The sequence below is a fragment of the Gorilla gorilla genome, chromosome 21 (assembly GCF_029281585.2).
Source record: "Gorilla gorilla gorilla isolate KB3781 chromosome 21, NHGRI_mGorGor1-v2.1_pri, whole genome shotgun sequence".
Taxonomy (NCBI): domain Eukaryota; kingdom Metazoa; phylum Chordata; class Mammalia; order Primates; family Hominidae; genus Gorilla; species Gorilla gorilla.
This window is the reverse complement of record NC_073245.2, coordinates 35229324-35448755: the sequence shown is the minus strand read 5'-3', so window position 1 is coordinate 35448755 and position 219432 is coordinate 35229324. Positions and strand designations below refer to the sequence as shown.

Sequence of the window (219432 nt, the reverse complement as noted above, 5' to 3'; positions counted from 1 at the left end):
ACTAGTTCTACCAGTTATTAATATGTAAGTCCTAATACAGTTTATGTTACATGGGTGTATGCATTTGTCAAAACTCATTGAGGAGTACACTTCTTCATTCACTTTGGGCTTCTGTCTGAGACTGGAGTGACGAGATTGGAGTAACCAGGAGACAGACCTGAACAACATTATCAATCTACTGACATCTAGAACCCACCACACGACACCAGCAGAAGCAAATGCAGCCAAACACTTACCAAGACAGACCATATCCTGGGCCAACAAATCTCAAAAAATTACGAAGATTCAAGCCATACAATGTATGTACTGTGACCACAATGGAATTAAATTAGAAATCTATCCAATACGAAGCTGGAAACCATCATTCTCAGCAAACTGTCACAAGGACAGAAAACGAAACACCGCATGTTCTCACTCATAGGTGGGAATTGAAAAATGAGAACACTTGGACACAGGAAGGGGAACATCACACACCGGGGCCTGTCCTGGGGTAGGGGGAGGGGGGAGGGGGAAGGGATAGCATTAGGAGCTATACCTAATGTAAATGATGAGTTAATGGGTGCAGCACACCAACGTGGCACATGGATACATATGTAACAAAACTGCACATTGTGCACATGTACCCTAGAACTTAAAGTATAATAAAAAAATAAAAATAAAAAATGAGGTAAAGTGAAATAAATAAATAAATAATTACATGTGCCCTGAAAAAAAAATATATATATCCCCCAATATTTGGAAACTGAACAACATACTGCTGAATAACGCATGAGGCAAAGAAGAGATGAGGGGAAATTGGGAAATATCCTGGATTGAATGGAAATGAAAACACAATATATCAAAATTTGTGGGGTAGAGTGAAGCATTACTTAGGGGAAAAGTCTTAGCACCAAACACCCAGGTTAGAAGAAAGGTCTCGTCCCTCTCCCTCTCCCTCTCCCTCTCCCTCTCCCTCTCCCTCTCCCTCTCCCTCTCCGTCTCCCCTCTTTCCACGGTCTCCCTCTGATGCCGAGCCGAAGCTGGACGGTACTGCTGCCATCTCAGCTCACTGCAACCTCCCTGCCTGATTCTCCTGCCTCAGCCTGCCGAGTGCCTGCGATTGCAGGCGCGCACCGCCCCGCCTGACTGGTTTTCGTATTTTTTTGGTGGAGACGGGGTTTCGCTGTGTTGGCTGGGCTGGTCTCCAGCTCCTAACCGCGAGTGATCAGCCAGCCTCGGCCTCCCGAGGTGCCGGGATTGCAGACAGAGTCTGGTTAACTCAGTGCTCAATGGTGCCCAGGCTGGAGTGCAGTGGCGTGATCTTGGCCCACTACAACCACCTCCCAGCCGCCTGCCTTGGCCTCCCAAAGTGCCGAGATTGCAGCCTCTGCCCGGCTGCCGCCCCGTCTGGGAAGTGAGGAGCGTCTCCGCCTGGCCGCCCATCGTCCGGGATGTGAGGAGCCCCTCTGCCTGGCTGCCCAGTCTGGAAAGTGAGGAGCGTCTCTGCCCGGCCGCCATCCCATCTAGGAAACAAGGAGCGCCTCTTCCCAGCCGCCATCACATCTGGGAAGTGAGGAGCCTCTCTGCCCGGCCGCCCATCGTCTGAGATGTGGGGAGCACCTCTGCCCTGCCGCCCAGTCCGGGATGTGAGGAGCGTCTCTGCCCGGCCGCCCCGTCTGAGAAGTGAGGAGACCCGCTGCCTGGCAACCGCCCCGTCTGAGAAGTGAGGAGCCCCTCCGCCCGGCAGCCACCCCGCCCGAGAAGTGAGGAGCCCCTCCGCCCAGCAGCCACCCCGTCTGGGAAGTGAGGAGCGTCTCCGCCCGGCAGCCACCTCGTCCGGGAGGGAGGTGGAGGGATCAGCCCCCCGCCCGGCCAGCCACCCTGTCCGGGAGGTGAGGGGCGCCTCTGCCCGGCCACCCCTACTGGGAAGTGAGGAGCCCCTCTGCCCGGCCAGCCGCTCCGTCCGGGAGGGAGGTGGGGGGGTCAGCCCCCCGCCCGGCCAGCCAACCCGTCCAGGAGGGAGGTGGGGGGGCCAGCCCCCCGCCCGGCGAGCCGCCCCGTCCGGAAGGGAGGTGGGGGGGTTAGCCCACCGCCCAGCCTGCCGCCCTGTCCAGGAGGGAGGTGGGGGTTCGGCCCCCCGCCTGGCCGGCCACCCGGTCCGAGAGGTGAGGGGCGCCTCTGCCCGGCCGCCCCTACTGGGAAGTGAGGAGCCCCTCTGCCCGGCCAGCCGCCCCGTCCGGAAGGGAGGTGGGGGGGTCAGCCCCCCGCCCGGCCAGCCACCCCGTCCGGAAGGGAGGTGGGGGGGTCAACCCCCCGCCTGGCCAGCCGCCCCGTCCGGGAGGTGAGGGGCACCTCTGCCCGGCCGCCCCTACTGGGAAGTGAGGAGCCCCCCCCGCCCGGCCAGCCGCCCCGTCCGGGAGGGAGGTGGGGGGATCAGCCCCCCGCCAAGCAAGCCGCCCCGTCCGGGAGGTGAGGGGCGCCTCTGCCCGGCCGCCCCTACTGGGAAGTGAGGAGCCCCTCAGCCCGGCCAGCCGCCCCGTCCGGGAGGGAGGTGGGGGGGTCAGCCCACCGCCCAGCCTGCCACCCTGTCCGGGAGGGAGGTGGGGGAGTCAGCCCCCCGCCGGGCCAGCCAACCCGTCCAGGAGGGAGGTGGGGGGGGGGTCAGTCCCCCGCCCGGCCAGCCGCCCCGTCCGGGAGGGAGGTGGGGGGGCCAGCCCCCCGCCCGGCGAGCCGCCCCGTCCGGAAGGGAGGTGGGGGGGTTAGCCCACCGCCCAGCCTGCCGCCCTGTCCAGGAGGGAGGTGGGGGTTCGGCCCCCCGCCTGGCTGGCCACCCGGTCCGAGAGGTGAGGGGCGCCTCTGCCCGGCCGCCCCTACTGGGAAGTGAGGAGCCCCTCTGCCCGGCCAGCCGCTCTGTCCGGGAGGGAGGTGGGGGGGTCAGCCCCCCGCCCGGCCAGCCACCCCGTCCGGAAGGGAGGTGGGGGGGTCAACCCCCCGCCTGGCCAGCCGCCCCGTCCGGGAGGTGAGGGGCACCTCTGCCCGGCCGCCCCTACTGGGAAGTGAGGAGCCCCTCAGCCCGGCCAGCCGCCCCGTCCGGGAGGGAGGTGGGGGGGTCAGCCCACCGCCCAGCCTGCCACCCTGTCCGGGAGGGAGGTGGGGGGGTCAGCCCCCCGCCGGGCCAGCCAACCCGTCCAGGAGGGAGGTGGGGGGGGGTCAGTCCCCCGCCCGGCCAGCCGCCCCGTCCGGGAGGGAGGTGGGGGGGCCAGCCCCCCGCCCGGCGAGCCGCCCCGTCCGGAAGGGAGGTGGGGGGGTCAGCCCCCCGCCCGGCCAGCCACCCCGTCCGGAAGGGAGGTGGGGGGGTCAACCCCCCGCCTGGCCAGCCGCCCCGTCCGGGAGGTGAGGGGCGCCTCTGCCCGGCCGCCCCTACTGGGAAGTGAGGAGCCCCTCTGCCCGGCCAGCCGCTCTGTCCGGGAGGGAGGTGGGGGGGTCAGCCCCCCGCCCGGCCAGCCACCCCGTCCGGAAGGGAGGTGGGGGGGTCAACCCCCCGCCTGGCCAGCCGCCCCGTCCGGGAGGTGAGGGGCACCTCTGCCCGGCCGCCCCTACTGGGAAGTGAGGAGCCCCCCCCCGCCCGGCCAGCCGCCCCGTCCGGGAGGGAGGTGGGGGGGTCAGCCCCCCACCAAGCAAGCCGCCCCGTCCGGGAGGTGAGGGGCGCCTCTGCCCGGCCGCCCCTACTGGGAAGTGAGGAGCCCCTCAGCCCGGCCAGCCGCCCCGTCCGGGAGGGAGGTGGGGGGGTCAGCCCACCGCCCAGCCTGCCACCCTGTCCGGGAGGGAGGTGGGGGGTCAGCCCCCCGCCTGGCCAGCCGCCCCGTCCGGGAGGGAGGTGGGGGGGTCAGCCCACTGCCCAGCCTGCCGCCCTGTCTGGGAGGGAGGTGGGGGTTCGGCCCCCCGCCTGGCCAGCCGCCCCATCCGGGAGGTGAGGGGCGCCTCTGCCCGGCCGCCCCTACTGGGAAGTGAGGAGCCCCTCTGCCCGGCCAGCCGCCCCGACCAGGAGGGAGGTGGGGGGGGTCAGCCCCCTGCCCGGCCAGCCACCCCGTCCGGGAGGTGAGGGGCACCTCTGCCCGGCTGCCCCTACTGGGAAGTGAGGAGCCCCTCTGCCCGGCCACCACCCCGGCTTGGAGGTGTACCCAACAGCTCATTGAGAACGGGTCATGATGACAATGGCGGTTTTGTGGAATGGAAAGGGGGGAAAGGTGGGGAAAAGATTGAGAAATCGGATGGTTGCCGTGTCTGTGTAGAAAGAGGTAGACATGGGAGACTTTTCATTTTGTTCTGTACTAAGAAAAAATTCTTCTGCCTTGGGATCCTGTTGATCTGTGACCTTACCCCCAACCCTGTGCTCTCTGAAACATGTGCTGTATCCACTCAGGGTTGAATGGATTAAGGGCGGTGCAAGATGTGCTTTGTTAAACAGATGCTTGAAGGCAGCATGCTCGTTAAGAGCCATCACCACTCCCTAATCTCAAGTACCCAGGGACACAAACACTGCGGAAGGCCGCAGGGTCCTCTGCCTAGGGAAACCAGAGAACTTTGTTCACTTGCTTATCTGCTGATCTTCCCTCCACTATTGTCCTGTAACCCTACCAAATCCCCCTCTGCGAGAAACACCCAAGAATGATCAATAAAAAAAAAAAAAAAAAAAAAAGAAATAAACTACATCTTAGGGAAGGAAAAAAAAAAAAAAAAAGAAGAAAGGTCTCAAATCAACGACTTGAGCTTCTACCTTAAATAATTAGACAAAGAAGAGCAAATTAAACCCAAAGTCAAAAGAAAAGAAAATGATGATCACAGCAGAAACCAAGGAACGGAACAGATTGGCCGTGCCATGCTGCAGGCTAGAGCTGCTGTGTTAAGTTTGGTTGGCACGGCCACACTCAGTTACAGATTCCCTATGTCCACAGATTCCCTACGCCTGCTTCATGCTCCAGCAGCAGCACGGAGCAGCTAACAGGTCATGTGGCCCACAAAGCCTAATACACAGAAAACATTTGTTGACCCTTGAAATAGAAAACAAAGAATAGAGAAAGTAAACCAAAGACATGTTCTTTCAGAAGAAAGATTAGTAAAACTGATAAACTTCTAGTCCAGTCAGAATAAAAGAAAAACTAATATCAAAAATGAGAAGTGATATCACTACAGGTGATACCACTATAGTCTACAGATATACAAGCATCATAAGGCAATATTATGAAGAACATTTTTATTTTTTGAGACAGGGTCTCACTGTTGCCCAGGCTGGAGTGCAGTGGCATGATTATAGCTCACTGCAGCCTCCAACTCCCACCTCAGCCTCCTGAGTAGCTGAGACTACAGGTGCACAGCACCACCGCTGGCAATTTTTTTTTTTTCCTGACGTCTCGCTATGTTGCCCGGGCTAGTCTCAAACTCCTGAGCTCAAGTGATCCTTCTGACTTGGCCTCCCAAAGTGCTGGGACTGCAGGCGTAGCTGAGACTACAGGTGCACAGCACCACAGCTGGCAATTTTTTTTTTTTCCTGACGTCTCGCTATGTTGCCCGGGCTAGTCTCAAACTCCTGAGCTCAAGTGATCCTTCTGACTTGGCCTCCCAAAGTGCTGGGACTGCAGGCGTCAGCCACCGTGCCCAGCCCATGAACAACTTTATATAAATAAATTTGGTAACTTAGATAAAATGGAGAATACATAAATTGCCAAAGCTCATTCGAGAAAAAAAATGGATAACCAAAATAGCCATGTATTTATTAAGCCAAAACTGTGGTTAAGCTTCCCACAAAGAAACTTTGAGCCTAGATGGCTTAAATATGAACTCTATAAACATTTAAGAAATAAATAATACCAAGAATATAAAACGTATGATAGATATATTGATTTCATCCATGGCTCCTTGTCCGTAACTCCCATGGCCTTCGTTGCAGTCTGTTGTAATGCTTGGGCATTTTAGGCCTCAGAAGACAATCGCTTTCTGCCCTTCTGCCCTCGTTTCACCTGCTCCTTTCCCCGCCTTTCTGTCTTGGAGCTGGCCATAAAGAAATTCTCTGTGATCAGAAGGGGCACTGCCCCATACTCTGAAAGAAGAAATGCAGCAGAGGCTAAGAACCTGAGCAGACAGGCCTGGCTGAATGGTGCCAGACTATGAGCATTAGATCATACCCTCTTAGTCCAATCATCTCTCTGCTTGGTTGTCGATCATGCCTATCTAATGAGATTTCTATAAAAGGCCCAAAAGGACAGGGTGTGGAGAGCTTCCGGATTGCTGAACATATGGAGGCTCCTGGAGGGTGGTGAGCATCGAAGCTCCATATCCTTTCCCCATACCTTACCCTATGCATCGCTTCCATTTGGGTCCTTTCATCTGCGTATTTTACCATATCCTTTATAATAAACCAGTAAGCTTAAGTGTTTCTGAGTTCTGTGAGCTGCTCAAGCAAATTAATTGAATCCAAAGAGGGGGGCATGGGAACTCCAACTTGAAGCTAGTTGGTCAGAATCTCAGAGGCCCACACTTGTGGCTGGTGTCTCAAGGGAGGGCAGTCTTGGACTGAGCCCTGACCCTGTGGGATCTGACGCTATACCCAGGTAGTGTCGGAACTGAAGTAGAAGTAGAGGACACATCTGCTGTCCACTGCAGAGCTTGGTATGTGGGGAAAACCCCCATGCATTTGGTCACAGTCTTCTGTGTTGTTGTTGTTGTTAAGTGACAGAAGTTTTTTTTTTCCATTTAGAAAACTCTTCCAAAAAACTGAATAGGAGGGATTATTTTCCCAAGACCACCACAGACCAATATTTCTCATGCACACTGATGCAAAAATTCTACAAAAAAATTTCAAATAAAATCTTACAAAAAGGATAATATATCATGACCAGGTGTGGCTTATGCCAGGAATCCAGGGTAGGTTTAACATTGAAAACTCAATCAATCAATCAGCCACTGTAATTCACCAGACAAAGACAAAACCATCTCAACAGATGCAGAAAAAAGATATGACAAAATCCAGCATCCATTTCTGACTTTTAAAAAAATTCTCAGTAAACTAGGTGTATTAGTCTTCTTATGCTGCTAATAAAGACATACTGGAGAGTGGGTAATTTATAAAGGAAAGAGATTTAATTGACAGTTCCACATGGCTGGGGAGGCCTCACAATCACAGCATAAGGCAAATGGATAGGGACCAAAGTCACGTCTTACATGGTGGCGGGCAAAAGAGCATGTCCAGGGGAACTCCCATTTATAAAACCATCAGATCTCACGAGACTTATTGACTAACACCAGAAAAGTATGGGGAAAACTACCCCCTTGATTCAATTATTTCACCTGGCCCTGCCCTTGACACATGGGAATTATTACAATTCAAGTTGAGATTTGGGTAGGGACACAGCCAAACCATATCACTAGGAATAGGAGGGAACTTCCTACCCCAATAAAGGGCATCTACAAACAACTTAAGAGCTAACATCATAATAGTGAAAGACTGTTTTCCTTCTTAGATCAGGAACAAGATAGGGGTGTCTTCTCTGACCACATATATTTAGTACTCTACTGGAAGTTCTAACCAATGCCATCAGGCAAGAAAAAGAAATAAAAGGCATTCAGATTAGAAAGGAAGGAGTAAAACTCTTTATTCATAGAACACATGACTGTTGATGTAATTTACAAAAACACCATGAGAACTCACAGTTTAGCAAGGCTGAAGGATACAAGTTCAACATCAATTGTATTTCTATTTACTAGCAACAAGCGGTTAGAATTTGAAATTTTAAAATACCATTTAGCATCAAAACTATGAAATGCTGACATGGTAGACCTGTACACTGAAAACTACAAAAGATTATTAAGAGAAATAGAAGACAAAACATTAATACCTAGGAAGACAGACCTTGTTTATAGGCCAGAAGACTCAATATTATTAAGATATCAATTCTCCCAACAGTTTTATATAAATTCAATGCAATCTCAGTCAAGGTGCCCAACAGGGGTTTTTGTTGTTGTTGTTGTAGAAATTGACAAGTTGATCCTAATTTCTTTTTGAGATAGATAGAGTCTCACTTTGTCACCCAGGCTGGAGTACAGTGGTGTGATCTCAGCTCACTGCAGTCTTGACCTCTGGGGCTCAAGTGATCCTCCCACCTCAGCCTGCCATGTAGCTGTGACTACAGGCATGCACCACCACACCTGGCTAATTTTTTGTATTTTTTGTAGAGACGGAGTTTTGCCATAGGCCCGGGCTGGTCTGGAACTCCTGAGCTCAAGTGACCCACCCATCTAGGCCTCCCAAAGTTCTAGGATTACAGGCATAAGCCACCACACCCTGCCTGTTCCCAAATTTCACATCAAAAGCAAAGGACTTAACATAGCCAAAACAAATCTCAAAAAGAAATGTGGTACACTGGGCCAGCACCAAGGCTCACGCCTGTAATCCCAGCACATGGGGAGGACGAGGCGAGTGGATTGCTTTAGCTCAGGAGTTCAACACAGCCTGGCCAACATGGTGAAACCCCATCTCTACAAAAAATACAAACAACAGCAAAAATATGATGCATTAATACTATCTGTTTCAAGAATTATTAGAAAATTACATACACTACATACAAATATGGTATTGGCATTCAGGAGAGAAAAACAGGTCAATGGAACAAAACAGAGTCCTGAAATAAACCCACATATACACTGACAACTACCTTTTAACAAAAATGCAAAGGTGATAGAGCAAAGGGCAGTCCTTTCAAAAAATGGTAGTGAAACAGCTGGATATCTATATTCCCAAGAAAAAGTGAAGGTGGATTGACGCTTTGCACCACATAAAAAATTCATTCAAAATGGATCATAGGCTGGGCGCGGTGGCCCACACTTGTAATCCCAAAACTTTGGGAGGCCAAGGTGGGTCACTTGAGGTCAGGAGTTTGAAACCAGCCTGGCCAACATGGTAAAACCCTGTCTCTACTAAAAATACAAAAATTAGCCAGGCGTGGCAGCCTGTGCCTGTAATCCCAGCTACTTGGGAGGCTGAGACAAGAGAATCACTTGAACCCAGGGGATAGAGATTGCAGTGAGCCAAGGTCACGCCACTGCACCCCAGCCTGGGTGACAGAACAAGACTCCATCTCAAAACAAAGAAACAAACGAAAAAACAAAACAAAACAAAAACAGGTCATAGACCAAAGTATAAAGCTTAAAATTGTAACACTTCTAGAAGTAAAAAGGAAAAAAAATTGTGACCTTGGGATGGGAAAAGATTTCTCGGATGCAACACCCAAAGCATAAAAGAACAAACGAATAAACTGGATTTCATCAAAATTTAAAATGTCAGCTGTTTAAAACATACCATTAAAAGACAATCAACTCTTCATGTGACTTTTCAGTCAATCTGAATCTCAGGGAAAACTGTACAAAGTTCCTTCTCTAGCCCCAATTTCACTGTCCCCTTCCAAAGTGGTGATACTGGTGATCACCCCACAGCCACAAGCCACACCAGCCACCATGGTGGAAATGTGCAAAATCCATGTGTGTCCTTCCTTCCCAAATAGCCAGATGATAAATTAGTATGTCATTAAACATTACATATACTGAAAATTTCTACAGACCATCATCTTCACTTGCATGTGATTTGAAAATGTGTATCTCAGAAATTCAGCTCTCTAGCTTGTACAATACACATGACCAGAAAACAAGACACACAGGATCTACCTTCTTCCTGTCCAGCCAAGTGACTGATTATTTAAAAGATTCAAATGTAACCATGTTTACTTTCATTTAAAAAACACACTGTAACAACTGTAGGAATGCTGTGATTACAGATACAGCTTATTAGAAAAAGGAGTAGGGGCCGGGTGCAGTGGCTCACGCCTGTGATCTCAACACTTTGAGAAGCTAAGGTGGGAGGACTGCTTGAGGCCAGGAGTTTGAGACCAGCTTGGGCAACACAGTGAGACAGTCTCTACAAAACAAAACCAAAACCAAAAAGGAGTAGGAAGAATAGTGTACAACATTAAAAAAAGAAAGTCCTTAATAGTTAGCAAATTACACTTCTTAGCCAAGTATTCTTAGTTATCTTAAACAATGTCTATAGCTTCTAAAATCAAAGAGGGAGGTGAAGGGAGGGTGGAGAGAGTGAGTACAGAGGAGTCCATGAGTTGAGTGAAGCCTGGAAGTGCCTCGGTGCATGGTCATGACAGGATGTGCTCCAGGACTCCTTGTCTGATCAGCTGCTCACATTTCCATCGAGGTAAAAAGTGCTGAGGGGACAAGAAGGGATGGAGAAAGAGTAAAATAAATGATTGGGAAAGAATTTGAAATTATTTCTTGTATCATTAAAAAGTAGCACTGATTAGTTTTCAAACTCCAACAAGTAAGTAGTTGAAAGTTAAACTTAAGGGGCTGGGTACGGTGGCTCATGCCTGTAATCCCAGCACTTTGGGACACCAAGGTAGGAGGATCACCTGAGGTCGGGGGTTCAAGACCAGCCTGACCAACATGGAGAAACCGCGTCTCTACTAAAAAATACAAAGTTGGCCCAGGGGCGGTGGATCACGCCTATAATCCCAGCACTTTGGGAGGCCGAGGCGGGTGGATCACGAGGTCAGGAGATCAAGACCATCCTGGCTAACACGGTGAAACCCCGTCTCTACTAAAAATGCAAAAAAATTAGCCAGGCATGGTGGCAGGCACCTGTAGTCCCAGCTACTCAGGAGGCTGAGGCAGGAGAATGGCGTGAACCCGGGAGGCAGAGCTTGCAGTGAGCCCAGACCGTGACACTGCACTCCAGCTTGGGCAACAGAGCGAGACTCTGTCACAAAAAAAAAAAAAAAAATTAGCCAGGCGTGGTGGCGCATGCCTGTAATCCCAGCTACACAGGAGGCTGAGGCAGGAGAATCACTTGAACCTGGGGGTGAGCCGAGATTGTGCCATTGCACTCCAGCCTGGGCAACAAGAGCAAAACTCCATCTCAAAAAAAAAAGTTAAACTATATTTGCTGTTTTAATCCATTGAAATTGATTCCATTTAGAGCTGTATGGAATTCTGACTTTTACAAATGAATTCAGTTTGCTTAAGTTCAATTCAACTAAGACTTCTGAATTCTAGTAGGTATTGTACTTAGTGTTTATATTTTTTAAATTTATGCACAGAGAAATCCAGATAGGTGCAATTTGGATTATCACTGGCTCAACAGCCTATCAAGAAGACCCATGAAACGCTCATTTCTCCATAAAACCTGTTCTTGGATTTCAGAGTCTGAACATTCTTCTAATAACAAGTGACAACTTTCCTCCTGTATTTCTCAAGGTTGAAAAGTATTCATGACCCACCGCGTGGGTGCTATTCACATGGTACATGGGAAGATGCTGGTACCCAGGTATTGCTTGTCTTGTGTCTTCCTAAGAGGACATCGCTCTTGCTCTGAGGGAACCAGGGGCAGGTGGAAAGATGTCTCCTTCCCTCTCAAATACCAGGACTTACAGAAAACACTGACTGCCTTGGAGGAGGGAGGTTAAGGAAGCAAGGCAGGAAGGCTTTCCAATTCATAGGTGGTCAAAGAAATCTCAAAGGAAGATCTCAAGGAAGCAAAATGTAACCTCAGTAGCCATGTGCACCTGAAGGTCCTGCCTCACAAACTCAAAGGCCTGGCAAGAGACCCATGACCAAATTCTTCTAAACCAATCTTGAAGATACATGAGCCAAGAAAAATGTAAAAAAACACAACAAAAACAAAATAACTGAGTTGTTGATTTAATGTCCATACTAATGCTGGTATTAAACAGATGGAGAGTATTGATTTCTGGATAAAAAGAAACAGTGCTTGCCATAGTGACAAATATAAAAGAACGTATATTAGAAAATGTTTCCCAGCCAGGCGCAGTGGCTCACGCCTGTAATCCCAGCACTTTGGGAGGCCAAGGCAGGTGGATCACGAGGTCAGGAGTTTGAGACCAGCCTGATCAACATGGTGAAACCCCGCCTCTACTAAAAAAAATACGAAAATTAGCCAGGCATGGTGACACGCGCCTGCAATCCCAGCTACTCGGGAGGCTGAGGCAGGAGAATCACTTGAACCCAGGAGGCGGAGGTTGCAGTGAGCCAAGATCACACCACTGCACTCCAGCCTGGGTGACAGAGCGAGAGTCCATCTCGAAAAAAACCATACATATATATATAGATAATGTTTCCCACTAATATTTTAGAGTATGTGAATGATCTACACCACAGATTCTACAGAAAGTTCAGATGTGGTTGAACATTAGAAGCCCCTAATACCAACCATCAACTGTGGCTGATATTGTTTCTTTTTAATGCCTCCATTTTTATAATTGAGGGTAGGGTCACAGCTGAGAAACAGAGTTAAAAAATTCAACCACCAGGCCAGGTGCGGTGGCTCACACCTGTAATCCCAGCACTTTGGGAGGCTGAGGTGTGCGGATCACCTAAGGTCAGGAATTTGAAACCAGCCTGGCCAACATGGTGAAACGCCACCTCTACTAAAAAATATACAAAAATTAGCCAGGCGTGGTGGCAGGCACCTGTAATCCCAGCTATTTGAGAGGCTGAGGCAGGAGAAAAGCTTGAACATGGGAGGCAGAGGTTGCAGTGAGCCAAGATCATGCCACTGTACTCCAGCCTGGGGGACAAGAGCGAGACTCTGTCTCAAAAAAAAAAAAAAAAAAAAAAAGAAATTCAACCACATGACAGCATTTGGGATGGAGGGACATTTCGCATATCTTGCTTTATGAGGATGGCTTTTTTCTTGTTCTTGTGAACCAGAGCTTCCTCCTGGGCCCTCCAGAAATATAGCTGCTTATCAGAGCATTAATTCATTATCTGCTTTAAATTCATTAGTGTCCTAAGAGAATACTTGGGACAGAAATTGTTGCCTTAACAACTGAAGACTTTAGGGAACCCTCAAAATCTTTTTTTAAAATATTCAACCTTTGTTTTAGAAGCTCCAAGGGTATTAGTAAAATAATTTTAGTCAACTATTAGTAAAATAGTTTTAAAGATCCAAGGGTATTAGTAAAATAAGAGATCAACTCACCCTGTTAGGAAAATAAGCTCAAGAACCACATGACCTGAAACATTCTTTTGCTCCCTGGCATGAACAAAGTGAACACCAAATCCTTAGGGTCAAGAGATCCTAAATGGCTGACCCCAAGACAGCAGGCAAGGAAACAAAGAGAACAGCTTTTATTAGGTCATTTTTCCTCCTCACAACTTCAGAAAATTGGGATAGGATAAAAAATTTAGTGGCCGGGCACAGTGGCTTAAGCCTGTAATCCCAGCACTTTGGGAGGCTGAGGTGGGTGGATTGCTTGAGCTCAGGAGTTCAAGACCAGCCTGGCCAACTGGTGAAACTCCATCTCTACAAAAATTACAAAAATTAACTGGGTGTAGTGGCGTGTGCCTGTGGTCCAGCTACTTGGGGAGGCTGAGGTGGGGGATCACTTGAGCCCAGGAGGCAGAGGTTGCAATGAGCGGAGATCCCGCCACTGCACTCCAGCCTGGGGAACAGAGCAAGACTCTGTCTCAAAAAATAATAATAATAATAATAATAGTAATAATATAGTTAACATGAATTCATCTAATGTGAATATGAAGATTTCTAGGGAAATAATTAATATACTGAGATTACTTAAGGCATGGTGGTTCACACCTGTAATCCTCGCACTTTAGGATACTAAGGAAGGTGGATTGCTTGAGTCCAGGAGAGTTCGAGACTAGCATGGTCAACATAGCAAGGCCCCATCTCTATTTTCTTTAAAGATAGATAGATAGATAGATAGATAGATAGATAGATAGATAGATAGATAGATAGATAGACAGACAGACAGACAGACAGACAGATAGACAGACAGACAGACAGATAGATAAAGATTCCTTATAAGGACAAATTTAGCTTAAGTTACAACTTTACAATTTTAATCTTCCTCTATTAAATTGTTATGTTTATATACCAAATACTTGAAAATTCTTTTTTTGAAAATAGAAAAATCTGTATCACTATTTGCTTGCTAAAGAACTAGGATTTATAAGGCAAAGTGTAAGCTAAAAAAACTGCTTAGGAACTTTTAGAATAAATTATATGAACAAAGGAGCTAAATCCAACAGTTCAATAGCCTCCAGATAATAATCTATCACTTACCCAGAATAAGGCTGATTATGGTAATTCCCCTAGAAAACACCTAGTTTTAAATATAAGCAATATCCTACTAAATTAATGAATCTTTTATTATATGCAACATTTGCTTCCAGTCTTAATATTCAGAAAAAGTACAGAACAGGGTATATTATACTAAAGATAATGCCTAATATATAAACGATCATCAAAAGTTGATATTTATTTTGCTATTCCAACTTTTCCACCATTCAACACTCGTAAGATTTAAAGTAAACAATCTGAAGATAAGAAATACCTGGCTATTTTTTTTTAATAGGACTGAAGTGCCATCATCAACTTCAAATTCTCCATAGTCTTTTAGACACCGGACCTGAAAGAAAAAATAAGAGATGTTTTATCTAAATTAGTTTTTAATATGCAGTGACCAAAAAATAAATCAGCATTATACAAATACACAGACAATAAGGACTTTGTTTGTTTCCTCTCCATGTACTTAGGCCTAGTACTACTATTGTGGTATTCTAATAGTTCCAAGTGTCCAGTTTTGACAGGGAGGAAGAAGAAACCGCAAAATCTCTGCTAGTAAATGTCAGCGCTGACAGCAAGGTGATGCAGGGAGACAACGATGTTGTCTCCTTCCCCTCTGAAATCCTGAAAAATTAAGCAGGTGAAATATCTATCCACAAGGAATGTTTTAGATCTGCTCCAACCTGCTTCTTATAGATCCCTCCCATAAAATATCAGTATCTGAGAATACTGAGAATACTTACACAGGTAAGTCTGCAGTATTCGTTTTTGAAAGCAATTCTTCCAATCCCATTCAAAATTCAGATAATTTCCCAGGAATACTTACAAGTACACCATGGAGGAGCAGATGCCACCTCACGTGACAGGATTCAGGAGTGGTAGCATTCTGATATCTACCTCTGCAACTACAAAGGTGTTCCCAGGTACAGGTTATAGACCTGCTACAGCACTAAGTGCTGCCACAGGAAGCAAGGGGGCACTTTTCCTCTTCTAGGAGAATTCAGACTGAAGTTTACTCTCACGAGTACTAGTGATGAACTGCTATTGCTGCCAGGAGAGTCAACGCCAGCAACGACTATGTCTTCCACTTTTCCAGATAATTTTATCATGTCCTACCATCCCTCCGGAACCTTACCAAGACACCCAAAGTATTTTAATTAAATATGAGAAATACCACTCCAGAAAAATCCCCCGAGTCCTTTGCATTTGCTGTTTTTTCTTTCTTTTTTTTTTTTTTTGAGACGGAGTCTTGCTCTGTTGCCCAGGCCAGAGTGCAGTGGTGTGATCTCCACGCACTACAACCTCTGCCTCCCAGGCTCAAGCGGTTCTCCTGCCTCAGCCTCCTGGGTAGCTGGGATTACAGGCGCTCACCATCATACCCAACTAATTTTTGTATTTTTAGTAGAGATGGGGTTTCACCAAGTTGGCCAGGCTGGTTTCGAACTCCTGACCTCAAGTGATCTGCCTGTCCCCGCTTCCCAAAGTGCTGGGATTACAGGCATGAGCCACCACGCCTGGCCGCATTTGCTTCTCTAAATAAACTTTTATTTTGGGAAATCTCAAACACATTCAAAAGTAAAAAGACTACTCCATGTCCCCATCAACTGACATCAACACATGGCCAAGTTTGTTCCCCTCACCCATTTGTGGGTTATTCTGAAGCAAATCTTAGACATCATTTCACCTCATCTGTAAATATTCTATTGTCTACTTCTATAAAACCAGATAATTTTAAAAATCCCAATACTGACTGTACATGGCAGCTCATGCCTATAATCCCAGCATTTTGGGAGGCTGAGGCAGGTGGATCACCTGAAGTCAGGAATTTAAGACCAGCCTGGTCAACATGGTGAAACCCTGCCTCTACCAAAAATACAAAATTTAGCTGGGTGTGGTGGTGCGTGCCTGTAATCCCAGCTACTCAGGAGGCTGAGGTTGCAGTGAGCGAGATCACACCAGTGCACTCCAGACTGGGTGACAGAATGAGACTCCATCTCAAATAAATAAATAAAAATTATTAAGATGAGATAGTATTGGCATTTTTTTTTTTTTTTTTGAGACAGAGTCTCACTCTGTCACCCAGGCTAAAGTGCAGTGGTGTGATCTTGGCTCACTGGAACCTCCGCTTCCCAGGTTCAAGCAATTCTCCTGCCTCAGCCTCCCTAGTAGCTGGGATTACAGGAGGGAGCCACCACGCCCAACTAATTTTTTTGTATTTTTAGTAGAGACGGGGTTTCACCATGTTGGCCAGGCTGCTCTCAAATCCTGACCTCAAATGATCCACCTGCAGCCTCCCAAAGTGCTAGGATTACAGGCATGAGCCACCATGCCCAGCCTTAATTAATAATTTTTAGTATCATGAACTATCTAGTTAGTATCCAAATTTCCCACTTGTCTCATGAATTTTTTTTAAGGTTTCCATGTTGAAATCAGAATCCAACAAAGCCACACATTACTTTTTTTTTAAATGTCTTGTAAGTCTCTTTTAAATCTATAGGTTTCACTTCCTCTTTATTTTTTCCTTCCTCTTGGTATTTTATTTGTTGAAAAAATTGGGTGAGTAGTTTGTCACTGCAGGCTTGAACACCTGGTCTCAAGCAATACTCCTGCCTTGGCCTCCCAAAGTGCTGGGATTACAGACGTGAGTCACTGCACAGGGTCAGTACAACTTTTCACAATCAAGATTTTGTTGTGGATTTCTTTGGGGTCATTTAACATTGTTCCTTTGTCCCTGAGTTTCCTATAAAATGGAAGTTAGGTCTACATCAGATAAGGTGATTTTGTGGCAAATGGTGTTATGTACTTTCTGTTACAAGACCCCATAAAACACAAAGTGCCTGGCTGTCTCTTTTTGGATATTGAGATTAATCAGTGGGCCCAAGTGTCATCCATACTCATGCATTATAAAGATCTCCATTATCTACTGAAAGGTTTTAGTAAATAAAGGGTTACAAGCATTAATCTAATTCTTATATTCCTGCTACATTTGTTAGCTGGAATTCTTCTATAAAAAGAAATTTCCTTTGTAAACTATTGGGCTACCTTAAGATAGAGTTTGTATAGTAAAGACAATGGATGCTTTGATTCCATTCTCTAACTTGCCACCTTTCAAATGAGTTGGATCCCTCACATTCTCCAAGGAAACCTCAAAAATGTTTTATTTTTTTAAATTTTTGTTGGCCAGGCACAGTGGCTCATGCCTGTATTCCCAGCACTTTGGGAGGGAGAGGCAAGAGGATTGCTTGAGCTTAGGAGTTCAAGACGAGCCTGGGCAACATGGTGAAATACCATCGGTACAAAAAATACAAAAATTAGCTGGGTGTGGTTGTGAGCACCTGTAGTCACAGCTACTGTGGAAGCTGAGGTGGGAGGATGGCTTGAGCCTGGGAGGTGGGAGGATGGCTTGAGCCTGGGAGGTGGAGGTTTTAGTAAACCGGGACTCCTTGCACTAAAATAGCTGATTCCAGGTCCTAAATAACAAATGAGCCGAGATTGTACCACTGTACTCCAGCCTGAACAACAGACCCAGATACTGCCTCAAAAAAAAAAAAAGTGTTGTTCTTTGGTGTCATTATGCATTCATGCTTCTAACGTAATTGATGTGATCCAATTCACCGCAGTTATTAGTCATGTTGATGCTAAAATTGTCCATTGTTTGGTTAGCAAGAGCTCCTTCAAATTGGCCCCCACATCCTTCCAGCAGTCCCGCTTAGTCCTTGACACCTTCCTTCCTTTCTGGGAAGACAAGATGTTTCATGCTCAGTTCGTACATTTTTAATTCAGAACCTGGAATCAGCTATTTTTGTGCAAGGAGTCCTGGTTTACTTTAGTGGGAAATGGCATTTAGGTATAGAATCTGGACACTCATGGCTAACTGGCTTGGTCATTGTTTCTAGGCCTTTTCGGTAGGCAGAGCTAATCAATACTTTTTTTTTTTTTTTTTTTTTGAGATGGAGTTCCACTCTTGTTGTCCAGGCTGGAGTGCAATGGCGCGATCTTGGCTCACCGCAACCTCTACCTCCCGGGTTCAAGCAATTCTCCTGCCTCAGCCTCCTGTGTAGCTGGGATTACAGGCATGTGCCACCAAACCTGGCTAATTTTGTATTTTTAGTACAGATGGGGTTTTTCCATGTTGGTCAGGCTGGTCTCGAACTCCCGACCTCAGGTGATCTGCCCACCTCGGCCTCCCAAAGTGCTGGGATTACAGGCGCGAGCCACCACACCTGACCCCTACTTTTTGATTTTTAAAGAAGGGACGATTCATGAGTCCATGCTGATACTTCAAACTCAAATTTAGGAATATAGGCTTTTCCCTTAAGTTTTTCAACTTTGAATCTCTTTTCTCTCTCTCTCTTTTTTTTTTTTTTTTTGAGACGGAGTTTTGCTCTTGTTGCCCAGGCTGGAGTGCAATGCCACAATCTCAGCTCACTGCAACCACCTTCTCCTGGGTTAAAGCGATTCTCCTGCCTCAAATTCCTGAGTAGCTGGGATTACAGGCGCCCGCCACCACGCCTGGCTAAATTTTGTATTTTTAGTAGAGATGGGGTTTCACCATGTTGGCCAGGCTGGTCTCAAACTCCTGACCTCAGGTGATCCACCCGCCTCGGCCTCCCAAAGTGCTGGGATTACAAGCGTAAGCCACTGTGCCCGGCCCCTTTTCTCTTATTCTGAAAACTGTTGGTAATGTCAATTACCCTTTTGCTCTATTCTTCAATATGAAAACTGTTTCAAAATAACAGTAACAAAATTATTACTAATAATATGATTAGTAAAAACAGGTTAAGAACTCTTTGTAATTCTTTTGTCCTCAGAACATATGTACCAGGAATATACAATTTATGTGTTTTAAAGTAATGTAAATAACTCCTGGATTCAGGTAAAATGGTGGAGTAGGAAACATCAGGAATCTGTCTGCCTCCCTCCACAACAACTGCACGGGCAGACTCTGTCTGACGTCAGTATTTTGGAACTCTGGAGTCTACTGAAGGCTTGAGGTTGGAGCTTTGACAAACATTCACTGCAATTTACTGTCCATTTTGCCTCTTAGCATAGCAGCAGCTAACCATCCCCTGTTCCTAGCTTTGTGGCAGGCCACAGTGCATGTGTTCTTGGAGTAGCTTGTACACAGGTTGCTGGTGCAGAGTGTGCAAAAAGCACCCTGCTCCTCACTGCTGATTGCTGTTTCTGATCACAGAGGTGCAAATGATGAGGCTGGCAGACATTTTTGTCACACCTTCTCAAAGGCGGCAAGCCCCTCCCGCATTCCACTGAAGTGAATTACAGGGGATTTAAAGGGCTAGCACCGTTTTCCCACCTCCATTCATTTTTCTTTTTTCCCCCTTTCAGGAGCCAGACATTAAAGACTAGGGCAGTGAAAAGCAACTGTGTATACAGGAAAAATTAGAAAGTGACCAAGGAAAGGCACAGGTTCAATAAAGATTTGAGAAAACCTTAAGGTTATACCTCAGGCTGATTCTAAGCACAGCGACAGCTTACAACAACCAAAAAAACAAAAACAGTAACAAAACCAGCAAACCCTGGGAGAAAGGGGAGAATCTGATTTATAGAGTTATAACATTATTAGACTGAAATGTCTGGTTTTCAGCAAAAACAATCAAATCACAAGGCATACAAAGAAACATAAAAGTATGGTCCATTCAAAGGAAAAAGAAAAATAAGAAATGGTCCCTGAAAAAGACTTGATGGTAGATCTATTACACAAAGACTTTACAACAAGAGTTTTAAAGATGCTCTAAGAACTACAGGAAGATGGGGAGGAGGTTATGGAAACAATGTATGAACAAAATGGAAATAATAGAGAAATAGAAAACCTAAAAAGACCAAAAAGATATTCCGGAGCTGAGAACTATAAAAACCGAAATGAAAAATTCACTTGAGGGATTCAAAGACAGATTGGAGCAGGCAGAAGAACAAGCAAACCTAAAGACAGGATAACAGAAATGACTAAGTCTGAAGAACAAAAATAAAAAAAGACCAAAGAAAAGGACAGAGCCTGAGAGACCTGAAGGGCACCATCAAGCGAACCAAGAAGAGAAAGACAAAGGGGCAGAGAGAATTTTTGAAGAAATAGTTAACTGAAAACTCCTTAAATTTGATAAAAGACATAAATATAAACATCAAAGAAGCTCAACAAACTACAAGATGATCTCAAAGAGACTCGCAATGAGACACATTATAATCAAACTTTCAAAAGACAAAGAATCTTGAAAGCAGCAAGAGAGGGCTGGGCAGGGTGGCTCACACCTATAATCTCAGCATTTTGGGAGGCCAAGGTGGGAGCATCACTTGAAGCCAAGAGGTTGACACCAGTCTAGGCAACATAGGGAGACCCCGTATCTACAAAAAGTTTAATTTGGCCAGGCACAGTGGCTCACGCCTGTAATCCCAGGACTTTGGGAGGCCAAGGTGAGATCACGAGGTCAGGAGATCGAGACCATCCTGGCTAACATGGTGAAACCCCGTCTCTACTAAAAATACACACAAAAAAAAAATTAGCTGGGCATGGTGGCAGGTGCCTGTAATCCCAGCTACTTGAGAGGCTGAGGCAGGAGAATGGCGTGAACCCGGGAGGTGGAGGATGCAGTGAGCTGAGATTGCGCCACTGCACTCCAGCCTGGGTGACAGTGTGAGACTCCGTCTCAAAAAAAAAAAAAAAAAAAAAAAAAAAGTTTAACTCTACAAAAAGGTTTTTTTGTTTTTGTTTTTGTTTTTTTTTGAGACGGAATCTCACTGTGTTGCCCATGCTGGAGTGCAGTGGTGTGATCTCGGCTCACTGCAACCTCTGCCTCCCGGGTTCAAGCAATTCTCCTCCCTCAGCCTTCCGAGTAGCTAGGATTACAGGCGTGCGCCACCACACCCGGCTAATTTTTGTATTTTTAGTAGAGATGGGGTTTCATCGTTTTGCTCAGGCTGGTCTCAAACTCCTGACCTTGTGATCTGCCTGCCTCGGCCTCCAAAAGTGCTGGGATTACAGGCGTGAGCCACCACACCTGGCCCCAAAAACTTTAAAAATTAGCCAAGCTTGGAAGTATGCGCCACTAGTCCTAGCCACTTGGGAGGCTGAGGTGGACTGCTTCAGCCCAGGAGTTTGAGATTACAGTGAGCTATGATTGTGCCACTGCGGTTTATCCTGCTTGACACAGTGAGACCCTGTCTCTAAAAAATTCAAAAAGAAAGCAGCAAAAGATAAGTAAGTCATCACATACCTGGGATCCTCAATAAGATTTTCACCAAATTTCTTATTACAAACTTTGGAGGCTAGAAGGCAGTGGGCCAATATATTCAAAGTACTAAAAGAACAACATCACCAACCAAGAATCCTATATATGGTAACTATCACAAGACAGTAACTTGAACCCATGTGAAGAAATAAAGATCTCAATATAGGTAAATGCTATGTCTGAATGCATCCCCAAAAATCAATGTGGTAGAAATTTAATCCTCAATTCAACAGTGTTGGGAGGTGGGGACTTTGGTGAGGTGGTCAGGGCATAAGGGCTCTGCCTTCATAAATGGATTTATGCCATTATAAAATGACTTGATGGAAGGAGTTTGGTCCTTTTTGTCCTTCCACCTTCTGCCATGCAAGGACACTGCATTTCATCCCTCCAGAGGATGCAGCATTCAAGGCGCCACATTGGAAGCAGAGTGTAGCCCACAGAAGACAAATGAATCTGCTGGCACTTTGATCTTGGACCTCCAGGCCTCCAGAATTAATTGAGACAGGCTGGCTAGGCACAGTGGCTCAAGCCTATAATCCCAACACTGAGAGGCTGAGGCAGGAGCACTGCTTGAGGCTAGGAGTTCAAGACTACCCTTGGCAACATAGCAAGGTCACATCTCTACAAAAAATGTAAACATTAGCCAGGCACGGTAGTGCACGCCTGTAGTCATAGCTACTTAGGAGGCCGAGGCAGGAGGATTGATTGAGCCCAGGCGTTCAAGGCTGTAGTGAACTATGATTGTACCACCACACCCCAGCCTGGATGACAAACAGAGCAAGACCTTGTCTCTTTAAAAAAAAAAGAAAAGAAAAAAATTTACTGTTCATTAGAAATTACCTAGTTTCAGGTATTTTGTTTTAGCTGCTCAAATGGACTAAGACAGTGAATACACGGAAAATTCTAAAACCTAGCAATATTGTAACATTTTATAACTCTATTTTTTGTTGGGTTTTTTTTTTTCTGGGCGGGGGGGAAGTGTGGAGACTCATTCTGTGGCCCAGGCTGGAGTGCAATGGTGCAATCTCAGTTCACTGCAATCCCCACCTCCTGGTTCAAGTGATTCTCCTGCCTCAGCCTCCTGAGTAGCTGAAACTACAAGCTCGTGCCACCATACCGGTTAATTTTTTTTATTTTTAGTAGAGATGGGGTTTTGCCATGTTGCCCAGGCTGGTCTCAAATTTCTGAGCTCAGGCAATCCACCCACCTCGGACTCCCAAAGTGCTAGGATTACAGGCATAAGAGCCACCACCCCCAGCCCCTATTTTTTGTTTTTAACATGATTTCAGTGACTAACACATTTAAAAAAACATTGATTAGTCTAAAAGCTAGTATTATTGTAACTTTGCAACCCTACATTTTGTTTTCTACACAATTTAAGAAACTAATGCATTTAAAAGATTTATTAGTTTGTTTTGGGGCTCACAACATATAAAGATGTAGTTTTGTGACATCAACAATAGAAAGAAATAAGGATGAAGCTTTTGATTTGAAGGATCAGAATTTTGGTATGTTACTGAAGTCAAGCTGCTGTAAGTTGAAATTAAAGTGTTATAATTTTAAGATATTAAATGTACTAGCTATCACTAACCACAAGGAAAACAGCTATAGAATATAGTTGGTCCTCTGTGTCTGTAGGTTCCGTATCTGCAAATCAAAAATTTTTTTAAACAAATGGATGGCTGTGTCTGTACTGAACATGTACAGACTTTTTTTCCTTATTGTTATTCCCTAAAAATGATATGGTATAACAACTATATCTATGGCATTTATATTGTATAAGGTATTGTAAGTAATCTAGAGATGATTTAAAGTATATAACAGCATGTACCTAGGTACTATTCAAATACCATACTACTTTATATAAGGGACTTGAGCATCCATGGATCTTGGTATCTGTGGGGGGTAATGAGGAAATGAGAAAGAAATCTAAATGTTTCAAAAAATCAACCAAATACTGAAGAAGGCAATAATGAAGGAAATGAGAGACAAAAAAGTTATTATTCCCCAGTCCATTGCAAGAAAAAAAAAGTTATAAGGCATATAGAAAAACAGCAAAATGACAGAAGTCCTTCCTTATCAGTAATTATGTTAAAGGGGATGGATTAAACTCTTTAAGCAAAAGACAGAGATTAGCAGAATGGATTAAACAAAAGGATCCAATCACATGTTGTCTACAAGAGACTCACTATAGACCCAAAGACACAAACATTAATAGATTGAAAGTGAAAGGGTAGAAGAAGATATTCTATGCGAATACCTGCCAAAAGAGAACCAGGGTGGCTGTACTAATATTAGCTATAATGGACTTTAAATTTAAAAAGCTTACCAGAGACAAAAAAGAATATTATATATTATAGAATATATATTAATATATGTTATTATATAAGTTAATATATAATGTTATTATATAAGTTAATATATAATGTTATTATATAAGTTAATATATAATAAACATATACTATATAACATAATATATGATAAATATATAATACATACAAGAAGATATAACAAATATAGACACATCTAATAACAATTCATCTGCCAGGTGTGGTGGCTCACGCCTGTAATCCCAGCACTTTGGGAGGCCGAGGTGGGCAGATCACCTGAGATCAGGAATTCCAGACCAGCCTGGCCAACATGGCGAAATCCCATCTCTACTAAAAATACAAAAGTTAGCCAGGCATGGTGGCACGTGCCTGTAATCCCAGCTACTCGGGAGGCTGAGGCAGGAGAATCGCTTGAACTCAGGAGGTGGAGGTTGTAGTGAGCCAAGATCGCGCCACGGCACTCCATCCTGGACAACAGAGCGAGACTCTGTCTAAAAAAAAGAAAAAAATTAGCCGGGCGTGGTGGTGCACTCCTATAATCCCAGCCACTTGGGAGGCTAAGGTAGGAGAATCATTTGAACTCGGGAGGTGGAGGTTGCAGTGAGCCGAGATTGTGCCACTGCCTGGGCAACAGAGTGAGACTCCGTCTCAAAAAAAAAAAAGAAAGAAAGGAAATTTTGAAAATACTTAAAGGTGAAAAAACAAAAACATAACACATCAAAATGTATGGAATGCAGCAAAAGCAGTACTGAGAAATTTATAGTTACAAACATAAACACCTACATTAAAAAATAAGACAGATTTCATGGCCAGGCACGGTGGCTCACGCCTGCAATTCCAGCACTTTGGGAGGCTGAGGCAGCAGATCATTTGAGGTCAGGAGTTCAAGACCAGCCTGGCCAACATGGTGAAACCCCGTCTCTACTAAAAATACAAAAATTAGCTGGGCATGGAGGCACATGCCTGTAGTCCCAGGTACTCTACTTGGGAGGCTGTGGTGGAAGGATCGCTTGAACCCGGGAAATGGAGGTTGCAGTAAGCCGAGATCGCACCACTGCACTCCAGCCTGGAAAATACAGTGAGACTCTGTCTCAAAAACAAAAACAAGGCCAGGCATGGTGGCTCACACCTGTAATCCCAGTACTTTGTGAGGCCAAGGTGGGTGGATCACTTGAGGTAAGGAGTTCAAGACCAGCCTGGACAATACAGTAAAATCCTGTCTCTAGCAAAAAATACAAAAATTAGCCGGGCGTGGTGGCGCACCCCTATAGTCCCAGCTACTCGGGAGGCTGAGGTATGGGAATCGCTTGAACCCTGGAGGCGGAGGATGAAGTGAGCTGAGATTGTGACACTGCACTACAGCCTGGGTAACAGAGTGAGATCCTGTCTCAAAAAAAAAAAAAGAAAAAAGAAAAAGAAAAAAGAAACAAAAACAAAAACGAAAGAAGACAAATTTCAAACCAACCACCTAACTTTACATCTTAAGGAACCAGAAAAAGAAAAGCAAGCTAAACCTAAAGCTAGAAGGAGGAAATAATGATTAGAGCAGACATTAATAAAATGAAGAACAGAAACACAATAGAGAAAACCAATAAAACTAAAATTTGGTTATTTTAAAAGGTCAACAAAATTTACAAACCTTTAGCTAGACAGACTAAGAATAAAAGAAGGCTCAAATTACTGAAATCAAAAATGAAAGTGAGGACATTACTACCAATCCTACAGAAATAAAAAGAGTTCTAAGAGTCCTATGAACAATTGTACACCAACAAATTGGAAAACCTAGATGAAATGGACAAATTCCCAGAAACACAAACCTACAAAGACTGAATGATGAAGAACTAATAAATTGGAATAGACCTATAGCTAGTAAGGGGACTCAATCACTAATCAAAAATCTCTCAATAAAGAAAACCCTAGACCTGATGGCTTCACTGGGTAACTCTATCAAACATTTCAAGAACACCAATCCTTCTCAAACTTTTCTAAAAAATATAAAAGGAGGGAACACCTCCCTAACTCATTTTATGAGGCCAGCATTACCCTAATACCAAAGTCAGAAAAGATACTCCAAGAAAACTATAGACCAATGTCCCTTATGAACACTGATGCAAAAATTCTCAACACAGGCCAGGCATGGTGGCTCACGCCTGTAATCCCAGCACTTTGGGAGGCCAAGGCGGGAGGATCACCTGAGGTCGGGAGTTCGAGACCAGCCTGACCAACATGGAGAAACCCCATCTCTACTAAAAATACAAAATTAGCTGGGTGTGGTGGCGCATGCCTGTAATCCCAGCTACTTGGGAGGCTGAGGCAGGAGAATCGCTTGAACCCAGGAGGCACAGGTTGCGGTGAGTCAAGATCGTGCCATTGCACTCCAGCCTGGGCAACCAGACCGAAACTCCGTCTTGAAAAATAAAAATAAAAAAAATTATCACCACAATAGTATCAAATCAAATTCAGCAGCATAGTAAAAGAGTTCATCATAAATCAATTGAGATTTATTTTTGGAATGCAAGGACAGTTCAAGATATGAAAATCAATCAATATAAGTCATTAACAGAACGAAGGGAAAAAAACATGATCATTTCAATTGATACAGAAAAAGCATTTGACAAAATTCAACTTCCTTTCATAAAAATACTCAACAAACTAGGAACAGAAGATAACTATACATCAACATAATAAAAGCCATATATGGAAACTCCACAGCAAACATCATATTCAATATTCAATGGTGAAAGACTGAAAGCTGGCCAGGCACGGTGGCTCACGCCTATAATCCCAGCACTTTGGGAGGCCAAGGTAGGTGGATGATGAGGTCAGGAGTTCAAAACCAGCCTGGCCTCTATGGTAAAACCCTGTCTCTAATAAAAATACAAAAATTAGCTGGGCGTGATGGCATGTGCCTGTAGTCCTAGCTACTTAGGAGGCTGTGGCAGGAGAATCGCTTGAACCTAGGAGGCGGACGTTGAAGTGAGCTGAGATTGTGCCACTGCACTCCAACTTGGGCAACAGAGCAAGACTCTGTCTCAAAAAGAAAAAGAAAGACTGAAACCTTTTCCTCTAAGTTCACTAAGAAGGCAAAGATTTCTGCTTTTGCCACTTCTATTCAACATAAAACTGGATGTTACAGTCAGAGTAATTAGACAAGAAAAAGAAATAGGATTCTAAATTAAAAAGGAAAAACTAAAATTATCTGTTTGCAGATGATATGATCTTACATGTAGAAAATTTTAATGATTCCACAAAAAACTTTTAGAACTAATAAATGAATTCAGCACAGTAACAGGATGCAAAGTCAACACACAAAAATCAGTTGCATTTCTATACACTAACAATGAACAATCTGAAAATAAAAATTATGAAAATAATTCAGTTTATCAGTGTGAAAAGAATAAAATATATAGAAATTAAATTAACGAAAGAGGTGAAAGATTTGAACAATGAAAACTAAAAAACACTGCTGAAGAAAATTAAAGATGACATCAACAATTGGAAACACATCCCATGTTCATGGATTGGAAGATTTAATATTAAGATGTCAACGCACCCAAAGTGACCTACACAATCCCTACTATAATCCCAAAAGTGTCTTTTGGAAAAACAGAAAAACCCATCCCACAATCCATATAAAATCTCAAATAGTGAAAACAACCTTTAAAAAGAGGAATGGGGCCGGGCGTGGTGGCTCATGCCTGTAATCCAGCACTCTGGGAGGCCGAGGTGGGCGGATCACCTGAGGTCAGGAGTTCGAGACCAGCCTAGCCAACATGGTGAAACCCCGTCTCTACTAAAACTATAAAAAATTAGCCGGGCATGGTGGTAGGCGCCTTTAGTCTCAGCTACTTGGGAGGCTGAGAAAGGAGAATCACTTGAACCCAGGAGGTGGAGGTTGCAGTGAGCCAAGATCACACCACTGTACTCCAGCCTGGGCGACAGAGCAAGACTTCATTTCAAAAAAAAAAAAAGAGAGGAATGAAGGTGGAGGACCCCAAAATCCCTAATTTCAACTTACTGCAAAGCTACAATAATCGAAATACTACAGTTCTGGCATAAAGACAGATGTATATATATATTAAAAAAACTTTTTTTACGACAGATGTACAGAACAATGGAATAGGATAAAGAGATAAAAAATAAACCCTTGCCTACATAGTCAAATGATTTTTGACAAGAGTGTCAAAACCATTCACAATGGGCAAAGGGCAGTCTTATTAAGAAATTATGCTTGGAGGCCGGGTGCGGTGGCTCACACGTGTAATCCCAGCACTTTGGGAGGCCGAGGTGGGCGGATCACAAGGTCAGGAGATCAAGACCATCCTGGCTAACACGGTGAAACCCCGTCTCTACTAAAAAATACAAAAAATTAGCTGGGCGTCGTGGCGGGCGCCTGTGGTCCCAGCTACTCGGGAGGCTGAGGCAAGAGAATGGCATGAACCCGGGAGGCAGAGCTTGCAGTGAGCCGAGATTGTGCCACTGCACTCCAGCCTGGGCGACAGACCGAGACTCCGTCTCAAGAAAAAAAAAAAAAAAAGAAATTATTCTTGGAAAGCTAGATTTCCATATGCAAAAAAATAAAGTTGGACCATCACCTAACACCATACAAAAATTAACTTGAAATGGATCAAAGACCAAAATGCAAATGTAAAACAACATAATACTTAGAAGAAAATACAGGTCAAAAGTTTTACGACATTGTATTTAGCAATGATTTCTGGGATATGACTCCTAAGGCACAACCAACAAAACAAAAAAAAATTGGCTGGGTGCGGTGGATCACGCCTGTAATCCCTGCACTTTGGGAGGCCAAGGTGGGTGGATCACCTGAAGTCAGGATTTCAAGACCAGCCTGGCCAACATGATGAAACCCTATCTCTGCTAACAATACAAAAAATTAGCTGGGTGTGGTGGTGCATGCCTGTAATCCCAGCTACTCAGAAGGCTGAGGCAGGAGAATCACTTGAACCCAGGAAGCAGGGGTTGCAGTGAGCCGAGATCACACCACTGCATTCTAGCCTAGGCAACAAGAGCAAAATTCCTTCTCAAAAAAAAAAAAAATGACGAACTGGGCTGCATGAAAATTTTAAAATATCAACATGATACTGAAGGAAGAAAACAGAAAAAAAAAGAAAAAAAAAGACACTATCAACAGCATAAAAAGGCAACCCAGAGAATGGGAGAAAATATCTGCAAATCATATATCTGATAACAAATTAACATACTGAATACATAAAGGATTTCTAAATCTCCACAACAACAAAATCCTACTTGAAAATGGGCCCCATAAAGGGGGCCAATTATTTGAATAAACATTTCTCCAAAGAAGACACAGGAATAGCTAATAAGCATATGAAAAGATGCTCAACATCACTAATCATTAGGGAAATAAAAGTCAAAACCACGTTTTACATCCTTTAGGATGGCTATGATTAAAAAACAGAACAAGGCCAGGCATGGTGACTCATGCCTTTGGGAGGCTGAGGCGGGAGGATCACCTGAGGTCAGGAGTTCAAGACCAGCCTGGCCAAAATGGTGAAACCCTGTCTCTACTAAAAATACAAAAATTAGCCAGGTGTGGTGGTGGGCACCTGTAATCCCAGCTACTTGGGAGGCTGAGGCAGGAGAATCACTTGAACCTGGGAGGTGGAGGTTGCAGTTGAGGTGAACCTGGGAGGTGGAGGTTGCAGGTTGAGCCGAGATCGCGCCACTGCATCCAGCCTGGGTGACAAGAGCAAAACTCTGCCTCAAAAACAAAACAAAATAACCCCAAAATATTTAGTGTTGGTGAGGATGTGGAGAAAATGGAACCCTTGTGTAATGTTGGAATGTAAAATGGTATGGCTGCTGTGGAAAGCAGTATGACAATTCCTCAAACATAGTATTACCATATGATCTAGTAATTCCACTCTGGATATATGCCCCCCAAAATTAAAAGCAGAGTCTCAAAGAGATTTATATATCCATGTTCATAGCAGCATTCATCATAAAATGATAGCTAAAATCAAGAAGCAACCCAGTGTCCATTGATGGATAAATGAATAAGCAAAATGTGGTATAGCCAGAAAAAGGAATATTACTCATCCTTAAAAAGGAAGGAAATTCTGGGCCAGGCGCAGTGGCTCACACCTGTAATCGCAGCACTTTGGGAGGCTGAGGAGGGAGGATCACCTGAGGTTGGGAGTTCAAGACCAGCCTGACCAACATGGAGAAACCCAGTCTCTACTAAAGATACAAAATTAGCCAGGGGTGGTGGCACATGCCTGTAATCCCAGCTATTTGGGAGGCTGAGGCCGGAGAATCACTTGAACCCGGGAGGCAGAGGTTGCGGTGAGCCGAGATCGCACCACCGCACTCCAGCCTGGGCAACAAGAGTGAAACTCCATCTCAAAAAAAAGAAAAAAAAATTTGTGCAATGGTGCGATCTCAGCTCACCGCAACCTCCTTCTCCCGGGTTCTAGCGATTATCCTGCCTCGGCCTCCCAAGTAGCTGGGATTACAGGCATGTGCCCGGCTAATTTTGTATTTTTAGTAGAGACAGGGTTTCTCTATGTTGGTCAGGCTAGTCTCGAACTCCCGACCTCAGGTGATCCTCCCTCCTCGGCCTCCCAAAGCACTAGGATTACAAGCGTGAGCCACCGTGCCCAGCCGGAAATTCTGACACAAAATCTTACCACAGATACCACAGAAATGAACCCTGAAGATATTACGCTAAGTGAAATAAGCCAGTCACAAAAAGACAAATAACTTGTCATTTGTAGCTTCTCAGAAATTATTCTCTAATGAGAACAAAAGAAAACAAAAAGACAAATACTATATGATTCCAGTCACATGAGGTAGTTACAGTAGTCAAAATCAGAGACAGACAGTAGAATGGTGGTTGCTGGGGGATGGGAGGCAGGGGTATTGAGAAGTTATTGTTTAATGGGTAGAGTTTCAGTTTTATAAGATGAAAAAAATCTGGATATGGAATGGTGGTGACAGCTGCAAAACAATATGAAAGTTGCAAAACAATATGGAATGTTAAACAATATTTAATACCACTTAAATGTACATTTAAAAATAGCTAAGATGGCAGATTTTATGTGTATTTTATTATTTAAAAAATAGAAAAAAATAAACAAAATGAAACAAAAATACCTCTTGTTTTGACTAATCCACCAACTTGAAAGACATTTGCTTTTTTTACTTTCAAAATTTAGGATTGATTTTCCATTTTGATTTAACTTTGTTTTGACATTTGTTTCATTTTACTTTCAAAATTTAGGGACTGATTTTCCATTTTGATTTAACTTTGTTTTGACATTTGTTTCATTTTACTTTCAAAATTTAGGGACTGATTTTCCATTTTGATTTAACTTTGTTTTAGTAATAGCTAAAACATTTATAGGGTTCCATACTCAAAACTATTAAAACAGGTATATTCAGAAAATTATAGCTGTTCCATCGTATTCTGTCATCCCCCTACAGGTAGCTTGTTTGATTTGGTCTATGCTTCTTTTCTATTTTAATAGAAGCTAACACATATTCATATACTCCTCTCTTCTTAAAAGGTAGCACAATTTACACATTAAAGAAAAATGCATTTTAAAAAGACATACATACTTCAATATATAGGCTTTTTGGTGGTTTCATATCCTGTGTAATGTCCAAACCTTCATCTCCTCCCAGTGACCTCATATAAGTAGCAAGAGATCTTTTATAATTATTAAACCACTCCATCTGCAAACATAGAGATGATCATTTGACAAAATTCTAAGAAAACCTGCACACACTGAATATCATCCATTCGAAAACAGTACACATCCCAACACAAATCACTATTGTGACCATTCATTCATTTATGCTAAAATATTAATTGCCTCCTATGATATAGGCATTGGTCTGGGTACTTACGATGAATCATTCAATAAAGTGAACAAAAATCTCTGTTCTCAGAGAGCTTACATTTCAGCATACTTAATAATAAACCTTAGGAATCTTTGACCAGAAACAGAACCATGAAAAAGACGCCATTTCAGAATTATATCTTCAAACTCTGCATTGATGCTATTTCTGAAAACTATAAAACATTGTTAAGAAAACCCAAATGTCCACCAACTGATGAATGGATATGTGCCCATATGATGGAACATTATTTAACCACAAGTAACAATGAAGTTCTGAAACATACTGCCATTACCACATGAAAGACAAAAGGCCACATATTGCATGATTCTACTCATATGAAAAACCTGTAATAGGTAAATCTATAGAGACAGAAAGTAGATTCGGGATTTCCAGGAGCTGGGAGGAGGGAAGAAAATATAGAGTAACTATAAAGGGGACAGGGCTTCTTTGTAGGGTGATGAAAATATTCTCAAATAAGAATGTGGTATTGGATGCACAACAACTCTGAATATACTAAAAACCACTGCATTGTACAATTTAAGATGGTAAACTTCACAGTGTATGAATCATATCTCAGTAAATCTGCTATTTTTAAAAAAATGTTGAAAACAATGAAAGACCTAAATAATACCACATTCACAGATTGGATGATTCAATATTGTAATAACGTCAACAATCTATAGATTCAATTCAATCTCAATCAAAATCTTAACTTTCTTTAAAATGGAACCTGACAAACTGAGTCTAAAATTTACATGGAAGTGCAAAGGGCTAATAGTTGAAATGCTCTCAAAAAAGAACAAGATGGGAACTTGCTCCAACTATACTATATAGTTACAGTAATTACAACAGTGGAATTGGTATAAGAACAGATAGACTAGCATAACAGAAGAAAAAGTCCTCCCATTCAGAATCCACAGGAATACTGACACTCAATGTATGACAAAGGTGGCACCATGCACACAGTGATGGGAGAGGCAGATCTGTTCAATACATGGTGCTGGGTCATCTCAATATCTATATTCAAAATGAAGCATGCCTCCTGTAGTATACACAAAACTTAATCCCAATACTGTAGATCTCTTTGTAAAAGGTAAAATATAGCTCCTAAAAGATTACATAGAAAAAAGGCCAGGCGCGGTGGCTCACGCCTGTAATCCCAGAACTTTGAGAGGCCGAGGCGGGTGGATCATGAGGTCAGGAGATTGAGACCATCCTGGCTAACATGGTGAAACCCCGTCTCTACTAAAAATACAAAAAAATTAGCCAGGCGTGGTGGCGGGCGCCTGTAGTCCCAGCTACTCGGGAGGCTGAGGAAGGAGAATAGCATGAACCCGGGAGGTAGAGCTTGCAGTGAGCTGAGATCATGCCACTGCACTCCAGCCTGGAAGCAACACAGCAAGACTCCGTCTCGAGAAAAAAAAAAAAAAAAGAGAAGAAAAATATCTTGGGAGGCTGAGGCAGGAGAATGGCTTGAACCCGGGAGGTGGAGCTTGCAGTGAGCCAAGATTGCGCCACTGCACTCCAGCCTGGGCGACAGAGTGAGATGCCGTCTCAAAAAAAAAGAGAAAAGAAAAATATCTTAATAACCTCTGGGTAGGCCAGGCACGGTGGCTCACGCCTGTAATCCCAGCTTTGGGAGACCAAGGTGGGCATATCTCTTGAGGCCAGGAGTTCAAGACCAGCCTGGTGAACACGGTGAAACCCCACCTCCACTAATAATACAAAAATTAGCAGGGCATGGTGGCACACACCTGTAGTCCCAGCTACTCCAGAGGCTGAAGCAGGAGGATTGCTTGAACCAGGGAGGCGGAGGTTGCAGTGAGCCGAGCTATGCCACTGCACTCCAGCCTGGGCGACAGAGTCAAACTGTCTCTCAAAAAAAACAAAAAAAAATGGAAATACTATTCAGCATTAAAAAGGAATAAGCTCGGCCAGGCGTGGTGGCTCACACCTGTGATCCCAGCACTTTGGGAGGCCGGGGCAGGTGGACCACCTGAGGTCGGGAGTTCAAGACCAGCCTGACCAACATGGAGAAACCCATCTCTGCTAAAAATACAAAAACTTAGCCAGGCGTGGTGGTGCATGCCTGTAATCCCAGATACCTGGGAGGCTGAGGCAAGAGAATCGCTTGAACCCGGGAGGCGGGGGTTGCGGTCAGCCAAGATCACGCCACTGCACTCCAGCCTGGGCAACAAGAGCAAAAAACTCCGTCTAAAAAAAATAAAAAACAAGGAATGAGCTCTTGCTAATATATCAACAGATTAGAATCTCAAAAATATTACATTTAGTGAAAGTCATCAATCATTAAAGGATACTGCATGAATCGATACAAAGTTCAAAAAATGGGCAACACTAAATTATAGTGTTTAGAAATGCATGCTTAGGTGGTAAATGGCAAGTTTTTTTGTTGCTGTTTTAAGACAGGGTCTCACTCTGTCACCCAGGCTGGAGTGCAGTGGCGCAATCTCAGCTTACTACAACCTCTACCTCCCAAGCTCAAGTGATCCTCCCACCTCAGCCTTCTGAGTAGCTGGGACCACAGGCGCATGCCACCACACTTAGCTAAGTTTTTGTTTTTTCTCTTTTTTTGGTAGAGATAGGGTTTCACCCTGTTGCTCAGGCTGGTCTCAAACTCGTGAGCTCAGGCAATCCATCCACCTCGGCCTCTCAAAGTGCTGGGATTGCGGGTGTGAGCCACTGCATCCAGAGCAATAAGATTTTTAAAAATAAGGAAGTGATTAGTCTGCACAAAAGTCAGGAGGGTAGGATCACTGGGAGGAGGGACACAAAGGTTCCGGAGCAATGTTCTTTCTTGAACAGGGTAATGGATACATGGGAATTCCTCAGTGACACATCATTGGGCTGTACATCTTCGTTTTCTGCACCTTTTCAGATGTGTTTGCATGTGTCTGTTTTTATGTTAGATTTCACAATGCAAATGGTTAAATTAAGTGATTTTAAAAGATTTAAAAGGTATGTATGCCAAGGTGGTAAAAACTGCATTGTTTTTTATAATATAAAGGATAAAAAATGACATTTTGTATTGATAAGTATGAAGAAAAGTTCTCTGAGAGAGATCTTGCCAAATGAGTCAAACATGGGTGTTTCCACTGTGGTCTTTTCTACTTTGTCTCCAATGAGAAGAGTGTAACAGACCCCAAAGAGAAGATGAAGTGGAAGAAAAATCAGAAGCTGTTTTGACAATGAAGGTGTTACCCTCATTCAGTCTCATTCACAGATAAAAGGGCAATGTAGAATAAGCACGTTACTTCCACAAAAGAACATACTGATATAGTCACAAATTTTTTAGTTTTCCTTATGGAAAAATATTAATAGGAAAGAAAAAAATACCTATTTTCACTATCTCTCATGTTAGTGGCTTAAAGATTCTAAACAGAAACTTAGGAAATCAAAAAACAAAAGATGTTACTATTTTAAAAACATAAAAGATGTTACTACTTTGAAAACAAAAGATGTTACTATTTTAAAAACATAAAGGATGTTACTACTTTGAAAACAAAAGATGTTACTACTTTGAAATCAGATAGTAAGATTTTTACTTATCATCAGTGTGCTTTCATATTCTTTCAATGGTGTTTTCTCTAAACATTAACACATGATCATCTGTTTCATGTTAGTAACCTTATTTTAGCTCTGCTTTTACTTTTATTGCTAGCCTGAGTCAACAATATTGAAATCATCACTCCCAGTAATAAAGTGCTTACTATATACCAGGAATTTGCTAAAATTTTAATATGCATTATTTTCTCTTTGTCATTGCCCCATGATGTAACTACTATTATTATTTTCTTTTTATTCATGAAGGACTGAAGCTTTGAGAGATTAGATAATTTACCAAAGGGCTCAGAGTTAACAAGGCAGGGATCTGAATTTAGGTGGCAGACTCAAGCCCATGTGCTTCAGTCACCCATTGAAGCACTATCCTTGATGACACCTATGATGACATTCAGACCTCATAGGCTCCTATAAGCTGTCAGGGATACCTGGAAATATTCTTTGTTACTGGTCCAGAATGGCTGATGCAGTTGCCATGACGCAATTGCTCAAGCAGAGATGTCTGTGGTCTACTACACAGTTTATCTGTATTAATTTCTTCTCATCCTTCAGTGTTTCCAAAACATCACTACTAAAAGAACCAGACCATGTATATTCCTTTTATTCTTTTTCTTTTTTTCTTTTTTTTTTTTTTGAGACAGGGTCTCACTCTCTCTCCCAGACCAGAGTGCAGTGGTGCGATCTCAGCTCATCGCAACCTCCACCTCCCAGGCTCAAGCAATTGTCCTGCCCTCAGCCTCCCTGAGTAGCTGGGATTACAGGTGCACACCACCACACCCAGCTAATTTTTGTATTTTTAGTAGAAACAGGGTTTCACCATGTTGGCCAGGCTGGTATATTCCTTTTTATAGATGAGGTCACTGGGGTAGAAGGAAGTCATTTGCCAGTTTTGCAGTAATTCACAAACTCTTCCAAGAAACTATCTCAGGTTTCACTATTCTCAAACAACTTAATCTCTAGACCCATTAATATTATTTTATATAAGGCCAGGCACCGTGGCTCACACTTGTAATCCCAGCACTTTGGGAGGCTGAGGTGGGCAGATCATGAGGTCAGGAGTTCAGGACCAGCCTGGCCAATACAGTGAAACCCTGTCTCTACTAAAAATACAAAAATTAGCTGGGTGTAGTGGTGGGCACCTGTAATCCCAGTTACTCAGGATGCTGAGGCAGGAGAATCGCTTGAACCCGGGAGGCAGAGGTTTCAGTGAGCCAAGATCGTGCCACTGCACTCCAGCCGGGGCAACAGAGCAAGACTCCATCTCAAAAAAATATATATATTTTTTATTTGCTGTTAACATTGTTATATTTCATTAAAATAGAAACTGACTTTGGGAACTCAGTAATCACAGAAAAGTGCCACCCTTACAGAAACAATGCCCAATATGAAATCTAATTGATGTGCTTGAATAAATGCAGCTTGTAATCATTTACAAAATTGTAAGAAACATATTAATCGCCAGGCGCTGTGGCTCACACCTGTAATCCCAGCACTTTGGGAGGCCAAGAGGGGCAGATCACAAGGTCAGGAGTTCGAGACCAGCCTAGCCAACATAGTGAAACCCCGTCTCTACTAAAATACAAAAATTAGCCAGGCATGGAGGCACGCACCTGTAATCACAGCTACTTGGCAGGATGAGGCAGGAGAATTGCTTGAAGCCAGGAGGCGGAAGTTGCAGTGAGCAGAGAATGCACCACTGTACTCCAGCCTGGGCAACAGAGCGAGATTCCATCTCAAAAAATACACAAAAAAATTAATCTAAAATATTGTATGAGAAAAATCATTAAAGCTACTGTCGTTAGAGAAACATAGTGTTCTGTTCATCTCACCATAATACACAGTAAGTACCCCAAAGTTCAATTAATATAAGTAGATTTGAACACAAAGAGCATAAAGTGAGGTACTAACATGTTAACAATTTCGTAGTTACTGGTAAATCTGAGGTAGAGATTACTCATTTATTTATGCAGAAAATGAACAGAATGAAAATGAAGCTATGACAACAAATAGATCACTTTCAAAAATGTGCAGAATCTAATGACAAACACATTGAATATTTGTTTTTTTTTTTTTACTTTAAGTTCTGGGATACATGTGCTGAACGTGCAGGTTTGTTACATAGGTATACATGTGCCATGGTGGTTTGCTGCACTGAATATTTTCTTTCTTAAGCTCTGTGCTATGCAACTGTAATGTAGTAACTGTTAACATTTATTGAGTGCCATCCTATGCTGTGCTCCACATGGACCACCTGAAGTAACCCTGTGATAGGCCTTGTAATAACACTGTTGTAGAATAAAGAATTTGGTGGGCCTCTCTCCCTCATTCCTGGGAGGTAGCTTCTAAATTCTTGTACTTTCTCAAGTAATAGGAGTGTCTTGTTATTTATGATGTGCCCTGAGAGTATGTGCTACTCAGGTGACTCGTGGTGAACCCCTACATAGTCTATGCTAACAAGATGGCTCAGAGTTGGGACTGGCTACCCCAGAAAGACCAACCATGTGATTAAAGTATTGGGCCTTTGGCCCTCCTGATGTCAGTCTGACCTTCAGGGAGGGGAAGAGGGATGAAGATTGAGCTCAATCACAGGGCCAGCGATTTAATCAGTCATGTCTATGTAATGAAGCCCCAATAAACACTCTGGACATCAAAGCTTGTGTGAGCTTCCTTGGTTGACAATAACTGCAGGTAGTTAGTGTCAGAAGTCATTGCAACCTGTAATAGATAGGTAATATGATCTTCATCCTGTAACAAGGAAATTTAGGCACAGAAACAGGTCAAGTGACTTGCTCAATATTAGACAGCAGAGAGCCAGGATTTGAACCTAAGCCCACCTGACTCCAATCCTATGTCCTTAAATAATGGGCTAGTTCTTTGCCTCAGTGACTAGGCAAATATGAATTTTGATTAGAAAAGTATATATACACATGTAAACATTTTATGGAATATCACCAAATAATAATGCCAGTTTTTTAATCCCACTGATGGATCACTAATAAGTAACATCATGGGACTCTATTTTGTTAAGTAATAATAGAATTTTCCACATATGATTTAGAATTACTCCTCACCACATAGTTCCCCTCACATTATATACTAAATACCAGCCAAAAATTGGGGAAAAACAGACATTAAACACAAAAAGAGGAATACCAATAAACACTATTATAGAACAATGCCAGAACTTTAGCATTTTCAAAATTTATAAACTTGAACAATGCTAACTCACTTCTTCAGCAGCCATGTGAAATCGTAATGCATTTGGCAAGACGCTACCATATTCCCATCTGAGTGCTCTGATCCGAAGCAAGCGGTCATACCTAGGACATCAAGAAGGTATTGGGTGGCATAAGAATAAACGGGGGATCACGTGTGGACTTCATTTGGCCCCTGATGCAAACACACCAGCTCTAAACAGACATCTTAGGGAAAACAAGAGGAACATGAACACAGTCTGAGAGTCGACCTGAAGGCACTGTCCACTCCTCCACGTGTGACAGCAGCACAGTAGTCCTGGGGAAAAGGTCCCTAAAGTCCTTATTTCTTTCTTTCTCCCCCCTTTTCTTTTTTTGAGACAGAGTTTTGCTCGTCACCCAGCCTGGAGTGCAATGGCACGATCTCCGCTCACTACAACCTCTGGCTCCCGGATTCAAGCGATTCTCTGCCTCAGCCTCCCAAGTAGCTGAGATTAGGCACCTGCTACCACTCCCAGCTAATTTTTGTATTTTTATTAGAGACGGGGTTTCGCCATGTTGGCCAGGCTGGTCTCGAACTCCTGATCCCAGGTGATCCACCCGCCTTGGCCTCCAAAATTGCTGGGATTATAGTCATGAGCCACTGTGCCTGGCCAAAGGTCCTTATTTCTAAGACAAAGAAAAAATAGTAAGAACACTACCGTATTCAGTAGTGAAAGACCATGATGCACTTAAATAGTGTGGCACCAACAAGTGAAACACGATGAAGAAAATATGGCAAAATAATAAAAATTGTTAAAACCATATGATAGCTCCACTGGGGTTCATTATAGTATTATTCTCCCTACTTTTAAAAGTGTTGTGATTTTTCATAATGAAAAATTTAAAAAATGAAAACACAGAGGAAAAATTTAGAATGCTTACAAAGGGAGAGAGATCTAAGATTTCATGTTACCCATTTGAGATGGTCAACTGGGAAGCCACACAGAAAATCCTGCCACCCCAAGCAAAAACTGAGAAGCTTACAGGTATGCTACAGTGCAGCGTCGATTTCTTAACAGAGAACAGTGTCGAAATTTGATAGTTGGTATCAAATCACTTCGTCCACCTGACTTTGCTTCATTCCTGATAGGAGCATTTAAAAAGAAAAAAAAATGTACTTTTCAGGATAAGCAAAATTTTCAAAGCCAACTAACAACTGAGTTACATGCTTGTTTTTAATCCATTTGTGATTAGCGGTTAACCTAAGCAAATAATAACTATTTGTACATCAGAGCTTTTATTAATATGTTAAAAAGCCAAAACCTAAACAACTTGCCTAAGATCATGCTACCAGATACATTTTGTTTAGGCATTTGGTACTTTGCATTTTTGCACACTGATTAATCTCTATTCTTTCTAAAAGACACTGTGTTTATTCACTTTTCAGGATTCCATTATCACGCTGAGATAAGAGACAAAGCTAACATGATGGACATGAGGTTATGGTCTTACGTCATGTCGTTATTCTACATAGTACCTCCCTTCCAGTAGAGCTTCCAAATCCTCATTATAATAAAGTGAGGTAAAATGGAGTCAAAATGGTCTTTCACTCATCTTATAAATATCTGTTGATCTCCAAATACGTGTACGTACTATACTTCAGTATTTTTCACACTGAAAATTTTGATTTTACCCTATAAAAAGTACATGTAACTTTTGAATGAATAAGAATCTACTTTGAAGTTTTTAAGCAACCATATGCATATAAAAAGAATTCATTCATGTAGTGCCTGCCTCTATGCCAGGCACTGTGCTAGGCCCTGATAATACAGGCAAAATACATGTCCCATCCTGTCATGTCTTCTAGGGCTGTTCCATATACTTCTGCCACCCTATGAAAGTCTGATGAAACTAGGAAGGTGGAATAAAGAATTTTGGATCATGAATTTGCGAATGGCATAAACACAGAGAATACAAGAAAATCATCCCCTTACTGAACCAAGGCCTATAGGGTCTCCTCCAAAACATCTATAACCTTCTCACTTTCTACCAAGTCTGGGTCACCTCTCTACTAACCTGGTGACCAGCTTCCCCCACCTCTCAGCCCCTCCACACAGCAACCAGCATTATTTTTTAAGACACAAACACACCACCACCTGTCCACACTTACACCTCATCTGGTGTCACCCTTTGCCACTTGCCAAACTCCAGCCACATAGGTCTTCTCTAAGTGTCAGTTTCTTGAGTGCCCCATTCTCTTCCATGATTCAGGGGCTTTTGCATATGCTGTTCCCTCCACCTAGAATGTTCTATGCCCACAGTCACTGCCTCCCTAAGCCTTGCATCTCCTGCAGGCCTCAGCTGAAATGTCTCCTCCTTGGAGAGAAGTTCCCTGATTCCTCAATTTAAGCTAGACCTTCTATTCATTTTTCTTTCTCCTTGCACTCTTCTGATTTCCTTCATAGCATGAATCCCAATTTGGCATATCTATATTTCGTGTCTGTCTTCTGCACTAGACAGTGAGCGCCAGGGACAGGCATCTTTTTTTTTTTTTTTGAGATGGAGTTTCGCTATTGTTGCCCAAGCTGGAGTGCAATGACGCGATCTCGACTCACCACAACCTCCGCCTCCCAGGTTCAAGCGATTCTCCTGCCTCAACCTCCCAAGTAGCTGGGATTACAGGCATGCGCCACCACGCATGGCTAATTTTGTATTTTTCGTAGAGACAGGGTTTCACCATGTTGGTCAGGCTGGTCTCGAGCTCCTGACCTCAGATGATCCACCCGCCTCGGCCTCCCAAAGTGCTGGGACTACAGGCATGAGCCACACTGTGCCCAGCCCGGGAAAGCCATCTTGACTGTTGTTTACCACTGAAATAGCACAGTCACTTATTGATACATATTTGTTTAGTACATATTTGAGTAAATCAATGAATGGCTTAGGGACTTGAGTTCAGGACTTTAAATCTGCCTTATATTTACGGCAGATCTGTTGAGGTTCACTTCCTCAGTCCACCTGTAAAGATTTTTCTGTATCTCTCTTTATACACAGGAGTTGGAAATGCTCCTATCATTTTATGTGCCTCACAAATCTTACCAGCCATAACACTGATTTCTATATTCAAGTAACTGATAAAAACACTGTAGTGAATAAGCCCAAAGAGGAAACCTCATGTCACAGACAGACTTCTAAGTTGAGACCTTGAATACTTCAACTTTGATCGAGTACTTGACTCCCTTTGGTGTCGCACAGGAACATACGAAGTTTGTCATACAGCCCAAATTCTCCACTGTGCCAGCTACCATGCTCAGTTCTAAAGAGTCAATAAATCTAGTCACCTCTCTGGACCTACTACACTGAAGCCTTTTATAGCTAGTTCTCAGAGAACTCCACTCAAACTATCAGAAATCACTGCTGCTCCTATTTATATCCATTTATAAACTGCCTATTCTTCCTTTAACAAACTCACTAAGGCAACTGTTGATAAAAATATAAACAGTGGGAACCATGTATTTCACTTTGTTAGGTTTTTATTTTTATTTATTATTTTTAAAGATGGAGATCTCCTTCTGTCACCCAGGCTAGGGTGCAGTAACGTGATCATAGCTCACTGCATCCTCAAACCCCTGCACTCAAGCAAGCCTCTCACCTTACCCTGCTGAGTAGCTAAGACTCCAGGTGTGTGCCACCACACCCAGCTAATTTTTATTTTTTTTAATAGAGACAGAGTCCTGCTATATGTCCAGGCTCCTGGCCTCAACTGATCCTTTTGCCTTGGCCTCCCAAAGCACAGGGATTTACAGCCATGAGCCACCGTGTCCAGCCTATTTTTACTTTTTATTTTAGGGTATGTCATTTATTTTAGGTCCACTCTAATTCCTTTCAACTCTTATCAGCCAAACAACAGATATTTATTAAGCAGTGATCAGCACAAATTCCTTCAGACTTTTGCTAATTTTTACAGCTACAGCAGATAATTTTACAGACAATTTTTAAAAATCGCATCCCAAAACTAATGCAAGGTTATCTGATTTCAACATCTTTTTTTTTTTTTTTTTTTTTTTGGAGACAGAGTCTTGCCCTATCGCCAGGCTGGAGTGAAGTGGTGCAATCTCAGCTCACTGCAACCTCCACCTCCCAGGTACAAATAGTTCTCCTGCCTCAGCCTCCTGAGTAGCTGGGATTACCGGTGCCCACTACCACACCCGGTTAATTTTTGTATTTTAGTAGAGACAAGGTTTCACCATGTTGGCCAAGCTGATCTCAAACTCCTGACCTCGTAATCCACCCGCCTCAGCCTCCCAAAGTGCTGGGATTACAGGCGTGAGCCACCGCACCCGGCCAATTTCAACATCTTAATTATTGAATTGTTTTAGAATATCATCTTATGAAACTTACACATCAGACTGGTTTTGTTCATACAAAGCTTTCATCTCCTCCAGAACTTGTCTGAGTCCATCCTCCTAGAACATATAAACCGATATTGAAATCCACTGATTTCCCCACCAATTCTGTGGCAATATGCTATCAATACTGAACTGTATCTTTCATTTATATACTTTAGCAAAAAGCAATAGTCCTTTCACACCCCACTAGCATGGTTATAACAAGTGTTGGTGAGATGCGGAGAAACTGGAACCCTCGTACATTGCTGGTGGGAATGTAAAACGGTATAGCCCTGTGGGCAAAAACTTGACAGTTCCTCAAAAGCTACACACAGAATTACCATATGACTCAGTAATTTTACTCCTAGGTGTATATATATACTCAAGGAAACAGAAAACACATGTTTTTTGCAGCATTATTCATAACAATAAAAATGTAGAAACAACCCAAACGTCCATCAAATGATAGATGGATAAACCTTCCACTTATCTGAAAAATCTAATATAATAAAAAGAATGGGCCAGGGGTGGTGGCTCATGCCTGTAATCCCAGCGCTTTGGAAGGCTGAGGCAGGTGGATCACCTGAGGTCAGAAGTTCAAAACCAGCCTGGTCAACATGGTGAAACCCTGTCTCTCCTAAATATACAAAAATTAGCCAGGCGTGGTGGCAGGCTGTAATCCCAGCTATTCGGGAGGCTGAGGCAGGGGAAATCGCTTGAACCTGGGTTGCAATGAGCCAAGATCATGCCACTGCATTCCAGCCTGGGCAACAAGAGCGAAACTTCGTCTCAAAAAAAAAAAAGAATGAACTACTGACAACATACACAACAATGAGGATAATCTGAAATACGTTATACTGAGCAAGAGATGCCTGACACAAGAGTTTACATGAAATGATTCCCTCTGGCCCTTCACAGGAAAAGTTTGCCAAAAAGAATAATATCATCTGTAGTCAGAGAAAGCAAATTCATGGTTGCCTAAGGCTATAGTGGGAGGTAGCTACAAAAGGGGGGCAAAGTTACAGAAATCTTTTTTAATTTTTTTATTTTTGTGGGTACACAGTAGGTATGTATATTTATGGGGTATATGAGATATTTTGATAATTACAGAAATCTTGATCAGGGTGCTGGTTATAAAGATGTACATATTAGTCAAAATTCAAAAATCTATTAAAATACACATGTCGTATGTAAATTATACATCAATAAAACTGACGAACAAAGATATCAATCGTCCTACTGAAGCATGAGGTATAAAGAAAAATATGTAAATAATTCATAATTTACTAAAAAATGGTTTTTTTTAGATGGAGTCTCACACTGTCGCCTGGGCTGGAGTGCAATGGTGCGATCTCGGCTCACTGCAACCTCTGCCTCCTGGGTTCAAGCAATTCTCCTGTCTCAGCCTCCCGAGTAGCTGGGATTACAGGCGCCCACCACCACGCCTGGCTAATTTTTTGTATTTTTAGTAGAGACGGGGTTTCACTATATTGGCCAGGCTGGTCTTGAACTCCTGACCTCAGGTGATCCACCCGCCTCAGCCTCCCAAAGTGCTGGGATTACAGGGATGAGCCACCGGGCCCAGCTTAAAAGTGATCTTAAAAGGTTAATACCAAAAGAAAGAAAAAGGAATAGTGTTTTTGGTTTGCACTGCAAAAACCGGCCATAGGAGTTTTTCTAGTATCCAGTTTGGGGCAAATTTTCCCTTGGAAAAATAAAACATTAGAATTCTGATTTTTTTCGTTGTTGTTGAGAAGAAGTCTCACTCTGTGGCCCAGGCTGGAGTGCAGTAGTGCGATCTCAGCTCACTGCAACCTCTGCCTCCCAGGTTTAAGTGATTCTCCTGCCTCAGCCTCTCAAGTAGCTGGGACTACAGGTGTGCACCACCAATGCCCGGCTAATTTTTTTTTTTTTGAGACGGAGTTTTGTTCTTGTCACCCAGGCTGGAGTACAATGGTGCAATCTTGGCTCACCGCAACCCCTGTCTCCCGGATCCAAGCAATGATTCTCCTGCCTTAGCCTCTCAGGTAGCTGGGATTACAGGTGCCCACCACGTCCAGCTAATTTTTGTATTTTTAGTAGAGACAGGGTTTCACCATGTTCACCAGGCTGGTCTCGAACTCCTGACCTCAGGCAATCCACCCACCTCAGCCTCCCAAAGTGCTAGGATTACAGGTGTAAGCCACCAAGTCTGGCTAATTTTTGTAATCTTTTTTTTTGGTAGAGACAGGGTTTCGCCATGTTGGCCACACTGCTTTCAAACTCCTGACCTCAAGTGATCCGCCTGCCATGGTCTCCCAAAGTGCTGGGAGTACAGGCAGGAGCCACCATGTCCAGCCCGAAATGATTAAATGTTGCCCAATAGGTCTGCCAACAATCGAAAGAGAAGCAATCCCATCTCTTTTTCACAGTCTATTTTTAGGGCCAAAATATATGTGTTGGCAAAAATGCTGTGGCATATACAAATGGCACAATTCCAAAATCAACTACTCAACTCTGCTCAAAAGATGTAATTCCTGATGAAAAATGCAAGCATGACTTCTACCTGAGCCCAAGGTAATTTTCTTACCTTTTCCTTTTTGAGACAGGGATTCAGTCTGTCACCCAGGCTGGAGTGTAATAGCGTGACCACAGTTCACTGCAGTTTCAACTTCCTGGAGCCATGCAATCCTCTCACCTCAGCCTCCTAAGTTGCTGGGACTACAGGTGTGTGCCACCACATCCGGCTAATTCTATTTTTTGTAAAAATGGGGTCTCACTATGTTGCCCAGGCTAGTCTCGAACTCCTGGGCTCAAGCGTTCCTTCCACCTTGACCTCCCAAAGTGGTGGCTGAGATTACAGGCATGAGCCACCATGCTTGGCCTAATTTTCTTAAAAATGTACTTTTTAAAAAAAGTATCAATTCTGCATATAGAAAGGGTGTAATCACTTTTCTGTTTGCTGAACACAGCGCTTAACCATGAGTGATTCCAGAAGAAAAGCCTGTGTGTTGAGCCGGGCACGGTGGCTCACGCCTATAATCCCAGCACTTTGGGAGGCTGAGGTGGGTGGATCACCTGAGGTTAGGAGTTCGAGACCAGCCTGGCCAAAATAGTGAAACCCCATCTCTACTAAAAATACATAAAATTATCTGGGCATGGTGGCAGGCGCCTGTAATCCCAGCTACTAGGGAAGCTGAGGCAGGAGAATTGCTTAACCCAGAAGGCGGAGGTTGCAGTGAGCCGACATCACACCGTTGCACTCCAGCCTGGGCCACAGGAGCGAAACTCCATCTCAAAACAATAACAAAAAAGAAAAGCCTGTGTGGTCCTTGGGCCTCTCAGATCCACTGTCAGCCTTCCTCTGTGCCACTGAGTCAGAGGCTAGCCTCCGCAGGCTGACTGAGTGTTCCAGGCTGCTGGATCACCTTGAGTATCAGGTGGGTTTGTCAGTGGAAGGCACTAGTGAGACAAAAGGTGCTCCACCAAATTAAGACCTACGAGAGAGTGATTCTACAACTTCTTTTTTTTTTTTTGAGGCGGAGTCTCTGTCACCCAGGCTGGAGTGCAGTGACCCGATCTCGGCTCACTGCAACCTCCGCCTCCCAGGTTCAAGCCATTCTCCTGCCTCAGCCTTCCGAGTAGCTGGGACTACAGGCACATCCCACCACGCCCGGCTAATTTTTTGTATTTTTAGTAGATACGGGGTTTCACCATGTTAGCCAGGATGGTCTCAATCTCAGGACCCTGTGATCCGCCCGCCTCGGCCTCCCAAAGTGGGGAGATTACAGGCGTGAGCCATCACGCCTGGCCTGATTCTACAACTTCTAAGACCAGCCCCTAGCCCCACAAAGTGATAACCCAACACTTAACTTAAAATTTGAGTAAAACAGAGAGCTAAACTAAGTGTCAGAGTCAGGTCCAAAATCCAGCTTGGCCGCACCTGTTTGCACAGTCTCTCTGTTCTCTAGGCCTGTGTCCTGATATGTACAATGACCTCTAAAGTTCCTAGTTCTCAGGCCACATTTTAGCATTTACACACTTCTGCATTCCAGCATCTCTACTGAGCTGCAGACTGCTGCCTAACTTTTTAAATGAGTAACTGCTCTGAAGTTGAAAAAACAGTTGACTAGAAACTGGAAAACCTGTGTTCAAGTTGAAGCTCTACCTCCAATATGCTGTAAATTCAGACGAGTTCCTTAACTTGACCCATAATTTGTGTCGGCTCAGTTTCTTCATTTGTAAGACAATCTAATTGTCTGGCTAGGTGCTCTTTAGTGTTCAAAACAAAACTCATTACCTTCCCCAACACACTCTATCTCCTGAACTCTGATGTTGTTTACCCAGTTTCCTAAGGATCCTCCAAGATCCCGATTCCTCCCTCTCATTCATTATGGACCCCATCTCTGCCCCTGCTCTAATAGCTACAAGTCATGTTTGCTTCATGTCTCTAAAACCCAAACACTGATCTCAGTGCCACTGACCTGACACAGTTCAGACCACACACCTCTCACCTACTCTATCAGCCACCCAGTAGCCATCTCCCTGTCCCATTCTTTCCTCTCTTCAATCCATTCCCCATATTGCTGCCGCAGTTATCTTCAAAACACAAAAATTACCCTATCACTTGCTTGTCTAAAATCCTCTACCAGCTCCCAGCATGCCTTATGAGTGAACAACAAATTCATGTAGGCTGTGAGCCACCTTCCTAGCCTCCCCACAGGCCCTATTGGTCACCCTCTCCAGTGTGACCACGTGACTTTGTGCTGCAGCATCCTTTGGCTGGGATGCCTCGCTTCCTTCTCAGATCAGTAACCTCATCCTTGAGGATGGAAAAGCTCATATGTCACCTCCTCTACCCCAGCTCATACTGGTGTTTCTCCTTCGTGTTCCTTGCTATACCTCCTTAAGTATCACTTAGCGTGGTGAATTCTATTAACTGTTTTTGTGCCCCTCTTCCAGCAGAATGTGTCCTGACATCCACATAATGCCTGCTCTATGACATAAGTGAAATATACAATTTAGAGTGCAAGCTCTGGAGCCAGAGTGCCAGGGTTCAAATCCTAGCTTTCTTGCTGTGTCACCTTAGGCAATATACTTAAATCTCCCCAAACCTATGCATATATAGCTGAAAAAAGTAGAAAACAATAGTTTAAACATCAAAAGTTATTTTTGTTTTGTTTGGGACAGGGTCTCCCTCTGTCACTCAGGCTGGAATGCAGTGGCAGGATCAAGCGATCCTCCCGCCTCAGCCTCCCAAAGTGCTGGGATTACAGGCAGGAGCCATGGCACCGGGCCCTCAAAGGGTTATTAGAAAGACAAAAGAGAATGTACATGAAGTGCTTAGCACTCTCCCTGGGGTAGCAGTGATAGAAAAATACAAATAATCATAATATTAATAGTAACAGCAGCAGCAGGAGAAAAGTAATACTAATAGCTAACACTGACTCAGCCCTTACTGTATGTGAGGCATATGCAGAGACCCTTACACGTGCCACTCATTTTGCGTCCACTACATCACGCGTTGGGTACTATTATTGTCACCATCCCCATTTTTGCGTATGAGAAAACTGAGAGCACAGAAAGCTTGAGTAACTGCCCCAAAGTCACACTACAGAACCAGAATCTCAGCCAGGTTCCAGAGGCCTAGCTTTTACTGACCACGATTAGATGCCTGAGTGAGCAAGAAATGCTAAATTATCAGGCAACCTGTAAATGTTTTAAGGGACCGGAACAAATCTGTCCAAGGAAAACTGCTAAAATGTGCTCAGATGAGGAAATTCACCAAATCGCTGGGTAGCGTAAGCATGAATGCTTTCTCTTTCCTCCTAAATTTTGTTTTGCTGCTTCCCAAGTTTTCCGGAGCTCGGAGGAAACAAGGTGCGAAAGTAAACCCTGACGGGGAGCCGCCCCGCCCCAGAGCCCAGGGCCCAACGCCGGCATGCCCCGTCCAAGTCTACCCGTCTCTCACGTTGAAGGCAGGCAGTTGCCCTTCGGGCGCGCGATGCAGCTCGCGGATCAGTTCCATGGCTTTTTCGCAGAACATGGCGGACGCTTCCCACTCCCGCGGCCTTGCCAACCACCAGCTCTCACGCCAAAATGGTATCTGCGCTCTCGGCGCCTCACTCCTTTCGTTCTAGTCCTACAGCGCCAGGCTCTCGCCTCGGCCTCCGCTCCGCGCTTTGGCGCCGAACAAAGCTAGCCAATAGGAACGCGCCTACGGCGCCCGAAAAGGGACATCCACCGCTCAGCCGCATTCCAAGAGGGGCGGAGTGGGAGGGGTCCTTCCAAGGTGAGGTCCCCGCCCCGGAGATGGGTGAACCCCTCGGCTGAGCAGAGACGGCTCTTCGAGTTCTCAGGCAGTGGGCCGGGGGACTCTACGGGCAGCAGAGCTGGAAATAAATGCACGCCCCGCAGCTTCCTTCTCATTTTCCTTTTGATTCATTCATTCTCGTTTAGGTTCAAGAAAGGAGCACTTTGAGGTTAAGAGGAAAGGCCCAAAAACTTGGTGTGCATTGGTAGGACGCAAGAGTTTCAGTTTTGCAGTGCGGGTTTTCTGTTTGATATTAAAGTGAAAGTATCTTTTATTGGGTACCTAGTGCTGGTAGGGACTGCAGTGTGTATTTCATTCCCACAATTATCTCTGAAGTGTTTTAAGACCCAGGATTAATAAGGAAACAGAAGTTACGTAACTTGCCCAAGGTCACACAGCTCCAGAGTGATTAGACGGTTATTTAGGCTTTCCATTTCCAACACCACAGTACCACCCTTTGATTTTAAAGTAGTCTTTTAAAAATATTTGTAACATCTTCCCTAGATTAATACGAATTCACTAGGAATTTTCTTGGCTAGATGGTTATGGAATATTAAGCATACAGAAGATGGGAATCACTGCTAAAGAATTGTTTTATTAGGCAATTTTTCAAAAAGCAATGTTAATTTCTAACAAGCAATCTTGGATTTTTTTTTTTTTTTTGAGACGGAGTCTCGCTCTGTCGCCCAGGCTGGAGTGCAGTGGCGCGAACTCGGCTCACTGCAAGCTCCGCCTCCCGGGTTCACGCCATTCTCCTGCCTCTGCCTCCCGAGTAGCTAGGACTACAGGCGCCCGCCACCACGCCCGGCTAATTTTTTGAATTTTTTAAGTAGAGACGGGGTTTCACCCTGTTAGCCAGGACGGTCTCAATCTCCTGACCTCGTGATCCGCCCGCCTCGGCCTCCCAAAGTGCTGGGATTACAGGCATGAGCCACCGCAACCGGCGCAATCTTGGATTAATTGTAGCTAACCCTAGAAACTATGTTGATCTTTTGCAAATATACAGTAGATATGTCATCTAAGGAATGGGCATGGGAATGGCCTACTCAGGCTTATGTTGAATAATGACATTGCCTTTTTTTTTTTTTTTTTTTTTTTGGAGACAGGCTCTTAACTCCCGTTACCCAGGTGGAGTGCAGTGGCGCCATCTCAGCTCACTGCAGCCTCCACTTCCCAGGCTGAGGTGATTTTCCCCCCTCAGCCCTCTGAGTAGCTGGGACTACAGGCTCAGGCCACCACACCTGGCTATTTTGTATTTTAAGTAGAGACAGGGTTTCACCATGTTGGCCAGTCTGGTCTACAACTCTTGAGCTCAAGGGATCCGTCCGCCTGGGCCTCCCAAAGTGCTGGAATTACAGCGTGAGCCACCGCGCCCAGCAAACATTGCCTTTTTGAAACCGCCTTTGAAAAAATTATAATAGAGAAAATTATTACAGTGAAAGAGATCTGACCTAACTGGCTCCATCTTGCTTCTAACCGCCAAGCCATCCTTGTTCATTCCTGGGCTTAGGGCGAATTAACTTGGGGAGAAACTTAGTTTATAGTTTAATTTTGAAACAAATACTTAGCCCTTTACCAAAGCGAAACCCTTCTTGTCTGGGGACTAGATTGCCTTTGCAGGAGTAACAGAGTAGCCACAAGACTAGAAATTTACGAGTCTCGCAGCGGGAGGCTACAAGATTCTAAAACCTCCCCAAGTGCTCCTAGGGATAGCAGCACTATTATAAAACCTAAGACCAGTGCTTGAGATATTTTGTAGACCCTGCACTTGATGGGATCAGCTGGCACCACCCAGATCGATAAACTGGCTCATCTGGTCTTGTGGTCCCCACCCAAGAACTGACTCAGCCCAAGAGGACAGCTTTGACTCTCCATGATTTTATCTCTCATCCAACCAGTCAGCACCCCTCACTTTGTGACCCCCTACCCACTAAATTATCCTTTAAAATCCCTATCTTGGAGTTTTCTAGGAGACTGATTTGAGTGATAATAAAACTCCAGTCTCCTGTACAGCTGGGTCTGCGTGAATTAAACTCTTTCTCAGCCACGCCCAGTGGCTCACGCCTGTAATCCCAGCACACTGGGAGACTGAGGCGGGTGGATCACCTGAGGTCAGGAGTTCGAGACCAGTCTGGCCAACATGGTGAAACCCCATCTCTACTAAAAATACAAAAATTAGCCTGTCCGGGCATGGTGGCTCACACCTGTAATCCCAGTACTTTGGGAGGCCAAGGTGGATGGATCACCTGAGGTCAGAAGTTCAAAACCAGCCTGGCCAACACAGCAAAACCCCATCTCTACTAAAAATACAAAAAAATTAGCTGAACATGGTGGCACACGCCTGTAATCCCAGCTACTCGGGAGGCTGAGGAAGGAGAATTGCTTGAACCCGGGAGGTGGACGTTGCAGTGGGCCGAGATCTCACCACTGCACTCCAGCCTGGGTGACAGAGTGAGACTCTGTCTCAAAAAAAAAAAAAAAAATTAGCTGGGCCTGGTGGCACATGCCTGTAATCCCAGCTACTTGGGAGGCTGAGGCAGCAGAATCACTTGAACGCTGGAGGCAGAGGTTGCAATGAGCTGAGATTGTGCCATTGAGCTCCAGCCTGAGCGACAGAGCAAGACTCTGTCTCAAAAAAAAAAAAAAAAAAAGAAAACCAAAAAACTCTTTCTCTATTGCAACTCCCCTGTCTTGATAAATCGGCTCTGTCTGGGCAGCGGACAAGGAGAATCCCTTGGGCAATTACATTTTCATCTCTACAGTAAGGAATAGTTTATCTAGGTGTTTTTCCCAAATACACAACTCTAGATTGGACTATGCTGCAGGACTGAATCAAAGACCAGCATGCACTACCCTCCTCAGCCACAGGCCTTTTTAATTTCAGCCCAGAGGCAAAGTTCATTAATGACCCCAAGACTCACTTCCTTAACAGTAGAATGAGAACAGTGGAACCACCTCTAAGGAGTTAAGATGATTCAGTCATACCTTCTGCAAATATTTATGAAATGCCTAGTGTTGAAGTTAAAACCAAACTCTAAAATATTTAAAAAGATTTATTCTGAGCCAGTGAGTGACCATGGCCCAGGAACAGCCTCAAGAGGTCCTGAGATAGTGTGCCTGAGGCATTGCAGTTACAGGTTACGGGTTGGTTTTATGTATTTTAGGGAGACAGGAATTATAGGTAAAATCATAAATCAACACATGGAAGGTGTACTTTTGTTCAGCCTAAAAAGGTGGGATATCTTGACGCAGGGAGCTTACAGATTTTCTGATTAGCAATTGATTGAGTCAAGTTTTGTCTAAAGACTGTCAATAGAAGGAAATTATTGAGTTAAGGGGGAGGTTGTGGAGACCAAGTTTCTTGTTATGCGGATGAAAGCTCATAGGCAGCAGCCTTCTGAAAGAATTGATGGTAAATGTCTCTTTTCGGATCTTAAAAGGTGTGTTAAACTCTCGTTTAACCTCTCCTAGATTCAGGAAAGACCTGGCTGCATTAATGCAGATTCTTTACAGATGCAAATTCCCCACACAAAAGATGGCTTTCCAGGGCCATTTCAAAATATTTCAAAGAAATATATTTTGGGGTAAAACATCTTGATTTCCTTCAGAGTCTGCTATCTGTCATGTGATGCTACATCAGTCAGGTTGGAGTTTGGACCTTATTGCCACAAAGAGTGTGTTTGTGAGTCTTAGGATCTTTATTTTAATGTTAATGCTGGCCAGTTGCACCTATACTCCAAAAGGGAGGGGGTACAACAAGGTGCGTCCCATCTTGCTTCTTGTCATAGCCGATAATTCCATTTTTGTTTTTTTTCAGGTTTCCCTGGGGTCCCCTTGGCCCAGAAGGGGTCCATCCAGTCAGCAGCGGATGGAGGGTTTGGGATTTTATTTTTGGTTTACACTAGTATTAGCCTGGCATTGACCTAGATACTGAAAATAAAGCAGTAAACAAAGTCCTTTCTACAGAGTCTACATTCCAGTGTGGGAAAACGGCAATACACAGATACACTGATAAGAAATATATTGGTGATAAAGCACTAAGAATAACCCAAAGAAGGTGAATAGAGTGAAGGTGAAAGAGTCAGGGTTTTGAGTTCAAGTGTTCAGAGAAGGCACAGACCTGAACGGGGAGAAAATAACCCAAGTGATTATGGGCCTTAGGGAAGGCAGGGAATTCCAGGCAGAGGAATCAAGCTGCAAAGGCCCCAGGAAGGTCGGCTGAGGATGAGCAAAGAGGCAGTGATGCTGGAGCAGGGTGATGACAGGAGAGGCCAGCGGTCAGGTCAGATGTTGGGAGCTGAAAAGGCCAAAGGGATAGTGACCAACTCAGCATTCCACTGGAGGCTATATTATCAAACAGCAAACTGTTTATTAAGAATGCAGGATGTGAGCAAACTCACACTGCGCCTGCCACCAAAAGGTTTGCTGAGGGCCACACTCCCTGGTGCTGGGCTCCTTGAAGTTATCTACGGAGAAATCTAGTGCCTATTGTTCAAAGGATGCAGTCTGGCAAGCCTGCTGTGAACCAAACAGCCGACTGACAATTATCCGACAATCACCCCCCCCATTTATCACTATCTGTTTTGCCTAATAAATATGGAGGGCTGTATAAAGCTCAGGGCCCTTGTCCACTAGAGGCAAGGTGCCCCTTGACCCCTTCTTTCAAATGTACTCTTTTGTCTCTTGTCTTTTATTCTCGCATTCACTGCCCCCCGCTTTGTTCAGTCCCCCTAGGTTCATGCAGGTTACAGGTGGCACCCCCGATCAGCGACAGAATCAGGTACTCTACAAAGTGGCGCCCAAACAGGGACTTCAAGGACATGAAGAAGAAGGTCTGCTGGAGCAGAGGAACTGAAATTGACAAGGTGAACGGGGATCCCAGGATTAGTCTGCCGGTAGCGGATATAAGGTCAGTGCCCTAAAGAGGTACTGGGAGCAGTGCTTTAAAGAAGTACTGGGAATGGGAAGTTTTCTGAATTCAGGGTAACAAGGGGCAGAATTTGTCTGTTAAAGAAAAACATTATTTGCAGTTGCTTAAAGTTCTGTTGAGACAGTCTGGAGCTCAGGTTAATTCACAGGCACTAACTAACCCCCTGCAGAAGCCACAAAAGGTATTACACATAACCCATGGTTTCTACAGGTAGGCACTCTTTTTTTTTTTTTTTTTTTTTTTTTGAGACAGAATCTTGCTTTGTTGCCAGGCTGGAGTGCAGTGGCGTGATCTCGGCTCACTGCAATCTCTGCTGCCTGGGTTCAAGCGATTCCATTGCCTCGGCCTCCCACTAGGTGGGACTACAGGCATTCACCACCACAACTGGCCAATTTTTTGTATTTTAGTAGAGACAGGGTTTCGCCATGTTGGCCAGGATGGTCTCGATCTCCTGACCTCATGATCCGCCTGCCTCGGCCTCCCAAAGTGCTGGGATTACAGGCGTGAGCCACCGCGCCCAGCCACCAGGCAGGCACTCTTGATGTGGAAAATTGGGCTAAAGCAGGAGAAGGATTAAAACAGACTCATCAAAAAGGTCCTAAAGTTGATTCTTCTGTTTTTTCCACTTGGAGTTTAATTTGTACTGTACTTCTGCCATTATATCCTTATTATTCTGTGGGGCAGCAGGCTGAATCTAAAAATCTGAAAGAATCTGTTGTCCCACCCACAGCTCCAATTGAAAATAAAAAATGGAGGAGGATAAAAATTGGCCTATACTGCCTCCTCCAGTTGCAGAAACATCTGTACTGCCTCCTTCAGTAGCAGAAATAGAGACCCCAATACAAAGATTTTTACACTCTGCTGCCATAGCTGCAGAGCCCTTAGAACCCTGTACTTTTCCTATTTTTGTAAGGTCTGATCCAAATAATCCACAGCAGGTTGTTCATGAACACACTCCACTAGAGTTTAAGTTGTTAAAGGAATTAAAAGCAAGTGTGGTAAATAATGGCATACAGAGCCCATTTACCTTAGGATTGCTAGAATCCATGTTTGGTGCTATGAGTCTTTTACCCTTTGATGTAAAACACTTAGTGCGAGCTTGCTTGTCCGCTAGCACATATCTGACATGGAATTTAAATTAGCAAGAAATGTGTGCAGACTAGGCTAGACAGAATCATGTTGCTGGACATGGAGACATTACAGAGGATATGCTATTAAGTAATGGCCCTTATTCAGACCTGGAACATCAAATGGCACTCCCAGACGCTGCTTATCAGCAGTGAACACAGGCTGCTAAAGGCGCCTGGGCCACAATTCCTGAAGACGGAGTCCCAGTACAATCCTTTTTACATATCATGCAAGGGTTGCAAGAGCCCTATGCGCATTTTCTTTTTTCTTTTTTTCTTTTTTTTTTTTTTTTTTTTTGAGACAGAGTCTTGCTCTGTTGCCCAGGCTGGAGTACAGTGGCTCAATATCGGCTCACTGCAAGCTCCACCTCCAGGGTTCACGCCATTCTCCTGCCTCAGCCTCCGGAGTAGCTAGGACTACAGGCACCCGCCACCACACTCGGCTAATTTTTTGTATTTTTAGTAGAGATGGGGTTTCACCGTGTTAGCCAGGATGGTCTCGATCTTCTGACCTTGTGATCTGACCGTCTCGGCCTCCCAAAGTGCTGGGATTACAGGCGTGAGCCACTGCACCTGGCCACCCTATGCACATTTTCTTGCAAGACTGCAAGAAGCAGTGAAGCGTCAAATTCCTCATACCGCAGCTGCAGAAATGCTAATCTTAACTCTAGCTTTTGAGAATGCAAACACGGATTATAAACATGCACTGGCACCGGTGAGGTGTACAAAAAACTTGGGAAATTTTCTGAGAACTTGTCAGGACGTGGGAACTGAGCTTCATCACTCTGAAATGTTAGCGCAAGCAATGGCTAATTTAGCTGTTGACAAATCTAAAAGGAGCCAAGGGTCAAACCGTAAAATGGGAAAATGTTATGATTGTGGAAAAACTGGACATTTTAAAAAGGAATGCCGCCAGATCTCAGGACAGAAAGGACCTTACAGTACAGTGCCCCACCCAGCGGAAAAAACGCCAGGACTTTGTCCTTGCTGTAACAAAGGAAATCACTGGGCTAATCAGTGTCGCTCAAAATTTCATCAGAATGGGACCCCCATGCCAGGAAACGAGACGGGGCCTGGACCCACAAACAATGAGGGCATTCCCAGTCCAGACTTCAACCCCATTTCAGGGATGAGTTCCCAGAGGCACATTGATTCCCTCACCCAAGGAACACCACAAAGTGCAGGATTAGATCTACCCTCCAGAGAAAGAATCACGTTAGTAGGGGGAGACAAACCTATCAAAGTTCCCACTGGTATTTGGGGACCTTTACCAACAGGATACATGGGACTAATTTTAGGCAAAAGCCATCTTAACTTGCAAGGCATCAGTGTAGTCCCAGGAGGGATTGACTCTGATTATGAAGGAGAAATTCAAGTAGTCTTAATGTCACAAGATCTTTGGGTTTTTGAACCGAGAGAATATATTGCTAATTATTGCTTATTCCCTGCAAATTACACCCTTCTCCACGAAAGGAGAAACAAGGAAATAAAGGGTTTGGGAGCACAACTACATGGGAAATCTATGTATCCTAACCCATAGCCTCTAATAGACCTGCCTGTGTAGTACAAATTAAAGGAAAGAAATTTTATGGGCTTATGGATACAGGAGCTGATGTATCACTAATCTCTAAAGACAACTGACCCCCATCCTGGCCCTTGCAATTAACTTCTATGTCCCTAGTGGGAGTAGGCACAGCTCAAAGTGTTCAACAGAGCCCTGAGATTTTGTCTTGTCTTGGTCCAGATGGATAGTCATGTACTTTTCAGCCTTATGTTGCAAATATAGCTATCAATTTATGGGGTCGAGACTTACTTACAGCATGGGATATGAGACTTACAAATGAAAACTTCGATAACCCAGGATTTAAAATGTTGAAGAACACGGGATATCAGAGGGGAAAAGGTTTAGGAAAATTTCAAGGAAATCCTAACCCGATATCAGTAACTGGAAAAACAGAAAAGGGCTAGGACATCAGGATTTCTGATGGGGGTCATTGATATTTCTCCTCCATCCACTGCCTTACCATTAGAATGGCTCAGTGACAAACCCATATGGGTAGATCAATGGTCCCTATCTCAGGAGAAGCTGACACAACTTCAGCAGCTAGTGAAAGAACAATGGGATGCCGGACTCAGAGAGGAGTCAGCCCCTGGAATTCTCCAGTGTTTGTTATTACAAAAAGGTCCAGAAGATGGCGACTGCTACATGATTTAAGAGCTATTAATGCACATATAAAACTGATGGGTGCCTTACAAAAAGGTTTACCATCTCCAGTGGCTATTCCAAGAGACAGCCCTCTTGCAGCAATAGATCTTAAGGATTGTTTCTTTACTATGCCCTTACATGGCAAGGACAAGCCTCGGTTTACCTTCTCTGTGCCTTCTATTAATCAAAGAGAATCTGTTTCTCGTTATCAATGGAGAGTTTTACCCCAAGGCATGCTTAACAGTCCTATGCTATGTCAGCCTTTCGTAGGGCAGGCATTAGAGCCTCGGAATACGTTTCCTACTGCTTACATCATTCATTTTATGGATGATATTCTTTTGGCTGCTCCTACAGATCAAATCCTACATCAGTTATTCAGAGAAACAAAGCAGGCTTTGACTAAATGGAATCTCCAAATAGCTCCAGAAATGGTACAAACAACTTCCCCATTCCAATACTTAGGAACTATTGTTAGAAGTGTACGGCCTCAGAAAGTAGTTCTCCATAAAGACAGGTTACAAACTTTAAACGATGTTCAGCAATTATTAGGAGATATTAATTGGCTATGGCCAATGTTAGGTATTGTTACCTATCAATTTACACATCTTTACCAAACCCTGCAAGGAGATTCTTCTTTAAATTCCCTGCAGCAATTAACTAAAGAAGCAGAAGCTGAATTATGGCTTGTAGAGCAAAGGTTACAGCAGAGACATGCCTCAAGGCTACAACTGCAAAAACCCTTGCTTTTGTTTATTCTTCCTACCCCCCACTCTCCAACAGGACTTTTGGGACAGTTCATAGACAAGTCTGTAACAATACTAGAATGGCTCTTTTTACCTAATCAAACAGTCAAAACCTTGCAAGTTTATTTTTCTTTAATTACACAAATTTGACTATGGGCAGGCATAGGTCAAAAATGCTTACGGGATATGACCCTGACAAAATTATTGTTCCTTTAGACTCCCAGCAACAAGCCGAAGCTTGGGAAATGTTGACTGCCTGGCAAACTGCTTTTGCAGACTTCATGGGTGCTATAGATAACCACTACCTCTCAGACAAAATTTTACAGTTTTATAAAATCCATTCTTTCATTCTTCCTGTGATTACTCATCACAAGCCTATTCCAGGTGGACAGACTTATTTTACTGATGGCTCTTCCAAAGGTTGTGCTGCTATCTATGGACCAAAACATACTCAAACAATAATGACCTCTGGGGTTTCAGCTCAACACTCAGAGCTAATTGCAGTCATTCAGGTTTTACAGCTCACAGCTCAGATCCCATCAACATTGTCTGTGATTCAGCTTATGTTGTAAATGTAGTCAGTTGCATAGGAACTGCTACAATTAAAAGTACACTAGACCCAGAACTGCTTCCCTTCTCTTCCCTTCCCTTCCCCTCCCCCTCCCCTCCTCCTTTCCCTCTCCCTTCCCCTCCCCCTTCCCCCTTCCCCTTTCCCTTCCCTTTTCACTTTTCTTTTCTTTCATTTTTGAGACAGAGTCTCGTTCTGTTGCCCAGGCTGGAGTGCAATGGCATGATCTTGGCTCACTGCAACCTCCGCCTTCTGGGTTCAAGCAATTCTCCTGCCTCAGCCTCCACCACCACGCCCGGCTAATTTTTTTGTATTTTTAGTAGGGACGGGTTTCACCATATTGGCCAGGCTGGTCTCCAACTCCTGACCTTGTGATCCTCCCACCTCGGCCTCCCAAAATGCTGGGATTAGAGGCGTGAGCCACGACGCCCAGCTGGCTTAACTTATTTTTAAGACTTCAACAAGCTATTCGCTCTCCTGAAGCTCCTTTTCATATTTCTCATATTCGCTCTCACACACAACTTCCTGGGCCACTATCTCTAGGTAATGAGAAAGCAGACAAGCTGATTGGTTCTGTGTTTCAGCAAGCTCAAGTGTCTCACATGCTTCTGCACCAAAATACTGCCGCCCTTACTCGCATGTTACCTTTATCTCGCAGCAAAACTAGGGCTATAATACAAGCCCGTCCTACTTGCCAGCATGTCCCTAGAGCCACACCTGTAGAAGGCTGTAACCCACGAGGTTTGGCTCCAAATGATATTTGGCCAATGGATATTACACACATAGCAACCTTTGGTAAGCTTAGCTATGTTCATGTAACTATAGACACTTATTCTCATATGCTGCATGCTACATGCCAAACATGTGAGACAGCTGGTCATGTACAGTGACATTGTCATCATTTGCTCACATGGGGATACCTAAGCAATTAAAAACTGACAATGAACCCACTTATACTAGTCATGCTTTTCAAAATTTCTTACAGCTTTGGGCTATAACCCATAAAACGGGAATTCCCTATAATCCTAGAGGACAAGGCATTGTAGAGCGGGCACATCAAACATTACAATGCATGTTGAAAATACAAAAAGGGGGTATGGGAGGACAACTACCACCTCAATCAAAACTACATTTAGCCTTATTTAAATTTTTTGACTCCTGGTACGGATGGTAAGACTCCAGCAGAAAGACATTGGCAAGTGTTAGAGGAAAAGAGGAAAGTTTATCCGAAAGTGTTATGGAAACCCCTGGAAACCCCTGGAAGAAGGAAAACGGAAAGGTCCGGTGGATTTACTGACATGGAGAAGAGGGTATACTTGTGTGTGTGTTTTTTTCTTATATATTTTATTTTATTTTTATTTTTTTATTTTTTTATTGATCATTCTTGGGTGTTTCTCGCAGAGGGGGATTTGGCAGGGTCACAGGACAATAGTGGAGGGAAGGTCAGCAGATAAACAAGTGAACAAAGGTCTCTGGTTTTCCTAGGCAGAGGACCCTGCGGCCTTCCGCAGTGTTTGTGTCCCTGGGTACTTGAGATTAGGGAGTGGTGATGACTCTTAACGAGCATGCTGCCTTCAAGCATCTGTTTAACAAAGCACATCTTGCACCGCCCTTAATCCATTCAACCCTGAGTGGATACAGCACATGTTTCAGAGAGCACAGGGTTGGGGGTAAGGTCACAGATCAACAGGATCCCAAGGCAGAAGAATTTTTCTTAGTACAGAACAAAATGAAAAGTCTCCCATGTCTACCTCTTTCTACACAGACACGGCAACCATCCGATTTCTCAATCTTTTCCCCACCTTTCCCCCCTTTCTATTCCACAAAACCGCCACTGTCTTCATGGTCCATTCTCAATGAGCTGTTGGGTACACCTCCCAGATGGGGTGGTGGCGGGGCAGAGGGGCTCCTCACTTCCCAGTAGGGGCGGCCGGGCAGAGGCGCCCCTCACCTCCCAGACGGGGCGGCTGGCCAGGCAGGGAATAACCCCACCACCTCCCTCCCAGATGGGGCGGCTGGCCGGGCGGGGGGCTGACCCCCCCACCTCCCTCCCGGATGGGGCGGCTGGCCGGGCGGGGGGCTGACCCCCCCACCTCCCTCCCGGAGGGAGCGGCTGGCCGGGCAGAGGGGCTCCTCACTTCCCAGTAGCGGCGGCCGGGCAGAGGCGCCCCTCACCTCCCGGACAGGGCGGCTGGCCGGGCGGGGGGCTGACCCCCCCACCTCCCTCCCGGACGAGGTGGCTGCCGGGTGGAGACGCTCCTCACTTCCCAGATGGGGTGGCTGCTGGGCAGAGGGGCTCCTCACTTCTCAGATGGGGCGGTTGCCAGGCAGAGGGTCTCCTCACTTCTCAGACGGGGCGGCCGGGCAGAGACGCTCCTCACATCCCGGACGGGGCGGCAGGGCAGAGGTGCTCCCCACATCTCAGACGATGGGCGGCCGGGCAGAGACGCTCCTCACTTCCCAGATGTGATGGCGGCCGGGAAGAGGCCCTCCTCACTTCCTAGATGGGATGGCGGCCGGGCAGAGACGCTCCTCACTTTCCAGACTGGGCAGCCAGGCAGAGGGGCTCCTCACATCCCAGACGATGGGCAGCCAGGCGGAGACACTCCTCACTTCCCAGACGGGGTGGCGGCTGGGCAGAGGCTGCAATCTCGGCACTTTGGGAGGCCAAGGCAGGCAGCTGGGAGGTGGTTGTAGCGAGCCGAGATCACGCCACTGCACTCCAGCCTGGGCGCCATTGAGCACTGAGTTAACGAGACTCCGTCTGCAATCCCGGCACCTCGGGAGGCCGAGGCTGGCAGATCACTCGTGGTTAGGAGCTGGAGACCAGCCCGGCCAACACCGCGAAACCCCGTCTCCACCAAAAAAATACGAAAACCAGTCAGGCGTGGCGGCACGCGCCTGCAATCGCAGGCACTCAGCAGGCTGAGGCAGGAGAATCAGGCAGGGAGGTTGCAGTGAGCCGAGATGGCAGCAGTACAGTACAGCTTCGGCTCAGCATCAGAGGGAGACCGTGGAAAGAGAGGGAGAGGGAGACCGTGGGGAGAGGCAGAGGGTATACTTGTGTTTTTACAGGAGATGGACAAACTGTGTGGGTGCCCTCAAGGTGCATGCGACCATGGAATAGGAGACTGGAGGAACCCAGGGTGGCCAACCATGGGCCTGGCCCCTCCGATACGAGCCATGAGCCAGCTGAGCCTGACTCCAAAGATGGAGAGAAGGCCGAGCAGAGTGATGATGACATCAACCCCCACAATCTGGGGAGAACTCAAGAAAACCACGCGGGAAGCTGAGAAACTACTGGAGCATCAGTGACAGGCAAAAACCCCTGATTCCATGTTCTTGGCCATGTTAGCCATAGTGTCCTGTGTGGTATATTTTCACTGTGCAGAGGCAAAAACATTGCGCATATGTTCTCAATCTCCCATCAGTACGACCTATACTTTGGAGCGACACTCCTCCTGAGATTTATCATGATCAGGGAGAGTGGGCTCCAGGACCCCTAACTCCCCCTGACATAGAACAGTTAGACTTTCAGAATAATGTCATTAATTATACTGCTCCACTGGAAGGACTTCCTTTGTGAATCAACACAAAGATGTTGCTCAGCCATAGCTGTCTTACAATTCAAGCTCAAACATGGTTGAATCATTATGGAAAAATTATGTACTTATTAAGTCTTGGTTCTATTAATGTAACTGGTGTGCTAACCAAACTTTCCCGGCCCAATCGCCCTAATTGTGCTGATTATACAGAATGGATTCCATTCAGTAGTTCCTACCCACCTCCGTGGACCCAGTGTCTTGGTCCACTGGCTAGAAAACAATCTATGTTAACTGGAGACATTGTGGATTGGGAACCTAAAGGTCAATTAGATAGAAAAGATGAAAATCAGAAATCATGGCACAAACTTCACTGGCATTGGTGGCAAGCTTTTAATGCTTCTTCTTTATACAGTACTGGGATCCAATCCCAGTCTGCCGCCCAGATTGCTTGGCATGGAGCAGGCTTTAGCCCACCTCTTCCTCAGTGGCATTATCTAGGGAGGAAAGGACCAATTCAAGAGACTATATGGAAGGCAGCACTCCCATTTATGAATGGCAACATCTGGACTGGAATACTATCCAATAATAGCAATAGTAAGCAACACAATCTTAATGTTACATTTGTAAAGAATATCACCACTCAATTTACAGTTTTTGTTTTTAATTCTTATGTCTTTTTGGCAGCTAAGAAGAACCAGCTCCAGGTAAACAATACCCAATTGACCTGTAAATCTTGCCAGTTTTATCACTGCATTAATCACAGCACATTGCAAACACGTAGTATTTCTACCTTGATGATTCTGGGTCACATCCCTGGGCTATGGATTCCTGTTAATCTGTCCGAACCTTGGGCTGCCACACCTGCTTTGTATTTTGTGAAACTTCTTCTAACTCAGCTTACGCATCGTGTGTGTAGAGACTTAGGCATAATTTTTGCTATTGTTTCCTTAGTCACACTAATAACTTCTGTTGTGATGTCCTCTGTAGCTTTGCATAATTCTATTCAAACAGCTCAGTACCTGGAGAACTGGACGCACACAGCTGACCAACCGTGGCTACTTCAGAATAAAATTAACACTGAGTTACAAACTAAAGTGGCAATGTTAAAATCCACGGTCCTTTGGTTAGGAGAAAAAGTACAGAGTTTGCAGTTGCAGCATCAATTGCACTGTCATTTTAACCACACTCATATTTGTGTAAACAACTTAGAATATAACCAAAGTGACTATCCATGGGACCTTGTGAAAGCCCATTTACAGGGAGCGTTCACATCCAACATCACCTTTGATATTGGTGAATTACAAAATTCTTGATTTAAATAAGCAAACTCAAAAATTTCAGCCTGCTTTAGAAGACTGGACCAAATTCCAGCAACGCCTGGCAAGCCTCAACCCTTGGACCTATCTAAAGCACCACATTAACAATTTATATGTAGTTCTTGGAATAATGCTGTTTTGTCTCTGTCTTCTGCTCATAGTCTGTAAAATTGGACGGACTGCCAATCAGAGAATGAGAGATGCCCAGCCTGGCCTTACATTCTTTCAATTAACACATAAACACAAAGGGAGAGATGTTGGGAGCCAAAAAGGCCAAAGGGATCATGATAAACTCAGCATTCCACTGGAAGCTATATGATCAAATAGTAAACTGTTTATCACTATCATGAATGCAGGATGTGAGCAAACTCACACTGCGCCTGCCACCAAAAGGCTGGCTGAGGGCCTCACTCCCTGGCAAGGGGCTCCTTGAAGTTATCTACTGAGAAATCTAGTGTCTATTGTTCAAAGGATGCAGTCTGGCAAGCCTGCTGTGAACCAAGCAGCCGCCTGACAATTACCCCACAATCACCCCCCATTTATCCCTATCTGTTTTGCCTAATAAATATGGAGGGCTGTGTAAAGCTCGGGGCCCTTGTCCACTAGAGGCAAGGTGCCCCCTGACCCCTTCTTCCAAATATACTCTTTTGTCTCTTGTCTTTTATTCTCACGTTCACCACCCTTTGTTGTTACCCTAAGTCCATGCAGGTTGCAAGTGGCACCCCTGATCAACGACAGAATCGGGTGCTCTACAGTCAGGGAGGGCCATGTTAAACCCTTTTGTAAGCCTTGGGTTTTGAGTGAGATGGGGAGCCACTTAGGTGTTGTGAGCAAATAAATGACAGAATTAGACCTTGTAACAACAAGAAAACCCTATGTGGCAGCTGAATTAAGTGGACAGAAGTGAGGCAAAGTGGAGGCAGGAGACCAGTTAGGCTATTCAAATAATGGAGGTGAGAGATGACAGCAGTTTGGCCCAGGGTGGGGACCATGAAGGCGGTAAAATTTAACGGTTAAATTCTCATAGATTTTGAAAGCACAGCTGACAAGGCTTGGTGATAGACATGCTATAGCACAAGAAAGGAGAAGTCAAGGATGACCCCAGAATTGTGGCCCCAGGAACTGCAATAGAATTACCAGAGAAGGTCATGGATGGAGTTGGGGGTGGGAGAAGAGTTGGGAGTTCAGCATTGAAGTGGTGCTTGTCAGAAATCAGAGCAGAAATGATGAGGAGCCTAAGGGTCAAGGAGAGGTGTGGACCAATGATAAAAATGTGGCCATCACTAGCATGGGCTCAACCACCAAGAGTTGAGCACTGTGTGGGCAGGGCCTCGTGCCTGTAAGAAAGAATCAATACACGGTACAGATTTCTCCTCTCCAGCTCTTCCTTCCTTGTTTTTTTTTTTTTTTTTTTTTGGTTTGTTTGTTTGTTTTTTTTGAGTCGGAGTCTCACTCTGTCGCCCAGGATGGAGTGCAGTGGCACGATCTCCGCTCACTGCAAGCTCCGCCTCCCGGGTTCACGGCATTCTCCTGCTTCAGCCTCCCAAGTAGCTGGGACTACAGGCGCCCGCCACCATGCCCGGCTAATTTTTTATACTGTTATTAGAGAGACTGGGTGTGAAACCGTGTTAGCCAGGATGGTCATGATCTCCTGACCTTCCGCCTCGGCCTCCCAATGTGCTGGGATTACAGGCATGAGCCACCGCGCCTGGCTGTTTTTTTTTTTTTTTTTTTTTTTTTTAATTAAAGTGAGCGATAGTCAAAACCTCTTTTTTTTTTTTTTTTACGTTTTAGTTATTTCCTAGATTTCCAATCTCTCCAGGATGTGTTACTACATCACTATAAAGAATTTATAATTTACATTCCATAGTATGTTTGTTTGTTTATTTTGAGATGGAGTCCTGCTCTGTCACCCAGGCTAGAGTGCAGTGGTGCAATCTAGGCTCACTGCAACCTCCGAATCCCAGCATCCCGGGTTCAAGCAATTCTCCTGCCTCAGCCTCCCAAGTAGATGGGATTACAGGCGTGCGCCACCACACCCAGCTAATTTTTTTGTTTGTTTGTTTTTGAGAGGAGTCTCCCTCTGTCGCCAGGCTGGAGTGCAGTGGCACAATTTCGGCTCACCACAACCTCCGACTCCCTGGTTCAAGCGATTCTCCTGCCTCAGCTTCCCAAGTAGCTGGGAATACAGGCACTCGCCACCATGCCTAGCTAATTTTTTTTTTTTTTTTGAGACAGAAGTTTGCTTTTGTCCCCAAGACTGGGGTGCAATGGTGTGATCTCAGCTCACTGCAACCTCCGCCTCCCAAGTTCAAGCGATTCTCCTGCCTCAGCCTCCCAAGTAGCTGGGATTATAGGGTTGTGCCACCATACCCGGCTAATTTTTGTGTTTTTAGTAGAGACGGGGTTTCACTACATTGGCCAGGATAGCCTCAATCTCCTGACCTCGTGATCCGCCCGCCTCAGCCTCCCAAAATGCTGGGCTCACAGGCGTGAGACACCTCGCCCAGCCTTTAAAAAAAAAATTTTTTTTTAAACAGAGTCTTGCTCTGTCACCCAGGCTTGTGCCACCACACCCGGCTAATTTTTGTATTTTTAGTAGAGACGGAGTTTCACCATGCTGGCCAGGCTGGTCTGGCCTCCATCTCCTGTGCTTAAGTGATCCACCCACCTCCGCCTCCCAAAGTGCTGAGATTACAGGCATGAGCCACTGAGCTCGGCCCATAATGTTTTTAAAAAGTATATCTGGAGATATTGACACAATTATGAATGCAGGCTGTAACACTTAGTAATATGGTCAATAAATTATTTTGCAATTTCAAAGTATCATTATAAAACTAATTTAAAAAGCAGCCGGGCGCGGTGGCTCATGCCTGTAATCCCAGCACTTTGGGAGGCCGAGGCGGGCGGATCACGGGATCGGGAGATCGAGACCATCCTGGCTACACAGTGAAACCCTGCCTCTGCTAAAAATACAAAAAAATTAGCCGGGCATGGTAGCCGGCGCCTGTAGTCCCAGCTACTTGGGAGGCTGAGGCAGGAGACTGGCGTGAACCTGGGAGGAGGAGTTTGCAGTGAGCCGAGATCGCGCCACTGCACTCCAGCCTGGGCGAGAGCGAGACTCCGTCTCAAAAAAAAAAAAAAAAAAAAAAAAAAACTAATATAAAAAGCTGTTGAATTTCTAAACGCATTTCCAATTGACCTTTATCAATTGCCAATAGTTTTCAGAGTGACAAATACTGAAATTTCTAACGTTACTTTGGAATAAGCAAATATCTCTCTTGGTTATAGATCATCTGTAAAACTAATGCCATATTGAAGAAAGCCAAAGTTATAAAACTAAATTTGTGAAACAGCCCTTTATTCTTTCCTTTTCTCTTTCTAGGATGGGTTGAATTAGTACTAAATTTGGGTTTCATAAGGGCGAATTTATCTTTGAAATGGATTTTCCTCCCATCAGGTAGTCTTAATTGCTTTATAAAAATCTAAAATCTAACACAGATTTTTAAAAAGTAAATTTTTCAAGCAGTTCATTTCCAGATGTTCGGCCCAAAAGTAAACACTGAGTATATACATTTACTTCAAATTAAAAACTGACGACCGGAAAGCATACTTTTAAAGGTAATGTCCTTGTGAAAAAGAATTAAGAATCACGAGAACGGAACTGCTATTTGCTACCTCTGGGTTTCCGTTCACAGAAGCGCGAGGGGCCCAGCGCTGCGGCTCTGCCTCGCTGGGCCACCCCTTTCGGGCACGACCGGGAGCGGGTGCTCCTCACACCGAGCGCCCGGGCGAGCACAGCTGCAGCCTGGGGATGGAGCCCAGAGCCCTGCCCTGCAGATGACGCGCCGCTGCAGCTTCGCCCACCCTCCCACAAAATGGCTGCGGGTGGCGCCAGGGATGCTGGGCGCGCGCTCCTTGGAACTGGAGAGGAGGTGGCCGGGGCGGGGCCGGGAGAGCGGGGTAGGGCAGAGCCGGCGGGAGCCCGGCGCTGATTGGCCGGCCTGGCTGGCGGGCCCCCGCCGCTGGTTCGTAGCCGGCGCAGCGGCCTGGGCTGGGATGTGAGGAGCAGCGGGTTCCGGGCTCCGGGCGGCAGCGGCTGTGAGCGGCGGCACTGCGGCGCAGGCGGCGGAGGCCAGCGGGCGCCGTCGGCGGCTGGCCCTGTCGGCCGCGGGATGAGGAAGCGGACCGAGCCCGTCGCCTTGGAGCATGAGCGCTGCGCCGCCGCGGGCTCGTCCTCCTCCGGCTCGGCCGCCGCGGCGCTGGACGCCGACTGCCGCCTGAAGCAGAACCTACGCCTGACGGGCCCGGCGGCGGCCGAGCCGCGCTGCGCAGCCGACGCGGGAATGAAGCGGGCGCTGGGCAGGTAAGGCTTCGCGCGGAGCGGGGCGGGGAGGGGGGTCCCTCACTTTGCGCAGGTGCGTCCCGCAGGGGGCCGCGGTACCTCCCAGCCCCTCCCAGAGTGGCCGTCCGCCCGATCCGCGGCCGCCCCCGTCCGCGCCTGTGTCCCGCATTTGGCCCGCGGCAGCCCCACCCCCGCTCCCTTCCCCAGGCACCGCGGCGGGAGCGCCCTGCCCTGCCGCTGACCCCCTGTGTCCTGCTCCGGCCCTCTCGCCAGGCACTCCCAGCCTAGCATTGCACCTCGACCCTTTCCCGGGGAAGCCGGGGGGACCCTTACGCTGGGGGCTTGGCGCCGCCCGAAGTCATGACTCCGCGTGGGAGAGCAGGGTAGGGGGTGGGGAGTCCTTGGAAGATCCCTGGACGCCAGGCACAGCAGAGGCGGGAGGCAGAGGGGCCGGCGCCAGACCCTGAGAGCGCTGGGGCCCACTCGGACCTCCTCCTCCTGCTCTGCATCAGGCCCCACACCGAGCGCCCGGGCGGGCGCCCCTCGGGCTGGGCTGCGTGCGCGGAGCCTTACTGGCGCCTTGGGCCCTCGGCGGCTCTCCCCGGTAACTAGGGTCGGGGGCCGTGCGTCGCTCAGAACTCGAAGACCTTTGGGGAAGGGCTCAGTGGGCCGCGGGGTGCTAGGGGAAGGAGGGACTCGGAGCATCGCAGCCGTCGGAGGGAAACCTGTCCTTCGCTCTGCTGGTGATGGTTCGTGGTACCTGAAATCTGTCCGCACAAGTTCGCCTCCTTGGGAATCATCTCGCAGTCCTGAGTCGTTTGGTTATTGGCGTTCAATAACCTTTGGGTTATTGGGTAGAAGATGAATGCGTTTATATAAAGCCACTTTCAAAACTGAGATGGGAACGTGTTTCATAGGGACAGATTTCTCCTCCCATCTGCTGGTTTCCTAATTATCTGGCTGTTGTAGAACGTAGCATTCCTGACAGCTTTGAAGCCTTGCTACTTCGTGGTGGTTTGAAGAAGTTACTATGTGATGATCTCAGGCGTTGTAGCAGAGGCACTTCTTTTTTGACCATCTGGAATGCCCTTAGTTGACGCTGGCCACTAGAGTGTAAAATATGCATATCGCTCCTAAGGAAAAGTAGAATTTCAACTTCATTGCTTAAAAAAATCATGAAATTAAACTATAGACACTTCTAAGTCGATGGTTTGACAGAAGGGCGGAGACTGATAGTTTTGTGTCTTTGTGTGTAAAATTATGTAGCATCTGATCAATATCTTTTGTGAAACTAATCTGTTCTCTTTGCTATGGAAAGATTTATCTGCATTAAAAACTCATGATTTAACTTTAATACAATTTTATTAACAGACATGGCATAACGCTTAGATAAATTGGAAAATTCTTCCCTCGAAAAAATCAAATTGCCGGGCGCGGTGGCTCACGCCTGTAATGCCAGCACTCTGGGAGACGGAGGCGGGCAGATTATCTGAGGTCAGCAGTTCGAGACCAGCCTGACCAACATGGAGAAACCCCGTCTCTACTAAAAATACAAAATTAGCCGGGCGTGGTGGCGCATATGCCTGTAATCCCAGCTACTCGGGAGGCTGAGGCGGGAGAATCGCTTGAATCCGGGAGGCGGAGGTTGCGGTGAGCCAAGATCTCGCCGAGCCGAGATCGCACCAGTGCACTCCAGCCTGGACAACAAGAACGAAACTCCGTCTCAAAAAAAAAAAAAAAAGAAAAAGAAAATCAAATTGTTTTACACAACGTTTGGGGAAACAGCGGCGACCTGGCACCTTCTTGAAGAATGTACTGTATTAAAATTACCCGATTAATTTTTATTTTCTTGTCAGGACAAAGAGAGACATTCCAGTGGTGTCCATATCCTTTGGATAAGCAAAAGGCTGTTAGGGGTAAAAAGCAAAACAAAGGGAAGGAAGACCAAATTTGTTAGGTTGTCTTCCTTCCCAGCTGGCTGTCTCAGACATCCTTGAGCTTTCTCCTCTTCCTCGCTCAGGCTCTGCGCCACCATCACCTCCTCACTGAGGCCTTCTTAGACCAACCCACCCCTGTCGACCTTGTTATCATTCGAGATTGTAATTTTTGCTTGTGTGCCTCCCCCGCAACCAGAATGGAAGCGCCATGAGAACAGGAGCTTTGTTTTCTCCACTTAAGTATCTCCACTTAAGTATCACCTGGCACGTAGTAGGTGGCAGAAAATACTTGTTGAATGAGCAAATATCCATAGAACAGATATCCATGGCGCCACAGAGCCGGCTCGTTTGTGTCTTTTATGATCCTTCTTTGGATCCTTCTGCACATTTTTTAAACTCTTTATTGTCGACATACGTGGAAGTAGAGAAGACAATCTAATGAGCCTTCATGTGTCCATCACTTAAAAGTTTTCAGTGTTTAGCCAATTTTGAATCATCCATCCCTCTTCTCCTTTTTTTTGTAGGATGAAGGATTGGATTTTTTTTTTTTTTTTTTTTTTTTTGAGAAGGAGTCTCGCTTTGTCGCCCAGGCTGGAGTGCAGTGGCAATCTCGGCTCACTGCAACCTCCACCTCCCAGGTTCAAGCAATTCTCCTGCCCCAGCCTCCTGAGTAGCTGGGATTACAGGCGCCCGCCACCGTGCCTGGCTGATTTTTGTAGTTTTAGTAGAGACGGAGTTTCACCATGTTGGCCAGGCTGGTCTCGAACTCCTGATCTCGTGATCCACCCACCTCGGCCTCCCAAATTGCTGGGATTACAGGCGTGAGCCACAGCGCCCGGCCTGGAATATTTTTAAACAATTTTTTATTTAAGACAGTTCCGTCACCCAGGCTGGAGCACAGTGGCATGATCATGGCCCACTGCAGCCCAGACCTCCTGGGCTCAGGCGATCCTCCCATATTGATGCTGGGTGTATGCCAGCACTCCTGGTTAATTTTTTTTTTTTTTTTATAGAGATGAAGTCTCACTATGTTGCCCCCAGGCTGGTCTTGAATTTCTGGCTTCAAGCGATCCTTCTTCCTGGCCTCCCAAAGTGTTAGGTGTGAAATACCGTGCCAGGCCTAAATTCTCCTGCCTCAGCCTCCCGAGAAGGTGGGATTACAGGCATGTGCCACCACGCATGGCTAATTTTTGTATTTTTTGTAGAGATGGGGTTTCACCTTGTTGGCCAGACTGGTCTCCAACTCGTGACTTCAAGTGATCTCCCTGTCATGGCCTCCCAAAGTGTTGGGATTACAGGTGTGAGCCACCACGTCTGACCTCTTTTTCTTTTCTGATTGCATTGTATTTCTAGAACAAAGTTAAATAATAGAGATGACACTGAGTAACTTGTTTCATTCCTGACTTTAATGAGAATGCTGTTAGTGTTTTTGCCATTTAAGTGCCATGCTGGGGTGTGTTGCTAATGTTGTGGGGACCTTTTTGTTTTTGTTCCTGCTCCCTCACTGATGTTTTTAAAATAAAAAATGGTGATTGAGTTTTCTCAAATGCCAGTGTACATCTGTGGAATGATCATAGAGATTTTCTTCTTTTATCTGTTAACATAATGAGTTATAGTAATGGATTTATATTATTGAATCATCATTGTATTCCTGGGATAAACTTTCTTATTGTATAGCCAGATTCTATTTATTAATTTATTTTTTATTTTTATTTTTTGAGGTGGGGTTTCACTCTGTTGCCCAGGCTGGAGTGCAGTGGCACGATCTCTGGTCACTGCAACTTCTGCCTCCCAGGTTCAAGCAATTCTCTGGCCTCAGCCTCCCGGGTAGCTGGGATTACAGGCACCTGCCACCATGCCCGGCTAATTTTTGTATTTTTAATGGAGACGGGATTTTGCCATGTTGACCAGGCTGAACTCGACCTACTGACCTCAGATAATCTGCCTGCCTCAGCCTCCCAAAGTGCTGGGATTATAAGGCGTGAGCCACCACACCTGGCCTATTTATTAATATTTTATTTTGAAATTTTACATCATGAGGCCGGGCTCGGTGGCTCATGCCTGTAATCCCAGCACTTTGGGAGGCTGAGGCAGGCTGATCACGAGGTCAGGAGATCAAGGCCATCCTAGCTAACGGGTGAAACCCCGTCTCTACTAAAAAATACAAAAAAAATTAGCCGGGCGTGGTAGCGGGCGCCTGTAGTCCCAGCTACTCAGGAGGCTGAGGTAGGAGAATGGCGTGAATCCGGGAGGTGGAGCTTGCAGCGAGCCCAGATTGCACCACTGCACTCCAGCCTGGGCGACAGAGCAAGACTCCATCTCAAAAAAAAAAAAAAAGAAAAAGAAATTTTACATCATTTGTGAGAATAGTCTGTAATTTTCTCTTATGCAACCTTTATCAAGTTGTTCTAGTGTTTTCTATAGCTTTGTAAAAAGTTTCTTATATAACATTTTATTCTAAGCTTTTATTATTATTATTATTATTATTATTTTTTGAGATGGAGTCTTGCTCTGTCGCCCAGGCTGGAGTGCAGTGGCGCGATCTTGGCTCACTGCAAGCTTCGCCTCCCGGGTTCACGCCATTCTCCTGCCTCAGCCTCCCGCGTAGCTGGGACTACAGGTGCCCGCCAACACACCCGGCTAATTTTTTGTATTTTTTTTAGTAGAGACGGGGTTTCACCGTGTTAGCCAGGATGGTCTCAATCTCTTGACCTCGTGATCTGCCCGCCTCGGACTCCGAAAGTGCTGGGATTACAGGTGTCAGCCACCGCACCAGGCCATTTTATTCTAAACTTTTAGCCATCTTAAGAGTTTTTTAAATTATTTGTTTAAAATTTGGTAGGAATTCTCTTGTAAAACTGTCTAAGCCTGGTGCCTTTCTATTTATTTATTTATTTATTTATTTAAATTTTTTGGTACAGGCAGGTCTTGCCACGTTGCCTAGGCTGGTCTTGAACTTCTCTCTCAAGCAGTCCTTCCACCTGTGTCCCCAAAGTATTGGGATTATAGGCATGAGCCACCACCCTAGCCAGTGCTGTTTCAGTATATAGCACTTCGGTAACTACTACAGTGTCTTCTACGTCTGTTTAGAATTTGCTATGTCCTGGTTTCAGTTTTGGTGGTTTATGTATTCTTATAAAATTACCAATTTAATTCACCTTTTCTCCTCTGTAGCTATGGCCATTTCCCTAGTTTTCTTCCCTGTTTTTTGTAATTAGGGTTTTTCCTCCGTTTTCCTCTTTTTTTTTTTTTTTTTTGAGTCTCACTCTTGTTGCCCAGGTTGGAGTGCAATGGCATGATCTTGGCTCATTGCAACCTCCGCCTCCCAGGTTCAAGCGATTTTCCTGCCTCCGCCTCCCGAGTAGCTGGGATTACAGGTATGTGCCACCACACCCAGCTAATTTTGTATTTTTAGTAGAGACAGGGTTTCTCCATGTTGGTCAGGCTGGTCTCAAACTCCCAACCTCAGATGATCCACCTGCCTTGGCCTCCCAAAGTGTTGGGATTACAGGCGTGAGCCACCGCGCCTGGCCTGCTTTTTCCTCTTGATTTAGGCTAGTCAGTAATATATCTAATATCCATACATACACTGAAGTGGGGAAATATATATACACACACACATACACACACACACGTTTTGTGCTCCATCAAAGAAAATATCTCTTTTTAGTTCTGGGGGATGCTGAGAAGTGGAGAGAACAGGTTCTATCTGAAGGGGACAGCAGCTACCACACCCTGTCCTGTTGCTGCCTGGCAGGAATGTGGTCCCAGAGTGGCCAGATTGTCCAGTCTTTCTGGAAAAGACTAGCTGGTGTTTTTTTAGTTTGTTTTGTTTTGTGTTTGAGATTGGGTTTGGCTCTACACCCGGACTGGAGTGCTGCGGTGCAGTCATGGCTCACTGCAGCCTCTGCCTCTCAGGGTCAAATGGTCTTCGCACCTCAGCCTTACAAGTAGCTGGGACTACAGGCACCCACCACCACACCTAGCTAATTTTTGTATTTTTTGTAGAGACAGAGTTTTGCCATGTTGCCCAGGCTGGACTTGAACTCCTGAGCTCAAGTGATCCACCCGCCTAAGCCTCCCAAAGTGCTGGGATTACAGGCATGAGCCAGTGCACCCGGCCTTTTGTTTGTTTATATAGTTGTTTTTTTGTCTTAGTGTGTGTGCTTGTGTGTGTGTGTGTGTAGTATTGCCAACTTTTTTAACATTGGTAAGTAATTCAGGTGAGAACAATTTTGGAGGTTAAAAAAAAACCCCAAACCAGTTTTTTTGTTTTTAAATTCTGGGCCAAAAGATAATTTTTAAAGGTAAATATTTATCTCATTCATAGGTCAACTCTGTACTCCTTGAGACGAGGAACTAGATCAGTTTTGCTTTGCATGGTATCTGGTGTGAGGAGGTACTGGGCAAATGAGTGATTTTTTTTTTTTCTTTTTTTTTTTTTTTGAGACAGAGTCTCACTCTGTCACCCAGGCTGGAGTGCAGTGGCATGATCTCGGGCTCACTGCAACCTCTGCCTCCCAGATTCAAGTGATTCTCCTGCCTCAGCCTCCCGAGTAGCTGGGACTATGGGCACCCGCCACCATGCCCGGCTAATTTTTTTTCTTTTTTTTCTTTTTCTTTTTTTTTTTTTTGAGACAGATTCTCCCTCTGTTGCCCAGGCTGGAGGGCAGTGGTGTGATCTCGGCTCACTGCAACCTCTGTGTGCCAGTTTCAAGTGATTCTCCCGCCTCAACCTCCCGAGTAGCTGGGATTACAGGTGCACGCCACCATGCCTGGCTAATTTTTTGTATTTTTAGTAGGGTCGAGGTTTCACCATGTTGGTCAGGCTGATCTTGAACTCCTGACCTCATGATCCGCCCGCCTCGGCCTCCCAAGGTACTGGGATTACAGGCGTGAGCCACTGTGCCCGGCCTTAATTTTTGTATTTTTAGTAGAGACGGGGTTTCACCATATTGGCCAGGCTGGTCTTGAACTCCTGACCTTGTGATCCGCCCGCCTCGGCTTCCCAAAGTGCTGGGATTACAGGCGTGAGCCACCACGCCCAGCCCAAATGAGGGATTTTGTGGGCCTTTCATTAGCCCTGGAATTGTTGGGAATGTGCATTGAAGGCATGACTGGTCTAATTTGGACCTTGAGAAGGCAGTCATGAGATGTACACGGTCTGTGTGTTACCTAGTCTTTATCCTCCAACTCCCAACCGACAGGCCAGATCTGCTGGATTGACAGAGATCAGTGGGCTGCATGGGAGGTTTCATAGCCAGATCACCCTCATACGTAAAGGCCAAAGAACACAGTCATCACACCTATTTCTTCCTTTACCCAAAGAAGATACTTTATCCAAGGTTGCTAATGGCTTCCCCCTAACCCAGAAGAGTGGGTGGCTGAGGTTAACATCTGTCTTCTTCAGTGTCAGCCTTCCCGAGGTTCAGTGTCAACCTCACCCTCTAAGTGTCCCTGTATGGTATCTCTTCATCTTTTCTTTACAGATTAGGAAGATGGGAGCGAGTTCTGAGCTAGCTTTTGTGGTTAAAGTCTGCTTCATCCATCTCCATTTTCCTTTTGCTCCACCCTCAGTACAGTCTGTGCCAGGACTGTGACAAGGCACGGGGCTGGCTTTGTTTATGGTGCCACAGCTGGCCCCCCCCCTCAACTGGTACTGGTTTTCCTCTTCCTAACTCAGTGTACCTTATCAATGCTGCACTCCAGCCAGGGACTGGCCACACTGGGACTTGGTGCTTTGCCACTGCCTTCTGCTTTATTAGGACTCTGCATCCTGTATCTCTGCTTGGTTCCTAGTTCCTTTCAGCCACAGTGTCCGTTTCCAAGGGAGTGTCCGCCTTCTATGGTGACTTTGGCAGACAGGCCTGAACTGTGAGGGGTATCTTTGGGCAGGCTGAAAGCACCTGAGGCACTTTCATGGAGGAAGCCTTGGAGAGAGGCATGGAAGATGGGTCATCTTGTCAGGTTTGTGCTAACAGTGATGGAGACAGGACCTCATTTCAGACTCCCGCTGCTGTGACTTCTCCTCCTCTTCATTCCCCTCCTTTCTCTCCTCTTCCATTAGAACACTTGTCCTTACAGAGTGAAATCTGCAGGGTAAATGTTTATTGAAATATAACCTCAAAAGCTGACAGATGAAGTCAATGCTCTTCACCCATAGATGACGCCACAGGACTTTGGTCTCAGTGTGCTTGTGCTTTGGCAGGGGCCCTTTCAGCATGAGAGTGGGTAAGCCATCTATCTCGTGCCACACCGAGAGCCAGCGTCTAGAGTGTCAGTCAGTGAACAGGGGCCAAGAGCCAGGATGCCGGAACCAAACTGTCCCATTACCAGCAAGATTTCTCATTTAGGCCTCAGCCCCTTTGTATTGTGATTTACTGCTTCAGAGGATAGCCTTCATAGAGACCCAGGTCTCAGGTGAGTTTTCAGATTCTCTGGCTTGGGTGAGTTATGTAACACTCTGAGTTTGTTTCTTCATCTGTGATGTAGGGATAAGAGTGTCTTCCCCGTAGGATTGTGGTGAGGCCCAGGTGTGTGGAATGTTCCTGGCACATGGTGAGTGCTTGGTCAGTGACATCTTCTAGATGACTAGCCCCATGATGATTATAATATTAAGAGCTCAGGGTACTGGCCAGTGTGGTGGCTCATGCCTGTAATCCCAGCACTTTGGGAGGCCGAGGCAGGCAGATCACGTGAGGTCAGGAGTTCAGGACCAGCCTGGCCAACGTGGTGAAACACCACCTCTACTAAAAAGACAAAAATTAACCAGTTGAGGTTGTGAGCACCTGTAATCCCAGGTGAGGGATTATCTCCTGTAATCCCGGGAGGCTGAGGCAGGAGAATCGCTTGAACCCAGGAGGTGGAGGCTGCAGTGAGCCGAGATTGCACCACTGCACTCCAGCTTGGGCGACAGAGCGAGACTTTGTCTCAAAAACAAAACAAGCAAAAAAAAAAAAAAAAGAGGGTACTGAGAAAGATCTGTTAGCTCATGTCTAGAAGGATTTTCTTCTACCCTTTTCTGCCCCAAACAATTAAGAGTCTGGCTTCTCAGCCAGTCATGCATATAGGGTCCATCCTGATCAGTTAATGTGTCTGTTGGTATTAGAGCATTTGTAGCAATACTATTTGCTTATTTAACACTTTTTTCCAGCCACTCATTTAACAGTTTGAGTACCTGTTATGCCCAGTAACACTTGTGAATGCTGAGGCCGTTGCAGTTCTCCTGGCCTTTACATTCTGGTAGGGGAGGCAGATAACACATGAAGAAACACATGATGTCATGTGCTCAGGGCACTAAGGAGGAAAATGGTGCCAGTGAGGGAATAGCCGCAGATGAGGCCCTGTGGCTGTGTGTGCACAGTCTGGGTGTACAGGGGATGTTTCTGACAAGGAGACATGTGAATGGATGCCGCTGGCTGCTAGAGAAATGGCATGGTGTGTGTCATCATGTCACTCTGACTGTGTGACAAGCACAGACTGCGGTGGGCAAGCAGGGAGACCAGCTAGGGGCTGCCAGGGTCATCCAGGCAAGAGATGACAGGGGCTCGGGCCGGGACAGCAGCTGTGGAGATAAGAAGAGGCATGTGATTCTGGATTCACAAACTACTTTCTGAGCAACAGGAAGAATGGAGTTGCCAGATACTGAGATGGGGACAGATGTGGAAAGAGCAAGTGCTTTGGGGCAGGAGAAGTAATGTTTGGTTTTTTGGACATATTGAGGTGCCTGTTAAACATCCAGGTGGATAGGGGATAGAGTTCAAGGGGGAGGTTAGGGCCTGTACCTGACCGTGGCTGTGACAGGTGGTACCTAGACCCTTGCAGCAGACTCTCCCAGCAGACAAGTCAGGACAGAGGAGTTAGGACCTGGGCAATGAGTTAGAAGGATTGCTGGGAAAAGGTGTCAAGGCAGCCACCTAAAGAAGGCCTGTTGCAGAAGAAAGCCTGATCTGCAATTGGATTTGGTGACACGAGATCAGTATTGACAGGAGTGGCTTACTGCAGTGGTGGGGGCAAAAGCCTAATGGTGAGGGCTCAAGGAAGAAGTGGAGAGAGGAAATGCAGGTAGCTTTTCCAGGGAGCTGTGCAGTAAAGGGGGAAAGACAGGGAGGGATGGCTGGAGGGGGTGAGTTTTCTTAGCAGTGATATTAGATATCAAAAAATAAATAAATAATAAAAGCACTATGCCATAGGACAACTTCAGGCAGCCCATTATATTGATAATTATGATATTATGATAGTTATGTGATATATTAGCCAAAATCGCGCCATTGCATTCCAGCCTGGGCAACAAGAGCGAAACTCCATCTCAAAAAAACAACAAAAGAAACCACTCAATGGTAATTGTATTCCATATGTTCCAGAAGTTAAGTGGAGTCATGGAAAACCTGAAAATTACCGAAATGGAATTTCTAAAGATGAAAACCACAATGTGTGAGATAAAGGTTACACTGAAGGGAATTACACTGAAGGGCAGATTAAACACTGCTAAAGAAAGGGCTCAACTATTCAACGTGAAACCTGGGGAAAAGAGAACCAAACAAATTTTCAAAAGCATCGTTACAAGGCCAGGTGCGGTGGCACACACCTGTACTCCTGCCATGCCTGTAATCCCAGCATACCTGTAATCCTAGCACTTTGGGAGGATAAAGAAGGAGGATCACTTGAGCCCAGGAATCTGGGACCAGCCTGGGCAATGAAGGGAGACCTCATCTAGACCAAAAAAAAAAAAAAAAAAGAGCCAGGCATGGCGTGCATGATTGCTTGAGCCCGGGAGGTCAAGACTGTGTGAGCCATGATCAAGCTACTGCACTCTGGTCTGGGCAACAGAGTGACACCCTGTCTCAAAAAAATATATAAATAAATAAAAGCATCACTATGCTATAGGATAACTTCAAGCAGCCTATTATATTGATAATTATGATATCATAATTGTGCGATATTAGAGCAGTCTGGAGTGTGCATGGGAATAATCCAGGGGAGAGGAGAAGATGGATGGCATGGGACAGAGTAGGTGCAGTGATGTCTCTGGGCCTGTGGGAAGGGATGGGACCCAGTGTTCTGAGGCTGAGCAGAGGAGTTCCCCTCAGATAGGAAAGAAGGCCAAGGCTGTGGGGAAAGACGTGGGTAAGTTGATCTATTTGTGGGTGAAGGAATCTGCCAGTTCTCTTCTGAGTGCTTGTGCTGTCCTTAGGAAATAAGCAGCAAGGCCATCTGCTAGGAGGGCAGAGGGAAAAGGAGGTACTGGGCCTCTCTCTCTCAGTTCCCCACACGGGCGCAGTCTGAGCTCTCATATCGTCTTTCTGACATGTAATGTTTTTAAAAAGGATGACAAAGACAGTTCCCATGGGAAGTCATTTCAGTCACGACCTGCTGTGTATCTGTGGGGTTGACATGTTCTGCATAGTTGAGTGCTCCCCTGCTCTGGGAAGCCTGCACGGGGTCCCTGCACACATCCCAGCATGGAGGGGCTCAGGGCTGGGTTTGAGACGAAGGTGGGCGAAAGGTCCACATGAACTGAGGTCATGACAGAGTGATCAGGTGGGACCAGGCAGAACTCTCGGCCCCCAGGGCTTGCTGGTACACAGATTGCTAAGTTTCTTCATTGTTAAATAGAATTAATCTTCTTATGGTAGTTGTGGGCTGATTGGCCTCATTCACTTGTGATAAGTTTAGCGGATAAGAAAATGTCCTGAGATAATGAGAGCAGAGGGCAGATGGGTGTCGGTGTGGGAGAGGCTGAGAAAGCCAGGACTTTTGGGTTTGTAAAGGTGAACGTGGACATGGCTGTCAGTGAGGGAATACATGCATACCTCAGGGGTGCTGAAACTTAGGGTTTGTTCTTGAAGCCTGAAAGAAGTTGTCCTGAGCTTCATGGTTAAAAAAAAAAAAAAAATTCAAATTATCTTCAGTTCTTATCAGACTGGTGGAGTCTTCAAACAAAGCTTGGGGTATGTTGACTGAACTGTTCGTAATGGGAAGGTAAGAATGTTCAGGGTCGATGCCGGTCATTTTGATGTGGTAGTTCAGATCACTAGAATAGATATGGCTTTTAACTTTCAACTATTTTTTTCTCCTAATAATGTGTACATCATATATGCCCTACCCCTTCATCCTTGACCTTTGCCACTCCTGGTCCTGGATAACCACATTGCTCCTACCTGAAAGTGGCCTTGTCAATGCCAAGTGCCCATAGGTCATTTTATTCAGTAGCTACTGTATTCCTGCTGTTTGCCAGATGTTGTGCCAGGCCCTGGGGATACAAGGAGATAGTACCTGTCCTCAGGGAGCTAGTTGTCTGTCATGTTTTATGCTTGGCAACCATCAGCTCTTGCATACTCAGGCTTTGATGATGCCTTTGGCAAAGAGAAAATACAGGGATGGCTGGAGAAGGTTAGTCTACCTTCATTCACATTTATCCTTTGTTAAAGACTCCTGTGTTGCTCTGACATTTTTATGTACTGATTTATCTTCAGGGTATCTGCTATGGCTTGATGGTTTAATGGTTTAAATGTGTCCCCGAAAATTTCATGTTTTGGAAAGTATTGGAATCTTGGTCCTCGATGTAGTACTAACTACATATAAGAGGTGGGACCTGGCCGGACGCGGTGGCCCACGCCTGTCATCCCAGCACTTTGGGAGGCTGAGGTGGGCGGATCACGAGATCAAGAGATCAAGACCATCCTGGCCAACATGGTGAAACCCCGTCTATCCTAAAAATACAAAAATTAGCTGGGTGTGGTGGCACACGCCTGTAATCCCAGCTACTTGGGAGGCTGAGGCAGGAAAATCGCTTGAACCTGGAAGGCAGAAGTTGCAGTGAGCCGAGATCACGCCACTGCACTCCAGCCTGGGTGACAGAGCAAGATCCGTCTCAAAACAAACAAACAAAAAAACTAGAGGTGGGACCTTTGGGAGGTGATTGGGTCATGAGGGCTTTGCTGTCATGAATGGATGAATCCATTCATAGATTAATGGTTTATTGAGGGTTTGGGTTAGTTATCATGAGAGTTATCACTGTTGTAAAAGGCAGCGTGGCCATCTCCTCTGATCCCCATTACCATGTGATGCCCTGAGCCACCTTGGGACTCTTCAGAGTCCCCACCAGCAAGAAGGTCCTCACCAGATATGGCCCCTTGACCTTGGACTTCCCAGCCTCCAGAATGCTAAGAAATAAATTTCCTTCTTTATAAATTACTGACCTCACTTATTTAGTTACAGAAACAAAAAACTGACTAAGAATAGGGTCTCTTAGCCTCTTGCTTGACAGGATGTAATGCAAAATGCATTGCTGGCCAATAGAGCCATCTAAAGACATGAGAAAAATTCTCACAGTTTGGGGACACAGGACACCTTGACAAGGCACATCATGGCATAACCTACAAGAAGGCAAGCAAAAAAGACTGCCATTCTAGGACATTCAATATCTGGCTTAGGGTTCCAGAAGGAAGGGACTGTTAGGCCAGTACAGGCCAGCTGGGAGGCTGCCAGTGCAGCCCCAGGGCCTCAGGAAAAAGCTGAAGGAGATTCTGCAGGGCCCAGGGAAGCATCTCCAGGTATGAGGTCGCCTGGGAGATGTCATAGCTGTGGTGAAGGGCGGCCTCTGAGGGGCCCTCTCTCTCTCACTCTGTTCCTCTCTCAAACAGTTTGATTTTTTTTTCTGATTCCAAAGTAATAAAGAGTTCTTAATAAACATTTAAAACAGAGAAAGTGAAACTCCCTCTGGATAATTGCTGTGAACAGTGTGGCCTGTGTTGAGAGTATTGCTCCTGTGTTCTTCCATCCATTTAGCAAGTATGTCTTTTTCGTTGACCTAGCCTTCACTGAAGGCTAGAGTGGATAAAATGCTGCACAAAAGTGGGACAAATCCCAGTCCTTGTGGGACTTCTGTTCTCATGAAGGAGAAACACGGCAAAAAAGATAGCACATAAGTATACAGTAAAATTTCAAAGGGTGATAAAGTGCTATAAAGAAAAATAAAGCAAGGTAAGGTTATGTGGCTGTGTGTAAAGCACCTGAAAACATGCCGTACCACCGTGGTAAAATATTTATGTTTCTGCCAGGAAAATAAGGCCTTCTCACAGTAGGATACCCAGTTGTTCAGTTCTGCCGACTGAATCTTCATGATTTTTTGTTTTCTTCTTTGGGAACAAAGAGACATTTATGGACTGCTCTTGTGTGTTTTATTAAAGCCTTAAAGTTTTCAATTCAGTAGAGTGAAATTGCTCTCAACACTGACTGCTTTTGAATATGATTATGGAGATTGTTAAGATTTCCGCCTAAAAGCTAAGAAGAATTTAATCTGTTAGTCTTGGGGAATGAGATTTGGCGTTACTCTCTTGTTCCCTCTAAGAGAATACCATGGAATTAAATGATAAAACACTTTTCCTCAACAATTTTGATGGTTACATTAATGAAGGAGTTGATGAAAACTAATTGTAGACATTATTATTATTATTATTATTTTTTGAGACAGAGTCTCACTCTGTCGCCCAGGCTGGAGTGCAGTGGTGCGATCTGGGCTCACTACAAGCTCCGCCTCCCAGCTCATGCCATTCTCCTGCCTCAGCCTCCCGAGTGGCTGGGACTACAGGCGCCCACCACCACGCCCGGCTAATATTTTTGTATTTTTAGTAGAGACGGGGTTTCACCGTGTTAGCCAGGATGGTCTCGATCTCCTGACCTCGTGATCCACCTGCCTTGGCCTCCCAAAGTGCTGGGATTACAGGCGTGAGCCACTGCACCCAGCTAATTATAGACATATTTTAAAAGAAACATGGAACTTCCACTACTGACCAAGGTGGCTGAATTTACCCGGAAATAACCCAAATAGCAGCCACAACAAAAACGACAACATACACGAAACAATTTTTAAAACACTGGGCACCAAGCAACAAAGGACAGTAAACTCGGAGAAGTGACAGACAAAGGAAGTGAGCCTTACAGTACCCTAGCTGATCTCCTTGAGAGAGCTTCCACGCCATGGCACAGGGAGGGGAGCCACGTGGACTCCCAGGGCTGTGGGTGTGGAGCTGAGAATCTGGAGAGACCAATGTGGCTAGAGTTTGTAGGACAGAGTACCAGAGAGGAGAGAGCAACACAGAGAGAGATCCTGGGGTCTGCAGAGGGTCCCCTTGATCAGCACACGTGTGTGAGGAAACTCTCTGTGGCTGGGGAAAGAACTGTCTGAAAAGATCAGAAGATATAGTCCCTGCTACTTAGAGCAAGATTATAATTTACTGATAGAACATTCAGGAACAGCATGCTTCAGTAGTGGGAAATTCCAGGTGTATGGGTTTGTGAGGGCTACCATAACAAAGTAACACAGACCAGGTGACTTAAATGGCAGAAGTTTATTTTCTCTCGATTCCAGAGGCCAGAAGTCCAAGATGGAGGTGTCAGCAGGGCTGGTTTCTCATGAGGCCCCTCTGCTTTGCCTGTAGATGACCACCTTCTCCGTGTGTCTTCATATGGTCTAACCTCTGTGTGTGGCTCTTTCTGCATTTCTTCTTACAAAGCTGAGTCATAGTGGATTAGGGTCCACCCTGATGACCTCATTTTAGCATAATTACCTCCTTAAGACCCTCTCTCTAAATACAGTCATATTCTGAAGTGCTAGGGGTTAAGACTTCAACATACGAATTTTGAGGGGACATTATTCAGCCCATAGCACAGGCATGCAGAGTGGGAGGAAAATATGATGTGTATATAATGAAGAGAATAATCAACGAAAACCGACTGAGTACTGACACGCACGTTAGTGTTGAAGAGAAGCACATTAAAATACTGTAGGCTGGGCGTGGTGGCTCACACCTGTAATCCCAGCACTTTGGGAGGCCGACGGGGGAGGATCACCTGAGGTAAGGAGTTTGAGACCAGCCTGACCAACATGGAGAAACCCTGTGTCCTGTCTCTACTAAAATTACAAAATTAGCCGGGTGTGGTGGCACATGCCTGTAATCCCAGCTACTCGGGAGGCTGAGGCAGGAGAATCACTTGAACCTGGGAGACGGAGGTTGCAGTGAGCTGAGATCGTGCCACTGCACTCCAGCCTGGGCAACAAGAGCGAAATTCCATATCAAAAACAAACAAACAAATAAACTTACTGTAATTGTATTCCATATGTCCTAGAAGTTAAGTGGAGAGTCGTGGAAAATCTGAAAATTATCCAAATTGAATTTCTAAAGATGATAACCACAATGTGTGAGGTAAAGTTTACACTGAAGGGAATTACATTGAAGGGCAGATTAAACACTGCTAAAGAAAAAGCTCAACTATTCAACATGAAACCTGGGGAAAAGAGAACCAAACAGATTTTCAAAAGCATCATTACTAGGCCAGGTGTGGTGGCACACACCTGTACTCCGACCATGTGTGTAATCCCAGCACACCTGTAATCCTAGCACTTTGGGAGGATAAAGAAGGAGGATCACTTGAGCCCAGGAATCTGAGACCAGCCTGGGCAACAAAGGGAGACCTCATCAAAAAAGAAAAAAATTAAACAATTAGCCAGGCGTGGTGTGCACACCTTTGATTCCAACTAATTGGGAGGCTAAGGTAGGAGGATTGCTTGAGCCTGGGAGGTCAAGACTGCATGAGCCATGATCAAGCCACTGCACTCTGGTCTGGGCAACAGAGTGAGACCCTGTCAATAAATAAATAAATAAATGCATCACTATGCTATGGGACAACTTCAGGTAGCCTATTATACTGATAATTAAAGTCCTCAAAGAAGAGGAGAAAGGAGAGAAAAAATATTTGAAGAAATAGTGGCCAGAAACTTTACAAGCTTGGTGAAAACTGTAAACCCACTGCTAAGAAGCTTAATTAATCTCCTGCATAAGAAACATGAAGCACTATACCAAGGCACTTCGTAATCAAATTGCTCAAAATCAGTGATAAAGAAAAAAAAACCTTCAAACCAACCGGAGGAAAAAAGACATACTGTGCACACAGGAACAAAGATATGAGCAACAGAAGGTTTCTTAAAAGAAGCAAGTAAGAATTCAGTGAAGCAACATCTTTATTTTTTTAATTTTTTTTTGAGACAGCGTCTCAGTCTGTATCCCAGGCTGGAGCACAGTGGCACAATCTCTGCTCACTGCAACCTGCATCTTCTGGATTCAAGCAATTCTCCTGCCTCAGCCCCCCAAGTAGCCAGGATTACAGGTGCCCGCCACCACACCCGGCTGATTTTTTGTATTTTTAGTAGATACAGAGTTTTACCATGTTTGCCAGGCCGGTCTTGAACTCCTGACCTCAGGTGATCCACCCGCCCCGGCTTCCCAAAATGCTGAGATTACAGGTTTGAGTCACTGCGCCTGGCCTTGAAGCAACATCTTTGACACTGTCATGCCATGTAGTAATGTCACTCAATATAGTAATGTCACTCAATAACAGGTACACCTTCTGAGCAACGCGTTGTTAGGCAAGTGCATTGTCATGCGAAGATCAGAGTGTATTTACACAAACATAGGTGGTACGGCCTATTACACGCCTGGGCTGTGTGGTAAGGCCTATTGCTCCTAGGCTGCAAACCTGCACAGCATGATACTGTACTGAATCCTGTAGGCAGTTGTGACACAATGTTAAGTATTTGTGTATCTACACATAGAAAAGGTACAGTGAAAATACAATATAAAAGATAAAAAACAGTACAGTATAGGGCACTTACCATGATTGGAGCTTGCAGGACTGGAGGTTGCTCTGGGTGAGTCAGTGAGTGAGTGGTGAGTGAATGTGAAGGCTTAGGACATGAATATACATTTTTATACAACTTGCAGTGGTTTGTTTATACCACATCACCACAAATGTGAGTAATGCTTTTCACTGTGACGCTACAGCCATGACATTAGGCAATAGGAATTTTTTAGTTCTATTATAATCATATGGGACAACCATTGTATAAGTGGTCCACTGTTGGCTGAAATGCTATTATGCAGTTTGCATGACTGTACTTTAAGAAAAAGCTATCCGTCTAAAATTCTTTACCAGGTGAAAATACCTTTTTATGTTGTCATTCCTCCCACCCCAAATATCTTCAAAGGCAAAATAGTGAAGTTTTCAGATATAAAAAAGCTGAAAGAGGTCCAGGTGTGGTGGCTCACGCCTATAATCCAAACACTTTGGGAGGCCAAGATGGAAGGATCACTTGAGTCCAGGAGTTCCAGTCCAGCCTGGGAAACATAGCCAAACTGGCTGTTTTATAGACTCCATCTTTACAAAAAGTCAAAGATTAGCTGAGCATGGTGGTGTGCACCTGTGGTCCTAGCTACTTGGGAGGCAGGAGGATCACTTAAGGCCAGGAGGTGGAGACTGCACTTAAGCGCAGGTGACAGAGTAAGATCTTGTTTCTTAAAAAAAAAAAAAGAGGCTGAGATAATTCATCATCAGCAGACCCATGCTTTAAGAAATGTTAACACCCAGGTGTGGTGGCTCATACCTATAATCCCAGCACTTTGGGAGACCAAGATGGTGGGATCGCTTGAACCCAGGAATTTGGGGCTTCAGTGAGCTATGAGCGTGCCACTGCACTCCAGCCTGGGTGACAGAGCATGATCCCCTCTCTAAGAAAACAACAAGTGAAATTACAAAGTAGCTCACATGGAATGAAAAGGAAGACACACGTATGCCCCGAAAGCATGCTTGAGGAAAGTGAAAATATAGCACTGAATGCCTATAGTAAAAAAGAAAGATCTTCAATTGATGACTTTAGCTTTCACATTAAAAATCTAGGGGACCAGGCACTGTGGCTTATGCCTGCAAGCCCAGCAGTTTGGGAGACTGGGGCAGGCAGGTCACTTGAGTCCAAGGAGTTCGAGACCAGCTTGGGGTCCACAGTATTTTGGACTACTTTTTTACTGTGAGGAAGGGAAATGAGAAAATAAATGTAGAGAACTGGCATGAAGCTAACTTTGTATAATGATTGAACCCTGAGACAGTGGCCTTTCTTTTTTTTTTTTTTTTAATTAATTAATTAATTTATTTATTTTTATTGATCATTCTTGGGTGTTTCTCGCAGAGGGGGATTTGGCAGGGTCACAGGACAATAGTGGAGGGAAGGTCAGCAGATAAACAAGTGAACAAAGGTCTCTGGTTTTCCTAGGCAGAGGACCCTGCGGCCTTCCGCAGTGTTTGTGCCCCTGGGTACTTGAGATTAGGGAGTGGTGATGACTCTTAACGAGCATGCTGCCTTCAAGCATCTGTTTAACAAAGCACATCTTGCACCGCCCTTAATCCATTCAACCCTGAGTGGATACAGCACATGTTTCAGAGAGCACAGGGTTGGGGGTAAGGTCACAGATCAACAGGATCCCAAGGCAGAAGAATTTTTCTTAGTACAGAACAAAATGAAAAGTCTCCCACGTCTACCACCCTCCGCACAGACACGGCAACCATCCGACCTCTCAATCCTTTCCCCACATTTCCCCCCTTTCTATTCCACAAAACCGCCACTGTCTTCATGGCCCGTTCTCAATGAGCTGTTGGGCACACCTCCCAGATGGGGTGGTGGCCGGGCAGAGGGGCTCCTCACTTCCCAGTAGGGGCGGCCGGGCAGAGGCGCCCCTCACCTCCCGGACGGGGCGGCTGGCCGGGCGGGGGGCTGACCCCCCCACCTCCCTCCCGGACGGGGCGGCTGGCCGGGCGGGGGGGCTGGCCCCCCCACCTCCCTCCCAGACGGGGCGGCTGGCCGGGCGGGGGGCTGACCCCCCACATCCCTCCCGGACGGGGCGGCTGGCCGGGCAGAGGGGCTCCTCACTTCCCAGTAGGGGCGGCCGGGTAGAGGTGCCCCTCACTTCCCCGACGGGGCGGCTGGCCGGGCGGGGGGCTAACCCCCCCACCTCCCTCCCGGACGGGGCAGCTGGCCGGGCGGGGGGCTGACCCCCCCACCTCCCCCCGGGACGGAGCGGCTGGCCGGGCAGAGGGGCTCCTCACTTCCCAGTAGGGGCGGCCGGGTAGAGGCGCCCCTCACCTCCCGGATGGGGCAGCTGGCCGGGCGGGGGGCTAACCCCCCCACCTCCCTCCCGGACGGAGCGGCTGGCCGGGCAGAGGGACTCCTCACTTCCCAGTAGGGGCGGCCGGGCAGAGGCGCCCCTCACCTCCCGGACGGGGCGGCTGGCCAGGCGGGGGGCTGACCCCCCCACCTCCCTCCCGGACGGGGCGGCTGGCCGGGAGGGGGGCTGACCCCCCCACCTCCCTCCCGGACGAGGTGGCTGCCGGGCGGAGACGCTCCTCACTTCCCAGACGGGGTGGCTGCTGGGCAGAGGGGCTCCTCACTTCTCAGACGGGGCGGTTGCCAGGCAGAGGGTCTCCTCACTTCTCAGACGGGGCGGCCGGGCAGAGACGCTCCTCACATCCCGGATGGGGCGGCAGGGCAGAGGTGCTCCCCACATCTCAGACGATGGGCGGCCGGGCAGAGACGCTCCTCATTTCCCAGATGTGATGGCGGCCGGGAAGACGTGCTCCTCACTTCCTAGATGGGATGGCGGCCGGGCAGAGACGCTCCTCACTTTCCAGACTGGGCAGCCAGGCAGAGGGGCTCCTCACATCCCAGACGATGGGCGGCCAGGCGGAGACGCTCCTCACTTCCCAGACGGGGTGGCGGCCGGGCAGAGGCTGCAATCTCGGCACTTTGGGAGGCCAAGGCAGGCAGCTGGGAGGTGGTTGTAGCGAGCCGAGATCACGCCACTGCACTCCAGCCTGGGCGCCATTGAGCACTGAGTTAACGAGACTCCGTCTGCAATCCCGGCACCTCGGGAGGCCGAGGCTGGCAGATCACTCGTGGTTAGGAGCTGGGGACCAGCCCGGCCAACACCGCGAAACCCCGTCTCCACCAAAAAAATACGAAAACCAGTCAGGCGTGGCGGCGCGCGCCTGCAATCGCAGGCACTCGGCAGGCTGAGGCAGGAGAATCAGGCAGGGAGGTTGCAGTGAGCTGAGATGGCAGCAGTACAGTACAGCTTCGGCTCGGCATCAGAGGGAGACTGTGGAAAGAGAGGGAGAGGGAGACCGTGGGGAGAGGGAGAGGGAGAGGGGGAGGGGACAGTGGCCTTTCTATCAAGTTTCTGAGATCCTTACTTGGCAAAATAAAAACCCGGCAATATTAGGTCAGTTCCCATTTTATAGAACATTTTATTAGTTCATGAAACATAAAAATCTAGGAACCAGTTCTTTGGGGAGTGTCAGGAAGCGGGGAGGGTTATGTAGGTAGGAATCACTTCTGAAGAGAGATGAATAGGGTTGAAGATGAAGCAGTCAAGATGGTTACTAAGCGTTTTATAACCAGGTGTTTTGGTTTTTAAAAAATCAGGCATTTCTGTGCATTAGAGCCTGCTGCTGCCTCCAGGTTGTAAACAGTGTTCTAAGGGCCAGCCACAGTGAAATCCAGTGCAGGGCTACCATCCTGATAGAGCAGCTTGGTACCAGTGTCCCACACCCCAATGTACGCATTGCCCATGGGGACGAGAGGGGACACAGACACTCCTTGGGGGCCTTTTGTGTAGGAACCGTGACCACCAGTCCAGTGTCTCAGTCTGTGGTCTCTCCTTTAAAGTAGGAATCTTCCTAATTAGCTGATCACTCTCGTTCTTCCTGGACTCCCCAGTGTCTTTCAGAAATAGCTTCTGGTAAGTTGGTGCTTGCTCATGATGGGAGGGAAGGAAGAGGAAGTAGAACAGTAAAAGCAGAACAATTAAAAATAAATGGTGAAGGGCCTGGTGTGTGGCTCACACCTGTAATCCCAGTACTTTGGGAGGCTGAGGAAGGAGGATTGCTTGAGCTCAGGAGTTTGAGACCAGCCTAGGAAACATGGTGAAACCTGTCTCTACCAAAAAAAAAAAAAAAAAAAAAGTCAATAAACAAAGGCACAAGAAGAATTAATAAAAATAACATTGATTGAGGACTGTGTACCAGATACCGTTTCCTTAAGTGCTTTACGTGTGTGAATTCATGGAATGCTCACAGCTGCCTCATGAGATTGGTGGGTCGCCCTCTTCACAGATGAGGAAGCCAAGGCATGGATGGTTAAGTAGCTTGCCCAGGGTCGCACAGCCATCCAAGTGGCAGACCTGCCATCTCCACTGCTCATGCTCTAATCGCTGTGCTCTCCTGCCCCTGCTTAGGGCTGTCTCTCTTATACATCCTGACTATTACAAGGGGAAATTATTATGGGTTGAAAATATTGAGCCAGTGTCACTTGAGAGAAATAGTTTATTCATCAGCATATTGCTTTCCTTCTCTGACAGCATTGGTGACTCTGCGGCTGTGCTTGAGGGGTGGGCTTCTGAGGGCACAGAAGTCTTTTCTTGGAGTTGGTGGCCTCTGAGTCTTCCACAGAGCCCTCTCTTGGAGTTGGTGACCTTCTCTGTGGCCCCCTTGTTGTCTTGGCACCTTCAACCTCCAGTGCTTTGGTTGTGACTGGGAAGCTCTGGGTGCCAGCTGAGGGTATAGGGAAGCAAGACCTCCAGGGAGACCTGTGTACCCCAGTAATCACTGGGATGCATGAGAGATCTGATGCATCACTGTGACTCAAGGGGTCCCCCCACAGTCAGCACCCCAAGGCATTGAAAGCTTTGAAGAATGAGTGTGTTCGGGTCCACTGTAATCAATTTAAGTAGGAATTCCTGCAGTGGTTATGTGCATTTCTTTAAGAAAATAACCTGAAAGCCCAGTCTTTCCAGATAGGAAAAAACAAAGGGCAAGGACCCACTTATATCTAAAAATGTCCTTTGTTAACAAAAAATCTACAAAGGGCTTTTTTTTTTTTTTTTTATAACAGAGACAGAGAAACAGGGTCTTGCTGTGCTGCCCACACTGGTCTCATTCTCCTGGCCTTACGCAATCCTCTCGCCTCAGCCCCCACAGAGTGCTGCATTACAGCAGAGTGCTGGCATTACAGGGGTGAGCCACCATGCCTGGCCAGAGCTCCTTTAAAGAGCAAGTTTTTCCAGTGTGAAGTTATAAAATAGCTTACTTAATGTGTTGTGCATGCATGTGTAGCTATTTAAACCTGTGGACACAACATCAGTGCTCACTGGCACTCCTGGTTTGGGATCTTACCCTCTTGAACTGAGACGCGGTCTCACAATCTGAATGGAAGTGACCTGTCACTTCGGTAGGCAGAAGTGGTTAAGAGCAGGTACGTGATCCTTCGTGCCCTCTGCCCCTGCTGCAGCAAACCCTAAAGCCTTGTGTGGAGGTGGCAGTGTTGCGAAGTGATGGAGTTTCTGCAGGACAGGTTCCTGAGTAATGTGTTTAGTAAAACTACAGCTGACCTGTGCTGGACCCATAGCTAGAGGAAGAAATAAGCTGTGGTTCTTTAGGCCTCTTAGATTTGGTAGCTGTTGCTGCATTTTAACTTTATCTAGAATATATAGAGAAATTTTAAAACTCCACAACAAAACACCAATTCAAAAATGGGCCTAGAACTCGAAGAGACATTTCTCTAAAGACGGATAGATGACTTATAAGCACATGAATAGATGCCCAACATTACTAATCCATTAGGGAAATGGAAATCAAAATCACAATGAGATACCACCTCACACCAATTAGGATGGCTAATTTTTTTTTTTTACTTTTGAAACGTGGTCCTTCTCTGTCACCCAGGCTGGACTACAGTGGTGCAATCATGGCTTACTGCAGCCTTGATCTCCCTGGCTCAAGCGGTCTTCCCACTTCAGCCTCCCGAGTAGCTGGGACTATAGGTGCATGCCACTACACCTGGCTAGGTTTTTAATTTTTGATAGAAAGAGGGTCTAAATATGTTGCCCAAGCTGGTCCCAAACTCATGAATTAAGCAATCCTGCCTCAGCCTCCCAAAGCACTGGAATTACAGGCATGAACCACTGCGCCTGTCTGAGGATGGCTAATAATTTTTTCAAAAGAAAGTAGGCTTTGCAGATGCCACTGCCGCTGGGAGCCCTGTACTATCAGCCATGGTCAACCCCACTGTTCTTCAACATTGCTGATGAAGGCAAGCCCTTGGGCCGCGTCTCCTTCAACCTGTTTGCAGACAGGATTCCAAAGACAGCAGAAAACTTTCATGCTCTGAGCACTGGCGAGAAAGGATTTGGTTTTAAGGGTTTCTGCTTTCACAGAATTATTCCAGGGTTTATGTATCAGGGTGGTGACTTCACACGCCATAATGGCACTGGTGGCAAGTCCATTTACGGGGAGAAATTTGGTGATGAAAACTTCATCCTAAAGCATACAGGTCCTGGCATCTTGTCCATGGCAAATGCTGGACCCAACACAAATGGTTCCCAGTTTTTCATCTGCGCTGCCAAGACTGAGTGGTTGGATGGCAAGCATGTGGTCTGTGGCAAGGCAAAAGAAGGCAAGAATATTGTGGAGGCCATGGAGCGCTGTGGTTCCAGGAATGGCAAGACCAGCAAGAAGATCACCATTGCTGACTGTGAACAACTCTAATAAGTTTGACTTGTGTTTTATCTTAACCACCAGACCATTCCTTCTGTAGCTCAGGAGAGCACCCCTCCACCCCATTTGCTCGTAGTATCCTAGAATCTTTGTGCTCTTGCTGCAGTTCCCTTTGGGTTCCATGTTTTCCTTGTTCCCTTCCATGCCTAGCTGGATTGCAGTGTTAAGTTTATGATTATGAATAAAAACTAAATAACAAAAAGAAAATAGTAAATGTTGGCAATGATATGAGAAATTGGAACCCTTGCACACTGTTAGTGGGAATAAAAATGGTACAGAAACTGTGGAAAACAATATGGCTGTCTCTTTAAAAATTGAACATAGAATTACCGTATAATGCAGCAGCTGCACTTCTGGGTATCTACCAAAAATAATTGAAAACAGGGTCTCTAAGAGCCATTTATTTGTACACCCATGTTCATAGCAGCACTATTCACAATAGCTAAAACATGGAAGCAACCCAGATGTCCACCCATGGATGAATGGATAAGCAAAATGTGGTATATCTGTACAATGGAAAGAATTTCTGAAATATGCTACAACATGAATGAACCTTGAAGACATTATGCTAAATGAAGTAAGCCAGTCACAAAAAGACAGGTACTGTATGATTCCACTTACGTGAGGCACTAGAGTCGTCAAGGTACTAGTAGCAGAAAGTGGAAGGGTGGTTGCCATGGGCTGGGGGATGGAGAATGGGAGTTACTGTTTAATGGGTACAGAGCTTCAGCTTTACAGATGGAAAGAGTTACAGAGATGGATGGTAGTGGTGATTACACAACAGTATGAACATATGAACATATTACCACTGAACTGTACACGTGAAAATGGTTATGATGGTAAATTTTGTTATGTGTAAAAAAATTGGAAAAATGTGTAAAATTTTTTAAATTGCTGAAGTATATGTGGCAAATTCTCTGCCCCCCATTTCCCCTTTCTTAATATGAATGGTCCCTCCTCCCACAAAACTGTAAGCCCTTTCTGCCCCCTCCATGTCACCGTGTGAACACTCATTCTTTGTTTTTTAATGACTACATGTCATCTCAGTGTATGGACACACTATCCCCTATTAAAGAGATGTAAAATTAGTGTGCTGTAATCTGTAGCTTTCTTGTATACAAACAACAGTAGTTGGTTGTAAGATATAAAGGAAGAGAAGACAAATTCAAAAAACATTCCTCAGATTATTCATCTAACAGAATCCCAAATTTTAAAATGCCCATCTGTTTCTCTCTTGTTCAATACAAGCTGATTCTGAAGTTCAGATGAAAAAATATACAGAGATCTCGTACCAAGGGTATATTAAAAAAAAGAAAAAAAATGACCTACAGAAGTGCCATGAGCCTCTGGAAAAAGAAGAGAGGTGTGTGGAGTCTGGTCCATGCTACAGTGCTCAGCTCAGGAATAACAGGCCAGTGTGACAGGACAGAGATTCCCAAATAGACCCAAATACACTTGTGAATTTAGTTTGAGGTGAAGTTGGAATAATAGTTGAGTGGAGTCAAGGTTGATTTTGATTGTTAATAAAGGTTTTTGGGACAATTGGGTAGCCATTTGAAATAAAATAAATCTGGATCCATATCTTACTCTGTAAACAAGAAACCAAGAAGTACTAGAAGAAAACAGGAGTGAAATTCTAAAGTCTTGAAATGGAGGAGGGCTAACTATAACTCAAGAGTCCAAATTCTATTAAGATGGCTGAAAAGAAAACCGGATGCGGTGGTTCATGCCTGTAATCCCAGCACTTTGGGAGGCTGAGGCAGGCGGATCAACTGAGGTCGGGAGTTCGAGACCAGCCTGACCAACATGGAGAAATCCCGTCTCTACTAAAAATACAAAACTAGCCAGGCGTGTTGGCACATGCCTGTAATCCTAGCTACTAGGGAGGCTGAGGCAGGAGAATCGCTTGAACCTGGGAGGTGGAGGTTGTGGTGAGCCGAGATCACACCATTGCACTCCAGCCTGGGCAACAAGAGTGAAACTCCTTCTCCAAAAAAAAAAAAAAGAAAAGACTTAGAATAAATTTGACTTTGTAATATGAAAAAAATCTGCATGACGTAAATAATGACAAAATACAAATATTTGCAACTCATAGGTAAAGAGGTGTAATAATAAAGAACTTCTAGGAATTGAAAAGAAAAAAGTTCAAGGCCCAATGAAAAATATGCGAAAGATAGCATAATTCATTGAAAAGGAAATATAACCCTTCAATATGTGAAATAATTAACAATATTTATTTAATTTTTAAGGGTCTTACTATGTCAGCCAGGCTGGAGTGCAGTGGTGCCATCTCAGCTCACTACAGCCTTGACCTCCCAGGCTCAAGCAGTCCTCCCAACTCAGCCTCCTGAGTAGCTGGGAGTATAGGCACACACCACCATGCTTAGCTAATGTTTAAATTTTTTGTAGAAACCTATGTTGTCCAGGCTGGTCTTGAACTCCTGGCCTCAAGCAATCCTCCCACCTCAGCCTCTCAAAGTGCTGGGATTATAGGTGTGAGGCCCTGCACCTGGTGAACACTTTATTAATTAATGAAAGTCAAAACTACACCAAGATGCCATTTCTCACCTATCAGATTGGAGAAAATGCATCTTTGACAACCACTTTGTTAGTGAGGGCTGAGGGAAGCAAGGATTTGGGAGGATAATCTTTTAATAATATAGATGCATTTACTCTTTGATCCAGTAATTTCCATTCTAAGAGTGTCCTATCTGTACATACAAAATTAGGTATGTACAGAGTGATTCATTGTAGCACTGATTGCTGGAAACCACCTGATTGTCCAGCAATGGGAAACTGGCTTAATAACCTATGTTATGCCAACCCAGTTAGGAGCTGTAAAATAGGTAAGCATTGATGTGAAGAAATTTCTTGGATATCTTGTTGATAGAAAAAAAAATCAAGGTGTAAAACAGTTTACAATGCTACCTTTTTATGAGAAAAAGGAATGAGAACATGTACCTGTATTTGTGTAAGGAAACACTGGAAGGATAAATAAGTAGCAAATAAAAATGCTTATCTGTGGGCATGATGGGGACAGGATACATGGTGACAAGTTGGCAGTGAGACTTTGTTTTAGTTTTTGAACCGTGTAAACATATGACCTTTTTCAAAAAAGCTATTGTTAAGCTAGAAACAAAAATGAGCATGTAGAGTATTAATCTTTAAGAATTAGTTAGGATAACACTTGGTGCTATACCAGCAGCCAGCCACATGAGGCCTTACTCACGTTGCATAGGTGAGAACTACTTACCTGGCTACACCTGCCTCCATGTTGAGCTGGGAAATGTAGCCCCCAGCTAGGCAGCCATTCCCATGCCCAACTCTACACTCTGTAGGGAAGGGACAGTACAAGGTTTTGGTGGTCTCCTAGCCATCTCCACCTCAGGACTTGGGCCCCCGATCTGTATGGTCACCTCTTCAGAGGGCCAGAGAGCAGCTCCCATTGGCGGTGTGAGAGTGTTTGCCCAGAGTTACTCTTTTGATATTGTCAGTATTCTTATATTCTTATTCTTTGCCAATAATTTAGGTGAAAATGGAACCTCATGGTTTAATTTGCATTTCTATGTGTCATCTTAATTTAGTGACGTATGTTTTGGGAACAGGAAATATAACAAAATAGCTCTGTAGGCCGTTAGGTATGGTTTAGATATGGTTTGTTTGGCCCTGCCAAGTCTCATGTTGAAATTTGATCCTCATGTTGAAGGTGGGGCCTGGTAGGAGGTGTCTGGGTCACCCTGGGGGAAGATTCCTTATGAATGGCTGGGTCCACTCTTATGGGAATGAGTGAGTTCTGACTCTGAGTTCCTGTAAAAGGAGCCTGGCACCTTCCCTCCCCTCTGCTCTGCGATCTCTGCCCACCACATCCCCTTGCTTTCCACCCTGAGTGGAAGCAACCTGAAGCCATCACCAGATGTGGATGTGGGCACCATGCTTCTTGTCTAGCCTGCAGAACTGTGAGCCAAATAAACCTCTTTTCTTTATAAATTACCTAGCCTCAGGTATTCTAATATAGCAACACAAAAATGGACTAAGGCACCTTTGTCATCTGAAGATAAATTTCTAGAATATTGCCTTATCATGAGTTTTTGTTTTGTTTGAATAAAAAGTGAAGGCGAATGATTTTGAGAGCTAGTTTAGGAGAGTCTTAGTATGGCCTTGACCCGGAAGGCTGAAAGGCAGGGTCCTGGGGCCTGTGACCTGTCCTGATGATCAGGCCTGTGGGATACAGTAGTGGGGAGGAGGTTTTCCTGCTCCATTCTCAGCACAAGGAGCCTTAGGGCTTAGAGATTTTCAACTGGATGAAAATGCAGATGCTTGTGTTTGTTTATTCTAAAGATTTTTTTTGCACCTTCATTTCTAATTCTTCATTGATAAGTTGCCCTCATACTGCATTTAAAATTAATTTCTTTTTTTTTTTTTTTTTGAGACAGAGTTTCTCCCTTATTGCCCAGGCTGGAGTGCAATGGCGCAATCTCAACTCACTGCAACCTCCGCCTCCTGGGTTCAAGCAATTCTGCTGCCTCAGCCTCCCAAGTATCTGAGATTACGGGCATGTGCCACCATGCCCAGCTAATTTTGTATTTTAGTGGAGATGGGGTTTCACCATGTTGGTCAGGCTGGTCTCAAACTCCTGACCTCAGGTAATCCACCTGCCTTGGCCTCCCAAAACGCTGAGATTACAGGAATGAGCCACCATGCCTGCCCCCTTAAAATTAAATTTTGATTAAAGGCATCCATCTCATCAACCAACATTATAATGAAAAGTAAATGTCAGCCAGGCGCGATGACTCACGCCTGCTCTCCCAGCACTTTGGGAGGCCGAGGCGAGTGGATCACGAGGTCAGGAGATGCACACCATCCTGGCCAACATGGTGAAACCCCGTCTCTACTAAAAATACAAAAATTAGCTGGGCGTGGGTGCGTGTACCTGTAGTACCAGCTACTCGGGAGGCTGAGGCAGGAGAATCATTTGAACCTGGGAGGCGGAGGTTGTGGTGAGCCAAGATTGTACCACTGCACTCCAGCCTGGCAACAGAGCGAGACTGTCTCAAAAAAAAAAAAAAGTAAAATGTCAATCATTTTATTTACTGCTGGCACCTGGTGAACACTTGATAAATATTTGTTAAATGAATGGAAATTCAAATAAATAATACTTTTTATTTGTTCTCACCTCTACTATAAAATACTCTGAATGTTCTAGACGTTATTGGAAGATGAGAAATAGATAACCCTTATAAAAAGGAGGAGTCAAAATTGCCATTGATTGCAGTGACTTTCTACTTGAAAAACTCCAAAAAAAAAAAATCAAGTAAAAGGCTGGGCACAGTGGTTCACGCCTGTAATCCCAGCACTTTGGGAGGCCGAGGTGGGCAGATCACCTGAGGTTGGGACTTCGAGAGTAGCCTGACCAACATGGAGAAACCTGTCTCTAGTAAAAATACAAAATTAGCTGGGGGTGGTGGTGCACGCCTGCAATCCCATCTACTCGGGAGGCTGAGGCAGGAGAATTGCTTGAACCCGGGAGTTGGAAGTTGTGGTGAGCCAAGATCGCGCCATTGCACTCTAGCCTGGGCAACAAGAGCGAAACTCCGTCTCAAAAAACAACGACAAAAAAAAAAACAAGTAAAAATTCTCAAAACTCATGGAGTCCCCTCCCCTCCTGTCCCCTGTCCTCCCCTCCCCTCCCCTCCCCTTCTGTCTCTTTTTGAGACAGAGTCTCGCTCTGTGACCTAGGCTGGAGTGCAGTGGCGCGATCTCAGCTCGCCACCACGCCCGGCTATTTTTTTGTATTTTTAGTAGAGACGAGGTTTCACTGTGTTAGCCAGAATGGTCTCAATCTCCTGACCTCGTGATCCACCCGTCTCGGCCTCCCAAAGTGCTAGGATTACAGGCGTGAGCCACCACGCCCGGTCCCAGGTGTAAGATTTTCAAATGCAAAATAAATATACCAGCTGATAGCTTTCTTATATACCAGTAACCAGCTGCCTGGAAAGATGGAACAGGATAAACTTTTATTTCACAGTAGCAATAGCAACAACAAAATACACATCTAAGAATTACATAAGAAATACATAGAATGTTACCTAGGCAAGGTGGCACATGCCTGTAATTCCAATGAGCTGAGATTGCACCACTGCACTCCAGCCTGGGTGAGGGAGTGAGACTGTGTCTTAAAAAAAAAAACAAAAAACACACATAGACTGTTTATCAAGAAAATCATTAAACTTTACTGAGAGACATAATATTTAAGTGGAAAGATACAGTTTGTTTTTAGATGAGAACATACAATACTGAAAAGATATTGTTCCTTTTTCAAATAGATTTCATGCAGTTCTGGCTGGGATTGGTCAGACTCAGCTTCCTATCTAGGGAAGTCAGAGTGCAGGGGCCTGAGTGAGTCTGGCAACATGGGGATTCTGTGGTTGCAGACGGCAAGCTTCAGTGTGGACCAGGGACTGGAGGTTCAGCAGCCGCATAGCGTGGGATTGCAGGGGCGGTGGGCCCTGTATCTTTTGTTGCTAAGCTCACCTTGGCCTGCGTCCAGCTTCCAGCTCTCTGAGAGCTGCGGAAGATGGCTGGGGGTTCTCCACACTGTTTTCTAAACTTTAACATACTTCTGCTTTTAGTGTATCTGGCCTTCGTAGTCCAAACCTTCTATGGTTTACCCTTTGCAGAGAATAAATCTTCAGTCTCTTGATGAACTGGGGCAGTGGCCCCACTCTTCAGTGAGGTAGAAGCCCAGAGGGGTTTTTCCAGTTGTCCCCCTGATCCTGGCCTCCACCTGATCCTCCCGCCACGGGTACCTGGTGCTATTGGTTCATGTGCCTTGTCTTCCCCTGTGCTGGTTTTGGACTTTTCTGGATCTGTCACCTTAATTCCTGTCCTTCTGTTTTTCAGCTTCTAACGTGGTATTGGTGTTTCTCCTCTCATTCTGACCACTATGGTTTTATATCCTTTTAAAATTTTACTGTCATTTTAGTGGCATTTTAAGAGGAAATAGTTAAATCTACCATCTTTAGCCTCAAACATAAAACTGTAACGTGTGGCCGGGGCGTGGTGGCTCACACCTGTAATCCCAGCACTTTAGGAGGCCAAGGCGGGTAGATCACGAGGTCAGGAGTTCAAGACCAGCCTGGCCAATATGGTGAAACCCTGTCTCTACTAAAAATACAAAAATTAGTCAGGCATGGTGGTGCATGCCTGTAATCCCAGCTACTTGGGAGGCTGAGGCAGGAGAATTGCCTGAACCTGGGAGGCGGAAGTTGCAGTGAGCCGAGATCGCGCCACTGCACTCCAGGCTGGGTGACAGAGTTAGACTCCATCTCAAAAAAAAAAAAAAAAAAAAAGTAACGTGTTCAAGGTGGCAATTTAAACACAGTGAAGAATTGCTTGGGTAACTATTTAGAGATACAGAAATTTAGAACCCTACGTCCCACTATATACCAAAATAAATTCCAGAGAGACTGAATGTAAAATGTAAAGCCCTAAAATAAAAAGAATATTTACCCACTCTCAAGGACAGAGGAGAACATCAAGAAACCATAAAGAAAAAGATGAATAGAGTAGAAATACATAAAAATTTAAAATGCTCCTTAATTTAAAAAATCCTAAATAAAAGAGACAAATGATAGGGGGAAATATTTTTAACCTACACTTCTATAGTGTCAGACAAAGATTTAGCATCCTTAATATAAAAAGTTCTTGGCCAGGCACAGTGGCTCACGTCTATAATCCCAGCACTTTTTGGAAGCTGAGGTGGGAGGATCACTTGAGGCCAGGAGTTCAAGACCAGCCTGGCCAACATGGTGAAACCGTGTTTCTACTAAAAATAAAAAAACTCAGCAGGCATGGTGGTACATGCTTGTAGTCCCAGCTACTTGGGAGGCTATGGCATGAGAATTGCTTGAACGTGGGAGATGGAGGTTGCAGTGAGCTGAGATCGCACCACTGCACTCCAGTCTGGGCGACAGCAAAACTCTTTCCCTGCTTACCCCCACCTAGACAGTTATTATACATCAGTAATGAGAAGATAATATGAGATATTTTGTCATTAACCGCAGTGATTAGAGCAGCATGTTATTCTGATTTTTAAAAATGTATAGAAGAAACAGTGAAATAGAAATGTTATATGCAATTTTTTTTTTTTTAACAAAGGACGCATCATTAATGCATGCTAGGGTAATTGTATACTTGTTTGGGAGAAAATAGTTTTGTCATCTCATATATGCTAAAATAATTCCAGATTAATTTAACAGTAACTGTTGTTAACATTTTGGTTATAACTTTTCACACTGTGCATACACCTGTATTTTTGCATTTTTACATATGATTTTATAAGCTGTAAAACCACTATATTCTGGATTTTCATCCAGGTCTTTACATAGAGATGGCATTGCTTTGAATGACTACATAGCACCTGCTTATCCCATGGACGCCAGCCTCCCTTGGCACTGGTGTGGCACAGTGCTGTCTGACCCTGAAAGATGTTCTGGGGGGTGGCCGATATGGACAAGGGGTCCAAGTTCACGTGTGCCCGGAGTGCCACCCTATGCACTCTGCACAGGTCTGCGTAGGTCTCCTGCCACCTCCTAGCCTGAGGCCTGCAGATGTGGAGTTTGTACCTTTGTTGCCTCTTCTGGGTACTTGCTGTGTTTTGACACATACTGAAGAGGGTGTGCAGGTGATGGTGCTAGTTTGCTTGTACAGAGGCAAAGAAAGAGGGATAAAATGCTGACCAGTGAGGAAACAGGCAGTAATGTTAGGAGGCCTTCACAAACTTCACTGTTGCCCATGAGGATAGACCAACAGTTGGTGGAATGGTAGCTGGAAGAAACTCCTGCCTGCAGCATATCATGACTTCAGGGAACTTTTAGAAGAATAGTCACTGACTTTGCCAGTAAAGATCCTATATGATGTGCACCCAGCATCCTTGTGCTAAATGGGCTCATCGTTTATTTAATTAGCTTCCTATTGATGGACAATTGGCTTCTTCCTAGTTCTTCTTGCTATTATTAGCAACTTTCATATGTCTAACTTTTGTTCCTTTGTTAGTGTCCAATTATTTAGTGTAATTTGAGATTTGGTGGGTCAAAGAGTGAATATTTAAAATTTTGAAACTGTTGCCAAGGTGACTTCCAACATGATTAGGAAATTTTGCCTTCCTACCAAGAGAGCCTCAGTGCCCATTTCCCCCACCCCTGCCATCATTAGATGGTATTATTATTATTACTGTTTTTGAGACAGGGTCTCACTCTGTCACCCAGGCTGGACTGCAGTGGCATGGTGTTGGCTCATTGTAGTCTCGACCTCCCAGGCTCAAACAATCCTCCCACCTCAGCTTCCTGAGTAACTGGAACTACAAGCACGTGTCACGACACCCAGCTAATTTTTGTATTTTTTGTAGAGGCAGGGTTTTGCCATGTTGTCCAGGCTGGTCTCGAACTCTTGGGCTCCAGTGATCCTCCTGCCTTGTCCTTCCAAAGTGCTGGGATTACAGGTGTGAGCCACTGCACCTGGCCATTAGGTGATATTATTATGAATGTCTGTCAGTTGATGGGTGAGATTGAAATTTGTGTGATGTTTGCCTTTCATATATATGTTGCATAATATTTATATCACTTGAATCTTAAATTTTTTATAAATTCTTACTTCTTGAACATATTTTGAATGGTCCAAGTTGTGTTTAAGAAACTCATCTTATCCTACAGAACCAATTTTTCTACCTATGAGAAAGTGGTTCACGATAGAAACTTCAGACCTCATTCATTAGCTTCATCCCACCAATACTTCTTGAACATCCAAATTCTGGGCACTGGTGATAGAGTATTGACAACAAGAGCTACGCTACTTATTTGTGGGGAGAGATTCTCTCCATCATGTTAGAGATAAATGTTTTGTTGCAGACAGAAGGGAAAGGAGTGAGTCTGACACAACATGGTGAGAGAGCCTGATTAGGCTGGATGGCCAGGGGACTTTCGAGAATAGCAGTGAAGCATATGTTTGGAGGAGGCAGAAGATTTGGGGCCCCTGCGAGAGACTGAAAGGCGCTGGAGAGTCAGGGGTTGGGTGAGCAAGTGCTAGAGAGGGGACAGCAGCATGGGGCACAGGGTCCTGGACCAGTTTTAGAGGCCCTTGGCAGGATTAAGGGGGCATTGACCCCAGACATAGTCTCTGGGGTCTGGGAAGGAAATATCGGGCCTTCTAGTTATATTTCCCCAACCTCTGAGGAGACCTATTTAGTTCAGTTTACTGTGTCTTTCTTTGTTCATTTGTAGAGAGCAGAGTCTTTTTATATTGCCCAGGCTGGCCTTGAGCTCCTGGCCCAGGTAGTTCTCCTACTTTGGCCTCCCAACGTGCTGGGATTACAGGTGCGTGCACTGTGCGGCCTCATTGTGCTGCTCACTGCCCAGTCCTCATTCGAGATGCCTGCCTCGCTAAGCATTTCCCTTCCTGCCTCATTCATATGCACAGCAGCCCATTAGGGCAGATTCCATCACAGTCAGAGGCTCTGGAGACCCCTCTCCTACCACTCTGCCACCTGCCACTCTGCCACAGTGCTCCTGGTGCTCCGCAGGGCTTTTAAAGTCCTCAGACTGAGGGCCCAGCGCTCTCTTCCTCCCCCGTCAAAGGAACCAGGGCAGGTTGTTCAAACAGTACCCTGGACAGTAGGAGGAAAAGGAAATCACTGTCAAACTGGCAGAGGGAACGCTGGCATCTCTGCCACATTCCCTGCCCACCTGCTGTTCAGCAAGGCCCTGAAGGCCCACACCTCCCAGTCCTGCAATCTAAGGGATGTCCACAGAGGGACCCGCACCCCGCAAGGAAAGTGTGCAAGAGCAGCGCCTGGGAAAGCCATCTGCCACCTCTGAAAGCAGACAGGTGGCCATCCGCCTGGCTGAGCTGATAGAAAAGCCTCTTTCAGGCACTGAGTGTTTATTGATATGTGGCAACCTAAGGAGCCCTGTGCCCCCATGGGAAGCAAAACCTCCGCAGTCTCAGGTGCAAGAGTGGAGACCTAGAGGAGCTACCATAAATGCCTGACCCTGGATGTGTTTTTTCCCTTGCAGTTTTACAGATGCTGTTTGATGGGAAGGCTTTACATAGTACACTCAGGGTATGCCCTTCTTCATCACCACCAAGCGCAGAAACTGCATCAATAGAAACAGGCTTCATCAACACAGATGATCTTGTGGGCTCCCCTGGTTGTTAGAATGGCTTTTGTTCTCTCAGGAAAGGACTCTGTGTCTGTCCATCAGTACCTCCTATTATTGGCCCAGTTTCACAGCTCAAAGCGTGCAAAAGGAAGTCAGCCTCCTGAAATATAAATGACAATTTTTATTTGGTGGCATGCAGTGAAACTTTTTTTTCTTAAAAAATACCCTTTATGGGCTGGGCGCAGTGGCTCACGCCTGTAATCCCAGCACTTTGGGAGGCCGAGGCCGGTGGATCACGAGATCAGGAGATCGAGACCATCCTGGCCAACATGGTGAAACCCCGTCTCTACTAAAAATACAAAAATTACCTGGGCATGGTGGTGGGTGCCTGTAATCCCGGCTACTCGGGAGGCTGAGGCAGGAGAATGGCTTGAACCCGGGAGGCGGAGGTTGCAGTGAGCTGGGATCGTGCCACTGCACTCCAGCCTGGTGACAGAGCAAGACTGTCTCAAAAAAACAAAAAAAAAAACAAAAAAAAAAACCCTTTATACTTTGTCAAATGCAGCATGGGAAATTAAAGTACAAAACAACAAAAAAACCCTTTAAATTTGCCCAAAGAAAATGTTTTACTCTTTTAGCAGGAAATGGTAAAAACAAAAAGGGGGAAGTGGCAACAGAAAGCTTTCTAGATTGAGTTCAGGGACACAACATTTCTTCTTAAGCATGATGAGCTCAGCTTCATTTTTTTTCTATATTGCCCTTAAAACTGGGGACAGGGTCTGTTTTTTAAAATCTTTGTTTTCTGCATATTTCTCTTTGATAGGCAGCAGCAGGGAATGGAAGTGCTCTTCTTGTAGTCTTGAGGGGCTGCATTAAGTGTCGTCCAGCCTGCAGGTCGTCAGGATGGAAAACATCAGTTGTGTACGTGCATGATGTGGCACCAGTGAATCCAGTGGTGCCCAGAACACCCCACTGTAGCTTAGCAGGAATGTGCTGCATTATTTGAGAGTGGGGGCCCTCTGGAGTGATTGTACCTTTACTTTTCCCGTTTCCTGATCCAAATACAAAATCATTGACAGCTCAGACCTCTTAGGAAATAATGTCTTTGTTCTTCAAAGTAGTCTAATTATGCTTGAGTATCTGTTCAGAAAGTACAGAAAGAGAAGAAAGAGATAGGAAAGAGAAAGCAAAGTCAGGTAAAAGAAGGGATAGATGTGATTGGGGTAGGTTTCTAATTCTGAGCTGCTGGAGGGAGGCCAAACACTGTCATTCTAAGAAAATACGACAGTCAAAAGCTGAGGAAACCAGACAAGTTAATTTTTTTTTCTAAAATAGTAATTATTTTTTTCTAATTATAACAATTCTATCTTAGATAGGATTTTATTGCACTTAATAGTTTGGCTTGTCAGATTTCTTTTGGTGTCACTGTCTTTCACCATCCATTTGGGATCCTGTGGTTGTGTAAATGGGGAACCAAAAGGGTCCTCATCATGGCCATCAGGAAAGATGGGCTGTGTCCAGTTCCAATGGACAGTGCATCTTGTACACAAGCCTCAGCTTTTCATCTGTAACACGTGGCTTATGTACAGCCTTTTAGACTATGAGGCATGAATAGCAAACAGTGGCAATCGATGCTGAAAAACCAGAATGTTTACAAACTGGGCCATAAAAATGTAGAACGTATTCTGTCACCAGAGCTGGGGTCAGTGGGGTGACCCCCTCCCTGCCTCCCTGCCCCCCAATTCTCCCCAGACCTTCCTGCCTGCCTGTTTCCTGCCTCCAGGACAGTGTGCACCCTGTGTCCATCTTCTGCCGCTACACCTGTGAACTGGCACCACAGGTGGGAACAGCCCTTCAGGCCAGATTCTGGTTTTTGGTTTTTGCTTTACTGCCAAATATGATCTAGTGCTACATTCAACTTAGTTGATTTATTGAGGCTAGAAATTCCTACCCATTTGTTTATTCACTTAGGAATTTGCTTTAGGTCTTGAAATAAGAACCTCCCCGTCCTTAAAGATTAAAGGCTTTATTTGGCCGCTCCAGGATGGCTTCCTTTGTCTCCAAATTCCCATTCCCCTTGGGTTTATACAAAGACCACTGCGAAGGAGAGTCCAGCATCCTCAGTATCCTGACCAGCCTGTTCCAAATGTCAGCGGCAGGGGAGACCTTGAAACACTGAAGTGCAGGTGGTGGCACGTTAGTGATCACGCAGCAGTCATTCTTTGATGAGCAGAAACCATGGCCTGACATTGAGTTTGGTTCTGCAGAGGACAGAAGGAAAGGCCAGGAAGGTGAAGTGAGCAGTGTGTCCCAAGGTGTGCAGACAGCCGTTGGCCCAGGCAGGCTATGGTCTCTAGGCCCAAGACAAATTTTAATTTCTCTATGCCTCGGGTGCTTGCTTATTTCCTGGACCTTGGAAGGATCACAGCAACTCTCCCGTAAGAGCCAAGGGTCTGCCTGCCGGGGGTAGAAGCTAACATTCTCAGTCCTGCTCTAAAGTGGACCCAGCAGCAGCCCAGCCTGTACAGAATACGGCTGGGTCAGGCTTAGGTTCAGCTGTGTTTTTCCCTTTGGGGCCTTTATCTGTGTGCCCTCCTGAGTGCTGCATAAATAACCATATTCCCAAACACATGTTTTGAGAGCATTGTCTTTTGGAAGAGTTAGAGGGTAATGCTGCATATTCTGCTTAAATATTTACATATTCTGCTTATAAATTTGCTTATTCTTTAAATTTTTTCTTTGAGTTATTTACTTTCATTTACAGATACTTGTTCACACTTTGGGAATTAACTTTAAAGGTATATTAAACATGGCATGTTTGCCAGGAAAAAAAAAAGAAACAAACAAAAAAAAACACCTACGGCTTGCCCTCAGCTCTAGAATTTGGAAAAAGCATTATATGAGATTTCTGATTTATTTTGTCTGTTATTTTGGTATTACTTAGAGATTCAATTTTTAAACTAGCTAATTTTCATTTACAGATTCTTTGTATGTGTCCTCCATAATTAGATGACAGAACTGTAGTGGCGATAGAGCTGCTAATTTAAAATCACCAATTTTGGAGGCTCTGTTTGTGTGTTTATTTATAAAAATAGAGACAGAGTCTCACTCTGTTGCCCAGGCTTGAGTGCAGTGACGTGATCATAGCTCATTACAGACTCAGCCTTTAGAGTAGCTGGGACTATGGGTGCACACCACCACATCCGTTAATTTTTTTTTTTTAAATTAAGAGACCTGGTCTCACTGTGTTGCCCAGGCTGGTCCTGAACTCCTGTCCTCAAGCTGTTCTCTTGCTTTGGCCTCCCAAAGTGCTGGAATTATAGGCATCAGCTACCATGCCTGGCCTGTATGTATTTTAATTAGAATTCATTTTAATTTTGAGAAATCTTTTTGATAGATATGTACAATAAATAGATACGCTTTTCAAGAACACTGTCCTGAGCTTGAGAGATACAGATAGTCACTTAATTAGCAGTCCCTTCATTTAGCCTATCACTTTAATAAACAAATGTGGTTGGGCCAGGCATGGTGACTCATGTCTGTAATCCCAGCACTTTGGGAGGCCGAGGTGGGTAGATCACCTGAGGTCAGGAGTTCGAGACCAGCCTGGCCAACATGGTGAACCCTGTCTCTACTAAAAAATACAAAAATTAGCCAGGTGTGGTGGCACGTGCCTGTAGTCCCAGCTACTTGGGAGGCTGAGGCAGGAGAATCGCTTGAATCCAGGAGGTGGGGGTTGCAGTGAGCTGGGATCCTGCCACTGTACTCCAGCCTGGGCAACAGAGCGAGACTCCGTCTCAAAAATAATATAAAAGGCCAGGTACAGTGGCTCATGCCTGTAATCCTAACACTTTGGGAGGCCAAGGCGAGTGGATCACATGAGGTCAAGAGTTTGAGACCAGCCTGGCCAATGTGGTGAAACCTCATCTCTACTAAAAATACAAAAATTAGCCAGGAATGGTGGTGGGCAGCTGTAATCCCAGCTACTTGGGAGGCTGAGGCTAGAGAATCTCTTGAACCCAGGAGGTGGAGGTTGCGGTGAGCCCAGATCATGCCATTGCACTCCAGCCTGGGCTTCAGAGAGAGACTCTGTCTCAAAAAATAAAAATAAAATAAAAAATAATCAAATGTGGTTGTTTACTGTGCCTAGCACCATGTTAGATACAGTGTGTAGTTTTTTTGTTTTGTTTTGTTTTTTTGTTTTGAGACACAGTTTCTCTCTTGTTGCCCAGGCTGGGATGCAACGATGCAATCTCAGCTCACCTCAACCTCCACCCCCTGAGTTCAAGCAGTTCTCCTGCCTCAGCCTCCCGAGTAGGTGGGATTACAGGCATGTGCCACCACCCCCTGCTAATTTTGTATTTTTAGTAGAGACAGGGTTTCTCCATGTTGGTCAGGTCCCAACCTCAGGTGATCCACCCGCCTCGGCCTCCCAAAGTGCTGGGATTACAGGCGAACCACCGTGCTGTCCAGTTTATTTTAAATGATAATAAAAGTCCTAGTCTAGAGCCTAAGGGCCAGGGTCAACTTGAGGCCAATAAAATTAGACTTTCCAGGGCAAGTCCCAAGCATCAGTATTTTGTAAATGTTACAGGAGGCTGCAGTACACAGCCAAGTGACTGTCAAGCAAAGTGACTTCCAATACAATTATTTCAATGGGAACAAGACACACACTGTGAAACAGAAAAAGGTGTGAAACTCTTAAGTACAGTGGAAGCCCAAAGAAAGTGATGGTGGTTCTGATCCTTTTTTTGCACTAATCATGGGACAGTAATTCTTTGATTATGGGTTCATCAAGCACAAACTATGAGCCTGGCATTGAGTTAAGTGCCTTGGAGACAAAGGTGAAAGACAAAGTCTTTGCTGGCAGGAATCCATCATATTGGAGAAGAAAGACAACCAGATCCAATGATGTCACTGTTGGGAAGAAAAGAACCTTTCTTCCACCAACTTAGATCCAAATTGTTAGGGGGACTGTGAATTAAATGACAATAGACAGATTAACAGAAGAAATGTTTATTATGCCTATGGCAATACTCTAAGAGAGAGTAGCTCTCTGAAGAAGAGGTGAAGGTTTATATACCAGCTTAATAAGGGTGTGTGTGTGTGTGTGTGTGTTTGTGTGTGTGTGTGTGAAGGATTCGTAGGATGGAAGCCTCTGATGAGGCTTTTTTACAGCTTTTTTTTAAATGCTCTGGTACCCAAAGTTAATCATCAGCCTGACTGGAGATCTTCCCAGAGCAGGAGGTTTGTGGCAGCTGACTGTCATAAAGTTCTGCTCTAGTCAGATAAGGGAAGTTCAGATAAGATGTCTTTCTGCATTTGCTGTAATTCTGTTAACAGGTTTCTCTGGGATCCCCAAAGGGGATCCCCAGTCCATTCAGTCTGTTGAGGGGCTTAGGATTTTATGTTTAGTACTCTTGGGGTACTAATTTACTGTATTAGTCTGTTCTCACGCTGCTAATAAACACATACCTGAGACTGGGTAATTTATAAAGGAAAAAGATTTAATGGACTCACAGTTCCACATGGCTGGGGAGCCCTCACTATCATGGTGGAAGGCAAAGGAGAAGCAAAGTCACGTCTTACATGGCGGCACACAGGAGAGCTTGTGCAGTGGAACTCCCATTTATAAAACCACCAGATCTTGTGAGACTTACTACCATGAGAAACAGTATAGGGGAAACTGTCCCCATGATTCAGTTATCTGTACCTGGCCCCACTTTTGACACATGGGGATCATTACAATTCAAGATGAGATTTGGATGGGGACACAGCCAAATCATAACACGACAACTATTTTTTTATCTTCCAGTTTTTATGGTTATACTTTGTATTTTCTCTTGCCTTATTGTTTTAACTTGCACTTCCAGAATAGTGTTAATTACAGTGATGCTAGTGAATATCCTATCTCTGTCTAGTATTTTACTGCTATGTTTTGCTTCGGTTTGATTACTGGTTTGAAACAGGTATAAACTTGATCATCCTAAGGGAATGTCCTGTATTCCTATTTCACTAGGGGTTTTATTATTGGGACTACATGTTGAATTTTACTAACTTTGTAAGCGCCTCTTTTATCCTCACTATTGATGCAGCTGATATGTTTGCTCCTGAAATAAAACCTATTTGGTGATATTATGTTAGCCTTTCATTATGTTCCCTAGATTTCATTTTTTATTGGGATGAAATATATATAACATAAAATTTACCATTTTAACCATTTTGAGGTGTATAATTTAGTGACATTAAATACTTTCACATTGTTGTGCAAACATCACCACCACTCATTTCCAGAACTTTTCACCATCCCAAATAGAAATTCTGAAACCATTGAGCAATACTCCCCATTTCCCCCTTCCCACAACTCCTGGTAAGCACTGTTAGACTTTCTGTCTGTATGAATTTGCCTATTCTAGGTACATCACATAAATGGAATCATATAATATTTATCCTTTGTGTCTGGCTTCTTTCACTTAGCATAATGTTTTAAAAGTTCATCCATGTTGTAGCATGCATCCAAATTTCATTCTTTTTATGGCTACATAATACTCCATTGCATGTGTATCCATTCATCTGTTCATTTGTCGATTTATTCATCTGCTGATGGACACTTGGGTTACTTCCACCTTTTGACTATTATGAATAATGCCACTATGAACATTGGTCTACAAGTATCTATTTCAGTCCTTGATATCAGTTCTTTGGAGTATATATCGAGGAGTGGAATTGCTAGATTATACAGTAATTCTAGGCTTAACTTTTTGAGGAATGGCCAAACTGTTTTCCATAGCAGCTGGACTATTTTATATTCCTACCTGATTTGTTTTTATACTCCCAGCATGTTTGTATCTCTTCATATTTGAAACTCTTGGTAGTTTGCTTTGTGGTGCTATATTGATTCCATTTTCACATTATACTAAAGCCAGCTTTGATTTTTAATATGCTCTCTTATTTTCCCCGTTTTGCCAGATTGTATGATACAATATCTGTTTCTTTTTTTCTTTTTTTTTGAAACGGAGTCTTGCTCTGTTGCCCAGGCTGGAGTGCAGTGGCGCGATCTCGGCTCACTGCAAGCTCCGCCTCCCAGGATCACACCATTCTCCTGCCTCAGCCTCCTGAGTGGCTGGGACTACAGGCGCCTGCCACCATGCCCGGCTAATTTTTTTTTGTATTTTTAGTAGAGACGGGGTTTCACCGTGTTAGCCAGGGTGGTCTCAATCTCCTGACCTCGTGATCCGCCCATCTCGGCCTCCCAAAGTGCTGGGATTACAGACGTGAGCCACTGCAACCGCCAATATCTATTTCTTAAAATTTAGGGGGAAATGCTTGTCAGTCCTTCTGGGATTAGTGGCTTTCAGGGATGTAATTCTTTGATAGCTTTGTCTAATACCTCCTTTGGAGAAAGGTTTAATTAGTTTTTTTCCGCACAATTTGAGTGAGTTGTTGCTACTTGCTTATTTATTGAGATGGAGCCTTGCTTTGTTGCCCAGACTGGAGTGTCATGGCTAGTCACAGGCTCGGTCACAGCTCATTGCAGCCTCAACCTCCCAGGCTCAAGTAATCCTCCCATCTCAGCCTCCTGGGTAGCTGGGACCACAGGCTCAAGTCAGCACACCCAGCGCATTTGTTTTTTTTTTTTTTTTTTTTTTTTTTTACCACCAAATGGTTTGTGTCATTGAATTATCAAAATTGTATTGGCTTAGCAAAGTACATAGTATTCTTTATTAAAAATAAAAATCTCTTCTATGGCCATCTGACCTTTTTGATCCCTGATTTTGTATATTCATATTCTCTTTCTAGCCCAAAACTTATTAGTCTATTTCTTGCTTTTTCTCGAAGAACTAGCTCTTGTATTTGTTGTTTTTATCTGTGAACTTTTTTCCTTTTTTTTTTGAGACAGAGTCTCGCTCTGTTGCTCATGCTGGAGTGCAGTGGCGCCATCTCGGCTTACTGCAACCTCTGCCTCCCAGATTCAAGTGATTCTCCTGCCTCAGCCTCCCGAGTAGCTAGGACTACAGGCGTGTGCCACCACGCCCAGCTAATTTTTGTATTTTTGATAGAGATGGGTTTTCACCACGTTGGCCAGGATGATCTTCATCTCCTGACCTCGTGATCTGCCCACCTAGGCCTCCCAAAGTGCTGGGATTCCAGGCGTGAGCCCCTGCGCCCAGCCTTTTTTCCTCTTTTTTTTTTTTTTCTCTAAACCCACAGCCAACATCATATGTGAACTTTTTTTAAAAACATGAAAACATTTTTATTTTTCTGATATGCCTTTCAAGTATAATGTATGTAGACTTATAGAATTTGCCTTTCCAAGAGATTTTCAGACTTGCTGAAGAGATTTATCTTTCCTTCTGGGCTCAAGTGATCCTCCAATCTTAGCCTCCTAAGTAACTGGGACCACAGGCATGCACACTGTGCCCAGCTAGTTTTTAATTTTTTTTTTAATAGAGACAGAGTCTCCCTGTTTTGCCCAGGCCAGTTTCAAACTCAAGGTGCTCAAGGCGTCCTGCTGCCTTGGCCACTCAAAGTGCTGGGATTACAGGTGTGAACCACCACACCTGGCCAAGATTTATCCTTGACCATAACACTGACTAAAATGGAATCTAGAAAAAATAGATTTTATTATGGGAACTATACTCTTAGGTATTAAAATAATGTAGTTAGTAGTTCATAATTAAATGAAGAAAAAACTCACAGGATGAGAGAGAAAGAAAGAGGCATACCCCAATCACACATCCTGGTACAGTTTTAAAGACAGATAATGGTTGCAGTCCAGGAGAGAGAAGGGTGCTGGGGAGTACCCTGCTGAAAACACCATGCTGGCAGTATTTCCAGATGACAAACTCTTGTCCCTTATGAGACTCTTGCAAAACTTAATTATTTACAGGATTATATGTCTGTCTGGTAAAAATAATGATATAAAACTTCTAATATGTAAGCTGTGAAGGTTTCAAAATTAGGTAGTTTTCTCTTTCTGGTTCTGTGGATTTCTTCGTGTAATATTTACTTTTTTTTCCATCTCAAGTCTCTGAACACTAACTGCCATTCTTGTACCACCCTCATCTCTCATCCTGTGCTTCAGGTTTTCTGTGGAGTCCAAAGACACTTGACAGCTATGAGTAACATTTTATTGTTGTTGACTTTTTAAAAAATTAATAAACTTGGCCGGGTGCAGTGGCTTACGCCTGTAATCCCAGCACTTTGGGAGGCCGAGGCGGGTGGATCACAAGGTCAGGAGATCGAGACCATCCTGGCTAACATAGTGAAACTTGTCTCTACTAAAAATACAAAAAATTAGCCGGGCTTGGTGGCAGGTGCCTGTAGTCCCAGCTGCTCGGGAGGCTGAGACAGGAGAATGGTGTGAACCCAGGAGGCAGAGCTTACAGTGAGCCGAGATCATGCCACTGCACTCTAGCCTGGGCGACAGAGCAAGGCTCCGTCTCAAAATAAATAAACTTTATTTTTTAGAGCAGTTTTAGGTCTGCAGCAGAATCGAGTGGAAAGTACAGAATTTCCCATACACTCCTGCCCCGCCCCTGCCACACATGGTATGCCACACTATCCACATCCTGCACTGCAATGGCATGTTTGCTAGAATCAGTGAACCTGCGTTAACACATCATCACCCCAAATCCATAGTTTGCATTAAGTAGGGTTCACTCTTGATGTTGTGCATTTTATGAGATTTTGACAAATGTATAATACTTATTTACCATTGTAATATCATACACATTAGTTTCACTGCCCTAGAAATCTGTGTTCTTCCTGGTCATCCCTCCCTACCCCATCCCTGGATGACCACTAATCTTTTTGCCATCTCCATAGTTTGACCTTTTACAGAATGTCATATAGTTGGAGTCATATAGTATGTAGCCTTTTGAGATGAGCTTCTTTCACTTAGTAATAAGCTTCACTAAGTAATATTAAGTTTCTGCCATGTTCTTTTCATGGCTTGATTGCTGATTTCTGTTTAGCACTGAATAATATTCCATTGTCCGGATGTACCAGTTTATTTATTCACTCACCTATCAAAGGACATCTTACCTTGGTTATCTTATCTTTATTAATAACTGCCAGACTCTTGGCAGTTATTAATAAAGCTGCTGTAAATGTCTGTATACAAGTTTTTGTGTGGACATATATTTTTCATTTATTTGAGTAAGTACCAAGGAGCCTGACTGCTGGATCATATAGTAAGAATATGTGTAGTTTTGTGAGGAGTTGCCAAACTGTCTTCCCAAGTGTCTGTGTACCATGTTTGCATTCCCACTGGGAATGAATGAGAATTCCTGTTGCTCCACATTCTCCTAACATTTAGTGTTATCAGTGTTTTGCATTTTGGCCATTCTAATAGTGTGTAGTGGTATCTCGTTTTAATTTGCCTTTCTCTGATTACATATGTGAACACCTTTTCATATGCTTACTTGCCATCTGTGTATCTTCTTTGGAGAGGTGTCTATTCAGGTCCTTTGCCCCTTTCAAAATCCAGTTATTTATTTTCTTATTATCAAGTTTTAAGAGTTCTTTGTATACTTTGTATAACTGTCTTTCATCAGATATACTTTTGTTAATATGTTTTTCCCAGTCTGTGGCTTATCTTCTCATTCTTTTGACATTGTCTTTTACAGAGCAGAAGATTTCAATTTTAATGAAACCTAGCTTGTTAATATTTCTTTCATGGATCATACCTTGGTGGTTTTGTATCTAAAAAGTCTTCATCGGCCGGGCGCGGTGGCTCACGCCTGTAATCCCAGCACTTTGGGAGGCTGAGGTGGGCGGATCATGAGATCAGGAGATCAAGACCATCCTAGCTAACACGGTGAAACCCCATCTCTACTAAAAATACAAAAAATCAGCTGGATGTGGTGGCGCTCACCTGTAGTTTCAGCTGCTCAGGAGGCTGAGGCAGGAGAATAGCTTGAACCTGGGAGGCAGAGGTTGCAGTGAGCTGAGATGGCGCCACTGCACTTCAGCCTGGGTGACAGAGCGAGACTCCATCTCCAGAAAAAAAAAAAAAAGTCTTCGTCATACCCAAGTTCACCTAAATTTTTTTCTCTGTTATCTCCTAGGAGTTTTATAGTTTTCTGTTTTTACATTTAGGTCTATGACTCATTTTGAGTTTTATTTTTGTGAAGGGTATCAGGTCTACTTTCATTTTTTTCCATATGAATGTACAGTTATTACAGCACCATTTGTGAAAAAGATCATCTTTGCTCCGTTGTATTGCCCTTGCTCCTTTGTCACAGATGAGTTGACTATAGTTATGTGGGTCTATTTCTAGGCTCTTTGGTCTGTTGGTATTTTTGACAGTACACCACTGTCTTGATTACTGTGGCTTTATTGTAAGTATTCAAACCAGCTTGTGTCAGTCCTCCAAGTTTGTTCTTCTCCTTTAATGCTGTCTATCCTGAGTCTTTTGCCTTTCCATGTAAACTTTAGGATCAGTTTGTCAATATCCGGGAAATAACTTGCTGGGATCTGATTGGGATTATATTGAATCTATAAAGTTGGGAAGAACTGACATATTGACAATATTGGGCCTTCCTGTCCATGAAGATGGAATATCTCTTTATTTAGTTCTTCCTTTATACGTTTCATCAGAGTTTATCGTTTTCCTCATTAGATCTTGTACATATTTTGTTAGATTTGTATCTAAGTAGTTCATTTTGGGGGTTGCTAATGTAAATGGCAATATGTTTTGGATTTCACATTGCTGGTATATATGAAAACTATTGGCTTATGTATATTAACCTCGTATCCTGGAACCTTGCTATAGTCACTAATTAGTTCCAAGTTTTAGATCTTCTGCATACATAGACAGTCATGTGATCTGCAAAGTTTTATTTTTCCTTCCTGGGTCTCTATACCTGTTATCTCCTTTTCTTATCTTATTGTGTAATCTTGCTTTGTTCCTAATCTTAGCAGGAAAGCTTCAAGCTTTTCATCATTTAGTAAGATGTTAACTGTTTTTTGTAGATATTATCAAGTTGAGGAAGTTTCCCTTTATTCCTAGTGTGCTGAGGCTTTTTAATCATGAATGGTTGTTGATTTTGTCACATGCTTTTTGTGCATCTATTTATATGATCATGTGATTTTTCTTTTTTAGCCTGTTGATGTGATGTATTACATTAATTGATTTTCATATGTTGAACTAGCCTTGCATACCTGGGACAAATCCCACTTGACCATAGTGTATAATTCTTTTTATACATTGTTGGATTTGCTTTGCTAATATTTTTTAGAGGATTTTTGCATTTATGTTCATGAGAATATGGGTCTTTAGTTTCCTTTATTTTTTAATTAATTTTATTTTTTGACACAGAGTCTTCCTTTGTCGCTCAGGCTGGAGTGCAGTGGTGCGATCTCAGCTCACTGCAACCTCCGCCTCCCAGGTTCTCCTGCTTCAGCTTCCCAAGTAGCTGGGATTACAGATGGCTGCCACCACACCCAGCTAATTGTCGTATTTTTAGTAGAGACAGGATTTCCCCATGTTGGCCAGGTGGTCTTGAACTCCTGACCTTAGGTCATCCACCCGTCTTGGCCTCCCAAAGTGCTGGAATTACAGGCGTGAGCCACCGCGCCTGGCCTCTTTCTTTTTTTTGAAGATGTTGCCCAGGCTGGCCTTGAACTCCTGGGCTGGAGCCATCCTGCTGGCTCAGCCTCCCAAGTAGCTGTGATCACAGGCACATACCACTAGGCTCAGCTTAGTCTTCTTTTTTGTAATGTCTTTGTCTGATTTAGGGTAATGCTGAGCTTATAGGATAAGTTAAAAAGAGATTGTTTCTATCTTTTGGAAGAGATTGTGGATAATTGGTGTAACGTCTTCCTTAAATGTTTGGTAGAATTCCCCAGTGAACCCATCTGGGCCCAGTGATTTCTGTTTTGAAAGGTTGTTAATTATTGATTGAATGTATTTAATAGAAACAGGCATGTTCAGATTGTCTATTTCTTATGTGAGTTTTGGCAGGTTTTGTCTAAGAAAACAGTGTACATACCTTAATTTAAAAATACTTTAGGCCAGGTGTGGTGGCTCATGCCTGTAATCCCAGCACTTTGGGAGGCCAAGGTGGGTGGATTGCCCTAGCCCAGGAGTTTGAGACCAGCCTGGGCAACATAGGGAGACACTGTCCCTATGAAAAATTTAAAAATTAGCTGGGCATAGTGGCACATGCCTATAACAGCCCCAGCTACTCAGGGGACTCAGGTGGGAGGATCACTTGAGTCTGGGAGGTTGTGGCTCACACCTATAACCCCAACCCTTTGGAAGGCCAAGATGGTAGGATCACTTGAGCCCAGGAGTAGTTCAAGACCAGCCTGGGCAACATAGGGAGACCTCGTCTCTACAAAATAAAAAATAAACCTGGCTGGGTGTGGTGGTCTGAGCTACTTGGGAGGCCAAGGTGGGAGGATGGCTTGGACCTGGGAGGTTGAGGCTGCAGTGAGCTATAATTGTGCCACTGCACTCCAGCTTGGGTGACAGAACGAGACCTCATCTCAAAGCAAACAACAACAAAACTTTACCAGTAAAAAATACCCAAAGATACAAAGTGAGCACATGCTGTTGGAATGTTGGAAAAATGGCACTGACAGACTTGCTCAGTGCAGAGTTGCCACAAACCTTGAATTTGTGTAAAAAAAAAAAAAAATGTGGTATCTGCAAAGTGCAGTAAAGTGAAGTGCAATAAAATGTGGTGTGTCTGTACTGGTTTTGCTAATGAATAGAGATACCTTTTGGGTGAAATCATGTATCAGTGAAAATCTGCCAGTGACCTGGCCATCTTTCAGGTGGTTTCTATTGCTTAGTGAATTATTTTGAGATTCATCTACGTGGTTGCATGTATCAATAGTTTATTCCATTTTATTGCTGCATTGTATTCCATTCTAAGGGCATACCATGGTTTGTTTATCCATTCACTCATTGATGGCCATTTGGGTTGTTTCTGTTTTTGGCTACTGTGAGTAAAGCTGTGAACTTTTTTTTTTTTTTTTTTTTTTTTTTTGAGACAGAGTTTCACTGTTGTTGCCCAGTCTGAAGCTGTGGACATTTTTGAACAAGTCTTTGTGTGGACATAGGCTTTCCTTTCTCTTGAGGCACAAAATTGCAAACCACTTGATGCCTTACAGTAAGGCAGAGATCTGTGCAGGTGCTGAAGGATGAGTAAGTAGATTGTGGGAGGGACACAGAAGTAACTGCAGGTGCCAGAGCAGATGATCCAAGCATAGGCGCCAGGCATTGAAGTGGTGGCACACTTGATTGCACGCTTTTTTCTTTTTAATGGGCTTTTCATTTTCTCTCAGGATAACGTCCTGAGTCTTTCTGGTCCTCTTCCCGCCTCTCACACTATACCCAGTTTCTCCCTGCCAGAGCCATTAGCTGTGTCAGACCCTGCTCTTTTCTCTAACAAGAATAAAGAGTTGGTGATGGAAGCTAAGATGTGTTGCAGGTTTGGTGCAAGGACTCACGTGTGCAGTCTACATGTGTTACTGTGTGTAATCCTTCCAGGAACCTACACAAAGGAGGTACCATTATCATCCCCACCAAGCATTAAGGAAAACAAGGCTAAGAGAGGTTAAATAACTCGTTCAAGATTGCACAGCTCGTAAGTGATGGGTTAGATGTTGAACCAGACTTCAGAGCTGGCACTTTGAACCTCAATATTGTGATTAATGTACCCTCATTGAAAAGCTAGATCATGTATGGCGTTTAAGATGCCATTTTAAACTGTTTTCCCCATCATCTAGTTACCTCTTGTATTCCTGACTTACTGTGTCAGTCCAATGGCCTTGTCCCTGGTAGCCCGGCTAGCTCAGATCACCCTGGGCAGTAACCCCAGCAGCAGTATCCCCAGCAGCAGGTACCTCTCACCCAGCCTGCCATGTCCCTTGTGCTTGATTAACGCCCACGGGGCTGTGAGCACAGCACAAGTGCGGGCGCTATCCTTTGCTGCCCTCACTGTCCACCACTTCAGAGTGCCAGGCGCTTGATGATGATCTCTGAATGAACCAGGAAAATGAGTGAATGAGTTACATTATCGGATGTGCATATTTGTCATCAGCTTTATTGAGGTGTTTGTCAGCTTTATTAACTGATTTACATCAGTTTTATTGAGATTATTTACATATAGCAAAGTTCATGGATTCTAAGTATACAATTCAGTGAGTCTTGATAAATGTGTGCCATCGTGTGACCACAGCCACATCAAGGTAAAGTATGTTCCATCACTCCAAGACCCTCTCCTGGCCCTTGCAGTCAATCTCCTGCTCCACCCCCAGCCCCAGCAACCTCTCTCTCTTCTGTTTTTCTGTCCTTAGAGTTCTGCCTTTTCTAGAATTTTAGACGTGGAATTATATAGTATACAGTCTTTTGTGGATGTCTTATTTAACATAACAGTCCTTTTGAGATTCATCTGTATTGTTGCTTGTATCAGCAGTTCAATATGTGGTTTTAAGACTGTTTGGAAATTGTCCAGAGATAGCTTGTCCCACTAGGTTTAGAGTCATATGGCAAGTTAGAGCAGTGGTCCTGCAGGTGTGCCCCTGGCACTCTTTCTGTTCCCAGATCCTTGCAGAGGGTCAGTAAGGTCAGACTGATTTCCATAATAATGCCAAGGTGTGATTTGCCTTTTTTCACCCTCCTCTCATGGGTGTGCAGTGAGGTTTTCCAGATGATACGTGATATGTGGATTCACAGCAGATTGCATGCAGAAGCAGATAGGAGAGTCCATCTTTCTGTTAAGCTCTCTGGCTTAGAGAAATTTATAAAAATGTTAATGTCACTCTTCTCACTAAAATTTTTTGTTTTTCTTCTCACTAAAATTTTTTGTATTGGAAAATTATTTTTCATAACAAATACTGTTTATAGCAACATGTAATGGATTGTTATTACTAGATGAATTAATAGACATTTTTAAATGTCTTATCTTTGATTTCTCATATGACAGATCATCATAAATATAAACTGTTTATGACTGTCTGTCAAATAAGAAGTAAAGAAGCTCTTTGAGCAGAAGCTCTGTAGAGTCCTCAATTTTGTACTGTAGAGAAGTCCTGAGACCAAGGAATTTGAGAATCACCGGGTTAGAGATAGTTTTGAAAGGGGGTTTGGGAACAAGATAAGAACTCTGGAGCTGGAGAGGAATTAGAAGAGGGTCATGAGACCCTAGGCTGGCGACCTGGCTTGACGGGCCTGGAAAAGGGTCCTCTGTTGGGTGGGTACAGAGGGGCTCGCCCATGTGTAAATGCAAGGACACACCATGCCAGTTCTTAGCCTCCTGCTCTCTGAGGACCTGGTCAGGCAGGTTCTGTTGATGTCCTTGGTCTACGTGCTTCCTACCAGGAGCTAAGAAGTAACCTACGCCTGCCTGCAGTTGTCTCACAGAAGACTGATCAGGAGGCCTGAGGAGGCCGCTCTTTCCTGATATGAGGTTACAGCTGGGGTCTGATGTCAGGTGGGGGGTATGGTGGGGTCTGCTTTCTCTGCTGGATTCTTCTGCAAGGGCGAATGTAAGAAATCATTAGGTATTTCTTTGTCTTTCAAGAAAAAAAGTTCCTCTTACCCCCAGTAGAGTTCTAAGCTCAAATTAAAAGACTATGTAAAATAATTACTTGAGTGAAGGCAGGTGGGAGGCTACTTTTATTATTGGCAGTGTCCTTGTGGAAAAAAAAAATATGTGTGGCTCTTGTTTAGGGACTTTGATAACACTATTAACAAACTACAGCAAAATGGCACCTACTGCCTTCTGACCTATTCATTGCTTTTCTCTTGCAGGCGAAAGGGCGTGTGGTTGCGCCTGAGGAAGATACTTTTCTGTGTTTTGGGGTTGTACATTGCCATTCCATTTCTCATCAAACTATGTCCTGGAATACAGGCCAAACTGATTTTCTTGAATTTCGGTAAGTGGTATGTGTCCATTTTTCCTTTAATTTTAGTAAGGGTTCATTTTCATGGTGATGTCTGATTTTAGGGGGAGTCTTTTTACTTTAATGGAGATTTAGTTTACATACAGTGAAGGGTACATATCTTAAGTGTACAGTTTATATATCTATATCTTTAGAGATAGATAGGTAGAGCTACCACCCAGATTGAGAACTAGAATGCTTTTATTACCCAGAAAGGTCCCTGTGCCCCTTCCCAGCTGGAGGACTTTCTGTGCTAGTGTTGCTCCCCAGCACTGGATTTCTGTCCACAGAAGACCACACTGTCCTGGGGGACCAGCGTGTCTGTCTTCAGCTGAGGTGAGTAAAAATGTTGACAACATGAGAAGTCAGCTGAAGCCATCATGTTGGAGATGCCTTGTCAGTTGTGCATTCCAGGAGCCTAGCTGCCCTTGGAAAAGATGACCACTGAAAAATATAGTACCTTTAAAAAAAAATGAGGCCTTTTTTCTTTTTTAAAACAAATTAGTTTTTTATACCCTTAAAAAAATCCAGATATACAGTACTTTGGTTTCTGTGGAATTTTGTGCTGGCCTTGTAGGTATTGTAGTCTCCTTGAGTGAACTTGGACCTTGTGTGTTTTTTCACACTGTGTATTTACTTTTGGAGATGTGGGAGGAGAAAGGTGCAGAAGTATCAAGCCCATGAGGTCAAAGGCAGAGGCTCTGGGCACGTGGCCCTGGGAACAGTCCTACAAGCGAGGCTCCAAGGAAAGGGCCGCATCTGTGGGTTCGAGGTTTGAGAACAACGGGGCTCGCACACAGTGGGTGTTCTGTGAAGGACAGCCTGAGAGGCAGGTGCTGACAGCATTAGAACAGGATGAGGCAGGGGCTCTGGGGTCACTCTGTGGCTAGATTGGTTTGCACATAGTGAGTCTGGCCTTATGTGTTTGGGAGTTTGAGGCTTGGAAAGCTGGGCCTGATATTGCTGAGGCAGCAGGTGAACTGGTGGAGTGGGAGGAGGAGGAAAGGAGGAGGCCGCAGAGGAACACAGGAGGTACTGAGAGGTGCGGGACTCCCTCTGCAGGCATCTGGGCTTATGAGTTTGGGTGTTCAGTCTATAATAGACTTAATCACAGAAACAGGAGATGACTGGCTAAAAAAGGAATTTCTGTTTCTTTTTGTTTTTTTTTAATGCTGGTAAGAAGGACAGAAATTATAAGGCTATTTAATACTTTGTAAATCTGAGTTTTTATTTGGGTGTCTTAAAATAACTGTAAAACACATGTAGTATACTTAGAGGCATTTGATTTTTCTAATGGAAAAGTAGAACTTCTAGGAATTTTTCATCTCTAAGTTTTGTCACTTGTGAGAAGCACAAACTCAAAAAGAAACTAACAGTATACCAAAATGATGGGAGTTTTGTTTTTCTGACTTTTAATGTTCCTTAAATGTACACAGTACAGCCCAGAAAGCATTTGGGGCTTAGGAATCAACACGAAGCTACAAGGGCTGAAGATTCACCATCAGCAGACCTCAGACTTGACCCTCATGGCTTTTCTACCTTTGCCGGCCCCCTTGGGCAGGTGCCTTTGCTGCCAGGCACGTGAGCTGGTTCTTGAAGGGAGGGTGTGTGGGGTGCATTGCCCTGCGTGGCCTGGTACATTGTGGGCTCCCAGCAAATGTTTGGATTGAATAGATTTTCTTTAGCTTGATTGTTTGGGCTACTGTAGACACACAGCCTACAGATGTTGTTCTGTGGGTTTCCCAAGGAGGTGGTAGACTGCTCTGAGGGAGGAGAACTTTGGGTTCTCCTGGTCCAGCCCCATGGCATGGGAGAGGAGGGCTGGGCTTGGGCAGGGGAGGCTGAGCCTCCCAAGGTGTTGCCCATCCTTAACGATTTCCTTCCACCTGTTTGCCACACTGGAGTTAGGTGAGCCTACAGTGGCACTTTGTTTTGTTGTTTTCTTCTGAGACAGGGCGTGGCTCTGTTGCCCCAGCTGGACTGCAGGGGTATGATCACGGCTCACTGCAGCTTCAACCTCCCAGGTTCAGGTGATCCTCCCACCTTAGCCTCCTGAGTTGCTGGGACTCCAGGCACCCACCACCACAACGTCTGGCTAATTTTTTATATTTTTAGTAGAGATGGGGTTTTGCCATGTTGCCCAGGCTGGCCTCAAACTCCTGGGCTCAAACGATCCTCCTGCCTTGGCTCCCAAAGTGCTGGGATTACAGGCGTGAGCCACTGCACCCAGCCCTGTGGTGTTTCTGAAAGAGATTTTTAGTTGCCAAAGGTCTAGCACCAAGAAACAGTGTCCCTGGGAGCAGCGATTGGACATTCCTTTCGCCTCACCCCCCTGGGCATCTGCTTGGCCCCCACACCCCACTCCTCCTGCCTCTCCATGATGAGCGACCCTCATCTCCAGGCCCCGCTGTCCTCCCCAGGAAGCCACAGTGTTTTATCAGCACATGAGACCCTTCCAAGTGTGGTTCTCTGTCTCCCCCTTTGGGAGGAAGGGCAGTCTTCAGAGGAGCAGCATGGAGCTTGTTGGTTTTCCAGTTGTAATGTGCGTCCAAGGTTTACAGGTCTGTGCCTGTCTGCATCGCCGAGGAGGTGGAGTCTGTGGCGTGGCCCTGCAGTGATTTGGAATTTTGTTGGGGAGGTGCCTCTGCTCTTGTCTCCAGACAAGAAGCCTGACCTGGGCATCCATTCAACATTACAGGAAAAGTAGCAATCTCTTGGGCCCCAGAATGTGGTTAAAATATTCTTCACAGCAAATCTATCTGAAACCAAATTTATAAATTAGATAAATAAGCTTTTAAAGAAACATAGCACCTACAATGTAAGGCATTATTCTACTTTAAATACATTTTCATAAGCAAAACATCATGATTATTCTAAAAACAAAGAATTAGCTAAAAAAAAAGAACCCTGAATAGTATAAATAAGAAAATGAACATTACTCTGAGAAAATGCTTGTTAACACTGTAGTTTATTTCCTACTGACCTTTTTTATATGTGTCTGTTTACATGCACATAAATATATGTGCTTTTCAATACTTGTATTCACAATCTGATTCCATCCAAAAGATGTTTGGATGAGACTCAGCATTTATGAAGCCTAGAATATCTTCCCATCCATTATTTGCCTTCAGATCAAGAAGGCATCTCTTAGTGAAAGTCATGTCTTGGTTCAGAGGCTAGGGAGGGCTTTTTTGGAAATAGGTCAGATCTATCATCATGCATTTGTTTTTTGTTTTTTGTTTTTATTATTTATTATTATTATACTTTAAATTTTAGGGTACATGTGCACAATGTGCAGGTTAGTTACATATGTATACATGTGCCATGCTGGTGCGCTGCACCCACTAACTCGTCATCTAGCATTAGGTATATCTCCCAGTGCTATCCCTCCCCCCTCCCCCCACCCCACAAAAGTCCCCAGAGTGTGATGTTCCCCTTCCTGTGTCCATGTGTTCTCATTGTTCAATTCCCACCTATGAGTGAGAATATGCGGTGTTTGGTTTTTTGTTCTTGCAATAGTTTACTGAGAATGATGATTTCCAGTTTCATCCATGTCCCTACAAAGGACATGAACTTATCATTTTTTATGGCTGCATAGTATTCCATGGTGTATATGTGCCACATTTTCTTAATCCAGTCTATCATTGTTGGACATTTGGGTTGGTTCCAAGTCTTTGCTATTATGAATAATGCCGCAATAAACATACGTGTGCATGTGTCTTTATAGCAGCATGATTTATAGTCCTTTGGGTATATACCCAGTAATGGGATGGCTGGGTCAAATGGTATTTCTAGTTCTAGATCCCTGAGGAATCCCCACACTGACTTCCACAATGGTTGAACTAGTTTACAGTCCCACCAACAGTGTAAAAGTGTTCCTATTTCTCCACATCCTCTCCAGCACCTGTTGTTTCCTGACTTTTTAATGATTGCCATTCTAACTGGTGTGAGATGTTATCTCATTGTGGTTTTGATTTGCATTTCTCCAGTGGCCAGTGATGGTGAGCATTTTTTCATGTGTTTTTTGGCTGCATAACTGTCTTCTTTTGAGAAGCGTCTGTTCATGTCCTTCGCCCACTTTTTGATGGGGTTGTTTGTTTTTTTCTTGTAAATTTGTTTGAGCTCATTGCAGATTCTGGATATCAGCCCTTTGTCAGATGAGTAGGTTGTGAAAATTTTCTCCCATTTTGTAGGTTGCCTGTTCACTCTGATGGTAGTTTCTTTTGCTGTGCAGAAGCCCTTTAGTTTAATTAGATCCCATTTGTCAATTTTGGCTTTTGTTGCCATTGCTTTTGGTGTTTTGGACATGAAGTCCTTGCCCATGCCTATGTCCTGAATGGTAATGCCTAGGTTTTCTTCTAGGGTTTTTATGGTTTTAGGTCTAACATTTAAGTCTTTAATTCATCTTGAATTAATTTTTGTATAAGGTGTAAGGAAGGGATCCAGTTTCAGCTTTCTACATATGGCTAGCCAGTTTTCCCAGCACCATTTATTAAATAGGGAATCCTTTCCCCATTGCTTGTTTTTCTCAGGTTTGTCAAAGATCAGATAGTTGTAGATATGCGGTGTTATTTCTGAGGGCTCTGTTCTGTTCCATTGATCTATATCTCTGTTTTGGTACCAGTACATGCTGTTTTGGTTACTGTAGCCTTGTAGTATAGTTTGAAGTCAGGTAGTGTGATTCCTCCAGCTTTGTTCTTTTGGCTTAGGATTGACTTGGCGATGTGGGCTCTTTTTTGGTTCCATATGAACTTTAAAGTAGTTTTTTCCAATTCTGTGAAGAAAGTCATTGGTAGCTTGATGGGGATGGCATTGAATCTGTAAATGACCTTGGGCAGTATGGCCATTTTCACGATATTGATTCTTCCTACCCATGAGCATGGAATGTTCTTCCATTTGTTTGTATCCTCTTTTATTTCCTTGAGCAGTGGTTTGTAGTTCTCCTTGAAGAGGTCCTTCACATCCCTTGTAAGCTGGATTCCTAGGTATTTTATTCTCTTTGAAGCAATTGTGAATGGGAGTTCACTCCTGATTTGGCTCTCTGTTTGTCTGTTGTTGGTGTATAAGAATGCTTGTGATTTTTGTACATTGATTTTGTATCCTGAGACTTTGCTGAAGTTGCTTATCAGCTTAAGGAGATTTTGGGCTGAGACAATGGGGTTTTCTAGATATACAATCATGTCATCTGCAAACAGGGACAATTTGACTTCCTCTTTTCCTAATTGAATACCCTTTATTTCCTTCTCCTGCCTAATTGCCCTGGCCAGCACTTCCGACACTATGTTGAATAGGAGTGGTGAGAGAGGGCATCCCTGTCTTGTGCCAGTTTTCAAAGGGAATGCTTCCAGTTTTTGCCCATTGGGTATGATATTGGCTGTGGGTTTGTCATAGATAGCTCTTATTATTTTGAGATATGTCCCATCAATACCGAATTTATTGAGAGTTTTTAGCATGAAGGGTTGTTGAATTTTGTCAGAGGCCTTTTCTGCATCTATTGAGATAATCATGTGGTTTTTGTCTTTGGCTCTGTTTATTTGCTGGATTACATTTATTGATTTGCGTATATTGAACCAACCTTGCATCCCAGGGATGAAGCCCACTTGATCATGGTGGATAAGCTTTTTGATGTGCTGCTGGATTTGGTTTGCCAGTATTTTATTGAGGATTTTTGTATCAATGTTCATCAAGGATATTGGTCTAAAATTCTCTTTTTTGGTTGTGTCTCTGCCCGGCTTTGGTATCAGGATGATGCTGGCCTCATAAAATGAGTTAGGGAGGATTCCCTCTTTTTCTATTGATTGGAATAGTTTCAGAAGGAATGGTACCAGTTCCTCCTTGTACCTCTGGTAGAATTCGGCTGTGAATCCATCTGGTCCTGGACTCTTTTTGGTTGGTAAGCTATTGATTATTGCCACAATTTCAGCTCCTGTTATTGGTCTATTCAGAGATTCAACTTCTTCCTGGTTTAGTCTTGGGAGAGTGTATGTGTCAAGGAATTTATCCATTTCTTCTAGATTTTCTAGTTTATTTGCATAGAGGTGTTTGTAGTATTCTCTGATGGTAGTTTGTATTTCTGTGGGATCGGTGGTGATATCCCCTTTATCATTTTTTATTGCGTCTATTTGATTCTTCTCTCTTTTTTTCTTTATTAGTCTTGCTAGCGGTCTATCAATTTTGTTGATCCTTTCGAAAACCAGCTCCTGGATTCGTTAATTTTTTGAAGGGTTTTTTGTGTCTCTATTTCCTTCAGTTCTGCTCTGATTTTAGTTATTTCTTGCCTTCTGCTAGCTTTTGAATGTGTTTGCTCTTGCTTTTCTAGTTCTTTTAATTGTGATGTTAGGGTGTCAGTTTTAGATCTTTCCTGCTTTCTCTTGTGGGCATTTAGTGCTATAAATTTCCCTCTACACACTGCTTTGAATGTGTCCCAGAGATTCTGATATGTTGTGTCTTTGTTCTCGTTGGTTTCAAAGAACATCTTTATTTCTGCCTTCATTTCGTTATGTACCCAGTAGTCATTTCGGAGCAGGTTGTTCAGTTTCCATGTAGTTGAGCTGTTTTGAGTGAGTTTCTTAATCCTGAGTTCTAGTTTGATTGCACTGTGGTCTGAGAGATAGTTTGTTATAATTTCTGTTCTTTTACATTTGCTGAGGAGAGCTTTACTTCCAAGTATGTGGTCAATTTTGGAATAGGTGTGGTGTGGTGCTGAAAAAAATGTATATTCTGTTGATTTGGGGTGGAGATTTCTGTAGATGTCTATTAGGTCCGCTTGGTGCAGAGCTGAGATCAGTTCCTGGGTATCCTTGTTGACTTTCTGTCTCGTTGATCTGTCTAATGTTGACAGTGGGGTGTTAAAGTCTCCCATTATTAATGTGTGGGAGTCTAAGTCTCTTTGTAGGTCACTCAGGACTTGCTTTATGAATCTGCGTGCTCCTGTATTGAGTGCATATATATTTAGGATAGTTAGCTCTTCTTGTTGAATTGATCCCTTTACCATTAAGTAATGGCCTTCTTTGTCTCTTTTGATCTTTGTTGGTTTAAAGTCTGTTTTATCAGAGACTAGGATTGCAACCCCTGCCTTTTTTTGTTTTCCATTTGCTTGGTAGATCTTCCTCCATCCTTTTATTTTGAGCCTATGTGTGTCTCTGCACGTGAGATGGGTTTCCTGAATACAGCACACTGATGGGTCTTGACTCTTTATCCAATTTGCCAGTCTGTGTCTTTTAATTGTAGCATTTAGTGCATTTACATTCAAAGTTAATATTGTTATATGTGAATTTGATCCTGTCATTATGATGTTAGCTGGTTATTTTGCTCGTTAGTTGATGCAGTTTCTTCCTAGTCTCGATGGTCTTTACATTTTGGCATGATTTTGCAGTGGCTGGTACCGGTTTTTCCTTTCCATGTTTAGCGCATCCTTCAGGTCTTTTAGGGCAGGCCTGGTGGTGACACAGTCTCTCAGCATTTGCTTGTCTGTAAAGTATTTTATTTTTCCTTCACTTATGAAGCTTAGTTTGGCTGGATATGAAATTCTGGGTTGAAAATTCTTTTCTTTAAGAATGTTGAATATTGGCCCCCACTCTCTTCTGGCTTGTAGAGTTTCTGCCGAGAGATCTGCTTTTAGTCTGATGGGCTTCCCTTTGAGGGTAACCTGACCTTTCTCTCTTGCTGCCCTTAACATTTTTTCCTTCACTTCAACTTTGGTGAATCTGACAATTGTGTGTCTTGGTGTTGCTCTTCTCGCGGAGTATCTTTGTGGCGTTCTCTGTATTTCCTGAATCTGAATGTTGGCCTGCCTTGCTAGATTGGGGAAGTTCTCCTGGATAATATCCTGCAGAGTGTTTTCCAACTTGGTTCCATTCTCCCCGTCACTTTCAGGTATACCAATCAGACGTAGATTTGGTCTTTTCACATAGTCCCATATTTCTTGGAGGCTTTACTCGTTTCTTTTTATTCTTTTTTCTCTAAACTTCCCTTCTTGCTTCATTTCATCTTCCATCACTGAAACCTTTCTTCCAGTTGATCGCATTGGCTCCTGAGGTTTCTGCATTCTTCACGTAGTTCTCGAGCCTTGGTTTTCAGCTCCATCAGCTCCTTTAAGCACTTCTCTGTATTGGTTATTCTAGTTATACATTCTTCTAAATTTTTTTCAAAGTTTTCAACTTCTTTGCCTTTGGTTTGAATGTCCTCCCGTAGCTTGGAGTAATTTGATCGTCTGAAGCCTTCTTCTCTCAGCTAGTCAAAGTCATTCTCCATCCAGCTTTGTTCCGTTGCTGGTGAGGAACTGCGTTCCTTTGGAGGAGGAGAGGCGCTCTGGTTTATAGAGTTTCCAGTTTTTCTGCTCAGTTTTTTCCCCATCTTTGTGGTTTTATCTACTTTTGATCTTTGATGATGGTGATGTACAGATGGGTTTTTGGTGTGGATGTCCTTTCTGTTTGTTAGTTTTCCTTCTAACAGACAGGACCCTTAGCTGCAGGTCTGTTGGAGTACCCGGCCATGTGACGTGTCAGTCTGCCCTTGCTGGGGGGTGCCTCCCAGTTAGGCTGCTCAGGGGTCAGGGGTCAGGGACCCGCTTGAGGAGGCATTCTGCCCGTTCTCAGATCTCCAGGTGCGTGCTGGGAGAACCACTGCTCTCTTCAAAGCTGTCAGACAGGGACATTTAAGTCTGCAGAGGTTACTGCTGTCTTTTTGTTTGTCTGTGCCCTGCCCCCAGAGGTGGAGCCTACAGAGGCAGGCAGGCCTCCTTGAGCTGTGGTGGGCTCCACCCAGTTTGAGCTTCCTGGCTGCTTTGTTTACCTAAGCAAGCCTGGGCAATGGCGGGCGCCCCTCCCCCAGCCTCACTGCTGCCTTGCAGTTTGATCTCAGACTGCTCTGCTAGCAATCAGGGAGACTCTGTGGGCACAGGACCCTCTGAGCCATGTGCGGGATATAATCTCCTGTTGTGCCGTTTTTTAAGCCCGTCGGAAAAGCACAGTATTTGGGTGGGAGTGACCCGATTTTCCAGGTGCCGTCTGTCACCACTTTCTTTGACTAGGAAAGGGAACTCCCTGACCCCTTGCGCTTCCCGAGTGAGGCAATGCCTCGCCCTGCTTCGGCTTGCTCATGGTGCGCGTACCCACTGACCTGCGCCCACTGTCTGGCACTCCCTAGTGAGATGAACCCGGTACCTCAGATGGAAATGCAGAAATCACCCGTCTTCTGCGTCGCTCACGCTGGGAGCTGTAGACCGGAGCTGTTCCTATTTGGCCATCTTGGCTCCTCCCTCAACACAATTCCATGCATTTGTTTTTAAAGCAAAGGGCCAGCTTCCTCTTTTTCCTTCCCCTGAGCAGTCCCTGTTAACTCCTGTTACCTTTCTTTTCTTATCCCCTTTTTTCATATGGAAGGTCCTGTAAGCCTGCATCAGGTAATTGGAATTTGATAAAACCCAAATAACCAACCCAGGCTTTCCCTTGACACCACACCTCTTATGGCTGCCGGTATCAAGGCTGCTCTGTTACTCACAGTGATTGGAATGAGACTTAGCCCCGTGTTCAGACCCTCAGCACTCAAAGACCATGACAGCTCAGTAGTTTCAGTCTTTCCCGCAACAAATATTTTGCAGGTGAGCTAAAAGAAGTATGACAGAGCAGGTCGCTTTCCATTCACTCACATTCTCACTCCTTCACCCTCCACAGCACCCATGTGTGCAAGATCCATTCTCCATCCTGCCCGTTGATGTTTGTGGTTGTTGGTACATGATGACGTGACTGGAGGGTGGACAGTGAAAACTGGGGGAAGCAGGAGCAGCCAGAGGCCTCAGTCCCAGCAGCCCTGTGGGCCTTGTTTGCCCATGGTGCGGGGGCCTGTATGAGGAGCTCCCAGTTCAGAAGAGCCTGCGAGAGGGAGCCATGAGAGAGCTGGACCTCAATGGTGGAGCATGAAGGGGCGCACCGCCCAGGCCACTCCTGTGGGGCTGCCACAGGGCTTAGCACTCTGTCCCCACCCCAGGCCTGTGGATGAGGCAGGGGCCTGGGCAGGGTGGACTCCAGCCAGCATGCTGGAGTCACGGGGGCCACAAAGAGTCAGTGGCCAAGGGTGATCTGACCACTTGGGAGGCCAGAGGGTCCTGGCACTCGCCTGGCACTGGCCCGCAGGAGTGAGCCGGCAGTGCTTCTGGCCCTGGGTGGATCCTGTGACCCTGCGCACGCCAACCCGTCTCACCACCCATCTCACTTTGAGGCATTTCTGCTCATTTAGAGTAATACTGGCCACGGGGTTCCTACAGCCACTCGCTCTGGGGCTGTGTGATCCCTGGGAGCAACCAAGCTCCATGCCTCCCATGCCACTTGACGCTGGTTGGAGGTGCTGCTGCGGAAGAGAAGGTGCCAGGCAGCATCTGGGGGATGCTTTTCATGGAGAGTAGTCACTGTGCCTCCTTTTCATGGTTGTTTCTAAAATGAGTAAAAGTGAACTGGAAGACCAGCTTCCTGGAATGAGGCCATCCTGGAGTAGAATTTGGGTTCCTAGTTCTTAGATTTCTTGGGCTTGGAAGTTTTCTGGATTAGCTGCTAATCCTTGTAAAATACTTTTCAGTGGCCAGGGAATGCTCTCAGAACTCTTGGACAGTTTGTGTCCCAGGAGCTTGGCATTCTTCTGCAGACACAGAACTGAGTGAGGCCTGAAGCGGAGCCAGTGGAAGCCCAGTGTCCTCGGCCCTCAATGGTGCCCACTCCCCATCTGGCAGAGTCAGAGCTGGTTCCAGCGTCAGAGGCAGGATTTGGCTGAGTGGGTCTAGATGTGGGATGGGCAGCGGGCCCCAGGTGTGGATATTCAGAGTTGTATTGAGGAGGCCACCCCCGCTTCCGGCTGTCAGATTAAGACTTGCACCCTGGGCTGCAGCTCTCAGGCTCCCAAAGTGTGTGGTGAATTCCCAGGATGAGGTGGCAGGAGTGGGCCCTAGAGTCTGAAGTGGACTCACTTTCCCACTCCAGATCCTGAAGTGGACCCAGTTTCCAGGCCTTCCTCTGGTCGGGAGCCTTCTCCGGATCCCATTGCCAGGATAAAATCTAAACTCTTGTATGGCTGTGTTCTTTTTTTTTTTTTTCCAGGAGATTGGCGTTTTGTTATTACTCAAATCACTCTCCCGTAGCATTCAGGGATCAGAGTTTTTAAGAACAACTTGGTGGGTGTGGGGAAGCCAATGAGCTGGAAGTGCTGATGGTCAGGTCAGAGATGAAATCATAGGGAGTCAAAGCTGTCTTCTTGCGCTGAGTCGGTTCTTGGGTGGGGGCCTCAAGATCAGATGAGCTAGTTTATCAATCTGGATGGTGCCAGCTGATCCATCAAGTTCAGGGTCTGCAAAATATCTCAAGCACTGGTCTTAGGTTTTACAATAGTGATTTTATCACCAGGAGCAATTTGGGGAGGGTCAGAGTCTTGTAGCCTCCAGCTTCATGACTCCTAAACCACAACAATTTCCAATCTTGTGGCCAAAACGTTAGTCCTATAAAGGCAGTCTAGTCCCCAGGCAAGGAGGTTTGTTTCCAGAAAAGGGTATCATCTTCTCTTTAAACTATAAACTAAGTTCCTCCCAAAATTAGTTTAGCCTATGCCCAGGAGTGAACAAGGACAGCATGGAGGTTAGAAGCTAGATGGAGTCAGTTAGGTCAGATCTCTTTCACTGTCTCAGTTATAGTTTTGCAATGGTAGTTTCAATCCCTCCCTTTTTTTTTTTTTTGAGACGGAGTCTTGTTCTGTCGCCCGGACTGAAGTGCAATGGCGTGATCTCAGCTCACTGCAATCTTGTTGACTCCCGGGTTCAAGCAATTCTCTTGCCTCAGGCTCCCGAGTAGCTGGGACTGCAGGCACTCACCACCATGCCCGGCTAATTTTTGTATTTTTAGTAGAGACAGGGTTTCACTATGTTGGCCAGGCTGGTCTCGAACTCCTGACCTCGTGATCTGCCCACCTCGGCCTCCCAAACTGCTGGGATTATAGGCATGCGCCACCGCGCCTGGCACCCCTTTGGGTTTCATAACATCCTAATCTTAAGGCATTAGCTAATGAAGATGGAGAAAGGGCAAAGACAGCTCTAACTTCTTCCTGCTGGCCAGGGGTGTAGTGGGGGTAGGTGTTTACCCCAAGGTGAAAGGAATGGAACCACTTTGCAACATTCTGGGCATACTCACACAGGCATGGCTGGGGATCCACGGCTTGCATGGCAAAGGCAATACTATTGTCATCTATAGTTTTAGCACTGCATTTAAGGGAACAGTGTACTATAAGGTTAATAATGGGGACTAAGGTAAGGAGTGCAATTCCCAAATTTAAATTCCAATTCCCATTAAAGATTGGAATGCATTAGTTTGGTGACTTGTAGCCCACAAATAATTTAAGATTTAGTCCTTCCAAACTGCAGGAAAAATACAAGAACAGCTAACAACAGGTATACCATAGTTGTTGTTTTTTTTTTTTTTTGAAGCATAATTTTTCTCTCTCCAGTCCCCATGTTTATTAAAAAACAAATCATTATAGGACTGATTTGTTTGCAAAATAAACTTTAGTCTTATTATATACTTGGCCTGATTATTTGCATAAAGTGCAACACAAGTAATTATTTTTTACATAGGCTTCTAGAATTGGCTTTGATAGAACTCTGTTCCATAAGGAATCTCAGATAAGACTTTTTAAAAGCTGAGTCCAGCCATGGGTTTCTATCCTCAAATACCTATGAGTTTGGTAAATTCCTCTCCTCTTGAGGTCCTAAAATAACTTGGGCCTCCTGGGCCTATTTGAAAGTGACATTCTTTACCACAGGTCAGGAGCCCTGTATGGGGACTGTATAGACAAGGTATGAGTCCAGTTTTACCCACGGGGCTTTTATTGGCTCTATAAGTCCTTTGAATCCTTAAAGGAAAGCAGGCCATTCCAGTCAAAGCCTTGGTAAAATAACCAGTTTCTTCAATTGTTTCCTGTTGCAGAAGAGCCTCCCTTGCTTTCCTTTCTTTCTTTCCTTTCTTTCCCCTCCCTCCCTCCCTCCCTCTCTCCCTCCCTCCCTCCCTCCCTTCCTCCCTTCCTTCCTTCCTCTCTGTTCTCTTTCTTCCCTTCCCTTCCCTCCCCTCCCCTCCCCTCCCCTTCCCTTCACTTCTTTCCTTTCTTTTTTCTTTCTTTTTTTTTTTTTTTGGACAGAGTCTCACTCTTTCATCAAGGCTGGAGTGAAGTGGCATGATCTCAGCTCACTGCAACCTCTGCTTCCCGGGTTCAAGCCATTCTCCTGCCTCAGGCTCCCAAGTAGCTGGGATTATAGGTGCACGCTACCACACCTGGCTAATTTTTATATTTTTAGTAGAGACGGGGTTTTGCCATGTTGGCCAGGCTGGTCTCGAACTCCTGACCTCAGGTGATCCACCTGCCTCGGCCTCCCAAAGTGCTAAGTTTACAGGCATGAGTCACCATGCCTGGCTGGCTGCATTTATTTCTTAGGGCCGCTCTAACAAACCTGCAAACTGAGTGGCTTAAAATAAATGTATCCTCTCATGGTTGTGGAGGCCGGGAGGCCGAGGTCGAGGTGTGGGTGGGCCCAGCTCCTCCTGAGATGCTGAGGTGGACCCTTCTTGCCTGTCTGTCTGGCAGCATTCCCGGCTTGGAGAAGCTTCCCTCAAATCTCTGCCTCCATCTTCTCCATCTTCTTGGTCATCTTCTCATGGTCTTCCCTCTGTCTCTGTGTCTAAATGTCCCCATTTTATAAGGATACCAGTCATGTTGGGTTAGTATCCACCCAATGACCTCATTTGAGCTTGATTACCTCCATAAAGACACTGTTTCCAAGTAAGGTCACACTCTTAGGTACTGGGGGTGAGGCCTTGAACATAGTCTTTCTTGGGGAGCACAACTCAGCCCATAACAGGGCAGGCGGGCCTCCCAGGCGTCTCAGGGGCCAGGCTCATTACTTGCCTGACTTCCTGTCCAGCCAGCCAGGAGGCAGGGCTGTGCAGCCGGGCTGCCGGGTTCAAAGCCAGTTCTTTTTTTTTTTTTGAAACAGGGTCTCTCTGTCACTCAGGCTGGAGTGCAGTGGTACAACCTTGGCTTACTGCAACCTTGACCTCCTGGGCTCAAGTGATTCTCCCTCCTCAGCCTCACAAGTGGCTGGGATCACAGGTGCATGTCACCTTACCTGGGTAATTTTTATATTTTTTGTAGAGGTGGAGTTTTGTCATGTTGCCCAGGCTGGTATCAAAAAATCAGCTCTGTCATGTGAGCTGGCAATCTAATAGGAGCCATCAGATGGTGATGGTGGTGGCTTGCCTCAGAGACTGTGCGGCCTGGCTCAGCTGGAGCTAATGGGGATGTGGACCATCTCCTTTGCCATTTTTTATATTGAGAGAAACTTCTTACTAAAATTTTGAAGATGTATCTGCTTCCTGGGGAAGAGATGGAGTAAGAAGGTGGGGTATGAACAGCAGCCCTGGTGGTAGGAACTGTCTCCCCACGTGGTCTGGGACAGACGTCTGCTCAGGGAGTTTCTGGGAAGGAGTGTGTATGTCCCCATGTCCTTGTGAGTCCAGCCTGGTGACATTTGAGGAAGTGAGGCTAGATGTGCAATGTGCCACACGGACGTGGGAGTCATGCAACCCCTGTCTTCACCAGAGACAGCTGTCAGCAGCAGAGCTTCCCCGGGGACAGGACCCGCCAGAGGGAAGCCAGGCCCACACTGCTCTCTGTCATTGCCTCTTTTGGGAGTTGCTATTTTATAAAGCAGGCAAATCCCACCTCAGGGTTCATGCGTTTATTTTAAATTTTTTATTTTTCAGTTAAACTTATTTTAAAGTTGTGTTCACCAAAAGCAGTAAGACTACAATGGTATATAAGGAAAAAATTGCCCCCATTCTCCCCACACATACACTTTGAAGCTGTGTGAGCAGCCTGGCTTCTGTCTTTCTGTATATCCTCCCAGCCACATGTGGAGGTCGTGTTTCATTTGCATGTTTTTACAATAACAAAGGGGCTACTGCACCCGCACCCACAGTCACCTTGCTCCTCTCATCTGCCCACAGGTCCTGGAGGTTCCTCCAGGTCTAAGGGCCCCATGGTCTTCCACAGTGTGAGGTGCTGGTTAATTCACTCGCTGTCCTGCTGGCAGATGACCTAGTAGATGCAGGACTTCTGCTGGGCCATTGCACTGACTTCATTCTGCTCTGCATGGGTCCTATGGATTCATCCCTCTCGCTGCCCCACACTTCACCTTCTGCTGTCTTTTCTGTGTTAGGCAGCAGTCCTGGAAACTTTGGAATCCCCTTTACCTTGTTTGCCACCCAACGTTCCGTTGGTCATCAGGTCCTGCAGCGCCATCCCCTTTCCTGCTGTCCTTCCCACTCTACCAGGCACCTGAGTTATTCGCAGGCTCAGCCTCCCCAGCCTCCCTCCTGGCTGGCCCATCCTTCAGACCTGTTGAGGATCTTTCCTTCCCTCATTTGCATCTTCTCACACCTTGAATGACCTTAGACCCTAGCGTTCCAGTCTCTACACAGACCTTGCCCTCACTGCAGTATCTGTCCCTGCCCATGCTGGCTGGCCTCAGCCCATACCCTGCCTGAGGCTGGGCCTGCAGGTCTGGCACCATTGTAAGATTGCACAGGAAAAGGACTTGGTGCTTTCTGAGAGCTTCTGCAGTGTGTGCATGTGGGTGTGCATGTGTGTGTGTGTGCACGTGTGGATGCATATTTGTGCGCGTGTGTGAGTATGCATGTTTGTGTGTACATGTGTGTATTCATCCACCAGTAATCCTAATTTCCATCTCTTTATTTCCTACAGTAAGAGTTCCCTATTTCATTGATTTGAAAAAACCACAGGATCAAGGTTTGAATCACACGTGTAACTACTACCTGCAGCCAGAGGAAGACGTGACCATTGGAGTCTGGTGAGTGCCAGTGAGCTCTGCAGCCCCTCCAGCAGCAGGAAAGGACCCTATACATGACTGAGCTGGTGCTGTCTTTGACATTGGCCTCTGAAATGTTGTTCATTTTTATCTTCACCTCTTCCTTTCCTAAAGGAAAGATCTCAGTACATTTGATCCATCCTAATGTTGAGGGATTCAATGGCTTTAAACTCTATTCCCAGCCTTTCAAAACAGCAAAGGCTTTGTGAACAGATTATTATTTTTAGAGAGACTTGTTTCTAGGAAAAACGAAAAGCAAACAAAGAAGCTAGAAACAGGATATAAGTGGCCGGCACAGTGGCTCACACCTGTAATCCCAGCACTTTGGGAGGCTGAGGCGAGTGGATCACTTGAGTCCAGGAGTTTGAGACCAGCCTTGGCGACAAGGTGAAACCCTGTCTCTACTAAAAATACAAAAATTAGTCAGGCATGGTGGTGCACACCTGTAATCCCAGCTACTTGGGAGGCTGAGGCAGGAGGATCACTTGAGTCCAAGAGGCAGAAGTTGCAGTGAGCTGAGTTCACGCCACTGCACTCCAGCCTGGATGACAGAGCAAGACTCTGTCTCCAAAAAAAAGAGAATATAAGGGAAGAATCACAAACACTGGTTTGAATATATCTTCCATCCAGGCGCGGTGGCTCACGCCTGTAATCCCAGCACTTTGGGAGGCCGAGACGGGTGGATCACTTGAGATCAGGAGTTCGAGACCACCCTAAACAACATGGTGAAACCCCGTCTCTACTGAAAAAAAATACAAAAATTAGCTGGGCGTGGTGGCACGCGCCTGTAGTCCCAGCTACCCGGGAGTTTGAGGCAAGAGAATTGCTTGAACGCAGGAGGCAGAGGCTGCAGTGAGCTGAGATTATGCCACTGCACTCCAGCCTGGGCAACAGAGCGAGACTCTTGTCTCAAAAAAAAAAAAAAAAAAAAAAAAAAAAATATATATATATATATATATATATATATATATCTCTCTTTTCCAAGGGGTGAACATCTAGATACTGAAAACAGCTTGATTTCTTTTCACATATAGCTTCGCACCAGCTGATGATGATGGTGTTGGCTGTCTTCTGAGTATTTACTTTTTTAAGCCATAAGTTTACATTGGACATAAGCCTTGTGACTTCTCTGTGTCTCCTTGGAATACATTTTAATGTTTTCTTCTGTGCACAAGTGGTGCTTCTGAACAGCTGAATTAAAATTGACCAACCTCACTGTGGCATTTCCCTTTTTCTCTGAGAAGTGAGCCTGAATCACAGCCCTTTTATCTAGCTGAATTTATTTTTCAGTAGCCATAACGTCCCTTTCCGCTGTCTCAGAAAACCACTGTGTATGTGAGAAGCTTCTAAATGAAATGCTGTGAGTAGCTTCCCAGTGTGGATGAGAGAACATTCAGACATTTCTAACAGTGGTCCTTGGTAAAGAACATAAAACAAGAAGGGAGATTTTTGTTCTTAGTAGTTGGTGCTGGGATTAAAGTCTTTTGTCACTTCCTGATTTGATTTAATCTAGCATTTACTGACCAATGTGTGACTGTGGGACTCTTCAGGTTTCTGTCTGAAGCATGACTTCTTTTGCACAGAGCTGCTGAGTGGGGCTTGGTCAGCCCTCTTCTTGGTTAACACGAGTCTGTCCTATTGCAGGAGGGTGTTTATGGTGGTGAGACTTAGGCTGGAAGTACTAACAACTCCTGCATACATTATCAGCTACCAGAAAAGGTTTTGTTTAGTGATGCCAGTGGCAAGTGTCAAGGCAGTGACAGCCACGCTGTGTGTTGCTGTGTGTTGGTGGGTGCGTGTTGGTGAGTGCGGCTGCTGCCCACTCTCATGCCCTAGGCAGTCACAATGACATTGGGCCCTCAGGCAGCAGCAGGCCCAGCTCACCAACTGCCCCCACCATCGCTTCATCAGACCCTCCCACCAGCTTCCTGAAAGGAGGGCCTCAAGGCCTAGAGTGGAGCCTGGGGGCCATTCCTGGCCATGCCTGGCCATCGTCTGTCTGCTGAGAGGAGAGGCCCAGGAATGGGTTTCTCTGCTGGCTAGGAGTTCCCTGGCTCTTTGTCAGGAGCCCAGGTTTGGGGCGGCTGGTTACTGGAAGCACATCTGCTCCCAGCACCTTCAAAATGTGCCGTCCTATCCCTCAAATTTATAACTGTATGGGAGTGATGATCATAGTGACTAGAACCACCCCAAAATGTGATCCTTTTGAACGGATCAGAGAGAGACGTTAGAAATGAGATGCTGAAGCTTAAGATCTAGAAAATAAGAAGTTGGCCATTAAATTTTTTTAAAGATTCTTGTCACTGGTATCCAGAATGAATTTGAATAAGCTTTACAGAAAAGTGATTAATTTGGACCCTCCCCAGTGATTAACAGTATTCGATGTGGCCTGAGTTAAAATTAACCTCAGTATCTCTCTGAAGGAGGGTTTGGCTAGATAGACCAGCAGCTTCAGAGTGCCCAGCCAGGTGTGGACCATGAGCAGACTGGGAAGGTGGTGCATACTTGACATTAGAAATGACATCAGCGATGGCCCGGTTTCTAGTCTGGCTCACAAACATTGGTGTTGCTGAATTAGCAAATGTGACAGCATGTACTGTTTAAAATCCATTGTGAGTTAAACTGTGGACAATTTAAGCATGGGGTTAACTGGGATGTGGGGCACGTATGAGGAAAATGCTGTTACTCAAGATGGACTAAGTGCTGCTTCTCTGCCAGGCCCCAGTGGTGACTGGCACATTGCAAGCCTTTGTGGCCCAGAGGAGGCTGGCCTGCCAGTCAGGGAACGCTCCTGCTGAAGCTGTCAGTGCCATCCACACAGCCTGCAGTTCCGTGGTTATTGATTCTAGTGATGGGGATAGTTTTCTACCACCCACCCCCATCTGTTCCCCTGTAGTTAGATGGGGTCTGCAGCTCCCTGCTGTCTGGACTTGAGCTGATTAAGTAACACCAAGTGCAGTCGCCAGGATGAGGACAGAAGGGACATCTGATCCTGCGCTCCCCTCTGCTTCTGTCTGCAGGCACACCGTCCCTGCAGTCTGGTGGAAGAACGCCCAAGGCAAAGACCAGATGTGGTATGAGGATGCCTTGGCTTCCAGCCACCCTATCATTCTGTACCTGCATGGGAACGCAGGTACCAGGTGAGGGAGAGGAGCCCATCATCTTTGCTGTGGAGCATGGCTCCTTTTTGGGGTGGGAATGTCCTGGCCCGGTCTGCCGGAAACCAGCAGGAGCAACCTGCGGTCCCACAAAATTGGGTGTACTGACCCACTGCAATGAGGGAGAGCCTCCCAAGAACGAAGGGAAAGGCAGAGTTTTGAAGGGGTTGAGGGAAGGCGGAGTTTAGGTGACCTTTACATGAAGCAGGGTTCCCACAGGCTGAGGCCAGCACGGCTGTGTTCCGTGGGGACCAAGTGTGGGAAGCTGTGTGCAGACCGTCTCCTATCTGGAGCTGCAGCCTGGATTGGGATGAAGGAGGCTGAGTCTCAGTCAGGAGCTGAGCTCCCCGGCCAGAGGGGCATGTTTTTTTCTCCTTGTTGTAATCTCAAAGGTCACAGCATCTGCTGGTATGTGATTTGGGGAGCAGGGTTTCTTGGAGAGTGAGGGCTTTGGGGTCCCTCCGAGGAGGGGTCATAGTGGCACTTGGCTGTGGGTGCCTCGTGCTCTTGGGAATGGGCGGCTCCAACTCACTGGCAGCTGGTTTTCTCCATTTCTGTCATGCTGCCTGAAGTGGCAGGCAGATCTTTGTTACCTGTAAGATAGCTCCAGGTGGCAGACAGGTGAAGCTGGAGCCAGGGCAGCCCTGGAGGAGATGGCACACTTCCTGGAAAAAAGTGGCAGGTGCTGAGAAGGGGCAGGAGGGAGAGGCTGAAGGCACCAGGTGCTGGGGTCTTTGCAGGCCGCCCTACAGTGTGAGCTCTCTGCTCACCCTGACGGGCTGTTGGTGAAGTTCATGCACTCTTTGGTTAATCAGCCCTGCCCAGTTTTATCTCAGATGCTTTTCCTGAGCGGGTCTAATGGCTTGTCCTTTCCACTGGCTGCCCTGGAGTTGGCCTCCCTGCCTTAAAAGGGTGCTCCCTCCATACCATGTGATTGCTGTTCAGAAGAGCCTCTGTGGGAGAGCCCAGGGTGGGTGCAGAAGGGGATACGTTTTCTGAACAAAGCATTGTTTGAAAACCACCAAGGTCTTCGTGTGTGAGAGAGGCAACCAGGAGCCAGCGCAGAGGCAGACCCAGCACGGAGACAGGGCTGCTGCGGGGCCAGGGCCGAGGTCCTGTGTGGCACCAGGGTATGTCAGGGCTGGGGGCAAACATTTTATAGGCAGAGCCAGCAAGGAGAGCTGTGCTGGGCCCTTCTGGAGGGGAAAGCAGGCCTAGGTGGGGTCTGCATGGTGGAACCCTGCAGAGAGCATTGCTGAAAGAGCCCGGCGGCATGGCCCGTGAGGCGGTTTCTGTGTCAGGGATGGCGTGTCTAGCTACTGAATCATGCATGTGCTGCACAGTTTCCTTCTTTGTCTGGGACAAGCTACAGCGGGTTTCTCTTCTGCTTTTCAAAGAGCAAGTGGCTACAAACAGCTCTTGCAGCATCTTTTTATAAATGACAGAACTGTGGTTGGCTGTGAATAAGGTTCAGTTCTGCAGTGCCCATCACATGGTTAAAAAAAAAAAAAAAGATCCTGCCTATAACTTTAGGTTAGAAAGGGATGCCGTGACTTTCAGTGTTTGCTGCCCCCTCCCAATCCTGCAGAGACTGCCTGGCTGCAGTCCTCGCCACCCCCACGTTGCCTGCTTTCTTTGTCCTGTGCATCCCACTGGGGTTTCGCTGGTCTGCGGGATCCACCACCCGGGTCCCCCTGAGGTCCAGACCCCCTGGATTCCCAGCAACTGTTCCTTTTTTGCTTAATGTAGGAAATTTTAGAAACTTAGAGCCACTGTGAACTCTTACAATGATAACTGAAAATATTTTGCAGTGTTTCCTCCTTGTCTTGAAACTCATTCCTTTATTTTTTATTTTAATTTTTGAGACAGAGTCTCACTCTGTTGCCCAGGCTGGAGTGCAGTGGCGCAATCCTGACTCACTGCAACCTCAGCCTCCTGAGTTCAAGTGACTCTCCTGCCTCAGTCTCCCGAGTAGCTGGGATTACAGTCACCCACCACCATGGCCAGCTAATTTTTGTATTTTTAGTAGAGACGGGTTTCACCATTTGACCAGGCTGGTCTCAAACTCCTGAGCTCAAGTGATCTGCTCACCTCGGCCTCCCAAAGTGCTGGGATTACAGATGTGAACCACTGCACCTGACCCTTTATATTTTTGTTTCTGTACTTTATTGGCTTCCTCCTCCATCTCATCCTGGTGTCCAACCAGCAAAACTCCCGCCCCCATACCTGAAATGTTGAGACCGCTCCTGAGGAAGGAGGAGCACGGCTAGGGAGTGTGGAGAGTGTGGACCCGCCCTCCTCCCAGGTGGCCCATGTCCCTGCTGTGGGGTCGGTCCAGGTTAACAGCTGGCCAACAACTGGAAAGAAAGAGGGAAGGGAGCCTAGACAGGCCTCAGACAAGGAAGTACAAATGGGAGGGTGTGTGCCGAGCCCACTTAGTCTCAGTAGCGACATGCACGGTGAAGCTGTAGTTGGCTGTGAGGGCCGGGAGGCAGCCGTTCCGGCACTTCAGGGTCTCCCTGGGGAGATTCTAGGAGCATATCCCATGTGCAGAGCACACACATGTGAAGGGCTGTAAGGCAGGGTGGCCACAGCAGCAAACAGAAGTTAGTGCCAGGTGGGAAACAGTCAAGATGACCATGAGAGGCCAGGGTGGTGTGGCTAAGCAGAGTTCTGAAGGTCGGCTGAGACATGCGGAGCAAGAAGTGAGGGCAGAAGTCGCCCACACGGGTCCTGTTGGAGCACAGCCTCTGTCCCCACAGGGTGTCCTTGGCACAGGGAAGCTGGGAGGGGCTGGGGTATGGTGGATGAGCCTTGCTGTGTTTCCTTTAGTGTCCTTCTAGTTTGGGGCTGTAGGTGTGCATTACCTACTGAAAAATAAAAGCAGTCATTAAGAAATCTCCCCCAAAGTGCTAAGACCATCTCCCCCTTGGCACAGCACTGCCAGAGGCGAGTGTGGGACTACTTAGGGGGACCCAAGGAAGAGGTTCTGCCCTCTTTCATTGGCCTCTCCCTGGTTTGGGGTATGGAGGACAAGTTGACCTGGGGCCCAACTCTGAGAAGATGTGCTCACACCATGTCCTGTTTTCTTCTCCAGAGGAGGCGACCACCGCGTGGAGCTTTACAAGGTGAGTGCAGGCAGCACCCACACCTGTTCCCTGGGCTGTTCTTTCCAGAGCAGGAAGTGAAGGGAGTCACCAGACTCACAGCTTGAGAGTTAACTATTGCTGGGCTGTTTGTGTGTGTGAGACAGGGTCCTCCAGCTCTGTTGCCCAGGCTGGAGTGCAGTGGTACAGTCACAGCTCACTGCAGCGTCGACCTCCTGAGCTCAAACTATCCTCCTGCTTCAGCCTCCTGAGACTGCAGGTGCATGCCGCCACCACACCCAGCTAATTTTTGTTTGTTTATTGTAGAAATGAGGTCTCCCTATGTTGCTCAGGCTGGTCTCGAACTCCTGGGCCTCCCACCTTGGCCTCCCAAAGTGTTGGGATGACAGGCGTGTTGAGCTTTTTAACACTGCCTTTGGATGGGCGTGCTGGAAGGTAGGGCCTTGGCTGCTTCTGCTGTGACTGCCCATCACACTGCTTCTAGGCCTGGGCCCCAACATCAGAATGTATGGTCTTTGTAGACCAAGTGCAGATATTGGCAGACTACATAAGCAGCATTGGAAATTGTTTTTCAATGTTACGTTACTTGTGTATAAAATGAAAAGAGACGGCCGGGGGTGGTGGCTCATGCCTGTAATCCCAGCACTTTGGGAGGCCAAGATGGGTGGATCACAAGGTCAGGAGTTCAAGACCAGCCGGCCAGGATGGTGAAACCCCGTCTCTACTAAAAATACCAAAAAAATTAGCCGGGTGTGGTGGCGGGCGCCTGTAATCCCAGCTACTCAGGAGGTTGAGGCAGAGAATTGCTTAAACCTGGGAGGCGGAGGTTGCAGTGAGCCAAGATGGCACCACTGCACTCTAGCCTGGGCAACAGAGCGAGACTCCGTCTCAAAAAACGCAAAAAAAAGAGAAGAGAAACCAGGTGCTCCAGGTGCTACACTGACTGCCAGGTCGTAGGCTCACCCCAGCAAGGGCTGCAGGCGGGACTTGAATCAGCTTCCAGGCACACAGTGGGAGCGCCTGCAGGTCTCCCCAAGTGCAGGGGGTGCCTAGGGCAGGGCGTGCAGACCTTCACTTTTGCTTGGTTGCTTGGTTTTGTTCTTCATCTGGTTGTCTGGGTCTTGGAGCCGAAGAGATACTGTTGGAACAGCCTCACTCTCCTCCCCTCAGAGGGCCATCTGCACTGGCCCACAGGGCAGAAGGGGACACAGACAGAGGCAGGGGCACAGACAGAGGCGGGGGCACACCCAGCTCTGAGCTATTGGAGGATTTTACCCCTGGAGTAAATTGCATTAAGTCAGGAAAGGTGGGGAGAGTTTGAGAAGTGATTGGTCCTTTTTTCAGTTTTCTGTTAAAAGAAATGATTCACCCTGCTGAGGTCAACAGGGCTGGAGCAGGTTGGCTCTGGTTATAGGCTCTGCGGTGGCTAGGAGCTGGCAGGGAAGTGCAGGCTGCCCTGGGGAAGCACCCAACACCCCCCCAAAGAAGGGAGCTGTGATTCTGGGTGACATGATGGTGCGGCAGCCCTCCCATGTTGCTCTGGGCACACCCCAGCAAGGGCACAGGGGTGGGTGTTTGAGGAGTGATCTAAATGAAAGAGGTCAGCTAGTCTGTAGGGATTAAAAAAAAAATAACAGTAAGAAAAAAAATTGACAAGAGCTTAAAATCCAAGAAATACTGGGTTACAGCAAGGGTCCCCAGATGGGGTCTCTGCACAGTGTAGCCCTCCTCCTGGGGGTCCACTATCACACTGCAGCACCGAGAGCTGTCTGCCCCCAGAGGAGGCCGCCCCAGAGGCTGCCCTGTAGCACGAGTGGAGCTGCAGCCGGACACTGCGCCTGGCCCCCTAGCGTCTAAGCAGGAGGAAGGGAGAGCCTTCCTGCGCTCCCAGGCAGGGATGTCAGCAAGTCCTGCAGTGGCAGTTGGCATCTGGGTTTCATAAAACCCAGCCAGGAGTCAGGCAGCATGTCACAGTCTTTATGAAGCTGCCACTACGTACAAGGCACAGGAGAGAAAGTTGGATGAGTTTAGTAAGCGGCAAGCTGCCCTCAATATAGATGCTTGGATTTGTTGCCAAAGATGTTTATTTTTCACTTTACAGGTGCTGAGTTCCCTTGGTTACCATGTGGTCACCTTTGACTACAGAGGTGAGATTTCTTTTGCAAGAGCATCTGAGCACAATTCCACTGCTTGCTGGCGGTATCCCATGGGCAGGCCTCACTCGAAGAGGCTTGGAGCAAGGCCAGCGCCTGCTTTGGCTGTGCTGTGATGGTGTCCTGGGTCCTGACAAAGACCCTGATGGAGCTGTCGGGAGAGCCCCTTCTGGTAGGGGAGGCTCAGCACCTGGAGCCCCCAGCAGATGCCCTGTCAGCAACTTTTTTTTTTTTTTTTTTTTAAAGATAGGATCTCACTTTGTCACCCAACCTGGAGTGCAGTAGCATGATCGTAGCTCGCTGCAGCCTTGAACTCCTTGGCTCAAGGGATCCTTCTGCCTTAGGCTCTCGAGTAGCTGTGACTGCAGGAATGCGACACCACACCCGCTGTTTTGTTTTTGTTTTTAGTAGAAATGGGGTATTGCTGTGTTGCCTAGGCTAGTCTCAGACTCCTGGCCTCAAGCGATCCTCCTGCCTCAGCCTTCCAGAGTGTTGGGATTACAGGCAGGATTCACTGCACCCAGCCTGCAGCATTTTAAATTAGAAGATACTGTCTTTTTTAGACTGCAGAGCTGGACGTCAGACATGGTTTATGCTCATCAAAGCTTGTCTTGTTAAAGTTACGAAGACAGTAAGAACTGTTAAGAGAGGCTGAGCATGGTGGTTCACACCTGTAATCCAAGCACTTTGGGAGGCTGAGGCAGGCGGATCACTTGAGGTCAGGAGTTCGTGACCAGCCTGGCCAACATGGTGAAACCCCATCTCTACTGAAAATACAAAAATTAACCGGGCATAATGGCTCGCACCTGTAGTCCCAGCTATTTGAGAGGCTGAGGCAGGAGAAGCGCTTGAACCTGGGAGGCAGAGCTTGCAGTGAGCTGAGACTGCACCACTGCACTCCAGCCTTGGCAACAAGCAAGACTCCATGTCAAAAAAAAAAAAAAAAAGAACTGTTAAGAGAGAAGATAGATTCTTCTGCACCTCAGCATTTCTGCTTTTTTGAATGAACCAGGGCTTGCCACTGAACAAATCAAGAATCCACAGTTTGATATATACCAAGGACACTGTGGCTTAATAGGCAACAGAAATACTTGGTGTTAACAATGAGCGACTGGTTTGTTTTGGTTTTGGTTTTGGTTTTGCTTTGAGACAGGGTCTCACTCTGTCACCCAGCTGGATTGCAGTGATGTGATCTCAGCTCACTGCAACCTCTGCCTCCCGGGTTCAAGTGATCTTCCCAACTCAGCCTCCCTAGTAGCTGGGACCACAGGCACACACCACTATACCTGGCTAATGTTATTTTATTTTATTTTATTTTATTTTTATTGATCATTCTTGGGTGTTCCTCGCAGAGGGGGATTTGGCAGGGTCATAGGACAATAGTGGAGGGAAGGTCAGCAGATAAACAAGTGAACAAAGGTCTCTGGTTTTCGTAGGCAGAGGACCCTGCGGCCTTCCGCAGTGTTTGTGTCCCTGGGTACTTGAGATTAGGGAGTGGTGATGACTCTTAACGAGCATGCTGCCTTCAAGCATCTGTTTAACAAAGCACATCTTGCACTGCCCTTAATCCATTTAACCCTGAGTGGACACAGCACATGTTTCAGAGAGCACAGGGTTGGGGGTAGGGTCACCGATCAACAGGATCCCAAGGCAGAAGAATTTTTCTTAGTACAGAACAAAATGGAGTCTCCTATGTCTACTTCTTTCTACATAGACACAGCAACAATCTGATTTCTCTATCTTTTCCCCACATTTCCCCCTTTTCTATTTGACAAAACCGCCATCGTCATCATGGCCCGTTCTCAATGAGCTGTTGGGTACACCTCCCAGACGGGGTGACGGCCGGGCAGAGGGGCTCCTCACTTCCCAGTAGGGGCGGCCGGGCAGAGGCGCCCCCCCCCCCCCCACCTCCCAGACGGGGCGGCTGGCCGGTCGGGGGCAGGCCCCCACCTCCCTCCCGGACGGGGCAGGCGGAGATGCTCCTCACTTCCCAGATGGGGTGGCTGCCGGGCGGGGGGGCTCCTCACTTCCCAGACGGGGTGGCTGCCGGGTGGAGGGGCTCCTCACTTCTCAGATGGGGCGGCCGCCGGGCGGAGGGGCTCCTCACTTCTCAGACGGGGCGGCTGCTGGGCGGAGGGGCTCCTCACTTCTCAGACGGGTGGCAGGGCAGAGGCACTCCCCACATCTCAGACGATGGGCGGCCGGGCAGAGACGCTCCTCACTTCCTAGACGGGATGGCGGCCGGGAAGAGGCGCTCCTCACTTCCCAGACTGGGCAGCAGGGCAGAGGGGCTCCTCACATCCCAGACGATGGGCGGCCAGGCGGAGACGCTCCTCACTTCCCAGACGGGGTGGCGGCTGGGCAGAGGCTGCAATCTCGGCACTTTGGGAGGCCAAAGCAGGCGGCTGGGAGGTGGAGGTTGTAGCGAGCCGAGATCACGCGACTGCACTCCAGCCTGGGCAACATTGAGCACTGAGTGAACGAGACTCTGTCTGTAATCCTGGCACCTCGGGAGGCCGACGCTGGCAGATCACTCGCGGTTAGGAGCTGGAGACCAGCCTGGCCAACACAGCAAAACCCCGTCTCCATCAAAAAAATACGAAAACCAGTCAGGCATGGCAGCGCGCGCCTGCAATCGCAGGCACTCGGCAGGCTGAGGCAGGAGAATCAGGCAGGGAGGTTGCAGTGAGCCGAGATGGTGGCAGTACAGTCCAGCTTCGGCTCGGCATCAGAGGGAGACCGTGGAAAGAGAGGGAAAGGGAGACCGTGGGGAGAGGGAGAGAGGGAGAGGGAGAGCTATTTTATTTTTTTTAAGAGAGGGTTTCGCCATGTTGCCCAGGCTGGTCTTGAACTGCTGGGTTCAAGCAGTCTGCCCACCTTGGCCTCCCAAAGTGTTGGGATTACAGGTGTGAGTGAGCCATTGCAACTGACTGCGAGACTGTTTTAAAGTGTATTCTGGCTGGGCACGGTGACTCATGCCTGTAATCCCAGCACTTTGGGAGGCTGAGGTGGGCAGATTGCTTGAAACCAGGAGTTTGAGATCAGCCTGGGCAGCATGGCAAAACCCCGCCTCTACTAAAAATACAAAAAAAAGTAGCTGAGCGTGGTGGCAAGTGCCTGTAATCCCAGCTACTCAGGAGGCTGAGGTGGGAGGAAAGCTTGAGCCCAGGAGGCGGAGGTTGCAGTGAGCCAAGATCATGCCACCGCACTCCAGCCTGAGTGACAGAGCGAGACCCTGTCTCAAAAATTTCAAAAAGTGTATTCCACCATGTAGTCCTCAGCTGGAGAGATTAAAGAGTTGATGGCAACATGGCTGGCTGCCTTCACCTTCTTGGGGGGGCATGTGGCGTGTCTATCCTGAGACCAAGAGGAGATATGGGAGGGACAAAGGAGAGAGGCTGTCACCTGGATGTGGGGGTTGTGTTAATTCTCTCTTGCTGCTATAACATGTTACCACAAACAGTGCTTTAAACCAGCACACATGTAGCGTCTTGCAGTTCTGGAGGTCAGAAATTCAGAATCTGCAGCCCCCAGGCTGGAATCAGGGTGGGAGCAGGGCTCTTAGGGAGAATGCCTGGCTGCCCTTGTTCCTTGGCTCACAGCCCTTCTGTGATTGAGTCCCAGGTCATCTGGCTCTGACCCTGACTCCTCTCCCTTTTTCTCTGATGAGGACCCTTGTGGTTATTTTGGGCCCACCCAGCTTGTCCAGGATCACCCCCATCTCAAGGCAAGCAGTTAGCAGCTTTCATTCCTTCCATACCCTTCATTCCCCAGCCATGTGACCCAACGCGTTCACAAGTTCAGGGATTAGGCCGTGGACACTTTTGGGGGCCACCATGCTGCCAACCACAGGGAAGAAAGTTCCATCAGGATGACAGTTGTGGGCTGGGAAAAACCCCAGAATGAGGAGCAAGGAAGTGGTTTGCCCTCTCCTTCTCTCCATGTTGACACTGGTTCTCTTCTGCTGCATGCTAGAGACCTTAGGAGAGGGAGAAGGGGTGGCTTCTTCCCATTCATCTCCCCGCACTTCTGTCAGGAAATGAAATCCCACGCAGCACTTTCTGTTTCAGTTCTCGTGGAGTCTACGTTTCTAATTGGCACCAAGACTGCCAGTTCCATCTTCGACTGTCCCTCTGTCTCTCTCACTGCATCTGCCTCTTTGTCCGCATCCTTCTGCCTCCTGTCCCTGTCTCTGTGCCTGTCTGTCCCTGTCAGTCTTCTTGCCTGTCTCTGTGCCTCTCTGTTCCTGTCTCTCAGTCTTCCTGTCTGTCTCTGTCTCCTGTCCCTGTCTCTGTTCTTTTCTTTCTATCTCATGTCCCCATACCCCTGCCTCCCAGCCTGGCCCTGGCCCTCTGCATGGCCTCCTCCCTCCTCTAGTGTCTGAGTCGGGAAACAGCAAGTTCTGCACTAACTGTTTGCTTACGCTGCACAACCTGCTCTTTCTGACCTTTGTGGTGCTTTCAGATCATCTGATGATGACTCATTGCTGGGCTGCTGGAAAGATAATTGCACTCCACCTTTGCTGGAGACTGGGGGAGGGACCCTTGGGAGGTTGTAATTTTGGGGGGCAGAGATGGTAGTGTTTTCTGTTATGGAAACAAGATGCTAATTAGACCCTAAGGGGAAACAGCCCCTTTCCCCTTCCTGGGTCAGGGTTGCCTTGAACCCAGAAATGCCCTCCCTGTTCTGGGAGCCTCCAGACTCCACTCCCTGTCCTGCCCCTGACCAAGCCTTCGGCGTTGAGGAGGTTGGTGTCCAGCCAGCGGCCCCGGGGGCTGCTCATCTGACCACGCCATCTGCACTGCTGCTCGTCGGGGCTCGGAGTGGGACATGTGGATGCTGCTGGGGGATGGGGGAGAAGTGTAGAGCTGAGGATGGTGGTGGCAGAGGCTTTCACTGCCTTAGACCTCACTAGCTTGCCTGTTAAGAAAGAGAGAGGGAGAAGTGAGCTCACTCCCCTGCCCAAGAGGGTGGGGCAAGTCCCAGCTCTGGCCTGAGGATGCCGGTGCCAGCTCTGAAGCTCTGTGATCTGTTCTGTTGACTCAGCTTGCTGTTAGTTGCCATTCAAATTTGCAGCTCACCAAGGACATCTGGTTTGTGCAGTCAGCAGGGGCAGGGCAGGGTTGCTGCTGGGCTGCGTTCCCCAGGGCTGGTGGGGATGTGGGGTTGTGCCTGTTCTCCCCACTGCTTGCTCTGCCCAGTGGCCTGGGTGGGTCTGTGGACTCTGGAAGGGTGGGCCGAGCGGGCCCCTCCCTGTCTCCTCCTGGCCCTGGGCCCCCTTGGGGAGGTGTGTTTGTCCAGGTTTTGTGAGCTGCCTTTGACCTCCCCGTCCTGCCGTTTCTCCCTCCCAGGTTGGGGTGACTCAGTGGGAACGCCATCTGAGCGGGGCATGACCTATGACGCACTCCACGTTTTTGACTGGATCAAAGCAAGAAGTGGTGACAACCCCGTGTACATCTGGGGCCACTCTCTGGGCACTGGGTAAGGGACCCCAGCAGGAGGCAGCGTTTAGTGGGAGTCAGTATTCCTGGTGACTCCCATGCCTGGATCTAGAGAGTCCACCATCCCTGCAAACCCTGTGGCACCATTAGTCCCGACCAGCCTCGCTCCCATCCCCATGGCAGAGGCAGGAGGGGAAGTTACAAAGAGACTCCAAAGGATCTGAGCTCCTCATCCAGGAAGTGGCTCAGGACAGACATAGGCAGTGGAGGTCGAGGGGTCTTCCTAGGGAGACTTGGCTCTGAGGAAGAAGCGTCTTCAGAGCTGAGGGAGGGCACAGTGAGTGGTTTGCTTCTCACAGAGGCCAGGACAGGAGGTACTTCCACACTCCCTTTGTGGGCAGCCTGAGTCATCTCTGCTGATGCGAGGTCCATGTCTCTGCGGGAACCTCTGCTCTCAGGGCCCCAGTCCCCAGACCTTCACTGCCATTCCCTTTCTGCCGCCTTTCCCTTCGGGGCAGCCCTTCTCCCAGCACCTGAAAGGCCTCTTGCAGGCTGGGAAGCATCAGGAGAGGAGTGGGTGGGGGGCACCGGCCATCCCTTTGGCCGTCTGCGTGGTCCACCAGGTGTGGTCCTGGGATGGCAAGAGGCCCTGGGTGTGGTGGGCTCCAGGAGAGGTGCAGGCAGACACTGGCCACCCCCAGCCGACAGGCGGCCCGGCCAATGGGAGGGTACGGGCAGTGAGAGGCAGCAGGACACACCTCGGGGACAAGCTGACTGGCTGTGGGTACAGCCCTCATTGCAGGGGTCAGCTGATGGTGGGGCAGCCAGGTCACCCCCAGTGCTAGAGGGATCTCCATTTCCGCCACTCTGTCCTGAAACTCCAGTAGCTTCACAGACCCCATGGCTCCTCTGAGCACTTTCCAGCATAAGGCCCATATCATCTCAAACAATTTTATCATAACTCAACTAAGCTGTTTTTCTTTTTTCCTAGCGTGGCGACAAATCTGGTGCGGCGCCTCTGTGAGCGAGGTGAGTGCCTTGTTGGGCCCCAGCCGTGGCAGTGAGCATTCAGGGTGCTCCCCAGTCCCGGCCCTGCTGCAAGTGCTCAGCGTCCTCATGGAGCAGCATGAGCTGCACATTCTGGGGGGCCCGGGGCTGACCAGCCACCCTTCCCATGATACACTTGAGGAGCTGGGGAGCCTCACACACACACGCCTGGCCCCAGAGCCGCATCAGCAAGTCTGCTTTTTAGAAGTGACCAGAGCCATCTCTGGTCCCCTGGCGGGCACCCCTGGTGCTATCTGAGGCCTGCCGAGGTGGTTGCCTGGTGGGAGGCGCTGTGGTCTCCTTGTGCTTTCTGGGGGCCCCTCAGAGCCCCACAGGCCACATGTATGTCGCTGGCTTCCTGCCTACCTCTCAGTTCCCTGTTTGTTTATTTAGAGACGCCTCCAGATGCCCTTATATTGGAATCTCCATTCACTAATATCCGCGAAGAAGCTAAGAGCCATCCATTTTCAGTGGCAAGTACAGATTTTATTAAAAATTAACTTTTCATTATTAAGATAAATTATAGAAATAACTAATTACAGGATACGTTATAATAATTATTAAAAATTATTATTTAAATATTCTAATGAATACAGATTTCATTAAAAATTAATACTAGTTTTGGCCACAGAGCTGCCCAAGAAGTTTATAACCTGCAGCCAGGTGAAATGACAGGTCATAATTGGGTCATTTGAGGGCAGCTGGACCCAGTGGAGGCCGGGCTCACGTGGTGTCATCAACTGCATTGTATTGACAGCCCTGCCTTCCTGCTCAGGAGTGGAGCTGGGGGTGCCCCCCTCTCTGTGTATGAGACAGTGCTTGGGGGGCTGGACTGTGTGGACCAGGGAGTCTGGCCTTCCAGTTTTATCTTCGGGAAAGGCCCAGGTGAACCCCAGTGGGAATTCTGGGTAAACCAGGCCCCAGCCAACCTGTGCCCTCCCCAGCTGGGAATGGAACCTTGGACCTTTCCTTAAAACCTAGCCAGTTATTTTCCCCTCCTTCTCACTCTGGTTTGTGATCCCTGTGCTCCCCACTGGCCATGGATTCTCGGGCCTGTGTCAGCCCATGCTGGCCTCATGCTGTTCTGTTACCAACCAGAAGAGCCTTTTATCTTATCTTACTTTTTGGTGCTGCTTTTCTTAAATTGTGTGAGGAAACTGTCCATAGACCCCATTTTCTCAGGGGTGGCGGCCCTGGTGTCTGCGGGAAGACTGGTTTCTGGGGTGGATTCTGGCCTGGCTGGGAGGTATGGGAGCCCCATTTGCAGGGCAGCCCCTGCCATGCCAGTCTGTGGGGCCTGGCGGGTGATTCTTCTGTCCCTAGCAGCAAAGCCAGGACACGGCCAGGGCAGAAGGTGCCAGGGCACAGCTCTGGTGGCCCCTTGGCAACGTCACCCCTGTTCCCTTAGGTAGGGTAGTTATGGGCAACGCCTTGTAGATTTCTGAACTTAAACTGTCTGCACCCTTGACCTGTGCCTGGATATCTTAACCAACGCTTCTGAAAATGGTTTCCATCTTGTCTCCAGATATATCGATACTTCCCTGGGTTTGACTGGTTCTTCCTTGATCCTATTACAAGTAGTGGAATTAAATTTGCAAATGATGAAAAGTGAGTATTATGGGACAGGAACTAATTTTCCTATTTAGAAAAACTCTGAGAACCCCTGGATGAGCCTCTTTAGTCACAGTAATCAAATAGGATGGAATTCAGTGTATTTAGGGTCATTCTCTAGCAAACAGGTCTTTAAAAAGGGAAAGCCTGCTAGGGACCGTGGTTCACACCTGTAATCCCAGCACTTTGGGAAGCTGAGGAAGGCAGATCGCTTGATCCTAGGAGTTTGAGACCAGCCTGGGCAACATAGCAGGGCCCTGTCTCTACAAAAAATCCAAAAATTGACCAGGTATGGTGGCATCGTGTACCTGTGGTCCCAGCTACATAGGAGGCTGAGTTAGGAGGATCACCTGAGCCTGGGGAGGTCAAGACTGCAGTGAACCGTGGTTGCACCACTGCACTCCAGCCTGCGTGACAGAGTGAGACCTTGTCTCAAAACAAAACAAAAAAAAAATTGTGGGCCAGGGGGCAAGTAAAGAACTGTAACAGAAAGACATAAGAAATCTGAAAAGATTATAGAAGTAAAGCAATATTAAAATAACATAGTTTTTGTCCATAGAGTTGTTTTATTTCAAAATGGTTTGTGAAAACCAAAACACATATTAAAACAGTGATATTAACTGGTTGATTTTTCTTTCTTCTTTTTTTTTTTTTTTGTTTTTGTTTTTTGAGACGGAGTCTTGCTCTGTCACCCAGGTTGTAGTGCAATGGCGCGATCTCAGCCCACTGCAACCTCTGCCTCCTGGATTCAAGTGATTATCCCACCTCAGCCTCCCGAGTAGCTGGGATTACAGGCACCCGCCATCATGCCCCACTAATTTTTTTGTATTTTTGTAGAGACGGGGTTTCACCATGTTGGCCGGGCTGGTCTTGAACTCCTGATCTCGGGTGATCTGCTTGCCTTGGCCTCCCAAAGTGCTGGGATTACAGGCGTGAGCCACTGCGCCCTACTGATACTAACTTACTCAGAAAATGACTTTGCCTCAGCCATTTGATTTGTGTTTGGTTATAGAAATATATTACAAAGTTTATTGTTAAAAATCTATTAGGTAAACCACAAGTTAAGTATTCTAGTTAAGGGTTCTTTTTTTAAACCTTTTTCAGATTGTATTGATATTGTCTTTGTGACATTTTTATATCATGAATTTTGATTTCTTTAAAAAAAAGAGGGAAAGTAGGCTGGGCGTGGTGGCTCATGCCTGTAATCTCAGCACTTTGGGAGGCTGAGGTGGGCAGATCACGTGGTCAGGAGATCGAGACCATCCTGGCTAACACAGTGAAACCCCGTCTCTACTAAAAATACAAAAATTAGCCGGCTGTGGTGGCTCGTGCCTGTAGTCCCAGCTAATCAGGAGGCTGAGGCAGGAGAATCGCTTGAACCTGGGAGGCAGAGGTTGTAGTGGGCCGAGATCGCGCCACTGCACTCCAGCCTGGGCAACAGAGCAAGACTCCGTCTCAAAAAAAAAAAGAGGGAAAGTAAAACACCCTATAAATATTTAATTTAATTTGAAACAGAATATGAAAAAAAATGGAGTATTTTTTCCCGTCAAGTATGTTTTGGTTCTAAAAATAAAAATAGAACAAATTAAAAGTTGAACAAATATTTTAAGCAACAAACCCTGCTTGTTTGTAAATATTACTGTTTTGGAACTTGAACAAGAATTATCTGGGCTGGGTGCAGTGGCTCACGCCTGTAATCCCAGCACTTTGAGAGGCTGAGGCAGGTGGATTACCTGAGGTCAGGAGTTCAAGATCACCCTAACATGGTGAACCCCGTCTCAACTGAAAGTGCAAAATTAGCCAGGTGTGGTGGCACATGCCTGTAATCCCAGCTACTCGGGAGGCTGAGGCAGGAGGCGGAGGTTGCAGTGAGCCAAGATCATGCCATTGCACTCCAGCCTGGGCAACAAAGAAAAGAAAAAAAGAATTATCTGAATGAACTGGATTCCTTCTTAAAAAGCAAGGTTGTGACTGGGTGTGGTGGCTCACCACTGTAATCCCAACATTTTGGGAGGCTGAGGCAGGCAGATCACGAGGTCAGGAGTTTGAGACCATCCTGGCCAATATGGTGAAACCCTGTCTCTACTAAAATACAAAACAATTAGCCGGGCGTGGTGGTGCACGCCTGCAGTCCCAGCTACTCGGGAGGCTGAAGCAGGAGAATCACTTGAACCCGGGAGGCAGAGGTTGCAGTGAGCTGAGATCGCACCACTGTACTCCAGCCTGGCGAAAGAGCAAGACTCATCTCAAAATAAAAAATAAAAACAAACAAAAAAAGCAAGTTTGAGTACCGTGCCCCTGAAGCTGCCTTTGGCCTCGACCCTCCCAGCTGAGCCAGATGGAGTACAGGTGACCCTGGGTGAGACCCCCACCCTCAGCTCATTGGAAGTCAGGGGCACAGCTCTGAGGGCAGGAGGGGCTTTCCTGAGCTCAGGTGGGCCGTGGTCTGGGAAATCCCAAGTACTGCCGCTTCCTCCAGAGCCTCTGGTGAGAGGGACTCGCACATCAGACAAGCCTTACTGGGAAGCAAGAGTGTGTGCCTCCTGCCAGCAGCACAGACAGGGCGGGGGCTCCCCACCGGGTCCTGCTCCAGGTGCCAGGAGTGCACCAGCGCTGCCCTCACGGAGCACACAGCCCTGTTGGGGATAAAGGAGACTTGGGTCAGGTGCCACCTCAGTGACGGCCGCACAGGAGAGCCCAGGCTCCGCCGGTCCTGGCAGCCCATGCTTCTGTTATGTGGTTTGCTGAAGGATTTGGATCTATCAGACCTACTGAAAATCCTAAATCACTTCTAAATGTTTAGAGTTGGAGTGACCATAAATGTCACTTACACAGATAAATTAGAGAACATTGACTTTTTTTACCAACAGATGCCTAGTAACATTCATTTACACTAAGTTTCTTGGCCCACCTGAATTATTCCACTTAAAAATATATATATCTGGTGGAAAAATCATTTTCAATTTTCAGAAGACATTCCGAGGGCCAGTTATATAGCTGTGATTGACACCTGTCATCTAGCTGTAATAGATGTTCATAGAGATAATGAAGAGTTAACTTTCAGTTGTCTAGTAAAAAGAAATCCAGCAGAAATCAGGCTGTTTCGCAAAACACACCCTGAACCCGGATCCCTGCCATGGACAGAGGGTCTGGGCAACTCTGCCCTTTCCCTGGTCTTGGTCTAGCCCCTTCTCCCTCCCACAGTGTGAAGCACATCTCCTGTCCCCTGCTCATCCTGCACGCTGAGGACGACCCGGTGGTGCCCTTCCAGCTTGGCAGAAAGGTGGGTCCTGGCCTCTGCCTCTGGTGTAGCTGGCATCTTGCACACTCAGCCAGTGTGGGTGGACCAGGCTGGGAGTGGGCAGGCGGGAAGGCAGCCCCTGCATGCTGCATCACGGGCTGCGCACCAGCCACGTCAGGCTCAGGAGGCCACCTCATCCTCCCTGCGTCACCTCCAGGCTGCTTCGGAAGGACATGGGAGGTCTGGTGTAAAGGTTGGGGCAGGGGCCTACTGATGCTGTCTCCAAGAACTATGAAAAATAAGCAGATAGTTCCCAGTCCTCACACAGGGGTTATCAGAGTGGGCTGCCTATGTTATCAGAGGCCAGGCCAACCTGGGACTCAGCTGGAAGGGCTCATCAGTTATGGGCTGAAGGCAAAGAACCCCTTGATGAGGATCTCCCAAGCCCATTGCAGGGGTCACAGTCAAAATTGATACAGAAACTTCTAGCCTGTTTCCTTGCCTTTGGAATTGTGCTGATACCAGAACCAGACCATGCTGTCTGTGGGGCCTCAGTGTTTGCTTTTGCTGAATTTGCTTTGACTGTCAGCAAGTTGGATTGGATTTGTGGCTCAGAGTAGGGTAAGAGAAGGCAGCCTGGGTCTTGGTAATGGCAGGGCAAACTAGTTGGGTGTGTGCAGGCCTCGTCCACGGATTCAGCCCAGGGCTGGGAGCACGTCCTGCTCTGACAGCCCCCATGCAGTCAGGCTCCATAAGGCACACAGATGACGGAGCCACACAGGGCAGGGGCAGAATGCAGAGCCGCCCAGCAGCACACAGCTCAGGCCCACCTACCCTTGCCGAAATGAGAGGGAGGGGGCTGAGATGGGTACATCAAGCCCATCTTAGCTAAGCCTGAGGCACATACCTTTTGTCCCAGCTCCCCAAGACTGTGCCATCCCTGCCATCAGAGCCTCTCAGGCACCTGGTCCGGCTCATCCACCTAGCCACTCCCCAGAGGAAGGGTAGTCTATAAGGTGTGAGGACAGTATCTTGAGTGGTGTGTGCCCAGGAGCCAAGCCTGGGGCATGGCTCCTCCCAGCCCACCCCCGGGCCTCCTGGTCGTGACCGGCTGTGGCAACAAGCAGTGTATGTGGGACTCTGGACTGGTTTCTATTGAAGGGGAGGCTGCCAAGCTGGTGTTCCTCAGGCTGGGACCCCCATGCCAGGCCACTGCCTCAGGCTCTGACCCCTCTCTCCCCAGCTCTATAGCATCGCCGCACCAGCTCGAAGCTTCCGAGACTTCAAAGTTCAGTTTGTGCCCTTTCATTCAGACCTTGGCTACAGGCACAAATACATTTACAAGAGCCCTGAGCTGCCACGGATACTGAGGTGAGACATTCTCTTCCCACCCAGGGGCTTCGTCTGGGCAGCACTGGCTCACACCTAACGTGCAGCAGGTGGCAGCTGCTGAAGCTGCTTGGGGGGCCCCAGTGGGGCCAAGAGTCACAGTGATTTGGGAGCCTTCTATTTCCTTGGCAGAGGGGTTTGAGGGAGTGCCTCTCTCCTGCTCCAGGACTGTTCACATGATCATGCAGGGTGAGCCGCCTCCATGTTGTACAGGATGTACAGACCCACACGGGGGGGCATACACGCTCACAGGTGGCCATGTTTGGGAGCACTCAGACACAGACACCCCAGCCACTTGCAGGCCTCGGATCTCTTCCACACACCTCTCAGACGTACACAGCTCCTCAAAAGCCTCTTTGTCCCCAGCTGCTTCTTGAAGGGACGCGGTGCTCCTGACTGCCCTGCACTGACAGGACATGGGCGCCAGCCCAGAGAGCCATGAGTACCCACCTGGGCCTGAGTGCAGAGCCCAAGCCTGAGGGTGAGGCCTTGGCAGTAGTGACAAGGGCAGTGTGTGGAATGGACCAACCCCCGGCCTCCTCTGTCCTGCCCTGGGCCCTATGCAGGTTGCTGCCCAGACTCGCTTACCTGCCTGTCAGAAGACACAGGCCCCCACCCCACTGCCTGGCTGTGTGGCCTTGGGCAAGATGCTAACCCTCCCTGTGCATGGGACAAGGCTTCTGAGCCGAGGAGGGCATGTGGTACTTCGACCCTGAGCACTGGACCCACGGAGGGGCTGCTGCTAATGGTGATAGAGTTTTTTGTTGTGTTGTGCCAGTCAGCTCCAAAAAGTAGGTCAAGGTGCCAGTTTCTCCCTGCAGGGGACTGAAATTGGTGGCCTGAATTGCCTCCCAGTGCTGTATATCCCGTGAGTAATTTTACTGCAAACTTCTGCTTTTCTCCAGTTGCCTTTGGAAGTTCCAGAGGCAAAGCTGTGTCCCTTTAGCACAGGTACCTGGGTTGCTAAGGGGACAGTGGGCTCAGAGTATGGGTTTGCTTTGGGGTTATAATTTTCCCCATTATAAAAGGAAGATATGTGTAGAAAATTTAGACCAGAGAATAGCTCTGAAGTTGAGGGTCAAGAATCGGAGGCCTTGTCTCCGTGCCTGTGTTGGGCTTTGACTTGGCACCACACTGCTTGTTCCCTGCCTAACTCACTGAGTGCTGCTCTGGGTTACAGCGCATCCTCACAGGGCTCTTGGCTGCCTCCTCTCTGCACAGCCTCTGCTTCCTTAGATAGCAATGTGAGGACTGTGGAGAAGGATCTTTGGTCTGAGCTCAAATGATTGGCTCCTGATTGTCCTGTGGTCTAGGGAATTCCTGGGGAAGTCGGAGCCTGAGCACCAGCACTGAGCCTGGCCGTGGGAAGGAAGCATGAAGACCTCTGCCCTCCTCCCGTTTTCCTCCAGTCAGCAGCCCAGTATCCCGAAGCCCCGGGGGGCCAGCACCTGCAATGCTCAGGAGCCCAGGTCGCACCTGGAGAGCACCTCAGATCCCAGGTGGGGAGGCCCCTGCAGGCCTGCAGTGCCCGGAGGCCTGAGCATGGCTGTGTGGAAAGCGTGGGTGGCAGGCATGTGGCTCTCCTTGCCGCCCCTCAACCTGAGATCTTGTTGGGAGACTTAATGGCAGCAGGCAGCCATCACTGCCTGGTTGATGCTGCACTGAGCTGGACTGGGGGAGTCCGGGCAGGGGACTCTTGGGGCTTGGGACCATGCTGAGCTTTTTGGCACCACCCACAGAGAACGTGGGGTCCAGGTTCTTTCTGCGCCTTCCCAGCACATGCAGAATGACTCCAGTGGTTCCATCGTCCCCTCCTGCCCTGTGTACCTGCTTGCCTTTCTCAGCTGCCCCGCCTCCCCTGGGCTGGCCCACTCACCCACAGTGGAGATGTCCGGGATCTGCACTTCGCCCCTTTCACCTACCTGTACGCCTAACCTGGCCTTAGACTGAGCTTTATTTAAGAATAAAATCGTGGTGGTGGTCCTTTTGTCTCTCTGCAGCGCGAGAAGGGTCAATGTTGCCTCCTCCATGCCCCAGAGCCGCCCACAGCCCAGCCTCTAGCCGCTTTGGAGCCACTCCATGACTCAGCCTCAGACTATGAAATTTTCTAGTCCCAGCAGCTCAGAAATTTGCCAGGAGTAGGAAGTTTTGTTCACCTGCTCGCCCCTTTCTCCAAGTTGCAGTCCCAGCATCAGCAGCTGTGGGCTGGCAGGGAGCCCAGAGGTCCTCGCAGTTACACTCCTTCTTCGCTGGGGTACCCTGAGCTACCTACAGCGGTTCTCAGATCTACAAAACACTTCCTACGAAGGGGAGCAGCTGAGTAAGACGTTACTTCTGAGGTCAGTTCATGAGAACACTGGTCCTCCTCCTGGCCAGGGTGTGCCCCAGCTCCTGGTCCCTAATTAGGGTGTCATTTCTGTTCCACCCACCATGGCCCCAGAGACACCACCTGCCCCAGGGCTGGGATCTCCTTGCATGGCCATCTGAGCCGGGGACCCATGTGGCATCCTAGAATGTCTTTGTGAGGCTATAGGGGAGCCAGGCAGCCCCTTCTTCAGGACATAGGTTTACTCCAGCACAGAGCCCAAGGCTGGTCTCCTGGCCTCGTCGCACACTTCGGCTCCTGACCACAAAGCAGAGGTGACCCGCTCTACCTGGGCTGGCCTTCATCTTTTCCTCTTTTTTTTTTTTTTTTTGTCTATGTAAGCTACTTTGGATACTTGGCTGGGGGACTGAGGCAAGATACAAACTAAAAATACAAGCTCCTGGTGGGTTTTTTGTTTTTTTGAGACAGTCTCACTCTGCTGCCCAGGCTGGAGTGCAGTGGCACAATCATAGCTCACAGCAGCTTCACCTTCTGGGCTCAAGCAGTTCTCCCACCTCAGCCTCCCAAGTAGTTGGGACTACAGGCACGTGCCACCACGCCCAGCTAATTCTTGTATGTTTTGTAAAGATGGGGTTTTGCCATGTTGCCCAGGCTGGTCTCGAACTCCTGAGCAATCCTCCTGCCTTGGCCTCTCAAAGTGCTGGGATTATAGGCATGAGCCATTGCACTCAGCCAAGCTACTAGTGTCTTTTTTACAAAACTGACAGATGATGCAGATAAGAGCGAGAAGGGTGCACTGTGTGGCAGCTGCTCCACCATCACCTGTCAGCTCATTACATCCAAGTGCCCTACCCAGGGTGCTGAGCTCAGTTGTCCAAGCAACTAATCTCTGGGAGAGAACCCCACAGACCTGGGGAGGCAGAGACTCCCAGGGCACCATCTTGGTGCCACCCACCCAGGTGCATGGTGGGTGTGGGGATGAGGACAACCTGGCAGCACCAAGCACGACCAGGTCTGAGGCCAAGGAGGCCCATGGCACTCCAGCATCCCAGTTCTTGGGTCTTTAGGGTAGCAGAGCCCTAGGCTCGTTTCTCCTGATTTCTTAATCTGCAACTGTACAATTGAGGGGCGATGTTTTGGTCCCCAGGGCCAGGAGTGGGAGACAAAAGTAGCAGCTGCAAAGGGACCAGCACAAGTCACACCAGAAAGGTGTGTGTGTTTCTTATCCCCAGATAGCATGTTTAGTAATGGCTGGATTTGATTGATTGATTGATTGATTGATAGGATTTTTAGAAAAGAGCTAGCTTGGCCAGCAACAGTGATTCACAACTGTAATCTCAGCACTTTCGGAGGCTCAGGCGGGCGGATCACCTGAGGTCAGGAGTTTGAGACCAGCCTGGCCAACATGGCAGAACTAAAAATACACAAATTAGCCGGGTGTGGTGGTGGGCACCTGTAATGCCAGCTACTCGGGAGACTGAGGCAGGAGAATTGCTTGAACCCAGGAGGCGGAGGTTGCAGCGAGCCAAGACCGCACCACTGCACTCCAGCCTGGGCAACAAAAGCAAAACTCCATCTCAAAAACAAAAAAACAAAACTAGCCGTTCAGGCACACATGGCCCCGGGTCCCACACCTAGTGGAGATGCAAACTTTTCTGCCCTCAATCCCAGAATGATGGGGTGTAATTAATTCAGCCCCGGCTCTAGTTTCAGACGGGGGACCTGTGGCCCACTTGCAGGTCTCATCCCTGCACTGGCATCACCCTGGGCCTCAGGCCTGTGTTCTCTGCTTCCCACAGTCTCACACCACCACCTGCAGTTAGTTAGTTAGTGAAACACAGACCCCACGTCAGCCAACCACAGCCACAAAGGTTTAATCAGTTTTTATCTCACAAGGCATTAACAATGAGGGGCACAGTGGTGGTCAGGGTGGTGGCCCCAGTGGCCAACTAGGGGAGTATGGCCTCCTCCACAGAGCCGCTGCCTGGGGCAGATGTTGTCAGGGCACGACCACAGCCCAGCACTTGCCCCACTCAATAAAAGGCTGTAGTGCTCTGGTGGGCTGTGCACCATGCGCAGATCCTCCTGGTGGGCACTGGAGGCCAGGGTGAAAAAGAGCCTCCCCACAGCCCACATCCAGCATGCAAGGTGCTAGATTTCTCGGCAATTCCACGGGGAAGGACAGTAGCCTGTTCCCTGCCCTCTCTCTTGGGCAATGGGAGGCAGGTTGCCAGCCTTGGGGAGGGGCAAGGCTGTGAGGGGCTCACCCCCACCTCCCAGTGCCAGGCCTGCTGTCCAAGCAGAGCACAAATGGGTTCCTCCGGGACCCCTGGTCCTTTTTCCAGACGAGGCTGTGGCACTGGTGGAAAGGGAGGGAGAATGAAGCCTGGCTCTTGTGTGTACAACAGGAAATGCACCTCAGGACACAGCAGGAGTCAGCGGGAGGGCACAGACCTGCCCCCTGCCAGGCAGAAAATGGGCCTCCTCAAGCACAAAAGTGACCAAGTACAATTTTCAGTTGCTAAAACAAGAAAAGGCTTCAGCTAGTTTCATTTCCATGTGTAGTTATTTTCTCTTTTGAATAAGCAAAACCAACCTAAGCTGTGTCAGCCAACTTCATCCTGACCAAGGCCTCTGAGACAGCAGACACAAGCACCCACTCCAGTGTCCCCCTCAGTCATCCCGGGTTCCAAGCACCCACACAATGCCCATTGGATGGCTACAAAGGGAAAGCCCCATCTGGGTCCATGACCCATATACCAGGTGCAGAGCCAGGGCAGGGGGCAGGGGGCTGTGAAGGCGATGCCTGGAGGATCCGACCCCTCCCGGCATGGCCAGGAGGCAGGGCTGGGCAGGATGACTGGGGCTACATGGGGCTTGGCCCTTACCTGTGGCTGGCAGCCCAGATGCTGCAGTAACACTCATCCCCAGGCTTCACTATGGCCACTGGCCCAGACCCCAGAATCCAGAGGCTCAACACTAAAGACATCGGCTAATACATAGCAAGATGTGTGCAAAGTTCTGGGGGAGCCCAGCAGGTGGCTCCACCTGCCTCCCACTCTGGGTGGGGCAGGTACTGAAGCTGCAGGGCTGGCCACGACCCTTGGTACTGTCAACTCTGGCTTCCTTTACAAGAAACTAGGAGCACTTCTAGCACATTCCTTCCTTACCCTGCTCTCTCAAAACCACCCTGACCCCCACGGCTCCTCCTGGAAACATGGTACTCAGAAAAGCAGGGACCACCAGCGGCTGGCAAAGTGTTTGGGGAAAAAAGGAGGTGCAAAGTCAGCAGGAAAACAAATGCCCGCTGGTCCCGCCAAGGCAGGGTGCACCTAGTCCCGGGGGATGTTGGGGGGCGGGATCTGCAGGTCGGAGGGCTCCACACCCCAGATCTCCCGTGCATACTCCGTGATGGTCCGGTCACTGGAGAACTTGCCCGAGCAGGCGATGTTCCTGATGACCTTCTTGGTCCACTCCTTGGGGTTCTGCAGGGAAGATGAAATTAGTCTCTGGCGTCACAGGGCTAGGGGCTGCTAAAAACATGGGATTCCAGAACTTTAGGACTGTTTCCAAATGAGCTCCGAGCCTTGGGGCCATCCGCTGGAAGAGGAGGACATTACAATCACTTGTTCGTTGAAAAGGGGACCCCACGGACCAGGAAAACTACCACATTCTAGATCTAGGGAGCAAGGAGCTGGAGAGAAGGTCCCAGCCTCAAAAATTCCTGCTAGGGCATGGCCCCCAGGACGATGATAGGGATAGCACCAGGTAAGAACTGCCCAGGCAGATCCAGTGCCAGGGGACATGGCCAGGCACTCTCCTTCCACCAGGGAGCCTCACAGCTGCCACAAGCTGCAGCTCACACCAGGCCAGCCTTTCCTCGAGGCCAGCCCTGACTGAGGGAAGAGAAGGTCCCTCCCAGGACCCTGCCCGTCACTCAGTTTCCAGGCCCCACATTCCTTTCTTGGCCATTAGGAGCTGTTTTCTTCAACGGAGGGAGTGACATTGACAGTGACAGCTTCCCTAAAGGCAGGCACAGCCGACTGATGACAGATCAGAATCACAAACCCCTCTGGCCCAGGCCAAGAATCTACTCAGCTTGGGAAATAAACAATCTGACCCAACACGTCTACATGGACCCACCCAGCTGCTCCCCTAGCCTCTGGACCCAGGAGCCTCACCCGGTACAGCTGGTCCACCTGTGCCTGGCACTGCATGTAGGCTTCATAATCTGCAAACACCTTGAACCTGGAATGGGAGAAAGGAGGCTGGGCCAGGGCAGCAGGGAGCCCTGCCCACACTGTCCCGAGGGGAGAGTCCCAGGGCAGGAGGCCAGGCACCATCCACCTGGTCCTGTCTGGAGCGAAGGGGCCCACGCAGCTGGTCAGAGCCAGGCTGCACCAGGCCCATTTGGCCACAGGGCTTCTCTGTGAGCAACACTTATGTCCTGGGACAGTATTTTAGAAAAACCTTATTTCAACCCAACACTCCTTTAAATAAACTGGCATTTAAAACGTGTCTTCCACACGCAGGGCAGTTAGAGCTGCACATGGGAGAGGCCTCCTGGGCAGACAGTGGAGAGCCCATGGCGCCTCCTCAGGGCAGGGGGCACTCGCTGGGGAACGGCATCTCCATTTGCCGTCTTAAGTCTAACTGGGATTTGCCTACACAGGAAATACTGACTTGCAGTTCCTGATGTGCTGAACAAAAATGCCAGACTTATGAATCTACAAATGCATTTCTGTTCACTATCGAGTCAGAAGCACACTTCACGAAATGCAGAGTTCACAATTTTAAAAGCACTTCCTTTATCAGACTTCAGCAGGGCCCAGGTTCCAGCCCAGATCCCAGCATGTGGTCAGAGCTGGTGTGACTGAAGCCAACAGGTGACATGGTCATCGAAGAGCAGCAGACAAAACTAACCCAAAGGCAGCTGAAAGTGGAGGGCAGGTGAATTCCCAGCCCTCGCTGGATTCGACTTTTGCCAACGGTGAAGAACTGCCCTGAGCTGCAAACCTTACAAAATCTGTAACTCTAGATAAACCATACCATGTGCTAACTGCACTGAAATAAAACACTAACTACATTATAATGTCACATCGTTGCAAGTGAAATCCATTTTCACCACTGCCTGTCACTGGCACTGACGCCTGCCGCGGTTCTGCAGCCCTTGTGCGCCCCCTACCCCACCCCAGGGAGTTTTGGGCCCATGCTCCCTCTACTGGCCTGCTGGGACACGGCTGCCCCTGGGACCTCCAACCAGCAGAGGACACCCCCTCCTGCTCAGCACATTGGTCCACAAGGCCTGGGGGCTGGACTGTGCTGCTGTGTCTCGCTGCCCAGGGCCCCCTGGCATTGCCAGAGGCCATCGCAAACTCCCAGCTGGGGTCTAAGGCTCTGCCCAGTAAGGTCTCATGGGCACAGTGGAGAAGACGTCCTGAAAGCACGGGTTTTGCTCTCCAAACAAGGTGGAATATCCAACCCACGAAGAGGACCTCTCCCTCCCTCCCTCCCTCCCAGCCAGCCAACCAGGGAAGTCGGTCCCACCTGTCATGGTGCATCAGCATGTTCACGATGTCCTTGAAGCAGTCTGGCTCCTTGGGAGAAAAAAAGCCACTGCTGATCTGGTCCACGGCCTGCTTCAGCTCGGGCAGGTGGTCGTAGTACTCCCTGGCATTGTACCTGTGAGGTGATGGGCCAGGAGTCAGCAGCCAGCGCCCCAGGTGGGCCACCTTGGAGAACAAGCCATGTTGGTGCCTGGCACAGCCCCTGCCCCAGGATGGCCCTGGGAGCTCAAGGCCTGCACGGTCCAGGGCAGCAGCCAGTGGCCATGGGTGGCTACGAGGCCCTTGAGCAGGGACCTGCTCAAACAGAGATGTGAAGTCAGTCTAAAGCCAATCCCACCTGCTCCTTTGACTGTTAAAGAAATGTCATCACTAGCAGATCTGCTAGGACATAGTGGCTGATGCCACATTCCTAGTGGAGAGGACCACTCAGAACTTGGCTCACTGTGAAATCCTGGGCAGAGCTTTTGAAAAACAGACAGCCGGAGGGGCAGGAAGTGAAGTGGAGCACATTGGCTGGGACCTCGAAGATGGAAAAGGAAAAACGCAAGCAAGACCAGACAGGACAAGGCAGAGCTAAGTGGGAGAGGGATGGACGGGCAGACATTGGCATCCCAGGACGGGGCCCGGGCGGAAGAAGCTGTGTGAGGGCGCAGAAAGGGAGCACAGGCCTGTGTGCTCGGGCGGGCAAGGCACAGCTCTGACTTCAGATGGCATGTGTGGTTTCACCTGACCCTACTTAAGGCCTCACGGGCTCCCCAGCGCTTCAAGGCAATCAGGCAACACTGCCTTTTCTTTGTAATTATTGCTTGGAATCAGGCCCGTGCTGGATTCCTCATGAACGTCCAGATCATGAAGAACAAGGAAAAACTGAGAAGCTGTCACAGACCAAATGACACTGGGGAGACCTGACGGCCACACACAGTGGAGTGCCCTGATGGGATCCTGGGATGGGAAAGACAGTAACAGAACCCCGGTGGAGTCGGAATGGAGTGTGGGCTGCAGGAGGGCCAGTACTCTGAGCTCAGTGCAGCCAACAGAGGGGCGCGGGGAGAAGGTGGATGAAGCTCTGGGTGCTGTCTTCAGGATTCCCTCCTCCCCTCTGCCACCCCCCAACCCCCCCATCCCCCCACCCTGGCCTACACATTTAAAATGTTTCCAAAATACTATTTTTAAACTATTTGTAACAGTTACAACTTAGACCAGGGAACCTCAACAGCAGGCAAGCCCCAAATCAGCAGAGTGCTCCCGGCAGAGCGCCCCGGCAGTGGGGTCCTGTCCAGCCCCAGCCCATTTCTGTGGGGCTGCCTGTGCCCAGGGGGTGTCCCTCTAGGAGACCCTCCCCAGGGGAAAAGGCCTTTCCTGGAGGAGGAGCCCCCGGTCTGGACTCCACAGATTCAGCCTCAGAGCCAAGACAGGAGCAGCCCAGCACCCCCACGTGGGCCTCGCCCGCAGCCCGGACCCCGTCTATTCCAGGCACCTGGAAATGGTCACCCCTGCAGGCAGGCACACAGCCCTGGGTGGGGACTGACCCTAGCACACAGTGGCCTGGCCCCAAGAGCCCAGTCCAGCCAATGCCCCCAGCCCAACGCCCTTCATTCTCCATCCTCACGGTGCCAGGTGCCCAGGGGCACAGGCTCGCACCCTTTCCGGTCCAAGGCCTCGACATCCTCCACCCGCAGGCCGAAGATGAAGAGGTTCTCGGCCCCGGCCTCCTCGGCCATCTCCACGTTGGCGCCGTCCATGGTGCCGATGGTGAGGGCCCCGTTGAGCATGAACTTCATGTTGCCTGTGCCTGAGGCCTCGGTGCCCGCAGTGGAGATCTGCTGCGACAGATCAGCGGCCGGGATCACTGTGGAGGGGAGCCCGTGGAGGGGATCACTGTGAGGACCCCAATGTCCTCAGCCGCAAGGCTCACTGCAGGACAAGCCGGCCCATCCACCCGGGGCTGGGTCACGGAGGGACCAATGCTGTGGCCCTGCCCCAGCCCCGACTCCCTGCTCCCACTCCCGCTCCCACAGGGGCCCAGGCTGGACACGGCCACCCGCCTCTGCAGGGCTCCCCTTCGTGACTTGGGCAGCCTTGAGGCAGAAGGTCCAAGATGGGGGCTCCTCAGGAGCCAGGTGGCAAAGGATCTGTGCACCAAAACCTTCCCCAAAACCAGGCCTAGCCAAGGAGCCAGTCCTGGCTCGCTGACAATGTCGTTCCCTGGATCACCGCGACCTTGATCAGCCCCAGCGGCTCCCTGGATCCTTTCAGGAGGAATGTAGACTGGAATAGAGCCAGAAGGCTGGAGCGGCTGAGGGGTGGCGACCTCCTGGGCGCCAGCAGCTGCCAGATGCCACGGCCCTGCGCTTTCTCTGTGCCTGTCCCTCGGGACTGGTCACCGCTCCCAGACACGCTGTGAGTGCACACAGTGACTATACAAACTGCTCTCCACCCTCACCTCAGGCTGCAGCCCAGTCAGCCACAGCAACACTGCCGGGGAGAACGGGGCCCTGACGCCAGCACCGAGACTCCAGACTAGGTGCCCGAAGGCCTGCTCTAAACATGAGCAGGAGTCAGCTGGCCCCAAAACACATATGAGGAGGGGAGCTTCAGGCAGCACGGGGGAGAGGAGATGCTTCGGTCAGAGGAGCAGGGAAGGACGAGCCACAGTTCCTGGTCAAGCCGGAGGCAAGCCGGCCCGTGAGTGCCTCAAGGGACCTCGCCTGCCAGGCACCACTAAAGAGGGGGAGCGACATGGACACCAAGGCAGCAGCCAGGCCACAGGGACGGTGCCCAGGGATTCCCCCCCTGCACCACGGAGCTTGCAGAACAACAGCGGATCAGCCCTCTCACCTGCGGCAGCCTGGGAAGCCCAGGCGGCCTGAACTAGGGGGGGCCCTTGGCCCTCGGCGGCAGGAGGGGAGCACGAGAAGGCCAGGCTCAGATCTCCCACCATCTGGTGGGCAAATCACTTTCCTGCCCAGTAGAGCCTACAGGGGTGGGAACTGATGGGCTCCAGGGCACATGGCAGCACATCCCAGGGTCTCCCCAGGACTGGCCCAGGCTGCCCTCAGGAAGCACAGATGAGGCAGGTGCTGCCACCTGAGATCACTGGTGGGCCCAAGAGCAGGCAGGCAGTGAGGAGCAAGGATGTGGGCGGAGGAGGGGCAGCGGAGTTGGGGGAAGCTGGGGGCCCACAACCCCACTGGCCTGGTGCATGTCCTGCCAGCAGAGGGGCCCAGGGCAGAAGACACGGCTGAGGGGCAGGAGGAGAGCGCAGGGGAGGGAGGGTACAGAGGGCAGGCCAGGCAGGTCCTGCCAGCAGAGGGGCCCAGGGCAGAAGGCACGGCTGAGGGGTAGGAGGAGAGGGCAGGGGAGGGAGGGTACAGAGGGCAGGCCAGGCAGGCGCGGCAGTAAGGGTGCCCTGTTGGGGGATGACACTGCCTGTGACATGCAAGGCGCCCCAGGACGCACTGTGAGTCCTCCGCACTGCACGGGGAGCCCTCCCTAAAGCCGTTCCCTGCTCGCCTGCAGCCCGGCTGGCTAGGTCTGGGTGTCCAGGCAGAGCTGAACTGGCTGAGGATGAAAGGCCCGGGGCCGGTACAACGCCCGTTCCCAGGCAGGAGTGAGTTTTCTGTCCAACACAGGCTTCCAGGGTTACCTTTCTCAGCCAAGGACACACGGTAGTTCTCCAAGAAGATCACTTTCAACCTGTCACCCACAACTGGGTCATGATTGACGACGTCGCCGATGGAGGTGACTAACTTAATGATCAGCTTGGCCATGTGGTAACCGGGCGCTGCCTGGAAGGAGAGGGTGAAGGTTTTTAGCACGAAAACGCCTTGTTCAGGCCCTTGGAGGCACTCCTGGTTCCTGGGGTCTGTAGGGGGGTGAGGCTACAGCCACAGGAACCTGCCATCGGGATAGTCAGTAGAGGAGCTAGGGAGGCCCCCCGGCCCCAAGGCCCCAGCTCTGCTGCGCGCTCACGATGGTGGCCACCTCGCCACATCCAGAAACGTGTCCGCCTCAAGTCTGGTTTTCTGGTTGTTGTTAGGTTTTCAGAAATTACAAGGTAAAAGAGACCAGGATTTCTAGAGCTGCCGACTGACAGGAAACAGAGAACTGTCCCTAGGGACATACTGGGACACACTGGAGGGACATATTCGGAAAGAGCCAGGCTACGGCGGACAGACAACCCGATGTCTGTAACAGACAGACCGTGGGGAAAACCTACAGAGAACTGAGACACCACGGCCAGTCCAAGGTGAGGACTCACTGGGCCCTCACTCAGACCAACTTTTAGAAATGTCTGTTACTTTACAAAGACAACTGGGCAGGGGACCCATGAAGTACCCGAGTGAACATTTCAGGACATGGAGGACTCCTGTCCAGTGCTTTAGGTGTGACGGATGGTGGTACTGTGTGGTGATGTTTCAGTCTACTCCCATTGTGGTTCTGGTGGAAAACATCATTTTATGAAAAGGAATGCTGACGTATGTAAGAGTGAAGAGCTAGAGTGTCTGCAGTTTACTGTGAAATGCTTCAGCTAGTCTGGGTGACAGGTTTATGGTTTTGCTACAGTTCTTCCTGCTTTTCTCCAGGTTCAAATGTTTCCTTCTTTTTTTTTTCTCTTTTTGCTGAGACAGGGTCTGGCTCTGCTGCCCACACTGGAGTGCAGTAGTGCAATCACAGCTCACTATAGCCTCAATCACCCAGGACAATCGATCCTCCTACTCAGCCTCCCAAGTAACTGGGACTACAGACATGAACCACCACGCCCAGCTAATTTTTGCATTTTTTTGTAGAGATGGGGTTTCACCACACTGCTCAGGCTGGTCTCGAACTCCTGGGCTCATGCGATCCACCCGCCTTGGCTCCCAAAGTGCTGGGATTACAGACGTGAGACACCGTGCCCGGCCTAAAATTTTCATAATAACATTTAAAACTTTTTCGAACTCCATATCTCTATGGACTTTACATACTGAAATACTGACAAATAAAATGACACAATTCCAAAATTTGCTTCAAAAACAGCAGGTGACAGGAGTGGACAGAGACCAAATGGGGTGTGCCAGGAGGTGGCGGAGCCCAGAGGAGTGCCCACCCCTCTGACCAGCTTCCCACTCGCTGAAGGCAGCAAGAGGGCAGCCTTCAGGCTGCACACAGGCACCAGCACCCCCAGGCCCCGGCCTTGCCGTGGAGGGCTGGGGTGCCTCACACAGTCCAGACTCACTTAGGGTCACTGCTCCAGTAGGACCCTCCTAAGGACGCTGCACCCCACAGCAGCCCCACAGTTCTGGATAAAGACCAAGCTACTAGGGAAACATGGCAGGAGGTGGGGACACTGGCCACAGTGGGCTGATGAGTGTGACGATGTGACCTGGGACTCGATGACAGCACATCTAGGACTCTGAAAGTATGTGTCATAGTAAATAAAGTGAACTGAAACCAGGCAATGCTCAGGGCATATGCAGGTGATGAAGCAGCCACAACGCCCTGTGCCCACTGGGCACTGGCCCTCTAGGCTGGGGACCCCTCCAGTGAGCTGGGCAGGCAGGAGGCTTCCATCCCTCTGACTCTCTACAGGGTCCCACCCCCACAGGCACACCAGAGGGGCCGGTGACCGCTGGGCACCCGGTTCCCGAGTATGGATGTGGTGGCACCACGAGAAGCGTGCAGGCTGCCCACCCACTATCCCCAGACCAAACACCACAGAGAGGACTGCAGAGGAAGTCACTCACCTTGCCCCCAATCATAACAGTCCTGGGCACAAAAGCCTTGGCCGGGTCTCTCTTGATTCCTGCAAGACACACGGAAGAGACTCACACAAGGCACCGGGAGCCGGACGAGCCCCTGCCGGGGCCCAGCAGCATCAGAGGCCGACCCTGAGGCAGGACAGGCACGCTCCGCCATGTACTTCAAGCCCCAGAGACACGGGTGGCAGTGGCACAGGGCCACTGGCCACCCACCTGCCCACCCACCAGGAACCTGCCACTTACAAGGGAGTGAGGCCACCCTGAGGTCTGCACTTAGGTTCCCAGCTGGTGAGGAAGGCCAGCCAGGACCATGGACGAACCCAGCAGCTGACCCGAGCAAAGATGCTATTCCCCGGGGCTCAGAGGAAAAGCTGCACCTCAGTTTCCAGAAAAGCCCAACACAGGAGCCTCCTTGGGTCTGGTCACCAGTATTCAAGGCCCCTGTACATGAAGGGCACACTTGTGGGTTTTGTTTGGTTTTGTTTCTTGAGACAGCAGCTCACTCTGTCGCCCAGGCTGGAGTGTGGTGGCGTAAGCGTAGCTCACTGCAGCCTCTACCTTCCAGGTTCAAGCAATCCTCCCACCTCAGCCTCCTGAGTAGCTGGGATCCTAGGCACGTGCCACTGCGCCCAGCTAACTTTTTAATTTTTTGTAGAGATGAGGGTTTCTCTACATTGCCCAGGCTGGTTTCAAACTCCCACACTCAAGCAATCCTTCCGCCTCAGCCTCCCAAAGTGCAGGGATTATAGGCGTGAGCTACCGCGCCTCGCACTCTACCACTCTTGGGTTTTTTTTGTTGTTGTTTGTTTTTGTTTTTAAGAGTTAAGGTTTAGCTCTGCCGCCCAGGCTGGAGTACTGTGGTGTAATCCGGGTTCACAGCAGCCACAGACTCCTGGACTCAAGTGATCTTCCCCTCCTTAGCCTCCCAAGTAGATGCGACTACAGGCACCGACAGGTTACCACATGCAGCTAATTTTTTCACTTTTAGTACAGATGGGGTTTCACTTTTTTGCCCAGACCAGTCTCAAACTCCTGGCATCAAACAGTCATCAGGCCTCAGCCTCCCAAATCATTGGGATTACAGGGGTGAGCCACCACACTGGCCTTAAATTGTGTTTTAAACACATTGTTTGGATGACACAAAGAAAAAGTGGCAACCTCAGCCTTGTGGCTGTGGTGCCATCAGCCTGCAGGGGCGCTGGGTGAGACCTTGTGTCCCCCCTCTGCCTCACTGGGACAACGGGTGAGGGCCCCTGAAGTTCTTCACAGAAGTGGATGGAGGGTCAAGCCATGACGGCCGGCTCACTGCCAGCCCAGCAAACAGGCTGTCCTCGCCAGGTCATTGGTTTGCAGATTTCACGGGAGGTTCCTACAAAAAGGGGATGAGCGGCCACCCTGGACAGGCGTTCACCAGCGAGCCGGGCCTGGGTGAGGCAGCAGGGAGTCGGGCTGATGTGTACCACCCGGCCCCAGGCTCCAGGAGGAATGCAGCTGCCCCTTAAGTGCTGGATCTTGTCACTTCTGGAAATCAGCAGAGAACAGGAAAAACGAAACACACAAGTGATGATTTCACCACAACTAGGAAAGAAGGAAACCATGCAAACCCCAGGTCACAGTGGGCAGGGGACAGGGTCATGGGAGTCCTAACCTCTGGGGAGGGGCACTCTGGGCAGAGAGCTCCAGTCCTGGGGGCCACCAAGGAGCCCCCGGGGAACAGCAGGTTCGGGCAAGCGCCTCTCCCACAAGGGCACCCTCACAAGGCAGGTCCTGGCCTCCAGGGGAGCCTCCCGCCCAGGTGAGACCTGGAGAGACAGCGGAGGCGCAGCCACAGGCTGGGGAAGCATGGCCTTGGCCCAGCAGAGGAGCTGCCTTGGAGGGCTGAGAAGCCTATTCCGAATAGCCCCAGGTGATCCAGCTCACCCCAACGTAGCAATGGAAGTCAGCACCCAGCCCCGCCACAGGCCACAGGAGGGGAGTGAACCCCTTCGCAAATCACATACCCTTGGTGACCACCAACTTGGAAAGACATGGAGCCAAATGCCAAGTCCTCAGGGAGGGGGACAGAGAGCAGAGGAGAGGAGCAGAGGGCACGGGAGGAGAGTGCAGCCGGGAGAGACTCTGGAGAGCAGTGCCACTCCACAGGACAAGGACAAACCAAGTCCTGAGAGAAGTAGGCACCAAGGAAGAAGGCCAGAGAAAGCCACCTCACGCCACACTGCAGCCCAGAAGCAGAAAACCAAACAGAACCAAACACACGTTTCAAACAGACAACTTCCCTGAAGTCCAGCAACACGTTCAACAAGCACCCGGAGTATTGGCGAAAATGCCCTGTAACGGCCAACACCAAGACACGGCAATGACAGTGAGTCACTGATGAGATCGAGAACTCAGACATCGCCAGACTTCTGCACACACACCCACCCTCCAGACAGTGCCCGGTAGGGCCCTAAAAAGCACTGGGGGAAGGAAGTGGAGTCAAGACTGGCATCTTCAGCCAAACCGACCTTCATGGTGAAGGGTCCAGGCCGTTTTGAACAAGCAAGAACTCGGGAAGGTTGTTCCCACGAGCCAGTCATGAACTAGACACAAAGCGGCCAGCAGGGCTGGGCAGCACTTTGCAGAAGGACCCTGAGAAGCAGTGAACATACTCACCAGCAGACTCAAACTGATACAGCTGGGGACAGGAGGAAGGGCAGAGTATTGATGCTGTGAGCTCTGACAGTGGGGGAAGGAGACGCAGGTCCACACGTACATGCACAGACACAAGCACACATGTTTACAGGCATGCACACATACACATTTATGCGTGCACACACAGACATGGAGCAAAGGGGAAGACCAGTGGGAGCGAGCACCAGCCTGTTGGCTGCCTCCTGTGAACGGCTGGAAATCACAGCGTGTCGTTCAAAATGAATGAACCAACCAAGCAGAAGTGGAGCGTCTGGAAAGCCTGAAAGCCAACAATAGAAGACGATGCAACAACTGACGACTGGGGGTGGCGGAGCGGGAGGAGGAAAGCCTGAAGGCCAACACTAAAAGACGATGCAGCAACTGACTGTGGGGGCGGCGGAGCGGGAGGAAGGGAGGGGGTGACCCGCGACTCTCACTGCCGCTCATAAATGGGACCAAGCGTTGTGCAAGCGGAGGACTCCGGGTCACCACCAGGGGAACACAGAGCATCACAACTGCAGGAGGAAAATGGGGCAAAGAAAGATGATGCAAAGTTCCCATGCACCACCTCGGAGCCAGGAAGCCACAGCCCTGGGAAGCACCTCCCGTGGTGCACACACGGCAGAGGGGTCCTCAGCGGGGGTGGCCTCTAGCCTCTGTCCTACCATGTGTGTCTCAAACGCACCCAGACCCTCCACCCCATCGAGGCTTACTCATTGGGAATAGGAGATCTATTCCCGGGAGGAGCTTTGTATCGGAAAGGAGGATGTGTGGTTCCTTTGGTTTTTAAAATACCTACTTCATTAAATTACAAAATTTTAGAAACCTAGTTTTTCCTTGAGGTTTCATTATCTATTAAACCTAGCAAATATTCACATTGACCTTTGGGGGTCTCTGTTTCATGTTTGTCTCATAATTAAATGTCCTTAGACATATAAGATGCATGTGTAAATTTAACACATACTATCTTAATTTTTGTAAGTATACTTTAAATGCCTCTAATAAGCATAATATTTCTAAATAAGATTAGTCTCACAAAGATAATAACTAAATTTAAAATAAAAACTGAAGGCCCGGTACAGTGGCTCATGCCTATAACCCCAGCCTTTTGGGAGGCAGAAGTGGGTAGATCACTTGAGGCCAGGAGTTCGAGACCAGCCTTGGCAACATAGTGAAACTCTGTCTCTACAAAAAATACAAGGGCATAGTGGCGTGCGCCTGTAGTCCCAGCTACTTGGGGGACTGAGGTGGGAGGATTTCCTGGGCCCTTGGAGGTCAAGGCTGCAGTGAGCTGTGATGGCGCCACTGCACTCCAGCCTGGGCCTTTCGGGTGTCTAACTGTTCACCTGCTCACGTGAGGCCTGGCATGGGGCACACAGAAAAACATGGCTTTTGCTTAAAATAAACGTGCCACATCACACATGCACACGCCTACACACACACAGCCCCCACCATGACAGAGGCCCAGGGTCTGCGCACAGCTGGCGGGCAAGGGCAAGCCTTGGGCCCCGCAGCGCGGTCGTGCAGGTGATGCCGGCACTCACGGTTGTACAGGGTGACGACGTGCAGGCAGTTGAGCAGCTGCCGCTTGTACTCGTGGATTCTCTTCACATGCACGTCGAACATGGAGGAGGGGTTGATCTTCACCTTGTACTCCTTCTCCAGGAAGGCCGAGAACTTGAGCTTGTTCTCCTGGGAGGGTGAAAGGGAAAGATGGCTGGAGACTTCACCAGGACTCCACCCACTGACCCTGCGGATTCCTGCTTCGAGTGCCCTGTGAAGAGTGCCGCAGGGAGGGGGCAGGGGTATACAGGCTGGAGCTGAGGGGCAGAGATTGCACCAGGGGTCTTCTCATGGGAAAAGGGGAGAGGGCGATGCTGAAGGTGGGTCCACACCAGGAGTAGGGGATAAGTGAGGAGCCGGCCCAGGAGCACGCCTGGAGCCAAGCAGAAGACACTGCAGAGCCAGGCGTGCAGGCGGGGGAGCAGCGTGGGAGCGGGACGGCTGAAAGGACTACAAGGAGAACTAGTTCTGGCCTCTATGAGGAGGCCAAGCTCGACAGGCTGTGTAGATGGGCCTCCAGCCCGCTGAGGTTTGAAGGCTGCCGTGACTGGCCCTGGTCTAGCCGAGAGGCTGCTGCCGGTGCAGACAACTCGTGCACCTGCACAGCTCTCCAGGGGCAAAGAGGGCACCACGCTGGAATCGGCTTCTAGAGGCTTCCATACAGAACTGACCCGTGGCGGAGGGTCGAGGCACGGGCAGGGCTGGCCTGGGGTCTGCACTCACCTATCTGCCATGTGACCTGTCCTCCTCGGGGCCCTCATCTGAAAGGCTGAGTGGGGTGGAGACACCTCAGGCAACCCTAACAGCCTCACCCTGAGTCCTGTTCTGAGTCCCCACTAAAGCCCCAGTGGGTACCCCAGGACCTGTGTTGGGCCTGTAGGAGGGCTGGGGCCAGGGCCTACCTGCCTGGTTGTGGGAGGGCTGGGGTCGGGGGGCTGGGGCCAGGGCCATGCCTACCTGTTTGACCTTGGCCACGTCCCTGATGAACACCTCGTCACTGACCAGCGGCAGCAGCTTCTTCAGCTGGCTCAGGTCAGTCAGGAACTCCTCCCCAATTTTCTGGAGAACGTAAAGGTTCCGCTCACTGTGGGCCTCAGCCTCCTGAGGCTGGGCCCCCTAGCCACCTGCCCTCCTCCCATTGTCGCCCACGCCCCTGCTTTCCCCTGGGATCTGCTTGTCCGGCCCCTCCGGGCATCCCACCTCTCAGGCCACAGGGTTACCCCAGCAGCCCCTCCTACCTCTTCTGAGAGGGCTCTGCGAGATGGCCCAGTCCCACCAGTTCAAATGTCCACAAGAAACACACGACCTTCCCTCAGCCACCGATCCCAGGGTTCTCTGACATTGAACATCCCATCACCACCCAAAACCCAAAGCCATCCTCCCGCTGCCCTCCACCAGCACCTTCCCTGCCTGCAGCTGGCGGTCCCCTCAAAGCCAGCACCTCACCCAGGTGCTGCCCGCAAACACTCGGCCACCTCTCCTCACTGTGCCCAGGCCCATCTCAGACTGCACAGGAGCCACGCTGCTTTCCAGGTCCCAGGGGCCCGTCCCCCAGCACAGGGCATTGGACCAGTTTGCCCCAGAGCGCTGCTCCCTCTCTCTTCATTCCCTCTTCAGACCTCAGCTTTCCTGGGAAGCCTTCCCTGACCATAGCCCCAGGTGGGCGGTCCCACCCTCCCAGCGGCTGGTCCTTGCCTGTAGCGCAGGGCCTGACACCTCAGCACTCATTTCCTCGGGGAGCTCGCATAGGAGCCGACATACAAACAGGAAATAGGTGCCCAGCCTGGCTGGCAGTCAGCTGCCTCTTGCCTCTTTTGCAGTGGCCCCGTGGCTGCACTCAGCCACACCCCAGCCCTCCCTAAAGCTCGGCTTCTGAACTCGCACACAGGACCCGCCAGGCCCCACTGGGTGACTGCCCAGCTCAGCGCCCATGTTCAGGGGCTCAGCCCTCATGTCCAGAAGCCTGTAGGTCAACACGTGAGGCACAGACTCCTGCCTACTCAGCAAGCGCTCAGCAGGGGCTGATGACATGGCCCGCGGTTCTCAGCCCAGGCATCTCCACAGGCACGGGTGGGGCCTGGGGCTCACCTCCACGATGGTATCGGCCAGCCCCGGGTTGCACAGCAGCAGCCACCGGCGGGGGGTGATGCCGTTGGTCTTATTCTGGAACTTCTCTGGCTCCAGTTCATAAAAATCCTTAAAGCTGCAAACACAGAGAACAGGGAACTGTCACAAATGCTGTGCCCTGAACCAGGTGAGCAACAGACCTTAAGGTCCTTTTAAGGAGGTCCCAGGAGCCCTCAAGCTCAGTGGTTCTGTTCTGTTTTCTGAGGGGAACAGAGTGACCGCGGCAGCTGCAGGCTCTGGGAGCCATACGAAGGCAGCGCCTGCACCCCGGGGCATCTGTGGCTGGCTGTGCAGTTTGCCCAACCACAACCTTGCAGGCATTAGAGCCTGGCCATTCTCCAGAGCGGTCCGTGCGGAAACAGGTGTCCAAGTCATGACAGCCGAGACCGCAAGACTTCAGGGCTTGAGAAGCTGCGCTCGGTTTCCTCATAGCTACTAGGGAGGGGCCCGACACAGAAGCTTGCTGTGGGTGCCACGCACAGAGCCTGCAGCCCAGCCCCGGGCACAGAAGCCTCCGCTCCCACCGGCTGCTGCCTGCTCAGTACTCACAGTAGGTGCTCAGCACATGCTACATGAAAAGAGTGGGAGTAATTCCTAGATCACGCCCCACCTAAGAGGGGCAAGAACAAGATCTGACCTAAGAATCCCACCTTCAAGCCCTGTCCAAGCCCTGCCAGTGGCAGGTGGACCAGTGGTGCAGAGCCTCCGACTGGACCCCCAGGAAGGCAGGGGCGCAGGAGAGCAACAGGAGACAAAGCCGTCTCCCCGTTGCCCGCAGAGCCAGATCCCTCCAGAGGCCCCCGTGTGCTGGTCGGTGAACGCACAACAAGGCGTGACCCTGACAGAGTGTTCTGGGCAGCTCTGTCATTCCCATGGAGGCAGGGGCCCAGTGGCACGGGTTGTATGCTGTATAGCTGGGTCCATGTGTTTGGTGGATGGTCCTAGACGCAGGCCTGGGTGTCAGACAGAGCTGGCCCCGCTCGGGCAAGCGCCCCACTCACACCGACTGTTTCACGATCTCCGAGTGGATCCTCGCTACACCATTGACAGCATGGGACCCAATCACACACAGGTGGGCCATGTTGATCCGCTTGCAGTCCCCCTCCTCGATCACAGACATCCTGCGCAGGCGGTCCACATCCCCGGGAAACAGCGCGGCCACGTGCTGGTGCCAAAACACAGAGGCGGGCGGGTGGGCACAGGAGGCCCCACGGAGACCCAGCACTCCCCGTGACCAGGGGACACTCCATGACCACGCATGGGAAGCTCTGCTGCCTCCAGGGAAGTCCTGGGGCTGCGACAGCCAGACCTCCCTCAAGTGCTCCCAGCCCCAGCAGGCACCCCCGAGGCATCTCACAAGGGCCCAGGCCCAGCTCGAGGAGAAGGGTCTCGCTCACCCAGCCCAGGAAAGGGCCCAGCCCAAGAAAGGGCCCAGCCCGGCCCAGGGACCCACAGGGCTGCTGTCTGAGGAAGATGGGTCTGAGGGAGAGGACGTGCAATTTAATTTACAAAGAGGAACCTGAGGCTGTGGGCCAGGCGTGGGGATCAGCCAATAGTTCTGCCAAGGGACAGCCCCCAGCCCCAAGCATCCTCTGCTGAACGGAGGGTGCCTCGTTCAAGGAGTAAAGCACCTCCTTTCCCAGGCCTGGTGGGGGGCTGTTGGCATGGGTGTAGCCGCCACCCTACACGGCCAGCTGGGCCCACACTCACGTCCAGGTGCCGCTGGTTGATGGCATAGATTATCTCCAGGTGCCGCGGCAGCAGCTTCTCAAACATGGACACGGGCCAGCGCTCCAAGGCCTCAGGCAGCACAGTGTGGTTGGTGTACGCACAGGTCTTCTTCGTGATTTCCCAGGCCTAGGCCATTAGAGAATGTTCCCATGTGTTTGTTTAGAAACAAGCAGCTCTCTGGCCAGTTGCCTAGGCAGGGTGAGCGTCCAGGATCCCAGGCAGATGCTGGGTACCCCAGGAAGGGCCACCGTCCCCTCTGCTCTCCAAGGTGGATCTGGAGCCCTCTGAAAGCCTGACACGCAGCCCAGAGCCCTCACTCTGCTGACGCAACGTGTGACATTATGGTCCAGTGCGTGACACACACACAAATAAGACACACTCGCCTGCTACCTGGAGTCACCTTCACACTCTACCGTCACTGGTAAACGGACAGACCATTGAGCAGTTTTCTATTTATTTCCACTCAAGTGGCCAGACATGGTGGGGAGGACACTGGTTACTACACAGACCTGCCCTATGCTGGCCAGAACTGGGGTACCCACAACAGGTACAGCCTCACCTGGAGTGCACACACCCCAAGACCAGAGAGGGGCTTGGGTTTCTACAAAACGGAGTTTAAAAAAATCGTTTTATGGTTTCTTTTGGTTTTATTTTTCTGGGTGTGTGCTGCCACAGCTGGCTGTTTTTTTTTTTAGAGGTGGGGTCTTGCTGTGTTGCCCAGGCTGGGCTCTAACTTCCGGCCTCAAGCAACCCTCCTGCCTTGGCTTCCCGAAGCACTAGGATTACGGGTGTGAGTCACCACACTGGTGTAGGGGTGGGTTGCCCCTACACACCTGTGGGTCTTTCTCGTAAGGTGGAACGAGAGACTTAGGAAAGAAAAAGACACAGAGACAAAGTATAGAGAAAGAAATAAGGGGACCCGGGGGACCAGCGTTCAGCATATGGAGGATCCCGCCAGCCTCTGAGTTCCCTTAGTATTTATTGATCATTCGTGGGTGCTTAAAGAAAAGGGGGTTGTGTCAGGGTCACAAGACAATAGTGGGGAGAGGGTCAGCAGACAAACACGTGAACAAAGGTCTTTGCATCATAGACAATGTAAAGGATTAAGTGCTGTGCTTTTAGATATGCATACACATAAACATCTCAATGCTTTACAAAGCAGTATTGCTGCCCGCAGGTCCCACATCCAGCCCTAAGGCGGTTTTTCCCTATCTCAGTAGATGGAGCATACAATCGGGTTTTATTCCATTGCCCAGGGACAGGCAGGAGACAGATGCCTTCCTCTTGTCTCAACTGCAAGAGGCATGCCTTCCTCTTATACTAATCCTCCTCAGCACAGACCCTTTACGGGTGTCGGGCTGGGGGACGGTCAGGTCTTTCCCTTTCCACGAGGCCATATTTCAGACTATCACATGGGGAGAAACCTTGGACAATACCTGGCTTTCCTAGGCAGAGGTCCCTGCGGCCTTCCGCAGTTTTTGTGTCCCTGGGTACTTGAGATTAGGGAGTGGTGATGACTCTTAAGGAGCATGCTGCCTTCAAGCATCTGTTTAACAAAGCACATCTTGCACCGCCCTTAATCCATTTAACTCTGAGTTGACACAGCACATGTTTCAGAGAGCAAGGGGTTGGGGGTAAGGTTATAGATTAACAGAATCTCAAGGCAGAGGAATTTTTCTTAGTACAGAACAAAATGGAGTCTCCTATGTCTACTTCTTTCTATACAGACACAGCAACAATCTGATCTCTCTTGCTTTTCCCCACACACTGGCCTGTTTTATGGTTCCACATGTTGATTTGGTAACGGTCAGATTAAGAAAATCCTACCACACAAACTTATTTAAGTCCAAAATACGCTGAATCGCGAGGGCAGGTGCATGAATAGAGCACAGAGCTCTAAACACTTAATGCTTTGGGGAGCTGTCACCAAATTTCAAGATGAGAATGCACCAACGGAAAACCCTGAGAAGTGTCACAGCCCTATCCTTATCATCTCCCCCGCGCCCTGTCCCCTGCACCCTGACCCCATATTCTGGCCCCCTCACCCTGGCCCACAGAACCTCTGTCTCCTGGAACCAGACCCCTCCCACAGCTCGCGTCTCTCCGGGACATGATGACCACACAGCTCTCCCAAGGCCAGGGAAGAGGCCCCCCAGCTCAGCTCCTTGTAGCCCTGGTCTGCACGGGCTCCAGGCTCTGGGGAGGTGCCGCCCTTTTCCTCCATGCTCACCTTGTCCCAGTCCACATTCTCCACGTCCACCAGGATCCGCATGAGCTCAGGGATGGAGAGGGCAGGGTGGGTGTCGTTCAGCTGGATGGCGACCTGAAGGTCGCACAAGGGGTGCCATTCAGTCATTTCATCCCACGTGGGCACCCACGGTTGTTGGCATACGAAGCTCCCCAAGTGAAGGAGCCAGCCCAGCCCACCCCACCCCCGAGAAGCCTGAAGAACAGGGAGGGGTTCTGCGGAGGGAGCAGGGAGGACAGTTGGGCTCGCACTGTGGCAGGTGTGCGCTGTGCCCGACGTGCCTGCTGGTGAGTGCCCTACAGCTGTGTGCTCTGCTGCGGGTATGTGCTGCAGCCGGAGGGGAGGAGCCGTGGCCACCGGGGCTGGGGGCTCTCTCATTGGAACTATACGGCTTTGTTTGGAATAACCGCATTTAGCCTGCCCAGCACATCTGACTTTGCACAGGAGCCTCTCACCATGTCCCTTGCTGACCTGACTCCTAACAAGGCCGGTCGGTGGCCCTTGTTCTGGAAGGGAGGGCCCAGGTGGGATCCTGGCCCAGAATGACGAGACCCCAAGACAAGGGGCATGTGCCATTCCACTCTAGCCCCTTTTGGGACATGAGAAAGCAACCTCAAGAGCCTGAAGGTGCCCAGCCCCCGGCACTGAGATCCCTCCCAGGGCCACCATGCACCTTGTCTGGGAACGTCTCGAAACAGGTTCTCACGGGGTCCCGGCAGCCGAACTTGGACGACTTGAAGCGGCGGATGATGTCCTGGAGCGTGGCGGCCACCACGAAGTACTCCTGCTTCAGCCGCAGCTCCTTCCCCTCAAAGAACTGCACACAGCAGAGCAAGCTGGAGGGTGCAGGCTGGGGGCACATGCCCCATGACCCAGTCCCAGGGCCATTCTCCTCCCCCAGGAAGCCCAGGTCAGCGACCTGGCTCAAGGGCACAGGCAGAAGGCCGAGAGGAGCCCAGCCCAGCTGCCTGACACTGGGGCCTGCCTGTGTGCCCTCAGGTCACTGAGGAAGGTAACCCCGCCTGTGGGACACACCCCGCGACACAGTGTCCATCCGTCAGGAGAAGTACAGTGCCAGTGCTGCTCAGGAGCTGCACTGTCCAAGCACAGGCCTTCTGGAACATTCTGTACCTGGGGCTTGGGGTCTGCCAACAGTCTCATGGGGACAGGGGAGTGCACTCTTTGATGAGCCTTCTGGCACCCAGGCCTTTGCTCCTGTGTGCACAGGTTACTTTCATAAAACAAAAAGCTCACTTTTAAACATGCTCTGCCCACTAGGGCATCTTCTAAGGACTTGTCAGACAACAACAACAAAAAGAAAGCCACTGGGCACTAAAATGCAGGTGGCAGTGGGGAACATGGCTGCGACACCATCACCTAGTATGGGAAGGGCATGTGCCAAGGACCTTTCAAATGTCCCCAGGCATCAATGCCAAGTAGGCGCTACGGTCCCCCGGACAGACAGATCACCTGCTTGGGGAAGTGGCACTGCAGGCTAGAACAGCACACAGACTGGAGGGCTGATGGGCTCCAGCTGGCCCCAAGGAGCGGCTGTGTGTTTATGAGGGGAGTGGATAAGAGGGGAAGGTGGCAGAGAGTGTCCTCGGAGAGAGAACCACAGAGCTGCCAAGAGGCACACGAAGAGCCGCTTGGGCTTTATGGAGGACAGTGCACCCTCTCCTCCCCGAGGGCATCGTGTGTGCACCTAAGGCGAGAGGGCCACCAGGTGGCTGCTTGCCAAGGCCAACAGCAGGCCCCACTGGGGAGCCCGGCCAGCCAGCCCACCTACTCTATGCCAGAAAGCGATACGGCCTGAGCAAGAGTGCCCAGGCCAGCTACTCACGTTATCGTTTGGATACAGGACCCTGGAGATGTTCTCAGCCAAGTTCCGGTCCAGGACCGCCTCGATGTAGTCTCCCACGTTGACTAAGAAGAAACGAAGCGGGGTCAACACACACATGCCTCCTGGCACCAGCACCGCAACCGCTCAGGGGCCTACTTGCAAAGGCCAAGGAAACTCGCTCGAGCACAGGACTCCCCCAGCCGCTGCATTACTTCCCCCACCCCCACCCCTGGAGGTAAATGTGATCCCTCCTGCAGCTCCCCTATGCACCGCACACAACTCCATCCCCCTCACTCCTCCCCAGGGGCACATGATCTGCACAAGCTGACCCTGGGTGCCCAGGGCCCAGGTGTCTTGGTCGCTCTGCCTGTAGGCCCTTCCCGGGCAGGCCCCACACACAGGTAAGCTGCACCAGCCTCGCTCTTCAATGGGACGCAGGGACACCCTAGAGGAGGGCCGCGCGGCCTCCAGGACAGTGAGCCACAGGGCGCGGTAAAGGCTGTGGGCGAGGGTGTCCGGGACCAGCCACCCACATGGACACAAGGGTGCCAAGAACCACGGAACGTACAGTCCTGCAGCTTGAAGTCGTTGGGAGCCTTGGCGGACCACAGCCGCATGGTGTTGACGGTGTTGTTCTTGTAGCCGGGCACCGGGGTGTCGTAGGGCATGGCCAGCACCACCTGGCCACAGAACGGGTTGCTCAGGATGGAGTGGCAAGGGCCCCCGCCGGCCCCTGCGCCTCTCCCCGGCCCAGCCTCCTCCTGGGCACCTGGCGCCCTGCTGGCCCCCCACCGTCTCCCCCTTCTGCCCAAACACATCCACCCAGCCCATGCTCGGCACCACAGTCTCCGTGCACGCCCTCCCCTGTGGTGCCCACATTGTCATCCTGAGAGGACCACCCGCCCCACCACCCTCCCCAGACCAGACCTATCTTCTCACTTCACCTTCCTCAGGAATGGCTTTGACTGAAGAATCATCCCCATCCCGACTCCCTGAGGTGCTGCAGCACCAACCCCCACCTCCCTCCTTACCCTCTGCCCTCCGCGCCTCCCCTCCTCAGTCAACTCTGCTCTAGCAACTCCAACACGCAGATGCTCGCCCCGCAGATCACCTCTCTCAGCTCCACCTGCGGGAAGGTTGCTCCTGCAGCTGCCTTGCCTGCTACCCTCGATGTTCCCAGCCCCCCAGCACAAGCCCAGCTGCGCTCCCTCCGCCCCAGCCTGGCTCCCTCTCTTCTTGATAAGCCCCCAGGTTCCCCTGCATCCAGAGACATCAGCTCCGCTCCCACCAAGGGCAGGAGGGGGCTCACAAAGCTGAGGCTCACCTGTGGTCCCAGCTCCCTGGCAGGCGCACTCAGGGATGCTTGGGTTCATCCCGGTACACGTGTGCCTGTGGCACTGCCAGTCAGCTCTGACAGCCACACAGGCGGCGCACCGGGGCCACCAAGACTAAAACCCCAGTATCCCTTTCCCTTCCTCTCTCCTGTCAACCCTTGCCCCTGCCCCACAAGGCGACACCCAAGTGAGCGACAAGTCCCCGCCAAGGCATTCTAGCCCCTTCCATCCTGGCCAGGCCTCGGGGCTAAGCCCATCTTCACAGCCTGCCTGGAATGTCCCGGTTCTCCAGCATCCCCACTCACACTGACATGCTCATCCACAAACACATCTACAGCGCCGGTCCCCTGCCCTGCTTTTGCAAGTTAAATACAACTTTTCAGGGCATTTTCAGCCTCCATGGCATGGCCCCAGCCACTCTAAGCCCAGGTATTTGATTTAAAACTGTGTCCTACAAAGTCAGGAGAACTCCCTCTGCACACCAGTGACCACCCAGCCTCCAGGCTCTCCCGTTATTGCCCGTCCTTCTCCATCACAGGTGGCCAAGTCTCACCGATGCCCCCACGTTCTCCTGCAGCCTCTCCTGCCAGCCCCTGCCCTGCCCCAGTCATCCCGGCTTCCAGCTGCCCTGAGCCTCGACTGGGTGCTCCCTCACGTGGCCTCTGCATGCCTGGCACCCGTCGCTGCCGAGCACTCTAGGCTCTTGCCCTGATTCCCCATCAGGACCCTGCCGGGCAGGAGGGCCTGGCCCCATCCCCGGATGTCGCCCAGGCCTCGCACACACTCCAGGGGCTCTGACAGCTGACGCTTTGAGAGCCATGGGCCACGTATGGCGCCAGGAGGCCAAGCGAGCTTGTCGTGTGCTCCACAGAGATAGTGGGAGCTGTTTTCGCCCACCCTGGGGGTCCGTGCCCCCATCCCATCAGAACACCCTCCTGCCTGCCCTTAAGCAGCGGGGTTCTCGTGAGCATCTGGCTGTGAGTGGACACGCCCAGCTGCATTCTTAGCCCCAACACACAGCTCCTGCCCAGCGGGGCTTCCCCCGTGGAGTCTCGCTGCTCTGCTCAGCGCTTCCACTGTTTGGGAAGCTCCCATCAAAGTGTAAGAGACTGGGGAGATGAGGAGAATAAACCTCCCCCGGCTTTTACCTTAAGTCCTCCAGGGAAGCAGCAAGCCCCCCAAGCCAAAAGAAGCTGAGCTGACTACAAATGAGCCGCAGCAGCCCCCTCACCTGGCCCCAGCCTTGCCCGCAGACATTTCAGCCCAGGTACCTGTGTATCCAGCCACTTCACGCCGTCGGGGGTGTGCTCCACGCGTCCGTAGAAGTGCACGGGAAGCATATACTCGGGCCGCGCTTTCTCCCAGGGGTTGCCGTAACGCAGCCAGTCATCGGCCTCCTCTACCTGGAAAGAAGCCAGCTGTGAGGGCACCCTCACCGCAGATGTCCCAGGTCACCGCCCTGTCCTGGACCCAGCAGACCGTGCGGTCGAGATCACACAGTGCCTGGCACTGAAATTTACCTACAGCCACTTACCAGGTCGGGATTCCCACTTCTGGCGAAGCCCACGTGGGTAAAATGAACACAGTGGACACTAAAGTAACAAACTCAAAATTTAGAAACACGTGCCCAAAAAGAAAGACACTAAGAACCACTGACTGACACATGCTCCGATCTGGATGGAGCTTGAAAAACCTACACTCAGTGAAAGAGGCCAGACAAAAACACCACGCATCACACAAGGCTATTTACAGGAAAATGTTCACAACAAGCACCTGCACAGAGACAGAAAGCGGGTGAGAGGCTGTCAGGGGCTGGGTGTGACTGCAAATTGGTGCAGGGCTTCTTTCTGGAGTGATGAAAATGTTCTCAAGATAGACAGTGGGGACGGTTATCCAACTCTGAATATACTGAAATCGACTCTCTCTTTCAATAAAGCTGTTATAGAAGAATCACTAGAAGACATTGCTTTGACGGGGACACACTGGCCAGGCGGAGGCTCACGCCTACAGTCCCAGCACTCTGGGAAGCCAGGGTGGGAGGATCGCTTCAACCCACAAGGTCGAAGCTGCAGTGAGCTATGACTGTACCACTGCACTCCAGCCTGGGCGACAGGGCAGGACCTATCTCTAAAAAAAATTATTAAATTAAATTTAAAAAAGAAAGAAAGTGACGCTGCAAATCCGCAAGTGCTGGGGCCAAGTTGGCAGCTGGCAGTGAGGACGCCCTGGATGCACCCAGGAAGACAAGCTGTTCCGGGAGGGCTTCCAAGAAGAAGCTTATTCCCAGAATCTGTGCCCAGTGGCACTCAAGACGAGTAACTACATAAAACCAATCCCCACACTAAAAGCGGCCCTGCAGATTCGAGCCACCCTTGCACAGAAGCACTAGGGGGCTGCTTTACCACCACGTGACAGAGTAACTCCAGCTGGTACAGCAGCAAGGGCGGATTCTGAAGTCTCAATTACTAAAACTGAAATGAGATCAAGTCTCTTCTCTTCAGAATGAACAGGCAGCCCTAGTACGCTACACTGAGGGATTTCCTCTTCATGGTTCCTACACAGACGCCAAGAGTCACGAGCAAGACTGTCTGGGCTGTGCTCTTCGGGAGGCCCCTCCCCACAGCAGGCACCTCCCCATGGTACTCCCAGCAAGACCCTTCTGGTGGCGTCTCCTTGTCCGCTGTGAGATTCCCCAACACCAGGCCCTGGCCATCTGCAGAGTTAGTCCACGAGTCATCGGCAGAAGCAACAGCTTCCCACATACAAAGGCAGCCTGAGTCTCCCTTGCAGGGCCTCCCTGCCCCCTCGGTCAGGGTGCCAAGCAGGCTGGCCTGCGGCCCCTCTGGCCACATGCTGCTGGCCAACCCTGCCTGTATTTACTTCTTCCATGGCTAAAGCCAACTAAAAACCCACTGAATCTGACCAGTTCCCATGAAAAGGGGATGGGAGGAGGGGTGAGCTTCACTCACTGATCATCCTAAACTATCACACAAAGTTGCAAGAGTTACAGGAACGAGGACCACCAGAAGGAAAAATGTCTCCCTGGTAAAACAAAAACCACCACCAATACCTTCCTGCTGGAAACCCTAACACCAGCTAGGCGAAGGGGAGCCTCTGAGCTTCTGCCTTATAAACCCACACATGACATGGGGACTGCTGGGGGCCAGAATGAATCAGAGCATCAACACGTGCATGGACTGGACTGCCCTGGAGCTCAGGCACGCGGAGCGCTGGGGCAGAGCTGTCCGGAGGCAGTGGAGAAAGGCGCCTTTCTAAGGTTGCAGAGGGCATCTCCACAAATCAAGCAATGGATCCGAGTCCGTTTTAGGTTACTTTTAGCCATTTCTTTTCGTTACCAACATTTTATTATGAGCGTTTTCAAACATGCAGAAACGTTATGCACCCACACCTAGGTGCTGTAAATGGTCTGTTGTTTCTCCGTCCGCCAATCCATTGATTTTGGGGTGCATTTAAAGCAAGCTGCAGATATGAGTCCACATTCCCACTAACATCGCTGTGCGTGTCATGGACAGCAGCTCCTTGCGTTTATGTTTTGGGTTAATTTCTCTATGGTGAGATACATGAGTCTGTATGGACGAGCCCTGGAGGCTGCACCTGCCGTTGAGGCCCAACCCCCCTTGCCACTCCCGCCCCAAGGATATCTCTACTACCCGTCATGCACACATTCATTGGGGTTGTACACTCTGATGCTACAAATCTTTTGATTCTAATCCCAGACCAGCTTTATTTGTGACTTTTAGGCCCCAAATGATATTAAATAAACCATTTTCTAACCGAATGGAATAGTGGTGACCTTCATTCTGAGGCACATGGGAAGGGAGCTGCTCGCCAGGGAGGAGGAGGTTGCATTTTAAGACCACGCCCTCCTCCCGGCCATGGTCTCAACCATCTCACTTAGCTGTAGTGTGAGGCTTCAAGATCGAGGCTCACTCCTTCCAAGGGCCACTGTACTATGCAGAGTCCAGCCTCTAACCCCAAGGACACTGTCCCCTCACTGGGGTCAGGGAGTGAAGGGAGAAGGTGGGAGCAAAAGCTACAACTGCTCTTCTAACTACTTAGGGCCAACATCCCACTGAGGCTGACCCCAAAAGTACCACCCTGCACTCTGCATTTTGGTGCAGAGGGTCACCAGAGTGACCCTCACTGCCCGGCTGCTACTGGCCCTGTCTGGGAGCTGCTGTAAGGCTCACCCAGGATTCTGTGTCCTGCACGCCCCAACTTCCCTGTCACCAGGCAGAGGCAGCTGACAAAAAGCTCACACAGGGCCCAGGCTCTCCCAGGCCATGTGGACCAAGGAGCCAGAGCAAGGGACCTACCCTGACCTGCTCCACATTGCCCTGGCCGGCCTGCAGTCCCCTGGCGGGGGCGTGGGAAGTATAAAAAGACAAACTGCAAGTGCTGCCATTTTATTGTGTGAACGAGAGCTGGAAACCAGTGAAGAAATGAAATCTCACCCACCTGCCAGCCATTGACAATCTTCTGGTTAAAAATCCCAAATTCATAGCGGATTCCATAGCCATATGCTGCCAGGCCCAAGGTAGCCATTGAGTCAAGGAAACACGCTGAAAAAATCAATCACAGATCAGTCAGAATTGAAGGCATGGCACCAAGATCCCATGCGGAGGCAGCCCACAGGGCACAAGGCAGAAATTCAGAGGGGATCACACTGACTTCAGGCTTCACTGAGAGGAAAACTGGAGCCCTCAGCCTCTCCATGAGAGCCTGGGGCCACACGCAGAAGACATCAACATGGTGGTGACTCGAAGGGCGTGGGAGGATGGAGGGGATGAAGAATCCTAGAGAACTCAGCCAGGCCTGGAACCTCCCCAAGCACGAAGCCCCCCACTGCCCCACTCTCAGACATCCCAGTTGAGGCTGAGGCCTCGCCAATCCCTTGCACGTTCCACTGAAACCCACGCTGTTCTGACAGCAGGGACACATCAACACATCAAGCCTCACCCTACTCCTGAGTGAAGCCGGCACAGCAGTGGCAGCTGGCCACATACAAATCAATGTCCACCTGTGCAAACACCGCAGTACCAGGGGCCCCAAGGCGCTACAGCACGTGTCATTAAATCCAGCCCTTGTTCCAATCAAAACGTCTTGAAAGAAAAACAAAACAAAACAATGTTTTGAATAAGATTTAGAGGCCAGGAGTGGTGGCTCACACCTGTGATCCCAGCACTTTGGGAAGCCGAGGTGGGAGGATCACTTGAGTCCAGGAGTTTGAGACCAGCCTGGGCAACATAGTGAGACCCTGTCTCTATAAAAAATACAATTAGCTGTGCATAGTGACACATGCCTGTGGTCCCAGCTACTCGGGAGGCTGGGGTTGGGGGATTGCTTGAGCCCAAGAGGTTGAGGCTGCAGTGAGCCAAGAATGTGCCAGTGCACTCCAGCCTGGGCACAGTGAGATGCAACCCTATTAAAACTTCAGGATTGGCTGGGCGTGGTGGCTCACGCCTGTAATCCCAACACTTTAGGAGGCTGAGGCGGGCAGATCACGAGGTCAGGAGATTGAGACCATCCTGGCTAATACGGTGAAACCCCGTCTCTACTAAAAATACAAAAAATTAGCCGGGCATGGTGGCGGGCACCTGTAGTCCCAGCTACTTGGGGAGGCTGAGGCAGGAGAATGGTGTGAAACCGGGAGGTGGAGCTTGCAGTGAGCCAAGATCGCCCACTGCAGTCCAGCCTGGCCGACGGAGTGAGACTCCATCTCAAAAAAAAACAAAAAAAACCAAACCAAAACAAAAAAAACTTCAGGATTAAAAAAATCAAAAAAACACCCACCTGGAACACTAGTAACTAAAATAAAATGCCCAATCCAGGGAACACACAGATGCCTGTCAGGCCCTCTGCTGAGGGAGAGGGATGATGGAGCCTCACGGACTCTTGTTCTGGGGACTCGCCTGCAGCAGGGAAGCACATCAAGCCATGGCGGGCTCAGTGCTGCCTGGGTCTGTGGGTACGGGACCCTGTGGGCAGAAGGCAAAGGCTCTACTCATATCTGGCCATGGAGAAGGATGGAGGGAGAAGGCAAGGGGCAGGCAAGGTGACTGGGAAAGCCCAAGGACCTGGAACACCCCAAAAGGAAGCAGGTCTCGGGGCCGGGGAGGGAGCAGTCCACAGTCTCCAGCTTGGAGGTGAGATGTGCGGTGAATGGCCACCCCTGGGGCTGTCAGGAGATGGGGACAAAAGAGGCTGGAGCTTCCCTTGAGCGTAGGAAGCCCAGTTTTGCATTTGATGAAAAGGGACCTCACAGGAAGACAGTGGTGACCCATCACATGTCACAAAGGCCAGAAGGTGGAGAGGGCTGAAGACCCTCAAAGCCCTGTTATTTCAAGGCAATCTGCTGACTGTATCAGAGTTGAAACTGCCTGCTGCAAGCAGGGCCACGTTCAGAAATCATCTTTCCATCCTTTGGGCTGTCTGCCAATCACTGGCTCTTGTGCCCTGGAAAGTGGTCAGCATATCGGGAGCCCCTCCCAGCACCAGCTTACTCCATGCTGGCAAGATTGGTCTTCGTGATAATGATGACACGCCCCTTGTGTGAAAGAAAACATACATTTTCCCCCTTTCCCCCCAATAGTGGCAAGATTTCAATCTGAAGAACACACTGGCCCATCCACTCAAAGCCAATTTACCCTGAGGCCAATTTACCCGACCCTGGCCTCACCACGTGGCCTCCAACCAAGCCAACGGGTCCAAGAGAGCTCCTCCTGGATGGGGCAACTTACCTGCCAGCCTCCCCAGGCCTCCATTCCCAAGGCCAGCATCTTCTTCTATCTCCTCGAGTTCCTCCAAGTCTAACCCCAACTGCAAACAAAAACACAGGCAGCATTTTAATGTTACTCAATATTTTCCCTTGAATGACAGGCTGAAAGATGTGTAACTCTTGTGAGCTTATGCTAAAAGTTAGAGTCTGGGTTCTGTTAGACTTGAAAATCCAATGTTAAAATTTGATGTTAAATCAATGCATGGAAATGAAAGTTTCCAAATATTTCAAAAACATTTATTGCCAGGTGGTTAACCTATTAACAGTGAACAAATTATAACATGTATCCTAAAAATGAAACCAATGGTTCTGTCATTCTCTAATTTCACATGGGCTAAAGATATTTACGTGACATATTTTTAAACTAAAATCTAAAAGCACTTTTCCTGTGGTGATTCCAATTGTATTCAAAAAATGTTGTGAAATAGATATGTCATGCTAAAAATTAGAGAAAAAGCAATAAAATCACAATTGACACTTAAAGCCATTCCAGAAGCCGAACTCAGTACTCTCATTATGGCATATGGATAAATATTCCATTAGTCTGGCTTTAGTGCACGAACTTGACAAATTGCTCACATTACCTGGACTGGTAGACTTTAAACTTTTTGGTCTCAGAAGGATCCAAAGAGCTTTTGTTGATTTGAATTACATATATTGATATTTATCAAATTACAAATTAAAATGCAGACCTTTTTAAAGTATACATATGAATTCATTTAAAAATAATAAACCCAATACATGTTAATATAAACAACAAAGTTTAATTAAAAAGAAAAAAGCACATTTTTGAAACCAAAAAAATATCCATTGAGAAGAGTGGTAGTGTTTTAAATAACAACAGCAAAGTTACAAATGATTTAGTATACACTAAGTCAACTGAATGATATTGACACATACAGTAATTTGATTCAGGGTAAAATTTCAAATTACTGTGACTTGAACTTAATTCCTAAAGCAATTTCAAAGGGTACATTCCACCAACAATATTTTGGATATAGGGAGGGGGGTGCTAGGATTTACTCAATAATGCATTACTGGCTCAAAGTTAAGAAATAAGTTTAACTACAACATAACCGACCAGAAAACTTCTAAGTTTATGGGCTAAACTTAACCAACCATAAAACCTCTTGTTCATAAAAAATCTATTAAATTCAAAAATCCATTAAATTTTTAAAAAATCTCTACATATTTTTCTAAAGATAGGCTACGAGTCAACATAAGGAAAGATGTTTAGTTCCTTCCTGTTTTTAAATTGAGTGCCCACAGCACACTCATCCTACCTAGGAGGGCAAATGTCACCTTGATTTTGTGAGCATTCGAGAAAGACATAAAAAGTCTGGGTGTGGTGGCTCAAGCCTGTCATCCCAACACTTTAGGAGGCCAAGGTGGGAGGATCGTTTGAGCTTAGAAGTTCAAGACCAGCCTGGGCAACATAATGAGATGTCTTTACTAAAAATAAAAAATAAATTAGCTGGGTACGGTGGTGCACGCCTACAGTCCCAGCTACTCGGGAAGCTGAGGCGGAAGGATGGCTTGAGCCCGGGAGGCTGAGGCTACAGTGAGCCGTGATCATATCATTGCACTCCAGCCTGGGTGACAGAGCAAGACCCTGTCTCAACAACAACAACGACACAAAAAGTAGCTGACAAAGTCCAAAACTCTGCTGCAGTGGGCTTCTGAACTGAAGACAGAAAAAGAGCACTGCAGTACACCCAATAACCTTTATCTCTTTATTGAGATATAATTCATTAGCCGTAAAATTCGCCTTTTAGAAGTGTATGTTCACAGAGCTGTGCAACCATCACCACTAATTCCAAACCATCATACCAAAAAGCAGCCCCGTGCCCATCAGCAGTCATAACCTATTTCCCCCGCCTCTGTCAATCACTGATCTACTCTCCATCTCTATGGATCTACCTATTTTGGATATTTCATGGCTTCTTCCAATAAGCATGTTTTCAAGCTTCATCCATGTTGTGCCATGTGTCAGCCCTTCCCGTCTTTGTACTGCTGTATACTATTCCATTGTATGGCTAGCCCACATTTTGTTTACCTACCCTATCAATTGATAAACATTTGGATGTTTCCACTTTTGGCTGTTATGAATAATGCTGCTGTGAAATTCATATACAGTTTTTCATGTAGACATATGTTTTCATTTCTCTGAGGCCTGTACCGTGGAATGGAATTGCTAGGCTACATGAGAATTCTATGCTTAACTGTTTTAGTAACTGGCAGACTATTTTCCAAAGTGACTGCAAGATTTGACAGTCACACCAACTGCTCTATATCCTCACCAACACTTGTTCTCTGTGTTTATGATTATAGCCATTCTTGTGGGAATACAGCGGCATCTCATTGTGGTTTTGATTTGCATTTCCCTCATAGCTAATCACATTTAGCATCTTTTTGTGCTATGTGGATATCATCTTTGGAGAAACATCCAAGTCTTTTTGTCCATTTTTCAATTGGGTTGTCTTTTTGTGGTTGTCAGAGTTCTTTACATATATTCTGGATACTAGACTCTTATCGGATTTAGGATTTATAAATATTTTCTCTCATTTTGCAGGTTGTCTTTATTTAATGCACAAAAGTTTTTAATTTTGATGAAGTCCAATGTATCTATTTTTTCTTTTGTTGCTTGGGTTTTTGGTGTCATATCTAAGAAATCATTCTAATCCAAGGTCATGAAGATTGATCCCTATATATTTTTCTAAAAGTTATATTCTTTTAGCTCTTACATTTAGGTCTTTGAGCCATTTTGAGCTAATTTTTGTATGTAATGTGAGGTAGGGGTTCGATTTCATTTATTTGCATGTAGATATCCAAATATCCCAATACCATTTGTTGAAAAGACATCGTTCTCCATTGAATTGTTTTGGTACCTATTTCCTTTTAAAAAAAAAAAATCAATTGATCTATATGACACCAAACTTACAGGCAACAAAAGAAAAAATAGACAAACTAGACTTCATAAAAATTAAAAACTTTTGTGAATCAAAAGATACTATCAGCCAGGCGCGGTGGCACACGCCTGAAATCCCAGCACTTTGGGAGGCCAAGGCGGGCAGATCACTTGAGGTCAGGAGTTTGAGAACAGCCTGACCAACATGGTGAAACCTCATCTTTATAGAGTAATATAATATATACTATCAACACAGTAAAAAGACAAGCCATAGAACGGGAGAAAATATCTACAAATCACATATCTGATAAGCTATTAATATCTAGGACAAATAGAGAATTCTTAAAATTCAACAACAAAAATCGGCTGGGCACGGTGGCTCACGCCTGTAATCCCAGCACTTTGGAAGGCCAAGGCAGGTGGATCACAAGGTCAGGAGATCAAGACCATCCTGGCTAACATGGTGAAACCGTCTCTACTAAAAATACAAAAAAATTAGCCGGGCATGGTGGCGGGTGCCTGCAGTCCCAGCTACTCGGGAGACTGAGGTAAGAGAATGGTGTGAACCCGGGAGGTGAAGCCTGCAGTGAGCCGAGATCACGCCAGTGCCCTCCACTGCCTGGGTGACAGAGCAAGACTCCATTTCAAAAAAAAAAAAAAAATTCAACAACAAAAAAACAAACAACCTGATTTAAAATGAGTAAATGAATTGAATAGGCTTTTCTTCAAACAAGATATACAAATGGCCCACAAGCACGTGAAAAGATGCTCAGCATCATTAGTTATCAGGAACATGCAAATAAAAACTATAACATACCATTTTACACCCATTTAGAATGACTACTGTCAAAAAACGGAAAAGAAGCATTGGTGAGGATGTAGAGAAACTGTAACTCTTGTGTCCTTTTGGTAGGAATGTAAAATGGTGCTACTGCTGTGGAAAACATTTTGGTGGTTCCAAAAAAAATTAAGAATGGAACTGCCATATGATCCAGCAATTCCATTTCTAGGTATCTCAGCTTTCTACATATGGCTAGCCAGTTTTCCCAGCACCATTTATTAAACAGGGACTCCTTTCCCCATTGCTTGCTTTTGTCAGGTTTGTCAAAGATCAGATGGTTGTAGATGTGTGGTATTATTTCTGAGGGATCTACTCTGTTCCATTGGTCTATATCTCTGTTTTGGTACCAGTACCATGCTGTTTTGGTTACTGTAGCCTTGTAGTATAGTTTGAAGTCAGGTAGCATGATGCCTCCAGCTTTCTTCTTTTGGCTTAGGATTGTCTTGGCAATGCGGGCTCTTTTTTGGTTCCATATGAACTTTAAAGTAGTTTTTTCCAGTTGTGTGAAGAAAGTCATTGGTAGCTTGATGGGGATGGCATTGAATCTATAAATTACCTTGGGCAGTATGACCATTTTCAAGATATTGATTCTTCCTATCCATGAGCATGGAATGTTCTTCCATTTGTTTGTGTCGTCCTTTATTTCCCTGAACAGTGGTTTGTAGTTCTCCTTGAAGAGGTCCTTCACATCCCTTGTAAGTTGGATTCCTAGGTATTTTATTCTCTTTGAAGCAATTGTGAATGGGAGTTCACTCATGATTTGGCCCTCTGTTTGTCTGTTTATTGGTGTATAGGAATGCTTGTGATTTTTGCACATTGATTTTGTATCCTGAGACTTTGCTGAAGTTGCTTATCAGCTTAAGGAGATTTGGGGCTGAGATGATGGGGTTTTCTAAATATACAAATATGTCATCGGCAAACAGGGACAATTTGACTTCCTCTTTTCCTCACTGAATACCCTTTATTTCTTTCTCCTGCCTGAATGCCCTGGCCCGAACTTCCAACACTATGTTGAATAGGAGTAGTGAGAGACGGCATCCGTCTTCTGCCAGTTTTCAAAGGGGATGCTTGCAGTTTTTTCCCATTCACTATGATATTGGCTGTGGGTATGTCATAAATAGCTCTTATTATTTTGAGATATGTTCCATCAATACCTAGTTTATTGAGAGTTTTTGGCATGAAGTGCTGTTGAATTTTGTTGAAGGCCTTTTCTGCATCAATTGAGATAATCATATGGTTTGTCTTTGATTCTGTTTATATGATGGATTACGTTTGTTGATTTGCATATGTTGAACCAGCCTTGCATCCCAAGGGATGAACCCCACTTGATCATGGTGGATAAGCTTTTTGATGTGCTGCTGGATTTGGTTTGCCAGTATTTTACTGATGACTTTTGCATCGATGTTCATCAGGGATATTGGTCTAAAATTCTCTTTTTTGGTTGTGTCTCTGCCAGGCTTTGGTATCAGGATGATGCTGGCTTCATAAAATGAGTTAGGGAGGATTCCCTCTTTTTCTATTGATTGGAATAGTTTCAGAAGGAATGGTATCAGCTCCTCCTTGTACCTCTGGTAGAATTCAGCTGTGAAACCCTCTGGTCCTGGACTTTTTTTGGTTGGTAGGCTATTAATTATTGCCTCAATTTCAAAGCCTGTTATTGGTCTATTCAGGAATTCAACTTCTTCCTGGTTTAGTCTTGGGAGGGTGTATGTGTCCAGGAATTTATCCATTTCCTCTAGATTTTCTAGTTTATTTGCATAGAGGTGTTTATAGTATTCTCTGATGGTAGTTTGTATTTCTGTGGCATCGGTGGTGACATCCCCTTTATCATATTTTATTGCATCTATTTGATTCTTCCCTCTTTTCCTCTTTATTAGTCTTGCTACCGGTCTATCAATTTTGTTGATCTTTTCAAAAAACCAGCTCCTGGATTCTTCGATTTTTTTAAGAGTTTTTTGTGTCTCTATCTCCTTCAGTTCTGCTCTTAGTTACTATTTCTTGCCTTCTGCTAGCTGTTGAATGTTTGCTCTTGCTTCTCTAGTTCTTTTGTGATTTTAGGGTGGTCAATTTTAGATCTTTCCTGCTTTCTTTTGTGGGCATTTAGTGCTATAAATTTCCCTCTACACACTGCTTTAAATATGTCCCAGAGATTCTGGTATGTTGTGTCTTTGTTCTCATTGGTTTCAAAGAACAACTTTATTTCTGCCTTCATTTCTTTATTTACCCAGTAGTCATTCAGGAGCAGGTTGTTCAGTTTCCATGTAGTTGTGCGGTTTTGAGTGAGTTTCTTAATCCTGAGTTCTAGTTTGATTGCACTGTGGTCTGAGAGACAGTTTGTTATAATTTCTGTTCTTTTACATTTGCTGAGGAGTGCTTTACTTCCAACTACGTGGTCAATTTTGGAATAAGTGCGATGTGGTGCTGAGAAGAATGTATATTCTGTTGATTTGGGGTGGAGAGTTCTGTAGATGTCTATTAGGTCCGCTTGGTGCAGAGCTGAGTTCAAGTCCTGGATATCCTTGTTAACTTTCTGTCTCGTTGATCTGTCTAATGTTGACAGTGGGGTGTTAAAGTCTCCCATTATTAATGTGTGGGAGTCTAAGTCTCTTTGTATGTCTCTAAGGACTTGCTGTATGAATCTGGGTGCTCCTGTATTGGGTGCATATGTATTTAGAATAGTTAGCTCTTCTTGTTGAATTGATCCCTTTACCATTATGTAATGGCCTTCTTTGTCTCTTTTGATCTTTGTTGGTTTAAAGTCTGTTTTTTCAGAGACTAGGATTGCAACCCCTGCTTTTTTTTGTTTTCCATTTGCTTGGTAGATCTTCCTCCATCCCTTTATTTTGAGCCTATGTGTGTCTCTGCATGAGAGATGGGTCTCCTGAATACAGCACACTGATGGGTCTTGACTCTTTATCCAGTCTGCCAGTCTGTGTCTTTTAATTGGAGCATTTCGCCCATTTACATTTAAGGTTAATATTGTTATATGTGAATTTGATCCTGTCATTATGATGTTAGCTGGTTATTCTGCCCGTTAGCTGATACAGTTTCTTCCTAGCCTTGATGGTCTTTACAATTTGGCATGTTTTTGCAGTGGCTCGTACCGGTTGTTCCTTTCTATGTTTAGTGCTTCCTTCAGGAGCTCTTTTAGAGCAGGCCTGGTGGTGACAAAATCTCTCAGCATTTGCTGGTCTGTAAAGGATTTTATTTCTCCTTCACTTATGAAGCTTAGTTTGGCTGGATATGAAATTCTGGGTTGAAAATTCTTTTCTTTAAGAATGTTGAACATTGGCCCCCACTCTCTTCTGGCTTGCAGTTTCTGCGAAGGTATCTGCTGTTAGTCTTATGAGCTTCCCTTTGCGGGTAACCCAACCTTTCTCTCTGGCTGCCCTTAACATTTTCTCCTTCATTTCAACTTTGGTGAATCTGACAATTATGTGCCTTGGAGTTGCTCTTCTCGAGGAGTATCTTTGTGGCGTTTTCTGTATTTCCTGTATTTGAGTGTTGGCCTGCCTTGCTAGGTTGGGGAAGTTCTCCTGGATAATATCCTGAAGAGTGTTTTCCAACTTGGTGCCATTCTCCCTGTCACTTTCAGATACATCAATCAGCCGTAGATTGGTCTCTTCACATAGTCCCATATTTCTTGGAGGCTTTGTTCATTTCTTTTTACTCTGTTTTCTCTAAACTTCTCTTCTCACTTCATGTCATTCATTTGATCTTCAATCACTGATACCCTTTTTTCCAGTTGATCGAATTGGCTACTGAAGCTTGTGCATGCATCATGTAGTTCTCGTGCCATGGCTTTCAGCTCCATCAGGTCATTTAAGGACTTCCCTGCACTGGTTATTCTAGTTAGCCATTCGTCTAATCTTTTTTCAAGGTTTTTAGCTTCTTTGTGATGGGTTCGATCATCCTCCTTTAGCTCGGAGAAGTTTGATCGTCTGAAGCCTTCTCCTCTCAACTCATCAAAGTCATCCTCCATCCAGCTTTGTTCCATTGCTGGCGAGGAGCTGCGTTCCTTTGGAGGAGAAGAGGCACTCTGATTTTTAGAATTTTCAGCTTTTCTGCTCTGGTTTCTCCCCATCTTTGTGGTTTTATCTACCTTTGGTCTTTGATGATGGTGACGTACAGACAGGGTTTTGGTGTGGATGTCCTTTCTGTTTGTTAGTTTTCCTTCTAACAGTCAGGACCTTCAGCTGCAGGTCTGTTGGAGTTTGCTGGAGGTCTACTCCAGACCCTGTTTGCCTGGGTATCACCAGCAGAGGCTGCAGAACAGCAAATGTTGCTGCCTGATCGTTCCTCTCGAAGCTTCGTCTCGGAGGGGCACCCGGCTGTGTGAGGTGTCAGTCGGCCCCTACTGGGAGGTGCCTCCCAGTTAGGTAGGCTACTCGGGGGTCAGGGACCCACTTGTGGAAGCAGTCTGCCCATTCTCAGATCTCAAACTCTGTACTGGGAGAAACATTACTCTCTTCAAAGCTGTCACACAGAGACATTTGTCTGCAGAAGTTTCTGCTGCCTTTTGTTCAGCTATGCCCTGCCCCCAGAGGTGGAGTCTACAGAGGCAGGCAGGCCTACTTGAGCTGTGGTGGGCTCCACCCAGTTCAAGCTTCCCGGCTGCTCTGTTTACCTACTCAAGCCTCAGCAATGGCGGACGCCCCTCCCCAAGCCTCACTGCTGCCTTGCAGTTCAATCTCAGACTGTTGTGCTAGCAATGAGTGAGGCTCCGTGGGCTGGGACCCTCCGAGCCTGGCGCGGGATATAATTCCCTCTTGTGCCGTTTGCTAAGACCGTTGGAAAAGTGGAGTATTAGGGTGGGAGTGATCCGATTCTCCAGGTGCCATTGGTCACAGCTTCCCTTGGCTAGGAAAGGGAATTCCCTGATCCCTTGCGCTTCCCGGGTGAGGCAATGCCTCGCCCTGCTTTAGCTCATGCTCTCACGCTCGGTGGGCTACACCCACTGTCCTGCACCCACAGTCCGACAAGCCCCAGTGAGATGAACCCAGTACCTCAGTTGGAAATGCAGAAATCACCTGTCTTCTGCATCACTCACGCTGAGAGCTGTAGACTGGAGCTGTTCCTATTCGGCCATCTTGGAACCTCCCATCAAGTATACAAAGTTTAAAAGGATACATGCTTGCCTGCAATTTCTAAATTTCTATAATTAACATTCATTTTCTGTGAATAAAAATTATAAACATATTGCATGTTTATGAGGCAAACTATTCCCTAAAATTTTTACTATATGCAAGAACTGCATAAAGAGTTTCAAAAAAGAAAATGCATTCTATAATGGTAAAATCCAAAGACAAGACTAAGATATTACATGTTCTGTACTTCTTACAGACATGCCCTAATGTTAACACTTCAGTAAACAGACGTAAATGACAAGTCACCTGCCAGGGTAACCTTTAGCGCCATTAGCTAATTTCGAACATGCGGAGTGAAGTTTTTGTTGCATTTTGTTGAGCACAGACACAGCTATGAGGTCCTGCAGGGGGAGACGGAGCCCCAGGCAATGTTGAGCCGCCTCCCAGCCATACAAGACATTTGCCCCCAACAAAACACCCCCACTCCTCCCACACACATCCAAACCCAAGCAAAGCAAAGGCGGTGGCAGGGCGCTGAGGTGGCGGGGCCCCACCATAAAGGCACCCATCTACACGCAGGTAAAAGGTTATACTCTAGAGACTCAGCTGGGAAGGGAAGCGAAGACAGACCAGGAAGCCAATGGCCGCTCTGCTCTAAAACCACAAAGGAACTGTGAAAGGATTAAGTTCAAAGTGAACAAGTGCTAATGAAGAACTCTCAAGAAAAGGCAGGTTTTGTTTTTAGGGGAGAAACAGTGCTTTTACAACTAGACAACTAGGGTGAGCTCCGGAGGTCATCTCAGGGGTGGAGGGAGGGAAACCAGACATGGGTTAGCAGTTTGATGAAGTCAAAATGGAATAATACCAACCACTGGTGCAGTGCTCTAAATCCGCCCCGGAGGTGGGGTGGGGTGTGGGACGGCCTCTAGAACTTCCACACCTTCGCATCCCAATTCAACCCCATGCTTGCGGTCCGTTCGATTCTTACTTTCTACTCTCAAAAACAGAGAGCAGCCCCGCCAACCCATTCCTTGCAGGAGGGGAGAATAGGCCGTAAATCTCCCGATTCCCAGACAGCTGCTAGTCTTAACATCAGGGCTCACCTCTGTGGGAAAATGGATTCAGACCTCAAAGCACCACGAGGGGCCACCCAGAAGCCCGGCCACGAGGCCCCGTACCTGATAGATGGCTTCATCGCAGGCATTCTGAAGGCCCAGGTTCACCATCGTGTTCTGCAGCGTGCGACCCATGTAGAATTCCAGGGAAAGATAATAAATGCGCTGAGGAAGCAGAAGAAAGAATAAGATTTCTCATTCCATTCTACACTTTAGGAAGGTTACAGAGATGACACGACCCATGAAGCCAAGCCCCCACTCGGGATTTCATTTATGTCAACCCCACGCACAAAAACTGGGCTCGCTCTGTCAGGCAGCCTGCTGACCGCAGCCCCCCAAAGCAGCCCACCCAGGAGACCCCTCCTCAACACGGCCTTCTCTTCCCTGACCCTCCAGTCCCTGGATGAACACACACTAACTTTCCGTGATGTGTGGGGAGGCAGGGCAGGTTGGTGGTTGGGGCCAAGGCACCCAGAACTGGACAGACCCAGGTCTGCACTTAGCTCAGCCTCTTACCAGCCATGTGCCCTTGGGCAAGTTACTTCACATCTCTAACACAGATGTAACACAGGCCATGTCTTCAAGTACTCAATGGAAAGCCCTGAGCACAACTTCCAGCACCCACGTGAAGCACCAATGAACGCAGCACAGACGGCTGAATGGATGCATCCATGTTCCCCAGCAGAAGTCTCTTGGCTGATGCCTGCTGGCTGGCTGGCTTGCTTGGGGTTGCCACATGAGCCAGCTCTATGCCAGTGAGGTGCTGTATCAAGGACGGCCACCCATGCAGTGCCTCCTGGGCCCTTAGCGGGGTTCTAGGTGCCCTACTTTCTTTACCGACTACTTCTCATGGCCATCCACGGGCCTGCAGCGGCCAGGGCTGAATGCTAAGATCGGTGGGCACAACTCCAAGGACTAACAGGATATCTGCACAGCCAACATCTCCCCTGAAATATTTACTAATTGCTGTGGTGGTTTTAACCAGGGGCCAAACACTTTCTGATATTCTTCACTCCAGGAGGAGGAGCTTACTTCCCTGTCTGCCACCTTGAGGGTGGGCTGGATGTAGCGACGCCCTGCTGAGGAGCACAGAAAGGAAACGGCAGCAACTTGACAGTGGACATAGCTGACCACGCTGACTGGCACCATGTAGTGATTCCCTGGAATTCTACATGGGTCGCCGGTGAGGCCCATAAAGTTTTTAATACATAATTTAAGAATACTCTATAAATACCCAAATCTACAAATTAAAAGAACACACACACACAAATGATAGCTCTGTCTTCAATGGCCTGTTTTTACTTTTTTGATCATTTGAATATAGGCTTCTACATTACTGTATAAATTCCAAAGTCCTTTACGTCAGAGGAAATTACAGCAGCATAATTAATGAGTCCTCATAGCCGCTATAAGTACAACTACTGCTGCTGTCACTCACAGTCAGGCCTCTTGCGGACTTTCATCATGCTGGATTTTATTTACACTACATTTGAACGAACTTAATATTCTATGGGGTTTCCACAGCACCTGCCTCCCCACCTCCGGCAGAGGAAGCCACAGGCACTGTCCAGGCAGGGTTTATTAACCAGTGCGAAATCATACTGAGCCCAACTAGACCCTGGCTGTCTGAGAAAATACTGCGGGTCAAGTATTAACAAGAGGTTTTATAAAAAGCTGACAGGCCAGGAACATGATCAGAATGTTTTTACTTTGCCTTTAACTAAAAATGAGTATTTTTTTTAAGAGATGATGGTCTCGCTATGTTGCCCAGGCTGGCTGCAAACTCCTGGCCTCAAGTGATCCTCGCGTCTCAGCCTTCCAAGCAGCTGGCACTACAGGTGCATGCCACCACACCTGGCTAAAATGTGGATTTTTAGGTTGTAGTTTGCTCTCTCTGCAAAAGTTCCTAACTTCTACTTAGAACTTTTCTACTGTGGGGAAAAAGTTTACCAGTTATGTTCCAAGAGCTTGATTATCTCTGTTTGTAAGGGACAGGACTGACGCGGGAAGTGCTGGGCCTAGACTCGAAGCCTGTGCTCTCCAACTGTCCAGGTTGCATGCAGACATCGAGGGTTCTGCAGCCTCCTGCTGAAGCACAGCCCCCAAGGCACTGCCCAGGGCCTGCCGGGCCACAGGCTCTGTCCTTGCGGACTGCAATGTGTTTTGCTGCTTTGAGGTTTTTCTGCAACTTGTTTCAATTTAAGAACTTTCATCATTTGCTGAGATGTGTCTATTTTGCTTTTACCTTAATATGGTTCAGAGTGAAAACCATGAAACTGAAAAGAGGCTTGCTGGAGGAGCTGGCCAAGAAAATGCAGACTTGAATGGTACAGGCTGGGGTCTCATCCCAGCGCCCTGCCCTGGCTAGCTGGGTGACCTGGGCAAGTCACTCAGCCTCTGAGAGGACCACATTCACCTGTGGGATCGCACAGGGCTAGGCTAGGACTCAGGCAAGGCTGGTTCCCCTCACCATACCAGACTTTTCAAGGAGAAATGCAAAGCCTAGAAAGTTGTCAAGTGGCAGTTCTGAAAAAAACCATGTAAAGGCATAGGCTTTGTCCAAGCAACAGCCTAGGGACCTAGCTCTTCCATGACCCCAAATCCTGCTGCTGCAGGACAGCCTGTTTCCACTCACTCCCCTCTGGCTCCTCCTGTGCAACCATGAACAGGGCTTCCCTGCTCAGGGAGCGCTGGTCGGAGAACTGGACTCACCTGCTTCAGCCTGAAAATGCCAACACGATCCCTTAACCTCCCTGCTCAGCAGCTCTGCTCTAAGGAGGCCCTGCCGCCTGGGATTGAACTGGGCCATTGATCTTTCTACCATGGTCCCTTATTGCAATATGACGTAACAAGTGTTAAGTAGCCTAAAGCCAGTCTGTTTTTTGTTTTTGTTTTTGTTTTTTTTTCTTTTTGAGACAGAGTTTCGCTCTGTTGCCCAGGCTGGAATGCAATGGTGCAATCTTGGCTCACTGCAACCTCCGCCTCCTGGGTTCAAGCCAGGCCCTCCGCTTTTTTTTTTTTTTTTAACAGAGTTTATCACATGCAAAGCCTACACAATCAGGCAAATAATAGAAAAACATAAAGCTCAAAAATAGATGAAAATATAATCAACACGAACAGTACACAACATACCAATCATCTAAAGACACCTTAGGAGTTAACAGACTCTGAAAAGAGAGTGTAACACCAACCGGCAGAGCCTCATTTTGCTCTTTACAGACAGAGATTCACAGAATTGGGCCTGTGGAGACCACCAATTTTTTCTCCCTTTTCTGAAGGGATTTTTAACTAGAGTCTTCATTTAACATTAGTGTCTTAATACTCTGGTGGAAAAAGAAAGAACTTTCCCAACATTCAGGGAAACAAAAGAAAGAGTTGGAGCCAGGTGTGGCGGCTCACGCCTATAATCCCAGCACTTTGGGAGGCTGAGGCAGGTATATCACTTGAGGTCAGGAGCTCAAGACCAGCCTGGCCAACATGGTGAAACCCCGTCTCTACTAAAAATACAAAACTAGCTGGGCATGGTGGTGCACACCTGTAATCCCAGCTATTCGGAAGGCTGAGGCAGGAGAATCGCCTGAACCCCGGAGGCGGAGGTTGCAGTGAGTAGAGATCGTGCCACTGCACTCCAGCCTGGGCAACAAGAGTGAAACTCCACCTCAAAAAAAAAAAAAAAAAAAAAAAAGAGTTGGGCGGCTGCTTTCACCAAGATGAAGAGCCTCATTCTGCAGGCAGATCTGGTCTGAAACCGGTCCTCCTGTCCCCAGGAAAGCACAGCAACTCTCCTTTTGTGTATTCGATTCTGTCGGTGCCAGCATGCCTCAGACCAGCCGCCCTCTACTGGTTCCTACATGGGCACAGAGTGACTCACAGGGCAGTGTCCCTCCCTGCCACCCAGGCACTGTGGACAGAGCTGGCCCTGATAAGACACAGGAACACAGGCCACTGAGCCAGCCAGAGGCCAGTGGGCACCACGTTCCACCAGCCAGGCCTTGGAGCGGGGGCTCCCAGCCCCTCCAGACACAAAGGGGCCACCTCCCTGGGCTGGACCTGCTGGCTCCTGCTGGTGAGCTGAGCAGTCTCAGATACCATCCAGGGGGACTGAGGTCCCGTGGGAGGAGAGATGTTGAGGGGCCTCCCACCCTCCAGACGCTGAGGTTGGTCTTTGGTTTCCTTGACAGTGTCACAGTGTCCACTCCACTGTGTCTGAGGGGGCTTCTGGGGAGTTGCTCACAGAGCAATCTGATAATCCACTACTGTATCTGCTGTAAGGATGTGAGGATTAGCTAGCACATCTCTCAAGCTCCCAGCCTGTGAAGTCACACGGTACTTTCTTAATGAATTAACTGCCAGGGAAACTTGGCTTCCCATGAACAGTGGGCAGGCTTCTCAACATGGATCGTGGATTTCCTTCTCATTCCAGTACCTACGACTCAAACACAGGTCTGTTTGCTCAATTTTGAAAATGTCAAATGTAAAAGAATTATAGAACTTGAGAACTTATGGGGATCTTAAGAGATCACTTGGTTCTATAGTAAACAAATTCCTTCTACACTCCATGACACACATTGCCACAAGTCACTGTCTCCCGCCTTCTATGCAATTAAGCTCCACAAAAAGTCTATTCAGTACTAATCCAGAGCCAGAAAGCGATGGGAGCCTTCTCCTTATCACTGACAGAGCCTAATCAACTTACACTAAGTGATCTGGACCGTGTCAAACTATATTTATAACTAGTGAGCTACCAGTCATCGTTTTAAAACACTACTTTAATCTTTCATTTTAACTGTTTGTAGGCCGAGAAATGCCACTTAGCTATACCTAAAATTACATGTCATTCCTACTCAAGGTACTGTTGAAGACACTGTTAACCAAACTTCTCTTACTGTCCAATTACCTTTCTAAATCTGTGTTCACTTCTCTTCCCTTCACCGTATCCTAAGAATGCCATTCTGCATGGGTGAGAAAAAGCCAGCTCCTATCTCCTGCGGTTACTTGCTGCATGTCTTAGGATGCTGTGAATTTCCAAATGGCTTAAAGCTTTGATCCGTTTAATAATAATAATAATAAAAGATATAATCTGAAAAGACTTCTAAAGTTCTCCCAATTACTTATTTGTATTTTTTACAATTGTATTATTGCATTTTATTTGTATTTATTAAGCAGGACAGCTGGTGACACTGAAAAGATCTGCAGACAACAGCACTGTGTTGATTAAAATGTCCAGAGTTTAACTGCTCTACTGTGGGTGTGTAGGAGAGCTTCCCTGTTTTTCCGGAGTACTCACTGCCGTTTTTGGGGGTGAAGGGGCAACAAGGCTACGACTCAGTTTTGTTTTGTTTTTTTTTTTGAGACAGAGTCTCGCTCCGTTGCCCAGGCTGGAATGCAGTGGCGTGATCTCGGCTCACTGCAACCTGCTCCTCCCAGGTTCAAGCAATCCTCCTGCCTCAGTCCCCCAAGTACCTGGGACTACAGGCGCCCACCACCACGCCTGGCTAATTTTTGTATTTTTAGTAAAGATGGGGTTTCACCTTGTTGGTCAGGCTGGCACTTACTTTCAAATGATTCGGAGAAAAATGAACTTACAGCGACAAAATGACCTAACAAGTGTGTTGCAATGTTTAACATCTGGGGAATCCAGATGAAGGGTAAACAGGAATTACAAGAAATCTCTGTATTATTCTTGCAACTTTTTAAGGGTCTGAAATCACATAAAGTTTAAAAGGAAATATGGCTGAGATGTGGAGGTGAGGTCGGTTACCTTATTTTATTTTATTTAGGCAGAGTTGCCCAGGCTGGAGTGCAGTGGCGCAGTCTTGGCTCACTGCAACCTCCGCCTCCCTGGTTCAAGCAATTCTCCTGTCTCAGCCTCCCGAATAGCTGGGACTACAGATGTCCACCACCACGCCCGGCTAATTTTTGTATTTTTAATAGAGACCAGGTTTCACCATATTGGTCAGGGCTGGTCTCGAACTTTTGACCTCAGGTGATCCACCTGCCACAGCCTCCCAAAGTGCTGGGATTACAGGTGTGAGTCACCACGCCCGGCCATATTTTATAAAGCCACCACGGCCCCTGTGGATTAGTCAGGGTTCTCCAGAGACACAGAACAGTAAGGTATGTGTAGAGAGAGACAGATTTAAGAAACTGGCTCAAGTGATTCTGAAGTGCAAGGACACAACCTACAGGGTGGGGTGGGCCAGCAGGCTGGAGACCCAGGCAAGCTGCAGCTCCGGTGCAAGGTAGCCGGTGGCAGGGTTTGTTCTGCAAGGCCTTCCCCCATGGGAGGCTGTGAAACTGTGATGTAATGAGATATACTTATTTGTTCTTCCTGGCCAGTGCTCCTAACACCCTTGTAATTTCCTAAGTGATAAGAGCAATAAAAATGAAAGAAGTGTCTTTTGTTATTCATAACAAGTCCCTTTCAACCACGCCTGATGTGGTCACCAAAAGGTGACTTTTGGCAAGCCCCTAAGGGCAGAGGCTGGCTGCCAGGGGAACCAGCTCTGTAATTAGAGGGTTGGAAGTTTCAGGCCCACCCCTCCCGCCAGCCCCAGCCTCCAGTGAAGGGAGAGGGGCTAAAGGCTGAGCTCATCACCAATGGCCAATAATCACACTAGGTAACTGCGGCCTCCATAAAATCCCCAGCTGAAGGGGATGGAAGAGCTTCCTTCCAGTTCAGTGAATCCTGGAGGTGCTGGGACAGTGGCACCTGCAGAGGGAATGGAAGCCCCTGCACCCTCCCTCAGACCTGCCCTCTGCATATCTTCTATCTGGCTGTTCCTGGGTTGTATTCTTTGTAAGTAATTGGTAAACGCAAGTGAAGTGTTTCCCTGAGTTTCATGAGCCATTCTGGCAAATCATCAAACCTGAGGAGGCTGTCGGTCAGAGGTCAGAAGGGAGGTCCTGATGTGCAACTGACATCTGGGGTGGAGAAGTCTTGTGGGACTGAGCCTTTAGCCTGTGGGATCCGAGGCTACATCCAGGTAGACAGCATCAGAACGGAACTGAATTGTAAGATGCTCAGTCAGTGTGGGAAACACCACCCCCCCACCCCCCCAGAGGGACATCCACATTACTATCTAGGCACAACAGCCAAGTTGACACATAAAACCAGCCACCACAGCCTGCAAGGGCAGAGGCCAGGCTGTCTTCTGCAGAAAATGAAGGCACACACTGTAGGCTTCTCCATCTGCTAAAATGACAGCTGGGGCCTACCTTCCAAGTGGCTAGCTGTCAGCAACACAAAACAGCACCCACCATCAGCTACTGGTCAGAGAAAATGACTTTGAGCGATCTGCTGTCAGCGAAGCCTGCCCAGGAGATGCAAGCTCAGCTTCACACATAAAAGTGGAAATACATCAGAAAAATTGGGAGTGTTAGGATTCCGGAGGCTGCTACCACAACTGACTAATTAAAACAAATTCCAGAAGTGGGGATCACAGAGGAGCAGGGTCTGCAAAACACTTCTCTAGATCATCTTTCTTTAACTCCTGGGTCCAGCCAAACCAAAAGATTAATTGTATTTCATTGTGTTTATCTTATTAGGAATATATAGGACAGCAGTGTGGGCCCCAAGGTAGAGCTGCTTTTCCTTAATCTGTGTTGTAGTCACGCCAGGAGCTTACGGGAAGAGTCTCAAAAACTGATTGTTACATCCACTGCAGGGGTGCTGCAGGTCAGTGGCTCAGCACATCGACAACACTGCTTCACAAAGGCCCACAGAATAAACCGTGCAACTGTCCTTTCAGGATGTTATAGAAGGGATCCCGCGACTCTCATAACTGGGCATGGGCTGCTTTCATTGCCAGGATCCTGGTCTGTGTTTTGTGTCCTGACCCTCACTGTCCCACCCCAACCCTCACTCTGAGGCCTTCTAATGTGAACCTTTTGTGCTGTATCTAGCATAAGCATCCTCAAATTCTCTCTGGATAGAGATGGAATGTCAATTCAATATGAAATAGAAACATTTTAACTCTAACATTTCAGAATGGCAACAGACTTCGGAAACACATCACCAGCTTGATTCCCCTCATTTTAAAGATGAGAAAACTGAGGCCAATAATGGCGAAGAAATCCGCCCAAGCCCACAGTTGCACAGACCGAATGGAAAGGCCAGGATGAAAAGGAGCGTGGAATCACGCACACCCTTTCTTCTCCATGCAGCGCAATCCCAGGCTCTGCAGTTTCAGGTTGGACTCTTCTTGCCACCTTGCCACCACTTCAGAGAATCCATTAAATGTCTTCATGACCAACCGCCACCTCTTGCCAAGCACAAAGCTCTCCATGTTAGCCAGATGTTTTGACGTGCTGATTTGCCAAGCATGGCAAAGCTTGACAAATCTTCCTCCGAACACCCCAACTTCTACTCTTTCTGCTATGTACCACAAATGAAGTGCTAAGAGTTATGAAACAATAGGTTCAGTATAATGCTATTTTATGTATTAAAAACAAGTTTCTGCCAATACAGAAAAAACAATGTAGAACACAAAATATTTACAGCACAAAGTGGGTGATAGAAGTGGGTTACAGGATTACAGTTAATTTTTTTCCTTCTGGCTTATCTATATTTTCTAATTTTTCCTCCAGTAATAATTTTTCCTTCAGGACTTGCATAATTTTTAAAAAGACAAAAATAACAATAAAAGCGTTCTATTTAGGAGCTCTAGAGTGTCACATTACCACAGTCTGCAGTGTGCCGGTGAATGTCTGAGGTCATTTCTGGCTGAGGGGGAGGCACAGCAGTTATTTTCTTGGGAGCACACCTCCTCTCACTGGCTCTGGTGGGACTGGTTGCTGGTCCATCACCAGCAAGCATGTAACTTTTCCAAAGAAAGGATTGCAAGCTTATTTTCATCATGAATTAGCGAAAGAAGCAGTTAAATCCCAATTTTCCATGTCCTTCCTATTCAGAATAGGCACACAGCTTATTTACAGACTGTGAGATCTAAAAGCTTACAACTTTACGACTTACAGACTGTGCGGTTTAAGAGAAAGGTTTCCACCCAGAGCCACCACAGTAGACAATCAAAAGAGATCTCACGGAGGATCAAAAAACCTGTTTTGTTGCAGGGACTATCTTGTTCATGAAGGTCATTTCCGTAATCCCTGAGCCCATCGCTGGCCTCTCCAGGATCTGATTATACATAAATACTCCAATGGGCACCCTAAGGTGTAGAGCTGAGTCCTGGTCCAGCTCCAAGGAAATGCCCTTGAATGTGAAGGCAGAGCTATGTCCTTGCCATCCGCCACTTAGACAATAAAAATGACGTTGCGGGTCGGGTGCGCTGGCTCACGCCTGTAACTCCTGCACTTTGGGAGGCTGAGGCAGGCGGATCACGAGGTCAGGAGTTTGAGACCAGCCTGGCCAACATGGTGAAACCCCGTCTCTACTAAAGATACAAAAAATTAGCCGGGCGTGGTGGTAGGCGCCTGTAATCCCAGCTACTCGGGAGGCTAAGGCAGGAGAATTGCTTGAACCCGGGAGGCGGAGGTTGCACTGAGCCGAGATCGCGCCACTGCACTCTAGCTTCACGCTAGAGGGCAAGACTCAGAATTAAAAAAAAAAAAAAAAAATGGTGCTGTGCATCAGAACTCTCCCAACAGCAGGGAATTCTGGGGGAGCCACTGCTTCTTGGCTGCTTTTCCTGGCAAAGTCATCCCAAGCCCTTGTTATAACCTGTTTTGGCCATTCGTTGCCACTTCTTTCTATGTTTTGCATACCAAATATGAAGAGCCCCAGTTGGTATTCTAACAAATCTGTCCCTTTTACTATCTCTATTTTAGAAAAAAGAATGTCCCAGAGTAAGTTTGGAAAAGCGGTCAATCTCTTAGCAATTACCGTATTAAACATACCTTAATGCCCTACAAAAATATTCTAAAATACCATCCATAAAGCAAGTGCTCACTGCCTAGATGTACACGGCAAGTAAAATCTTTGCCAAGTGGCTTCAGGTCTGGAATTGTGTCTCTTCCTCACCAGTTCTCCCTCTACGTTAGTGTAGTAGAAAGACAATTCTCCATGGTCAAGAGTTTAAAAGCAAACGACAACAACAAAAAACTGGCAACAGGGGGCTGTGCAAGACTACCATGTACCTATCAAACTGAAAACTACCATCCTATCCATTGACCTGCAAAGCTGTTTATCAGTGAAAAAGTTACAAATGTTTACGAATGAAACAGAAAGTCTAAAAAACTGTATGTGCATTATACTTTTTAAAAATGTGTATGCATATTTAGGAATACCAAAAAAACAGCAAGAACACAGGCCCATAGTAGACATGGTTAAGAGTAACGGGGACAATCAGTGACTTTAACGTTTCACTACTCAAACAAATTTTTGCAAGATATAAAAAGTAACAGTTAGTAAGATGATCTCTGTCAACTTCAACCCAAGCAAATTTCTCCAAGGGAGGTGTGGGAACCTCTAAGACAGAGCCGCCTTCGAGGGCTCCATCTCCATCTCTGAGCTTCGTACCCCTCCCTGCGTGAAGCAGGCATCTTCAGTGATTTTCTTCTAAGCAGCATACACAAAAAAAAAGTCTCACAATTCCCTGCAGATTACCGAGCTCACCCCATTCCAACCCACAACGCTGCCCAGGCCTGGTTCCAGTCCCATTTTCTCCCACAGGCTGCTGCAGGAAAACAAAGGGTGGCTGGAGGCAGGGGCGGGGAGCACGGGCTCTGCAGCCAGCGCGGAAGCGCACGGCCAGAAAGAGACCGGGAACGTCCGCCAGGCTCCCGGGCTCAGCATCATCTGCGGGGGACGGCGGACCCCGCCAGGCCCGGGCTCCCAGTGGGGCGGACCCGTGGCCGCGGCCCTGCGCAGGGGACGCCCGGCCCCCGCCGACCGCGGCTTCCAGGCAACTCCCCAGTCGGCTGTGCCTGGCCGCCAGCCGGCTAGGGGCGCGGGTAACGCCCGACGGGCCGCCCCGCAGAGACCCCCGCTGGCGCGGCTCCGGGACCGGCGCCCTCTCAGCGGGCCCGGGCGCACAGCGCGGGGCAGCGCCTCACCTTGGGGTCGCGCTCGTAGTAGTGCTGCTGCGTGCGGATCCAGCGGCCCACGAGGTGGTCGCGCACCGTGTGCGCCAGCGCGAAGAAGTAGTCGCGGGGCGTGGCCACATTGCGGTCCTTGACCAGCGTGAAGTGCAAGTGCCGGTTGAAGCTCTTCCGCACCTCGGCCACGTCGCCTAGCCCCGCCAGGCCGCGCACGCTGATCTGCTTCCGCTTCTCGCTGTCGGTCAGCGGCTTCGCCATCGCGCCGGCGGAGGCGGAGGAAAAGAGATGGAGGAGGAAAGCGGCGGCACACGCGACAGAGATGGTGCAGCTGCTCTGGCGCCCGGCACTGCGGCTCTGCGGGCGGGATGGGCCGCGCCTGCGCGCCGCGCCGGGGCGGGGCCTCGGGAGAGCGGGGCGGGGCGTCGGGGGGGCGGGACGGGGCCTCGGGGGGGCGGGACGGGGCCTCGGGGGGGCGGGACGGGGCCTCGGGGGGGCGGGGCGGGCGTCCAGGCTCATAGCTGAGATCGCTGGTGTAGTCCGAGGCGGCAGCGACCTGTCCACGCCACCTGAGAGTGGTGTTTGCCCCCTCGTTGGGCAAGCCCGGCAGAAAGTGGGAGCGACTGGAGGAGGCAAGGGACCCGGGGCCTCGGAGCGTGCCGTCGTGGCCGCTCCTGCCAGCCCGGGGACGGTGCGGGAAGGGGGCCCTGCCCTCCGGCCCTCGGGTTCCTGGGACCGGCCCTCCCGCCCTGCACCGGGTCACCAGGTGCCCCGCGGGAGCGCGCTGGGCTCGGGCTGTGGCCGAGACCTGGTACACGTTCGGGGAAACTGATTACAGCTTGAAAGGCATCCACCAACGCCTGCTGGGCCCGGTCTTCTCTGTCCGGGGCAGGGCGGCTCTGAAAATACCAGCTATTTGCTTGCCACTCCAGGCCGATGACAGACGTGGAGAAAACCAGCTGCCAGCGAGCTGGAGACGCCCGTTCCCGAGGGCGCGAGGCAGCCACAGCCAAGTGCCACCACGACCCCGCCTTGGAGGGACCGCAGCCCCCTAGCCCTCGGAGAAACCCTGTTCCCGAAACCACCCGGCAGACGCTGTCCGCTTTGAGATTACAGCAGGGAGAAGGAAACATGCCCGTCTGGCCGGGGAGCTCAGCCACTAACCGAGACTTAGCCTCTGTCATCCCAATCCAGGCTGCAGCTCCAGATAGGAGGCGTCTGCACACAGCTTCCCACACTTGGCCCCGCAGAACACAGTCCTGCTGGCCTCAGCCTGTGGGAACCCTGCTTCATGTAAAGGTCACCTAAACTCTGCCGGAAATTCCCTCAACCCCTTCAGAACTCTGCCTTTCCCTTCGTTCTTGGGAGGCGCTCCCTCATTGCAGTGGGTCAGTACACCCGATTTTGTGGGACCACAGGTTTGCTCCTGGTGGTCTTGGGCTGAAGGGGCTGCAAAGGTTACTGAATTTCATGGAGGTAAAAATTGCCCGCAGGAGATGTCATGAAAGTCCAGGTGCAGTAGGTTTCCTGGTGTGATGCTTCAAAGTTATCTTCTTACCTGGAGCCCCTTCCAGCTGCAGACTTCAGAGGTTAATCAATCTGGAATGACCCCACAGCCCACCCAGCTCCAGCTCGGGATTCACTCCTACACTATGTCCTACGGATTCTGGAGCCAACAAGATCGAACTTCGGGCACAGATGGCAGGGCTGTGGGGTCGAGCTTGGCTGCAAGCTCCGAACACTGATGCAATCTCTCTGAGGGTGATCTGGCAATTCAGAAGTCATAAAAATGATAGTGCCCTATGACCACTTCTACCACTCTGGGGAATTGAGTTCAAGGAAAGCTTAAAAAGACAAAAAACAAGTTATGCAAATATGTTTTCTGCTGTGGTGTGGTAAAGTTTAATCCCCCAGCTGTGGTGCACACCTGGCAAAGAATGGAGGCGCTGACACTTATTGATCATTACTTGCAGTGTACACGTATTAACTCCTGATCCCTGCAAATAGCCTGCTGTTACCCCCGCTTGACAATGGAGAAGGTGAGCCACAGAGAAGTTAACTCTTCCCTAAGCCCACACAGCTAATAAGGGAAACAGCCAAGGTTCACCCCAGCCAAGCCCTGCTCCACTGCACAAGCCCAGAAAAATGTATCTGTGCTCAAAGTTAATATCATAAACCATTGTGCTGCTAAAACGAATGACTGTTTTAATAGCTAGCTAGGAAGGTGTGATCGATGACACAATACTGATAAATGAAACAGAAAAATAAGGATGTAATGCAGAAATGACAGTAATGATTTAAATATTACTTTAATTTAGTCAATTTAAATTTAAATTAAATAACCACATGTGGCTAGGGACTACTGTGTTAGAAACACAGGTGTATATCCAAACCTAAACACTGGTTATTTCTGAATGGAAGAATTATCAGGGGGGTTTTCTTATTTTCTCCATACATTTTGTATTTCCTGTTTTTTCCACAATATTTCTTTTATAAGTGGAGTAAGTTTTAGTAAGAAAAACTAGAGGCCACAGACTTCACTAATGTTTGCTGATTTAAGGCCTATATATTCTCTTACTGGATTGACTTTTAATTCTTTGTTACTCTGGTTAAATAAATTTTAAGTCCTTTCTTTCATAGCTACACTTTATTAAATTTTCCATGATCCTGACAAAAATTCTTTGACCAAACTCTAGTCAGGCTTCTGAGCCTTCTAGGGCCATCATACACTTCCCTGTGACATCTGTTTTAGCAGTCCCTGCTTTGTCAATTTAGCAGGATTCCCTGCCCCTGATATCTGATCCCCCTTGGTGACATCTGATCAGGCTCCGCATGCTCCACCATCCCCCATGATGTCCAATCACCCTGGCCTGCCTTCAACAGGAATCCTATGAGGTGGTTTAGACACAATCACCTGGACCCCTGAAGTGTCCTCTTAGTAACTGTCCATCCACTGACCCCTCCCCCAGTCCTTGGCTATAAATGCCCACTTGCCCATGCTGTTTTCGGAGTTGAGCCCAATCTCTCTCCCCTGCTGCAAGATCCCGTTGCAGTGGTCCCTGTACCTATCATGATGGTCGTGAATAAAGTCTTTGGTACCATGCTTTAACAAATGCTATTGATTTTTTTTTTCTTTAACAGTTATCTTACCCAGATGTCATTTCCTCTTCCTGGGAGCCACCATGGTCCTTCCCCTCTCCTGCAGCACTTAGTCCAATACTGAATCTTCATGATGTGACCCTTCATAATGCGCATGGTTGACGCAGGAAGGAGCCCTCTCACCATCATGTCTCCTCACCTCCTCTGGCCACTAATATTGCTGAAGTGGCTAAATGAGTCCCAGTATTAATTATCTCAGCCATTTTCAAGTAATTTATTTATTTATTTATTATTAATGTTTTTGAGATGGAGTCTTGCTCTGTCACCCAGGCTGGAGTGCAGTGGTGCAATCTCCGCTCACTGCAACCTCCGCCTCCTGGGTTCAAGCAATTCTCCTGCCTCAGCCTCCCGTGTAGCTGGGATTATAGGCACTCACTACCATGCCCAGCTAATTTTTGTATTTTTAGTGGAGACAGGATTTCACCATGTTTCCGGGCTGGTCTTTAACTCCTGACCTCAGGTGATCCGCCCACCTCAGCCCCCCAAAGTGCTGGGATTACAGGCGTAAGCCACCGCACCTGGCCATCATTTTCAAATAAATCATTTTTAGATAGTTTTAAGTGTTGTAAAGAAAAGCAGGTTGAGCTGTTAGTTACAGGAAGTGATATCTGAGCTGAGACTAAAAAAAAAAAAAAAAAAATGAAAGAATGGACCAGGTGCAGTGGCTCACGCCTGTAATCTCAGCACTTTGGGAGGCCAGGGTGGGTGGATCACTTTAAGTCAGGAGTTCAAGACTGGCCTGGCCAACATGATGAAACCCCGTCTCTACCAAAAATACAAAAGTTAGCTGGGTGTAGTGGCGCATGCCTGTAATCCCAGCACTTGGGAGTCTGAGGTATGAGAATCGCTTGAACCCGGAGGTGGAGGTTGCAGTGAGCCGAGATTGCAGTCTGGGCGACAGGGCAAGACTCCATCTAAAAAAAAAAAAAAGGCATGAATGAATCTAGGGGAACAGCAAATGCAAAGGTCCTGAGATGGGCATCCACTTGGACAGTTCACAAAAGAGGCATCTGAGGGGCATTGGGATACGCCACCCCAAAATATGCCTCTTCGCATGTGGATTATTTTGAATTAAAGGCCATTAAGAACCAGCAGACCACAGGAAAGGCTCTAAAAACCATTTTCATTTTGTAAAAAAAATTCACATTTATTATAAAGGAAATTTCCACGTCTCCCTCTTCCATGCAAGGAAGAGGATATCTTGTAACAACTCTTATCAATGGAAGAAAGTACTGACTTAAGTCTGCATAACAAACCTTCCTAAACAACCCTTGTTTACCATACTTTTCCTGGGCACCTTCTGCTGAGGTTTGAATATACCCTCCAAAACTCATGTTGAAATGTAATTGCCATTGTGTAAGAGGTAGGACTGTTCAGAGGTGATTAGGCCATGAGGCCTCCACCCTCAAGGATAGATTAATGCCACTGTGGGAGTGGGCTGTTATAAAAATGAGTTTGACCCTCTCTTGTTCTGTCTCTTTCACCCTCTCTTGTACTTCCACCCTCCTTCCATGGGACAATATAGCATAAAGGCCCTCACCAGATGCCAATGCCATGCTCTTGGACTTCCCAGTCTTCAGAACCATGAGCCAGATAAGCCACTTTTCTTTATAAATTACACAGTCTGTGGCATTCTGTTACAGCAGCACAAATAGACCAAGACACCTTCCCACTACATGCCTCCCCAGCCCAGAAGCTCCAGGCCTTTTCCTTTATGTCAGCCTAAGATGATAGATGAACCCAAGTCCTGACCACACTTTGGGTTATTCATTGTCAGGTACTGCCACATGTAAGTGCAATGCACATGCCAATAAACTTGTTTTTTTCTTGCCTGATTGAATTGTCTTTGGCTGGTGTAATTAGAGGCCCCCTAGCTGGAGATCCTAACATGGGCCAGGGAAAACATTTTTTTCCTTCTGTAAATAACCAAGAGTTGGATTCAGCTTCATTTTCCATTTTAGCAACAAAACTGCCAGGCTTCAGAACAGGCAAAATGGAAAAAAACTGGGCTATGCTTTTATTTTATATAAAGCTGAAAAGCAGGTTTGCCCTTCTAAGAGAAAGGATTGTTCTGGCAGCCTGGATCAGAGCAGTGATCAGGCCAGAGCATCTGCTAGCCTCAGCATCAGGGAATCCCTGTTTTAGACTGTCCTCTACGTCTCTGTCTTCTCCTCTTGGGAGGTAATTTTTAAAAAATCACTAAGAAGGGATGGATGCTGGTTCTGGTTTCGTTACTGTTGTAGGGAGCTATTCCGTGTTGTTGGAGATAATACATTACCTTTAAAGTTCTTTTATCTTTTTGTTTTTGAGACAGGGTCTCATGGTGTTGCCCAGGCTGGAATGCCATGGTGTGATCACGGCTCACTGCAGCCTCGATCTCCCAGGCTCAGGTTATCCTCCCACCTCAGCCTCCCAAGTAGTTGGAACTACAGGTGCATGCCACCACGCCCAGCTAATTTTTGTATTTATTATAGAGATGAGCTTTCTCTATGTTGCCTAGGCTGGTCTTGAACTCATGGGCTCAAGCCATCCACCCAACTCGGTCTCCCTAAAGTGTTGGGATTACAGGCATGAGCCACTGTGCCCAGCCTAAAGTTCTTTTAAATAGGTATTTAAGATTCTGTCTGTAGCAAGTCCCCTGTCATCTGCCTCAGAAAAAGAGATGAAAGATGTCTTGTGAATGGAAGAAGATGCTGTGGGACTTAGAAGCGGGGTGTGGAAAACAGACATTTTTGGTCTGCTAGGCTTAAGCTTCTTGAGGACCTGAAGAGTGTCTCATTGATCGCTGGTGAAATGAGTGACTCAGAAGCACCGCCGGCCCTTGAGACTGCAGGTGCGGAGGGAAAATCTCTCTGGGATCCCAGCAACGCCACTGGCAGATCTGTGCTGGTCAATTTCGTGTTTGCAAACGAACACAGACCCAGGCTTTCAGGAAACAGAGATAAATAACAAATGCATTATTTTTGAGAGGCTGGTAATTATAAAGCTCGAGGGAATAAAGAGCCCACCAGCTGGAATGACACTGTGGAACTGATGCCCTCCCTCCACTGGGGTGTGTCAACAGATATTCTTAGTGACATTAATGATTTTAACACACTGACATCAAAGGAAAAAGAATCTATTGAAGGGGTGGGTTGCCCCTCCACACCTGTGGGTGTTTCTCGTTAGGTGGAACGAGAGACTTGGAAAAGAAAAAGACACAGAGACAAAGTATAGAGAAAGAAATAAGGGGGCCCAGGGGACCAGCGTTCAGCATACGGAGGATCCTGCCAGCCTCTGAGTTCCCTTAGTATTCATTGATCATTATTGGGTGTTTCTCGGAGAGGGGGATGTGGCAGGGTCATAGGATAATAGTGGAGAGAAGGTCAGCAGATAAACATGTGAACAAAGGTCTCTGCATCATAGACAAGGTAAAGAATTAAGTGCTGTGCTTTAGATATGCATACACATAAACATCTCAATGCCTTACAGAGCAGTATTGTTGCCCGCATGTCCCACATCCAGCCCTAAGGCGGTTTTCCCCTATCTCAGTAGATGGAACATACAATCGGGTTTTATACTGAGACATTCCATTGCCCAGGGAGGGGCAGGAGACAGATGCCTTCCTCTTGTCTCAACTGCAAAGAGGCGTTCCTTCCTCTTTTACTAATCCTCCTCAGCACAGACCCTTTATGGGTGTCGGGCTGGGGGACGGTCAGGTCTTTCCCTTCCCACGAGGCCATATTTCAGACTATCACATGGGGAGAAACCTTGGACAATACCTGGCTTTCCTAGGTAGACGTCCCTCCGCAGTGTTTGTGTCCCTGGGTACTTGAGATTAGGGAGTGGTGATGACTCTTAAGGAGCATGCTGCCTTCAAGCATCTGTTTAACAAAGCACATCTTGCACAGCCCTTAATCCATTTAACCCTGAGTTGACACAGCACATGTTTCAGAGAGCACAGGGTTGGGGGTAAGGTTATAGATTAACAGCATCTCAAGGCAGAAGAATTTTTCTTAGTACAGAACAAAATGGAGTCTCCTATGTCTACTTCTTTCTACACAGACACAGTAACAATCTGATCTCTGTTTCTT

At 47.7% G+C, this 219432-nt stretch overlaps 3 protein-coding genes and 1 pseudogene across 10 annotated transcripts; 2 read left to right on the top strand and 2 right to left on the bottom strand.

Annotated features, from left to right (window-relative positions):
* Positions 1-7603: 7603 nt before the first annotated feature.
* Positions 7604-48989, bottom strand: GINS1 (GINS complex subunit 1). 5 transcript variants are annotated; one of them, XM_004061927.5, is made up of 7 exons: positions 48692-48989; positions 42755-42819; positions 39401-39499; positions 38410-38500; positions 31317-31433; positions 14409-14483; positions 7604-10241 (listed from the first exon to the last, which is right to left on the bottom strand). In XM_004061927.5, exons 1-7 carry the CDS (start codon positions 48764-48766, stop codon positions 10173-10175), a joined length of 591 nt encoding a protein of 196 aa, XP_004061975.1. In that variant the 5' UTR covers positions 48767-48989; the 3' UTR covers positions 7604-10172. The 5 variants fall into 5 exon arrangements, 4 of the variants coding, with proteins under 4 accessions (XP_004061975.1, XP_063558440.1, XP_018872805.1 ...); XM_063702370.1 differs by lacking the exon at positions 48692-48989 and adding an exon at positions 45311-45509; XR_010132309.1 differs by lacking the exon at positions 7604-10241 and adding an exon at positions 36791-36912 and having other exon boundaries at positions 48692-48919.
* An 18474-nt stretch (positions 48990-67463) lies between these two features.
* Positions 67464-164728, top strand: ABHD12 (abhydrolase domain containing 12, lysophospholipase). Of its 4 annotated transcripts, none has more exons than XM_031005056.3 (13): positions 67464-67834; positions 120115-120239; positions 136035-136140; positions 139179-139298; positions 142414-142444; positions 144525-144570; positions 149928-150057; positions 151009-151046; positions 151458-151537; positions 152590-152672; positions 155880-155958; positions 157160-157287; positions 158619-159288. In XM_031005056.3, the coding sequence occupies exons 1-13, from the start codon at positions 67644-67646 to the stop codon at positions 158656-158658; spliced, it is 1197 nt and encodes a 398-aa protein (XP_030860916.1). In that variant the 5' UTR covers positions 67464-67643; the 3' UTR covers positions 158659-159288. The 4 variants fall into 4 exon arrangements, with proteins under 4 accessions (XP_030860916.1, XP_030860915.1, XP_063558531.1 ...); XM_031005058.3 differs by lacking the exon at positions 158619-159288 and adding an exon at positions 164447-164728 and having other exon boundaries at positions 67474-67834; XM_031005055.3 differs by lacking the exons at positions 142414-142444; positions 144525-144570 and adding an exon at positions 140343-140446.
* LOC115931738 (peptidyl-prolyl cis-trans isomerase A-like) lies at positions 91671-96565 on the top strand (annotated as a pseudogene).
* On the bottom strand, positions 161481-212608 carry PYGB (glycogen phosphorylase B). Its single transcript, XM_031005052.3, has 20 exons — positions 212219-212608; positions 201269-201370; positions 191217-191295; positions 188935-189038; positions 185727-185858; positions 183690-183801; positions 183122-183204; positions 181952-182095; positions 181261-181353; positions 179010-179156; positions 178301-178464; positions 177261-177375; positions 176130-176231; positions 175154-175301; positions 170925-170983; positions 168845-168986; positions 166840-167047; positions 165179-165313; positions 163813-163879; positions 161481-163116 (listed from the first exon to the last, which is right to left on the bottom strand). The coding sequence occupies exons 1-20, from the start codon at positions 212459-212461 to the stop codon at positions 162964-162966; spliced, it is 2532 nt and encodes an 843-aa protein (XP_030860912.1). The 5' UTR covers positions 212462-212608; the 3' UTR covers positions 161481-162963.
* Between the last annotated feature and the right edge of the window lie 6824 nt (positions 212609-219432).

Coding starts and splice junctions, on each gene's coding strand:
- GINS1 (XM_004061927.5), bottom strand. CDS start 48,766: ATGTTCTGCGAAAAAGCCATGGAACTGATCCGCGAGCTGCATCGCGCG. Junction 42,820..48,691: donor GGCAACTGCCTGCCTTCAAC/GTGAGAGACGGG, acceptor TATATGTTCTAG/GAGGATGGACTCAGACAAGT. Junction 38,501..39,400: donor CGCTGCACTGTAGCATACCT/GTAAGCTTCTCA, acceptor TTGATGTCCTAG/GTATGACCGCTTGCTTCGGA.
- ABHD12 (XM_063702461.1), top strand. CDS start 67,644: ATGAGGAAGCGGACCGAGCCCGTCGCCTTGGAGCATGAGCGCTGCGCC. Junction 120,240..136,034: donor ACTGATTTTCTTGAATTTCG/GTAAGTGGTATG, acceptor TATTTCCTACAG/TAAGAGTTCCCTATTTCATT. Junction 151,047..151,457: donor GCGGCGCCTCTGTGAGCGAG/GTGAGTGCCTTG, acceptor TTGTTTATTTAG/AGACGCCTCCAGATGCCCTT.
- PYGB (XM_031005052.3), bottom strand. CDS start 212,461: ATGGCGAAGCCGCTGACCGACAGCGAGAAGCGGAAGCAGATCAGCGTG. Junction 181,354..181,951: donor TCGAGACGTTCCCAGACAAG/GTGCATGGTGGC, acceptor TGCGACCTTCAG/GTCGCCATCCAGCTGAACGA. Junction 170,984..175,153: donor CGTCGTCACCCTGTACAACC/GTGAGTGCCGGC, acceptor TGTGTCTTGCAG/GAATCAAGAGAGACCCGGCC.